Below are 288,358 nucleotides of genomic sequence, written 5' to 3'. Positions count from 1 at the left end.
ATTTACCCCTGGTACTGATGTCAATGAGGGCGTCAACTAATGCCACCACAGGACTCACACCACATGAAGTGGTAACTGGGAGACCGATGAGAGTCACAGGTGCTGTTATTCACGTCACAAATTAGTGATTTGGGAGAAATGGGAGAATCTGTCCCATTGCCAGAAAATGACCAATGCGTTGCAGTGTGTATATTCCCAGGTGAATGCAGCTCATGAGGAGCAGGCACCAGGAGATAACCGAGGGCACGGGCTGAATCCTGGAGACCCAGTGTACATTAAAAATCACCAGGCAGGGGTGTTGGGACGGCGTTGGTCTGGACAACACACAGTACTCCTTACAGCACCTGCAGCAGTAAAGACCACAGCCTCTCCTCGGTGGGTTCACACTTCTCATGTGAAACGAGATCCAGCTGCATAATGGGTGAGCTGGAAGCCGCCATGATAGCGGAAGTAGAGCTAAAGCGAGAGAGGAAGAGTAGATTCCACTGTAGACAAGCCGTTGGGTTGGGTCTGGGAGCTACTTTAACAGCCATAGTGTCGGTTGCTTTAATGTTTACTGAACCATGAAGAAGGATAGTGTAACAGTCCTGACCTGTTTTATGTTGTTTTTATGTGTTTATGGTCAGGGCATGTGTTTTGGGTGGGCAGTCTATGTTTTCTGTTTCTATGTTGGTTTTGGTTTGCCTGGTATGGCTCTTGATTAGAGGCAGGTGGTTTGCGTTTTCCTCTAATCAAGAGTCATATTTAGGTAGGGCATTCTCACTGTTTGTTTGTGGGTGATTGTCTCCTGTGATGTCTTCGTTGTGTTCGATGTTATTCACTATCGGGGCTGTTTGGCTGTTCGTACGTTTCGATGTAACGTTCCTGTTCGTGAGTTTACGTTTGTCTATGTAAGTTTATGTTCAGGTTCCGTTCGTTACGTTTTGTTATTTTGTAAGTTTTGAAAGTGTTTTGTTTTGTTTAGTCTACGTCGTATTTGTAATAAAGATGGCTTTTTTCCCTGACTCCGCATTTTGGTCAGAAGATCCTTCTCTCCTCACCTCATCCGAGGATGAGGAAAGCGACAGCTATAACAGAATCACCCACCAACAAACAGAGACCAAGCGGTATGGGAATGCTCGACGGAGCAACAAGGATTTCTGGACTTGGGAGGAGATCCTGGACGGTAGAGGACCCTGGGCGCAAACTGGAGAATATCGCTGCTCTCGTGAGAAGAGTGAGGCAGCCACAGCCCAGGAGCGGTGGTTTAAGGAGGCAGCTAGGAGACGTGGATGGAAGCCGGAGTATCAAGCTTGTAACCGGAATTATGAGGGGACACGTCTTGCACGGAAGCCCGAAAAGCCCGTGAGTAACTCCCAAAAATTTCTTGGGGGGGGGGGCTAAAGGGTAGTGGGCCAAGGGCAGGTAGGAGACCTGCGCCCACTTCCCAGGCTAACCGTGGAGAGCGGGAGTACGGGCAGACACCGTGTTACGCAGTAGAGCGCACGGTGTCTCCTGTACGTGTGCATAGGCCGGTGCGGGTTATTCCACCTCCCCGCACTGGTAGGGCTAGATTGGGCATTGAGCCAGGTGTCATGAGGCCGGCTCAACGCGTCTGGTCTCCAGTGCGTCTCCTCGGGCCGGCATACATGGCACCTGCCTTACGCATGGTTTCCCCGGTTCGCCTACACAGCCCGGTGCGGGTTATTCCACCTCCCCGCACTGGGCGGGCGACCGGGAGCATTCAACCAGGTAAGGTTGGGCAGGCTCAATGCTCAAGAGAGCCAGTACGCCTGCACGGTCCGGTATTTCCGGCGCCACCTCCCCGCCCCAGCCTAGTACCTACAGTGCCTACACTACGCACTAGGCTACCAGTGCATTTCCAGAGCCCTGTTCCTCCTCCACGCACTCTCCCTATAGTGCGTGTATCCAGTTCGGTGCCTCCAGTTCCGGCCCCACGCACTAAGCCACCTGTGCGTCTCCAGAGCCCTGTACACACTGTATATTCTCCCCCTACTAATCCTGATGTGCTTGTCCTCAGCCCGGCGTCACCAGTGCCGGTACCACGCATCAGGGATAGAGTAGGCTTTGAGAATACAGTGTGCCCTGTCCCTGCTCCCCGCACTAGTAGGAAGGTGCTTATCATTAGCACGGTGCCTCCAGTTCCGGCACCACGCACCAGGTCTACAGTGCGCCGTATCCGGCCAGAGCCATCCGTCTCCCCAGCGCCATCTGAGCCATCCGTCTCCCCAGCGCCATCTGAGCCATCCGTCTCCCCAGCGCCATCTGAGCCATCCGTCTGCCAGGAGCCTGCAAAGCCGCCCGTCTGCCATGAGCCTGCAAAGCCGCCCGTCTGCCATGAGCCTGCAAAGCCGCCCGTCTGCCATGAGCCTGCAAAGCCGCCCGTCTGCCATGAGCCTGCAAAGCCGCCCGTCTGCCATGAGCCTACAGAGCCATCCGCCAGACAGGAGCCGCTAGAGCCGTCCGCCAGACAGGAGCCGCTAGAGCCGCCCGCCAGACAGGATCTGCCAGAGCCGCCAACCAGACAGGATCTGCCAGAGCCGCCAACCAGACAGGATCTGCCAGAGCCGTCAGAGAGCCATGAGCAGCCAGAGCCGTCAGAGAGCCATGAGCAGCCAGAGCCGTCAGAGAGCCATGAGCAGCCAGAGCCGTCAGAGAGCCATGAGCAGCCAGAGCCGTCAGAGAGCCATGAGCAGCCAGAGCCGTCAGAGAGCCATGAGCGTCGAGAGCCGTCAGAGAGCCATGAGCGTCGAGAGCCGTCAGCCTGCCATGAGCGTCGAGAGCCGTCAGCCTGCCATGAGCGTCGAGAGCCGTCAGCCTGCCATGAGCGTAGAGAGCCGTCAGTCTGCCATGAGCGTCGAGAGCCGTCAGCCTGCATGGACCTGCCAGAGCCGTCCAAACAGGACCTGCCAGAGTCCTTCAGCCGGGATCTGCCCCTTGTCCCGGTGTTGCCCCTTGTCCCGGTGTTGCCCCTTGTCCCGGTGCTGCCCCTTGTCCCGGTGCTGCCCCTTGTCCCGGTGCTGCCCCTTGTCCCGGTGCTGCCCCTTGTCCCGGTGCTGCCCCTTGTCCCGGTGCTGCCCCTTGTCCCGGTGCTGCCCCTTGTCCCGGTGCTGCCCCTTGTCCCGGTGCTGCCCCTTGTCCCGGTGCTGCCCCTTGTCCCGGTGCTACCCCTTGTCCCGGTGCTACCCCTTGTCCCGGTGCTGCCCCTTGTCCCGGTGCTAGCTGTTTATTTAGGGGAAGGTAGTGTTAGGGTGGTCATTAGAAGGGGTAGACAGAAGAGGGGAGTGACTATGGTGGTATGGGGACAGCGTCCTGAGCCGGAACCCCCACCGTGGTCAACTGCCCACCCGGACCATCCCCTGGACTTTGTGCTGGTGCGCACCTTGAGGGGGGGGTACTGTAACAGTCCTGACCTGTTTTATGTTGTTTTTATGTGTTTATGGTCAGGGCATGTGTTTTGGGTGGGCAGTCTATGTTTTCTGTTTCTATGTTGGTTTTGGTTTGCCTGGTATGGCTCTTGATTAGAGGCAGGTGGTTTGCGTTTTCCTCTAATCAAGAGTCATATTTAGGTAGGGCATTCTCACTGTTTGTTTGTGGGTGATTGTCTCCTGTGATGTCTTCGTTGTGTTCGATGTTATTCACTATCGGGGCTGTTTGGCTGTTCGTACGTTTCGATGTAACGTTCCTGTTCGTGAGTTTACGTTTGTCTATGTAAGTTTATGTTCAGGTTCCGTTCGTTACGTTTTGTTATTTTGTAAGTTTTGAAAGTGTTTTGTTTTGTTTAGTCTACGTCGTATTTGTAATAAAGATGGCTTTTTTCCCTGACTCCGCATTTTGGTCAGAAGATCCTTCTCTCCTCACCTCATCCGAGGATGAGGAAAGCGACAGCTATAACAGATAGATTGACTATTAGCAGAGAATGGGTTGTCAAATATGAAGACAAGAGAATGCATTCGGGTAGAGTCAGTACTAATGCTACAGATACCAGACAGGTCACTAATCACAATGGTATGGTGATCTGGGTGGAGCTACTTGATAACAAGACTAGTACATTGGACGTAGGTTGTTCTGAACAAGGTGTGGTTTTATTACAGACAGGAGTGCGGAAGGAACGTAATAATACTGAGAGTCCAAAGAAGCAAACTAGATTCTCTCTGTTGCCACAGATAGAAGTAAATGTGCCAGGGTTCTAGATCAGCTGAAGCTCAGTAGATAACTTTCAGATGAATGCTACCAGAACATTTCAGGAGGCTGACAGCGTGGACACAACCATTGCTGACGATAGAGCAGTAGTGTGGGGGAAATGCCATCTCGTAAAAGGAGGTTTTATTCACCAGTAATGCCCTTTACTACAGCAACTAAGGGAGTGAAGTGGTCAGGGAAAGTTTCAGACACCAGTTGACCACGAACCTGGGGAAAGATAGCTTGTTGGGGTAATTATACTCTGGACAACGTCCTAATATGGGAACCAAACTACTCTTACTGTTAAGCGTCAAGGGAAAGAAGATGCAGATGAGCAGATGAAGGCATACTTACAGACTCATTTAGGGCCTGAACTAGTGACAAAGACAGACATCCATCAGTATAGATGGTATGATGGGGACCCAGTGCATTCTATGGAGTCCCAAAAACCAAGGCATTAAGGTTACAGGGAATTGGGAAAGCAGAATTTAATATGACTGGGGAGGAGATTTGTGTGGCTAAGTGGGTGATGTATTGTTCCCCAGAAAATCCCACTCCTCTATGTATAGTGTTACAGGAGATAGCTCGTAGGAGAGGAAGGACAGCTAACTGTGCACAATATAGAGACTACTATGGAGGTTAAATTGAATGTCACACATACCCAGATCATGGTGAATGTAGCAGAGATAGTGTCTGAAACGACAACAGTCAACTTTCAGCGAGGAGTTTGTTAAAGAAGGTGCAATGCTTGAAAGAATAGCCACAGATCCCTGTATACAGGAGGCCACATCCCAGGAAGGGAAGTTCGCTGATGTATCACATCTTCTGCAGAGTTTGAGTAAGAAACATGTGGCTCTCCCCCATTCCTAACAGCCAGCTAACACTTGACACATCTCTCAGAAGATTGGGACCGAGTGACGGTAACCAGAAAGTGTCTGAAGGTGGCTGCTTATCAACCGTCAGACCCAAAGGTTACACTGGAACGAGGCTGTTCACAAAGGAGTGGGGTGTAGATCGGCCTTGGGATGAGAGATGTGTATACATTATGGTGTACTGTGCTGCACTGTTCTTTAATTAATTATTTATTTATTTAACCAGGTAGGCCAGTTGAGAACAAGTTCTCATTTACAACTGCGACCTGGTGTAACGGATGTGAAATAGCTAGCTAGTTAGCGGGTATGCACTAATAGCATTTCAATCAGTTACGTCACTTGCTCTGAAACCTAGAAGTAGTGTTTCCCCTTGCTCTGCAAGGGCCACGGCTTTTGTGGAGCGATGGGTAACGACGCTTCGTGGGTTACTGTTGTTGATGTGTGCAGAGGGTCCCTGGTTCGCGCCCGTGTCGGGGCGAGGGGACGGTCTAAAGTTATACTGTTACACTGGCCAAGATAGAGCAAAGCAGCGTGACAAAAAAAAACAACAGGAGTTACACAGACAAACGTACAGTCAATGACACAATAGAAAATCTATGTACAGTGTTTGAAAATGTAGAAGACTAGGGACGTAAGGCAATAAATAGGCCATGGAGTCGAAATAATTACAATTTAGCATTAACACTGGAGTGATAGATGTGCAGATGATGATTTGTAAGTAGAGATACTGGGGTGCAAAAGAGCAAGAAGATAAATAACAATATGGGGATGAGGTAGTTGGGTGTGTTATTTACAGATGGGCTGTGTGCAGGTACAGTGATTGGTAAGCAGCTCTGACAGCTCATGCTTAAAGTTAGAGGGAGATAAGATTCCAGCTTCAGTGATTTTTGCAGTTCGTTCCAGTCATTGGCAGCAGAGAACTGGAAAAGGAAGTGTTGGCTTTGAGGATGACCAGTGAAATATACCTGTTGGAGCGTGTGCTACGGGTGGGTGTTGCTATGGTGACCAGTGAGCTGAGATAAGGCGGAAGTTTACCGAGCAAATACTTAAGATAACCTGGAGCCAGTGGGTGTTGGCGACGAATATGTAGCGAGGACCAGCCAACGAGAGCATACAGGTCGCAGTGGTGGGTAGTATACGGGGCTTTGGTGACAAAACGGATGGCACTGTGATACTACATCCAATTTGCTGAGTAGAGTGTTGGAGGCTACTTTGTAAATGACATCGCCGAAGTCAAGGATCGGTAGGATAGTAATTTTTACGAGGGAATGTTTGGCAGCGTGAGTGAAGAAGGCGAAATAGGAAGCAGATTCTAGATTTCATTTTGGATTGGAGATGTTTAATGTGAGTCTGGAAGGAGAGTTTACAGTCTAACCAGACACCTAGGTATTTGTAGTTGTCCACATATTCTAAGTCAGAACCGTCCAGAGTAGTGATGCTAGCCGTGCGGGTGGGTGCGGGCAACAATCGGTTGAAGAGCATGCACTTAGTTTTACTAGCATTTAAAAGCAGTTGGAGGCCACGGAAGGAGTGTTGTATGGCATTGAAGCTCGTTTGGAGGTTTGTTAACAGTCTCAAAAGGGTCAGATGTATACAGAATGGTGTTGTCTGCGTAGAGGTGGATCTGAAAATCACCAGCAGCAAGAGCAACAGCATTGATATATACAGAGAAAAGAGTCCGAGGCCGAATTGAACCCTGTGGCACCCCCATAGAGACTTCCAGAGGTCCGGACAACAGGCCCTCCGGTTTGACACACTGAACTCTGAGAAGTAGTTGGTGAACCAGGCGAGGCAGTCATTTGAGAAACCAAGGCTCTTGAGTCTGCCGATAAGAATGTGGTGATTGACAGAGTCGAAAGCCTTGGCCAGGTCGATGAATACGGCTGCACAGTAATGTCTTTTATCGATGGCGGTTATGATATCATTTAGGGCCTTGAGTGTGGCTGAGATGCACCCATGACCAGCTCGGAAACCAGATTGCATAGTGTAGAAGGTACGGTGGGATTCACAATGGTTTGTGATCTGTTTGTTAACTTGGCATTCAAAGATTTTAGAAAGGTAGGGCAGGATGGATATAGGTATGTAACAGTTTGGTTCTAGAGTGTCACCCCCTTTGAAGAGGGGGATGACCGTGGCAGCTTTCCAATCTTTGGGGATCTCAGATGATACGAAAGAGGTTGAACAGGCTAGTAAAAGGGGTTGCAACAATTGTGGCGGATAATTTTAGAAAGAGAGGGTCCAGATTGTCTAGCCCAGCTGATTTGTAGAGATCCAGATTTGCAGCTCTTTCAGAACATCAGCTGTCTGGATTTGGGTGAAGGAGAAGCAGGGGGGCTTAGGCATGTTGCTGCAGGGGGTGCAGAGCTGTTGGCCAGGGTAGGGGTAGCCAGGTGGAAAACATGGCCAGCCGTGGAAATGATCGATTATTGCAGATTTATCGGTGGTGACAGTGTTTCCTAGCCTCAGTGCAGTGGGCAGCTGGGAGGAGGGGCTCTTACTCTCCATGGACTTTACAGTGTCCCAGAACTTTTGGGAATTATTGTTACAGGACATACATTTCTGTTTGAAAAAGCTAGCCTTAGCTTTCCTAACTGACTGAGTACATTGGTTCCTGACTTCCCTGAAAAGATGCATATCGCGGGGGCTATTCGATGCTAATGCAGTACACCACAGGATGTTTTTGTGCTGGTCAAGGGCAGTCAAGTCTGGAGTGAACCAAGGGCTATATATTTTCTTAGTTCTACATTTTTTGAATGGGCCGTGCTTATTTAGGATAGTGAGGAAGGCACTTTAAAAGAGCAACCAGGCTGCCTCTACGGACGGGATGAGGTCAATATCCTTCCAGGATTTCCGGGCCAGGTCGATTAGAAAGGCCTGCTCGCTGAAGTGTTTTAGGGAGCGTTTGACAGTGATGAAGGGTGGTCGTTTGACCATTACGGACGCAGGCAATGAGGCAGTGATCGCTGAGATCCTGGTTGAAGACAGCAGAGGTGTATTTAGAGGGCAAGTTGATCAGGATGATATCTATGAGGGTGCCCATGTTGTACCAGGTAGGTTCCTTGATAATTTGTGTGAGATTGAGGGCATCTAGCTTAGATTGTAGGACGGCCGGGGTGTTAAGCATATCCCAGTTTAGGTATCCTAAACATTACGAACTCTGAAGATAGATGGGGGGGGGGGGGCAATCAATTCACATATGGTGTCCAGGGCACAGCTGGGGGCTGAAAGGGGTCTATAACAAGCGGCAACGGTGAGAGACTTGTTTCTGGAAAGGTGGATTTTTAAAAGTAGAAGCTCGAATTGTTTGGTCACAGACCTGGATAGTATGACAGAACTCTGCAGGCTCTCTGCAGTAGATTGCAACCCCGCCCCCTTTGGCAGTTCTATCTTGTCGGAAAATGTTGTAGTTGTGGATGAAAATGTAAGGATTTTTAGTGGCCTTCCTAAGCCAGGATTCAGACACGGCTAGGACATCCGGGTTGGCGGAGTGTGCTAAAGCAGTGAATAAAACAAAGTTAGGGAGGAGGCTTCTGATGTTAACATGCATGAAACCAAGGCTTTACGGTTACAGAAGTCAACAAATGAGAACGCCTGGGGAATGGGATTGGTGCTGGAGGCTGCAGGGCCTGGGTTAACCTCTACATCACCAGAGGAACAGATGAGGGGTAGGATAAGGGTACGGCTAAAGGCTATAAGAAGTGCGTTCGGAACAGAGCGTAAAAGGAGCAGATTTCTGGGCGTGGAAGATTCAAGGCATAACGTACAGACAATGGAATGGTAGGATGTGAGTTCAGTGGAGGTAAACCTAGACATTGAGTGACGATTTGAGGTTTTGTCTCTAGAGGCACCAGATAAGCCAGGTGAGGTCACCGCATGTGTAGGGGGTGAGACAAAGGGGCTATCTAAGGCATATTGGGCAGGGCTACAGTCAAATAAGACAATAATCACTAACCAAAACAGCAATAGACAAGGCATATTGACATTAGGGAGAGGCATGTGTAGCCGAGTGATCATAGGGTCTAATGAGTAGCAATAGGGTCTACCAACACCATTGTGTACCTAACTTGAGCACAGGGAAGTATTATCCACAGGTACTGACTGTAGCAGAACACAGGAGGTCATTGGGGATGTTGGTGGATAGGGAACCGGATGAGTTGGGATAGGTAGGGAGCATCTATAAGGTTCAGTTGTAGACCTATCAGTAAACCTTGAAGATAATAGGAGACAGATTCCATAGCTATTCTCACAGAAGTCGCTGTAGCACTGTTGGGATATCATCTTCTGAGGGCAGTGTTAGTAGTAGCAGGGGTTACCTTGGTAACACTGTTGGTATATCATCTTCTGAGGGCAGTGTTAGTAGTAGCAGGGGTTACCTTGGTAACACTGTTGGGATATCATCTTCTGAGGGCAGTGTTAGTAGTAGCTGGGGTTACCTTGGTAACACTGTTGGGATATCATCTTATGAGGGCAGTGTTAGTAGTAGCAGGGGTTACCTTGGTAGCACTGTTGGGATATCATCTTCTGAGGGCAGTGTTAGTATTAGCAGGGGTTACCTTGGTAGCACTGTTGGGATATCATCTTCTGAGGGCAGTGTTAGTATTAGCAGGGGTTACCTTGGTAACACTGTTGGGATATCATTTTCTGAGGGCAGTGTTAGTAGTAGCAGGGGTTACCTTGGTAGCACTGTTGGTATATCATCTTCTGAGGGCATTGATGTGAAACATATATACAGTGTTGAGTTACCTCAAGATGAGGTAAAGTTGGTTAAAGCCACCGCATGTGTATATTGAGTGGCTATGGAGGAAGAAGGAGATGGGGAACAAAGTGAAAAGGACATGGCTTGGGAACACTTCTTGGAGCCTTTGTTCGGGGAAGACTGGGTGAAAGCATGAGTTTTTTTTAGGGCCTTCATTTTTGTGGAACCCAGGCGAAAAGTATCCTGAAAGCATAGTCAGGCAAAGAGAGAGTGGGAATTGTCATGTTATCAAACTTTGGTTTTGTCTTTGCATATATAATTATGCACAGCTTAACACATTAATACTGTTATGTCTTGTGTTTCTTTTTGCTTTTCAAGTCTTGTGCTATCACTCTCTTAGGAACCAGAAGCTGAAATGGGGAAAGTCAAAAGTGTGATTATAGAACAGAGGCCATTAAGTCTTGGATTTGTAAACATAATAATCAACTGTGAATGGTAATCATGTTTTATTTTTTGGTCATGTTTCATTATCATTGTTTGTTTATTTATAAGTCATTTCCAAGTTTATATAATGTTGAACAGTATGGAATTAATGTTCAAAGGGGGAACTGATGGGTTATAAACTTGATAAAATATGAAATATCCTTATTCATGTTACAGAGGGAGAGAGGGGAATGTAGAAGGTTTTACGTTCCGTCAGAACATGTTATTGTTAAACATCAGGTATCCTATGGAAAGGAGAAGGGTCACAGTCTGGTACAAGGACAGCCGTGAGTTGGGGAGGAGTGAGGAATTTGGGCAAGAGGTCAGGTCAGATGAAGTGAGGAAGAACAGATATCACTAATCTTCTGTATCGCAAAAGAGGTGTATTGGCTGTTCAGATGTGTAGGTAGAGGGCTCAGCGTAAGAGAAAGGGTCATTTACCAGTACTTGTGTGAATATGTCTTTGTCTGTTCAGCTGTCTGACCCTTTGGGTGAATAAACTTGCTGTGTGCTTTTATAGTTGTCCGTCAGGTTCTAAAGAACAAGGTAAAAACTAACAAGAGTAGCGGTGTCTCCTCCGTCGCGCTCAGTCTTCAATAGCGTTTGTCCTCTGGTGGAGTGGTGACCATCACTTCCTTGTTTCCAAAGTCCCAGAATGCCGTCATGTGGAAGGCCATGTTGGAGAGCACCACCAGGTACTCACATAGCGCGAACAGAGTGTAGACTGGAGAGGGAGGGTGGGAGAAAGAAAGAGAGGGAGGGAGTAAATGAGATGACATCAGTCAGTTATCAGTCACTTGTCTCAGTGAAGGAGAGAGATACACTATATATACAAAAGTATGTGGACACCCCTACATAGTGGATTTGGTTATTTCAGCCACACCCATTGCTGACAGGTGTACAAAAATTGAGCATACAGTCATGCAATCTCCATAGACAAACATTGGCAGTAGAATGGCCTTACTGAAGAGCTCAGTTACTTTCAATGTGGCACCGTCATAGGATGCCACCTTTCCAACAAGTCAGTTCATCAAATTTCTGCCCTGCTAGAGCTGCCCCAGTCAACTGAAAGTGCTGATATTGTGAAGTGGAAACGTCTAGGATCAGCCGCGAAGTGGTAGGACACACAAGCTCACAGAATGGGACCGCCGATTGCTGAAGCACGGAAATATATTCCGTCTTCGGTTGCAACACTCACTACCGAGTTCCAAACTACCTCTGGAAGCAACGTAGCACAAGAACTGTTCTTGGTTTCCATGGCTGAGCAGCCGCACACAAGGCTAAGATCACCATGCGCAACGCCATACGTTGGCTGGAGCCAGGCCTAATCGCCCAACATCACGGCCAGTCCTCATTAATACTCTCGTGGCTGAATGGAAGCAAGTCCCCACAACAATGTTCCAACATCTAGTGGAAAGCCTTCCCAGAAGGGTGGAGGCTGTTATAGCAGCAAAGGGGGGGGGGACAACTCTATATTAATGCCCATGATTTTGGAATGAGATGTTAGACGAGCGGGTGTCCACATCCTTTTAATAATGTAGTGTACATTCATACATGTGATATACATAGCATGTTACAAAAGAGTAGAGGGAATGTGTACACTAGAAGAGACAGGAGCGAGAAACCAGCTGGGGTGGAGGTGAAAGGAGCAGAGGTCTCAAACTGTAGTATTGGTGTTATCATTACTGGTAAAGACGGGGTTGACAAAGATATGAGGGAAATGGAGAAACGAAGCCCTAAACACACAGACAACTTCTACTCAAACTTCCTCTACTACAGGGTGATGTATATTACAAAACATGACATTTTCAGGACCTGATTGACTGAGCAGAGAGGAAAGAAGGGCATAATAAAAAAAGAATGGGTGGGGATCTGTTCAAAAGTAGTACACTATATAGGGAATAGGGTTCCAATAAGGATGCCGAAAAACTCACTTATGGGTTCGCAGTACTTGTTGTGGCGTCTGAAAAAGTAGGCGGCGACCAAACAAAAGCTGACATTGAAGAGAAAGAGACGCACCTTCCAACGAAACGACGTGATCTCCTGGGAGAGACAGAGAAAGAGAGCCACCGACAAACAGAAAGAGAGATTGAGACAGAGAGAGGAAGAAAGAGATGGAGACAAACAGAGCGGTTCAAATGGAAACAGAACAGGTGGTGTTGGAACAGTGAGTTCAGAGTGCCTCAGACTGGTGAGGGTAGTTGGGTTGGTCCCAGTGTGTGTAACCCACTTCCCCTGCTTTGAACAGACCGAGCCACACACTAACAATACATAAGCTGTGGACTCAAACGCATACAGTTGAAGTCGGAAGTTTACATACACTTAGGTTGGAGTCATTAGAACTCGTTGTTCAACCACTCCACAAATGTCTGGTTAACAAACTATAGTTTTGGCAAGTCGGTTAGGACATCTACTTTGTGCATGACACAAGTCATTTTTCCAACAATTGTTTACAGACAGATTATGTCACTTATAATTCATTGTATCACAATTCCAGTGGGTCAGAAGTTTACATGCACTAAGTTCACTGCCTTTAAACAGCTTGGAAAATTCCAGAAAATGACATCATGGCTTTAGAAGCTTCTGGTAACTTATGTTAATTAGCCTGAGTCAATTGGAGGTGTACCTGTAAATGTATTTCAAGGCCTACCTTCAAACTCAGTGCCTCTTTGCTTGACATCATGGGAAAATCTAAATAAATCAGCCAAGACCTCAGAAAGAAAAAGTAGACCTCCACAAGTCTGGTTCGTCCTTGGGAGCAATTTCCAAACGCCTGGAGGTACCACATTCATCTGTACAAACAATAGTACGCAAGTTTAAACACCATGGGACCACGCAGTCATCATACCGCACAGGAAGGAGACACCTTCTGTCTCCTAGAGATGAACGTACTTGGGTGCGAAAAGTGCAAATCAATCCCAAAACAACAGCAAAGAACCTTGTGAAGATGCTGGAGGAAACAGGTACAAAAGTATCTATATCCACAGTAAAACGAGACCTATATCGACACAACTGAAAGGCCACTCAGCAAGGAAGAAGCCACTGCTCCAAAACCTCCATAAAAAACCAGACTACAGTTTGCAACTGCACATGGGGATAAAGATCGTACTTTTTGGAGAAATGTTCTCTGCTCTGATGAAACAAAAACAGAACCTTTTGGCCATAATGACCATCATTATGTTTGGAGGAAAAAGGGGGAGGCTTGCAAGCCGAAGATCACCATCCCAACCTTGAAGCACGGGGGGGGGGGGGCAGCATCATGTTGTGGGGGTGCTTTTCTGCAGGAGGGACTGGTGCACTTCACAAAATAGATGGCATCATGAGGTAAGAAAATGTGGATATATTGAAGCAACATCTCAAGACATCAGTCAGGAAGTTAAAGCTTGGTCGTAACTGGGTCTTCCAAATGGACAATGACCCCAAGCATACTTCCAAAGTTGTGGCAAAAGGGCTTAAGGACAAGAAAGTCAAGGTATTGGAGTGGCCATCACAAAGCCCTGACCTCAATCCTAAAGAAAATTTGTGGGCAGAACTGAAAAAGCATGTGTGAGCAAGGCCTACAAACCTGACTCAGTTACACCAGCTCTGTCCGGAGGAATGGGCCAAAATTCACCCAACTTATTGTGGGAAGCTTGTGGATGGCTGCCCGAAACATTTGACCCAAGTGAAACAATTTAAAGGCAATGCTACCAAATACAAATTGAGTGTATGTAAACTTCAGACCCACTGGGAATGTGATGAAAGAAAAGCTGAAATAAATCTCTACTATTATTCTGACATTTCACATTCTTAAAATAAAGTGGTGATCTGAACTGACCTAAGACAGGGAATTTTTACTATGATTAAATGTCAGGAATTGTGAAAGACTGAGTTTAAATGTATTTGGCTGTGTATGTAAACTTCCAACTTCAACTGTACACCTCGGGTGACACCATCATAGTTCTGTGTGTGGTTATAAATTAATTTCCACACCTGTTTGCTGGTGTTGAAACTGTGGCTCAATGTGTGTTGAAAGGCTATCAGAGATTAGTGTGTGTCCATAATGAGCCAGGGCCATAATGAGCTCTCTGGTATTCAAAAAGCATCTCAAAGCAGCAATGCTAATCTAGGATCAGGTCTCTCTGTCCAATTATATTATGATCAAAAGGCATAACTGATCCTAGACTCTTTATTAATAGGGTCCCTGGTAACAGTAGCTCAACACTGTCATGGGGTGGTGAGAAAGGGTCCTGTTCTCTGGCATGGCTGCTGTAGCAGTAATGACCCAGCCTCTGGCACACATCTACAGTAATGGCATAGGTTTGAGTCCAGCCTACTCCCCTTTCATACAACCTCTCTCATATATATATATCTCTTACCCCACTGTCATCCTCTTTCACTATCTGTTCAATAAAATCTGAAAATCCCATATAACATTTTTATTTACTACATTTACTATTTTGAAACAGACAAACAATGAAATTGTTTTTCCAAATGTTTACAAAGGAATTAAAAATAGACTACCGGTACATTTCTTTTCAGTTTGACCTGGTCTTTTTTGTAGATCAAGGACCGAAAATTACAATGGAATATATATCATACCCCACTGTCATCCTCTTTCACTATCTGTTCAATAAAATCTGAAAATCCCATATAACATTTTTTTAAAAGGGGTCCTGTTCCAAGTACAGGATGAACAGAATGAACAGTAGCTTTTTTTAGTAGGATATTGAGACATTTATGACGAGTCTTAAAAAGTGGGATAACACAACGAGGATTACACTAGTACTCAAGGACTGAAGAGGCATGGCAATACGAAGGCACACAGCACAAATAAGAAACATGCACGCAGGCACACGCACGGTAAGGCGAGGGAATGAGGGCGTGTACTCTACCTCGGGGTTGAGACTGAACTTCTTAATCACCTGCCACAGTCTGCAGGTAATGAGCATGTGCAGAAGAGAGCAGGCGGCAAACGTGATAAAACCGTTCTTGTGAACACCTGCCGAACACAAACCCAGCAGCGAATGTAACTCTAAAACACCAGCACATAACACACATCTGTCACTTACGCTAAAATGAAGTGGACATTAATGCAGGGTGTATGAATGCATGTGTACGATGCATTAGCCCATGTCCTAACTTGGAATGCGAAGCAGTGCGTGTGTGCATATATGTGTGTGTATGCTTGATGCATGCTTGTGCACATCTACCGGTACTCACTGTAGGTCTCAGTAGAGGACACATAGGTGAGTAACAGCAGGCCTACGTTCTCAGCCAGAGCAGCTATGAGAGCCAGGACGCTAAGCGCCATGTCAGGGAAGCTCTTAGCAAACCGTCCGCGGTAGAAGCTGAAGTAGGCCGCAGCCACCAGGAAACGAGGGGCCGAGTGCAGGCCGATACAGAACCTCCATATATAGCGCTCAGGGACCAGACTGATAGACGCACTGATGGAGGGTAGGTAGTTGGACACCTGGTGGAGAGGAGGTGCAGCATGAGGAGAGGTCAGTCAATGGAGTGTTATTTGTATATGTAGTGTAGCACGTTCTACAATGCTGTATTTATTTAGGCGATACACACATTGTCAGTATTACCAGTAGTGTAGCATGTGTAGTGTAGAACATTCTGCATATAGCTGAGCTAATACTGCACTTATCAAAGTGCAACATAGGCCCTTATTTAAAGGAAAATTCCACCCAAAAAGTATATTTTGGTATTTGTTTCATTAGTCCATTGTTGTTATTGTCCCAAAATGTATTACATGTCAGCATCCAAGATATTTAACTTTCAAAATACAGCCGGTATGATGCATGCATCATACCTGCTATATTTATGTATTTTTAAAGTTAAATATCTTGAATGCTGACATTTAATACATTTTGGGACAATAACAACAATGGACTAACAAAAACAAATAGGAAAACCTCCCTAGTCAAAAACCTTGAGATGAAGTGTCAATGGACAGCGAGAGAGACAAGACAGACAGAAAGACACAGACCGGGAGTGAGGTGAACTACTCACCTGACAGTGGGTATAGGTAGACTCATCGAAATGGAACATCAGAGAAATGACGATGCAGGCTATCAGACCGGTTAGAGCCAGCAAGACAGTCCCAACGGCAAAGTCCGTGAAAGGAAGCCGGATCAGCGGCTTGTCCCGATCCAGACTTCCGTACAGTCCCTGCAGCATCCTGTCAACAAAACATCACCCAAACAAATGGAACAGCTAACGTTAGCCGAGCTCCTTCATTGATAACCGTTTGGCTACTTTATTTTTAACATGGATGCTTGGACAGTTGGCTAGTAGAGTAATAAAAGCTACATAACGTTATTTGCTGTATTTCAATAACCAACTAGCTACTATGGCCGACCATCGGCGCATGCGCGGATAATTATGGCCAAACCAGTCAGCTAGCTGACGTTAGGTTAACATGACAGAATATTCGCTAGTTAGCTGCTCTGGCATGCATTTTGAAATGAACCACAATAATAAATCAACCAAATATAACTAGTATGGAAACACACGGTAGCCTACCTGGCTTCCCTCCAAAGCTATCCCGACTGGGAGCTGGATTTCATAGCCTTCCACCCGGTCTCATCCACCAGACGACCATTATGGCTAACGTTAACAAGCGTTAGCTAGCTGGCTAAAGTCAAGAGGTAACAAGCTACCGGTTCTCAAAGAGGTCGTTCAAATTGAGATCTGTAGCTAGTTAGTGTAAAGTAATCGTTATCAGTGGTGTGAGTATACTGTGCTGATAGTTTAGTAATCCGTTAGCTTGTTGAATCTAATGGTAAAACAGCTGTAGGCGAAAAATACTATGAGCTGCACCCGGAAGAAAGTCCGCCATGCACAGCCAAACTGGTATAATTTAAACCAGAGGGGAAAGTAAAGGCACAACTCGGAAAATCTGTCTCCCTCCAGCAGGCGGCGTTATTTCGTTGTTTCGCCCAACAAGCAATGAGTTTATTTATGTAAATCAGTTCCCAAACTTGTATAGTCCCGTACCCCTTCAAACATTCAACCTCCAGCTGCGTACCCCCTCTAGCACCAGGGTCAGCGTACTCTCAAATTTCGTTTTTTGCCATCATTGAAGCCTGCCACACAAACACTATACGATTTACGAATCACTATACATTTATTAAACATAAGAATGAGTGTGAGTTTGTCAAAACCCGGCCCCTGGGAAGTGAAAAAGAGCTCCAGGGCACAAATAATAATCAATAATTTTGCTCTTGATTTAGCCATCTTACATATAAAACCTTATTTGTTCATCAAATTGTGAATAACTCACCACAGGTTAATGAGAAGGGTGTGCTTGAAAGGATGCACAGAACTCTGCAATGTTGGGTTGTATTGGAGAGAGTTTCAATCTTAAATCATTTTCCACACACAGTCTGTGCCTGTATTTAGTTTTCAAGCTAGTGAGGGCCGAGAATCCCCTCTCACGTAGGTACGTGGTTGCAAAGGGCATCAGTGTCTTAACAGCGCGATTTGTAAAAGGCAAGAAACTCTGGAGCTGTGCCAGGCCCGCCACGTCTGTTGATTCATCCAGCAGTAACACAGAATTCCCTGGCTTGTATGCGAAGCAGTAATTGTTTCAAAACATCTCCTGCCATGTCACTGATGCATCGTGAAATAGTGTTGTTTGATGAAGGCATTGTTGGGCCTTTTCCCCCAGCATTGTCCCAGCCATATCCGCGGCAGCAGGAATAATTAAGTCCTCCACAATAGTATGGTGCTTGCCTGTCCTAGCCACTCGGTAGCTCACCATATAGGACGCTTCTAGCCCCTTCTTATTAATGGTATCTGTTGCTTTTATACATCTCTTACTACTCGAAAGTCATCTCCTTTCTCGTTCAAAAAACTCCTGTGGCTAATTTTTCAAATTGTCATGTTTAGTTTCTAAATGTCTGCACAAGAGTTTATTTACTTATTTATTTCACCTTTATTTATTTAACCAGGTAGGCCAGTTGAGAACAAGTTCTCATTTACAACTACGACCTGGCCAAGATAAAGCAAAGCAGTGCGACACAGAGTTACACATGGAATAAACAAGCGTACAGTCAATAACACAATAGAAAACAAAAATATGTCCATATACACTGTGTGCAAATGGGGTGAGGTAGTAGCAAAGTAATTACAATTCAGCAAATGAACACTGGAGTGATAGATGTGCAGATGATGATGTGCAAGTAGAAATACTGGTGTGGAAAAGAGCAGAAAAGTACAAATAAAAACAATATGGGGATGAGGTAGGTACATTGGATGGGCTATTACAGATGGGCTATGTACAACTGCAGCGATCGGTTAGCTGCTCAGATAGCTGATGTTTAAAGTTAGTGAGGGAAATAAGTCTCCAACTTCAGCGATTTTTACAATTCATTCCAGTCATTGGCAGCAGAGAACGGGAAAGAAAGGCAGCCAGAGGAGGTGTTGGCTTTGGGGATGACCAGTGAGATATACCTGCTGGAGCGCGTGTTACGGGTGGGTGTTGTTATCGTGACCAGTGAGCTGAGAAGACGAAGCTTTACATAGCAAAGACTTAGACGACCTGGAGCCAGTGGGTCTGGCGATGAATATGTAGCGAGGGCTAGCCGACGAGAGCATACAGGTCACAGTGGTGGGTGGTATATGGGGCTTTGGTGACAAAACGGATGGCACTGTGATAGACTGCTTCCAGTTTGCTTAGTAGAGTGTTTTTTGGCTATTTTACAAATGACATCACCGAAGTCGAGGATCGGTAGGATAGTCAGTTTTATGAGGGTATGTTTTGCGGCGTGAGTGAAGTAGGCTTTGTTGCGAAATAGGAAGCCGATTCTAAATGGAATTTTGGATTGGAGATGTTTAATGTGAGTCTGGAAGGAGAGTTTACAGTCTAGCCAGACACCTAGGTATTTGTAGTTGTCCACATATTCTAAGTCAGAACCGTCCAGAGTTGTGATGCGAGTCAGGCGGGAGGGTGTGGGCAGCAATCGGTTGAAGAGCATGCACTTAGTTTTACTAGCATTTAAAAGCAGTTAAAGGCCATAGAAGGAGTGTTGTATGGCATTGAAGCTCGTTTGGAGGTTTGTTTAACACAGTCTCCAAAGGGCCAGATGTATACAGAATGGTGTCGTCTGCGTAGAGGTGGATCTGGGAGGAGCGACATCGTTGATATATACAGAGAAGAGTCGGCCCGAGAATTGAACCCTGTGGTACCCCCATAGAGACTGCCAGAGGTCCGGACAACAGGCCCTCCGATTTGACACACTGAACTCTGAGAAGTAGTTGGTTAACCAGGCGAGGCATTTGAGTCATTTGAGAAACCAAGGCTGTTGAGTCTGCCGATAAGAATACTGTGATTGACAGAGTCGAAAGCCTTGGCCAGGTCGATGAAGACTGCTACACAGTACTGTCTTTTATCAATGGCAGTTATGATATCGTTTAGGACCTTGAGCGTGGCTGAGGTGCACCCGTGACCAGCTCGGACACTGGATTGCACAGCGGAGAAGGTACGGTGGGTTTCGAAAATAGTCAGTGATCTGTTTATTAACTTGGCTTTCGAAGACTTTAGAAAGGCAGTGCAGGATGGATATAGGTCTGAAACTGTTTGGGTCTAGTGTCACCCCCTTTGAAAAGGGGGATGACCGCATCAGCTTTCCAATCTTTAGTGATCTCGGACGATACGAAAGAGATGTTGAACAGACTAGTAATAGGGGTTGCAACAATGGCGGCGGATCATTTTAGAAAGAGAGGGTCCAGATTGTCTAGCCCAGCTGAATTGTACGGGTCCAGGTTTGGCATCACTTTCAGAACATCTGCTATCTGGATATGGGTGAAGGAGATGCTGGGGAGGCTTGGGCAAGTAGATGCGGGGGGTGTGGAGCTGTTGGCCAGGGTAGCCAGGAGGAAAGCATGGCCAGCCATAGCAAAATGCTTATTGAAATTCTCGATTATCGTGGATTTATCGGTGGTGCCAGTGTTACCTAGCCTCAGTGCAGTGGGCAGCTGGGAGGAGGTGCTCTTTTTCTCCATGGACGTTACAGTGTCCCAAAACTTTTGGGAGTTGGAGCTACAGTATGCAAATTTCAGTTTGAAAAAGCCAGCCTTGGCTTTCCTGACTGACTGTGTATTGGTTCCTGACTTCTCTGAAAAGTTGCATATCGTGGGGACTATTTGATGCTAGTGCAGTCCGCCACAGGATGATTTTGTGCTGCTCGAGGGCAGTCAGGTCTGGAGTGAACCAAGGGCTATATATGTTCTTAGTTCTACATTTTTTGAATGGGGCATGCTTATTTACTTTTAAAGAATGACCAGGCATCCTCTACTGATGGGATGAGGTCAATATCCTTCCAGGAACCCCAGGCCAGTTCGATTTGAAACGCCTGCCTGCAGAAGTTTTTTAGGGAGCGTTTGACAGTGAAGAGGGGTGGTCGTTTGACCTCGGACCCATAGCCGATGCAGGCAATGAGGCAGTGATCGCTGAGATCTTGATTGAAAACAGCAGAGGTGTATTTGGAGGGCAAGTTGGTCAGGATAATATCTATGAGCGTGCCCATGTTTATGGATTTAGGATGGTACCTGGTGGGTTCCTTGATCATTTGTGTGATATTGAGGGCATCTAGCTTAGATTGTAGGACTGCCGGGGTGTTAAGCATATCCCAGTTTAGGTCACCTAACAGAACGAACTCTGAAGATAGATGGGGGACGATCAATTCATATATGGTGTCCAGGGCACAGCTTGGAGCTGAGCAGGGTCTATAACAGGCGGCAACAGTGAGAGTTATTTCTGGAGAGATTTTTTTATTTATTAGAATCTCGAACTGTTTGGGCATAGACATGGAAAGTATGACAGAACTTTGCAGGCTATCGCTGCAGTAGATTGCAACTCCTTCCCATTTGGCAGTTCTATCTAGATGGAAAATGTTATAGTTGGGGATGGAAATCTCAGATTTTTGGTGGCCTTCCTAAGCCAGGATTCAGACACGGCAAGGACTTCAGGGTTGGTGGAGTGTGCTAAAGCAGTGAGTTAAACAAATTTAGGGAGGAGGCTTCTGATGTTAACATGCATGAAACCAAGGCTTTTATCGTTACACAAGTCAATAAATGAGAGCGCCTGGGGACACACAGGGCCTGTGTTAACCTCCACATCACCCGAGGAACAGAGGAGGAGTGGGATGAGGGTACGGCTGAAGGCTATCAAAACTGATTGTCTAGTGCGTTGGGGACAGAATAAAAGGAGCAGATTTCTGGGCGTGGTAGGATAGATTCAGGGCATAATGTACAGACAAGGGTATGGTAGAGTGAAGGTTTCCCGCGAGAGTGTAACAGTTAATGTGATTGGATGATAATTATTTGACTAGGCTACCTGTATTTGACATTTTGTTGTTATTTCGCTGAAGACTAGATGATTTTATTTTATTTTTTGCAGTGGAACGAGGCTACTCAGGCGAGAAAAAAACCTCTATACCCAAATGTATAGCCCGTTGGAAAATATAAATGTACTTTTTTTTTTTTTTTTTTTTTTTACATGTGAAGAATAAATTAAATGTTATATATACACTGCTCAAAAAAATAAAGGGAACACTTAAACACAATGTAACTCCAAGTGAATCACACTTCTGTGAAATCAAACTGTCCACTTAGGAAGCAACACTGATTGACAATAAATTTCACATGCTGTTGTGCAAATGGAATAGACAAAAGGTGGAAATTATAGGCAATTAGTAAGACACCCCCCAAAACAGGAGTGATTCTGCAGGTGGTAAACACAGACCACTTCTCAGTTCCTATGCTTCCTGGCTGATGTTTTGGTCACTTTTGAATGCTGGCGGTGCTCTCACTCTAGTGGTAGCATGAGACGGAGTCTACAACCCACACAAGTGGCTCAGGTAGTGCAGTTCATCCAGGATGGCACATCAATGCGAACTGTGGCAAAAAGGTTTGCTGTGTCTGTCAGCGTAGTGTCCAGAGCATGCAGGCGCTACCAGGAGACAGGCCAGTACATCAGGAGACGTGGAGGAGGCCGTAGGAGGGCAACAACCCAGCAGCAGGACCGGTACCTCCGCCTGTGTGATTGATTTGGAGTTACATTGTGTTGTTTAAGTGTTCCCTTTATTTTTTTGAGCAGTGTATATATCACAACTGAGAGTCCCATAGGGCTGCGCACAATTGGCCCAGCGTTGTCCGGGTTTGACCGGTATAGGCCGTCAATGTAAATAAGAATGTGTTCTTAAAATTACTTGCCTAGGTAAAAAAAAAAGTAGGACACATGACATCCTGGCAACTTTAAGAAAAACACTATGTGTCACGACTTCCGCCGAAGTTGGTGCCTCTCCTTGTTCGGGGCGGCGTTCGACGGCCGATGTCACCGGCTTTCTAGTCTCCGCCGATCTACATTTATTTTTCCATTTGTTTTGTCTGTATTGTTCACACCTGGTTCCCATTACGTTTGAATTATTTCCCTATTTAACCCTCTGGAGCCATCATGGTTTTGTGCATGTTTATTGTTGTCAGTTGTCTCGTTTGTGATTCTGGATTTGTTCTCCTTGTTGGAAGATTATTTTTGAGTAAAGTTACTATTATTCGCATCTCTATGTCCTGCGCCTGACTCCGCCTTACCCACATCACCTAGACTGACATTATGTCTCGAGATGGCTATGCATATTCATAGCAGAGGCTAGTAGCATGCAGTGGAGGGGGAGGACCATCCTCCCCAATGAATTTCATAAACATTTTAATTGTAAAATGTTATCCTTCTTAGATAAAACTATACTAAATATAATCATGTCACCAAATAATTGATTAAAATACACTATTTTGCGAAGGTCTACAGTGGCGCAGCAGTCTAAGGCAATGCATCTCAGTGTTAGAGGCGTCACTACAGACCCTGTTGTGCGCCGCCCTACGAGACTTCCAATCACAACCGGCCATGATTGGAAGTCTCGTAGGGCGGCGCACAATTGGCCCAGCGTCGTCTGGGTTAGGATATGGCTGGGGTAGGCTGTCATTGTAAATAAGAATATGTTCTTATTTGACTTACCTATTTAAATAAATGTTAAAAAATTAAATAAACAGCACTCTGTAGGGTAGCACCATGGGGTAGCCGGAGGACAGCTAGCTTCCGTCCTCCTTTGTGTACATTGACTTCAATACAAAACTTAAGAACTTAGAGGCTCATGGTTCTCACCCCCTTCCATACACTTACAGTAATTATGACAATGTCTGGACATCCTACAGCCTATTAGAGCGCTTATAGCATGAACTAACATGTCAACCAAATCAAAGGATCAGAGAATTAATCTAGTGCTGAAAGTATAATCTACAGCTAGCTAGCACTGCAGTGAATAAAATGTCGCGAGTAGTTGACTCAAAGAGAAAGACAATAGTTGAACAGTTCTGAACCAATTAAATTCTTCCAAAATGAATGAGAAGCAAGAGTACGCTTCGAATACACCAACTGCGTCACTGCGCAACATAGTACGCAGCATCATCTGGATATGAATGCAACAAAAGTTCAACATTCACCTTCTGCTACCATTTCTGTCAGGCCGTCTACGCATACAGTTTGACGCACATGTTCAATAAATCCAACTTTTGCGCCACACCGAACGCACTGCAACGCATGCTGCAAGGCAAACACATCGTTTCATTGGAAATTAATGTAATTCTGCTGTACTAAAATGCAATGACGCTGTCGGTGTGTTCGAAGCGTTGCTTATTGTAGCTAGCAAATGCAGCTAGCTAGTTTAGCCTACTGAAACACCCTGCTCAAACAGAGGGATGCTATGTTAGCTAGCTGGCTATGACTTTCCAACACAACATTGGAAATCTTCCAAGTCAAGGTAAGCTTTTGGTATCACTCATTTATTGCCACCGGGGCCTGCCGGTGTAACTGCTTACTGACTGTACACTGTAACGTTACTGCTTGATTGTAGCGGGTTAACTAACTTGATAGTTCTATTAGCTATGCTGACTATGACGTTATTGAGCTAATATGATGACAACGATGTAGGCTGTGTGTAGTGGTTTGGCTTGGAAAGGTTTTTTCACCTGGTCACATACAGCTGATGTGCTGTGCATTGAAGTCCACAAGCGAAGGGAAGAGGAGAGAGGAGGAGAACACATACATTCGAGAAGGAATACAACGTGGCTGCTATGAAAGTAAATTGTTTACGAGTGATCAGGGGTGTATTCATTCCACCAATTCTGTTGAAAAACATTTCTTAAATCGGAAACAAAATGAACAAAACGGGGATAAACATACCTAAATATATTCAACAGAAACTCTCGTTTGCAACTGTTGGACTAATGATTACACCCTATATCAGCGCAATGCAGGCAAGAGTTTTGCAAGGCAGTATTGAATGTCACCGTTTGTCCGTGTGTCACGGTCTGTCATATCAAATTTGTCTCGACCTGTGTGCACCAACATTGTAAACTTTCATTCATAGGCTAGGTTGTACAGTGGTTCTTACTAGAAAAGTTGCGTCATAGTGCAGCACACCTTGCGGGCTGCCGCAGAATTCTATGGCATATTATTTAAGTGTCAGCCATTGTTGCCATTAATTTTAGTTAGTGCTAGTTTGACCACCAGAGGGCATATTTGAGAAGCATTTGACAGTTTAATATTGGCTGTACTAGAGAATTTAAAACCTTTTTTTATAAGAACATTGTATATGGGATTGATTAAGAAATGTAGCTTAATTAATTTGATTCATATTATGGTGTTTCTATTCCAAGAATAATAAAAAACGAAACCCTCTGGGTTTCCTTTAGGAAAATATGGCGCTGTACAACGTGACCGGTCGGGAGTAGGCTATAATCCTAACATTTCCACACCCTAATTGTAGGCTAACCAACACCCAAACGGAGATTCAGTGAAAATAAAAATCTCATTGATTTATCAAGACCAGTCTCCATGCTTGTCTCAGAGCAGCGCGAAACGGTGCTGAAATAGTTGACCACACGGGTAGGCTATTGCTTCAAATCCTATTGCTTCTAATTTCAATATGCTTTAAATGCCACATTGTCACAAATAATTGAACACACACAATTCTTAAAACTCTGAGAAGGGTAATAGGAGGTGATCTGCACTGCATATTAAACTGACATTCTTATGGCTCTATTCCACGCGTATAACTTTTGTGTGACTGACGCCTTTAGTGAGAGGTCTAATTGAAAGATTAGTGGAATCTGTGTGGGTAGCTGGACAGGTAGGATGACTGACAGTGAAGGTGAACAGGTGGTCACGTGTCAGATGACAGAGGAATGGATGAGACTGAGGCAGGAATTCCTTTAACCATAAAGTGGTATATTTACTGAGTAGTCTGTGCTGCATAACAAAGGAAACAATAACATGTATCCAATCAAATTCATAATCACAAAGATCAAATCATAAATCATTCATGATTAACATAATTAGGGAATTCAACAATCCAGTTCATTAAGTCATTTAGGCTCGTAACTGTTTATCATAAATAATGAAAGAATACAAACAGTGAATGTCTTCAATCTATAATCCCCATTAGTTTGATATCAAAGTCGATCAGTTAGCAAACAATGACGTTTCTCATTTCACTCTTTCAATTGTCTTCACTTGTACATGTAATTCATTTCATATTAACCATATCGATTACATAATTGGTCTATGAGGATCCGTAGGGCCGTGATCATTGACAATTCACATGACTGATGGCCCACTCCCGATCGCAACAGATAGTTCAGATGAAAGGTAACAGAGTCGGTGGACTTACGTGGATTCATGGACGCACAGAGCTTCTGGAGCAGATGGAGTTAAGGAAGCAGTGAGATAAGGCGATGGCGTTTTCCTCCTTTTATGGGGATGAGATCTGTCGGTCATTGCCATCTGACCTAATTAAAGCGCCCCTGGCCCAGCTGAGTAAGTCGCCATGAATTAAAGGATTATTCCACCAACTCCATGGGCCTTTTCTACACTAATGCTTTAATATTTAATCATTTCTGCCCTCCGAATTCATATTCATTATATAAATAGGCCCATGTGCACCTTGGTATTGGGGGTGCGCCATGCGGCCGTGTCTAACGGGGAAAGGGGGTGTGCCATGTGGCCATGCCTAATGGGGAAAGGGGGTGCGCCATGCGGCCATGTCTAACGGGGAAAAACCAGTTCAGAGTTCAAAAGGTACCGAAGGGCAGGCAGAATCAAGGTCAGGGCAGGCAGGATGATCAGGCAGGTGGGAAAGTAGTCCAGAGTCAGGCAGGGGTCCAAACCGGGAAGACTATCAAAAAAAGAATAGCAAGAGGAGAATGGGAAAACACACTGGTTGACTTGACTAACATACAAGACAAACTGGCACAGAGAGACAGGAAACACAGGGATAAATACACTGGAGAAAATCAGCGGCACCCGGAGGGGGTGGAGACAATCACAAGGACAGGTGAAACAGATCAGGGTGTGACACAAAATGGTAAGAGAACTGGTGAAGAAAGTTACCCCTCTACATACACATTTCTTTACCGGAATCCCTAAATGGAAATACTGTCAGATCCATCAAATGTACAGTAGTAGATCTAATTACGTTCAGAGATTCAATAGATTATACTATTGTATTGCAGGGTTAATAAAAAAAACTGTTTTAAAATGTATATGAAGTAGTCTTGCTTGTCTCAGAGCAGCGCGAACGGTGCTGAAATAATTGATCACAAGCAGGTAGGGTATTGCTTGTTGGGGTGATTTTCACACAGTAGCCGGGCTATTAAACGAATCATTGGATAACAGATTGGCTCTCGGAACTCATTAACACGAGTTTCGATATTCTTTCTCTCTCTCTCTCTCTCTCTCTCTCTCTCTCTCTCTCTCTCTCTCTCTCTCTCTCTCGCTCTCTCTCTCACGCACTTGCTGTCTTGACCTCTGAATGCTCGGCTATGAAAAGCCAACTGACATTTACACTGTACCCTACGCTCTAAAAAGAAAAGGTTCCTGAAGTATCCTTTAGGGGTTCTTCAAATTGAAACTGTGGGGGAACCCCGATAAGTTCTTCAAAGAACCCTTGAAAAAGGTTATTCGAAAAAAAAACTTATAATGGTTCCCCGAATAACCTTTTAGGGTTCATTTAAAAAAAATCCCTGTCCACCCTTCGTCCATTATAAAAAAAATATTTTAATTATAATAGAAAGAATATTGACAATATTGATTGAAATAATTCAGTGTTTATTAAGTGGCACCACAAATGTAAAATATTATATACAAAACAATTTACCAAACAAAACACTTTACAAAATTGCACCATTTCTGCAGACATGTCAGACCATAATAAATACATTATTTACTTTGTATAGTGCTTTTCATTACAATTTCCAGCAAGACTATTCAAGCTATCAACTCACTGATGGTTGAAGACGATGGGCGATCGGCAAAGGCCATCTGGAATCTTCTGGCATCACGGAACAACATCAACATCGCTCTAATCACAGTCAGGAGACAGTTGAAGGAACTTGAGTGAACTTATGGAAAGGCTCTGTAATAAATATAATATATTTATTTTTCATTTTTATTATTTAACTAGGCAAGTCAGTTAAAAACAAATTCTTATTTACAATGACGGCCTACGCAAATCAAATCAAATTTTATTTGTCACATACACATGGTTAGTAGATATTAATGCGAGTGTAGCAAAATGCTACCCCGGCAAAACCCAGATGATGCTGGGCCAATTGTGCTCCGCCCTATGGGACTCCCAATCCCGGCCAGATGTGATACAACCTGGATTCGAAGCAGGGACTGCAGTGTTGCCTCTTGCACTGCCTTAGACCACTGCACCACTCAGGAGCCATGACCAATATGACCAATACACTACCGTTCAAAAGTTTGGGGTCACTTAGAAATGTCCTTGTTTTTGAAAGAAAAGCAAATTTTTTGTCCATTAATATAAAATTGATCAGAAATACAGTGTAGACATTATTCATGTTGTAAATGACTATTGTTGCTAGAAACAGCAGATTTTTAATGGAATATCTACATAGGCGTACAGAGGCCCATTATCAGCAACCATCACTCCTGTGTTCCAATGGCACGTTGTGTTAGCTAATCCAAGTTTATCATTTTAAAAGGCTAAGTGATCATTAGATAACCCTTTTGCAATTCTGTTAGCACAGCTGAAAACTGTTGTCCTGATTAAATAAGCAATAAAACTGGCCTTCTTTAGACTAGTTGAATATCTGGAGCATCAGCATTTGCGGGTTCGATTACAGGCTCAAAATTTCCAGAAACAAAGAACTTTCTTCTGAAACTCGTCAGTCTATTCTTGTTCTGAGAAATGAAGGCTATTCCATGCGAGAAATTGCCAAGAAACTGAAGATCTGGTACAACGCTGTGTACTACTCCCTTCACAGAACAGCGCAAACTGGCTCTAACCAGAATAGAAAGAGGAGTGGGTGGCCCCAGTGCATAACTGAGCAAGAGGACAAGTACATTAGAGTGTCTCGTTTGAGAAACAGATGCCTCACAAGTCCTCAACTAGCAGATTGATTAAATAGTACGCGCAAAACACCAGTCTCAACATCAAAAGTAAAGAGGTGAGTCCGGGATGCTGGCCTTCTAGGCAGAGTTCCTCTGTCCAGTGTCTGTGTTCTTTTCCCCATCTTAATATTTTATTTTTATTGGCCAGTCTGAGATATGGCTTTTTGTTTGCAACTCTGCCTAGAAGGCCAGCATCCCAGAGTTTTCTCTTCACTGTTGACATTGACTGGTGTTTTGAGGGTACTTTTTAATGAAGCTGCCAGTTGAGAACTCGTGAGGCGTCTGTTTCTCAAACTAGGCACTCTAATGTACTTGTCCTTTTGCACAGTTGTGCACCGGGGCCTCCCACTCCTTTTTTAATTCTGGTTAGTGCCAGTTTGTGCTGTTCTGTGAAGGGAGTTGTACTAGTAGTGCTAGCTAGACATCGTGTCCGACAAGCTACTTAGCCCGGCTAGCGGGCTGATAAACAACAGTGATTAAACATTTGAATTCAAAATTCATATGATAGTAATTTGTTGAACATTTCAACATAATTTGGTGAATAAATAAATGTAATACTTACATTTTACAAAGTTATTCCTTATTCCTCTGGAATATTTTCTCCCATGTGGGGACTTCAGTCTGCCATTAATTCAGAAGATTTAGGAATTTTTGCTGTGTCACAAGGTGTTATGGGACTTGATAAATGACAGTTGACTTCCGTACTCGCTATATGATCTAGATAGAACACAAGTATGCATCTTGGAACATAATAAATATTTTGTCGTCACAATACACCCTCAACTCTTATTTTGAAGGCTAGGTTTGTACAGAATATGCATTCGGTCAATGACCGAGGTAAAGACAGTTTCAAATGGACGGATATTTGTGCTTTCGAACCTCAATAGCTTTCAAACCACTTGAGCCACAGACTCCAAATAAGTGTCATGATGTTGAAAAAATTGTCCACAACATTGCACAGGTCTTATTTTCACAATTTGGACATTAATTCGTTTTCCAAAGCATATAAAGCATGTGGAAATGTGAGCAGCATTTTGTATTCCTAGTTGAATTAGTTAGGGAGCATAAACAAAGTACAAACTTTTTTTACATTCGAATTTCAATAGCTCCTTGGTCATGTGACCCACTTCACTCAAACAAGGTTCAGAATGTCCACTGACTACCCTTCTATATTGCACACCCTTTAGTTTGTAAATTTTTATCTCACATGATTTTACATGAATTTTTCAGACTTTTAAATGTCAATAGCTCCTTGGTCATGTGATCTACTGACCTCAAACTACTTTCAGAATGTCCACAGACTGGCGGAGACGGGTGCCACGAGGCGTCCAGTGCGGTAACACGACCATTCCCGGAGAAGCTGGAGGGAGCCCCGGGGAGAGTTCTCTTTTCATTGTGAAGGGCAGGGCACCCTGGAATGGGTTCGCCCCGAGAGAGGGGCCCAAGCCCTGGAAAGCATTGCTGTTTCGACGTCGTCCGATGAGCTCTCCCTGGCCCTTGAAAATCCTGGGGAGAGAGTGTAAATCTCACGCCGGACCGTACCCATATCCGCAGCAGGTCTCCAAGGTGAACAGCTTCTGGCATGTTATAACAATGTAGGTAAGGGAAGTTGGCAAAAAAGATCCGTAACTTCGGGATAAGGATTGGCTCTAAGGGCTGGGTCGGTCGGGCTGGGGTGCGAAGCGGGGCTGGGCTCTAGCTGCGTCTGGGCTCGAGCTGCGTCTGGGGGAGCAGCTCCATTGCCCTCCTCTCGCCACTATTGGAAGTTCTTTGTGCAGCCCATCTCGTGGTCCCTCATCCGTGGTCTCGCAAGGGGCTGGTGACCCCCCATGATGACACCACCCCGACGAGATGAAAATGGACAAACTAAAGGGTTTGCAATGTGTAGGCCCACTGATTGTACATTCTGAACACAGTTTGAGTCCAGTAGGTGACATGACCAAGGAGCTATTGAAACTAGAAAGTTTAAAAAAAATATTATAAAAATGTTTAAGATGAAAAGGGATAAACTAAAGGGTGTGCAATATAGAAGGGTAGTCAGTAGACAATCGGAACCTTGTTTGAGGTCAGTAGGTCACAGGACCAAGGAGCATTGAAACTATAAACATTGAAAAACATTGAAAATTCATGTAGAATTGCGTGAGATGACAATGGACAAACTAAAGGGTGTGCAATGTGAGTGGACATTCTGAACCTTGTTTGAAGTCAGTAGGTCCCATGACCAAGGAGCTATTGAAATTAGAAAGTTAAAAATGTTTATGTAAAATTGTGTGAGATGAAAATTGACAAACTAAAGGGTGTGCAATGTGTAGGCCCACTGAGTGTACATTCTGAACTTTGTTTGAGGTCAGTAGGTCACATGACCAAGGAGCTATTGACATTAAAAAAATTATTATAATAATTTTAAATAGTGCGAGAAGTAAATCAACAAAAAAAAAGTGTGTGCAATGTGTGTCTATGCCATCGGGTAAGCTAGAACCAGTTTTGAAAGTTTTAGGAGTAATGGTTAAAAAGCTGTTGAAATTAGAAAACATTTATTTGTCACTATGTTCACGGTCCCACGGTGTTGGTGGACGTAAGGAAAACTACAGGCGAATATCCATTGAATATCCAACCTGAATCTGTCTTTACCTGGGTTGATCAATGATACAGGACTACAGATTTATCCCATCCATATCATCAGTAATGAGAAATGGAACTGATTCTTTTCTATCATCGTTATCTACTCTGATAATGAGTGATTTTTTGTTTTCGGCAATATGACATCTTCCAACATAAAAATAAAACAACTTGTTTTTGGTATTTCCAATTTGAACACCTGAAAAGGAAAATATATGAATTCGTGCTTGGAAATAGAACAATACAGTTTGTTTCTATATTTTGTCCGCTACCGTTATCAAATGTTTTAATACGTGGAAAGGTGGGAAATCAAAGCATTTTTGCATTTGATCACTTTTGGCTTTGAAATTGGTGAAAGGAAAAATAGGCATTGTTTTATTCTCATTTTGTTTTTCAACCTGATAAACTTTTAAATGATAAAAGGCAAAATCCTAAAAGAAAACCTGGTTCAGTTTGCTGTCCAACAGACACTGGGAGAAAAATTCACCTTTCAACAGGACAATAACCTAAAACACAAATATACACTGGAGTTGCTTACCAAGATGATATTGAATGTTCCTGAGTGGCCTAGTTACAGTTTTGACTTAAATCATCTTGAAAATGGCTCTTTAGCAATGATCAACAACCAACTTTACAGACCTGAAAGAATACAATAATAATGTGCAAATATTGTACAATCCAGGTGTGCAAAGCTCTTAGAGACTTACCCAGAAAGACTCAGCTGTAATCGCTGCCAAAGGTGATTCTAACATGTATTGATGTGTGAATACTTATGTAAATTAGATATTTCTGTATTTCATGATCAATAAATGTATTTTTTTTAAACTTTGTTATTATAGGGTATTGTGTGTAGATGGGTGAGAGAAAAAAAATATTTAATCAATTTCTAATTCAGGCTGTAACACAACAAAATGTGGAATAAGTCAAGGGGTATGAATACTTTCTGAAGTAAATTCATGCAGTTTCAAAATGAATTTTGTAACTTTGCCCCAGAAGCGTTTAACTGCAGTGCACTCCCACATCATATGAAGGAATGTGCCACCTGATTCAGGGGACACAGTGAACAGTTGGGAGTTGGGGGCCAATTTAATCATAAATAATTTCCTTGGTGTTACATACTGTCCGTGAACAAACTTAAAATGTATACATTGATGGTTCGGATTACGGGATGCCAAGGTCATATTTTTCCATATTTTGTAACAGTTAGAGGATTGTTCAGATTCAATTAGATCTGTGGACCATACTTTTTTATGGCTAGCTCCAAATATTAGCTTTCCAAAAGCATAGCTGACCTAAGTTGTAAATATAGGAAAAAGGAGGTGCCTGGTAATGTGTATGTACCTTTTAAATCTCTGAATGTTCTCAAACCATTCCTGTCCATGATATTCAAATCAAATAAAAGAAAATTAGTCACATACACATGGTTAGCAGATGTTAATGTGAGTGTAGCGAAATGCTTGTGCTTCTAGTTCCGACAGTGCAGTAATATCTAACAAGTAATCTAACAATTCCACAACAACTAACTTATACACACAAGTGTAAAGGAATGAATAAGAATATCTACATGTAAATATGTAAATATATGGATGAGCGATGGCCGTGCGGCATAGGCAAGATGCAGTAGATGGTATAGAGTACAGTATATACATATGATATGAGGAATATAGGGTATGTAAACATTATATAAAGTGGCATTGTTTAAAGTGACTAGTGATACATTTATTACATCCAATTTTGTATTATTCAAGTGGCTAGAGATTTGAGTCAGTATGTTGGCAGCAGCCACTCAATGTTAGTGATGGCTGTTTAACAGTCTGATGGCTTTGAGATAGAAGCTGTTTTTCAGTCTCTTGGTCCCAGCTTTGATGCAACTGTACTGACCTCGCCTTCTGGATGATAGCGAGGTGAACAGGCAGTGGCTCGGGTGGTTGTTGTCCTTGATGATCTTTTTGGCCTTCCTGTGACATCGGGTGCTGTAGGTGTCCTGTAGGCAGGTAGTTTGTCCCCGGTGATGCGTTGTGCAGACCTCACTACCCTCTGGAGAGCATTACGGTTGTGGGCAGAGCAGTTGCTGTACCAGGCGGTGATACAGCCCGCCAGTATGCTCTCCATTGTGCATCTGTAAAAGTTTGTGAGTGTTTTCGGTGACAAGCCAAATTTCTTCAGCCTCCTGAGGTTGAAGAGGCGCTGTTGCGCCTTCTTCACCATGCTGTCTGTGTGGGTGGACCATTTCAGTTTGTCTATGATGTGTATACAGAGGAACTTAAAACGTTGCACCTTCTCCACTACTGTCCCGTCGATGTGGATAGGGGGGTGCTCCCTCTGCTGTTTCCTGAAGTTTATAATCATCTCCTTTGTTTTGTTGACGTTGAGTGTGAGGTTATTTTTCTAACACCACACTCTGAGGGCCCTCACCTCTTCCCTCTAGGCCGTCTCGTTGTTGTTGGTAATCAAGCCTACCACTGTAGTGTCGTCCGCAAACTTGATGATTGAGTTGGAGGCGTGCATGGCCACGCAGTCGTGGGTGAATAGGGAGTACAGGAGAGGGCTCAGAACGCACCCTTGTGGGGCCCCGGTGTTCAGGATCAGCGGGGTGGAGATGTTGTTACCTACCCTCACCACCTGGGGGCGGCCCGTCAGGAAGTCCAGGACCCAGTTGCACAGGGCGGGGTCGAGACCCAGGGTCTCGAGCTTGATGACGAGTTTGGAGGGTACTATGGTGTTAAATGCTGAGCTGTAGTCGATGAACAGCATTCTCACATAGGTATTCCTCTTGTCCAGATGGGTTAGGCCAGTGTGCAGTGTGATTGCGATTGTGTCGTCTGTGGACCTATTGGGGCGGTAAGCAAATTGGAGTAGGTCTAGTCTCTCAAAGCACTTCATGATGACGGAAGTAGGTGCTACTTTTCAGTCTCTTGATAGTCATTTAGCTCAGTTACCTTAGCTTTCTTGGGAACAGGAACAATGGTGGCCCTCTTGAAGCATGTGGGAACAGCAGACTGGGATAGGGATTGATTGAATATGTCTGTATGTAACAGGGTTGGGTATGTTTCCACTTGCCTCTAAAGAAAGGTGTATTTAATGTTCAAGCATTCTTATTGGTTGGTTCAACTCTGATGACAATAAGGCGTGATCTTGTTGGCCTCGCTTGCAGATAGGGGGAGATCGCGAACGAACGTCAGGTCTTCCCAGTATGAAAATGTGATGCAAGGGGTAGGTCACGTTCTGAATACTATTTTCTATATTTCTATTTTACAATGTGTACAAGTTTGCTGTACATTGCTGATTTATACATGTGTGGGTACATGGTACCTGTTAGGGATTGAGGGGCTTTCTGGGATGTGTTTTGGCATATGATTGCTCTAAATAAGTGTGTTAGCTAGCATACACCGATGTAATGTTCACATAAGCCCACTGCTAACACAGTTGTCTTCATGCTACAGATTTAGCCATCGACAGCCATCAATATCGTTAAGCCCTGCACCACTAACGTGCTGTTTCCTATTTAACAACAGCAACATAAATAAATGATGCTCAACTGGGACCACTGGCTGATGTGATTTATTTGGACAAAACACAATGCACGGAGAGTACGATTTACATCTGTTACAAGTAAACACATCAGCCAGCTGGTTTGCGCATGCTCGGAGGACGCGGCTAGGGATGCCGTCTGGGCTGGCAGCCTTGGGAGGGTTAACACGTTTAAATGTTTTACTCACCTTGGCTGCGTGAAGGAGAGCCCGCAGGTTTTGGTAAGGGACCGTGTCAGTGGCACTGTAGTTATTGGTAAGGGTACGGATTCCACATGTAGACCATTGAGGGAATGCAAAAGGCCGCCCTCCAGATCGCAAGGCATTATTGTGAAATATTGGAGTATGGGCATGCCAGTTTGATTTCCAGTTTCAATTTTGATTCCAAATAGAAATGGTGTGCGCAATAACTGGACCAAGCATAGTTTGCATTGTTTAAGGGGTATATCAGTAAAGACCACCTCTTCCAAGGCAAGAGGAGACACCATATTTCTCTCTATACTCATCCAGGGAACAGAAGAATAATTTCTAAACCAATTAAGGATGGGGTGAAATGCTAGTGCCTGGAAATACAATTTAAAGTTTGGTACGGATAGTCATCCTACGTCTGTCACGTTCTTTCAAAATCGAACCCAGAAGCAGACCAGGACAAGGAGAGTAGGAAGAAGGTGAGTATTTATTTACAAGTGAATATGAAGGGGTAGAAATATCCAGGTAGCGTAACGGGCAGCGGTGGTGAGTTGATGGGAGTGAATAGGTGGGTCCAAGGGAGTAGTGGAAGCCTGCGACGACCAGGCAGGAATGGGGTAAGTGATCCGGGTGAATAATGTTTAAGGCTAACGATCCGGCAGGGAATGGATGTCAGATCCGGGCTTATGAAGAGGAGAGATGATGATCAGGACCAGGTGCACAGATAGCTGATGGGATACAGGTGCGGGTAATCTGAGATCTCCCAACTAGCTAAAACGTCCGGCAACCAGACAGGGTGCGTTCCAGGACACCGGAAAAACACTCCAGAACAGAACAGATGTTACCCCACTCTTCCACCAAGGCAGGAAGCTCCGGACCGTGAACCGTCGCCGGAAGCTCTGGACGGTGAACCGTCGCCGGAAGCTCTGGACGGTGAACCGTCGCCGGAAGCTCTGGACTGCGAACCGTCGCCGGCGGCTCTGGACTGCGAACCGTTGCCGGCGGCTCTGGACTGCGAACCCTCGCCGGATGCGCTGGACCGCGAACCGTCGCAGGCGGCTCTGGACTGGGAACCGTCGCCGGAGGCTCTGGACTGGGAACCTTCGCCGGCGGCTCTGGACTGCGAACCGTCGCCGGCGGCTCTGGACTGCGAACCCTCGCCGGAGGCGCTGGACTGCGAACCGTCGCAGGCGGCTCTGGACTGCGAACCGTCACTGGAGGCTCTGGACTGCGAACCGTCGCTGGAGGCTCTGGACTGCGAACCGTCGCTGGCGGCTCTGGACTGCGAACCGTCGCGGGCGGCTCTGGACTGCGGACCGTCGCTGGAGGCTCTGGACTGCGAACCCTCGCTGGTGGCTCTGGACTGCGAACCCTCACTGGCAGGACTGCGAACCCTCGCTGGCGGCTCTGGACTGTGAACCGTCGCTGGAGGCTCTGGACTGCGAACCCTCGCTGGTGGCTCTGGACTGCGAACCCTCACTGGCAGGACTGTGAACCGTCGCTGGAGGCTCTGGACTGAGAACTGTCGCTGGAGGCTCTAGACTGTGAAGACTGTTACTTGCATAGTAGCAATATCAGAAATAGAAAGTATCAATATAAATAAAACATACAGTGGTACAAGAACAATATCAATAACAATAGATGAGGTAGATGTAGATGAGGTAGATGAGGTCGTTATATGCATACAATCAGGGGAAAAGTGGCTGACCAGCAGGATAAAAAAAAATTGTAGTAACATGTATGGCGTGTGTGTTAGGAGAGAGTCATGTGAATAGAGACACTGCAGATAATGCTGATGACTGGTCCGTACAAACCACACATGAACAAGGGAATCTATATTCAGAGAGCCTGTTTCTCCCTTGACTTTTGTGCAGGGCATGTGATGTCCATAGCCTGGTCATCGCAAAACTTCCTGATCTTCTCAAAAAGATACGTTTGTCTAGCTGTGTCCAGTCAAGGTGGTGCTTGTACATGCAGACCAACTATGGGAGGAAGGATGTCAGCGTTGTGCAGCAGCTGAAACCTGGTCCCGACTGAGAATGCTCCTTGGTGACAACAACACCAGGCTCCAGAGCATCGAAGCTGTAAAGTAGGAAATAACAAAAAACAATTAAGACATTACAACCTTGCACAACATCAATTCACCTCCCAAGTTTAGATAAGAAGAATAACCTTATACAATGCAATGAAAATTATTTTCACCTGAAGTGCTGGTATTGCTTGATCTGTGACAGCGTCCTGATGTACGGAGTCAGGTGTAGTTGCCAGCCATAGCTTTCCACCAGCACCGTACCATCCTCCAGTTCAACCAGCTGTGGGATGTTGACCCGTCACAGTGCTGTCCTTCAGAACACCAGCAACCTCATACAAAGTGTTCCCTCTGGTCTTTCTGAAGCTCTGCTTGATGATGCCGAAGCACCAGTCGGGGGCAAACCTGGTGTGGCTTGTGATCAGGAAGGGAAGGTCCAGACTGTGGTGGAGCTTCTGCATGGTCCGCCAGGCACAATACCAGATTACAAACTTGTTCTTGTTTTGGCCACTGCATACAGAAACATCATCTTGGAAACTGGAAGTTAAAATGATAACACACAGCCCGACTACACGTACCTCTGGAAAATACAGAAATAGTGTGAGATCAATAAAAGTAGTGCCGATCATATTGGAGGTCTGTTAGTTATAAATTACACTTTGGATGGTGTAGCAATACACCCAGTCAATACAAATATACAGGCATCCTTCCTAACTCAGATGGCGAAGAGGAAAGAAACTGCTCAGGGATTTCACCATGAGGCCAATTGTGACTTTAAAACAGTTACGGAGTTTAATAATGGCTGTGATAGGAGAAAACTGAGGATGGATCAACAACATTGTAGTTACTCCACAATACACAACTAATTGACAGAGTGAAAAGAAGGAAGCATGTACAGAATACAAATATTCCAAATCATGCATTCTGTTTGCAACAAGACACGAGTAAGTAACTGCAAAAAATGTGGCAAATCAATTATCTTTTTTCCCAAATTCAAAGTGTTATGTTAGGGACAAATCCATTACAACACATTACTGAGTACCACTCCTCATATTTTAAAGCATACAGTCGTGGCCAAAAGTTTTGAGAATGACACAAATATTAATTTTCACAAAGTCTGCTGCCTCAGTTTGTATGATGGCAATTTGCATATACTCCAGAATGTTATGAAGAGTGATCCGATGAATTGCAATTAATTGCAAAGTCCCTCTTTGCTATGCAAATGAACTGAATCCCAAAAACACATTTCCACTGCATTTCATCCCTGCCACAAAAGGACCAGCTGACATCATGTCAGTGATTCTCTTGTTAACACAGGTGTGAGTGTTGATGAGTACAAGGCTTGAGATCACTCTGTCATGCTGATTGAGTTCGAATAACAGACTGGAAGCTTCAAAAGGAGGGTGGTGCTTGGAAACATTGTTCTTCCTCTGTAAACTATGGTTACCTGCAAGGAAACACGTGCCGTCATCATTGCTTTGCACAAAAGGGCTTCACAGGCAATGATATTGCTGCCAGTAAGATTGCACCTAAATCAACTATTTATCGGATCATCAAGAACTTCAAGGAGAGCGGTTCAATTGTTGTGAAGAAGGCTTCAGGGCGCCCAAGAAAGTCCAGCAAGCGCCAGGACCGTCTCCTAAAGTTGATTCAGTTGCGGGATCGGGGCACCACCAGTACAGAGCTTGCTCAAGAATGGCAGCAGAGGGCCTCCCGGGTGGCGCAGTGGTCTAGGGCACTGCATCGCAGTGCTAACTGCGCCACCAGAGTCTCTGGGTTCGCGCCCAGGCTCTGTCGCAGCCGGCCGCGACCGGGAGGTCCGTGGGGCGACGCACAATTGGCATAGCGTCGTCCGGGGTAGGGAGGGTTTGGCCGGTAGGGATATCCTTGTCTCATCGCACTCCAGCGACTCCTGTGGCGGGCCAGGCGCAGTGCGCGCCAACCAAGGGGGCCAGGTACACGGTGTTTCCTCCGACACATTGGTGCGGCTGGCTTCCGGGTTGGAGGCGCGCTGTGTTAAGAAGCAGTACGGCTGGTTGGGTTGTGCTTCGGAGGACGCATGGCTTTCGACCTTCGTCTCTCCCGAGCCCGTACGGGAGTTGTAGCGAAGAGACAAGGTAGTAATTACTAGCGATTGGATACCACGAAAAAATTGGGGAGAAAATGGGATAAAAAAAATAAAAAATAAAAATAAAAAAAAGAATGGCAGCAGGCAGGTGTGAGTGCATCTGCACGGGGAGTGAGGCAAAAACATTTGGAGGATGGCCTGGTGTCAAGAAGGGCAGCAAAGAAGCCACTTTTCTCTCCAGGAAAAACATCAGGGACAGACTGATATTCTACAAAAGGTACAGGGATTGGACTGCTGAGGACTGGGGTAAAGTCATTTTCTCTGATGAATCCCCATTACAATTGTTTGGGGCATCCGGAAAAAAAGCTTGTCCGGAGAAGACAAGGTGAGCGCTACCATCAGTCCTGTGTCATGCCAACAGTAAAGCATCCTGAGATCATTCGTGTGTGGGGTTTCTTCTAAGCCAAGGGAGTGGGCTCACTCACAATTTTGCCTAAGAACACAGCCATGAATAAAGAATGGTACCAACACATCCTCAGAGAGCAACTTCTCCCTACCATCCAGGAACAGTTTGGTGACGAACAATGCCTTTTCCAGCACAATGGAGTACCTTGCCATAAGACAAAAGTGATAACTAAGTGGCTCGGGGAACAAAACATCAATATTTTGGGTCCATGGCCAGGAAACTCCCCAGCCCTTAATCCCATTGAGAACTTGTGGTCAATCCTCAAGAGGCGGGTGGACAAACACACATTGATTATGCAAGAATGGGCTGCCATCAGTCAGGATGTGGCCCAGAAGTTAATTGACAGCATGCCAGGGCGGATTGCAGAGGTCTTGAAAAAGAAGGGTCAACACTGCAAATATTGACTCTTTGCATCAACTTCATGTAATTGTCAATAAAAGCTTTTGACACTTATGAAATGCTTGTAATTATACTTCAGTATTCCATAGTAACATCTGACAAAAATATCTAAATACACTGAAGCAGCAAACTTTGTGGAAATTCATATTTGTGTCATTCTCAAAACTTTTGGCCACGACTGTACACATTCCAGGGTTTTTCTATTTTAAAAGAAAAACGAATTTCTACGTTGTAGAAAAATAGTGAAGACATCAAAACTATGAAATAACACATGGAATTATGTAGTAACCAAAAAAAGTGTTAATCAAATCAAAATATATTTGTCTTCAAAGTAGCCACATTTTGCCTTGATGACAGCTTTGCACACTCTTGGCATTCTCTCAACCAGCTTCATGAGGTAATCATCTGGAATCAATTTCAATTAATAGGTGTGCCTAAGTTATTTTGTGGAATTTCTTTCCTTCTTAATGCCTTTGAGACGATCAGTTGTGTTGTGACAAGGTTTGGGTGGTATACAGAATATAGCCCTATTTGATAAAAGACCAAGTCCATATTATGGCAAGAACAGCTCAAATAAGCAAAAATAAATGACAGTCCATTACTTCAAGACAGGTCAGTCAATCCGGAACATTTCAGGTGCAGTCGCAAAAACCATCAAGCTCTATGATGAAACTCTCATGAGGACCGCCACTGGAAAGGAAAACCGAGAGTCACCTCTGCTGAGGATACGTTCATTAGAGTTACCAGCCTCAGACATTGCAGCCCAAATAAATACTTCACAGAATTCAAGTAACAGACACACCTCAACATCAACTGTTCAGAAGTCCATGGTTGAATTGCTGCAAAGAAACCACTACTAAAGGACACCAACAGAAAGAAGAGACTTGCTTGGGCCAAGAAACGCGAGGAATGGACATTAGAATGGTGGAAATCTGTCCTTTGATCTGATGAGTCCAAATTTGAGATTTTTGTTTCCAACCACCGTGTCTATGTGGTTCCCACCGTGAAGCATGGAGGAGATGGTGTGATGGTGCTTTGCTAGTGACACTGTCTGTGATTTATTTAGAATTCAAGGCCCACAACCAGCATGGTTACCACAGCATTCTGCAGCGATACACACTCCCATCTGGTTTGCGCTTAGTGAGACTATCGTTTGTTTTTAACAGGACAATGACCCAAAACACACCTCCAGGATGTGTAAAGACTATTTGACCAAGGAGAGTGATGGAGTGCTGCATCAGATGACCTGGCCTCCACAATCACCCGACCTCAACCAAATTGAGATGGTTTGGGATGAGTTGGACTGCAGAGTGAAGAAAAAGCAGCCAACAAGTGCTCAGCATATGTGGGAACTCCTTCAAGAACGCTGGGAAAGCATTCCAGGTGAAGCTGGTTGAAAGAATGCCAAGAGTGTGTAAAGCTGTCATCAACGCCTCCTTTGAAGAATCTCAAATATAAAATATATTTTGATTTGTTTAACACTTTTTTGTTTACTACATGATTCCATGTGTTATTTCATAGCTTTGATGTCTTCACTACTATTCTACATGACTCATTCAGGACTATCTGTGATCATGGTAGCATCCACATTAATGTACAGTGGTTGCTCAACAAAAAATGTAGAGATTATGCAGCGGGATTTAGAGGCTCCGGATTTGGAACCCCCGCTGGAGGCTCCGGACTGGGAACCCTCGCTGGAGGCTCCAGACTGGGAACCCTCGCTGGAGGCTCCGGACTGGGAACCCTCGCTGGAGGCTCCGGACTGGGAACCCTCGCTGGAGGCTCCGGACTGGGAACCCTCGCTGGAGGCTCCGGACTGGGAACCCTCGCTGGAGGCTCCGGACTGGGAACCCTCGCTGGAGGCTCTGGACCGCCGACCGACACTGGAGGTTCTGGACCGCAGATCGTCACTGGAGGTTCTGGACTGCCTACCGTCGCTGGAGGCTCTGGACTGCCGACCGTCGCTGGAGACTCTGGACTGCCGACCGTCGCTGGAGACTCTGGACTGCCGACCGTCGCTGGAGACTCTGGACTGCCGACCGTCGCTGGAGACTCCGGACCGCGGATCGTCTCTGGAGGCTCCGGGCCATGGATCGTCACTGGAGGCTCTTGGCCATGGATCATCACTGGAGGCTCTAGGCCACTGGAGGCTTCTCCCACGTCCAGGATCCCTTACCGTCCAAGATATCCTCCCATGTCCAGGATGTCTGCTCCTCCTGGCCACGCTGCTTGGTCCGTTTGTGGTGGGATCTTCTGTTACGTTCGTCGTTTGAATGAGGAGACCAAGGTGCAGCGTGGTCAGCGTACATCTTTCTTTTATTGATGACACCTAAAAAACAACAAATACAAAACGAAACGCACAGTTCTGTAGGGCTGGAAAGCAACAGTACAAAAACAAGATCCTAAGGTGATCCCCAATCAGAGACAATGATAGACAGCTGCTTCTAATTGAGAACCATACCCGGCCAACAAAGAAATAGAAAACATAGATTGCCCACCCTAGTCACACCCTGACCTAACCTAATAGAGAATTAAAAGGATCTCTAAGGTCAAGGCGTGACATCAACAAACAATTTGACAGAGCTTGAAGAATGTTTTAAAAATAATAATGTGCAAATATTGTACAATCCAGATGTGCAAAGCTCTTAGAGACTTACCCAGAAAGACTGACAGCTGTAATCGCTGCCAAAAGTGATTCTAACATGTATTGACTCAGGGGTGTGAACACTTACCTGTATGTAAATGAGATATTTCTGTATTTCATGTTCAATACATTTGCAAATATTTCTAAAAACACGTTTTACTTTGGCGTTATGGAGTATTGGGTGTACTGTAGATTGGTGAGGATTTTATTTTATTTAATACATTTTAAATTCAGGTTGTAACACAACTAAATGTGGAATAAGTGAAGGTGTATGAATACTTTCTGAAGGCACTGTGTGAAGCTGTAATTTTTTGGGGGGGGACTCATTCCACACATGCACACACACTCAGGCTTTGACTCCTTGAGGTTCTCGGACTGCAGGACTTGGTGGATAAGTTGCAGCTGAAACTGAAGGCCGGCAAGAATCAGGCTGAGGAAGTGATGAGTCACACTAGACATGCAGTCAAATACTCTGAGGCTGCAACTGAAATGGTGCCATGGCACCCTATTCCCTATATAACGCACTACTTTTGACTAGGGCCTTCTATTCTTAACTTTTTCCCATTATTCAAGGAGAGCTGCTTGAATAGTATAACCCCTTTCATTTCTCTGCATAAAGGAGTGTTCAAACGTTGAACACTGATGTTATCCTTTTCCTCTTTCCGTCTCTCCTCTTCCTCTCATATTCTCTCATTCTCTCCCTCTGTCTTTTCTTTTACAGGAGGAAGCAGCCAAACAGGACGTTTCTAAGTTTAGGAAGGTGCAGCATGAGATGAGCTGGAGGAGGCAGAGGAGCTTCCATCGCTGAGACCTAAGTCAACAAGTTCGGGGCCAAGGGTCGCAACGCCGGAGGAAAAGTACAGTCTATAGGTCTGATGCATGCAAAATGGCATCTTATTCCCTACATAGTGCAATACTTTTGACTTTTGACAGAGTCCGTTGTATTCTTTCAAGCATTCATGTGGTTTTGAGTGAAAAGGATGATGTTGAGCCCTTCTTCGCTTTCTGTCTCCCTTTTCACAGAAAGCTGAAGGTGAATAAACAATGCCCAACCGTTCCTATTTCCATGTTTGTGTAACAACATTTTAAGTGGTGAAATTCTGAACATTCATTAAACTTGTGTAGCTAGACTATACACCTTGGTGCCTCTGTGGCTTTGTTGCATGAGAATACAGCAGGCCTACACACAGCTTGGAACCATACAACGAAATCTGTGTTATCCCGAACACATCCATAACGATCCAAAACAATCACGCATCTTTAACTACTGAAAATGAATAGACATGTACATGGTGAAATCTAACTATGACACGTAACAAAGTTTCGACCTTTATGGTGAGAACATTTAGGCATCTGCATGTCCAAAACATGAGTGGTTAAAAGGCTTGACACAAATGATCTCAGCAATGACAATCCCAAAGGAATTTGAAAAGTATCAAACACAAGCAACTCCCCTCCGTAGAGAAACCCTGACTCCCAGACACGCAACACAACAACCAGAACAACAGGCATGAATGGCGTCAATATTTACTGCCTGGTAGCGTTAACGATGGCACAAAGGATTATCAAAAGTCTAATCATGGTATTAAAAATAATCAAACTGTTAATAAAGGAACAAGGGACTGTCTGTTTTGTGAGGGATGGAGGGATGGAGGGATAGAGAGACGGAGGGATGGGGGCATAGAGGGATGGAGGGATGCTGCTTCAATCCCCTGGTCCCCCTCCTTAATGAAGTCATATTAATATTTAATATGATAAATAAACATCTGTTTTCTCTGTGCCATCATTAACATTCTGAGTAAACATGGACATAATGAGTGTCTGTTGTGGTTGTTGGTGGTCAGGGTTTCACAATGGGGAGAATTAAGGGCCTGAATGATGCAGACTTGTGATATGGAGAGACAGGCATTTTCAATGCTGTGTACAGAAACAACAGAATACAACAAATACAAAGTAATAAGACCCAACAAACACCAATAAACTGGCTTTCTGTGAGAAAAATAAAATAAAAAGTATGACAAAAAAACGAAACAATATAGAAAACGGGACTCAACTAAAATCACTAGCTAATCTGTCACGTTCCTGACCTGTTTTATGTTATTTTTGTATGTGTTTAGTTGGTCAGGGCGTGAGTTGGGGTGGGCATTCTATGTTTTGTGTTTCTATGTTTAGGTCGTTTGTAATTAGCCTTATATGGTTCTCAATCAGGGACAGGTGTTTTACGTTTTCCTCTGATTGAGAACCATATATAGGTTGGCTGTTCACACTGTTTGTTTGTGGGTGATTGTCTTCCGTGTCTGTGTCTGCGCACCACACGGGACTGTTTCGTTTGTTCGTTCGTTTGATGTAGTCTGTTCCTGTTCGTGAGTTCTTCGTGTAGTTATGTAAGTTCCATGTTCAGGTCTGTCTACGTCGTTTTGTTATTTTGTAAATTCTCAAGTTTGTTTAGTTTTCGTCTTGTTTAAATAAAAGTCATGTCGTATCACAACGCTGCGTTTTGGTCAAATCCCTACTCCTCCTCTTCGGACGAAGAGGAGGAGGAAAACCGATACAGAATCACCCACCAACCAAAGACCAAGCGGCGTGGGAGAGCGCAACAAAGAAACCAGGACTCGTGGACATGGGAGGAAATATTGGACGGAAAAGGACCCTGGGCTCAGACAGGGGAATATCGCCGCTCTGTTGAAGAGAGGGAGGCAGCTAAAGCCCAGGAGCGGTGGTTTGAGGCAGCAGCAAGGAGACGTGGCTGGAGACCCGAAAAGCCTGTGAGTAAACCCCAAAAATTTATTGGGGGGGGCTTAAAGGGAGAGTGGCGAAGTCAGGTAGGAGACCTGCGCCCACTCCCTGTACTTACCGTGGAGAGCGAGAGTACGGGCAGACACCGTGTTACGCAGTAGAGCGCATGGTGTCTCCTGTACGTGTGCATAGCCCGGTTCGGTACATTCCAGCTCCACGTATCGGCCGGGCTAGATTGAGCGTTGAGCCGGATGTCATGAAGCCGGCTCTACACATCTGGCCACCAGTGCGTCTCCTCGGGCCGGCTTACATGGCACCAGCCTTACGCATGGTGTCCCCGGTTCGCCTACATAGCCCGGTGCGGGTTATTCCACCTCCCCGCACTGGTCGAGCGACGGGGAGCATACAACCAGGTAAGGTTGGGCAGGCTCAGTGCTCAAGGGAGCCAGTACGCCTGCACGGTCCGGTATTTCCGGCACCACCTCCCCGCTCCAGCCCAGTACCACCAGTGCCTACACCACGCACCAGGTTTCCAGTGCGTCTCCAGAGCCCTGTTCCTCCTCCACGCACTAGCCTTGAGGTGCGTGTCTCTAGTCCGGTACCACCAGTTCCGGCACCACGCACCAAGCCTCATGTGCGTCTCCAGAGCCCTGTACGCACTGTTCCTTCTCCCCGTACTCGCCCTGATGTGCGTGCCCTCAGCCCGGTACCACCAGTGCCGGTACCACGCACCAGGCCTATAGTACGCCTTGAGAGTCCAGTGTGCCCTGTTGTTGTTCCCCGCACTAGCCTGAAGGTGCGTGTCTTTAGCCCGGTACCTCCAGTTCCGGTACCACGCACTAGGCCTACAGTGAGTCTCAGCCGGCCAGAGTCTGCCGTCTGCCCAGCGGCGCCTGAACTGCCCGTCTGCCCAACGGCGCCTGAACTGTCCGTCTGTCCAACGCCGTCTGAACTGTCCGTCTGCCAAGCGCCGCATGAACTGTCCGTCTGTATTGAGCCTTCAAAGCCGCCCGTCGGTACTGAGCCTTCAAAGCCGCCCGTCTGCCATGAGCCTGCAAAGCCTCCCGTCTGCCATGAGCCTACAGAGCCGTCCGTCAGACAGGAGCCGCTAGAGCCTTCCGCCAGACAGGAGCCGCTAGAGCCTTCCGCCCGACTGGAGCCGCTAGAGCCTTCCGCCAGACAGGAGCAGCCAAAGCCTTCCGCCAGACAGGATCAGCCAGAGCCTTCCGCCAGACAGGATCAGCCAGAGCCTTCCGCCAGACAGGATCAGCCAGAGCCGTCAGCGAGCCATGACCAGCCAGAGCCGTCAGCGAGCCATGACCAGCCAGAGCCGTCAGCGAGCCATGACCAGCCAGAGCCGTCAGCGAGCCATGACCAGCCAGAGCCGTCATCCAGCCATGACCAGCCAGAGCCGTCATCCAGCCATGACCAGCCAGAGCCGTCATCCAGCCATGACCAGCCAGAGCCGTCATCCAGCATTAAGCCATCATCCAGCCAGGATCCGCCAGAGCCAGCCAGCCAGGATCCGCCAGAGCCAGCCAGCCAGGATCCGCCAAAGCCAGCCAGCCAGGATCCGCCAGAGCCAGCCAGCCAGGATCCGCCAGAGCCAGCCAGCCAGGATCCGCCCGTCATGCTGGTGTTGCCCCTCATTCTGGTGTTGCCCCTCATTCTGGTGTTGCCCCTCATTCTGGTGTTGCCCCTCATTCCGGTGTTGCCCCTCATTCCGGTGTTGCCCCTCATTCCGGTGCTGCTCCTTATCCTGGTGATGCTCCTTATCCTGGTGATGCTCCTTAATTTAGGTGGGGTTATTTGGAGGGTGGTCATTGTGAGGGGGATAAAGAAGCGGGGATTTATTATGGTGGGATGGGAACCACGCCCAGAGCCTGAGCCGCCACCGTGGACAGATGCCCACCCAGACCCTCCCCTAGACTTTTGGTGGTGCGTCCGGAGTTCGCACCTTGAGGGGGGGGTTCTGTCACGTTCCTGACCTGTTTTATGTTATTTTTGTATGTGTTTAGTTGGTCAGGGCGTGAGTTGGGGTGGGCATTCTATGTTTTGTGTTTCTATGTTTAGGTCGTTTGTAATTAGCCTTATATGGTTCTCAATCAGGGACAGGTGTTTTACGTTTTCCTCTGATTGAGAACCATATATAGGTTGGCTGTTCACACTGTTTGTTTGTGGGTGATTGTCTTCCGTGTCTGTGTCTGCGCACCACACGGGACTGTTTCGTTTGTTCGTTCGTTTGATGTAGTCTGTTCCTGTTCGTGAGTTCTTCGTGTAGTTATGTAAGTTCCATGTTCAGGTCTGTCTACGTCGTTTTGTTATTTTGTAAATTCTCAAGTTTGTTTAGTTTTCGTCTTGTTTAAATAAAAGTCATGTCGTATCACAACGCTGCGTTTTGGTCAAATCCCTACTCCTCCTCTTCGGACGAAGAGGAGGAGGAAAACCGATACATAATCACATCACACTGGCAGAGAGAATAGGATAAATACATCAACCAAGATTATGAAACACATGAAGAGGGCTATGCTTATGGCCTAAATTTAACAATCCATTTTCACTGAGGTCTCATGAACCACTGATATGATCAAGATATTTACCCCATTTCAAATAATATATCTCCACATGGTTGATAAGTAGGAAAGACAGTTTCTCGTATGATGCTACAGTACCCATCTGGGAGTACCATACTGGGATATACAAATTATATTTTAGTGATATAATAATAAATAATGTGTGGTGCAGAAAACTTTTTGTTGTATAACAACCATTGTGCCTAATGAGTTGTACATCAGTTGTACAACTTGAGTGTTGACCTCAGTCACAACACATTCTTTATTCTCCTTAACTATCCATCTCTGTCACGCCCTGACCTTAGAGAGCCTTTTTATGTCTCTATTTGGTTTGGTCAGTGTGGGTTGTTGACTTTTGTTAGTGGCACTATAGCCATGTAAGCTTCACGGTTGTTTCTTCGTTTGTTGTTTTGTTGGCGACATTTAAAATAAAAGGAAAATGTACGCTCACCACGCTGCACTTTGGTCCACTTCTTTTGACGGCCGTGACAGAACTACCCACCACCAAAGGACCAAGCAGCGTGGTAAGGGGGAGCAGCGTTTTCAGGAGGACTGGACATGGGAGGACATCCTGGCCGGAAAGGATCGCCTGCCGTGGGAGCAGGTGGAAGCATCGAGGAAGGCGGAGGCAGCGAGTTAAGGGGCCTAGCGTTACGAGGGAACACGGCTAGCACGGAAGCTAGCACGGAAGCTCCTCGTGCTTGCCGTGGGGAGAAGCGTGGTACTGGTCAGGCACCGTGTTATGCGGTGGAGCGCACGGTGTCTCCAGTGCGCGTTCACAGCCCGGTGCGCTACATCCCAGCTCCCCGCATCTGCCGGGCTAGGGTGAGCATCCAGCCAGGATGGATGGTACCGGCTCAGTGCGCCTGGTCTCCAGTGCGTCTCTTCGGCCCAGGATATCCTGCGCCGGCTCTGCGCACTGTGTCTCTGGTCCGTCTGCACAGCCCAGTGCGTCCTGTGCCAGCGCCCCGCATTTGCAGGGCGAAGATAACCATCCAGCCAGGACGGGTTGTGCAGGCTCTACGCTCGAGACCTCCAGTGCGCCTCCACGGCCCAGTGTATCTGGTGCCTCCGCCAAGAACCAAGCCTCCAGTATGTCTCCCCAGCCTGGTGAGCCCTGTTGCAGTTCCATTCACCAGGCTGCCCATACGTCTCCTCACTCCAGTGATGATCCATGGCACGAAGCCTCCAGTGATGATCCATGGCACGAAGCCTCCAGTGATGATCCATGGCAAGAAGCCTCCAGTGATGATCCATGGCACAAAGCCTCCAGTGATGATCCAGGGCAAGAAGCGTCCAGTGATGATCCATGGCACGAAGCCTCCAGTGATGATCCATGGCAAGAAGCCTCCAGTGATGATCCATGGCACGAAGCCTCCAGTGATGATCCAGTGACGGTCTCCTGCCAGGGGCCTCCAGCTACGGTCTCCAGTCCGGAGCCTCCAATGACGGTGCCCAGTCCGGAGCCTCCAACGAGGGTCCCCAGTATGGGGCCCGCAGCGAGGGTTCGGAGTCCGGGGCCCGCAACGAGGGTCCCCAGTCCGGGGCCCGCAACGAGGGTCCCCAATCCGGGGCCCGCAACGAGGGTCCCTGCACCAGAGGTGCCACCAAAGTGGGGTGAGCCAGAGGTGGAGCGGGGTCTACGTCCCGCACCAGAGCCGCCACCGCGGATAGATGCCCACCCAGACCCTCCCCTATAGGTTCAGGTTTTGCGGCCGGAGTCCGCACCTTTGGGGGAGGGGGTACTGTCACGCCCTGACCTTAGAGAGCCTTTTTATGTCTCTATTTGGTTTGGTCAGGGTGTGATTTGGGGTGGGCATTCTATGCTTTGTTTTCGATGTTTCTTTATTTCTATGTTTTGGCCGGGTATGGTTCTCAATCAGGGACAGCTGTCTATCTTTCTCTCTGATTGGGAATCATACTTAGTTAGCCCTTTTTCCCTCCTTTCAGTGTGGGTAGTTGACTTTTGTTAGTGGCACTATACCGTAAGCTTCACGGTTGTTTCTTCGTTTGTTGTTTTGTTGGCGACATTTTAAATAAAAGGAAAATGTACACTCCGACACGCTGCACTTTGGTCCTACACTTTGGTCCACTTCTTTTGACGGCCGTGACAATCTCAAAGCAAGCAGCCTGCTGTCGGTTTCCTCTTCTTTTTTGGGTAACGCTCCCACTGACTTGCAACTTAAGCTTATCGATCTTGAGTTTGATGCAGTGATTGGAGAACTATTCAAAACAATGTCACTGACGAGGTTCTATGCATCTCTCGATGAACAAAACTTTCCAAAGATTAGGAGTCATGCTCAGAAGATGTTTGTACTGTTTGGGTCAACCTATGTATGTGAACAGACATTTTCAGTGATGAAATATAACAAGTCAAGGCACAGATCATCTCTTACTGACTCTCATTTCCCAGCAATCCTGCCCATAGCAACATCAGAAACTATACCTGTCAATGCTATACCTGTCAATGCTGCTTTAGTCAATGCCCATCAGAGACTTCACTCCTCACACTGATTGACTAGTTTAAATGTAATGTTGAGCTCTCTCTCTTTCTTGTGTTTTTGTGCATACCCAAGAGTTTTGTCTGTGGTGCTGAATGCACAGTGTACTTTTCCCTCCGTGTAGTTCATTGCATGTTTAATAATGAAAATACCTACCAAAAGGAGAACATGGATGTGGTTTATTTCTGTGCATGTTAAAAAAGTCAAATAAGTAGCATATCTGGATGTGACTTACAGTAGATATATCTGTCAACACAGTCATACACATGATGTATAATCCTGTAATATGATTCTGGCCCGCGATGACAAAAATATATTCTAATGTGGCCCTCCATGGAAATAATTGCCCTGCACTACAGTATGCTACCAGTTTGTGTTTTTCTCTGGATCCTGATTGGCTACAGGACTGGCAGCACTACCACTGGACCAGACTACAGCATGCAACCGTTTCTTGATGATTCACCAATAATTTAGCAACTATTTTAGAGTCCACATTTAATAAAGACATTGGTCGATTAGACCGACATCTGCCCTCAAGGGCTAGATCACCTCATGCTACTCTGCTATTGGCTACAGGACCGGCACATGTGACGGTGTGATGTAGAGGGAGCTGTCGATATATGTCTTATAAGAGGTGGACAAGAGGTGAACCCCACACACCTTGGGCAGAGCCCTCCAGAGCCTCAGACTGTAACTGAACTGACAGTGAGTATTTCTGCTTTGAAATTACTTCAGGAGATCTTCTGGGTGATTCCTCTGCCTTCAATGTGAACTGAGTTGTGACTGAAAAGCTACAGAAGGAAACAGTTGTGGGATTTTGTAATATTTTTTTGTCTTTTCTGTGTTCAATTGTTTTTGCTATTCAATTAGCATAATACGCACTGCATTTAGAGCAGTTTGAATTTGAGATTTGATTTGATTGTTATCAGATTGCATGTTTGATTTTATCCTATGGGGGTCTGTACAGGGGCAGGCGATATGCTAGTCTGGTCCCAGAGCTGTTGTTGGAAAATGACAACGACCTTAGGATTTGGCTGTATAGCACCAAGAGATCTGGGACCACCCTGTCAATGTTTCTCATAGAGGTATAAGGAATGTATGTTTGTCCTAATGTATACGACAGAGACGTGTCCAATACAACACCACCATTCCAGACCTGTATACGCAATATACTGTATTACAGATACAAGTGAGGTCCAAAAGTATTTGGACTGTGAAAATGTTGTTTCTTGTTTCGGTTCTGTACTCTAGCACTTTGAAATTATACAACGACTATAACCGCAGACTGTCAGCTTAATATGAGAGTATTTGCATTCGTGTTCATAATGTCGAGTTGTTCAGAAACTTATTCTATTCATATTTACAGTTAAAAGTGACTCCAAAATGACACAATACATTATTTGCCATTCATTTCTATTGGGCAGAGATCATCTGATACACAACCAACTGCAAATGCATCCAATAAGTTTGTAGAGTCACAAGCTTGATTTAGTCATTGCGTGCTAGGAATATGGGACCAAATACTAAATTTTGACGACTTTAATACACATATAAGTGAATTTGTCCCAATGTACAAAAATTACTGTAATTTCTGAAAGGTTCACCTGATATGTATATATATTTTTACCTTTATTTAACTAGGCAAGTCAGTTAAGAACAAATTCTTATTTACAATGACGGCCTAAACTAACCAAACCCGGACGAAGCTGGGCCAATTGTGCGCCGCCCTATGGGACAGCCTGGAATCAAACCAGGGTCTGTGGTGACGCCTCTAGCACTGAGATGCAGTGCCTTAGACCGCTGTGCCACCAAGTGCTAGAGTACAAAGCCAAAACAACAAAAAAATGTGTCACTGTCCAAATACTTTTGGACCTCACTGTACATGTAATGTAAATATTTTTTGAAAGTATTTTTGTCTCTACAGATGCGCCTGAAACATGTCCAATACAACACCCCCATTCCAGCTCCTGTCCAACAACATTTCGTTGACCAATCAGAGGTTGGCAGTGCCCATAAGGACGTTCATGGGCTTCCTGTCTGTGTCTCCATGTCTCCTCTTCCTCTATATCAACACTATCATGCTGTACAGTCTGAAGAGCAAGCCCGTGTTCAGAGAGACCTCACGCTACATCTTGTTTGGTAAACCTGGCTACCGGAAGTTTTATACAAGAGTAACTCATTTAGTTTGCAATTCTTAAAAAAAAAAAAAATGTTTTCAAGGGCTTTCAGATGTATTGAACAGATATTGAGAGAGGATGAGAGTGGGGAAAGATACAGGTTGCGTCAAGGGGCAGTAGACCAGATCTGAACCTATGCCGCCTCTGTAGAAGTGTGCAGATGCTTCATCAGATGCTTCAGCTAGTACCGCTAGCCCAATCAGGCCATACATTCCATTTGAAATCTTCCATGGCATGTGGCTTGTTACATGATAACCCGTTTCCAATACGTTTGGTATTTAGGTCTTTAGAAGCTCTAAATGCACTCCAAACTAGCTTTTCATGTATTTGTGAAAGCAAAGATGGGGTGGACTGCATTACAATTCAAGTTGTGTTCAAATACAATCTGTTATCGTGTAATTGTTGTATTTCCAACAAATGTTTAACGTGTTCATTTCCGGTAGGTAACCTCCTCTTCGCCGACACCATCCTACTGGTGACCAGCCAACTGCTGTACATATTGGCCGTCGCTGGGTTGTTTGTGATCCGATATATATGTGTTGTGATTGTGTTGGTGGCCATTTTCACCAGCGGTGTTTCCCCTCTCAACCTGTCTGTGATGTCGCTAGAGAGGTATGTTTGCTTATACCCTTTTCCCTATTTAGTCCCCCAGAAAAAAATGGGTTTCTAACCTCAAGGGTTAAATAAAGGTTAAATAGTGTACTACTTTTGACCAGGGCCTATATTTGGTACTCAATAAAAATGATCCTTTCCAGGTACGTGGCTATCTGTTATCCTTTGAGGCATGCCTCTATTGTCACCCCCGGGACTACGGGCGTGGTCATTGCTGTGGTGTGGATCCTGTGTTCCCTAAACACTATCATTAAGCTTGTCATGCTGCTGGTTCTAGAGTCCATGCCCCTGGACCAGTTAATGCAGGGATTCTGCTCTACCAGCGAGCTTTTCCAACTGAAGATTCACAACCAGGTAGACAACGTGTTCATCAGCATCGTCTTCATGGCCGTTGGTTTTATCATCATATACTCCTACATCGCTATCATGATGGTAGCCAAGTCCGCCGCCTCCTCAGACAAGGATACGAACACCAAGGCTCGTAACACGGTTTTACTGCACCTGATCCAGCTTGGCCTGAGTCTCTCCTCCACCCTGGTTCCTACTATAGTGTCAGCCTTGAAATCCAGAGCAATGGACAAAGCCACACAGATTGAGTATATTGTGTTCATCATCCTGATTATCCTGCCCAGGTGTCTGAGTCCTCTGATCTACGGCCTGAGAGACAAGACGTTCAGACACATCCTCATGTACCATCTCACCTGTGGCCTCAGATGCACAGTGAAGCCCATTAAAATCTCCAGCTATTGATAACATTGATGTTTTGTCTTGTAACGGAAACGTTTATTCCGTTTTTAATTCAAACTGTTTTTAAGAACTTGTAATAATGCTGATAAAAAAGAAACTAAACTAAAACACATGTATGTGAATTAAAGGGACAATCTGCGGTTGATTACATACTTTTTTAAACTTACAAATAAATGAAGGATGTGCGCCCATTGATTCTTGAAGAATATTACTTATACTTCGGCCTCTGATGGGGTTCGAGGCATTTATACGTTTGTTTGACTTTAATGTTCGTAAACAAAGTAAATGTAAACAAACACTCTATAGCCTCAAAACACGGTTAAAACTATCATTTTGATATCACGGAATGTCAGTCCTTGCATCCATAGCACTTTCTTAGTTGTTACATTTCTCCAGCCTCATCCGTCAGTTTTTTACCGAAACAGTGGCACTTTGTCATTGTTTCAACTGCCCCTTTAACTTGAATCCACAGTATGTATGTTTTCCTGTAATACAATTAATGAAATAAACCCCTTGATTTTTAGGAATATTTAATAAAAGGGATTTGACCTTCTCATGCTTCCCGAGCTTCATTACCTTGTAATGTTCATTCACTCTTTGATCCATCGCAGTGACCCACTCCTGTTTGCCCACCAGATGGAGCCAAAGTGCAGTTACAGCCTTCCAGCACCAGCCCCTTGGTCACATACACTGCTTTAACCAGACTTTAACCAGACTGCCCAATAATAAGTACAGCTTTCAGTCAGCCTTGACCAGGCTACCTAGCCACACATCCTTCAATGTGCCATGTAGATGACACATCTTATCTCATTGCAAAGACATCTCCTAATCAAACAATCTGATCATCTGACTCATACAAAACCAATCACAGACACAACAGAGGCACAGAGAAAGAAAACGAGTATGGATAAATGCACTTTAATATATTCACAAAGTAATTCAGGTACAGTGCTTTACAAACAAGAGAAAGAGAGAAATTGGCACTTAGTACGGTATGGTGTGTGTGACTATCGAGTGATGAGGTTATCCATCCACTGTGATAAAGAGGATTTAGTGACAGAGGGAGGTGTCCCAAATGGCACCCGATTCCACATTTAGTGCACTAGACCTACATTTGACCAGGACGGTCCCATAGGGTGCCATTTGGGACACACACAGAATACTTTTTCAAAAGTAGTGCATTTTCAAGGGAATACATTTACATGTTAGTCATTTAGCAGACGCTCTTATCCAGAGTGACTTACATTTTTATACTGGTCTCCCATGGGAAGTGCCATACTGAGCCACATGGCACCCATTTGGGACCTATTTGGGACAGACCCCCCCCCCCCCCCACCCCCCAGCATCCACAATCTGACATAGATATATTAGCCTGCTTACCCAGTGGGCAACATTTGAAATTGAAAACTGTTTTTCTGGTTATAAAGATAACCTGATTACGACAAGGTAATGAAGACATCTGGGAAAGACGTCATATTTTGGTTGTTGGATGTCTTTTCTGGTCGCTAAAAATATGTCTAAAAAAAAAACATACTTCTCTGACCTCACTTTGCAATTGCATGATATTTACACTGAGTGTACAAAACATTAGGAACACCTCCTCTTTCCATGACATAGACTGACCAGGTGAATCCAGGTGAACGCTATGATCCCTTATTGATGTCACTCGTTAAATCCACTTCAAATCAGTGTAAATGAAAGGGAGGAGACGGGTTAAAAAAAGATTTTTAAGCCTTGAGACTACTGGGACTTGGATTGTGTATGTGTGTCATTCAGAGGGTGAATGGGCAAGACAAAAGATTGAAGTACCTTATAACGGGGTGTGGCAGTAGGTGCGAGGCGCACCGGTTTCAGTGTGTGAAGAACTGCTATGCTGCAGGGTTTTTCACGCTCAACAGTTCCCTGTGTGTGTAACCAGCCAACTTGACGCAACATGTTGGAGTCAACATGGGCCAGCATCCCCGCGGAACGCTTTCGACACCTTGCAGAGTCCATGCCCCGACGGATTGAGGTTGTACTGAGGGCAAACGGGAGTGCAACTCAATATTAGGAAGGTGTTCCTAATGTTTTGTACACAGTGTATATTACATGTTTCACCCCAATTGAAACATGAAGAGACGGGTGAAGATACGTAATATTGTATACATTGTTATATTGTGTACATTGTTGTCAACTTAACTATACCAAAATATGACAGTAGCTGACTGAATGTATGTTTGTTGCACCCCCACCACCTTTATAATACATGGAAAATGATAGGCGGCAGTACAACCACATGGTTTGTGTTTGAAATTGGGTTAACAGCAACCTATTTCAACTCTGCTGTATTCCATTAGGACCACCACCAATTCCACTGGGTCTGTCATAAGATGAGAGACACCCAGCGCCCCCTTCACATCACCCTCTCCTCCGACTCTCACACTGACCCACATGCAGGTCTGCGTCCCAAATAGCCCCCTATTCCCTACATAGTCCACGACTTATTGCCAGATCCCTATGGGTCCTGGTCCAAAGAAGTGCACCACATAGGGAATAGGGTGACATTTGACATCCAGACAGCCCAGTATGTCCACAACCTGACAGAACCAGGAGGAAGCATAGACCAGAGTTGCTCTGGTCCAGGGTGTTACAAGCGGCAAGCCTTGTCGAAGAAGGCCACATGTAACTGGACCAAAGCATAGGGCCAGTGACCCAGAGACAGACTGTATGGTACTTTGGTCAAAGACACGTGAGTATTAATAAAGCATTTGTCAGGCTGAACCCATTTAATGGACATCCAGGAACAAGAGAATGAGTATTTGGACATTTCTAACATTTCAGTGGTTTCTTCATGATAACTGGGGGAAATAAACTGTAACAGAGTGGGAGGCCAGGCTATGACTTATGTTACTGTATCTGAACTAACTGAATGTTGATGAGGCCTGGATTGTCCAAGGTTCATTAGACTAGGAGACCTATCGAAGCTACTCTCACTTGTAACCCTCATGTATGCACAGTAGGTAGAAACAGCTGTTAAACACTGATACAGGGTCAGATGTTTTTCCTCCCGCTCGTGGTAATGGTTAGAAATGCAGCTGTTGACTGATGTATGTAACAGTGGAGAGCAGCAAGCAGTGTTTTTTTTAAATATACATATTTGTAATGAACTCCCTGTAGCATTGGCCTGATCCCAGATCTGTTTGTGATCTTGCCAACTCCATTGCTGTCGTTGTGAAGTCAATGTTAGGCATGACAATGAGTGACAGGAGTTGGCAAGATAGCACAAACAGACCAGCATTCAGGCTAATGTAGCACCACTGTAAACCAATGTTCATCTCACTGTGCTCACAGTTCTTTTGCGAGGCATGATCATGAACAGAGCCAAGGGTTTTTCTAAACAGGTTCAACTTCTGGCCCCTATTTTGTGAGGCTTCAAGGTTCGTCTTTTCTAAACATTGAACAGCATCACAAGCGCAGTCACTTCTAGACTAGTGATGTAGGCTTCGTCCCAGATGGCAGCCTATTCCCTATATAGTGCACTACTTTTGACCAGGGCACATAGGCCTCTGGTCAAAAGAAGTGCACTTCATTGGGAATAGAGTGCCATTTGCGATGTGGACATAGTGTTGAACCCAAGTCATTGACAAAAATGATCAGATATTCATGCAGCCATTAAAAACCATTAGAAAACATCAACCGTAGTGTGCCATATATATATCTACAGTGCATTCGAAAAGTACTCATACCCCTTGACTTTTCCCACATTTTGTTACGTTACAGCCTTATTCTAAAATGGATTAAATCGTTTTAGCAAAAACAGGTTCAATTAAAACATATTAAAAATAAAAAACTGAAATATGACATTTACATAAGTATTCAGACCTTTTACTCAGTAATTTGTTGAAGCACCTTTGGCAGCAATTACAACCTCAATTCTTCTTGGGTATGACGCTACAAGCTGGGCACACCTGTATTTGGGGAGTTTCTCCCATTCTTCTCTGCAGATCCTCTCAAACTCTGTCAGGTTGGATGGGGAGCGTTGCTGCACAGCTATTTTCAGGTCTCTCCAGAAATGTTCGATCAGGTTCAAGTCCGGCCTCTGACTTGGCCACTCAAGGACATTCCGAGACTTGTCCTGAAATCACTCTTGCGTTGTCTTGGCTGTGTGCTTAGGGTCGTTGACCTGTTGGAAGGTGAACCTTCACCCCAGTCTGAGGTCCTGAGCGCTCTGGAGCAGGTTTTCATCAAGGATCTCACTGTACTTTGCTCTGTTCATCTTTCCCTTGATCCTGACTAGTCTCCCAGTCCCTGCCGCTGAAAAACATCCCCACAGCATGATGCTGCCACCACCGTACTTCAGTATAGGGATGGTGCCAGGTTTCCTCCAGACGTGACACTTGGCATTCAGGCCAAAGAGTTTAATCTTGGTTTCATCAGATCAGAGAATCTTGTTTTTCATGGTCTGAGAGTCTTTAGGTGCCTTTTGGCAAACCAAGCAGGCTGTCATGTGCCTTTTAGGGCTTCCATCTGGCCACTCTACCATAAAGGCCTGATTGGGGGAGTGCTGCAGAAATGGTTGTCCTTCTGGAAGGTTCTCCCATCTCCACAGAGGAACTCTAGAGCTCTGTCAGAGTGACCATCAGGTTCTTGGTCACCTCACTGACCAAGGCCCTTCTCCCCCGATTGCTCAGTTTGGCTGGACGGCCAGCTCTACGAAGAGTTTTGGTGGTTCCAAACGTCTTCTATTTAAGAATGATGGCGACCACTGTGTTCTTGGGCACCTTCAATACTGCAGACATTTTTTGGTACCCATCCCCAGATCTGTGCCTCGACATAATCCTGTCTCGGAGCTCTACGGATAATTTCTTCAACCTCATGGTTTGGTTTTTGCTCTGACATGCACTGTCAACCGTGGGACCTTATATAGACAGGTGTGTGCCTTTCCAAATCATGTCCAATCAATTGAATTTACCACAGGTGGACTCCAATAAAGTTGTAGAAACATCTCAAGGATGATCAATGGAAACAGGATGCACCTGAGCTCTATTTCGATTCTCATAGCAAAGGGTCTGAATACTAATGTAAATAAGGTATGTTTTTTGGGGGCGGGGTTATACATTTGCTAAATATTCTAAAAACATGTCATTATGAGGTATTGTGTGTAGATTGCTGAGGGAACAAATCTATTGAATCCATTTTAGAATAAGGCTGTAACGTAACAAAATGTGGAAAAAGTCAAGGGGTCTGAATACTTTCCGAACGCACACATGTACATGCATGAATATATAGATATAGTAAAGAACATGACCGATGGTTTTTTGTGGGGTATTTCATTCTTTAGCGAAGTGAATTTTTGAGGAGAGTTTGGGCACAAATACAGGTGCACACACACGCGCACACGCACACACACACACAACACACACTGTTCATTCCACTAATATAAATCAGCACAAACTGTAGAATAGATGTCCGTATAAAGAGCCTCGAGACCCCGGGGACACTAGGAACCAGTCAGCAGACAGAAACAGACAGCGCTCGCATCATCAGAAGCAGCCAGCATCCAGCTCCTCTACAAAGGGAAGGACCATTGCAGTAGCCCTGTGTCCATCCCTCCTTCCCTTCCCTGCAGTAGCCCTAGTGTTTTGTCATCCCTCCTTCCCTTTCCTCGTTCCCTTCCACCAGGATGGAAAACTGCAGACCAGACTGGGCCCAGGCCAGACGCTAACATTGCTAACCTTGAGGATAAGGCCCCAGACAGGCCAGAGGGCATCTCCCGCTCCCTATCTCTCTCTCTCCCTCTCTCTCTGCCCTTGGTCGTTCCTTTTCTCTCTCCCCTGTGTAAAAAACAGGAACTCCAGGTATTGCAGTACAAGTCAGAGTTATCTTGTGATCCCATTTGGTCAAGCCATTGGCAGTGATTAGTATATAACATAGAGACGGTTACTGCTGGCAACCTGAGCTGATTCTGAAACACGACTTCTGTTGCATGTCCTGGTTGGTGGATGGCTGGTTGAACAAGGTCTGAACACCAGCGAAACGAGCCACAAGTGAAAAAGCAGTCAAAAGGCAAACAACAAAACAAGAATAGACTAAAGAGAAGAAGAGCATTTGTACCATTCAGCTAGCATGTCACGATGGTGATGTACTGTACCCAACCATGGATTGCTCACTAGTCTAGAGATTTCTTACACATCTATTCAAACGAGATTTTAAAAAGTAGCAATTGTAAACAGTTATAGCACAGCAGTACTGAAGCCAGCATTGTAAAGTTCACTCTGCAGCTTTGAGAGGGATAGGCCGAGGGTTGACTGGAATGTTGTCAGAGCTACTGATTGTGCTTCCTGTGTGTGTGTGTGTGTGTGTGTGTGTGTGTGTGCGTGCGTGCGTGCGTGCGTGCGTGTGCGTGCATACCTGTGTGTGTGTGTGTGTGTGTGTGTGTGTGTGTGCGTGCATACCTGTGTGTGTGTGTGTGTGTGTGTGTGTGTGTGCATACCTGTGTGTGTGTGTGTGTGTGCGTGTGTGCGTGCGTGCGTGTGTGCGTGCGTACCTGTGTGTCTTTGCTTGTGTGTGTAAGATCATCAGGTCATTCAATTATTTTCTAATTAGCCAAAACCTCAAATACCTGATTGACATTTTGAGATAGTGTGCGTGTTCTTCCCACCATACACTTGGAGTGCATCCGTTTCCTCTTAATTCAATGCCCTTCCATGACCAGAGGATGTATGTGGAGAAAGACGGCCTTGGCGTTGGATTCAGGCAAAGAGGAGAAACACTGAGGATCCCAACGCATCCTCTGGCTGCATCCTCTTCATGATAAGATAGTCCTATAGTCCCATAGTCCACAAGCACCGGCTACTGTTTCTGTCTGTTAAACCATACTACTTTCAACAAATGAAAGAATATACTTTTTCCCTTTCATTTTGTGTGTTCAGACAGCAGTACACGTAATCAGCAGTGCACATTTGGCAAATCAACTCTCCTTCGTCACGAGTCACGGCACAACTCTGGTGAGGAAGAAGTACCACTGAGGGCTTGGAAGCTTCCTCACTTCCTTCATCCACACAGTAGTCTCTTCCTCTCAGGGGGATGCAGGGTGACTTGGCAAGGTTCCATTCCTCTCACACCCACGTCCCAAATGGCCCTGGTCAAAAGTAGTGAGTACACTATGTAGGGAATAGGGCACCATTTGGGATGGCTGGCACATTTAAAGGTGTGCCTCAGGGTGTCCGGGAACTGGTGTCGTTTCTTCAGTGTTTAGGGGGGGGGCAGGCAGTGTCGACGCAGGGATTGCATTTCGCCAAGAGACTAGCTACAGCTGGTGTTATGAGAGAAAGGTGGAAAAGTATACGTTATAAATATACAGTTATTATGGATATAGCGCTTCACTGCAGAGTCATACGCACTAGTAAACAAGGACCACCACATTCAGAGTACAGTGAGAAACGCTGACGCATAACAACAACGCCAAATCAAAACAGACCGCCAGGCCCCAGGCATTGGCAAGATAGATAACTCAAGAAGGAAACACAGTGTAGCACAGATCATCGTCGTTCCAAACCTTGTACTGTAGTCAGTCAGCGATAGATACAGCAAGTGCTCCAAGATAGTAGATACCACAGTGCATTCTTTCCCACGGATAGCTAGCAGTTTGCCAGCCCCTCAGACCAGAGACAAGAACAATGGAGGGAGGGATGGATCTGACAGTATGGCCCCCGGCCCAGCCTCCCTCCATCCCTCTCTCCCTCCCTCTGCTTACTTCTCCTTGACAATCTCCTCATATTTGGGCGGAGGGTCGCTGTACGGCGCCGACACCTCGTCGCTGCTGCTCTCCAGGTGTCCTGTCACCTCCTCGTAGGAAGGAGGAGGTGTGGCACCGGAGAGACGCGACGCTACTGACACAGACGGATCCTGGACGTACAGGGCGGAGCGAGTGTTCTGAGGGTGGGAATGGGGTTCTTGGGGAACGTTTGCGGCGCAAACCAGCGACCCTCCTCCACTTCCTCCTCCTACTACTCTCTCCACCCCACTCACCACCACTGTGGGCCTGGATAAGGGGGTCTCGGAGTGGGACGGCGTGTCCCGGTGGACCAGGATGCGCGGCAGGCTGCGGGTGTTGCGGTTGTTCATGTAGCGGTTCTGGGTGTAGGCGGGCCGCCGCCGTGTGGCCTTCTGCAGCTGGCACCTCCAGATGAGGAAGAGGGCGATGAGGAGGAGGAGAGCCACGCCCAGCAGGGGAACCACCATGTAGAGGTGGCCCTCTGAACGGCCGTCCCTGGTCTGCTCGTGGCTGCTCACCGTGTACACACTGCGAGTCTTCCAGAACTCCATCTGGTGGAGAGTAGAGGCAGGTTGGCATTTATTAAGACCAAAAAGCAAATTTCTGTTTTCATGAATTTTTACGATATAGCCAATTTTGACTTTGCAGCTGGCCCATCTACACTGTAAAAAATAATAACAATTGTTTCAACTAAATATTATTAAGTAAGTGTTTTTTTTTTGTTTACTCAACTTTTTGGTCAAAGTGTTACCTGAACTTAAAAAAATGTGACAACATTTGCCAAAAAATTCTGTCAAATTAAAACGTGTTTGCTCAAAGTGTCTCATATGTTCATTCAACTTGAAATTATTTCTGGGACATCTTACCGAAAGAAGGTTGTGGAACTAGTTAAACACAGTGATTTTTACATACAACTTCTTCAAACTTACATGTACTGTACATAGTTCACATACAGTACATGATTACATCGTTTATACAGTAAGTCATGTCCAGCATGTCTACACCTGGGATTTGAACTGACAACCTATTGGTTCACAGCATTCCAATCTTCCGGCTACACCTGTGCTACACCTGCTACATCTGTGTCAATAACTGATTTCACCTGTATGGCTACACGTTGCACTTAAAAGTATACCTTAGCTCTGAGATGTACTTTAAAGTGCACAATACAACCTTAAAGTCCTATTGGGATGGGATAAGTTTTACTGGGGGAGCTCAGGTAATGGAATTATGTGCACGAGCACAAATCCCCACATCCATCATTTTAGTCCCGTCCGAATCTGCCATGTCAGTCGTTTTTACTTGGCAGGAAGGTTATTATCCCAGCCCTAAAATCCTACTGTTTTTCGGCAAACTCCCAGGTTCCTCTGATAATACTTAGCCGGTGCAAATCGTCATCCCTGTGTTTTGAGGGATGTTACAGAGTTTAACAGGTGCTGCACCCAGTTTGGGTAAAAACATGGGAACAAATTGGCGCTTAAAACAAAGTGCTATGCACATAGCCTACACATGAATGATAAGCTTTGTCACATATCAACTTTCCTGGTGCCAAACTTCTCTTTTAAAAGATGAAGTGGACGATATTGTGCCAATGAATTGATCACTTGCAAAATACGTCAAGTATTTAAATGTCTGCATAGGTTACAGTTCATGGTTCTTATTGATATGCATGATGTCTTTCTCCAAACTGAAAGCCATTAGGCCAATACTAGGCAATCCATAAACATTTGAAATATCTTCACTCCGTCATATCGGTCAATTTTGAAAAAGGAAAAACATTTTTTACAGGGGCAGTTTGGTCAAACTAATCCCGTATGAATCATCCACTGGAAAAACAGACATGCTGGGGTAATAATTACATAACCAATGATCTATAGTAATACCAGTCCTGTCTGAATCATCCACTGGAAAAACAGCCATAATGGGGTAATAATTACATAACCAATGATCTATAGTAATACTAGTCCTGTCTGAATCATCCACTGGAAAAACAGACATGCTGGGGTAATAATTACATAACCAATGATCTATAGTAATACTAGTCCTGTCTGAATCATCCACTGGAAAAACAGTAATGCTGGGGTAATAATTACATAACCAATGATCTATAGTAATACTAGTCCTGTCTGAATCATCCACTAGAAAAACAGACATGATGGGATAATAATTACATAACCAATGATCTATAGTAATACCAGTCCTGTCTGAATCATCCACTGGAAAAACAGACATGCTGGGGTAATAATTACATAACCAATGATCTATAGTAATACCAGTCCTGTCTGAATCATCCACTGGAAAAACAGACATGCTGGGGTAATAATTACATAACCAATGATCTATAGTAATACCAGTCCTGTCTGAATCATCCACTGGAAAAACAGTAATGCTGGGGTAATAATTACATAACCGATGTTCTATAGTAATACCAGTCCTGTCTGAATCATCCACTGGAAAAACAGCCATAATGGGGTAATAATTACATAACCAATGTTCTATAGTTATACTAGTCCTGTCTGAATCATCCACTGGAAAAACAGACATGCTGGGGTAATAATTACATAACCAATGATCTATAGTAATACCAGTCCTGTCTGAATCATCCACTGGAAAAACAGACATGCTGGGGTAATAATTACATAACAGATGTTCTATAGTAATACTAGTCCTGTGCGAAGAGGTATATAGAGGTGAAATCAGTTATTAACACAGACATGGTGGCGTAGATGGAAAAATGGAATGCTGTGAACCAATAGGTTGTTAGTTAAATAGTTAACCAATAACTACCCGGAATTCTACATTGACCCTTTTTGCACTAGTCTCTTTTGACTCATCACATACGCTGCTGGTACTGTATTGGAGTTAAGTTTGGGAGAACAATAATTATTTGATCCGTTAACAGTTGGACCAAAAAGTTGAATAAACTAAATAAAGGCCGTGGAAACAGTTAAGTAATAATAATTATTTGATCCGTTAACAGTTGGACCAAAAAGTTGAGCAAACTAAAGAAAGGCTGTGGAAACAGTTAAGTAATGATACAGTTGAAGTCGGAAGTTACATACACTTAGGTTGGAGTCATTAATAAAACTCGTTTTTTAACCACTCCAAAAATTTCTTGTAAACAAACTATAGCTTTGGGAATTCAGTTAGGACATCTACTTTGTGCACGACACAAGTAATTTTTCCAACAATTGTTTACAGACAGAGTATTTCACTTATAATTCACTGTATCACAATTCCAGTGGGTCAGAAGTTTACATACACTAAGTTGCCTGTACCTTTAAACAGCTTGGAAAATTCCAGAAAATGATGTCATGGCTTTAGAAGCTTCTGATGGGCTAATTGACATAATTTGAGTCAATTGGAGGTGTACCTGTGGATGCATTTCAAGGCCTACCTATAAACCCCATGTGACCACGCAGCCATCATACCGCTCTGGAAGGAGACGCGTTCTGTCTCCTAGAGATGAACGCACTTTGGTGTGAAAAGTGCAAATCAATCCCAGAACAACAGCAAAGGACCTTGTGAAGATGCTGGAAGAAACAGGTACAAAAGTATCTATATCCACAGTAAAACGAGTCCCATATCAACATAACCTGAAAGGCCGCTCAGCAAGGAAGAAGCCACTGCTCCAAAACTGCCATAAAAAAGTCAGACTACGGTTTGCAACTGCACATGGGGACAAAGATCGTACTTTTTGGAGAAATGTCCTCTGGTCTGATGAAACAAAAATAGAACCGTTTGGCCATAATGACCATCATTATGTTTGGAGGAAAAAGGGGGAGGCTTGAAAGCAGAAGAACACCATCCCAACCGTGAAGCATGGGGATGGCAGCATCATGTTGTGGGGGTGCTTTGCTGCAGGAGGTACTGGTGCACTTCACAAAATAGATGGCATCATGAGGTAGGAAAATTATGTGGATATATTGAAGCAACATCTCAAGACATCAGTCAGGAAGTTAAAGCCTGGTCGCAAATGGGTCTTCTAAATGGACAATGACCCCAAGCATACTTCCAAAGTTGGAGAGGCCATCACAAAGCCCTGACCTCAATCCCATAGAAAATTTGTGGGCAGAACTGAAAAAGCATGTGCGAGCAAGGAGGCCTACAAACCTGACTCAGTTACACCAGCTCTGGCAGGAGGAATGGGCCAAAATTCACCCAACTTATTTTTACTAGGATAAATTTCAGGAATTGTGAAAAACTAAGTTTAAATGTATTTGGCTAAGGTGTATGTAAACTCCCGACTTCAACTGTAATTATTTGCTCAGATTCATGACAATAACCGTCAACCTGCGAGGAGAGGGGAGGAGAAGAAGAGAGGGGGGAAGAGAGGAGAGGATAGGATAGGGGAGGCAAGGAGAAGAGGAGAGGGTGTAGAAGAGGAGTAGAGACGACAGAAGAGAGGACAGAAGAGGAGAGAAGTGAGAAGAGAGGGGGAAGAGGAGGAGAGAAGAGACGTTTGTTATAACACATACTGTATACTGTATGGGCACATACATGTATAACCAAAACTCAATAACAAGAACTCAATTATTCAGCCCAGTCATCAATAAATCTGTGTATCTAAAGAGGAGTGTGATATCCTTTACTGTTCTCTCTTTGTTCTCGAACACTTCATTGGCCTCCTCGAAGCTGCAGCTCTCCTCCACACACTCCCGTTCGATGTTACCCTGTCTGAACTCCTCCAGGAAACTGTTGGCTCGGGGGAAGCGCTTGAGGAGAGAGTGAGCATCCTTCCCATCTAGGAACGCTACAGAGAGAAAGATTAGAGCGTGAGCGTGCGTGTGTTTGTGAGCATCCTTCCCATCTAGGAATGCAACTGACTCACAGCGAGGAGAACATGAAATAGCATGACACAAACACACACACAAACACACACACTCACTCTGCGTGGAGGAGAGCTGCAGCTTCGAGAAGGTGGCCTGTGGCTGGTTGACCTTGGTTATCTATTCTAATGTATTCACACATTCTGTTGAATACACCCACACACACACACACACACACACACACACACACACACACACACACACACACACACACACACACACACACACACACACACACACACACACACACACACACACACACACACACACACACACACACACACACACACACACACACACACACAGTGTTCCCTTTCCAATGGGCTGTGTCCCAAAGGCTGTGTCCCAAATGGCAACCCATTCCCTATGGGGCTTTGGTCAAAAGTAGAGCGCTATACAGGGACTAGGGTGCCATTTGGGAGGCACACAGAGAGAACAACTGATACAATGCATTCGGAAAGTATTCAGACCCCTTCAATTTTCCACATTTTGTTAAATTACATACTTAATCTAAAATGGATTAAATTAAAAAATGCTCATCAATCTACACACAATACCCTATAATGACAAAGTGAAAAATGTTTTTTTTTTTTTACTTTCCTTATTTACATAAGTATGCAGATCCTTTGCTATGAGACTCTAAATTTAGCTCAGGTGCATCCTGTTTCCATTGATCATCCTTGAGATGTTTCTACAACTTGATTGGAGTCCACCTGTGGTAAATTCAATTGATTGGACATGATTTGGAAGGGAACACACCTGTCTATATAAAGTCCCACAGTTCACAGTGGATATCAGAGCAAAAACCAAGCCATGAGGTCGAAGGAATTGTCCGTAGAGCTCCGAGACAGGACTGTGTCGAGGCACAGATCTGGGGGAAGGGTACCAAAGAATGTCTGCAGTATTGAAGGTGCCCAAGAACACAGTGGCCTCTATCATTCTTTAATGGAAGAAGTTTGGAACCACCAAAACTCTTCCTAGAGCTGGCCGCCCAGCCAAACTGAGTAATTGGGGGAGAAGGGCCTTGGTCAGTGAGGTGACCAAGAACCTGATGGAAACTCTGACAGAGCTCCAGAGTTCCCCTGTGGAGATGGGAGAACCTTCCAGAAGGACAACCATCTCTGCAGCACTCCATCAATCAGGCCTTTATGGTAGAGTGGCCAGATGGAAGCCCTAAAAGGCACATGACAGCCTGCTTGGTTTGCCAAAAGGCACCTAAAGACTCTCAGACCATGAAAAACAAGATTCTCTGATCTGATGAAACCAAGATTAAACTCTTTGGCCTGAATGCCATGTGTCACGTCTGGAGGAAACATGGCACCATCCCTATACTGAAGTACGGTGGTGGCAGCATCATGCTGTGGGGATGTTTTTCAGCGGCAGGGACTGGGAGACTAGTCAGGATCAAGGGAAAGATGAACAGAGCAAAGTACAGAGAGATCCTTGATGAAAACCTGCTCCAGAGCGCTCAGGACCTCAGACTGGGGCGAAGGTTCACCTTCCAACAGGTCAACGATCCTAAGCACACCGCCAAGACAACACAGGAGTGATTTCAGGACAAGTCTCTGGATGTCCTTGACTTGAACCCGGTCGAACATCTCTGGAAAGACCTGAAAATAGCTGTGCAGCAACACTCCCCATCCAACCTGACAGAGCTTGAGAGGATCTGCAGAGAAGAATGGGAGACACTCCCCAAATGCAGGTGTGCCAAGCTTGTAGCTCATACGCAAGAAGACTTGAGACTGTAATCGCTGCTAAAGGTGCTTCAATAAAGTACTGAGTAAAGGGACTGAATACTTACACTACCGTTCAAAAGTTTGGGGTCACGTAGAAATGTCCTTGTTTTTGAAAGAAAAGCAAATTTTTTGTCCATTAAAATAACATAACATTGATCAGAAATACAGTGTAGACATTGTTAATGTTGTAAATGACTATTGTTGCTGGAAACGGTTGATATTTTCATGGAATATCTACATAGGTGTACAGAGGCCCATTTATCAGCAACCCTCACTCCTTTGTTCCAATGGCACGTTGTGTTAGCTAAACCAAGTTTATCATTTTAAAAGGCTAATTGTTCATTAGAAAACTCTTTTGCAATTATTTTAGCACAGCTGAAAACTGTTGTTCTGATTAAAGAAGCAATAAAACTGGCTTCTTTAGACTAGTTGAGTATCTGGAGCATCAGCACCTATGGGTTTGATTACAGGCTCAAAACGCCCAGAAACAAAGCACTTTCTTCTGAAACTCGTCAGTCTATTATTTTTCTGAGAAATGAAGGCTGTTCCATGCGAGAAATTGCCAAGAAACTGAAGATCTGGTACAACGCTGTGTACTACTTCCTTCACAGAACAGCGCAAACTGGCTCTAACCAGAATAGAAAGGGGACTGGGAGGCCCCGGTGCACAACTGAGCAAGAGGACAAGTACATTAGAGTGTCTTTGTTTGTGAAACAGACGCCTCACTGGCAGCTTCATTAAATAGTATCCGCAAAACACCAGTCTCAACGTCAACAGTGAAGAGGCGACTCCGGGCTGCTGGCCTTCAAGGCAGAGTTCCTCTGTCCAGTGTCTGGGTTCTTTTCCCCATCGTAATCTTTTCTTTTTATTGTCCAGTCTGAGATATGACTTTTTCTTTGCAACTCTGCCTAGAAGGCCAGCACCCTGGAGTCGTCTCTTCACTGTTGACGTGTTTTTGCTTCATCATTATGGGGTATTGTGTGTAGATTGATGAGGAAAAAACCCCAAACGTAATCCATTTTAGAACAAGGCTGTAACGTAACAAAATGTGGAAAAAAAGTCAAGGGGTCTGAATACTTTCTGACTGCACTGTACATATACAAACCACGTATACAATAATGCAATACTGTTTTCGTATAGTTATAGTACAGTTCCAACACTTATGATACAGGTTATAATACAGTTGTTACAATGAACAGATTAGCCATAGGAGATCCAGAGGAGCAGGCCATGCTATGTTCTTACCTTCCGCCATCCTACCACCCTGCTACTCAGACCAAGACTTTCTAACCTGTGGGAGGTGAGAAGAGGAAAGAGGAGCACAAAGTCAGACCACAGTGTACCCTGATAAAATACAATAAGAAATTCAGCCTTTTCCCCCAATGTTTATGATAAAATAACAACAGGCGACTACTATGATCTTGACATTAAATGCCTTACAAAATCATAAAGTATTGTGTTGAGAAATAATAACGTTGCAAATTGCCTCGTGATAAAAAAAAAATTGCGATTGTAAACAGTTGCTTTTTAGGACTGTCATCCCCCTCCACCTCCACCTCTTCAATCAATGATGGGTCCAGCAGTATTTCTACGCTGGGCGTGATGTCATACAGTAGACCACCCATAAAATGGTTCTTACATGTATTTCTGGCAAAGACAATAATGCATGGTGGAGGAACATCCTCTCTATAATAGGGATGTATATGCTTGTATAAATGGATCACCATGTTGTAGCCTAGGAGTCGCGTGAGAGGCAACGTAACCCCCAACCCCCATTCTGGATGCTGCCAAAATTAAATAATTTCGAGAAGGTGCGTGTGGAGATGGAATATTAAAATGTAATCTGTTGTAGAAAACGGAGATATATGAGCGCAAGCAGCACACACGGTAGATCGCGCGAACCATCTGCCGTACAGATAAACGAGCCCTATACATAAACTCTCTCCAGTCTCCTGTAGACCAACCGCACAGATGCGTGCAAGACAAGCCCTTACAAGCACACCCCGGCCTCAGTTTGCACATCCACAATCTCAAATAGTAGGCTACCATGTAAAATGAGGGGAGGATATACTTTGATATTTTGACATTTGTAATCTTCAACAAGAATGTGTAAATAATCGAAAGAATGACATTTGAAGAAAAAACATGACTTGAAAAATGTGTGATTGTCGTGACCTCAGCCAAAGATCCCTCTGCTCTTGCTGCCATAATATAAATTGAAATATTTATCAAGACCCTTGTTGATTTACAGTCATTTTTCTGGAAAGGCAGACCATTGCTGACTGTCCCTTTACTCTCATTCTCTCTCTCTCTCTCTACCATTATATGACACATCTCTGATCATAAAATGTGTTGTTCTCTAGCCTACTCAAATTAAACACTGTCCCTCATAAGTGTTCGTCTATAACATAACTAGTTTAGAAATTAACCGAAGAAGAAACCCTACCTTCCACTCTCCAGCTACAGCAAAGGGCTTTCAATATGCATCCGTGTCATTGCTATACGGCATCCGTGGGATGTACAACTCTGACGTCACCCCATTGAATTTGAACTCTGACGAGGTTGACCCTAACTGGTAAGGATTACGGTTACATTTTAGGGTTAGGGTAAGTGTTGGGGTTAAAATTATGGTTAGCGTATAGGGTGTGGACGTCCCAATGATTCGGAATAGCACTTACCTTTCTAATAAGTGAGTACCCCACCACACGAGACAGTACCACACTGTGACCGAAATATCGCTCATGCAATGGTAGAAGAGGAATCCCCGGCCTTGTCCAATGAAATGACTCCTAGGAATTGGGAAACCCCCCTCTATGAATACGGAGACATTCGGGTGATGGAGTTGTTGAATAAACGCGCCCCCAGCTTCATCTAATTCGTCTTGTGGGAGGCTGGTAGAATATGATGTGTGTGTTTAACCAATCAATGTTTTGCTGTTTATCCGTCCTTCCAATCTTGTTCAGGGTATTTATGAAAGCCTTCTGGAAAGCACCGCCGCCTGCTCTAAACCACACCTTACACCAAAATACTTCACCTCCCAGAATTCCCCCTTTCATTTTCCACGCAGTTGGCTTTTTATAGGTGCGTTCAGTTCGATTTCACGTTTACTATGTTGCGGAACAGTTTGTGCTGAACGACATGTTTCCTCAAAACGTTGTTGCACGTTCTTGAACAAACTTTGAGGTACGTTTGCTCCCGTTTGGTGGGTGTGGCTTGAAGCAACGAGTGACTTGTTTAAAGGACAGTGGCCATGCTGACAGCGTTCCCCAACCCACAACCCCTCCCCGTTTTTCAACTGGTCGTTCAGTACAGCACCGTTTCCGTTCAATTGAACGGTCCAGAACGTAAAAACGCAGCACTAGTTATAGGCCTTTATAGCTCATCTGTAGGCTTCAAAAGAGATGGTGACAATATGATAATTGTTTAATGAATAATAGATTATTATGGTAAACAAAAGAATTTGTCTTGCATAATGCTGACAAAGATAATAAATGTTGTTCAAAAAATAAATCAGTCTACCTTCATTATATATAGTGCATTCGGAAAGTACTCAGACCCCTTCACTTTTTACACATTTTGTTACATTACAGCGTTATTCTAAAATGTATGAAATGCATTTTATGAAAAATAAATGTTGTATTAGCCGAAACAGATAGAATGGCCCACTGGCTTCCAGCGGCTTGATTTTTAATTTTTAAATTCTGTATGTTACATTTTAAGAACCCTCCCGCACATGCCCCTAAAAGGGACACCTTGCCATTCTCACACACTGTTGCTCCTACGGCATTAATCTACATTCTTAAAAGTAAGGGTACAAATTGGAACCACATAAGGTTCTTGAGAGCAATGCCATAGGGCAACCATTTAGGGTCTCTGAAGAACCATAAATGGGATGGTTCTTTGAAGAACCATAGAAAAATCCAAAACCAGAAATGTTTCAGCCCTCCAGGACCAGATTTGAATAGCCCTGCTATAAAGTTTTAAGCCTTATTAGCATACGTCCCAGGGTGCCTTTTGAGTGAATATTGGAGTTACCAGTACCACCCATGACTATGTTTGCTAGTGACAGAGAGATGTTTGTTTCATTCACCTACTTTTAATACTGTGGTTCTCGCCATGTTGACATTCAAATTTTATTATTTAAAAAAATACATATTTTATAAGGCTTTTTTTTTAGGGCTTAGTTTTATACAGTGGCCTCAAAAAAATCATAGTTTACAGGCCACACCAGTCCTGAAAGGCGCATTATGCTTTTTGCTAAGTGATGTGTAATTCCTATTGGAATCCAGCCTGAGTGGGGAAATCCAACATTTTGAATTTTTATTCACCTGCAACCTGCATTCAGAATGACTGCCAGGGCTGGGAAGACTAAGATATGAGAATATCTAAACTGGAACAACTATTTCAATAACGGGTGCAATAAATCCAGGTAACAGATTGGAATAGTTTCGAAAAATGTATGTTATTTATATTTGAGTAGTATAAGATGAATCAATGCACATGCAAAAACATATATATTGAAACAAACTATTCTAAAAATCAACCTGCAACAGAGCATGCTGAGAAATACTGATAATGATGGGCATGGTTTTGGTTCAACTCTGGTTATTAACACCAACACTTTGATTATTTTACACCACAGAATGTTAATTGAACTCTTTACAGTCTTAGTTTAACTCCTGAATCAACACTTGAAATGTTACATGGTAAAATCAACACGAGTTAACACTGGCCAATTTGCTGTATGCTGTGAAAGGGACACATCTGCAGGATTACATACATTTCAAGAACCTTTAAGAATTCTGAAGAACCATAGATGCCATGTCAAGAACCTCACACTTAAGAGCTGAGGAAGAACCATTTAAGAAGCTTATTTTCAGTGTCGCCCCAAGCAAGGCATTTGATTGGTTTGACATGTTGCGAGGCGTCACTGGTTTCCACCCCTTTGTAGCTTCTTTCAGCCATATACTTCACCAGGCTTTCCGATTAGGGAAACCTTGTTTTCGATGAGGCTAGATGTTGTCATGTGACAGGTCAGGCCTTAAATGGTCAAACTGACAACAGCAGAGGCGTCCGGTGAACTGTGACCCCAGAGAGCCTAATCTCTGACCACAACCCTGGATGCCCTCTCTCTGCTTTCCACCAGTTCAACCTCATCCTGAGACAGTGAAGAGAATGTGTCCCAAATGACACCCTATTCCCTATATAGTTTATTTATTTATTTATTGTTATTTCACCTTTATTTAACCAGGTAGGCAAGTTGAGAACAAGTTCTCATTTACAACTGCGACCTGGCCAAGATAAAGCAAAGCAGTTCGACACATATAACAACACAGAGTTACACATGGAGTAAAACAAACCTACAGTGAATAATACAGTACAAAAACAAGTCTATATACAATGTGAGCAAATGAGGTGAGATAAGGGAGGTAAAGGCAAAAATAGGCCATGGTGGCGAAGTAAATACAATATAGCAATTAAAACACTGGAATGGTAGATTTGACAGTAGATGAGTGTGCAAAGTAGAAATACTGGGGTGCAAAGGAGCAAAATAAATAAATACAGTAGGGGAAGAGGTAGTTGTTTGGGCTATTTATAGAGTAGATGGGTACAGGTGCAGTGATATGTGAGCTGCTCTGACAGCTGGTGCTTAAAGCTAGTGAGGGAAATAAGTGTTTCCAGTTTCAGAGATTTTTGTAGTTCGTTCCAGTCATTGGCAGCAGAGAACTGGAAGGAGAGGCAGCCAAAGGAGGAATTGGCTTTGGGGGTGACAAGTGAGATATACCTGCTGGAACACGTGCTACGGGTGGGTGCAGCTATGGTGACCAGCAAGCAGAGATAAGGCGGGACTTTACCTAGCAGGGTCTTGTAGATGACCTGGAGCAAATGGGTTTGGCGACGAGTATGAAGCGAGGGCCAGCCAATGAGAGCGTACAGGTCACAGTGATGGGTAGTATATGGGGCTTTAGGGACAAAACGGATGGCACTGTGATAGACTACATCCAATTTGCTGAGTAGAGTGTTGGAGGCTATTTTGTAAATGGCATCGCCAAAGTCGAGGATCGGTAAGATGGTCAGTTTTACGATGGTATGTTAGGCAGCATGAGTGAAGGATGCTTTGTTGCGAAATAGGAAGCCAATTCTAGATTTAACTTTGGATTGGAGATGTTTTGTGTGAGTCTGGAAGGAGAGTTTACAGTCTAACCAGACACCTAGGTATTTGTAGTTGTCCACATATTCTAAGTCAGAAACGTCCAGAGTAGTGATGCTGGACGGGCGGGCAGGTGCAGGCAGCGATCGGTTGAAGAGCATGCATTTAGTTTTACTTGTATTTAAGAGCAGTTGGAGGCCACGGAAGGAGAGTTGTATGGCATTGAAGCTCGTCTAGAGGGTTGTTAACACAGTGTCCAAAGAAGGGCCAGAAGTATACAGAATGGTGTCGTCTGCGTAGAGGTGGATCAGAGACTCACCAGCAGCAAGAGCGACATAAATGATATATACAGAGAAGAGAGTCGGCCCAAGAATTGAACCGGACAACAGGCCCTCAGATTTGACACACTGAACTCTGTCGGAGAAGTAGTCGGTAAACCAGGCGAGGCAATCATTTGAGAAACCAAGGCTGTTGAGTCTGCCGATGAGGATGTGGTGATTGACAGAGTCGAAAGCCTTGGTTTCTCAAATGATTGCCTCGCCTGGTAGTGTACTACACTCTTAGAAAAAAAGGTTTCCAAAAAGGTTCTTCAGCTGTCTACATAAGAGAACCCTTTTTGGTTCCAGGTAGAACTATGTTGGGTTCCATGTGGAATCCTCTTTGGAAAGGGTTTTATAAAGGGTTTGTCCTGGAACCAAAAAGGGTTATCCTATGGGGACAGCTGAAGAACCCTTTTGTACTCTTTTGTTCTGAGACTGTAGTGAACTTCCACTCTTCCCAGTCCCAGAGAACTAGCCAATCAAAGGAGAGGAGAGATAACAGGGTGGAAACAGAGAGTAGAATCTGATCCCCCTCACAACAACAACAGCAGACCTGCCGTGATAATGTGTGTGCTCCAAATGGCACCCTATTCTATAGTGGACTACTTTTGAACAGAGCTCTATTAGCCCTGGTCAAAAGTAGTGCACTATAAAGGGATTAGGGTGCCATTTTGAGCATAAACAATATTTTTCTCTCTGATCATGTAATCAATAGGAAAATAACAGGATGAAATCATCTGGTTTTCCCGAAATAGGTTTTTATTTTAACAGCTGTTGTTTAGACAGTGTTTTTCGACGGACAATATACAAAAAAGTTGAAACATAGGAAATATATAAACATTTACTGTATGTATCTATATACAATTGTACATCATAAATTAGATATGTAAATAAAACGCAAATAAATACTTTTTTTATACACAAACAAGGTACAGACCCTGAGATAAACTATCCCAATGTGGGATTTAATGTATGTAGTTATACAATCCATAACATACATCCCACTGCCCCAGAGGAAGACTAATATATGCATAAGACTGCATACATTACTTTTTGCAACTTTCCATTACTACGTATTGCCACAGAAATACTTGTAACTCTTTGCTTGACAGAGCCTATGCCTACATAGTGGCAATACAAGATACCAGTTGAAACAGGCTCCACAATTCACATTTAACTTAGGCTACTTTGCTTTCATGGAGGTGAGCTAGACAATCTAGAATACCTAAGACATTACAATCCCTTCTCTGTGCTCGGCATGCTGTGTCCTACTGAATATGTGACATAAATGGTTTGTTGGATCGTTCTGTGCTCCTCTAGGACAAGTCTATGACTCTGACTGACAGTGTTGATTCCATTCATAGAATAAGAAGGGATTCTGACTGTGAAGACAGCTCCAGTTATATAGGTTCTTCCAGGTGTGTCACCAGAGGTGTCTCGCCAGACATCCTTTTCTGTTGTACCACAAAGAGATATTATGGAATATCGCCATCTAATGTTCCATCTGTTCCAATTGGAAACCCTCTCGACTTCAGTTGTAGCTGGTGTCGTGGGACTGACGCTCGAGGTACTCCTTTTCCTCGCTGTACATTTCTTCTTCCCACTCCTCGTCCTCCTCGTCATCCTCGCTGTCGGACTCCTCATAGAAACTGATGGTGGCCTGGACAGGGAAGTTCCTCAGGAGAGCCTCTCCGTCGCTGTACAGGTAGTCAAACGACTTGGACTTGGGCCAGAAAAGTCTGTGGTGGCGGGAAGAAGAATAGAGAAACGTTAACAAAACTGACACCTTGCCCATTAGTCGGAGAATTAAAGCACACAAGGAGACAGAAGTGGCAGAAGGAATAAAGCAATGTTAACACACAGACCCCTTGGAATATCTTCAGACTGAAAACAGACACGTAATAAAAGGCCAAATCCTAACTTGAGATCCGCAAATGCAATTCTTGACTTTCAAGTAAAATCACGCTGTGGTGAGAATGAGATATTAATAACGTATAGATCTCAAATTATAATTTGGCCCTAAACGATACAGATATATTATTATCTGTATCGACACATTAAAACTAAAATGGAGCAGGAGTGTAGCCTATTGGGACTTGGTACTGACCTGACAGGGTGCTGGAAGGACTGGGACTTCCCATTGAATGGAAAGAGACCTGGAGCTGCAGGGGTGTAGTCTGTAGGTCTGGAGTAAGGCTGTAAATACACACAGAGAGAGAGAGAGAGAATTAGGCGTTAATCTACCGCCTTGTCCTTTCAAAACACAAATCCACAAACACCAAATGCACTGCTATCATAACCACCACCTAGACTTCCTCCTATCGTTCACCATACTGCCAGACAGAAACACAAAATCCACAAACACCTATCTTGAACTGACATCCTGTCCTAGCAAAACCAACACCAGCGCCAACCACACCGCACAAGTTACTGCCAGCTGGAGTTGGGTGCCAAACTAGGGACGTCACAAGAGGTGTTTGCTGTGTGTGAAGTACCTGAACTTCTCGCTCTCCCTCTCGCTCTATCAATGCAACCCTCCCTGAGGTGTCCAGTGTCGTGTTTTTCCAGCAAACAGCAGGAAAGTGCTAAGCTAGTAGGATATCTGGAGGGCACCGCTCTCTGGCTGTCGCCTTCGGTGTCGGTGTGAGGTGTGGGGCCAGCTCAGCTCAGGATAGAGCCAGGTATGCATCCCAAGTGGCAACCTATTTCCGATATAGTGCACTACTTTCTGACCAGAGCCCCGGTCAAAAGCAATGCACTAAATAGGGAATAGGGTGCCATTTGGGACGCAAGCAGTCAGTAGGGCCATATGGTGCTGCGGGTCAGTCTGTCAGGGTGCAACAGACATGCCCTCTCACCCTCTGAGCCTCAGTTGATTGGCTCAGTGACAGGAAAACAGCTAAGCACTCACACCTTCTGCTCTGCAACAACGCTGCTAATGGTAATACTGCCCTCCCTCTCTCCCTCCATTCCTCTACAGGACTGTCTGACTGTCTCCTGCCTGGCCTTGGACACTGCCTTAAATGCTATCCTGCAGCTCCTCTCGCTTCAAATCAACATGATACACAAACACCTATCTTGACCTAACATCCTGTCCGTACATTCGGTGTGAAATTAAAATGCCAGACTTTCTCTGCTTTTCTCGACTTTCATATTTTCCTGCATGTAAAAACTGGTGCCCTACATTTGAGGTGGGCTAAGTAGCCCATATTGAACAAACCCTTATAAAGAACTGCAAGACAACAGAAAAGACAAGAGCTTATTATTAGGGCTAATATAAACTTACACATGACTGTCTGCTTCTCTGGCATTCCCGTTGCATATTCTTCTTGGTCGTGAGCCAAGGTCTCCATAGTGATTCATAACTGCAGAGAGAAAGGCCATGTAGTGTCAATCAAACAGAGATCATTAGCATACTAAGAGATGTGGAAGGAAAACGGTGTTCTGAATAATGACATGTGCATGCTGATATGAATTCACCCTACTGTACAAGCTTAAGTTAAATAATATTATTGTCTCCACATAAAAATAATAGTATTCAATGTAAAATAATAGACTCCTTTTGGAAAATGACTGAAAAGGCTATTGGTTGGTGCCATAATAAAGCACATTTTACGAGTCAATATAGGTCTAGACTTAGTATATAAAGACATTATTACATTATATCACCATCTAAAGTGCTATATATAATTCCTGGAATATTCTGTGATCTTATTTGGAGCGCTTACCTGTCATTTGTCTGCGGACGAGTGTCCATCCCTACCGGGCGTGGAGCAACAACGAAGGGCGTCTGTTTGACGATCAGACATGCGGTACTCATTTCTGTAGCTGGTATCCCTTCAATACTATACTGAATAACGATATTCCCTTTGCGGTAAACGCGGCGATATCTGCTATGGCTTGAATAGGCGGCGAGCTACTATTGGTGCGCTTCTGTCCCGTGGAACGGCTACACTGAGAAGTATAGATGGATGTCCAACTGGCCACAACGCCCGCGGTTTATAAAGACGTCTAGATCTGGAGGGGGTGTGGGAGGAGTTGACCTGCCAAATGACCATTGGTAGGGGGGGTGAGATAAACCTCAGTGGGGGCGAGCCTGTCTGGCAAATGATTGGGGGTCAGGGCAATTTGTTGTGAAGAGTTCTCCAGTTGTCCAAACAGTGGCCCGCACCGAGAGGGTGAGAAATCTGTTACGGCAGGGTTATTGGAAAAACACAGAGGAGGAAAAAGCGACACCATCTGTGAGAAAGACAGCGGGGGACAAATAAGGGGGAGTCATCCTCTCGTTTACCAATTACCGAAGAACAGAGTTTGAGCCACCATCGAATTGAGTAAAGAAGAATAGGCCAGCCAAGCAGAGGCAATACACCAATGGACAGAGCAGGCGAAATGTCTGAATTCCCAATGCACTCATATACCGCATTCTTATGTAGTCTTAGTTTTGGTATTATTACGTTTAATCTGAAACTATATTTAGTCTATATTAGCTAAATCCCTGTAGCCTAAATCATATAGGCAGAGGTCGTCGACAATGTTTAGCTTACAACTAATCTGTTATCGGGATAATCTACCGTTTATAATTATCAAACACTTGTCTTGAAGGACATCAACAACACCACACAGTTTCAAATGCGACATGGAGTCTGATATGACAGAGCCTGTCATTTATTTACATACAGTACCAGTCAAACGTTAGGACACACCTATTCATTCCAGGGTTTTTCTTTATTTTTACTATTTTCCACATTGTAGAATAATAGTGAAGACATCAAAACTATGAAATAACACATATGGAATCATGTAGTAACCGAAAAAGTGTTAAACAAATCAAAATATATTTTATATTTAAGATTCTTCAAAGTAGCCACACTTTGCCTTGATGACAGCTTTGCACACTCTTGACATTCTCTCAACCAGCTTCATGGGGTAGTCACCTGGAATGCATTAACAGGTGTGCCTTGTTAAAAGTACATGTGTGGAATTGCTTTCCTTCTTAATGCAGTTGAGCCAATCAGTTGTGTTATGACAAGGTAGGGGTGGTATACAGAATATAGCTCTATTTGGTAAAAGACCAAGTCCATATTATGGCAAGAACAGCTCACATAAGCAAAGAGAAACAACAGTCCATCATTACTTTAAGACATGAAGGTCAGTCAATATGGGAAATTTCAAGAACTTTGAAAGTTTCTTCAAGTGCAGTCGCAAAAACCATCAAGCGCTATGATGAAACTAGCTCTCATGAGGACTGACACAGGAAACGAATACACAGAGTTACCTCTGCTGCAGAGGATAAGTTCATTAGAGTTAACTGCACCTCAGATTGCAGCCCAAATAAATGCTTCACAGAATTCAAAGAACAGACACATCTCAACATCAACTGTTCAGAGGAGACTGTGTGAATCAGGCCTTCATGGTCCAATTGCTGCAAAGAAACCACTACTAAAGGACATCAATAAGAAGAAGAGACTTGCTTGGGCCAAGAAACATGAGCAATGGACATTAGACCGGTGGAAATCTGTCCTTTGGTCTGATGAGTCCAAATTTGAGATTTTTGGTTCCAACCGCTGTGTCTTTGTGAGATGCAGAGTAGGTGAACGGATGATCTCTGCATGTGTGGTTACCACCGTGAAGCATGGAGGAGGAAATGTGAGGGTGTGGGGGTGCTTTGCTGGTGACACTGTCAGTGATTTATTTAGAATCCAAGGCACACTTAACCAGCATGGCTACCAAAGCATTCTGCAGCGATACGCCATCCCTTCTGGTTTGCGCTTAGTGAGACTATCATTTGTTTTTCAACAGGACAATGACCCAAAACACACCTCCAGGATGTGTAAGGGCTGTTTGGCCAAGGAGGAGAGTGATGGAGTGCTGCATCAGATGACTTGGCCTCCACAATCACCCAACCTCATCCCAATTGAGAGGGTTTGCGATGAGTTGGACCGCAGAGTGAAGGAAAAGCAGCCAACAAGTGCTCAGCATATGTGGGAACTCCTTCAAGACTGTTGGAAAATAATTCCAGGTGAAGCTGGTTGAGAGAATGTCAAGAGTGTGCAATGCATCAAGGCAAAGGGTGGCAACTTTGAAGAATCAAAATCAAAAATATATTTAAATATGTTTAACAATTTTTTGAGAATGTGCCGGAGATGGCTGCCGTTTTACGGGCTCCTTACCAATTGTGCTATTGTGTGTGTTTTTTCGTGTTATTTTGTACATAATGTTTCTGCCACCGTCTCTTATGACCGAAAAGAGCTTCTGGATATCAGGACAGCGATTACTCACCTTGTACTGGACAATGATTTTTTTCTTTAACGAGACGGACGCAAAGGATTTACTTCAGACACCTGACAAGGTCCAAATCCCAGTCATTCACATGAAGAAGAGACGGAGATATTGGAACGTAGGTCGGGGTGCCTTGTAAGGATACGACGCAGAGTGAGTAATCCCCCTCTACCATCAGTCCTATTAGCCAACGTGCAATCATTGGATAACAAAATGGATGAGCTCCGATCAAGACTATCCTACCAACGGAACATAAAAAACTGTAATATCTTATGTTTCACCGAGTCGTGGCTGAACAACGACATGGATAACATACAGTTGGCTGTGTTTTCGGTCCATCGGCAAGATAGAACAGCTGCCTCCGGTAAGACAAGGGGTGGCGGTCTGTGTCTATTTGTCAACAGCTAGTGCACAAAATCGAATAATAAGGAAGTTTCGAGGTTTTGCTCACCTGAGGTAGAGTATCTCATGATAAGCTGTAGACCACACTATTTACCAAGAGAGTTTTCATCTATATTTTTCGTAGCTATCTATTTACCACCACAAACCGATGCTGGCACTAAGATGGCACTCAACGAGCTGTATAAGGCCATAAGCAATTAAGAAAGAGGCGGCACTGCTAGTGGCTGAGGACTTTAATGCAGGGAAACTTATATATGTTTTAACTAATTTCTACCAGCATGTTAAATGTGCAACCAGAGGGGAAAACAACTCTAGATCACCTTTACTCCTCACACAGAGACACGTACAAAGCTCTCCCTCGCCCTCCATTTGGCAAATCTGACCAATACTCTATACTCCTGATTCCTGCTAACAAGCAAAACCTTAAACAGAAGGGACCAGTGACTCGCTCAATAAGAAAGTGGTCAGTTGATGCAGATGCTAAGCTACAGGGCTGTTTTGCTAACACAGACTGGAATTTGTTCTGGGATTCTTCCGATGGCATTGAGGAGTACACCACATCAGTCACTGGCTTCAGCAATAAGTGAATCGATGACGTCGTCCCCACAGTGACAGCATCAGCTGTTCAGGACGATGTGATCACATTCTCTGTAGCCGATGTGAGTAAGACCTTTAAACAGGTCAACGTTCACAAGGCCGCAGGGCCAGACAGATTACCAAGACATGTACTCCGAATATTCGCTGACCACCTGGCAAGTGTCTTCACTGACATTTTCAACCTGTCCCTGACCGAATCTTTAATACCAACATGTTTCAAGCAGATCACCATAGTGAATGTGCCCAAGGACACCAAGGTAAACTGCCTAAATGACTACCGACCCGTAGCACTCACGTCTGTAGCCATGAAGTGCTTTGAAAGGCTGGTCATGGCTCATATCAACACCATTATCCCAGAAACACTAGACCCACTCCAATTTACATGCCGCCCAAATAGATCAACAGATGATGCAATCTGTATTGCGCTCCACACTGCCCTTTCCCACCTGGACAAAAGGAACACCTACGTGAGAATGCTATCCATTGACTACAGCTCAGCGTTCAACACCATAGTGCTCTCAAAGCTCATCACTAAGCTAAGGACCCTGGGACTTAACACCCCCCTCTGCAACTGGATCCTGGACTTCCTGATAGGCCGCCCCCAGGTGGTAAGGGTAGGTAACAACACAACTTCCATGCTGATCCTCAACACGGGGGCCCCTAAGGGGTGCGTGCTCAGTCCCCTCCTGTACAAGCACGACTCCAACACCATCAATAAGTTTTCTGACGACACAACAGTGGTTGGCCTGATCACGGACAACGATGAGACAGCCTATAGGGAGGAGGTCAGAGACCTAGCAGTGTGGTACCAGGGTAACAACCTCTCTCAATGTGATCAAGACAAAGGAGATGATTGTGGACTACAGGAAAAGGAGGATGAGCACCCCCCCATTCTCAACTGGTCTTTCATGGATTAGGTCGCGAGCTTCAAGTTCCTTGGTGTCCACATCACCAACAAACTATCACGGTCTAAACACACCAAGACAGTCATGAAGAGGGCACGACAATGCCTATTTCCCCTCAGGAGACTGAAAAGATTTGTCATGGGTCCTCAATTTTTTTTTAAGTTCTACAGCTGCACCATCAAGAGCATCCTGACTGTTTGCGTCACCGCCTGGTATGGCAACTGCTCGACCTCCAACCGCAAGGCACTACAGAGGGTAGTGCGTACGGCCCAGTACATCACTGGGGCCTAGCTTCCTGCCATCCAGGACCTCTATACCAGGCGGTGTCAGAGGAAGGCCCAAAAAATTGCCAAAGACTCCCTAGTCATAGACTGTTCTCTCTGCTACCGCACGGCAAGTGGTACCGGAGCTTCAAGTCCAGGTCCAAAAGGCTTCTTAACAGCTTCTAACCCCAAGCCATAAGACTCCTGAAGAGCTAATCAAATTGCATTGGCCCCCCCTTCACCCCCATTTTTACGCTGCTGCTACTCTCTGTTTGTTATCCATGCACAGTCACTTTACCTCTACCTACATAAATATATCACCTTAGTAACCTCGACTAACCGGTTCCCGGTTTTATTTATTTCTTTAGTTTATTTTAGTAAATACTTTTACACCTTTTTTCTTAAAACTGCATTGTTGGTTAAAAAGGGCTTCTAAGTAAGCGTTTCACTGTAAGGTCTACACCTTTTGTATTCGGCGCATGTGACAAATAACATTTGTGTAACGGCTGTCCTCCTCCTCTTCAGAAGAAGAGGAGGAGTAGGGATTGGACCAAAGCGCAGCGTGATAATTTACATTTACATTTAAGTCATTTAGCAGACGCTCTTATCCAGAGCGACTTACAAATTGGTGCATTCACCTTATGATATCCAGTGGAACAACCACTTTACAATAGTGCATCTAACTCTTTTAAGGGGGGGGGGGGTTAGAAGGATTACTTTATCCTATCCTAGGTATTCCTTAAAGAGGTGGGGTTTCAGGTGTCTCCGGAAGGTGGTGATTGACTCCGCTGACCTGGCGTCGTGAGGGAGTTTGTTCCACCATTGGGGTGCCAGAGCAGCGAACAGTTTTGACTGGGCTGAGCGGGAACTGTACTTCCTCAGAGGTAGGGAGGCGAGCAGGCCAGAGGTGGATGAACGCAGTGCCCTTGTTTGGGTGTAGGGCCTGATCAGAGCCTGAAGGTACGGAGGTGCCGTTCCCCTCACAGCTCCGTAGGCAAGCACCATGGTCTTGTAGCGGATGCGAGCTTCAACTGGAAGCCAGTGGAGAGAGCGGAGGAGCGGGGTGACGTGAGAGAACTTGGGAACACCAGACGGGCTGCGGCGTTCTGGATGAGTTGTAGGGGTTTAATGGCACAGGCAGGGAGCCCAGCCAACAGCGAGTTGCAGTAATCCAGACGGGAGATGACAAGTGCCTGGATTAGGACCTGCACCGCTTCCTGCGTGAGGCAGGGTCGTACTCTGCGAATGTTGTAGAGCATGAACCTACAGGAACGGGTCACCGCCTTGATGTTAGTTGAGAACGACAGGGTGTTGTCCAGGATCACGCCAAGGTTCTTAGCACTCTGGGAGGAGGACACAATTTGACATAATGAGGTTTATTATAGTAAAGACGAAAAACCGAAAACACTTCAACAAACTACAAAATAACAAACAAACGTAGACTGACCTAAAACATGTGAACTTACATATAACGAAGAACGCACAAACAGGTACAGACTACAAACAAACGATACAGTTCTGTGTGGTAACATATACGGACACAGGAGACAACCACCCACAAACAAACAGTGTGAACAGCCTACCTTTATATGGTTCTCAATCAGAGGAAAAGTCAAACACCTGTCTCTGGTTGAGAACCATATAAGGCTAATTACAAATGACCTAAACATAGAAACACAAAACATAGAATGCCCACCCCAACTCACGCCCTGACCAACTAAACACATACAAAAATAACAGAAAACAGGTCAGGAACGTGACAATTTGATTAGATTTTTGTTTACATGATTCCATATGTGTTATTTCAAAGTTTTGATGTATTCACTATTATTCTACAATGTAGAAAATAGTAAAAAAAATAAACAAAAACCCTTGAATGAGTAGGTGTACACACTTTTGAATGGTATTGTATATATATATATTGTTATATATATAATATATATTGAATCTGAAATGTATATATATATATATATATATATATATGGTTGAAATCGGGAAGTTTACATACACTTAGGTTGGAGTCATTAAAACTTGTTTTTCAACCACTCCACACATTTCTTGTTAACAAACTATAGTTTTGGCAAGTCTTTTAGGATATCTACTTTGTGCATGACACAAGTAATTTTTCCAACAATTGTTTACAGACAGATTATTTCACTTATAATTCACTCTATCACAATTCCAGTGGGTCAGAAGTTTACATACACTAAGTTGACTGTTCCTTTAAACAGCTTGGAAAAGTCCAAAAAACGATGTCATGGATTTAGAAGCTTCTGATAGGCTAATTGACGTCATTTGAGTCAATTGGAGGTGTACCTGTGGATGTATTTCAAAGGCCTACCTTCAAACTTCAATTTATTTTAGTAAATACTTACTAAATGTCATGGGAAAATCAAAAGAAATCAGCCAAGACCTCAGAAACAAAATTGTAAACCTCCACAAATCTGGTTCATCTTTGGGAGCAATTTCCAAATGGCTGAAGGTACCACGTTCATCTGTACAAACAATAGTATGCCAGTATAAACACCATGGGACCACGCAGTCATCATACCACTCAGGAAGGAGACACGTTCTGTCTCCTAGTGATAAACACACTTTTGTGCGAAAAGTGCAAATCAATCCCAGAACAACAGCAAAGGACCTTGTGAAGATGCTGGAAGAAACAGGTACAAAAGTATCTATATCCACAGTAAAACGAGTCCTATATCGACATAACCTGAAAGGCCACTCAGCAAGGAAGAAGCCATTGCTCCAAAACTGCCATAAAAAAAGCCAGACTACGGTTTTCAACTGCACATGGGGACAAAGATCATACTTTTTGGAGAAATGTCCTCTTGTCTGATGAAACAAAAATAGAACTGTTTGGACATAATGACCATCGTTATGTTTGGAGGAAAAACGGGGATGCTTGCAAGCCAAAGAATACCATCCCAACCGTGAAGCATGGGGGTGGCAGCATCATGTTGTGGGGGTGCTTTGTGCAGGAGGGACTGGTGCACTTCACAAAATAGATGGCATCATGAGGTAGGAAAATGATGTGGATATATTGAAGCAACATCTCAAGACATCAGTCAGGAAGTTAAAGCTTGGTCGCAAATGGGTCTTCCAAATGGACAATGACCCCAAGCATACTTCCAAAGATGTGGCAAAATGGCTTAAGAACAACAAAGTCAAGGTATTGGAGTGGCCATCACAAAGCCCTGTTCTCGATCTTATAGAAAATTTGTGGGCAGAACTGAAAAAGCGTGTGCGAGCAAGGAGTCCTACAAACCTGACTCAGTTACACAAGCTCTGTCAGGAGGAATGAGCCAAAATTCACCCAACTTATTGTGGGAAACTTGTGGAAGGCTACCCAAAATGTTTGACCTAAGTGAAACATTTTATAGGCAATGCTACAAAATACTAATTGAGAGCATGTAAACTTCTGACCCACTGGGAATGTGATGAAAGAAATAAAAGCTGAAATAAATAATTATCTCTACTATTATTCTGACATTTCACATTCTAAAAATAAAGTGGTGATCCTAACTGACCTAAAACAGGGAATATTTACTAGGATTAAATGTCAGGATTTGTGAAAAACGGAGTTTAAATGTATTTGGCTAAGGTGTATGTAAACTTCCGACTTCAACTGTGTGTATATATATATATATATATATATATATATATATATATATATATATATATATATATATATATATATATATATATATAGGGCTTTCTGTCGTTATCAAACATTTTCCCTGTAAATGTCAAAGTAGTCACTAGCCCTATTCAAAGACAATATTGTTATCCAGAGCGCACGTGTCATAGCCTATCCAGGTGTAAGAATCCTCACCACCGTGTTCTAATGGTCCTAATGGTTCTAATGGCCGCGTTACGGCTTCCTTTGGAAAAGCAATCGTCGAGCCCAGCAGCTCCCGTCGAGACGGCAAACTGGCGCAAACGGAACAAATGGATAGGGACATGCGGACGTTTACCATTACACTGAACACTCAAACACTCAATCAGCGTAACCAGTCGATAATTATCAGGAGGACACTATCTATTCAACTTGCAGCATGCATAAACATAGTTGGACTGATTGCGTTAATTACATTACAATGATTACATACGAATTCGCGTTAAAAACGCAGAAAACAGTGACATGATTGGCCTACATGCAATGCTTTAGAAATGAAAGTCTAATTCTGTCCAAAATCTAGGATTTAAACATGAATGAAACACCTGTTTTTTTCACATTGGGACCTCCCTACCCTAAACCCTAACCGTACCCTAATCCTAACCATAACTATTTCCTAACCTAAACCCTTACCTTAACCATTTTACATTTCAACTTCAATGGGACGTCCCAAGGACCCCGGATAGCAAGGACCTAACATCTAGGGGAGAAACTCAATTAAACTTCAATAGACATTTCAGAAAATAAATAATTGCATGCTTATCATGGTAACACATTTGCCCATGGTTTACAAATACATTGTGACAAGATATGCTTTGGACTTGATTTAGTAATAATATCCATTACAAGGAAAGGGATTGTCTTTTCTCACTAACAACAGTCAGCAGATGAATACAAGAGCATAGAAAAAGACTCCTCTTTTCTCATCCCAGGCTCCAAAGGCCACACAAAAGTATTCTGGATAATTTATTGGATCTTTCTATTCTATTCTATGACGATTCTCAGAGGATGACTAAGGTCTTGCCCAGAAGAGACAGACTATGGCCGGCGGATGTGGAATAGAGCGCTGTTAATCAAAACCAACAGTCATCCGGAAGTATTCCAGATTATTGTCTCGTTCTATTCTAAGAAGATTATGATGTGTTCTAGAAGGCTGGAAGGTCATCCCCAGAACAGGCTATGGTCAAGTCACCTGACTTCAACAAATAGTACTAGCATTTAGACAAACTCGGTCCAGATACCCGAATATCTGAACTATAAAATAGAGCCTTACGACAACAAGGAATGGCACAGCTTGTTTACTTTGCTCATCTGTGTGTGTGTCCTACTGTTTTCACATTTGCTGATAGATAGTAGAGGCACAGAGAACCCCCTCCCTTCTCCTCCCCAAAAGCCTCTCTCTCCCCCATGGTGTGGAATGCCAGTAATTGGCGACCAACTGCTCTTTTGCCTTATGTGCATGTGCTCCTTTCACAAGGTCAATATGACCCTTATCTAGGAGAAACTTAAAATAAGTGTGGTGGTGGTGATAACGTTTTGAGCTAAACAAAGCTTAGGATACTTACATAATCCTCTCGGTCCCTTTTGGGGACTTTGGGGCGGGCAGGCTAAATAAAAATAGGTCAGATTGCTGCGAAGTTGGCCTTGTAGGCCTGTAGCCTTGGCTAGAATGAGTTCAGGGATGTCTTGGAATCTGGGTTGGCTTGGCATGGAGAGAAAGGGGGTAGTTTGAGCTCTATGGCTTCAGATATAGTGAGAGTAATGTGGAAAGTGTGCTCACCAACACTGATCTGCTTTTATGGAGCGGTCTAATATGGTAGTTAGTTACATAGGCAGGTTGCAAGTAATTACTTTACATGTACATGTAACTACAGTGTAATTAGACAAGTTTTAGGCAACATAATATAATGTGAAACCAAAATGATTGTAGACAGAAAATATCCAAGTCTCTCATGCTCGGCTTGTTTGAGCACATCAGCGACTTTTGACGCGCCATGCCTCCAGCCCAGGTCAATTCTATTTGAATTCATTCAATTCAGGGCATGAATTGAAATTCGATTGAAATTCAATAAATTATTTAAAAAGACCACATTAAATAAAATTATATTCATGTTCTGAAAAGTCCACACTGAAAATAACTGTCAATTTTCAATCTCCTGATTTGTCTGAATTGACCTGAAACCTGGTGTATGTGTGTAACCACAGTGTGTCCCTGCCTCTAGCCCCCCTGACCACACCTCACCCCCCTGGCCTCGTTACAGCCCTCGCCTCCCTCCACTTACAGCTCCACAGGCGCACTCCAGGGCCCAATTCCCCCCTCTCCAGGGCCCAGTGCCCCCCTCCCCTCCTCTCTCTCCTAGCATCCTGTTAGAGAGTGCTAGCTGTGCTAGCAGTGCTAGCTGTGCCACTAGAGATTCTGGGTTCGAGTCCAGGCTCTGTCGCAGCCAGCCACGATCGGGAGGCCCATGGGGCGGCGCACAATTGGCCCAGCGTCGTCCGGGTTAGGGGAGAGTTTGGCCGGCAGGGATGTCCTTGTCCCATCTCCTGTGGCAGGCCAGGCGCAGTGCACGCTGACACCGTAGCCAGGTGTACGGTGTTTCCTCCGACACATTGGTGCGGCTGGCTTCCAGGTTAAGTGGGCATTGTGTCAAGAAGCAGTGCGGCTTGGTTGGGTTGTGTTTCGGAAGACGCACGGCTCTCGACCTTCGCCTCTCCCGAGTCCGTACGGGAGTTGCAGCAATTAGACAAAACTGTAACTACCAATTGGATACCACAATATTGGGGGGAAAAGGGGTAAAAAAAAGAATAAATAAAAAAGAGACAGTCCTGTTTTGTACAGTGTTTACGTAGGGGTAAAGTAACTAGGCAATAGGATAGGTAATAAACTGAGCAGTAGCAGCAGCGTATGTGGTGAGTGTGAGTGTGTGTGTGTGTGTGTTTGAGTGTGTGTGTGTGTGTGTGTTTGAGTGTGTGTTTGGCGTCCGTATGCATGTGTGCGCATATTATGTACAGTACCAGACAAAAGGATACACCTACTCATTCAAGTGTTTTTCTTTATTTGTACTATTTTCTACATTGTAGAATAGTGAAGACATCAAAACTATGAAATAACACATATGGAATCATGTAGTAACCAAAAAAGTGTTAAGTTCTTCAAAGTAACCACCCTTTGCCTTGATGACAGCTTTGCACACTCTTGGCATTCTCTCAACCAGCTTCACCTGTAATGCTTTTCCAACAGTATTGAAGGAGTTCCCACATAGGCTGAGCACTTGTTGGCTGCTTTTCCTTCACTCTCCAATCCAACTCATCCCTAACCCTCTCAATTGGGTTGAGGTCGGGTGATAGTGGAGGCCAGCTCATCTGATGCAGCACTCCATCACTCTCTTTCTTGGTCAAATAGCCGTTACACAGCCTGGAGGTGTGTTTTGGGTCATTGTCCTGTTGAAAATCAAATGATAGTCCCACTAAGCGCAAACCAGAAGGGATGACGTATCGCTGCAGAATGCTTGGGTAGCCATGCTGGTTGTGTGCCTTAAATTCTAAATAAATCACTAACAGTTTCACCAGCAAAGCACCCCCACACAATCACACCTCCTCCTCCATGCTTCATGGTGGTAACTACACATGCGGAGATCATTCGTTCACCTACTCTGCATCTCACAAAGACACGGCGGTTGGAACCAAAAATCAAAAATTTAATCTAATCAGACCAAAGGACAGATTTCCACCGGTCTAATGTCCATTGCTCGTGTTTCTTCGCCCAAGCAAGTCTCTTCTTCTTATTGGTGCCCTTTAGTAGTGGTTTATTTGCAGAAATTCGACCATGAAGGCCTGATTCACACAGTCTCCTCTGAACAGTTGATGTTGAGATGTGTCTGTTACTTGAACATTTTATTTGGGCAGCAATCTGAGGTGCAGTTAACTCTAATGAACGTATCCTCTGCAGCAGAGGTAACTCTGGGTCTTCCTTTCCTGTGACGGTCCTCATGAGAGCCAGTTTCACCATAGGGCTTAAGGGTTTTTGTGACTGCACTTAAAGAAACTTTCAAAGTTCTTGACATTTCCCATATTGACTGATCTTCTTGTCTTAAAGTAATGATGGACTGTTGTTTCTCTTTGCTTATTTGAGCTGTTCTTGCCATAATATGGACTCGGTCTTTTACCAAATAGGGCTATATTCTGTATACCACCTCTACCTTGTCACAACACAATTAATTGGCTCAAAAACATTAAGAAAGAAATACCTTCCACAAATGAACTTTTACCAAGGCACACTTGTTCATTTAAATGTATTCCAGGTGACTACCTCATGAAGCTGGTTGAGAGAATGCCAAGAGTGTGAAAAGCTATCAACAAGGCAGAGGGTGGCTACTTTGAATAAATATATTTTTTAACACATTTTTGGTTACTACATGATTCCATATGTTTTATTTCATGAGTTTTGATGTCTTTTCTATTATTCTACAATGTAGAAAATAGAAAAAATAAAGAAAAATCATGGATTGAGTGTGTGTGTCCAAATTTTTGACTGGTACTATAGGTATTCCTTTTGTCCAGGTGGGTGAGGGCAGTGTGAAGTGCAACAGAGATTGCGTCATCTGTGGATCTGTTGTGGCGGTATGCGAATTGGAGTGGTTGCAGGGTGTCTGGGATGATGGGGTTGATATAAGCCATGACCGGCCTCCCGGGTGGCGCAGTGGTCTAGGGCACTGCATCGCAGCGCTAACTGCGCCACCAGAGTCTCTGGGTTCGTGCCCAGGCTCTGTCACAGCCGGCCGCGACCGGGAGGTCTGTGGGGCGATGCACAATTGGCATAGCGTCGTCCGGGGTAGGGAGGGTTTGGCCGGTAGGGATATCCTTGTCTCATCGCGCTCCAGCGACTCCTGTGGCGGGCCGGGCGCAGTGCGCGCCAACCAAGGGGGGCCAGGTACACGGTGTTTCCTCCGACACATTGGTGCGGCTGGCTTCCGGGTTGGAGGCGCGCTGTGTTAAGAAGCAGTACGGCTGGTTGGGTTGTGCTTCGGAGGACGCATGGCTTTCGACCTTCGTCTCTCCCGTGCCCGTACGGGAGTTGTAGCGATGAGACAAGGTAGTAATTACTAGCGATTGGATACCACGAAAATTGGGGAGAAAATGTGATAAAAAAAAAAAAAAAAAAAAAAAGATATAAGCCATGACCAACCTTTCAAAGCATTTCCTGTCTATAGCGTTGAGTGCTACACACTGTGACCCAGTGGCATGTATGCCAAGGGAAGACAGGCTTCCCCCCAAAAAATGTATGTCTCTTTCATCTCTGTGTTTCATAACTTTTCTTCAATTCGCAAGAGGCTGAATGTATCTAACCGGAGAAAGCATCTGAGCGAGCGAAACAGCGCCCCTCAGTCTCTGTATGTGTCGCCCATCTATCTGATGCTGTCTGGTCAAAAAGAGTATGACATTGTTGCCGCCTGTGTCATTGAATGCAAGGGAAGCCAGCAAGCATTTTTACCTGTTTTTTTCTACTTGCACGAACGAACGCACGCACACACAACCACCTTAGGCCTATACAGTATATTACGATGGCAAGGCATATGAACTAACATGTTATGGAGCAAGCAAAGCAAATATCACAACACATAGGTTCTAATATGCCTTTTTTTCTGGCTTGGCTTCCCAGTGATTTTACCCACACACCGCTATTGCTGTGACCTACGCAGGAAAAGAGAGAGACACACTGGCTTGCCTGGACATACTCGGTCAAATAAACACACACTGAACCACTGACCTCATTTTGAAGAAGAAAATAAAGATTACATAGAGACTAAGTTGAGACCATACAGACACTGAATTGAGGCTGACTGAGTTAAGGTTATATGCTGTAAAACTTCAGATGCAGAGCCTCGGTCTGACGCCATTAAAAGGTCATTTACCACCTTCACAAGTGCAGTCTCAGTGCTATGATGGGGTCTGAAACCAGACTGAAGCATTTCGTATACATTGTTTATCTTCAGGAAGGCAGTGAGTTGCTGCGCAACAGCTTCTTCAAAAATTTTAGAGAGGAATGGAAGATTCGATATAGGCCGATAGTTTTTTATTTTTTCTGGGTCAAGGCTTGGCATTTTCAAGAGAGGCTTTATTACTGCCACTTTTAGTGAGTTTGTTACACATCCGGTGGATAGAGAGCAATTTATTATGTTCAACATAGGAGGGCCAAGCACAGGAAGCAGCTCTTTCAGTAGTTTAGTTGGAATAGGGTCCAGTATGCAGCTTGAAGGTTTAGAGACCGTGATTATTTTCATCATTGTGTCAAGAGATATAGTGCTAAAACACTTGAGTGTCTCTCTTGATCCTAGGTCCTGGCAGAGTTGTGCAGACTCAGGATAACTGAGCTTTGGAGGAATAGGCAGATTTAAAGAGGAGTCCATAATTTGCTTTCTAATGATCATGATCTTTTCCTCAAAGAAGTTCATGAATTTATTACTGCTGAAGTGAAAGCCATCCTCTCTTGGGGAATGCTGCTTTTCAGTTAGCTTTGCGACAGTATCAAAAATACATTTCGGATTGTTCTTATTTTCCTCAATTAAAACTTCTCTAGGGTAGGGGGCAGCATTCAGAATTTTGGATGAAATGCATTCCCAAATTAAACGGCCTGCTTCTCGGGCCCAGAATATATGATATGCATATAACTGGTATATTTGGATAGAAAACACTCTAAAGTTTCCAAAACTGTTAAAGTAGTGTCTGTGAGTATAACAGAACTGATTTGGCAGGCGAAAATCTGAGAAGAATCCATTCAGGAAGTAGTTCTTTTGGTGTTTTTGTAGTTTTCTATTCAATGCCATTACAGTATCCATTGACTTAGGACTCAAATTGCAGTTTCTATGCCTTCCACTAAATGTCAACAGTCTGTATTCTGAAAAATGAGGAAGTAAGAGCAGTCTGAATGAGTGGACCCTAAAGTGTCACAGAGCTTTTTCATGCGCGAGACCGAGAGAGTGCCTTTCTTGTTTACCTTTTAAATTGACGACGTTATTGTCCGGTTGAAATATTATCGATTATTTAGGCTAAAAACAACCTGAGGATTGAATATAAACATCGTTTGACATGTTTCTATGAACTTTACGGATACAATTTGGATTTTTTTTGTCTTCCTGTTTTGACTGCGTTTGAGCCTGTGGATTACTGAAGAAAACGCGCGAACAAAACTGAGGTTTTTGGATATAAAGAGACTTTATAGAACAAAAGGAACATTTATTGAGTAAATGAATGTCTGCTGAGTGCAACCCTATGAAGATCATCAAAGGTAAGGGATTAATTTTATCAATATTTCTGACTTGTGTAACTGTTCTACTTGGCTGGTTACTGTTTGTAATGATTTGTCTAGTGGGCTATGTTCTCAAATAATCGTAAGGTATGCTTTCGCCGTAAAGCATTTTTTAAATCTGACACCGTGGTTGGATTCACAAGAAGTTAATCTTTAAATCTATGTAAAATATGTTTTGTTTTCTGAATTTTTATAATTAGTATTTCTGTATTTGAATTTGGCACCCAGCAGTTTCACTGGCTGTTGAAGAGGCGGGACGCTAACGTCTCACGTACCCAAGAGAGGTTTAAGTTGGAAAAATAGGATAATCAAGCAGCAGTGAGGGCTCTTCGATACTGCACGGTACTGTCTTTCCAAGCTAGTCGGAAGACTTCCAGTTTGGTGTGGCGCCATTTCCGTTCCAATTTTCTGGAAGCTTGCTTCAGAGCTCGGGTATTTTCTGTATACCAGGGAGCTAGTTTCTTATGACAAATGTTTTTAGTTTTTAGGGGTGCAACTGCATCTAGGGTATTGCGCAAGGTTAAATTGAGTTCCTCAGTTAGGCGGTTAACTGATTTTTTGTCCTCTGACGTCCTTGGGTAGGCAGAGGGAGTCTGGAAGGGCATCATGAAATCTTTGGGTTGTCTGAGAATTTATAACACGATTTTTGATGCTCTTTGGTTGGGGTCTGAGCAGATTATTTGTTGCGATTACAAACGTAATAAAATGGTGGTCCGATAGTCCAGGATTATGAGGAAAAACATTAAGATCCACAACATTCAAAACTAGGTCCAGAGTATGACTGTGACAGTGAGTAGGTCCAGAGACATGTTGGACAAAACCCACTGAGTCGATGATGGCTCCGAAAGCCTTTTGGAGTTGGTCTGTGGACTTTTCCATGTGAATATTAAAATGACCAAAAATGTAAATATTATCTGCTATGACTACAAGGTCCGATAGGAATTCAGGGAACTCAGTGAGGAACACTGTATATGGCACAGGAGGCCTGTAAACAGTAGCTATAAAAAGTGATTGAGTAGGCTGCATAGATTTCATGACTAGAAGCTCAAAAGACGAAAAAGTCTTTTTTTTTTGTAAATTGAAATTTGCTATCGTAAATGTTGGGATGCACGGGGGATATGGTCACTAGTGTAACCAGGGGGTGAGGCCTCATTTAACACAGCAAATTCATCAGGCTTAAGCCATGTTTCAGTCAGGCCAATCACATCAAGATTATGATCAGTGATTAGTTCATTGACTATACCTGCCTTTGAAGTGAGGGATCTAACATTAAGTAACCCTATTTTGAGATGTGAGGTATCACGATCTCTTTCAATAATGGCAGGAATGGAGGACGTCTTTATTCTAGTGAGATTGCTAAGGCGAACACCGGCATGTTTAGTTTTGCCCAACCTAGGTCGAGGCACAGACACGGTCTCAATGGGGATAGCTGAGCTGACTACACTGACTGTGCTAGTGGCAGACTCCACTAAGCTGGCAGGCTGGCTAACAGCCTGCTGCCTGGCCTGCACCCTAGTTCATTGTGGAGCTAGAGAAGTTAGAGCCCTGTCTATGTTGGTAGATAAGATGAGAGCACCCCTCCAGCTAGGATGGAGTCCGTCACTCGTCAGCAGGCCAGGCTTGGTCCTCTTTGTGGGTGAGTCCCAGAAAGAGGGCCAATTATCTACAAATTCTATCTTTTGGGAGGGGCAGAAAACAGTTTTCAACCAGCGATTGAGTTGTGAGACTCTGCTGTAGAGCTCATCACTCCCACTAACTGGGAGGGGGCCAGAGACAATTAATCGATGCCGACACATCGTTCTAGCTGATTTACACGCTAAAGCTGTGTTGCGCTTGGTGACCTCTGACTGTTTCATCCTAACATCGTTGGTGCCGACGTGGATATCAATATCTCTATACTCTCTTCACTCGCCAGTTTTAGCTTTAGTCAACACCATCTTCAGATTACCCTTAACGTCGGTAGCCCTGCCCCCTGGTAAACAGTGTATGCTCGCTGGATGATTCGTTTTAAGTCTAATACTGCGGGTAATGGAGTCGCCAATGACTAGGGTTTTCAATTTGTCAGAGGTAAGGGTGGGACGCTTCGGCGTCTCAGACCCCGTGACGGGAGGAGTAGAGACCAGAGAAGGCTCGGCCTCTGACTCGCTGCTTAATGGGGAAAACCGGTTGAAAGTTTGTGTCGGCTGAATGAGCGACCGGTTGAGCATTCCTACAGCATTTCCCTCCAGAAGCCATGAGAAAGTTGTCCGGCTGCAGGGACCGTGCGAGGGGATTTGTACTAACGTTACTATCTGTACTTACTGGTGGCACAGACGCTGTTTCATCCTTTCCTACACTGAAATTACCCTTGCCTAACGATTGCGTCTGAAGCTGGGCTTGCAGCACAGCTATCCTCACGGTAACGCGATCGTTCACCTGTATATTATGAATACAGAGACTGCAATTAGAAGGCATCATGTTAATGTTACTACTTAGCTTCGGCTGTTGGAAGTCCTGACGAACCATGTCCAGATAAAAGCGTCCCGGAGAGAAAAAGTTGAATGAAAAAAAGTTGAGGGAAAAACAAAAAAAACATAAACGGTAATTAAAAAGTAAAAACAGTAAAGTTGTCAGGTAGCAAAGTAAGGTTGACAACAAAACGCACAGCAACACGTAAACAGGTCTGCACGTTGTGACCGGAAATGACCACACCACTCTACACCACTCCACTTGAGCTGTACAGCTTGTCACAGTTGCAATGAACGCAACAAAATACACTTTCTTTACATACAGCATGTCCGGTTCTCTTGGTTGACAAATTGGCCCATTTACCTTGGGCATTGGTGATTCCACTACAATTTCGTCAACTTCAGTTCCTCTCTCAAATATTTTTGATTGCCTCCGCATAGGAGATCCGATGGACCGCCGTAACTTTTGCCACCTTTAACGTCCTTCACCCTTACAGGGCGCTCCATGAACTCTGGGTCATGATCCCCACCACAACTGCAACACGGCCATTCTTCACTCCGATCTTCTGTATACTCCACCCGTCTGAACACACTTGAAACGTGGCCAAATCCTTTAAAGTTTGGGGACAAAAGCTCTTACTGCGTACCTCATATACCCCAGCTTTACATAACTTTCTCGCTTTCTTTCTTCCATCCAACATGCAGGTCAAGCGATGGGCACTAAACACGTCTGGGATTCCTGTCACAAGTTATTCCTCCCTGTAGATAACTCCCTTAAAATCCCTTAAGAGTCCGTCAATGTAAGTAACATAATAAAATAAAATCCCCAGTTTAAGCTAGAGATATCATTTTGCTTGGGCTGCGTCTCAATTAGCCGCATCTGCCTATGTGGGCCTTCGGTGGAAGTTGGGCGAGCTACAGCGCTGTTTGTCAGACCATGAGACATCCCAAAAATCGGTCTTCTCACAAAGACGTCTATAGCGTCCGAATGGTTTGGACTAATATGACTCTGTTGAAAGACGAGACTCATGAACACGATGGTGTTCTCCGTTTTGCTCTACGACCACCACAAGCCCCACGGGACTGGTCTGAATTTGGTAACGCTGATGTACAAACTTCTGTAGCGTCCAAACCGTTTGGGCTACAAACCAACATGACCCCACTGTTTAAAGGGGAGACTCTCACAAACAGATGGTGTTCTCCGTTTTGCTCTACGACCCCCACAAGTGTCATGGGACTCATCTGAAGCTAACCCATATAAATGTATGGAGGTAGATGATTCTAACAAAAATAAGGGGTTAAATATGTATCCAAAAAACCTAAAATATTTATTGAGCTTTTTTATCAATCCTAGATATAGGACAGACACTTCAAAACCTTATTTGTGATTTATTTTTTGCCTGTCATTTTTGCCATTTATGCATGTGTTATTCAATGCGTTTCTAACATTACTATACCTAACAAAAATTATACCTAAAGGGATGCAACAATTCTAAATCAAATAGCTAAAATGGTCCATGTTATGACCTTCTTAAAATAATTCCATATGTTAGCTTAGTACCCCCCCAGAAATTGGACGATCGCCCTATAGTGGTGAAAGGAAGAACTGCCGAAAATGCACAGTCTCTGTGAAAGAGTGAGTTAATGATAACACTATGGTGCAGGAAATGAAGAAATGTATTAAAATGCTGGAAGTGAATGCTGAAACTAAACATTTAACTATGCAAATGAGCAAAAACTGTGTGCATTAAGGAAATAAATACCTGGCTCAAATAGAAGCCTGTCTCAAGCCTGTGTTCAGTGATTTAAGCAAATAAACGCCCGGGCTATTAATTGAAGTTTAACGGTAGATACAGATTTGAGTGACACATTAGGTCCACAATCTGTTATATTCAGAGACAGTCGATGCAGTCTTACAGTATGAGTATAAATGTATCACTGTCACGATCGTCGTCTTGAAAATGACCGGACCAAGGTGCAGCGTTGTGAGCGTACATTTCTTTTTATTTATAAATGTCGACAACAAAACAAAGAACATGGAAACGACTTCGAAGCTTACTTCGGCTATAGTGCCACTAACAAAGACAACTACCCATAAACACAAAAGGGAGAAAAGGCTGCCTAAGTATGATTCCCAATCAGAGACAACGATAGACAGCTGTCCCTGATTGAGAACCATACCCGGCCAAAACATAGAAACAGAGAACATAGAGTGTCCCACCCGAGTCACACCCTGACCAACCAAACATAGAGAATAAAACGATCTCTGCGGTCAGGGCGTGACAGTACCCCCCCCCCCAAAGGTGCGGACTCCGGCCGCAAACCTGACACTATAGGGGAGGGTCCGGGTGGGCATCTACTTCGGTGGCGGCTCCGGTGCGGGACGCAGACCCCGCTCCACCTCTGGCTCCCCCAACTTTGGTGGCGCCTCTGGTGCGGGGGCCCTTGTCGCCGACCCCGGACTGGGGACCCTCGCTGCAGGCCCCGGACTGGGGACCCTCACTGGAGGCTCCGGACTGGGAACCCTCGCTAAAGGCCCTGGACTGGGGACCCTCACTGGAGGCTACGGACTGCAGCTCATCGCTGGAGGCTCCGGACTGGGGACCGTCGCTGGAGGCTCCATACTGGGGACCGTCGCTGGAGGCTCCGGACTGGGGACCTTCGCTGGAGGCCTCCTACGTGGAGCCGGGACAGGTCTCACCGGACTGAGGAGACGTACTGGAAGCCTGGTGCGTGGGGCTGTCACAGGGCTTACCATGCTGGGGAGACATACTGGAGGTCTGGTACGTGGAATCGGAACAGGTCTCCCCGGACTGGGGAGATGCACTGGAAGCCTGGTGCGTGCAGCAGGCACCGGACACACCGGGCCGTGGAGGCGCACTGGAGGTCTCACACATAGAGCTGACACAACCCGTCCTGGCTGGATGGTTACTTTCGCCCGGCAAAGGCGCTAGCACAGGACACACTGGGCTGTGCAGACGCACCGGAGACACAGTGCGCAGAGCCGGCGCAGGATATCCTGGGCCGAAGAGACGCACTGGAGGCCAGGAGCGCTGAGCCGGAACCATCCGTCCTGGCTGGATGCCCACTCTAGCCCGTCCAATGCATGGAGCTGGAATGTAGCGCACCGGGCTGTGAATGCGTACTGGAGACACCGTGCACTTCACCGCATAACACGGTGCCTGACCAGTACCACGCTCCCTATCTTGAGCACGTGGAGTTAGCTCCGCCAACCCCCCCGTGTGCCTCCCCCCCAAAAAATTTGGTGAGTGGCCTCCCGGTCTTCCTTGCCTGCCGTGACCCTGTGTAACGCTGGGCACCTTTACTAGCTGCCTTCGCCTTCCGCGCTGCTTCCACCTGCTCCCATGGCAGGCGATCCCTTCCAGCCAGGATCTCCTCCCACGTCCAGGATCCCTTTCCTTCCAGAATGTCTTCCCATGTCCATTCTGTCTGCTCCTCCCGGCCACGCCGCTTGGTCTGTTGTGGTGAGTAGTTCTGTCATGATCGTCACCTTGAAAATGACTGGACCAAGGTGCAGCGTGGTGAGTGTACTTTTCTTTTTTATTTATAAATGTCGCCAAAGAACATGGAAACGACCGTGAAGCTTACTTCGGCTATAGTGCCACTAACAAAGATAACTACCCACAAACACAAAAGGGAAAAGGCTGCCTAAGTATGATTCCCAATCAGAGACAACGATAGACAGCTGTCCCTGATTGAGAACCATACCCGGCCAAAACATAGAAACAGACAACATAGAGATTCCCACCCACTGACCAACCAAACATAGAGAATAAAATGATCTATACGGTCAGGGCGTGCGCACCGGGTTAGGGGAAGGTTTGGCCGGGGTAGGCCGTCATTGTAAAATAAGAATTTGTACTTAACTGACTTGCCTAGTAAAATAAAGGTTACATAAAAAATGTATTAAAATAAAATAAATGTATTCAAATAAATAAAAACAAAGAGACCAAAAGGATAATTTACCCAAAAGTTAAGAAATGTTTACAATGTAGCCTCCACAGTCAATTAAAGTAGTTCAACAGCACACTGCATTACATTTCACTATAATATTACAGAGATATCACTATGATGAAATGTAATGATACCCCATTGAGGGTCACTGTGTGTCCACAATGTATGTGTGTAACCACAGAGTGACTTTGCCTCTGGCCCTCCTGACCACACCTCACACCTCTGGCCTCATTTGGGGAGGTGTTGGGGTGTCAGGTCAGCCTTCACCCCCTCCCCTCACACCACCACAAGCACACTCCAGGGTCCAGAGGCCCCCCCCCTTCCTCACTCTCTCCTCTTTCTCCTAGCACCTTGTTAGAGCCAGTCTCATGCAGGAGAAACACACTACAATGTCCCAGAGTTCCCACATCAGCACCTAGTCTACACACTCTCACCGTGACCTGCAGACCCTCACACACTCACTGACATGCCTGAACAAGCTCAGATACACACTTTTAGCCACTGCACTGACCCTGTATTGACCAGTTTTCATTTCGTAGAGAAACAATGAAAGTCAACTCATACAATACGACATAGCCCACATTCTTATACCCCTAACATTCAGCTACTTGGATGTGGCTGTAAAAACAATTTCATTAAATTCCCAGGGATATCCAAATGTATTTTATATAGGATTCATTTTGGAATTACATCTCATCCTTGAGAACTTTGCCTACCTGGTCAAATAAAGGTGAAATAAAAAATAAAATCCTTCTGGTGTTGGTCTCTGATGATTTTCAAACATGTTTCTGAGGACTTGTATTATATTTCTATAGGTTGTCAAGATGTCATCTTCAAAATGGAATGATGGTCTCCCCGAAATGCTTCTGGACAGTCAGCTAAGTTGTTTTAATACCTGTATTATCAATGTTACCTCTGTCATTTCATTCTTGCGTATTATAGGTCAGAGCAGGGTCAGTAGTTCAGAGTGTATTTCTGGGACTGTGTGTGTCATCATGCCTGTGTGTACAGGTGGTAAGGAATGTAGTAGTTAGTGGTTGTGTGGGAACAGGTCTCAGTTTTGGGAGAGGCAGTGTGTTTCCTCTCAGGGTGAGACTGGCTCTAACAAGGTGCTAGGTGCTAGAGAGGAGAGGGGAGAGGGAGGGGGGCACTGGGCCCTAGAGTGTGCCGTTGGAGGTGTGAGGAGAGGAGGTGAGGGCTGACCTGACACCCCAGCACCTCTCGTAATGAGGCCAGAGTGGTGAGGTGTGGTCAGGAGGGCCAGCGGCAGGGACACACGGTGGTTACACACATACACTGGACACCAAGTGACACTAACATCAGAAAACAATTGGAGCAATCTTTACGCAAAGTTCACTCTAAAGATAGAAGTACTGTATACTGCGTTGTGAATATTCAGTCCTCCTGTCTCATACTGTGAGATAAACTAAAGCACCCTCTGGCGACCTCATTCATGAATTGCATTTCAAACCATTACAGTAAATGGTTTGAGCCATCCAAGTCAGACTGTTCTCTTTGCTACCGTATGGCAAGCAGGACCAATGCACCAAGTCTGGAACCAACAGGACCCTGAACAGCTTCTACCCCCAAGCCATAACTTTGCTAAAGTAAGTAAGTTAAGTAAGTTAAATACTTAACCAATATGTACCCGGACAATCTGCATTGACCCTTTTTGCCCAAACTCTTTTGACGCATAACATACACTGCAGTTACTGTTTATCATCTATCCTGTTGCCTAGTCACTTTATCCCTGCCTATATACAGTGCACTTGGAAAGTATTCAGACCCCTTGACTTTTTCCACATTTTGCTACGTTATAGCCTTATTTTAAAATGGATCAAATGTTTTTTGCTCATCAATCTACATTTACATTTAACATTTACATTTAAGTCATTTAGCAGACGCTCTTATCCAGACCGACTTACAAATCTACACACATTACCCCATAATGACAACGTAAAAACAGAAATGTTTAAAGTCACTATTGGCCTTATGGTGAATTACCTGATGCTTGTCCTTCCTCTCCGGCAACTGAGTTAGGAAGGACGCCCGTATCTTCGTAGTGACTGGGTGTATTGATACACCATCCAAAGTGTAATGAATAACTTCAACATTCTCAAAGGGATATTCAGTCTCCTTTTTCTATTTTTACCCATCTACGAATTGGTGCCCTTCTTTGTGAGGCATTAGAAAACCTCCCTGTCCTTTGTGGTTGAATCTGTGCTTGAAATTCACTGTTCGACTAAGTGACCTTACAGATAATTGTATGTGTGGGGTACAGAGATGAGGCAGTCATTCCAACATTATGTCAAACGCTATTATTGCACACAGAGTGAGTCCATGCAACTTATTATGTGACTTGTTTAGCAAATGTTTACTCCTGACCTTATTTTGGCTTGTCATCACAAAGGGGTTGAATACTTATTGACGCAAGGATTTTTCTTTTTTATTCATTTGTAAAAATGTTTAAAAAACTCAAATCTAAATTGTATACATTTTTAATTCAGGCTGTAGCACAACAAAATGTGGAAAACGTCAAGGGGTGTGAATACTTTCTGAAGCCACTGTATATGTAATAAATATCTGTAAAAAAAACTAAATGTAAGTCACTTTTGGAAGGGCCAATAAAATAAATATGAATAATTTGGAGAGGCACCAAAGTTGGTGCCTCTCCTTGTTCGGGCGGCGTTCGCCGGTCGTCGTCACCGGCTTTCTAGCTGTCACCGATCTACGTTTCTTTTTCCATTTGTTTTGTCTTGATTGTACACACCTGGTTCCCATTATGTTATAATGTATTCCCTATTTAACCCTCTGGTTCCCACATGGTTTTGTGCGTGTTTGTTTATTGTTTAGTGCTCAAGACTGTGAGCTGGTGTGTTTTCCCTGCGTGGAAATATTTGTTGTTTCTTTTCGAGTAAAGTACGTATTTTACTCAGTTCTGTGTCCTGCGCCTGACTCCGTCCTAACCGCTGCACATTGACACTTGACATATGTAAGTGGGGTTAGGGTGGTGAGTTTCGCCTACACTGTAAAGGGCTTTGGGTGTCTAGAAATGACATAGTTTAAGTATATTATTATTATTAAATTGCTGCCATCTTCCATACGTTGAAGACCGTGCCTTTGTACAGAGATGGAAACTGTTACAAACTGTTACATCTACCGATCCTTGACTTCGGCGATGTCATTTACAAAATAGCCCCCAACACTCTAATCAGCAAACTGGATGTAGTCTATCACAGTGCCATCCGTTTTGTCACCAAAGCCCCATATACTACCCACCACTGGGACCTCTATGCTATCGTTGGCTGGCCCTCACTACATATCCGTCGCCAAACCCACTGGCTCCAGGTCATCTATAAGTCTTTGCTAGGTAAAGCTCCGCCTTATCTCAGCTCACTGGTCACCACAGCTACACTCACATGTAGCACTCGCTCCAGCAGGTATATTGTACTGGTCATCCCCAAAGCCAACACTTACTTTGGCCGCCTTTCCTTCCAGTTCTCTGCTGCCAATGACTGGAACGAATAGCAAAACAATTCTGAAGCTGGAGTCTCTTATCTCCGTCTCTTTAAGCATCAGCTGTCGGAGCAGCTTACCGATCGATCACTGCACCTGTACACAGCCCATCTGTAAATAGCACATCCAACTACCTCATCCCCATATTTTACACTTACCCTCTTGCTCTTTTGCACCCCAGTGCAAGTGCAATATTGGGATAACTCAAAATTGTATACATTTCAATTTTATATCTGACATTTAAGCCCATTACCACGTGTGTGTGGTGTGTACTTTGGTTTCAAAGTAGATTTGTACCAAGAAACACTCAAAACAGTAAAATGTTTTAAGATAGCTAGGTGGGACAACCACATAAAACAGTAAGTACATTTTCCCTCAATAAAGTAGCAATCAGCTAAATCGGAAGTACATTTTCCCTCAATAAAGTAGCAGTCATCAAAGTCAGAGCCAGTAAGAAAAAAAATTGCATGTCTCTCCCCTGCAAGCCGGTCGGCATACGCATCATCATACTCCATCATCTGACTAAACCGGCGTACATGTTATCACATCTGATTGGTCGAGTAGGCGAACCTGACATTGTGGCTGTGGTAACTAGTGATGACCCTCCTAAAGGTATTCCAATAGGTTCAACAACTCCCCATTTCTCACATTAGTATGTCTTCCACTTAGCATCAGTATTCAGGTCACTGAAAGGATTATGTACATTGTCAAAAACACCTTCTACAGCTCCACTTGGGTTGTCAGGGAGGACTACTCTCAAAGTTAACCCTTAAGACTCCACATATTCATCCATGCTTTCAACTACTGAAATAATCCCATTGATTGCAACACCAGTGCCTTGTAACTTTGCAACAATAGATGCACACATCTCTTGAGCCTGGTCGTTGACATTTGAGAGCTCTCTGGTTGTTCACTTGAATCTGATTAGACTACACGAGGGGCACATATCTATTGAGCCTGGTCTTTGACATGTGAGAGCTCTCTGGTTCTTCACTTGAATCTGATGGGGCTGCATCAGGGGCACACATTTGCAAAGGAACTTGATCAACTATCACTATTGGTCGAGTTGGTGGTGTATCAATATCAGCTAATTGGGCTTACTCACCACTATGGAAATTCCTTAGATGCTTTCTGAAACCTACTCAACTTTTAAATTGCAATGAACATCATCCTGTGCACATGTCAAAATGAAATTTTTACCTTGATGTAAACCATGCAAAAGCTTGAGGTGGCGAATCAACGTGCAAGGTGTGTCATTCAATGACTGGTAAATGTAGCATCTATATATTGTCAGTTTAACTCTCAGTTCCTTTACCTTGGAGCTCTCTGGTGCTGCCAACACCAATTTCAAACACTGTTGTCTGGAGGAAGATGTACATGGCACGGAGGGACTCGTCGTATTGTGCGCTGAACACAAAGTGGGCCTTAAAGAGTTCATCAAACGTTGCCAGAGAGGTGTGCCTGGCATTGGATGAGTTTCTTGTCCATACAGATGAAGAAGATTGATCGTCTGCTTTGTTGTTCCGGTGGTGAGTAGGTAAGGTTGACGTGGTCCCTCGATCTCGTTGAGAAGCTCGGTCAGGCTCCGACAAGATTTGTGAAAGGAAAGAAGGACTAAGTGGATGGCATTTCACTGGACATGAAAGTGTACACATACTGAACATGTAGACAGACCCTGTGGAATCACAGAAATCACACAGGCCTGCACAATACCTTTTAAAACACCACCAGACAGTCCGTTGTCAGTTGAACCCTGATATTTTGTGGCCCCTTCCGCCCTGCAGGTTGAGGAGAAAGGAGATGCAGAGGGAGGAGTGAAGACATATGGCTGTCCCATTCTATGGGAAACATGACCAAACAAAGAAAAACATTCACCTTGCAATCAAATGAAACATGGCATATTATCACAAAACATGCCAATTCCCTCCCTGTTTACCTAGACCAGGCCTGGGAAATTATTTTCCATAGACGGCCACATGAGAATATATTTTTGCCATCGCGGGTCAGAATCATATTACAGGATTATACATCATGTGTATGACTGTGTTGACAGATATATCTACTGTAAGTCACATCCAGATATGCTACTTATTTGACTTTTTTAACATGCACAGAAATAAACCACATCCATGTTCTCCTTTTGGTAGGTATTTTCATTACTAAACATGCAATGAACAACACGGAGGGAAAAGTACACTGTGCATTCAGCACCACGGACAGAACTCTTGTTAATAACGGGTATGCACAAAAACACAAGAAAGAGAGAGAGCTTAACATTACATTTCAACTACTCAATCAGTGTGAGGAGTGAAGTCTCTGATGGGCATTGACCAGAGCAGTGAAGTCAGGTTTGTTCATCGAGAGATGCATAGAACCTCGTCATTGACATTGTTTTGAATAGTTCTCCAATCACTGCATCAGACTGAAGATCAATCAGCTCAAGTAGCAAGTCAGTGGGAGCGTTATCCACATTGAAGGTGAAAGGTGAGGAAACCAACAGAAAGCCATTATCCACACTTTGAAATCTTCAAAATTACGAGAAAACTCACCGTTCAAAGCACGCAGCAGCGATGTATACTTCTCCCGCTGGTCATCTGATGGGGAGCAGACTAGTAGTGTGGGTGAGATTGTTGGCTTCTACTTGTTCTCGACCTTTGCTTCTCTCAAGTCAGTACGGGATTTGTAGCGATGAGACAAGACTGTAAATACCAATTCGATACCACAAAATTGGGGGGGAAAAATGGGTCAAATTAAATAAAAAAAAAAATAATAATTTAAATCCCTCTTTTAGGTCAGTAAGAATCACCACTTTATTTTAAGAATGTGAAATGTCAGGATAATAGTAGAGAGAATTATTTATTTAAGCTTTTATCGCTTTCATCACATATCCAGTGGGTCAGATGTTAACATACACTCAATTAGTATTTGGTAGCATTGCCTTTACATTTTTTAATTGGGTCAAACGTTTTTGGTAGCCTTCCACAAGCTTCCCACAATATATTGGGTGAATTTTGGCCCATTCCTCCTGACAGAGCTGGTGTAACTGAGTCAGGTTTGTGGGCCTCCTTGCTCGCACATGATTTTTCAGTTCTGCCCACACATTTTCTATAGGATTGAGGTCAGGGCTTTGTTATGGCCACTCCAATACCTTGACTTTGTTGTCCTTAAGCCATTTTGCCACAACTTTGGAAGAATCTCTAGTGGCACAACTAGCACTGCGATGCAGTGCCTTAGATCACTGCGCCACTCGGGAGGCCCTAGCTCCTATTTGTAACTGTGTCGTGTGTGTCAGCCACGGTCTGTCCTCGTGCAGTTGTTATTTATACGTGCCTTCAAAATAAATGTCCCACAAGCGGTGGGAGTTAAAATATTACACAAAGGCGAGTATTCATTGGGCTTTAATTTGAATAACAAACACGTTTTTCAAAACTTTCCTATTGCAAATTCTTTATGTGATTTGAGTGGCCCCCGTGCCGGTCTTTGCCCAGGCCTGACCTAGACAGTCATCATGCTGGTTTCTTGTAGATTTCAGCAACCGCTGCGGCAAGGGTGTGCTTGTCAGGTTCTCTCGTATCACTTTGTCTTCAAATGTACACCATTTGTCAAGCAGTCATCTGGGTTGGGGGAGGGTTTGGCCGGGGTAGGCCGCCATTGTAAATAAGAATTTGTTCTTTAACTGACTTGCCTAGTTAAATAAAGGTTAAATAAAAAGTGTTATGTAAAATATTAGAAAGTTAATCTATAAACAAACGATCCAAAAATACAAGAAACCCTCCAAAAATATTTACTTTGAAAAGTCACCCATTGTCATGAAGTCACCCATTGTCACAATACTGCACTGGAATCATTGTAGTTCTCATTTCAACATCAGTCTATAAGGGGAAAATAGTTTTTGTACTTATGGCAATAGCCCAAACATTATTATGATAGAACCATATCAGTCGATTAGATCAATCTTGATGTCACCATTCCTAAATATTTGTCTTAGTACAGCAACGTGTCAGACAAACAGTCTTTTTTAACCTGTATTTTTTAATCTGAACCACGATTTGATTTAGTTTCTACTTACATATGGGCTACTTTCAGGGCAAGTAACCATTCTACATGAATAATCCTGAATGTATCCTACAAATTATGGAAATCCTCAGCTCATCAACCCCAATGTGTGAATTTCAACTCACCTCTGTTCCATGTCCTTCCATTTTGAATCTTTAAGCTATTGCATGTCGGTTTATACCTGCAATTATTGTTTAATGTCAATAACATATCAGATAAGCTAATAGAATAGACATTTCATGAGGGCAATGTGTCATCTTTTGACACCAGTCAGAGCATTGTTACAGTTACGGATTGTGCCTTTATTAATAGGCCAGAAGGAGGAACCATCTAACTAAAACAGGGGAAATCCCAAACGTATTCTATAAGACATTTCTGTTAAATAATGTTATCAATGAAGTTGAAAGACTTACCAACTGGTTCTCTCAGGGTTGATAGTTGCGTCAGGGCCCCTCAAACTGCAGCCTTGAAAAGTAGGCCTTCTGCAAAACAATGAAAGGTTGATGAAGTAGTAGAGCAGACCAAAGTCAGCTAATCTAACTGCCCGTGTACGATATTTAATTTCAGTTAGCTAAGTATTAAAAATAACGTCACATCCAATAATTTACACACAAACACAAGTGCAGGAAATGGATAGAGCTGCACACTAAATGCAGATAGACCAAAACCTTTAGTGCAAATAAGCAACTGTCCTACAAGGCGCCATGTTACTTCTACAATATCGGAAATATTCACTTGTTCAGTTAAAGCATTTAGGCTACATATGCATTTCACTGAAACTAGAATAAACCAAAAGTGCAATAACACTAAAGCACTACCGCACTCAAAACTTGGATTGAAATGCATAAGTAATGAGCAAACAAAGTCAGGATTAATAAACAGCCCCGTGAGGTGGACTCCGGAGCGAGCTGGTTCTAAAACCACGTTTATTTTCCTTCTTTAAAGTTTTATGGCAGACAACAACTATTGGTGTATTGCCACCACCCACTATTCAATTGCTGGGGGATAATACAAAAATACATCTGAACAACCATCCCACTCCTTCAGTCACTTCAATCACATCCCTACAGACTCATGTGCCTGTGAGGAAGAAGCATTCATCGAGAGGATTCCTTGCAATTCCTCTGAAGAAAAGGTATTGATCAGCCGCACTCACAATGCCTATTGTCTAATGACTTACTCTACGTTTGTGCTGTGCAATTGATAACCAAAGTAACAAAAAGTCCACCTTCTAACATGCAACATGGCAGGATCCCTGTGTTGACAAGGAACATCATCTCTACTCCTACTACCATTACTTCTTCAACTTCACGCCTTTCTTCTTCCACTCTTCTCAACGCCGCCGGATAGGAGACATTCTGGACAGCCCTTATTCTCGCCACCTCTGTCTCCTTCATCCCGACAGGACATTTCAAGAATTCGGGTGCATGTTCACCACCACAATTGGAGCATTTAGGCTCACCTTGCATATAATAGTCCTCCCTTCTACATACATGTACATTATTTGGTGTCAAGTGTATCACAATACATGGGTTTGGGCATGAAGGCTCTCACAGGGAATCTCATGTAACCCAAATACACTTGAGAAGGGAGAGACTATTCATAAAAAAACAATATAATGTCTACCATGCGGTTCAGTCGTTCGGTCCTAACCACTTGAAGATCCAATTCTTCACTTATATCCTTTGCATTTCCTTCTAGCGCCACCCCAGAGATAACACCCTTGATTGGCAACATGCTTCAAAGATCCACCCACGACACAGACAAATCAAATCAAACTTTATTTGTCCCATGCACCGAATACAACAAGTGTAGACCTTACCATGAAATGCTTACTTAAAAGCCCTTTAAAAAAACAATTATTTCACCTTTATGTAACCAGGTAGGCCAGTTGAGAACAAGTTCTCATTTACAAGTGCGACCTGGCCAAAATAAAGCAAAGCAGTGTGACAAAAACAACAACACATAGTTACACATGGGATAAACAGACGTACAGTCAATAACAATATAAAAATCTGTATACAGTGTGTGCAAATGAAATAAGGAGGTAAGGCAATAAATAGGCCAATGGTGGCGAAGTAATTACAATTTAGCAACCAACAGTGTAGTTCAAGAAGAGTTAAGAAAATATTGATCAAATAAACTGTAGTAAAAAAATGTTTTTATATAAAAAGTAACACAATAACATAACAATAACGAAGCTATATACAGGGGGTACCGGTACCGAGTCAGTGTGCGGGGGTACAGGCTAGTTGAGGTAAGACAGCCGACCATAATACGTCCAAAAAATATAAACAAAATGCTCACATATTTTTTTTTTTTAATTGCCTTTAAACATGAACTTTCCATGTCCCAAATACATTTTCTATGGGGCAAAATCATATTCAAACTACAAAAAATGGACAACATTTAAGTAATTCATAGCTTGTAGTTGGGGGGGGGGGGCAGACAGCCGACCGGTAATACGTCCCAAAAATATAAACAAAATGCGTCGTCAGGTCTGTGCCCCTTTTTGGGGTAAAACAAAGCATTTTCCGTGCAGCGAATTATCACGTGGCTAACTTTGATCACGTTTCTTTACCGTTTCGGCAAAAATGATGCCGAAAAGATGCTGTGTCACATATTGCACCAGTAATAGTTCTACAAACCCAGGTCTCCGGTTCGCAGGCCTTCCTTATCACAAGAGATCCAAAAAGAAGAGCCTTATGGCTTCAGGCCATTCGGCGAGAGGATGAGATAGGGAAACTGGGACCAAGCATCTCCACACACATACGTATGTGGAAAAAAACTTCTTAAAATGGTAATGTGCATCTGTTGTAGAAAGAGGCGACGACTCGCAGAACATATGTGCTCTACAAATGTTTTATTTTCTTTTGGATGCAGGATGCAGAGAGTGAATTCTGATTCATTAAAACAACCTGATCTCCAAAGTCCACGTCTATAGTCTCAATTAACCACACACAACCCAGAGTTACAGCGGTGCAGTACAGCACCGGTTACATTGGGGCCTTCTAGACCCGGATTCATCGTTGATCGACGTCAGCTCAATCACCATGGCGCTGCTGCTCTTGAGACTCTGTTTACATCATTGAGGTACTCTTGCCGCCTTGTGGCAAAAAGCGGAACTGCAGTCTATTTTCTTTCCTGACTTTCTGAAAACGATGTATTGAGAGCGCTGTTTATGGTTAACTAACATAGAAGTGTGTTCATCAACAGACATTTTAACATAATTTTAGTGGTTTAGTGGCATGGCATCTTATAATGGTGATGATGAACCCAAATTCCCTGCTGGGAGGGGGAGGTTTTTCTCATACTCTGATCAAACCCCTGTAAAGCGTGTAGGTGCAGGAGGTTCCCCCATGTTTTGCTCCACAAAAAATGTGGATGAAAGCCCTTCAATCCAAACGCCCCTGTAGATGGTCTAGCTGAGCTGGACACTCAGCTAGCCCGGGAAATAGGGAGCTCCATTAGGGAAGAACTACAGAGTGGCAGGTCCAGTACTTACGAGCCACCAGTAAGTACAGAGAAGATAAGTGATCATCACTCAGAGTCAGTAGGATATGTAGACCTCAGTCAAATTTAAGTTCATCATGCAATCAGACATGAAGGAACCTCCTACATATAGAGGAGATGGTACAGACAAATGCTCCATTCATGAATGGGAGAAGTTGATGAGAATGTACTTGAGGAGGAAGGGATGTCCTGTTGGGGAACAATCGGATGAGATGATTAGTCGATTATCTGGCAAAGCAAGAGACATGGTAAAGATACATTTATGATATGAGACAACTGTTGATCCTACAGAGAAGCCAGAGATTGTATTTGACATTCTGAAACAGAATTTCAGCGAATTGGCTTATTCATGCATGCCTTTGGCTGATTTTTACAATACTAAACCTGTACCCGGAGAGGCTGTTATGGAGTATTGGGTTCGACTGAACAAGGCCGTAGAGGTCGCTGACGAGGGCCTTAAGAGACAAGGTAAGAAGATTGACAACTCCAACTCAGATGTCGTCAGGATGTTTGTAACCTACTGCCCTGACCCCAAACTGGCAGCAGTATTCCAATACAAGTCTGTTGAGAAATGGACTACTAGTGAAGTACAGGAGAGAATCAATGAACATGAACGCCGCAGGAAGGCCACCATGTGTCAATCTACCGCTGTATCCTCAAAGCAAGTAACAGTACATCCCCAGACAACTCCGTTTGAAGGCGGGGTCAATGCTGGTGCGTGCAGTGACACTTCTCTCACATTAAGCGCCAAACAAGATGGGCAGAGTGCAAGTGATGGTTTCACAGACACAGGCCAAGGCACCATCTTTCCCCGCCCAACCCTTCAGGCGTAGGGAATGCAGGGTTTGTGGCTCAACAGATCACTCCACTGTGATGCACTGTAGACATGAGAACCTGTGCCTCTGGTGCTTTTCCCCAGATCATTGGAAGTCAAATTGTCCAAAACAGGGGGAACGCTATGCCAATCCCGGTGGTGAGAGATGCCCACCACAACAGCAGAGAAACTCACCACAGCAGCAACCGTTAAACTGACACGCCCACAGGTGAAGGGGGGAAATGTGGGTGTTCAACTGTCTGCCCTCCAGAAAGAATCTGATGATCTCGAGAAAACATATGAGATTTTGTGCTCTGATGCGAAAGAAGGAGAGAAAATTGTTATGTTAGGTTCACAAGAGGTTGAGGCTTTTTCAGATTTGTTTTACACCTCTGTGTCTGTACATGGGAAAGTGCAGCTTAAGGGCATGCTTGACACTGGGTCTATGGCCTGTACATTGAGTGAACATGTGGAGCAGATGCTTTTGGAAGCAGGTGCCCTTCCTCAGCATTATCAGCCTCCTACAGAGTTAGTGTTAGTGGGGTGGGGGGGAAGAAGACCTCATCAAAGTGTTTCTATGACTTGGAGATGCAAATCTATGGGATTGATGTTAAAGTTCCCACCCTAGTTGTTCCTGGACAGTGTGATGATCTCATTACTGGGATCGAATGTCATTAAGCATCTATTGCATAAGATGAAGGGCACTGACGAATACTGGAAGCTCGTCAACAACATGGATGGCCCTGCTCACCAGAGGGTGAGCAGTTTCTGCAGATGATGACAAGTGTCACAAGATGGAAGGGACAGCAAGTTGATGGCAAGATTGGGACAGTGAGGCTCACTCAAGCTGTGACTCTTTCGCCCAAGACTGAACACTTAGTTTGGGGTAAACTTCCTAAAAATGTGGCATTGTCTCCAGGCAGCACTGTAATAGTTGAGCCTACCAGGTCAAAGGTCATGCCCAGAAACATACTTGTGGGTAGAGTTATTACGCAATGTAGGGAGATGGCTGGGTCCCTTTAAAAGGTAGTAAACTGTTCTGACAAACATCTCACCCTAAGACGTAACATGAAGCTGGCTGATGTGTCTAAATGCTTAGCTGTTGAGGATGCAACAATCTTTCAGGCCCTTCATGAAGTGAGGAAAACCCCAATGGAACAGAAGCAGGATGACAATGGCTGCCACAACCTGAAACAAAGACGGTCTGATCTAGAATTAGGAGACATTGACATTGATGGATGCCAGGTGACTGACCAGTGGAAGGAGAAGCTTGTGAATACCATCACAAAAGACATCTTCTCAAGACATAATCTGGACTGCGGAGAAGCCAGGGGTTATTTATGTTCACCGTATCCACCTAGTTGAATACAGACCCTTCCGGCTACCATACAGAAGAGTTCCACCTGCTCATTACCAGAAGCTGAGGAAGGTATTCACAGATATGGAGGAAGTAGGTCTTATATGCAAGTTGGTTAGTGAGTATGCCTCCCCTTTAGTCATGGTATGGAAGAAAGATGGGAGTCTGAGGTTATGCACTGACTTCAGGTGGATGAATGCACAAACGGTGAAGGACGCTCATTCCCTTCCTCATCAAGCAGATTGCCTCGCAGCCCTTGGTTGCAGTGCATTTTTCAGCACCATGGACTTGACCTCAGGATTTTATAACATTCCAGTTCATGAAGAGGACAAGAAATACACAGCCTTTACCACACCGATGGGACTTTATGAGTACAATCGCATGCCACAAGGTCTGTGTAACAGCCCGGCCTCTTTCATGAAAATTATAAGTATATTTGTGGACCTATATTTCTAAAATCTCCTTTGTTACCTAGATGAATTGTTGGTCTTTGTACCCACCGAGGAACAGGCTCTACAGCGACTTGAAGTTGTGTTTAGCCGTCTAAGAGCCAACAATCTTAAAATAGCACCCAAGAGATGCCACTTCCTACGAAGACCAGTGAAATTCCTCAGACATATCATTAAAGAGGACGGTGTGTCAGTGGATCCTGAGAAGGTGGAGGCCATTGCCAAGATGAGCCAAGCTCAGCTGATGGAGGCAGACAGATGCACTTCCTCTGATTGGAGGCTGAAATCCTTCTTGGGTATGGTATTATGTTACCAAAACTTCATTCCTGACTGTTTCGCCATAGCCAGACCTTTGTTTGCACTCACTGGGGGTCAAAAGAGAAGAGGAAGAGATGGGAAGAAGATCAACAGTGGGATTTTCCGGAAGCTGACACTATCGGATTAGACTGAGTGTGTCGTTGCATTCCAGATGCTGAAGGAGGCTCTTTTGAATTGTGTTGTGCTAGCTCACCCTGATTTTGAGAGGCTGTTCATTCTCTTCACTGACGCTTCTTTGGATGGTCTCGGGGCTGTGCTTTGTCAAGTGCCTGAAGGTGAAGATAAAGCAAGGCCCATAGCATTCGTGAGCAAGACCCTGAGTAAGTTGCAGAGAAGGTATCCGGCACACAGACTTGAATTTGTAGCACTGAAATGAGCGTGTGTGAGAAATTCAGTCACTGGCTTAAGGGGCACGAGTTCACTGTCTGGACAGATAGTAACCCGTTAACGTACATCATGACAAAACCCAAGCTGGACGCTTACGAACAAAGATGGGTTGCCAAGCTGGCACTGTACAACTTTGATTTGAAGCGTATACCAGGCAGCAAGAATACAGTAGCAGATACACTGAGCTGCAACCCCTTCGCAGTGACTGTCACGCAGAAACTGATTAGGGAGTCCTACTGGCACTTCTGTCTGAGGCTGTTGGGACGTTGAATGATGATGTCCAAAATGTCTTGCCAGAGGTGTTGAGACTCAAAGCGATGACCTTGCAGGACATCAAGGCCAAGCTAGAACTCTAGCCTTGGCCAGACAGAGGTTATTCTGGCCTGCAATGGAGAGAGACATCAAGGAGTATGTGCGCTGCTGCCAGAGATGTGTTCTAGTAAAGACTCCAGAGCCAGCGGCTAGAGCCCCGTTAGAGAGCATCAAAACTTGCTCTCCCATGGAGAGTGTTTGGATTTTTGAACAGTGGAAGACAGTAAGAAGAACTCAGTTGATGTTCTGGTGGTGGCTGACCACTTCACTAAACTTGCCCACGCATAGCCATGCAGAAACCAGACAGCCAAGCAAGTAGCTCGTAAACTGTGGGATAATGTCTTCTGTGTCTATTTGTCTATTCTATTTGGATTTGCTTCAAGGATCCATACTGATCAGGGCGCGAATTTCGAGAGTGAGCTAATAGCAGAACTGCTTAGGCTCTCCGGTGTCCAAAAGTTCAAGAACCACGGCATATCACCCAATGGGGAATGGAGAAACTGAACGCTTCAACAGAACTTTAGGTAGCATGCTCAGGAGTCTGCCCTTGATAACCAAAGCACATTGGCCTGAACAAATCCAGTCATTGACATTTGCCTACAATGCCTCTGTTCTCGAGACTACGGGCTATGCTCCATTCTTTCTCATGTTTGGTAGGGTCCCTCGGCTACCAATGGATGTGATGTTACGCAATGTTTTAGACGACTCCAGTGCTGTGGATTGCAACAAGTATGTCGAGACTCTGATCACTGGGCTGAAGGAAGCTATGAGTGTTGCCCAAAGGCACACTGACAAGCAACAGACGACAAGGTTGGGAGTATGACAAGCGGGTTAAAGGCATCAGTTTGTACATGTGTAATCTTGTCCTCATTGCCAACAAGGGTGAAACGGGCCACCGCAAGTTGGCTGACAAGTGGAACCCCGAGATTTTCACAGTGACTCCAGGTAATCCACAAGCTCACACGTACATAATCCAAGACCGTTACGGCAGAGAGAAAGTGGTTCACAGGAATCTACTGCTGCAGGTGAATTTCCTGCCATTTGAAATTGATGATTCAGTCCACTTCAATGACAGTGATGCTGCAGGACCTTCAATCAATGTAGATGCAAGAGAGGCCACCCACTCCGGCGATGGACTGGACAGGGAAGACATGGAGGACTCTGGGGAGGAAAGTGCATCTTGGGTGGCGGAGGATTCAAGCGATTACTCCGAGCTCTGGACATCGGATGGAAAGTCAGAACCAGAAGAACCTCGCCTGCCTGAGGAAAATGACCTGGGAAGCACCTCTGAGATCCTGGAGCTGATTCCTTCAAACACTCCTCTGACCAATGATCCAAGGCCAGAGCCACTGTTAGTCACCATGGCCCATAGCCCGGTGGCAGGTCGCACAAGGGCGGGGAGGGTAGTTAAACCAGTCAAGAGACTAATTGAGTTAATCCACCAGAAGGTGCAAGTTTAACATAGTACAGAGATATAATTTTGTACAGAATGACAGTTTTTTTTAATGCTAAGGTAGGTATAGTGTAAGAGGCACTATGCATCTAGGAGCAGTTGAAGGCCTGACCAACGTTCACTTGCCCTGAACCCTATGGTTAGCTTTGAGCTGAATTCAGAATTATGCCTTGAGCTTGGTAGGTTATTTTGTTTAGTTTTACATGGTTGGTGAAATTCAGGAGGGGTGAATGCAACAGTTGTTAAAGTACTTTGTGAATTTCACCAGGTTCATATATTAATATGTCATGTTGATTTGTTATTATGCATGCCTGGCATCCTGGGAGTAGGAGTGTGTACTTACGTTTTGCCCTGCGTGCTCGTGCTCAAATCATTTTGATGCACTTTGAGAGGTAGGTACGCTTTTTCTGTCGTCTTCAGAAAAGTTTGATACTTTTAAGCACAAACTCATGCACACAGTGTTTTGTTCATGAATAATGTTGTATGTTTAGAGGTTACTCATAAGTGGATGGTATTGTTAAGATGCACTTGTAATTGTACTTTTTAGGATGATATCAACATTCTGAATTCAACATGTGGTTAATAGCTAGCTAAGGTATTAGCAGGCTATTGTATGTGTGAACGATGGCTAGCTCCTCGAATGATCCCAGTCCCTTGTATTGTGCACCTGTTGTAGAACGAGGCGACGATTCGCAGAACACATGTGCTCTACAAATGTTTTATTTTCTTTTGGATGCAGATGCAGAGAGTGAATTCTGATTCATTAAAACTACCTGATCTCCAAAGTCCACGTCTATAGTCTCAATTAACCACACACAACCCAGAGTTACAGCGGTGCAGTACAGCACCGGTTACACTTGCTCTGAAAGAAAGCTCAGCCGTTTTGGCAATGGAAGAAAACGAGACGTGAGCCAATCCTGTGAAAGGGAATGACAAGGCACGCAAAGCCATGACTGGGCTAAGCTGGTCAGTGTTTTTCCGCCTTCATGAATATATTGTGCAATTGATCAAGTCACCACACAAGGACTTCAAATTGTCAACTCGTGACCAACTTTTCCTCTGCCTGTTGAAGCTACGCCAGAATCCACCCTTAACCCTGCTGTGCCAAATCTTGAACTTGGGACACACTAACGTTACTATACGGGACATGTTTTTGAGATGGCTTAGCTTGATGTATGCTAAAATAAACTTCCTGATTCACTGGCCTGACAGGGAATACATTTCATGTACTGTACCACCAGAGATGAAAGCAACATTTCCTCATCTTACATCCTTTGTTGACTATTTTGAAATTCACATTGAACAAAAAAAAAAGCTAAAAGCCAGTAAAATGTACAATTAAAAAAGTAAAACCATCAAATGTTTAAAAGTTGATAATTTTCACATTTATATAAAAAAAGGCCTTTAAACATGAACTTTCCATGTCCCAAATACATTTTCTATAGGGCAAAATCATATTCAAACTACAGGAAATGGACAACAGTTAGGTAATTCATAGCTTGTAGTCCTGCTGGCATTCCTGACAAAAGGTCCCCAAATAGAAATAAAGAGAGTTCAAGTAACAGACACATCTCAACATCAACTGTTCAGAGGAGACTGCGTGAATCAGGCCTTCATGGTCCAATTGCTGCAAATAAACCACTACTAAAGGAAACCAATAAGAAGAGACTTGCTTGGGCCAAGAAACATGAGCAATGGACATTAGACCGGTGGACATCTGTCCTGTGTCCAAATTTGAGATTTTTGCTTCCAACCGCTGTGTCTTTGTAAGACGCAGAGTAGCTGAACGGCTGATCTCCGCATGTGTGGTTACCACCGTGAAGCATGGAGGAGGAGGTGTTATGGTGTGGGGGTGCTTTGCTGGTGACACTGTCAGTGATTTATTTAGATTTCAAGGCACACTTAACCAGCATGGCTACCACAGCATTCTGCAGCGATACTCCATTCCATCTGGTTTGCGCTTAGTGGGACTATCATTTGTTTTTGAACAGGCCAATTACCCAACACACCTCCAGGCTGTGTAAGGGCTATTTTACCAAGAAGGAGAGTGATGGAGTGCTGCATCAGATGACCTGGCCTCCGCAATCACCCGAACTCAACCCAATTGAGATGGTTTGGGATGAGTTGGACCACAGAGCGAAGGAAAAGCAGCCAACAAGTGCTCAGCATATGCGCAGCAAATCTCAAATATAAAATATATTTTGATTTGTTTAACACTTTTTTGGTTACTACATGATTCCATATGTGTTATTTCATAGTTTTGATCTCTTCACTATTATTCTACAATGTAGATAATAGTAAAAAATTTAAGAAAAACCTGAGAATAAGTAGGTGTCCAAACTTTTGACTAGTACTGTATATATTTAAATATAGCACCAGGAATGGCCATTTACTACCTGGAGATTCTATCAAGAAGGAGTAGATGTCCAGATGATAAATCTCTGGCCACTGTGTAGGGTCATTGCTCCAGTTTGAAGGAGGGAGACTGAAGGGGCATGAGGGAAGACGGATCAATCTTAACTTTTCTGTGTAACGCAAACGCTCGAGGGTGGGCAGCGTTGCAAAGTAGTTCCTCGACATGTCTGTTGCACATCCAATATTAGATTTATATGTTTGACCTAATAAAATCCTGCAATCTTGCATTTCTTTTCCTTCCAAAAGGAGCGGGATCGTTAGGTATAACAAAGTATCCGTATGTACCGGTCATGAGAATGCATTCATTTGATCTATTAATCCATCAATGATTTGGTCATTTATTAGATATAGTAAAACCAACCGTTATAAATGCAGTGTTAATCTTCTGTCTTATTCAAACTCATTTTGCAAGCTTAAGATATTTGCCCTTACTCATATTACTTGTCTTAACCCAAAATAGATTTACTCCAATATCTACATTGTATTTAATAAAAGGACATGTAGACTAACAAATTGACACATCTTGACTTTCGTACGCGATTTTACAGAAATGTTAGCGGAAATGACCATTTCTGAAATCAGCAGATTTTTCACTTATTTAAGTTAACTTCAACCCTGTTACTTTATTTGGCAGCTAGGCACTTACTATAGTCATTTATTTATTTCACTTAAAATAGTCAATTTTTGGGGTATTTTTTTTATACCACTTTCCATCTCTGTACAAAAGGCATGGTCTTCAAACTATGGAAGATGGCAAAACACCAGGATAGTGAAAAGCCCTTGGGATGGGGGTAACCCTGTGGTAAAGTCTACGGACAGGTGAGACCAGGGGCGGCTGGGGATAGGCAGAGGTTAGAGCAACCCAGCCGGTCGCTGTTGTTTTTGGGCACGGGTGGAGCAGGCCATAACGAAGGATCTCATATCCACCAGAATATCCGCATCAGGAAGTCCAGTGTCTGATTAACTCCTGAATGCCCAGTTCATTTAGAGGAGTGTCCCCATTGTAGTACTCTGGAACGGGCGGATCGCGGAACATAGTCTGTTCGTGGGACACCCGCCGGGGTCATGTTCTCGGGTCTGGGCTTGTCGGACCGTGGTCTCAATACTCCATATCACGGGGGCCACAATGCGGGAGCTGGGGATGATGAGCTTGGAGTCCCTCTCCTCATTAGAGACATTGTGTTTTGCGGGACAGGGCGTCTGCTTTCTGATTCTTGGATCCCGGGCCTTGTGTGAAGTTAAACCTGTTAAAAAAACAGAGCCCACCTAGCCTGGCGAGCGTTCAACCTCTTGGCTTCTTGAATGGAGACCAAGTTCTTATGGTCCGTCCAGATTAAAAAAGGATGAGGTGCCCCCTCCAACCAGTGTCTCCACCCCTCAAGGGCCCACTTAAATGCCAAAAGCTCCCGGGTTGCCTACATTGTAGTTGCGTTCCGGTGGCGAGAACTGCTTGGATAGAAAGGCACATGGGTGCAGTTTCTTGTCCCCCTCGTGCCGCTGCGAAAGGACTACCCCTGCTCCGGTGTCTGAGGCGTCCACCTCTACCACGAAGGGACGGGTAGGATCAGGATGGACGAGGATGGGTCCGGAGGTGAAACGTCCCTTGAGTTCCCCAATGCCCTGTCAGCCTCGGGGGTCCAGCAAAAACGGTTCTGGGACTTGCGGGTTAGGGCTGTGAGGCGCTGCCACCGCACCAAAGTTGCGTATTAAACGCCTGTAAAAATGGGAAAACCCAAGGAACCGTTGGACTTGTTTGAGTGAGGCGGGACGGGGCCAATTGGTGACCACCCTCACCTTTACTGAATCTTGGGATACATGGAACTCACACTTCTCTATCTGATGTATAGTTGACTCAGGACGTGCAGGATGTGCTCCGGAAGGGTCTTGGAGAAGGTAAACAAAGAGAAACCGATTCAACATATCCCTAAGCGTGTCATTGACCTATGCTTGTAAGACTGCCGGTGAGTTCAATAATCCGAAGGGCATGATTAAATACCCGAGTGGCCACTCTGGGTGTTGAAGGCAGTCTTTGGTGGGGGTCTTAGGCATTTAGTAAGCAGTTCTTCTCCCAGTCTAGTAAGTGTCCCGTGGACCAGGAGAATTGTGGGTAATGTAGCACTAGCCAGGGGTACCGTAGGATAAGGGTGTTCTCGGGAGCAGTGATCAAAAGAAAACTTAAGAGGGAGTGGTTCACCCCAACCTGCAGTAGAATGGGCTTGGTCTGATATTCCACCTGGCCGGAGCTGATGGGGCATCCATTGAGGGCTTGAATCTGCAGAGGGACGGGACATTTCATGCAGGGGATTTGTAATTCCCTGGCGAAGTACTGGTCAATGAAATTATCCGTGGCCCTGGAGTCCACGAAGGCTTGAATGTGGTGCTGACGGTTGTCCCAATGGAGGGTTGCGGGTAGTGTCAGATGTTGACCGGGTTGCTGGGGTGTAACTGCACAGCTCGTCAGGGTCTCCCCTTGTCCTGGTGAGACCCGGCGTTTACCGTCAACTCTGGGCATGAGAAGGGAGATGGCCGAAACCTCTGCAGTAGAGGCAGCAGCCATCGCGCATGCGCCTGTCATTTTTCTGTGGGCTCAGACGTGTGCGTCATAGCTGCCTGGGCTCCTCAATGCTGGGCTCGGGAGGCTTGGGTTGCTCTGGAAACCGGGATACGGGGGTGGTGTCAAAAAGGCGTTGTCTCACATGTTCTTGGATGCAGTTGTTAATCCTGGCGGCCAGCGTTATCAGGGACTCGAGGTCCTCTCCCAGTTCCTGAGTGGCCAGTTCATCCTTGATTGAGTTAGACAGACCCTGGTGGAAAGCGGTGACAAGTGCCTCAGTATTCCACTCACTGCGGCGAGGGTGCGGAACTCAATGGCGAAGTCAGCCAGACCCTTGGCGGAGATTGAACAGTCGGCTTGCCGCTTCTCGTCCGCCGACTGGGTGGTTGAAGACTCGTCGCAGATCGGCAGTGAAGTCTAATATGGAGTTGCAGGATGGTGGCTGCTGTTCCTACACCCTCGTTGCCCACGCCAGGGCCTTGCCCGAGAGTAGAGGAGATGATGTAGGCGATCATGGCCCGATCGGTGTGGAACGAGGAGGACTGTAGCTCGAACACCAGAGAGCACTGAGTGAGGAACCTCTTGCATTCTCCTGGGTGGCCGTCATACCGCTTGGGGGCTGGGATCTTGGGTTCCCGGTGCAGGCTCCCTGGAGGAACTATGGCGACATCTTTTGCACTGGGCGATGAGACTTGGGCATTGGCTCCTACTGGGTTAGGGTTGGGCCGTGGTTGGAGGGAATGGGTAAGTGCCCAGAGGGTCTCTGATATTTGGGAGAGTTGTTCTTGCTGCCGCCCACTGTTCCTAGGCCGTCATTGAAAATAAGAATTTGTTCTTAACTGACTTGCCTAGTTAAATAATGGTAATAAATAAATGAATCCAGACCAATGTGGCAAGACATGGTAGTGATGACACCATAGGCCTTGTTGATCTCTGCACCAGACAGGATGCTCTTGCCAGCATACTTGGGGTTCAAAATGTACGCTGCGGCGTGTATGGGATTCAGGCAGAAGTCTTCATGCTTTTTGATGTATTCAGAGCTGCATTTTTCTCTGCTTGGAGCAACAGTGAAGTGGGTAGGGAAGTACGGATCTGCAAGCAGAGTCTGAACATCAGACAGGATGGCATTGTCTCCCTCAATCCGCGCAATGGCTACTGCTATAGGTTTCAGGAGTTTCAGGCTGCTTAGCACTCTCTCCCAAAATACATCATCCAGGAGGATCCTCTTGATGGGACTGTTCATATCGGCAGACTATGATATGGCCATTTCTTAGAGAGACTCCTTCCCCTCCAGGAGACTGTCAAACATGATGACAACACCACCCCAATGGGTGTTGCTGGGCAGCTTCAATGTAGATTGCTGCTATAACTTGATGACCCTTCACATACCTAACCATTTCCTTGGCTCTCTTATAGAGTGTATCCATTGTTTTCAGTGCCATGATGTCCTTGAGGAGCAGATTCAATGCATGCGCAGCACAGCCAATGGGTGTGATGTGAGGGTAGGACTCCTCCACTTTAGACCAAGCAGCCTTCATGTTCACTGCATTGTCTGTCACCAGTGCAAATACCTTCTGTGGTTCAAGGTCATTGATGACTGCCTTCAGCTCATCTGCAATGTAGAGACCAGTGTGTCTGTTGTCCCTTGTGTCTGTGCTCTTGTAGAATACTGGTTGAGGGGTGGAGATGATGTAGTTAATTATTCCATGCCCACAAACATTCGACCACCCATCAGAGATGATTGCAATACAGTCTGCTTTCTCTATGATTTGCTTGACCTTCACTTGAACTCTGTTGAACTCTGCATCCAGCAAATGAGTAGATAAAGCATGTCTGGTTGGAGGGGTGTATGCTGGGCAAAGAACATTCAGAAATCTCTTCCAATACACATTGCCTGTGAGCATCAGAGGTGAACCAGTTGCATACACAGCTCGAGCAAGACATTCATCAGCATTTCTCTGACTACGTTCCTCCCTTGAGTCAAAAAAACTTCTGATTCCAGGAGAACCATGAGCTGTTGCTACCAATAAGGTGTCTGATTCATAATTTTCACCTCGAATAGAAGTAGAGGGACTTTTGTCAGAGGTTGCTTATTGTGAGCGCTGAGGGAACTTTATGCACTTGGCCAGATGATTCTGCATCTTTGTTGCATTCTTCACATATGATTTGGCACAGTATTTGCAAATGTACAAAGCTTTTCCATCTACATTAGCTGCAGTGAAATGCCTCCACACATCAGATAGTGCCCGTGGCATTTTCCTGTAAAGATTTTTTTTTGTTGTAAAGAAATAACAAATACAATTCCATGTACAGATATAAAATATATTCACCCACCCAGTATTGTAATCAAAACTTACCAGAAAGCATGTAGTCCTTGGCTCAGACAGTCTGGCAGTGTGGGCTCAATAGCATCTCATTAGTGTGCAAGATCTTGAGAATCAGCTGTACATGTGATGGAATAGTGTACTGCACATCTAGTGGGGCAAGGTCAAGCTATACCAGTTGATGCACCTGTCAATTCCTCTCAGATCTCCACAAGTGCATAGGACATAGGGTTTAGGGGATGATTTTTGATTGGGCCACTTATCTTGGATGTAAAAAACATTTAGACAAAACCTTTCACAGTTAAACAATTATTTAATAGTATAGCTGCTTGGAATTGTTGAATGGATAGCATGTGCTATAATAATTTCTAGCCTTATTGTAATGTTGTATAGTAAATGCTTTGCTTTGAAATTTGTCTGCAGACTTTTGAATGGTAGACCTAGTGTAAAAATCACACTCTGTGTTACATACACTATATATACAAAAGTATGTGGACACCCCTTCAAATTAGTTGATTCGGCTATTTCAGCCACACCCGATGCTGACAGATGTATAAAATCAAAGCACACATCCATGCAATCTCCATAGACAAACATTGTCAGTAGAATGGCCAGAAGGCCCATTCATTCTAATTCTATGGTTGGTACAGTATGCCCATATAGACTGCACTTAATAATCATGTAGTGTTTCTGGTGCATTTGGACCTTGGACCTCTCCCTCCCTCCACTGAAAGAGTGGCTGGATTACATGCTAATCCCATTATGCTGTTGGTGACATGTGAGCACAGATGAATACAGATTAGGAGCAGAGCGTCAGGTTTCATACACACCGAGGCCTAGTATGAACACACACTTGTCTGTCTCCATTAAGGAATAGCATTACCATCTCTCAGCCAGACGCAGGGGTTTTGTGACGGTACGTGTGTGTGTGTGTGATGTTGTTTCAATTAATAATGTACATTAATAACATTACAGCTATGGGATTTGGTTGAGGGTTTAAGTTTTCAATATTGCTCAATTTGATCTCCCTTTCTTAAAATGTGTTTCCCTCGTTTACCCTCAGTTCCATAGAAGTGTTTGGCGAAGATACAGGAGAGATGCCGCTCTCTTTAGCCTGGCCTGTCCATCAGCTGGCCTTGTTGTAGCCTGAACCGTGTGCCAAAGGTCTGTTTTGGGAAAGAGATGACTGATTGCTGAATGAATGTTTAACCCACCGTGCCAATGGGGATGCCAGTGTCTGTGTACATGGAGAGGTGAAGGACCTGATAGGTTAGTGTGATGGTGGGTTCACAAACACAACGAGAGAGGCGCAATATGCTGAGCAGTAGAGAGTGGAGGAAAGAGAGAGGGGGGGAAAAAGTCAGGATTGAGACTGTAGAGTAGAACAAGAATTGAGAGAGAACGTTATTGAGAGAGAAAACATAATTCGTCAGGTGTTGTGTTGTTCTTTCCTGACAAAGTGGCCAGAATTCTGATCACAGTCGTAGCAAGCTAGTGTAACACTCCATCTGGAGAGTTTGAAGAGTGGCTACCGAGTGTTATGGTGAGGAGCATGGATTCAATCAAGTTACCAGTCAGTCGGTAGGTCAGTCTTTGCTAACCAGTGTGTCAGAGAGAGCGAGACTGGGTGTGAGTAAGGAGTTCCCACAGGATTGGAACTGGTTCTATGGCAAGTTACCGTCAAAGAGAGAGCAGCGAGTTTAGAGGATTGTAACAGGCAACAGTACCGTAAGAGCAATCGTGTTTGTAGCAGAAGAGAGTGTAGTGTTTGTGTTAGTGTGGGGAAGGAGGACCAGTGAGAGTGCATGAGTTAAAAGGATGGAGAGCTGGAGTTAACTGAAACAGCAGCAAGAGGGTCTATCATTATCATCATCAGTCCACCATGGCGTCAGCTGCTCTAGAACTGATGGGCTTCTTCATGGGTCTGCTAGGCATGCTGGGTACCCTGGTGTCCACAGTGCTTCCCTACTGGCGGATATCTGCCCACATCGGGCCCAACATCGTCACTGCCGTGACCAATATGAAGGGCCTCTGGATGGAGTGTGTCTACCAGAGCACCGGAACATTCCAGTGTGAGACCTACAACTCCATGCTGGCCTTACCCTCAGACCTCCAGGCCTCCCGGGCCCTGATGGTGGTGTCCGTGGTCTTTTCCGTCCTGGCCATCGCCATCTCCACCGTGGGCATGCAGTGTACCATCTGCATGGAGGGCTCCGCGGCTAAAGGCCGAGTGGCCGGTACTGGGGGAGGCCTCTTCCTCACCGCGGGGTTCCTGGCTCTGATCCCAGTGTCGTGGACCACCCACGAGGTTGTCCAGACCTTCTACCAAGCCAACCTGCACAGCAGCCTGAAGTACGAGCTGGGGGAATGTCTGTACGTGGGGCTAGCCGCCGCCCTGCTCTCCATGCTGGGCGGGGGGCTGCTGTGTTTCTCCTGCTGTGAGAAGGTGGATGGGGGGCGCCGTGGAGGGAGAAGGCACGGCGGAGGGTACCCCTACCCAGCCCCGGGCATGGGGGTACCCACTGGGCGGGCCAGGACCAGCTCACAGACCTATAGGAACCCAACGCTACAGATGGGGGTGAACGCTGCCACCAAGGCAGCGACCCTGGCAAGGAGTCACACCAGCACTACTACCCAGTCCAGCACCCCCGCCCAGGGGGCCAAGAAAGACCAACGTCGCAACCCTGCGGTGGGCTACGATGTCACCGGGTACGTCTGATCGTGTCCAGGCCAATGTTAACATTCGCACACACATCACGCTGTCTCTTCTATACAGTATGTGGTGCAGAGAATGACGACCCCGACAACGTGCTAAGGTAACTGAATGTGTTATCTTTCACAATTAACTGATCAGGGGACTTTTAGTGCCACACTACTGTATAGGAAGACTTTTGTTCCTCACAATGGAAATCAGAGACTTGTAGTGCCTGACCATGCATACAGCACTGTAGTGACTGAACGAACTGAGAATATTTTATAGATCTTTTGGTAGATTTACTATTAAAAATGGATTTATTGCAGTAACATCTGTCTTGAGGTGATTACTCGGAAGTGTTCGCCACATCTGGAGATAAGGGGTCTTGGAAGTCAACACACACTCAGTAATCACACACAGCTAATGTATATGTGGAACCAGGTTGTAGTAACATTTCTCATTTTGGAAATGAATGGGTTTTAACATGAATTCGGTATTGTTTCCAAGAAGCCACTGTCTCTGTTTTAGTTCAATATATTATTTTCAATTGCAATGTTGTGCCAGCCTCTTCAGTAAAGGTCCACTGGGTCACCAACAACGATACTGTATCACTCAACCAAGTAGTTTTTTTAGGACACACTTTATTTTATGCCTTTTCACCCTAGAGTCGATGTCCGCGGCCACGCGGGAAATCGAAAATGGGCATAATAAAAAAAAAAATCCCCGTCAAAATCCGTCTGTTTCAGCTAGAGGTATCTGCGTGGACTGCGTGTCAAGCCAGCGCGTCCCGCCGATGTCGACCGTCTACATCTGCAGCGGAAGGTGGCCTGGACTACAGCGGTGGTTGTCCAGACCATGAGACATCTAGAAAACCAGTGTTCTAACGAAAACATATGTAGTGACTCTCACAAACACGATGGTGTTCTCCGGTTTAGCTCTTGCAACCCCCACAAGCGTCTTGGGACTCGTCTGAAGTCGGTACCACCAATCTGCCGACGTCTGTTTGTAACGTCCCAACAGTTTGTGCTGCACACTAATATGACCCCTCTATTTTTTTTTGCTCTACAAGACCCCCACAAGCCTCGTCTGAAGGTAGCCCGGTACCAGTTGAAAAACATGTATGGAAGTATATAATGGTAGCTTAATGCCCCAGAAAATGTGTTAAATATTGCAAAACAATATACGTATGTACAATCATTTCCTGATCTATCTTATATCTCAGATACAGGATAGACACTATAAAACAAATGTCCTTTTGATATTTTTTTTCTGTTTTTCCATGTATGAATCTGTTATTCAATGCATTTCTATTGGCTAATAGCAGCAAAGCCAAATTTAATGTTTCATAAAAAAATATATAAAATAAATATGTTATTATACCTAGAATTCAAAATCAAATAGCTAAATGATCCATGGTATGACCATCTTAAAGCAATTCCATTTGTTAGCTTAGTAGAACCCCCCCCCCCTAGACTCTTGTGAATTAAAATAATTGACAAATGTTCATTATCAATTACTATGTTAGCTAATCTCCTCTACATGTTCCTTTTGATTGATAATCATTCATGTGAAAGTTGAAATGCTTTCTTCTGTTTTGCAGAATGTTTCATGTGCTTTAACACTACTGATTGTTTTGTTCTTTTAAAAGTTTTTTCATATTAAGACCTGTTTACAAATAATTGCAACACTTTCTCAACAGAACTTCTATTTTCCAAAGATATTTTGCAGTCAAAATAGTAAAGAAAAAAGCAAGTGATTTAACTAAATAAAATATATTTTGATCTTCATTAGAACCGTCAGTCATTTTCAGTTTATTACAGATGAAGCCCCCGGACGGCTTATCAACCTTAATGTTATCTACTGCATCTCTGTTGTAGAGGGAACCTTATGTCCCATCCCATTCCAAAACAGATGAGCCATGAACGATGACGAAAGACAAACAAGAAGGAAAGATGGGCGCAAATAAACCCAAAAACAAGCAACAAAGACAAACTCCCCTCTCATCGATAGGTAGTTAGTTTCGGTGTTGGTGACAGGAGTGAGGTACTTGGGGAGGTTGTGATTTGACAGATGATTTGAAAACAGGTCACTTTGGCTGTTGTCCACAGGTAGACAGACAAGACCGCTGTTTCCTTGTATTGGTGGGAAAACAACGTAACTGTATGTGGGGTTTAATGACCCCTAAAACGACCTCTAAAAAGACTGCTGTAAACTCCCAACCCTGGACTTTAACCTTGATCGAGCAGTATTGTGCACGGTTTAACACACACTTCTGCTGGTGGGAAAAACAAACACAACCTAACACACATTCTCTCCATACAGTATGTATTTCAGTTTATTCCCGCTCCATTCAAACTGTGTCCCTGGGACTGGTAGTTGATCATCCCACGTAAACATTTTGTGTACAAACTTCACTTAAATCCCGGGGTGGAACACCAAGCTTATCTTTTCACTGAGTTTTAAAAATGGCCTACCAGTCAGGACTACTAGTCATATTTGTACCTTATCTGACCATTATCATTTCAACATGAGAATAAAACGGTTCCTTGCTCTGTGGAGAGAAGAATACCATGGAAAGATCGCCTCTACAACTCTCTCAAGTGGCTACTCTGCCCTCTGCAGTTCCAAAACAGGTTCCAAAGGCAGATTATGGCAAAGAGGAAAGTGAGTGCAAGCCAAAACCACTCATAATGAGCAAAGAGGTACAGGGACATCTAGTGACCCACCAGAGGAATGACACTCACTCAGAATGAGCAGTGGGGTATAGGAACATCTGGTGACCCACCAGAGGAATGACACCCACTCAGAATGAAACCCGACCAATAGTGAAAGAGAACTCACGTTGGGTTTATATAACTCCCATTTCAAACACAGCCAAAGCGATCACACATAAAAACCACAAACATCCAGGACAAAAACACAAATAAATCCACATTTGTTTTTTATTGATCTTCATACAACAAATTGCACAATGGCCAGAAATGACAAACCTCAGTCATTGAGCTGCGGAGTACCTAACACTCTCCTCCTTTGACAACATCAGTTGACTGTCTCTTATTAACGACTCAGCCCTTGTTGAGGCTGTAGTCTATAGTACTGGGGTCAGAGATCACTACATCCTCTTTTTCTCCTCCTCCCTTTTCGGTTGATGCTCAGTCGCCGCTCTTGGCCAAACTCAATCACCAGAGATGTCCATAGCAACCAGTACCCATTCACTATCCCCAGGACTCTCTGGGATGTTTCAATATTTTATACCCCATAGAGAACCTATTAAATGACTATTTCGTTCATTATTATTACTATTAAATAAGCATTCTAATTCCTAATTCTATGGTTATACCACTATGAGATATGACATAACATGGCTAATGTTAGCTGGGTTAGGGTTAAGTTTATGAGTTAGGTTAAAGGGTTAAGGTTAGGGGAAGGGTTAGCTAACATGCTAAGCAGTTGCAAAGTAGCTAAATAATTTGTAAGTAGTTGAAAAATGGCTAATTAGCTAATATGCTAAAGCTGTCCGTGATGAGATTCAAACTCGCAACCTTTGGGTTGCCAGACGTTCATGGTATACGCCCACCCTGATCTGCCACCCTCCTTTCGTTTTTGCTTTAAGTAACCATCTGTCTTATGTAACCGTACCAAACGTAACATATCACACTCATTTGAGTGTCCTGGGTTTACATTTACTATGTTACGTCTAGTCTATGAGACCAGGCTGATATATCAGACACGTAAAATTCATTTGGGTACAGCATTATAAGGCTTTGTTGAGACAATGACTTATCAATGACCCAAGCCCAGCTCATTTAATCCCTACCCTTGTGACGCTGAATTATCATAATGCTTTAGCAAATGTACATTATACCAGGGGCGTTGGTAGACACAATGCAAGTAACCTAATTTATGTCCCTCTAACTGCCCCTGCAGATCCTACAGCTATTGTAGAATCCAGGCTGCATCACATCCGGCCGTGATTGGGAGTCCCATAGGGCGGCGCACAATTGGCCGAGCGCCATCCGTGTTTGACTGGGGTAGGCCGTCATTGTAAATAAGAATTTGTTCTTAACTGACTTGCCTAGTTAAATAAAGGTTAAATATAAAAATATTGTATGCAGTAATCATGTGCCTATGAACCAGATTTACTATACTGTTAGCATTGAGGCGGTGTGCCCTAGCAGGAAGTCCACTGTGTGCAGCTCACCCTGCACTAACAAAAATAACATGAGAATATCTACCTCTGCTACGCTTCCCAGTAAAGCAATGAAAACAATCAAGCATCCCAGAATAAAAGTAGCCCACGTTAACATATGTAGCTTAAGAAACAAGGTTCATGAAATGAATAATTTGCTAGTAGCAGATTATATTCATAATCTGTCTATCTCTGAAACTCACCTAGACAATACCTTTGATGATACAGTGGTAGTAATACAATGTTATAACATTTACAGATAAGACAGACATGTCAATGGTGGAGGTGTTGCTGTTTATATTCAGAACCACATTCCTGTAAAGCTTAGAGAAGAGCTCATGTTAAATACTGTTGAAGTAATATTCAGGTTCATCTGCCTCACCTAAAGCCCATTCTGGTGGGAAGCTGCTATAGACCATCAAGTGATAAGTCAGTATCTGGATAATGTTAAATCCTGTTGAAGTAATATGGCTACAGGTTCATCTGCCTCACCTAAAGCCCATTCTGGTGGGAAGCTGCTATAGACCATCAAGTGATAAGTCAGTATCTGGATAATGTTAAATCCTGTTGAAGTAATATGGCTACAGGTTCATCTGCCTCAACTAAAGCCCATTCTGGTGGGAAGCTGCTATAGACCACCAAGTGCTAACAGTCAGTATCTGGATAATATGTGTGAAATGCTTGATAATGTATGTGATAGCAACAGAGAGGTATATTTTCTGGGTGATTTAAATATTGACTGGCTCTCATCAAGCTGCCCACTCAAGAAAAAGTTTCAAACTGTAACCAGTGCCTGCAACCTGGTTCAGGTTATCAGTCAACCTACCAAGGTAGTTACAAACAGCACAGGAATGAAATCATCAACATGTATTGATCACATCTTTACTAAATGCTGCAGAAATGCGCTTTAAAGCAGTATCCAAATCCATCGGATGTAGTGATCACAATATAGTAGCCATATCTAGGAAAACCAAAGTTCCAAAGGCTGGGCCTAATATAGTGTATTAGAGGTCATTCAAGACGTTTTGTAGTGATTCCTATGTTCTTGATGTAAATAATATTTGTAGGTCCGTGGTGCGTAATGAGGAGCAACCAGACGCTTCACTTGACACATTTATGAAATTACTTATCTCAGTTACTAATAAGCATGCACCTATTAATGAAATGACTATAAAAACTGTTACATCCCTGTGGATTTTTATGGAAAGTGGGAGACCTAGTCAGTTGTACAACTGAATGTCTTCAACTGAAATGTGTCTTCCACATTCAACCCAACCCCTCTGAATCAGAGAGGTGCGGGGGAAGGCTTCCTTAAATCGACATCCACGTCTTCGGCGCTCGGGGAACAGTGGATTAACTGCCTTGCTCAGGGACAGAAAGACAGATTTTTACCTTGTCAGCTTGGAGATTCGATCCAGCAACCTTTCGGTTACTGGCCAAATGCTCTGACCACTAAGCTGGTTGAGACGGATGAGGCAGAAGGATGAAACAAAGATAAATGACAAAGAATGATAGTAAAAAAGCTTTGGAGCACCTTCAATGACATTTTGGGGAAATTCATTGAATCAGATGGCTCATTCATCACAAAACCCACAGATATTGCCAACTACTTTAATTATATTTTCATTGGCAAGATTAGCAAATTTAGGTATGACATGCCAGCAACAAACACTGACAAGTATATCTGACCAAATTATGAAAGAATTCTGTAAAGTGAGTGTGGAAGAGGTGAAAAAATGATTGTTGTCTATCAACAATGACAAGCCACCGGGCTCAGACAACTTGTATGGAAAATGACTGAGGATAATAGCGGACAATATTGCCACTCCTATTTGCCATATTTCCAATTTAAGCCTACTACTTGAAAGTGTGTGCCCCCAAGCCCGGAGGGAAACAAAAGTAATTCCGCTATCTAAGAATAGTAAAGCCCCCTACACTGGCTCAGCCTGTTACCAACCCTTAGTAAACTTTTGCAAAAAATTGTGTTTGACCAGAAACAACGCTATTTTACTGAGTAAAGCCAGTGTGTCTATGTATGTGGACGACTCAACACTAGGAGTCATCCACAATACTAGGAGATGATTATGGACTACAGGAAAATGAGGACCGAGCACGCCCCCATTCTCATCAACGGGGCTGCAGTGGAGCAGGTTGAGAGCTTCAAGTTCCTTGGTGTCCACATTACCAACAAACTAACATGGTCCAAGCACACCAAGACAGTCATAAAGAGAGCACAACAAAACCTATTCCCCCTCAGGAGACTGAAAAGATTTGGCATGGGTCCTCAGATCCTCAAAAGGTTCTACAGCTGCACCATCGAGAGCATCCTGACTGGTTGCATCACTGTCTGGTACGGCAACTGCTTGGCCTCTGACCGCAAGGCACTACAGAGGGTAGTGCATACGGCCCAGTACATCACTGGGGCTAAGCTGCCTGCCATCCAGGACCTCTACACCAGGCGGTGTCAGAGGAAGGCCCAAAAAATGGTCAAAGAAGCCAGCCACCCTAGTCATAGATTGTTCTCTCTGCTACCGCACGACAAGCGGTACCGGAGCGCCAAGTCTAGGCCCAAGAGGCATCTAAACAGCTTCTACCCCCAAGCCATAAGACTCCTGAACATCTAATCAAATGGCTACACAGACTATTTGCATTTCCCCCCTCTTTTACGCCGCTGCTACTCTCTGTTGTTATCATCTATGCATAGTCACTTTAATAACTCTACCTACATGTACATATTACCTCAAATAACCGGTGCTCCCGCAAATAGACTCTGTACCGGTACACCCCTGTATATAGTCTCGCTATTGTTATTTTACTGCTGCTCTTTAATTACTTGTAACTTTTATTTCTTATTCTTATCCGTATTTTCTTAATCTGCGCTGTTGGTTAGGGGCTCGTAAGTAAGCATTTCACTAAGGTCTACATCTGTTTTATTCGGCGCAAATTTGATATGATTTATACACGTCAGCTACTACAGCGACTGATATGACTGCTTCACTTAACAAAGAGTTGAAGTTAGTTTCAGAGTGGGTGGCAAGTTGGGTCTAAATATTTCTAAAACTAAAAGCATTGTATATGGGACAAATCATTCACTAAACCCTAAACCTAAACTAAATCTTGTAATAAATAATGTGGAAATTGAGCAAGTTGAGGTGACTAAACTGCTTGGAGTAACCCTGGATTGTAAACTGTCCATGGTCAAAACATATTGATACAACAGTAGCTAAGGTGGGGAGAAGTCTGTCCATAATAAAGTGCTGCTCTACCTTCTTAACAGCACTATCAACAAGACAGGTCCTACAGGCCCTAGTTTTGTCGCACCTGGACTACTGTTTAGTGGTGTGGTCAGGTGCCACAAAAAGGGACCCAGGAAAATTGCAATTGGCTAAGAACAGGACAGCACGCTGGCCTTGGATGTACACAGACAGCTCACATCAGTAATATGCATGTCAATCTCTCCTGGCTCAAAGTGGAGGAGAGATTGACTTCATCACTACTTGTATTTGTGAGAGGTATTGACATTATGAATGCACGAATGTGTTGTTGTCACGTTCGTTATAGCGATGAGACCAAAGCGCAGCGTGATTTGAATGCATCTTCTTTTAATAAAGAAAGAAAACTGAAAGAACTATACAAAACGAACGTAAAGTTATATAATCATAGCGCTGACACAAGCAACTAAACATAGACATGGATAATCACCAACGAAATACTCAAGGAATATGGCTACCTAAATATGGTTCCCAATCAGAGACAACGTTAAACAGCTGCCTCTAATTGAGGACCAATCTAGGCAACCATAGACATACAAAACCCCTAGACTGGTAACAAACCCCATAAACATACAAAAACCCTAGACAGGCCAAAAACATATAAATCACCCATGTCACACCCTGACCTAACCAAAATAATAAAGAAAACAAAGAATACTAAGGTCAGGGCGTGACAGTTGTAATGTTTTTAAAATTGTATAAACTGTCTTAAATGTTCCTGTCCCAGGAAGAGTAGTGGGGATCTATAATAAATAAAAATAAAAATCCTCTACCTATCTCCGGACCCTGCCTTCGCCGCACCACACAGGCTACTGATTTACTGACTCACGTTGATGCTCTTTGGAGCTGCCAATCGCTTGAGTCCCGCTCTGTCCTGAGCCTGTGATTGTGGCTGATTGGTCAGAGTCCTTGATCTGGCCTCTCAATCCTGCTATGCCCTCCAACGAATCATCAAACATTTGTATATATATAGTGTGGCAAAAAAGTATTTAGTCAGCCACCAATTGTGCAAGTTCTCCCACTTAAAAAGATGAGAGAGGCCTGTAATTTTCATCATAGGTACACTTCAACTATGACAGACAAAATGAGAAAAAGAAATCCAGAAAATCACATTGTAGGATTTTTAATGAATTTATTTGCAAATTATGGTGGAAAATAAGTATTTGGTCAATAACAAAAGTTTATCTCAATACTTCGTTATATACCCTTTGTTGGCAATGACAGAGGTCAAATGTTTTCTGTAAGTCTTCACAAGGTTTTCACACACTGTTGCTGGTATTTTGGCCCATTCCTCCATGCAGATCTCCTCTAGAGCAGTGATGTTTTGGGGCTGTTGCTGGGCAACACGGACTTTCAACTCCCTCCAAAGATCTTCTATGGGGTTGAGATCTGGAGACTGGCTAGCCCACTCCAGGACCTTGAAATGCTTCTTACGAAGCCACTCCTTCGTTGCCCGGGCGGTGTGTTTGGGATCATTGTCATGCTGAAAGACCCAGCCACATTTCATCTTCAATGCCCTTGCTGATGGAAGGTTTTTACTCAAAATCTCACGATACATGGCCCCATTCATTCTTTCCTTTACAGGGATCAGTCGTCCTGGTCCCTTTGCAGAAAAACAGCCCCAAAGCATGATGTTTCCACCCCCATGCTTCACAGTAGGTATGGTGTTCTTTGGATGCAACTCAGCATTCTTTGTCCTCCAAACACGGCAAGTTGAGTTTTTACCAAAAAGTTATATTTTGGTTTCATCTGACCATATGACATTCTCCCAATCTTCTTCTGGATCATCCAAATGCTCTCTAGCAAACTTCAGACGGGCCTGGACATGTACTGGCTTAAGCAGGGGGACACGTCTCGCACTGCAGGATTTGAGTCCCTGGCGGCGTAGTGTGTTACTGATGGTAGGCTTTGTTACTTTGGTCCCAGCTCTCTGCAGGTCATTCACTATGTCCCCCCGTGTGGTTCTGGGATTTTTGCTCACCGTTCTTGTGATGATTTTGACCCCACGGGGCGAGATCTTGCGCGGAGCCCCAGATCACGGGAGATTATCAGTGGTCTTGTATGTCTTCCATTTCCTAATAATTGCTCCCACAGTTGATTTCTTCAAACCAAGCTGCTTACCTATTGCAGATTCAGTCTTCCCAGCCTGGTGCAGGTCTACAATTTTGTTTCTGGTGTCATTTGACAGCTCTTTGGTCTTGGCCATAGTGGAGTTTGGAGTGTGACTGTTTGAGGTTGTGGACAGGTGTCTTTTATACTGATAACAAGTTCAAACAGGTGCCATTAATACAGGTAACGAGTGGAGGACAGAGGAGCCTCCTAAAGAAGAAGTTACAGGTCTGTGAGAGCCAGAAATCTTGCTTGTTTGTAGGTGGCCAAATACTTATTTTCCACCATAATTTGCAAATGAATGAATTAAAAATCCTACAATGTGATTTTCTGGATTTCTTTTTCTCATTTTGTCTGTCATAGTTGAAGTGTACCTATGATGAAAATTACAGGCCTCTCTCATCATTTTAAGTGGGAGAACTTGCACAATTGGTGGCTGACTAAATACTTTTTTTGCCCCACTGTATACAGTTGAAGTCAGACGTTTACATACACTTAGGTTGGAGTCATTAAACTTGTTTTTCAACAACTCCACAAATTTAATAACAAACTATAGTTTTGGCAAGTCGGTTAGGACATCTACTTTGTGCATGACACAAGTAATTTTTCCAACAATTGTTTACAGACAGATTATTTTACTTATAATTCACTGTATCACAATTCCAGTGGGTCAGACGTTTACATACAAAGTTGACTGTGCCTTTAAACAGCTTGGAAAATTCCAGAAAATGATGTCATGGCTTTAGAAGCTTCGGATAGGCTAATTGACATAATTTGAGTCAATTGGAGGTGTACCTGTGGATGTATTTTAAGGCCTACCTTCAAACGCAGTGCCTCTTTGCTTGACATCATGGGGAAATCAAAAGAAATCAGCCAAGACCTCTGAAAAAAATGGTAAACCTCCACAAGTCTGGTTCATCCTTGGGAGCAATTTACAAACGCCTGAAGGTACCACGTTCATCTGTACAAACAATAGTACGCAAGTATAAACACCATGGGACCACACAGTCATCATACCGCACAGGAAGGAGACGCGTTGTCTCCTAGAGATGCACGTACTTAGGTGCGAAAAGTGCAAATCAATCCCAGAACAACAGCAGAGGACCTTGTGAAGATGCTGGAGGAAACAGGTAAAAAAGTATCTATATCCACAGTAAAACGAGTGCTATATCGACATAACCTCACAAAGGCCACTCAGCGAGGAAAAAGCCACTGCTCCAAAACCGCCATAAAAAACCCAGACTATGGTTTGCAACTGCACATGGTGACAAAGATTGTACTTTTTGGAGACATGTCCTCTGGTCTGATGAAACAAAAATAGAATGTTTGGCCATAATGACCATCGGTATGTTTGGAGGAAACAGGGGGAGGCTTGCAAGCCGAAGAACACCATCCTAACCGTGAAGCACGGGGGTGGCAGCATCATGTTGTGGGGGTGCTTTGCTGCAGGAGGGACTGGTGCACTTCACAAAATAGATGGCATCATGAGGGAGAATTATGTGGATATATTGAAACAACATCTCAAGACATCAGTCAGGAATTTGAAGCTTGGTTGCAAATGGGTCTTCTAAATAGGCAATGACCCAAAGCATACTTCCAAAGTTGTGGCAAAATGGCTTAAGGACAACAAAGTCATGGTATTGGAGTGGCCATAACAAAGCCCTGACCTCAATCCTATAGAAGATTTGTGGGCAGAACTGAAAAAGCGTGTGCGAGCAAGGAGGCCTACAAACCTGTCTCAGTTACACCAGCTCTGTCAGGAGGAATGGGCCAAAATTCACCCAACTTATTGTGGGAAGCTTGTGGAAGGCTACCCGAAGGGTTTGACCAAAATTAAACAATTTAAAGGCAATGCTACCAAATACTAATTGAGTGTATGTAAACTTCTCACCCACTGGGAATGTGATGAAAGAAATAAAATCTGAAATAAATCATTCTCTCTACTATTATTCTGACATTTTACATTCTTAAAATAAAGTGGTGATCCTAACTGACCTAAGACAGGGAATTTTTACTAGGATTAAATGTCAGGAATTGTGAAAAACTGAGTTTAAATGTTTTTGGCTCAGGTGTATGTAAATTTCCGACTTCAACTGTAGCTACCTCAATTACCTCGTACCCCTGCACATCAACTCAGTACCGGTACTCCCTGTATATAGCCACTGTTTATTTATTCCACGTATCACTATTTTTTAAATTTTAAATCTTATATTTAACTCTGCATTGTTGGAAATTGACCCATAAATAAGCATTTCACTTTTAGTCTACACAAATAAAAATGTGATTTGATCAATGACAGATTTACAGTCAGGCTGGACTTTTGATTGGTCAGTGCTTTTCCATGAGCTATGTGATTGGTCAAACTCAGTTTAAGGTCTGGGCTGAGGTAGAGATGAGTCACCTGTGGTTTTCAGTTCAGAATTCTCTGATACAGTCCGTTTTCTCCCATCACTAGGGCCATCTCTGTATAGCATTGGTATCCAGGACGTCGGTCACGGTCGACCGCAAACTTCTTTCTAGTAGACCACATAAAAGTTTTCAAAATGTATGCACTAAAAATATATATTTTGGCAATTCACAGCGTTACCATCGAGTCTGCTTAAAAATTTATGAAGTCCACAGTTCTGAAGCACAGTATGCTTTGCTTACAGGTTAGCTTCTTTCTCAAATATTACTGCAATATTTAAAAACTGCTTGATTGACATAAAATTGGACCAACCCCGTCACTATAGTGGCTACATTTGTTTTCCAAACTGTCGCTACCATAGCAACCGTCTGCAGTTAGTACATTTACATTTCCATGCTTGCCAGACCTGAAACACAATATTTTTTGTTGTTCCAATGGTAGTTGTTTTTTTTTACTACTTTTCTCCTATGAAGTTGCAGTTACATTTTTAATATGAGTGCTGGACCAAGCAGCGAGAGACCAACAACTACTTTCACAGTGAGAAATTTTTTTCACCACAACATATTCAAAATGTGTGTGACTGATTTCCCATTCAAACGTAGCTCTTGATAAGAAGGGAAATGTCGAGAGGCATTTCAAAACTGTTCACAAGAAATATGAAAGTGACTTTCCAGCTAAAAGTGAACTACGTAAGAGAAAAGTAAGAGTTGAAGTCTCAACTAGCTGCCCAACAATCGATCTTTACAAGGCCCAGCTCAAAATCAAAGGCAGCCACGATTTCATAATCCCGGGTGAGTTGCATACTAGCAAAGCACACGAAACCGTTCCAGGATGGAGAAATAGTAAAAGAGGCCTTTTTAGAGGCAACAGACTCATTGTTTGATGTGTTCAAAAATAAATCAGAAATCATTTCCACTATTAAGGATGTTCACCTATCCAGAAATACTGTGAAATGATGGGTGAGGATTTGAGGGAGCATCTTAAAAAAGACATAAATGAGTATAAATGTTCTTTTCACTTCAATTTGACGAGTCGACAGACGTGATCAACACATCTCAGTTGTGCATTTTCATCAGAATGGTGTTTGAAGATATGACTGCCAAAAAGGAACTGCTCACAATCATATCGCTGAAAGGAAAAACTCGAGGGGAGGACATTTTTGTGGCATTCAAGGACTTTTTTAATAGCAATCAGTTACCCATTTACAAACTACAGATGGAGCATCAGCCATGACTGGCTGCATCAATGGGTTTATTGCCCTTTGCAAAAGTGATGACTTTCCAGACTTCCTCAATTATCACTTCATAATCCATCAACAAGCCTTGTGTTGTAAAATGCTGAATATGAACGATGTCATGGATATCGCGCTCAAAATCGTGAATTTGATTCAGGCCAGAAGTCTGCAGATCTCTTCAGGTCTCAACTGGAAGAAAGTGAAGCTGAACACAGACCTCTTGCAACACACGGATGTAAGGTGGCTTAGTAGAGGTACATTCCTGCAGAGATTTAGGGATCTGTTATTTGAAATCAAGGAGTTTCTGGCCTCATAAGATGCCGAATATGAGCAGTTGGAAGATAAAGTGTGGCTGTTAGATTTATCTTTTTTGACCGATGTAACTTTTCGGCTGAATGAACTAAATTTAAAGCTGCAAGGAAAATACAAAAATATTGTTGATATGATTAGCTATGTGACAGCTTTTAAGCAAACATTCAAATTGCTGTCCTCACACTTGCAGCGACATGAACTGCGGAATTTCAAAAATATGTCAATATGTCAACTCGAGTCAGGGAAAGGCATCTGCACTTTGTGACTGGTCGAGACTTTGACCGACGCTTTCAAGACTTTGCGATCCTGGAACCTGTGGCAACATTTATGTGCTTTCTGTTTGGTGTGGAAGTTGATGTTGATTAAATTGCATCATTGTTTCACATGGAGACATCAGCCGTCAAGAGTGAAATTTTGACTCTGCAAAGCGACCTCTATATCAAATCGAGGGCATTGGGGGAACACTTTTGGAACCTTATCGTGGAGGAAAAATATCCAAACATGTACAAAAAGTTGCCATGTACTTGACAGCATTTTTTGGATCTATCTACCTTTGCGAGTCAGCATTTTAAGACATGAAGATCATCAAGTCAAAGTAGCGGTCCACTCTAACAGATGATCACCTGGACACCTGCTTGAGGCTAGCAATCAGTAGCTACAACCCAGACCATGCTAAGCTAGCTGATAGCATTCAGTGCAAACCATCCAATCAATAAGGTAGACCGCGTTAGGAAGCAGGGTGGAAAAAGTAGATCCTATGTAACTAAAGTCTGGGCACCCCTGCTGTACAGAGTCCAGGTCTGAGGAGGATGCCCCCTGCTGGTCAGCCAGGGTATCTTCCTCTAAGGGAAAATCATAAAAACGTGAGCAGGTAAGTGTTAGTACTCCATGACAGTTTGTAGCCTACTTACTAGGTAGTTACAGGGTAATTTAAAAACTAAAAATATTGCAACAATAATAACAATATTACACATCAATACAGGGTAATTGCTTACTGTCAGATTTCAATATGGCAAATGACTAACAGGATGATGGACAGCTGAATTCCTTTATTTCTTTGAAACATTTGACTTTATATTTTCAATAGATGACAGCCACCAACAACACAAAACATTCAACATATACACAAAATACACACACAAAAAACACAGTGATGCCAAGGTCATTAAAAATAAAACATTTAGATAAGAAAATATTGTCATTATATTTTCCGGCTCAAGCCCAGCACCCAACTCCTATCGTGTCTTTTCAAGGAATTTCAAAGACACTTCCAACACACATAGGACTTGTTCAAACGCCTCCATAACTCCTTTTCGTTCTAACTCCTTTCTAACCTCTTGGTCTATGGGAGTTGCAGTGTGAACGACCAGACACTTAGCATATATAACATCATCCCACCTTGGTGATAGAGTGCAGTGAGGAAGCCCTGGTGGTCATTACCATGGAACAGGGCCTTCTCGACCTCCATCTCTCTGCGGGACAGGGGTCGGCTGGCTGAGAAGCAATGTGGATTGACATGAGCTCTGCCCGAGCCGCCATCTTGTCCTGGATCACCTGCAGACGCTGCTGCCGCACCCCGGGGGCACACACACCCACCCCATGACCCTGTAGGGCAGAACACACAACGTGGCTGCCTGAAGCACACACACAACACAGCTGCCTACTTGACCATGTTGTTCAATGAGTCCAACCGGTAATACAGCTGGAATAATAATAGCATCCTTTTATCAGTGAGTATTGAAGTAAATAGAGTTGAGGAAAGTTACACCCTGATCTCTTCCAGTTTGGATGGATGCCTGAGTCAAATAATCAATATCAGGCCACATCACCAGGATATTTTTCATGTCTGACAACACACCCATAGTTGATCAGTCAATATCACTAACATTTTGACAATGTTGGGTTTAAATACAGGCTCTGTATTCCTTCTCAGGAGGTGTAATTGATAACCACAACCACACACATTGTCTCTATACATTAAACATCTCGTCGTTACATCCAGCAGCTGGCAAAAACAGTGGTGCAAAACTGGTTAAAAGGACATTATTACAACCTGGTTGTAGAGACATCATTTCAACCACTTTGCCCACTGTCTGGGAAGCAACAATCACCTTCTCTTCACTATTTTTACCTATTCTTCCTTCTATGCGGCTGTCCAAATGTACTGTCCCCTGGTAGTAAATGGCATAAATGATATAAATAAATAACATTCACCTTCTCAGTGTTTTAAGGCTGGTCTCTGGGGAACCACAGTTCTATCTCCAGGTCTGAGAGCCCCAACTCCCTAAGACTGGCCAGCTCCCTCCCCCCGTTCTGGTGAGCCTGGAACTGGGATATACTCCTCACCCAGGTAGCCTGCTCCCCAAAGGCTTGTACAGCGCCACAGGTGCAAAACACTTCCTCTTGGCAACACATCTGGGACAACACACGAGAGGTCTAAAAGTCTAGTCTCTCTGAATGTGGTCTGAAAGTACATAATGACATTTAGCAGTAATACTTAATAATTTAGTTATTATGCCTAGATCATTTCAGGTAAAACTCAAGAGTCAATCAGGTAAAACACGAGAGTTGAGGAATTCTTGTCTTATTCTCTGACTTTTAGACATTGCTTAATTAACGGCTTGGGTTAAGGTAAATTGACGAGTTCATGTGTCTAGACGTTGACAAATCATTGGCTGGCTGGCTGTCCTTAGGTGAACCTGTACTGGAATGCACAGCAGAATGTAGACCCTCCCCTGAGGTCAGTTCAGACATATAAGAATATGTAAATAGTGGGGCTGTTGCAACTTGCTATTGTAATGCTGTAGAAGAAAATAAACAGTTGGATGAGGTGAGTTTCTCCCTTACTATGTAAAGCACTTTGAGCTTTAAGTTGGTAAAAAAAAAAAAAAAGCGCTATAGAAATCCAAATCAAATTATTATTATTTAGTAGGAGTGTAGGCTATTGTATGTAAACTGTGTGGTTGATGCTATTGTGTGTGTGTGTGTGTGTGTGTGTGTGTGTGTGTGTGTGTGTGTGTGTGTGTGTGTGTGTGTGTGTGTGTGTGTGTGTGTGTGTGTGTGTGTGTGTGTGTGTGGAGGCTCACCTGTCTATGTTGAAGTCCGTGTCCAGCTGCTGTGTAGGAGGAGACTGTGGCGCGGTCTCTGTCCCGTTCCTCACACAAATGACAGGTCTTACTGTAAAACACACGCGCACACACACACACACACACACACACACACACACACACACACACACACACACACACACACACACACACACACACACACACACACACACAGTATATGCGTTGGTGTCATACACATTACTCTATACATTTTCATTAAATATACAACTGATTTTAGCAACCGATTTTAACGGTGCAGCTATCACTGGAGTAGCTGACGTTGGCTAGCTAACGTTAGTGCATCGCATTCCATCTACACAATGTTAGTAATGCAGGTGACAGACAGCTTTTGGCAACACGATTATATAAACACTTCATATATGCATGCATATTATACAGCAAAATGAGGGCAATAAAACCGTAGTAAATCAATGTAATGTGAGCTTGTTAGCAGAGAATGTTGTTTACCGTCGCATGTTTCCGTTTTGTTCTCCTGTAGGAGGAGTTTGGGACGCAGCGCGGGATTTTGGGAAATGTAGTGAAATTGTGCTAGCTCAATTTCACAGACTCCCAGAGGGAATGATTGTTTAATCTATAATAATAGCCTTTTAAAGGAGTTAATGGAAGAGCATTTGAGGACAGAAGCCATTCCCACATAGCTGTGCCTTAGGTTTAGTGTAGAAAGTCTACAAAGGTAGGTTGAGCCAGATCCTGAAATGTTTCAATTTGTTGCACTAAAAGGAAAAACCTTGGATCAGTTATGTATTGTCAGCATTAATAGTAATAAAATTGTAATAGCATTTAGCTGTTTAGCTGAAACCATAGACTATGTGGTTGAAACATCTCTGTTGGATCAACACTCAGATCAAATCAAATTGTACTGGTCACATACGCAAATTTAGCAGATTTATTGGGGATGTAGTGAAATGCTCGTTGATAGTTGTGAAGTGATAATTCACCTTAATGTCAAATTTTCCTTATTCATCTTATGGATACCTATAAAGTAGAAGATGAATAGGCTATATAATATTGGAGGACACCTTTTTAATACATTTTCTAGAGTTGTGAAAGAGCTCCCAGAATTTATATATTTTTTAGGAAAATATGTATTTTTTTTTAACATGTTTTCATACTCGTCAATATCTTCTACTATAGATAATATTGTCACTGTACTGATCATAAATGTACAGTAGTAATTTGGGCACCTACGCTATCCCTTCCAAAAAATATTTTTTAGGAACCACACCCTCTAGACGTCATGACAGACACCACACCCTTGCTACGTCATGACAGAGGGTGTGGTCGAAAGCCATCCTACCCTCCCCTTACACCAGCATAAACAGAATATTCCGAATGTAATAACACATTAATGTCTTTTGGGACCGGTCTTTCTTGAATTGCATTGAATACATGTTCCAAGTTAGTTGCAATATTCAGCTGTGACATATCAATTTGCCTCATAGACATCCACTACAACTTACTTTACATCATTAGGTTGACATGGATGTGTGTGTGCCTTTACAGAAGCTATGACGGCGAAATGCATGCACATTTAGTGTGTGGTTTTGGGGGATAGTTTGGCGTTGCTGCAAGCTCGGGTAGGTCTGGTCTGTGGCTGGCTGCTCAGTTTCTGATTGACAGGGTTGAGGGGTGGAGACGCAGGGTGGGGTCACAAGCAGGGAGAGGCGGAGGAGAAACGAAGAGAGAGCGCCCAACCCTGTACACGGCAACAACACACCGAGAGAGAGAGAGACTTTACTGGTGAAGAAAGAGGAATAGTCGACGCCGTGGATATGATCTAAAAGAATATCCGAAGAGGCAAACAATACAACTTTCTCCCAAATAGCAAATTGATTCAAAAGGTGGAAAACTGCCAAAAAGATTACTATTATTCAAATTCACCCCACCCGATCAACCCCCCCCCCCCACTGCACCCTAGCTACCGAGATGCACACGGAGACTCGAAGCAAGAAAGTAAGTCAGTCTTGACCATTATTGACTTTGCCCTGTCCAGCAAACTGCTATCGGCCGATATTTAAATGAGTTTACATTGTCAGTTTAACATGTGCCAATTTAAAGACAATTGGAGAGTGTCTGACAAAGGGGAAGGCATATGTAAGAAGCTTGACTGTTACATTCAGTTGGCTAGCTAGTTGACCAACTACTAGGCAACGGTACTGATAATAATAGCATGTTAGCTAGCTAGGTGACTGACGCAGGCTACTGAGCGCTAGAGGTGGAGAGTCGAATCGATTCATCGACTCCCAGTTGTGTGTCAAGCTTCGATTTAGCTAGGAATCGACTCATACGATTCAGTATTTTCGCAACGGAGGAGACTGTTGCCGTAGGCTACTTCCGAGAACACAAACTCTCGCATCTTCCACAGCAAAGAAAGAGGTTCGATAGCTCCGACAATCGACCGCAGACAGTGCTGTTGCCTCTCCCTCACTGTCTCTTAAACACTGTTCTCTCCTCTGTAAACGTTAACAATTTAACGTGCATGCAAATGGAAGGAACTGAAACGTGTTAACTATATATTCCTTCTCGGGTAACTGTCTCTCTCATCCCCTCTCTCTGTGCGAGGTTTGGGGTACAGGTTTTTTAAAAGTGCGCTGTGAGCTAGTGAGGCAGGAAGGAAACACAGGAACTGCAGCTAGTACATAGAGATGGATAGAGATCTCTAGATGGATATAACCTCTTTTAGCATGGGCATTGCCATTGAGGGTTTCCATCATGAACTGGGTGGGGATTCCTATGGGTTGGGAGAGATCAGCAAATGATCAGAGCATTGTCTTCTTCAAATTGGGTTGATTATGGCTTTAAGCTATATCACTGTCATCTAGTGGTCACAATAGATGAATGATACAAGATTTGGTTGAGGACTCCAGCACTGCAGGTGGTGGTAAATCACCAATATTAGCTTTATGCTTTTTTTAAAGACAAAATAAGAAAATTGACTTCTTTTAAAATGGAGATGGCCTCAATGGTGTTGCCCATGCCACCACAGCCGCCATAATGGCACAGATACAAAGATTAGATCTCTATTTATCTCTATGAGCTAGTAGGACACAGTCTGAGTTCCTTAAAGGGACAGTAGCACTCGCTCATCTCCCAACCCTGGGAACGAGCCAGGTGTAGGCCTACTGCCTCGAGCGACACTGTACACGCATCCGGCCTGCCGCATCTCGTGCACAGAACTTTACATGATTTGGAAGCCTGCTGTACATATTTTGGTACAGCCGTCAGGTACAGTAGCAAAGGGTCAGAGTGCAAGACAAGTATTCAGGCTCAACCAGGGACAGGAAAGAACCCATCCTTCAAGCTTGTCTGGGGTGTCAAGACTTTTCATCATTCACAAGATCGTTATCCTTCAACAGCAATATCAATGAAAGTTTCATTATGCATCATACATTAAACAGATAGCCTACTGATCTATCATCATGTTGACACAAATGATGCATTATGTCTGAGATACCTCCACATTACTTTTGGCCTCAGTTATTGTTTTTCTCTGAGCGTGACACATCCATTTCTTATCATGTCTGTAGTCTGTGTAGTTGCCTCATTATGATGATTGACAGTTTCATGCTGTAATGAAACATGAATCGGATGTCGTCACTCGTCACTGCTACACAAGAGACACAGAGCACACTCCTTTTCCTGTATGTGTGTGTGCAAGTGTGCATCTTTGTGTGTGCGTCTTTGTGCGTGTGTGTGTGTGTGTGCTCGTCTGCGGGTATTCTCTCTGTGTGCGAGTTTGGCTTGTATACGCCTCTGTCTCTGTGTGCATGGCATGGATTAGGCCAGCTCTGAAGGTGTAATCTATATGCAGGGCCTATAACACATTCCTATGCAGGACAGCAGCAGCCTCAGCAGGCCTAATGGTGGTGACCACTGAGTTTTGTGGAGGGAGAGGCCCAGTCATTTGGAGGCCAGTAGTGTCTGTAGCCGACCAATCAGCCTGTTACCAACCCTTAGTAAACTTCTGGAAGAAATTGTGTTTGACCAGATACAATGCTATTTCACAGTAAACAAATTGACAACAGAATTTCAGCATGCTTATAGGGAAGGACACTCAACAAGCACAGCACTTGATTGGCTGAGAGAAATTGATGATAAAATGGTTGTGGGGGCTGTTTTGTTAGACTTCAGTGAGGCTTTTGGCCTTATCGATCATAGTCTGCTGCTGGAAGAACGTATATTTGAAGTCGGAAGTTTACATACACTTAGGTTGGAGTCATTAAAACTTGTTTTTCAACCAATCCACACATTTCTTGTTAACAAACTATAGTTTTGGCAAGTCGGTTAGGACATCTACTTTGTGCATAACGCAAGTAATTTTTCCAACAATTGTTTACAGACAGATTATTTCACTTATAATTCACTGTATCACAATTCCAGTGGGTCAGACGTTTACATACACTAAGTTGACTGTGCCTTTAAACAGCTTGAAAATTCCAGAAAATGGTGTAATGACTTTAGAAGCTTCTGATAAGCTAATTGACATCATTTGAGTCAATTGGAAGTATACCTGTGGATGTATTTCAAGGCCTACCTTCAAACTCAGTGCCTCTTTGCTTGACATCATGGGAAAATCAAAAGAAAGTTGTAGACCTCCACAATGTCTGGTTCATCCTTCGGAGCAATTTCCAAATGCCAGAAGGTACCACGTTCATCTGTACAAACAATAGTATGCAAGTATAAACACCACGGACCATGCAGCCGTCATACCGCTCAGGAAGGAGACGCGTTCTGTCTCCTAGAGATGAATGTACTTTGGTGCGAAAAGTGCAAATCAATCCCAGTACAACAGCAAAGGACCTTGTGAAGATGCTGGAGGAAACCGGTACAAAAGTATCTATATCCACAGTAAAACGAGTCCTATATTGACATAACCTGAAAGGCCACTCAGCGAGGAAAAAGCCACTGCTCCAAAACCGCCATAAAAAACCCAGACTATGGTTTGCAACTGCACATGGGGACAAAGATTGTACTTTTTGGAGACATGTCCTCTGGTCTGATGAAACAAAAATAGAACTGTTTGGCCATCGTTATGTTTGGAGGAAAAAGGGGGAGGCTTGCAAGCCGAAGAACACCATCCCAACCGTGAAGCAACAGGGTGGCAGCATCATGTTGTGGGGGTGCTTTGCTGCAGGAGGGACTGGTGCACTTCACAAAATTGATGGCATCATGAGGGAGGAAAATGATGTGGATATATTGAAGCAACATCTCAAGACATCAGTCAGGAAGTTAAAGCAAATGTGTCTTCCAAATGGACAATGACCCCAAGCATACTTTCAAAGTTGTGGCAAAATGGCTTAAGGACAACAAAGTCAAGATCTTGGAGTGGCCATCACAAAGCCCTGACATCAATCCAATAGAAAATGTGTGGGCAGAACTGAAAAAGCGTGTGCAAGCAAGGAGACCTACAAACCTGACTCAGTTACTGCAGCTCTGTCAGGAGGAATGGGCCAAAATTCACCCAACTTATTGTGGAAAGCTACCTGAAACATTTGTTAAACGATTGTTAAACCAAGTTAAACAATTTAAAGGCAATGCTACCAAATACTAATTGAGTGTATGTAAACTTCTGAACCACTGGGAATGTGATGAAATAGTTCATTCTAAAAGCTGAAATAATTCATTCTCTACTGTTTTTCTGACATTTCACATTCTTAAAATAAAGTGATGATCCTAACTGACCTAAAACAGGGAATTTTTACTAGGATTAATTGTCGGGAATTGTGAAAACGGAGTTTAAATGTATTTGGCTCAGGTGTATGTAAACTTCCGACTTCAACTGTATGTGTTATGGTTTTACACCCCCTACAATAATGTGGATAAAGAGTTACTTGTCTAACAGAACACAGAGGGTGTTCTTTAATGGAATCCTCTAAAATATAATCCAGTTAGCATCAGGAATTCCCCATGGTAGCTGTTTAGGCCCCTTGCTTTTTTACATTACAAGGAATAAGTTAACGCTAAATATTTCTAAAACTAAAAGCATTATATTTGGAACAAAACACTCACTAAACCCTAAGCCTCAACTAAATCGTGTAATAAATAATGTGGAAGTTGAGATAACTAAACTGCTTGGAGTAACCCTGGATTGTAAACTGTCATGGTCGAAACATATTGATACAACAGTAGCTAAGGTGGTGAGAAGTCTATCCATAATAAAGCGATGCTCTGCCTTAACAACATTATCAACAAGGCAGGTCCTACAGGCCCTAGTTTTGTTGCACCATGACTACTGTTTAGTCATGTGGTCAGGTGCCACAAAAAAGGACTTAGGAAAGTTGCAATTGGCTCAGAACAGGGCAGCACGGCTGGCCCTTGGATGTACACAGAGAGCTAATATTAATAATATGCATGTCAATCTTTCCTGGCTGAAAGTGGAGGAGAGATTGACTTCATCACTATTTTTATTTATGAGAGGTATTGACATGTTGAATGCACCGAGCTGTCTGTCTAAACTACTGGCACACAGCTCGGACACCCATGCATACCCCACAAGACATGCCTCGAGGTCTCTTCACAGTTCCCAAGTCCAGAACAGACTATGGGAGGCACACAGTACTACATAGAGCCATGGCTACATGGAACTCTATTCCACATCAAGTAACTGAAGCAAGCAGTAAAATTTGATTAAAAAAACACCTTATGAAATAGTGGGGACTGTGATGCAACACAAACATTGGCACAGACACATGCATACACACATACGATAACATACATAATAACATACGCACTATACATACACACGGTGTAGTACTGTAGATATGCAGTAGGGGCCTGAGGGGACACAATGTGTTGTGAAATCTGTGAATGTGTTGTAATGTTTTTATAATTGTATAAACTGCCTTAATTTTGCTGGACCCCAGGAAGAATAGCTGCTGCTTTGGAAGCAGCTAATGGTGCTCCATAATAAATACAAATACAAACATAGGCCTGAACCTGACCGTTTTGCATTCAAGCATGCCAAATTGTCACATTTCTAAATAAAACGTTGACAAGTTGACTAAGGCAGAAACAGACTGGCACCCAGGCTAGGAGCATTGGCCCCTTTCTGGGTTCAGCTTGTTTGAGACAGGAGTGGCCCTGTACTATTACAGGGTTGTAGCATGTGGTGCATGATATTTGAGGGAGAGGGGATTCATTGGTGAGAGTGTCACAACAGGGGGTAAAGAGAGGTGAGGTGACCCTGATTTGGCAGACTGGGGGCATTAGCTGACTTTGTGGGGCAGCCAGTCACGGGGGTATGAGCTGGGTGGGGAGACAGGGTGGATGGTGTCACAGTCACAGGGGTATTAGTTTGGAAGGAAGGGAAGGACAGTTGAGTGGGGTTGGGGTGTATAGGTTAACCTCTTATGGCTGATATCGGCTAAGATCACGTTAACGGGATCGATATGACAACAGCCAGTGAAAGTGCAGGGCGCCGAATTCAAAACAACAAATCTCATAATTAAAATTCCTCAACCATACAAGTATTTTACACCATTTTAAAGATAAACTTGTTGTTTCTCACCACAGTGTCCGATTTCAAAAAAGGCTTTACGACGAAAGCACACCAAACGATTATGTTAGGTCTGCACCTACTCACAGAAAAACACAGCCATTTTTCCAGCCAAAGAGAGGAGTCACAAAAAGCAGAAATAGAGATAAAATTAATCCCTAACCTTTGATCTTCATCAGATGACAATCATAGGACTTCATGTTACACAATACATGTATGTTCGATAAAGTGCATATTTATATCCAAACATCTCAGTTTACATTGGCGCATTACGTTCAGTAATGTTTTGCTTCCAAAACATCCGGTGATTTTGCAGAGAGCCACATCAATTTACAGAAATAGTCATCATAAATGTTGATGAAAATGGAATTAAAGATTTACTTCTCCTTAATGCAACCGCTGTGTCAGATTTCAAAAAAACTTTACGGAAAAAGCAAACCATGCAATAATCTGAGTACAGCGCTCAGACACAAAACCAAGCCATACAGATATCCGCCATGTTGTGGAGTCAACAGAAGCCAGAAATAGCATTATAAATATTCACTTACCTTTGATGATCTTCATCAGAATGCACTCCCAGGAATCCCAGTTCCACAATAAATGTTTGATTTGTTCGATAAAGTACGTCATTTAGCCCAGTAATCCAAATTCATGAGGCGCGAGCAGACAAAGTCCAAAAGTTCCGTTACAGTCCGTAGAAACATGTCAAACGATGTATAGAATCAATCTTTAGGATGTTTTTATCATAAATCTTCAATGATGTTTCAACCGAAGAATTCCTTTGTCTTCAGAAATGCAATGGAACGCAAGCTAACTCTTACGTGAACGAGCGTGGTTAGCTCATGGCACTCTGCCAGACCCCTGACTCAAAGAGCCCTCATTCCCCCCTCCTTCACAGTAGAAGCATCAAACAAGGTTCTAAAGACTGTTGACATCTAGTGGAAGCCTTAGTAAGTGCAATATGACCAATATCCCACTGTATATTCGATAGGCGATGAGTTGAAAAACTACAAACCTCAGATTTCCCACTTCCTGGTTGGATTTTTTCTCCGTTTTTTGCCTGCCATATGAGTTCTGTTATACTCACAGACATCATTCAAAAAGTTTTAGAAACTTCAGAGTGTTTTCTATCCAAATATACTAGTAATATGCATACCGTAGCTTCTGGGACTGAGTAGCAGGCAGTTTACTCTGGGCACCTTATTCATCCAAGCTACTCAATACTGCCCCCTATCCATAAGGGTATTAGTTTGGAAGGACAGGAGTGGAAGGGTTGAGGTGGTGTCATAAGGGTATTCGTTTGGAAGGACAGCAGTGGTAGGGTTGGGGTGGTGTCATAAGGGTATTAGTTTTGGAGGACAGGAGAGGTGGGGTGATGGTAAGGGGGGTGTCAAGCGTGTCACTAGGGCAGGCACAATTACAGTATAGGCCTAACTGTGTAATGGACAGTTATGGCTGAAGACCTTTATGAACATAAAATAATCGTCATAACCGTAATTTTTTAAATTAAAATCTGAAAGTATTCAGACCGCTTGACTTTTCCCACATTTTGTTTTACGTTACAGCCTTAATCTGAAATTGATGAGGGGGGAAAATTATTTAATCAATCTAAACACAATACCTGATAATGACAAAGTGAAAACAGGTTTTTCGAAAGTTTAGCAAATTGAGTAAAAAAAACAAAAACAGAAATACCTAATTTACATAAGTATTCAGACCCTTTGCTATGAGCTCAGATGCATCCTGTTTCCATTGATCATCCATGATGATTCTACAACTTGATTGGAGTCTTTAGGTGCCTTTTGGCAAACTCCAAGCGGGCTGTCATTTGCCTTTTACTGAGGAGTGGCTTCAGTCTGCCACAATAACTATATTTAAACTTTTAGTGGCCTTTTAAGCATTCTAGTACAGTTAAATAGTTAAAACACACACATGCACGCAGCGGTCTAAGACACTGCATCTCAGTGCAAGAGGTGTCACTACAATCCCTGGTTCAAATCCAGGCTGTTATTACATCCGGCCGTGATGGGAGTCCCATAGGGCGGCGCGCAATTGGCCCAGCATCGTCTGGGTTTGGCCGGGTTAGGCCATCATTGTAAATAAGAATTTGTTCATAACTGACTTGCCTAGGTTTATAAAGGTTACACACACACACCACACTGACCAAATTTTGTTGGCATTTACGTATGTCCCCATTACCAGTAAAACAATCAAAACCTATTTCTTTCACTTACTTTCTGTGCTGTTTCGTTGTTCATTTGTTCAATTGTTTCATTCTCAACCAGGATTTCATCATACATGTCAAGCAGTGAAGTTTCAGCTCTGTCTGTCAGTGGCCTCTTCCTCGGTGCGCACTGTCACTGTGTCCGTTTCCATCTTGTCCAGCTGTGTATGTAACATTTCACGTAAACCCTGTTTCTTGTCTGCATCGAAGTTGCGGTCCTTGTACATAGCATCGAGCATGGCGGCGACACAGTAAAGAGAGAATGCCACCGAATCGCTTGTTCACAGCCTGTGTCGCCAGTTTTGTTGATCAGGTGTTTCAATGCCATGACAGAGGGTTTCACGTCTGCTGCAGGCGCAGTTGATGAGCTTATTTCTCGAGTCAGTCTTTAGAATTGAGCTTGCTAGTGTGTTCATGTTTCAAACATGTTCTCAAATGCCATTGAGATGGCAGCAGCGGTATGACAACCAGCATATTCATCAGCATGCAATACGACTTTCCTCAGTACGAAATTCTCGACGACCCACTGTGCTGTCAGACTCAGCATGCTCATGGGGCTGATATTGCTGGTCCAAATGTCAGTCGTGAAGCTAATAGCAGTGACGCTATTACTGTGTAACTCCGGTAGGGCAACATCTGAAAAATAGCGCACTTGGTAGCGTGTACCGGTGCTCGACCAGTTGCCGAAAGCCAACGTCTCCCATGACAGAGAACGGTTGATTGTCAAGGGAAATGAATTCCATTATCTTGGCGTTAATGGATTTCACCTTTGAGTTGTCTCGCTGAAATGTTCTTACTCTTTTCAAATGACTGCTCGACTTGTTGACTGCTCGATCCACACAACAGACATTGTGGGCTAGGTTAGGAATGCTGTGTTGCACGTGTAGCGCAACATTTTACGTGGCGTCATTACGTCATGTACCTACATTGTATAGGTATGCACGTCAGCTTTGACATCGGTTTTGCACATCGGCATTAAACTACACTTCGGGTCGATGTTGGCATTTTTAGCTAATATCGGCCGATTCTGATATGTTCACCGATATATCGTGCATCCCTAGCTGTAACGTAACAAAATGTGGAAAAAGTCAAGGGGTCTGAATACTTCCGAATGCGCGCGGTATATTGGGCATGGTTTATTCAAGTTTGAATTAATTCTGAACTATTTGATTATTTTAACAATATTGAATGCATATGTATTGTTTTGTTATTTTGGCTACAGGCTTTTATTAGGTAAGAAGGCTAATTAGAAGGCTCTTTTTCTCAAAGCAATTTGAGTGACTCAACGCATTGTGAAAATAAAAATATTTTTCTTAATTCATAGCATAGTTTCCTTTTATCCAAATATCGAATAGACATACAGACAAATTAATGCAGGGAAGGGGAATAGTAATAATAGCCTAATAATAATGCTAATATAATTATTATTTATTTTTATATGGCGGGTTACGGATTGGCTCTCGGAACAATTCTATGTGGTATATCAGCTTAGCACCCATCCCCCACCCCAACGTCTTACATGCTGACCAGACCGGACACGTCGCGTGCGCGAGCAGGTGCGCGAGCGGGAGTAGGTGTGTCTAAACGAGAGGTCGACCGATTAATCGGCATAGCCAATTTAATTAGGGCCAATTTCAAGTTTTTATAACAATTGGTAATCGACCTTTTTGGGTGCCGATTATGGCCAATTACATTGCATTCCATGAGGAAACTGCGTGGCAGGCTGACCACCTGTTACATGAGTGCAGCGTCAAAAGGACCTTGCGGCTGCAAGGAGCCAAGGTAAGTTGCTAGCTAGCATTAAACGTATCTTATAAAAACAAATCAATCTTCACATAATCACTAGTTAACTACACATGGTTGATGATATTACTAGGTTAACTAGCTTGTCCTGCGTTGCATATAATCAATGCGGTGCCTGATGCGGGTGATGATTTAACAAAAGCGCATTCGCAAAAAAAGCACATTTGTTGCACAAATATACTTAACCATAAACATCAATGCCTTTCTTAAAATCAATACACAGAAGTAATATTTTTTTTAAACCTGAATATTTAGTTAAAATAAATGCATGTTAGCAGGCAATATTAACTAGGGAAATTGTGTCACGTCTCTTGCGTTCAGTGCAAGCAGAGTCAAGGTATATACAACAGTTTGGGCTGCCTAGCTCATTGCGAACAAGATCGTAATTCATTTGCCAGAATGTTACATAATTATGAAATAACATTTAAGGTTGTGCAATATAAAAGCTATATTTAGACTTAGGGTTTCTACCCGTTCGATAAAATACGGAACGGTTCCGTATTTCACTGAAAGAATAAACATTTTTTTTTCGAAATGATCGTTTCCGGATTTGACCATATTAATGACCACAGGCTCGTATTTCTGTGTGTTTATTATAATTAAGTCTATGATTTGATAGAGCAGTCTAAGCGGTGGTAGGCAGCAGCAGGCTCGTAAGCATTCATTCAAACAGCACTTTCCTGCGTTTGCGAGCAGCTCTTAGCAATGCTTGAAGCACAGCGCTGTTTATGACTTCAAGCCAATCAACTCCCGAGATTAGGCTGGCAATACTAAAGTACCTATAAGAACATCCAATAGTCAAAGGTATATGAAATACAAATGGTATAGAGAGAAATAGTCGACACGTCATAATAACTACAACCTAAAACTTCTTAACTGGGAATATTGAACCACCATTTTTCATATGTTCTCATGTTCTGAGCAAGGAACTTAAATGTTAGCTGTTTTACAAGGCACATATTGCACTTTTACTTTCTTCTCCAACACTGTGTTTTTTCATTATTTAAACCAAATTGAACATGTTTCATTATTTATTTGAGACTAAATTGATTTTATTTATGTATAATATTAAGTTAAAATAAAAGGGTTCATTGTTCATTCAGTATTGTTGTAATTGTCATTATTACAAATATATATAAAAATCGGCCGATTTTAATCGGTATCAGCTTTTTTTGGGTCCTCCAATAATCGGTATCGTCATTGCAAAATCATAGTCGGTCAACCTCTAGTCCAAACTTTTTGACGTGTACTGTATATATATTTTATATACCTAAATGGGTCCTAAAAATCTAAATCAAATAGCTAAATGATCCATGGTATGACCATCTTAAAACAATTCCATTTGTTCGCTTCAGGGCTCGATTTAATGTAGGGTGGTACTGGGGCTGGAGACCCTGGAAAGCAAAAAAAAAAGCCTTTATTTTATTACAGAAAAAATAATAATAAAGGAAATATAGAATATATATCCAAAGAATGTTATACATGTAGTTTAACTTCTTTTTTTTGTTGCAACCGCCAACCAAAGGAGGAGCTCTCAATGAGTGTAGACAGTCTGCTGCTCTGCTAATCATCAGATGGGGAGGAGGTGAACTAATACACTGATAATAATACACTGAACAATACAATAATACACTGAACAAAAATATAAATGCCATCGAAGGTGAGCCTTTGCCCACTGAAGTCGGTTACGATGCCGAACTGCAGTCAGATCAAGACCCTGGTGAGGATGACAATCACGTAGATGACGTTCCGTGAGACGGAAATTCTTCGGTTTTGCAAACCCACAGTTTCATCAAACTGTCCGAGTGGCTGGTGTCAGACGATACCGCAGGTGAAGAAGCTGGATGTGGAGGTCCTGGCTGGCGTGGTTACATGTGGTCTGCGGTTGTGAGGCCGGTTGGCCGTATTGACAAATTCTCTAAAACAACGTTGAAGGTGGCTTATGGTAGAGAAATATTAATATAAAATTATCTGGCAATAGCTCGGGTGGACATTTCTCCAGTCCACATGCCAATTGCATTGTATTGTGTGACAACTGACAAAACTGCACATTTATAGTGGCATGTTATTGTCCCCAACACAAGGTGCACCTGTGTAATGATCAAGCGTTTTAATCCGCTTCTTTATATGCCACACCTGTCAGGTGGATGGATTATCTTGGCATAGGAGAAATGCACCCTAACAGGGATGTAAACACATTTGTGCACAACATTTAAGAGAAATATGCTTTTTCTTCATATTGAAAATGTATTATTAATCTTTTATTACAGCTCATGAAACACTTTACATGATGCTTTTTATATTTTTGTTTAGTGTAAGTAAATGTGACTGGTCAATTGTGTGAGTCAGGGACTGGGCCCAAGCCCATAGAGGCAAAACAATTACACATTCATTTGTATTTCCTTATTATTATGATTTGTTATCCAACCACAGGGCTTTGCTCTCAGTTTTCAGAATACACCAGAGAGCATAATTTAGCCACAGAGGATCAATAGTTTATAAAGAAATAACTGTAGATTTAAGTTTTATCACAAGCGCATACAGGTATCTGCCAAAATTTTGTATTTTTTATTTTTATTTCACCTTTATTTAACCAGGTAGGCAAATTGAGAACACGTTCTCATTTACAATTGCGACCTGGCCAAGATAAAGCAAAGCAGTTCGACACATACAACAAACACATAGTTACACATGGAGTAAAACAAACATACAGTCAATAATACAGTGAAAATAAGTCTATATACAATATGAGCAAGTGAGGTGAGATAAGGGAGGTGAAGGCAAACAAAATATATATATAAATAAAATAAAAAAATAAAATAAAGGAAACCCCAACGTCAATTATCTTAAAAGGGTGTTGGGCCACCACCAGCTTCCAGAACAGCTTGAATGCGCCTTGGCATAGATTTTACATGTGGACCTAAACCATGCCAGGAAAATGCACCCTGCACCATAACATTTACTTTGTATACAGTGGCAAGAAAAAGTATGTGAATCCTTTGGAAATACCTGGATTTCTGCATAAATCGGTCATCAAATTTGATCTTCATCTAGGTCACAACAATAGACACAGTCTGCTTAAACTAATAATACACAAACAATGATATGTTTTCATCTCTTTCTTGAATTCACATTGCAGGGTGGGAAAAGCATGTGAACCCTTGGATTTAATAACTGGTTGACCCTCCTTTGGCAACAATAACCTCAACCAAACGTTTACTGTAGTTGCGGATCAGACCTGCACAACGGTCAGGAGGAGTTTTGGACACAACTGTTTCAGTTCAGCAATATTCTTGGGATGTCTGGTGTGAACTGCTCTCTTGAGGTCACGCCACAGCATCTCAATTGGGTTGAGGTCAGGACTCTGACTGGGCCACTCCAGAAGGCGTATTTTCTTCTGTTGAAGCCATTCTGTTGTTGATTTACTTCTGTGTTTTGGGTCGTTATCCTGTTGCATCACCCAACTTCTGTTGCGTTTCAGTTGGCGGACAGATAGCCTATAATCTCCTGCAAAATATCTTGATAAACTTGGGAATTCATTTTTCTGTCGAAGATAGCAAGCTGTCCAGGCCCTGAGGCTGCAAAGCAGCCCCAAACCATGATGCTCCCTCCACCATACTTTACAGTTGGGATGAGTTTATTTTGGACCGCAGTGGCTTCTTCCGTGGTGTCCTCCAATGAACACCATTCTTGTTTAGTGTTTTACGTATCGCAGACTCGTCAACAGAGATGTTAGCATGTTCCAGAGATTTCTGTAAGTCTTTAGCTGACACTCTAGGATTCTTCTTAACCTCATTGAGCATTCTATGCTGTGCTCTTGCTGTCATCTTTGCAGGACGGCCACTCCTAGGGAGAGTAGCAACAGTGTTGAACTTTCTCCATTTATAGACAAATTTCTTACAGTGGGCTGGTGAACATCAAGGCTTTTAGAGATACTTTTTTTAACCCTTTCCAGCTTTATGCAAGTCAACAATTCTTAATCTTGAGTCTTCTGAGATCTCTTTTCGAGGTTCACTTCAGGCAATCCTTCTTGCGAATAGCAAACTCAAATTTTGTGAGTATAAAAAAAACTGTCTCGTCTCATTGATTGGACTCAAGTTAGCTTTTGGAGAATTCAGGTCATTAGGTCATTAGCCTAAGGGTTCACATACTTTTTCCAACCTACACCTTCAATGTTTAAATGATGTATTCAATATAGACAAGAAAAATACAATAATGTGTGTGTTGTTAGTTGAAGCACACTCTGTTTGTCTATTGTTGTGACTTTGATGAAGATCAGATTAAATGTGGTGATCAATTTATGCACACTGTGCATAAACACTGTATGTGTTTGTTTATTTTGGCAGTTACCGGTATGCCTACAGTCAGGAAGGCTGCAGTTTGGGCAGCATGTGCATCAAATATGCAGCTTGTTGCATTGTGGCCATTAATATATAGTCCGTAGAAGGGTATTGGAACCTCTTACCCTGCCAATTTGATTGTTGAACTCATGGGTACACTAGCAATGGATGCCAGTCCTGTCTTGAATGTGAAGTGCCATCTATAGATTATATTTCTATGGTTGGTTGCAAGTGTCATTTTGCAAGTTTCAAAATACAATTGTGGGAAAAACGTACAGTTTGGAAACCAATTTGAAACAATGTTTTCAAAATGTTTCGCAAACAGCAGCACTGTTTTTCAAAGTAGCGCATCTGCCGTCACCATGAGTAGCTTACATCCTCATCAAAAGGTGAGTCAGAATAAAAAATAAAAAAACAAAGCCCCGGGCCTATGATTTCTTAAATCGGGAGCCCCCCCCCCCTACATTTTGGACTAGAATGAGGCTCTCTCTCTATTGTTCTTGCAGTGAGGATTCAACATCTTCATCAAATGTTTTCCTCATTTATCTGCAGATAATCACCAAAAAGCAGGAGCAGCCTGCCAGTATGCAAATTAGGTAGCCAAATGAACAGCTCTTTCACCAATGCGATTCGGTTCCTGATCCGTTCAAAAAGGAGCCGTTCGTTCCCGAACAACTCATTACTGATTGAGTCACTTTAGCGGTCACTGGCAAGTCTCGGCATAAGAAAATGCAAACGAGATCTTGGTTTACTTGTCCCCATGCGAAACCATGGACGTACTGTAGAACTACGTTGTATGATTTCTGAATGGCAAAGGGATGTAGGAGATTGACTTTATCCAGTCAGTTCAACAGCTTTTATAAACCTATTCAACACTAGCTGTTCGGTCGCCCAGTCAAGGCACAGTGAATAGCCTATGCCGCCCGACTCTGGCAGGCAATATGAAAGTTGAAACGCACAAAATAAAATGCATGAGTGTGCCACAAAACAATTAAGCCAAATAAACTCAGCGTCACCACTTACATGGTCAAATCAAAAGTTTATTTGAGGTAGTATGTACATGAATGTATAGTTAAAGTGACTATGCATATATGATAAACAGAGAGTAGCAGCAGCGTAAAAAGAGGGGTTGGGGGGGGCACACAATGCAAAAAGTCCGGGTAGCCATTTGATTACCTGTTCAGGAGCCTTATGGCTTAGAGGTAAAAACTGTTGAGAAGCCTTTTTGTTCTAGACTTGGCACTCCGGTACCGCTTGCCATGCGGTAGTAGAGAGAACAGTCTATGACTGGGGTGGCTGGGGTCTTTGACAATTTTTAGGGCCTGCCTCTGACACCGCCTGGTATAGAGGTCCTGGATGGCAGGCAGAGACCGAGCAATTGCCGTACCAGGCAGTGATGCAACCAGTCTGGATGCTCTCGATGTTGCAGCTGTAGAACCTTTTGAGGATCTGAGTACCCGTGGCAATTTTTTTTTGTTTCCTGAGGCGGAATAGGCTTTGTCGTTCCCTCTTCACGACTGTCTTGGTGTGTTTGGACCATTCTAGTTTGTTGCTGATGTGGACACCGAGGAACTTGAAGCTCTCAACCTGCTCCACTACAGCCCCGTCGATGAGAATGGGGGCGTGCTCGGTCCTCGTTTTCCTGTAGTCCACAATCATCTCCTTATTCTTGGCTATATTGAGGGATAGGTTGTTATTCAGGCACCACACGGCCAGGTCCATGAACCTCCTCCCTATAGGCTGTCTCGTCGGTACGTCTACATTCACTCACAGGAGACAATGAAGAAGCATCATGCTCTCTCCCTCTTTCGTGAAAATAAATTTGACTGCAACCAACCACACTGCACAAAATAACACCGGTACCGAGAGGCGGGACAGACTGTAGACTGACAAACCAGCAGTGTTTCCATGTCGTAGCTGGCTTTGTGACTGACAGGCGCCTGTCCTATCAATAGATCACTAGAAGATGCATATCGTTCATTCGAGCGGTAGAGGGCTATACAGACTTTTCTGACTAGCGAATTGAAACTTTTAAATGAGGGGGGGAAAAGCCTGAATTGGGGTAAGTAGCCGGCCGACAATGACTCTTATCGGCTGTTTAGGCACCTAGGAAAAACACTGATGGGGGCAGGGTTGTAGGAACGAGGCTGACTGTGAGGAGAAGCAGTCAAGCAGAGGTGCTGTCAGAGACAACAGGCACACTACCACTCTCGCTATTATTTCAGCCCCTCCCTCAACCAGCCTCCCCCTGCCCAACATGGAGAGGAGTGGACATAGAGAGAGCTCTGGCTGGAGAATAACTCCCCAACACTCTCGCCTGCTATAACAAGGATCAGCTAGCTGCTATACCCTAACCTTGCAGCCACCATGCTAGGAATGCATACTCCAGTACTCTGTCTCTGTCTCATTGGATAAATCCCAAATGGCACCCTATTCCCTATATGGTGCACAACTTTTGACCTGGGCCCTGGTCAAAAGTAGTGCGCTACGAATCAAATTGTATTTGTCACATGGGGAATAGGTTTCCATTTGGAATGCATCCTCTGTCTCTCTGTGAAGGCGTGAAGACGAGACACAGGTATTCTCTCACTTCTACCTTTTCTTCCAGTAGTGCCAGGGCTCAGTTCATATGCGTGTCAACCTGCTGACTGACGCTGGTTTCAGCGAAAGTAGCTCCTCTCAGAGAAGATTCTTTCTGGACTCCATGCAGTGTGAGGTGGCGGCAGCCGCAGAATAAAGGACGGAAAAGAGAGGGGGACAGGGAATGTAATGGGGTCATTTCTGTCAGGGGTACACACGCTAGCATGCACACACACAGACTGATGTGTGTGTGAAGAGTGGGGTTGGTGGATTCTCATGTCTGATAAGGATAGAGAGAGTGAGCTACACCTGTCTTTTTTTATGGTGGACTAACACTCTGGGATAAAACATTAAAGGGTTCTACTACCAGGGTATGCGTCCCAAATTTCCCCCTATTACCTTTTAATGCACTACTTTTGACCTGCTCACTATACTATGACCGGAACTACAAAAGTGGCTCACCAATCCTTCAGAACTAACCTGCTCCAGGGCAGGCTGACTCCACTATTCTGCATTCAGAACTAACCTGCTCCAGGGCAGGCTAACTCCACTATCCTGCATTCAGAACTAACCTGCTCCAGGGTAGGCTAACTCTACTATCCTGCATTCAGAATTAACCTGCTCCAGGGTAGGCTAACTCTACTATCCTGCATTCAGAATTAACCTGCTCCAGGGCAGGCTAACTCAGGGCTAAGTCCACTATCCTGCATTCAGAACTAACCTGCTCCAGGGCAGGCTAACTCTACTATCCTGCATTCAGAACTAACCTGCTCCAGGGCAGGCTAACTCAGGGCTAAGTCCACTATCCTGCATTCAGAACTAACCTGCTCCAGGGCAGGCTAACTCCACTATTCTGCATTCAGAACTAACCTGCTCCAGGGCAGGCTAACTCAGGGCTAACTCCACAATCCTGCATTCAGAACTAACCTGCTCCAGGGCAGGCTAACTCTACTGTCCTGTATTCAGAACTAACCTGCTCCAGGGCAGGCTAACTCCACTATTCTGCATTCAGAACGAACCTGCTCCAGGGCAGGCTAACCCAGGACTAACTCCACAATCCTGCATTCAGAACTAACCTGCTCCAGGGCAGGCTAACTCAGGGCTAAGTCCACTATCCTGCATTCAGAACTAACCTGCTCCAGGGCAGGCTGACTCCACTATTCTGCATTCAGAACTAACCTGCTCTAGGGCAGGCTAACTCAAGGCTAACTCCATTATCCTGCATTCAGAACTAACCTGCTCCAGGGCAGGCTAACTCAGGGCTAACTCCATTATCCTGCATTCAGAACTAACCTGCTCCAGGGCAGGCTAACCCAGGACTAACTCCACAATCCTGCATTCAGACCTAACCTGCTCCAGGGCAGGCTAAATCCACTCAGGAGTATTCCCTTCATTTGAGGAAGATGACTAATTCGATTATTTAATTGATCAAATGTTTGTGTCCCAAAAAAAAGAGTTAAAATACCTATCACATTCCACATTTAGTAATGACAGAATGCATTTGTTAGGAGTGGAGGAAAAGATGCTTGTACACACCAAAGCACACCCTAGTTGGCATGACGATAAGTAATACAATAAAGACGGCACTTCTAAAAGTACCATGCCTGCGAGAGTCAGCGGCTAGCTTTAGATCTACTCTGTGTTTTCTAACTTCCTTCATAGTATACCACTCAGGGCCCATATGGGCTCTGGTCAAAAAATAGCACAATACCTATATAGGGAATAGGGTGCCATTTGGAACGCATCCATCCTCCCTCACCTCAACCGACTCATCATATACATTGCATTCGGAAACTGTTCAGACCCCTTGACTTTGTCCACATTTTGTTATGTTACAGCCTTATTCTAAAATGTATTATAGTTTTTTTCCCCCCTCATCAATCTACACACAATACCCCATAATGACAAAGCAAAGACAGGTTCATATCATATTTACATAAGAATTCAGACCCTTTACTCAGTACTTTGTTGAAGCACCTTTGGAAGCGATTACAGCCTTGAGTCTGCTTGGGTATGACTCTACAAGCTTGGCACACCTGTATTTGGGGAGTTTCTCCCATTTCTTTTCTGCAGATCCTCTCATGCTCTGTCAGGTTGGATGGCGAGCGTCGCTGCACAGCTATTTCCAGGTCTCTTCAGAGATGTTAGATCGGGTTCAAGTTCGGGTTCTGGCTGGGCAAATCAAAGACATTCAAAGACTGTGTTGTCTTGGCTGTGTGCTTAGGGGCGTTGTCCTGTTAGACTGGGGCGAAAGTTCACCTTCCAAGGTCCTGAGCGCTCTGGAGCAAGTTTTCATCAAGGATCTCTCTGTACTTTGCTCAGTTCATCTTTCCTTCGATCCTGACTAGTCTCCCAGTCCCTGCTGCTGAAAAACATCCCCACAGCATGATGCTGCCACCACCATGCTTCACCATAGAGATGGTGCCACGTTTCCTCCAGAAGTGACACTTGGTATTCAGGCCAAAGAGTTCAGTCCTGGTTTCATCAGACCTGAAAATCTTTCATGGTGTGAGAGTCCTTTAGCTGCCTTTTGGCAAACTCTAAGCGGGCTGTCATGTGCCTTTTAGTGGCTTCCAACTGGCCACTATACCATAAATGACAGATTGGAGCAGTGCTGCAGAAATGGTTGTCCTTCTCCACAAAGGAGCTCTGTCAGAGTGACCATCGAGTTCTTGGTCACCTCCCTGACCAAGGCAATTCTCCCCCAATTTCTCAGTTTGGCTGGGCGGCCAGCTCAAGGAAGAGTCTTGGTGGTTCCACACTTCTTCCATTTAAGAATGATGGAGGCCACTGTGTTCTTGGGGACCTTCAATGCTTCCCCAAATCAGTGCCTACGGACAATTCCTTCGACCTCATGGCTTGATTTTTGCTCTGACAGGCACTGTCAACTGTGGGACCTTATATAGACAGGTGTGCGCTTTCCAAATCATGTCCAATCAATTGAATTTACCACAGCAGGACTCGAATCAAGTTGTAGAACCATCTCAAGGATGATCAATGGAAACAGGATGCACCTGAGCTAAATTTAGATTCTTATAGCAAAGAGTCTGAGTTTACATACACTTAGGTTGTAGTCATTAAAACTCATTTTTCAACCACTCCACTAATTTTTTGTTAACAAACTATAGTTTTGGCAAGCCAGTTAGGACATCTACTTTGTGCATGACACAAGTCATTTTCCAACAATGGTTTACGGACAGATTATTTCACTTATAATTCACTGTATCACAATTCCAGTCGGTCAGAAGTTTACATACACTAAGTTGACTGTGCCTTTTAAACAGCTTGGAAAATTCCAGAAAATGATGTCATGGCTTTAGAAGCTTCTGATAGGCTAATTGACATCATTTGAGTCAATTGGAGGTGTACCTGTGGATGTATTTCAAGGCCTACCTTCAAACGCAGTACCTCTGCTTGACATCATGGGAAAATCAAAAGAAATCAGCCAAGACCTCATAAAAAAAATTGTAAACCTCCAGAAGTCTGGTTTGTCCTTGGGAGCAATTTCCAAACCCCTGAAGGTACCACGTTCACCTGTACAAACAATAGTACGCAAGTTTAAACACCATGGGACCATGCAGCCATCATACCGCTCAGGAAGGAGAAACGTTCTGTCTCCTAGAGATGAACATACTTTGGTAAGAAAAGTGCAAATCAATCCCAGAACAACAGCAAAGGACCTTGTGAAGATGCTGGAGGAAATGGGTACAAAGTATCTATATCCACAGTAAAACAAGTCCTATATCAACATAACCTGAAAGGCCGCTCATCAAGAAAGAACCCACTGCTCCAAAACCACCATAAAAAAGCCAGACTACGGTTTGCAACTGCACATGGGGACAAAGATCGTACTTTTTGGAGAAATGTCCTCTGGTCTGATGAAACAAAAATAGAACTGTTTGGCCATCGTTATGTTTGGAGGAAAAAGGGGGAGGCTTGCAAGCAGAAGACCACCATCCCAACAATGAAGCACGGAGGTGGCAGCCTCATGTTGTGGGGGTGCTTTGCTGCAGGAGGGACTGGTGTACTTCACAAAATAGATGGCATCATGAGGGTGGAAAATTATGTGGATATTTTGGAGCAACATCTCAAGATATCAGTTAGGAAGTTAAAGCTTGGTCGCAAATTGGTCTTCCAAATGGACAATGACCCCAAGCATACCCTCAAAGTTGTGGGAAAATGGCTTAAGGACAACAAAGTCAAGGTTTTGGAGTGGCCATCACAAAGCCCAGACCTCAATACTATAGAAAATTTGTGGGCAGAACTGAAAAAGTTTGTGCTACAAACCTGACTCAGTTACACCAGCTCTGTCAGGAGGAATGGGCAAAAATTACCCCAACTTATTGTGGGAAGCTTGTGGAAGGCTACCTGAAAAGTTTGACCCAAGTTAAACAATTTAAAGGCAATGCTAACAAATACTTATTGAGTGTATGTAAACTTCTGACCCACTGGGAATGTGATGAAATAAATGAAAGCTGAAATAAATAATTCTCTCTGCTATTATTCTGACATTTTCACATTCTTAAAATAAAGTGGTGATCTTAACTGACCTAAGACAGGGAATTTTTGCTTGGATTAAATGTCAGGAATTGTGAAAAACTGAGTTTAAATGTATTTTGCTCAGGTGTATGTAAACTTCTGATTTCAACTGTATGTAAAGAAAATATTTCCAGTTTTTTTTTTTTAACATTTGCAAAAAATTCTTGACCTGTTTTGTTGTTACGGGGTATTGTGTGTAGATTGAAGAAAAATAATTATATCATCAATTTTAGAATAATGCTTTAACACAACATGTGGAAAAGATGAAGGGGTGTGAATACTTTCCAAATGCACTGTCGATGTTACCTCAGAACCAAAACCAGAAGCATTCGCATAATAATTTGGTTATGGATTGCTTAGATTAGGACAATGGATGTGTATCTAGAATACACGGTGTATGTTATTTTACAGGAAGCTTGTTTGAAGGTGGTAAGGTAAGGTGAGGTTATAGCAAGAACACATCTCATTGTGGCTTAATGATGGTCTCCCTCTTGTTCACTCATTTTCTCTCTCTAATTCACTCATTCTCTAAATTTAAATTCAAGGGGCTTTATTGGCATGGGAAACACATGTTACGTTGCCAACGCAAGTGAAGTGGATAATAAACACAATTGGAAAAAAAAAAAAAAAATGAACCGTAAACATTAAACTCACAAAATTTCATAGAAACATTTGGAATAGAAAGGAATAGAAACTTTTGAAGTGTCATATGGCTCTCGCTCTCTCTCCTCCTTTACCCTGAGTGCTCTCCTGAAACTCCTATTCCTCTAGCGCTTCTTGTGAATCCAGTAAGATTAGAGCCCAGTTTGGCTCCATCTGGGCCTGTCTGGCATATAGAGCCACTGTTCCACGATTCAGGTGTATTGAAACAAATGTTTCCTACGTCTTAGAACTAGGGCTGCTTCAAAGAGAAGGGTGGCAGCTGAGACACGCTCACACTGCAGATGTTATCAGCCGGGGGAAGGTTTACTTAGTGGGAGCCGCTAGTTGGAGGATTCTGAGGAACGTGTGTGTGTGTTATGGGTCTTTGTGTGTGTGTGTGTGTGTGTGTGTGTGTGTGTGTGTGTGTGTGTGTGTGTGTGTGTGTGTGTGTGTGTGTGTGTGTGTGTCTTGGGGAAAGGAGGAGCAAGCGGCTGGGTGAGAGGATGAAGGCAGACTGCAGGCGGAGGGGAGCTGGGAACTGCGAGGGAGGGAGTCAGTCTGGGTTGGGTTTAGTAGGATAGGAGGGGCTGCCTGGCTAGCTGGCTGTGTGGTTTAGCTTGGAGAAAAGGAACTGCGTTTTTTTTTCTGTTGGAGACGGTGGGGATGAAGGCTGTTTGGGAGAGACGAGAAGGGGTGAACAGCTCTTGTATCTGAGTGCCTCTGGTAGGTGTGTGTGTGTGTGGGGGGGGATATTGTCCATGTCTTTCCAGATTAGGGCTGATGTGACGGAGTGACCCCCTACCATCGCACCACAATCATTAACCAGCAAAATAATTCTGTCCCCATAGCAACCCCTGCAGCTCTGCCAAGCTGAAACGCGAGAGGAGGAGGTGGGGTGGGAAGGGTGTGTCAATGTGTATGAGAGAGGGAATTTACAAAAAAAAATCTGCGCAAACTAGAATGCGTTTTTGCCCTAAACAAAGAGTACACAGTGGCAGAATACCTGACCATCATGACTGACTCAAAATGTAAGGAAATCTTTGACTATGTACAGACTCAGTGAGCTTAGCCTTGCTATTGAGAAAGGCCGCCGTTGGCAGACCTGACTCTCAAGAGAAGACCGGCTATGTGCACACTGCCCACAAAATGGAGTGGAAACTGAGCTGCACGTCCTAACCTCCTGCCAAATGTATGACCATATTAGAGAGACATATTTCCCTCACATTACACAGGCCCACAATAAACTCCCATGTCTATTGGGTGGAATAACACAGTGTGCAATCACAGCAGCAAGATTTGTGACCTGTTGCCACAAGAAAAGGGCGACCAGTGAAGCACAAACACCATTGTAAATACAACCTATATTTATGTTTGTTTATTTTCCCTTTTGTACTCTTAACTATTTACACATCATTACAACGCCTGACATTTGAAACATCTTTATTCTTTTGGAACTTTTATGAGTCATTTTTACTGTGAAATTGTAATGTTTATTTAACTTTTGTTTATCTATTTAACTTGCTTTGGCAATGGAGGGAGAGAGAGAGTGAGAGAGCACCAACATGTTAAGTTCATAGGAGAATGTCAAATTGGGTGTCAAATGAAAGATGAGCATCTATATTTTTGAGAAATAAAGGCATGTGTCATTTTTTTCAATTATTTTCCGTCCCGAAAATTTTTGAATAAGTAAAGGCTTTGATACCTTGTCAAACAAATGGAAAAGGGGTCTTATGAAACATCTACCAGAAAAAGTCTTAACAGGAATTAGACATGCTTTAAAACACAATACTGCTGAAGTTAAGACCCTGCCAACTAATACCAACACTTTTACTTAGTTTTGGAGAAATGACTCTGCCTTCTGTAAGTTTAAGAAACATTGCTTTATGCCTTGATATTATGTTACCAAAAACCCACATATCTTGAAGATATTCCTCATGAGGGAGGATAATGAAAGTGCACAGAATTAACTGTTAACTGTGAATTTAAGTAAAGATACACCGATCAATTAGTTAGTGTTTTATCGATATCCATTTTGTTTATGAATTATTAAGTGATTCAAATTCTGTTACCAAATTGTACAGTACATAACAGTAGAGTCCAGTACAATAGAGAATCTAGAAACAAGTTTGGACAGCACAGTTTTTTGTGTAGTACAGATCAGGGACACATGATGAAATTCCGTTACCGCAATTCCGTTACCTGGTGTAAATCCACTTCATTTACTGTAGTTCAATAACCAAAAGAGATTTTTTTTCAAAGTTAATGTGTCATGCCATAGCTGACACCCCATTCTGTCTGCATATATCGTTGAATCTTAATTCGGATCAGATATTGAAGAGATTTTAGAAAACGTGCACAGTTTTTCCAGTAAATGTGTTTTTGTAAAAATGTTCAGTGTAAATTGTTAAAAGTTGTCATTGTGCGAAGAGTTGTGTGGTTTGTTAAACTTTGAAATAAATTGTTTTTGTTTGGCATACATTTTAAGTGAAAAAATTCCTCAGAGCTGAGGTGTTAGGAACATTTGACACGTGTGTCTGTGACTGTATAGTGAACATGTTGTTCTCCTTCTAAGAGGGTCTTCACACTTACTAGACTTTTCGCAAATAAAACCTTGGCTACGTATACTGCAATACAAACTTGTGAACTTGTCACGTCTCGACAGCTACCTCCGGAGATAGCGTATAACACTTGCCCGACAGTTGCCGCCCTCTAAGCAGGGCAGTGTAAAGAGAATTGTCTCGTTGAGCCAACACTTTTACAGTAACAATTGCAACAGCAATGCTTTTGAAACAGCTGAAATGTACAGACATTTTCCTAATGGTTTGGACTTGTTTTATTGATTTTTGTACCAGAAATTATAGTAACAACTGCCATTACATTCTGAAATTGTCGCCATAACTTTTAGTCTCAAGTGTTGATTTTTTGTTGTTGTTGCTTGACTGCACTAAGGGAGGTCCAGGCAAGAAGCATCTCCCCTGGGAATGATCAACGTTTTCAGTTGTAATTTGCTTTTACCTCATATATAACGACTTCCATGATATTGATAAAATGAAGCCTGGTTAGTTCCAAGCTAATTTTAATATGGTAGCTAGTGTAAGCCTAAGCGCTCCTATCTAGCTATGGTACAGCTAAACGTCAGCATTCAGCTACAGCCAGCACGTTTATGTGAGTACTCAAACTGGTTTTGTTTAGCCATCTAGCTAACGTTACCTAGCTGTGTAGCTTATATTATAATATGATTAACGTTCATTTTTTACATGCTAACGTTACTTGATCACGAAGCATGTTGTTGTTAGTTAGCTAGCAGGAGTTAGCTGTGTATTGTCAGCTTATTCATTATAATATGTTTTAGAAAAAAAATGAAACCTGCCACAGAGCGCTCAGGACCTCAGATTGGAGCGAAGGTCCACCTTCCAACAGGACAACGACCCTAAGCACACAGCCAAGACAACACAGGAGTGGCTTCGGGACAAGTCTCAATGTCCCTGAGTGGCCCAGCCAGAGCCCGGACTTTAACCCGATTGAACATCTCTGGAGAGACCTGAAAATACCTGTGCAGTGACGTTCCCCATTCAACCTGACAGAGCTTGAGAGGAGAAGAATGGGAGAAACTCCCCATATACAGGTGTGCCAAGATTGTAGCGTCATACCCAGGAAGACTCAAGGCTGTAATTGCTGCCAAAGGAGTAAAGGGTCTGAATACTTATGTACGGTGGCTTGCGAAATTATTCGCCCCCCTTGGCATTTTTCCTATTTTGTTGCCTTAGAACCTGGAATTAAAATTGATTTTGGGGGGTGGGGGGTTGTATCATTGGATTTACACAACATGCCTACCACTTTGAAGATGCAAAATATTTTTTGTGTGAAACAAAAAAGAAATAAGACAAAAAGAACAGAACTTGAGCATGCATAACTATTCACCCCCCCAAAATTAAATACTTTGTAGAGCCACCTTTTGCAGCAATTACAGCCGCAAGTCTCTTGGCGTGTGCCAAGTTTATAGAGACATATCTAGCCACTGGGATTTTGCCCATTCTTCAAGGCAAAACTGCTCGAGCTCCTTCAAGTTGGATGGGTTCCGCTGGTGTACAGCAATCTTTAAGTCATACCACAGATTCTCAATTGGATTGAGGTCTGGGCTTTGACTAGGCCGTTCCAAGCCATTTAAATATTTCCCCTTAAACCACTCAATTTTTTTTTTAGCAGTATGCTTAGGGCCATTGTCCTGCTGGAGGTGAATCTCCGTCCCAGTCTCAAATCTCTGGAAGACACAAACAGGTTTCCCTCAAGAATTTCCCTGTATTTAGCGCCATCCATCATTTCTTCAATTCTGACCAGTTTCCCAGTCCCTGCCGATGGAAAAACATCCCCACAGCATGATGCTGCCACCACCATGCTTCACTGTGGGGAGGGTGTTCTCGGGGTGATGAGAGGTGTTGGGTTTGTGCCAGATATAACGTTTTCCTTAATGGCCGAAAAGCTACATTTTAGTCTCATCTGAGCAGAGTACCTTCTTTCATATGTTTGGGGAGTCTCCCACATGCCTTTTGGCGAACACAAAACGTGTTTGCTTATTATTTTCTTTAAGCAATGGCTTTTTTCTGACCACTCTTCCTTAAAGCCCAGCTCTGTGGAGTGTACGGCTTAAAGTGGTCCCATGGACAGATACGCCAATCTCCGCTGTGGAGCTTTGCAGCTCCTTCAGTTTTATCTTTGGTCTCTTTGTTGCCTCTTATTAATGCCCTCCTTGCCTTTGTCTGTGAGTTTTGGTGTGCGGCCCTCTCTTGGCAGGTTTGTTGTGGTGCCATATTCTTTCCATTTTTTTAATAATGGATTTAATGGTGCTCCGTGGGATGTTAAAAGTTTCGGATATTTTTTTATAACCCAACCCTGATCTGTACTTCTCCACAACTTTATCCCTGACCTGTTTTGGAGAGCTCCTTGGTCTTCATGGTGCCATTTGCTTGGTGGTGCCCCTTGCTTAGTGGTGTTGCAGACTCTGGGGCCTGTCAGAACAGGTGTGTGTATATATACTGAGATCATGTGACACTTAGATTGCACACATGTGGACTTTATTTAACTTATTATGTGACTCCTGAAGGTAATTGATTGCACCATCTTATTTAGGGGCTTCATAGCAAAGGGGGTGAATACATATGCCCCTTTTCTTTTTTCACTTCACCAATTTTGACTTTTGTGTATGTCCATTACATGAAACCCAAATAAATATCTATTTAAATTACAGGTTATAATGCAACAAAATAGGAAAAATGACAATGGGGATGAATACTTTTGCAAGGAAATGTAAATGTTGTATTTCCCCCAAAAATGTATGTACATTTGTAAAAATGTCTACAAACCTGTTTTTGCATTTTCATTATGATGTATTGTGTGTAGATTGATGAGAATTAAAAAAAAAAAGATTAAGGATCAAGGCTGTAACGTAACAAAATGTGTAAAAAGTGAAGGGGTCTGAATACTTTCTGAATGCGCTGTATATCACTGTAGATCAAAAAGAAGGGTCTAATGAATATGTTTTCAAGTATTGACAAATCCTATAATAATAGAATAGATACATGTTGAATAGTAACCCTGGCCTGCCTTCTTCAGTGTGCAGTGCAGATGAGCTGTCTTTTGGAGAAGTAGCAGTCATTAGGCCAAACTCCTTCCTTCCTGTGTCTAATATGGTGTCAATCAGCCATCATGTGCATCCCAAAGGGTACCCTATTCCCTATATAGTTCACCACTTTCAACCAGGACTCTATGGGCACTACATAGGGAATTAGGATGCCATTTCAGATACAGCTGTGTGACTGTCTTCTGGTTGTTGAGAGAGAACCCCCCCCCCTAGATAAACATTGCTACCAGGGAACAAGCTGGTAGCAAATTTATAGTTCTGAGAACTGTTTGCCATTTCTTTCTCTCACTCTGCCTCTCTCGGTCTCTCCTCTCTTTCTTTTTCACTCTCTCTCTCTCTCTCTCTCTTTTTAAGTGTGCGGGTGAGTCAGTTAGGAACAGTTTGGGAGGCAGGCGGGTAGATTGGAATTCAAACTCCAATTCTTGAATTGAATGTCCTCTTCAAATGGATCCCAATCCCAGTTAGTGTTTATGTGGGGTGGGCAATGTGTGTGTTTTCTGTCTGTGTGGACAAGAGAGAATTGTGCACAGTGTGCAGTGCCTCTTTAGGGCGTGTCGGAAGCGGTGGCCAGCCTTGCGTCAGCAGGGTGTGGTAAGATAAGACCCAGTCTCTCCTCCCTTCTCCTCTCCTGCTGTGAGCTGCATTGCCAACCAGGGAGGGAGACACTCTCAGGTGTGTGTGTGTGTGTACACACACATAGACTCCTTCATTTTTTGACCAAGCCTGCTAAAGCCTTAAAACAATTAAATAGTAGTGTTTGTGCCTTTCTTTTGGTATCTGTGTGACACAGTCAATAAATGCCTTTTTGAGGGTACAGAGGAAGAACACACTTTTTGGTGTTTATGGCGCCCTCTGATAAAGTACTATACACTTCTATTAAGTTCCCCTTTTTAAACCACAACTTTTCTCTCCCCACTTTCCTTTCTCTCTCCATCCCTATTCTCTCCTTCTTCCTGATAGACAAAATCACAATAACAAGTCAGTGTGACAACATGTTGCATAACCCACAGCAGTTCACCTTTGATCCCAGCCTGTCAGTGAACACCACTCCTTTGTTGTTCTGCTCCTCCTCATCCTGGGAGAAAGGTGGACAGTAACCCAGTCTTAACCCCTTACTCAAGCCAGAGCCTATCTCAGTACCCAGCTTCATTCTCAGTTTCAGACCCTATCCTATACCCCAGCTCCAGCACCAAGTTTCAGGGGGATGGAAGGGGAGCTATGTAAGGGGCACCCAGGCTTGGGTAGAGCTTTCAGGGACTCCCTGTACCCTTTTTAAAGGGAAACCACACCCGCTGATTTGTCCTAGTTTTTTTGTCTTGCTCCTCAAGAAAAGTTGCCGGCCATGACAGAAGCCAAATGTTAGATGGCTTGGTGGGTGTGGCATGATGTGGGGGTGTGTCCTTGTCACCACCAAGACACAGCCATCTGTCAGAACCTTGCTGCAGCTGTTTCCCCCCCACTCAATCGCATAAACAAACCACATGCAGGTTGAGTTCAATATCTACAGTGCCTTCAGAAAGTATTCACCCTTGACTTTTTCCACATTTTGTTGTGTTACAGCCTGATTTTAAAATGTATTAAATATATATGTTTTGTCACTGACCTACACACAATACCCCGTAATGCCAAAGTGGTCTTGTGTTTTTTTGACATTTGTACAAATTAATAAAAAATGAAAAGCTGAAATGTCTTGAGTCGATAAGTATTCAACCCCTTTGTTATGGCAAGCCTAAATAAGTTCAGGGGTAAAACTTTGGTTAAAAAGTCACATAATACGTTTCATAGACTCATTGTATGTGCAATTATAGTGTTTAACATTGATTTTTGAATGACTACCTGATCTCTGTACCCCACACATAAAAGGATCTGTAAGGTCCCTCAGTCAAGCAGTGAATTTCAAACACCGATTCAACCACAAAGACCAGGGACGTTTTCTAATGCCTCGCAAAGAAGGGTACCTTTTTGGTAGATAAAAAAACAAAACAGACATTGAATATCCCTTTTGAGCATGGTGAAGTCATTAATTACATTTTGGAAGGTGTATCAATACACCCAGTCACCACAAATATATAGCATTGTAGTTACTCCACGATAGTAACCTAATTGACAGAGTGAAAAGAAGGAAGCCTCTACAGATTAAAAATATTCAAAAACTTGCATGCTGTTTGCAACAAGGCACTAAAGTAATATTGCAAAAAAATGTGGCAATGCAATTAACTTTTTGCCCTGACTACAAAGTGTTATGTCTGGGGCAAATCCAATATAACACATTTACTGACTACCATTCTCCATATTTTCAAGCATAGTGGTGGCTGCATCATGTTATGGGTATGCTTGTAATCGTTCAGGACTGAAGAAAAGGAATGGAGCTAAGCATAGGCAAAAATCCTAGAGGTTAACCTGGTTCAGTCTGCTTTCCACAAGACACTGGGAGATGAATTCACTTTCAGCAGGACAATAACCTAAAACACAAGGCCAAATCTACACTGAAGTTGCTTACTAAGAAGATAGTAAATGTTCCTGAGTGGCTGAGTTAAAGTTTTGATTTAAATCTACTTGAAAATCTATGGCAAGACATGGAAATGGTTGTATAGCAATGATAAACAACCAATTTGACTGCTTGAAGAATTTTGAAAAGAATAATGGGCAAATGTTGTACAGTCCAGTTGTGGAAAGCTCTTCGAGATCTACCCAGAAAGATTGTACTTGCAGCCAAAGGTGATTCTAAGTATTGACTCAAGGGTGTGAATAGTTATTTAAATTAGATATTTCTAAAAACATTTTTTTCACTTTGTCATTATCGGGTATTGTGTTCAGATAAGTGAGAAGAAACATCTATTTAATCAAATCAAATTAATTTATATAGCCCTTCGTACATCAGCTGATATCTCGAAGTGCTGTACAGAAACCCAGCCTAAAACCCCAAACAGCAAGCAATGCAGGTGTAGAAGCACGGTGGCTAGGAAAAACTCCCTAGAAAGGCCAAAACCTAGGAAGAAACCTAGAGAGGAACCAGGCTATGAGGGGTGGCCAGTCCTCTTCTGGCTGTGCCGGGTGGAGATTATAACAGAACGTGGCCAAGATGTTCAAATGTTCAGAAATGACCAGCATGGTCAAATAATAATAATCACAGTAGTTGTCAAGGGTGCAGCACCTCAGGAGTAAATGTCAGTTGGCTTTTCATAGCCGATCATTAAGAGTGTCTCTACCGCTCCTGCTGTCTCTAGAGAGTTGAAAACAGCAGGTCTGGGACAGGTAGCACATCCGGTGCTAATCCATTTTTTAAAATCCATTTTGAATTCAGGCTGTAATGCAACAATGTAGAATACGTACTTTTCTGAAGGCAATGTATGGTGAGATGCCAGAGGAAGCTTTTATTTATTCATGGGAAACCCATTGAGACCAGGGTTTCGTTTAAAAGGGTGCCATGATCACAGCAACACAATATGAAACAAAACAGCAATCAAATAACAGCAAATGACCTTTGAGGCTTTATATAAGGGGCACCGGTTAGTCGAGGTAATTGAGGTAATATATATATATATATATACACATGTAGATACATGTATATACATGTAGATAGAGTTATTAAAGTGACTTATGCATAGATAATAACAGAGTAGCAGCAGCGCAAAAAGAGGGAGGGAGGGAGGGGGGGGGGGGGCAATGCAAATAGTCTGGGTAGCCATTTGATTAGATGTTCAGGAGTCTTATGGCTTCGGGGTAGAAGCTGTTTTGAAGCCTCTTGGACCTAGACTTGGCGCTCCGGTACCGCTTGCCGTGCGGTAGCAGAGAGAACAGTCTAGGACTAGGGTGGCTGGAGTCTTTGACAATTTTTAGGGCCTTCCTCTGGATGGCAGGAAGCTTAGCCCCAGTGAAGTACTGGGTCGTACGCACTACCCTCTGTAGTGCCTTGCGGTCGGAGGCCGAGCAGTTGCCATACCAGGCAGTGATGCAACCAGTCAGGATGCTCTCAATGGTGCAGCTGTAGAACCTTTTGAGGATCTGAGGACCCATGCCAAATCTTTTCAGTCTCCTGAAAGGGAATAGGTTTTGTCGTGCCCTCTTCACAACTGTCTTGGGGTGCTTGGACCATGTTAGTTTGTTGGTGATGTGGACACCAAGGAACTTGAAGCTCTCAACCTGCTCCACTGTAGCCCCGTCGATGGGAATGGGGGCCTGCTCTGTCCTCCTTTTCCTGTAGTCCACAATGATCTCCTTTGTCTTGATCACGTTGAGGGAGAAGTTGTTGTACTGGCACCACAGGGTCAGGTCTCTGACCTTCCTATATGCTGTCTCGTTGTTGTTGGTGATCAGGCCTACCACTGTTGTGTCATCGGCAAACAACATTTTTGACATTTTTATTTACTTTTTATTTCACCTTTATTTAACCAGGTAGGCAAGTTGAGAACAAGTTCTCCTTTACAATTGCGACCTGGCCAAGATAAAGCAAAGCAGTTCGACACATACAACAACACAGAGTTACACATGGAGTAAAACAAACATACAGTCAATAATACAGTAGAAAAATAAGTCTATATACAATGTGAGCAAATGAGGTGAGATAAGGGAGGTGAAGGCAAAACAAGGCCATGGTGGCGAAGTAAATACAATATAGCAAGTAAAACACTGGAATGGCAGATTTGCAGTGGAAGAATGTGCAAAGTAGAAATAGAAATAATTGAGAAATAAAGGAGCAAAATAAATAAATACAGTACGGGAAGAGGTAGTTGTTTGAGCAAAATTATAGATGGGCTATGTACAGGTGCAGTAATCTGTGAGCTGCTCTGACAGCTGGTGCTTAAAGCTAGTGAGGGAGATAAGTGTTTCCAGTTTCAGAGATTTTTTTAGTTCGTTCCAGTCATTGGCAGCAGAGAACTGGAAGGAGAGGCGGCCAAAGGAGGAATTGGCTTTGGGGGTGACGAGAGATATACCTGTTGGAACTTGTGCTACATGTGGGTGCCGCTATGGTGACCAGCGAGCTGAGATAAGGGGGACTTTACCTAGCAGGGTCTTGTAGATGACCTGGAGCCAGTGGGTTTGGCGACGAGTATGAAGCGAGGGCCAGCCAACGAGAGCGTACAGGTCGCAGTGGTGGGTAGTATATGGGGCTTTGCTGACAAAATGGATGGCACTGTGATCGACTGCAACCAATTTATTGAGTAGGGTATTGGAGCCTATTTTTTAAATGACATCGCTGAAGTCGAGGATCGGTAGGATGGTCAGTTTTACAAGGGTATGTTTGACAGCATGAGTGAAGGATGCTTTGTTGCGAAATAGGAAGCCAATTCTAGATTTAACTTTGGATTGGAGATGTTTTATGTGAGTCTGGAGAGTTTGCAGTCTAACCAGAAACCTAGGTATTTGTAGTTGTCCACAAATTCTAAGTCAGAACCGTCCAGAGTAGTGATGCTGGACGGGCGGGCAGGTGCAGGCAGCGATTGGTTGAAGGGCATGCATTTAGTTTGACTTGTATTTAAGAGCAGTTGGAGGCCACAGAAGGAGAGTTGTATGGCATTGAAGCTCGTCTAGGGGGGTTGTTAACACAGTGTCCATAGAAGGGCCAGAAGTATACAGAATGGTGTCGTCTGCGTAGAGGTGAATCAGAGACTCACCAGCAGCAAGAGCGACATCATTGATGTATACAGAGAAGAGAGTCGGCCCAAGAATTGAACCCTGTGGCACCACTATAGACTGCCAGAGGCCCGGACAACAGGCCCTCCAATTTGACACACTGAATTCTGTCAGAGAATACTTGTTATACTTGGCCGTGCAGTCATGAGTGAAGAGGGTGTACAGGAGGGGACTGAGCACGCACGTCTGAGGGCCCCCCCCCGTGTTGAGGATCAGTGTCAGTCGCCAGGTCAGTCGCCAGGTCGAAATTGTAAATGAGAACGTGTTCTCAATTTGCCTACCTGGTTAAATAAAGGTTAAATAAATAAAATAAATAAAGTGTAGCGAATATGTTGTTACCTACCCTTATCACCTGGCGGCGGCCCGTCAGGAAGTCCAGGATCCAGTTGCAGAGGGAGGTGTTTAGTCCCAGGGACCTTAGCTTATTGATGAGCTTTGAGGGCACTGTGGTGTTGAACGCTGAGCTGTAGTCAATGAATAGCATTCTCACAGGTGTTCCTTTTGCCAGGGGTGAAAGGGCAGTGTAATAGAGTGCAATAGAGATTGCATCATCTGTGGATCTGTTGGGGTGGTATGCAAATTGGAGTGGGTCTAGGGTTTCTGGGATAATGGTGTTGATGTGAGCCATGACCAGCGTTTCAAAGCACTTCATGGCTACAGACGTGAGTGCTACGGGTCGGTAGTCATTTGGGCAGGTTACCTTCGTGTTCGTGGGCACAGGGTAGTCTGCTTGAAACATGCTGGTATTACAGACTCGGACAGGGAGAGGTTGAAAATGTCAGTGAAGGCACTTTCCAGTTGGTCAGCGCATGCTCGGAGTACATGTCCTGGTAATTCATCTGGCCCTGCGGCCTTGTGAACGTTGACCTGTTTAAAGGTCTTACTCACATCGGCTGCGGAGAGTGTGATCACACAGTTGTCCTGAACAGCTGATGCCCTCATGCATGTTCCAGTGTTACTTGCCTCGAAGCGAGCATTGAAGGCATTTAGCTCATCTGGTAGGCTTGTGTCACTGGGCAGCTCTCGGCTGTGCTTCCCTTTGGAATAATAGTTTGCAAACCCTGCCACATCCGACGACTGTCGGAACCGGTGTAATACGTTTTGATCTTAGTCCAGTATTGACGCTTTGCCTGTTTGATGGTTCATCAGAGGACATAGCGGGATTTCTTATGTATGGTAGGTATTGTTATGTTATGGTGTTCTCCTCAATGCCATCGGAAGAATCCCGGAACATATTCCAGCCTGTGCTAGCAAAATTGTCCTGTAGCTTAGCATCTGCTTCATCTGACCACTTTTTTTATTGACCGAGTCACTGGTGCTTCCTGCTAAATGTTTTGCTTGTAAGCAGGATTCAGGAGGATAGAATTATGGTCAGATTTTCCAAATGGAGGGCGAGGGAGAGCTTTGTATGCGTCTCTGTGTGTGGAGTAAAGGTGGTCTAGAGATTTTTCCCCCCCTCTGGTTGCACATTTAACATGCTGGTAGAAATGAGGTAAAACGGTTTTGAGTTTCCCGGCATTAAAGTCCCCGGGCTACTGGGAGCGCTGCCTCTGGATGAGAGTTTTCCTGTTTGCTTATGGCTGTATACAGCTCATTGAGTGCGGTCCTAGTGCCAGCATCGGTCTGTGGTGGTATGTAGACAGCTACGAAAAATACAGATAGTGTGGTGTACAGCTTATCATGAGATACTCTACCTCAGGTGAGCAAAACTTCCTTAGATATCTGTGCACCAGCTGTTGTTTACAAATATACCTAGACTGCCACCTCTTGTCTTACCAGAGACTCCTGTTCTATCCTGCCGACACAGTGTATAACCCACCAGCTGTATGTTATTCATGTCGTCGTTCAACCACGACTCGGTGAAACATAAGATATTACTTAGAGTTTTTAATGTCCCGTTGGTAGGATATACAGTTGAAGTCAGAAGTTTACATACACCTTAGCCAAATACATGTAAACTCAGTTTTTCACAATTCCTGAAATTTAATTCTAGTAAAATTCCCTGTCTTAGGTCAGTTAGGATCACCACTTTATTTTAAGAATGTGAAATGTCAGAATAAAAGTAGAGAGAATTATTTATTTCAGCTTTTATTTCTTTCATCACATTCCCAGTGGGTCAGAAGTTTACATACGCTCAATAAGTATTTGTTAGCATTGCCTTTAAATTGTTTAACTTGGGTCAAACTTTTCGGGTAGCCTTCCACAAGCTTCCCACAATAAGTTGGGGGAATTTTGGCCCATTCCTCCTGACAGAGCTGGTGTAACTGAGTCAGGTTTGTAGGCCTACTTGCTCGCACACGCTTTTTCAGTTCTGCCCACAAATTTTCTATAGTATTGAGGTTTGGGCTTTGTGATGGCCACTCCAATACCATGACTTTGTTGTCCTTAAGCCTTTTTGCCACAACTTTGAAAGTATGCTTGGGGTCATTGTCCATTTGGAAGACCCATTTGCGACCAAGCTTTAACTTCCTGACTGATGTCTTGAGATGTTGCTTAAATATACCCACATAATTTTCCACCCTCATGATGCCATCTCTTTTGTGAAGTGCATCAGTCCCTCCTGCAGCAAAGCACCCCCACAACATGATGCTGCCACCTCCGTGCTTCATTGTTGGGATGGTGGTCTTCTGCTTGCAAGCCTCCCCCTTTTTCATCCAAACATAACGATGGTCATTATGGCCAAACAGTTCTATTTTTGTATCAGACCAGAGAACATTTCTCCAAAAAGTACGATCTTTGTCCCCATGTGTAGTTGCAAATCGTAGTCTGGCTTTTTTATGGTGGTTTTGGAGCAGTGGCTTCTTCCTTGCTGAGCGGCTTTTCAGGTTGTCGATATAGGACTCGTTTTACTGTGGATTTAGATACTTTTGTACCTGTTTCCTACAGCATCTTCACAAGGTCCTTTAATGTTGTTCTGGGATTGATTTGCACTTTTCGTACCAAAGTACGTTCATCTCTAGGAGACAGAACGTGTCTCCTTCCTGAGCGGTATGACGGCTGCGTGGTCCCATGGTGTTTATACTTGCGTTCTATTGTTTGGTATCTGTCCATTCAGAGACATCAGTATCAAGTCTGTCTGTCAGAGTGCAAGGTCTCTCTCCATTCAGAGACATCAGCATCTAGCCTGTCTGTCAGAGTGGCAGGTCTCTCTCCATTCAGGGACATCAGCATCTAGCCTGTCTGTCAGAGTGCAAGGTCTCTCTCCATTCAGAGACATCAGTATCAAGTCTGTCTGTCAGTCTGGACTTCATCATCATCTTGCAAGTCTCCATGTGCTGGCTGCATATATGTTTCTGTGAACACACAGTCACTGTTTTATTACCAATTGCAGTTAGGACAGGTGACATCTGACACACAGTCACATTTCTATTCCCAATGGAAGTTAGGACAGGAGATATCTGACACACAGTCACTGTTCTATTCCCAATGGAAGTTAGGATAATACCTGTTTGTGTGTCAGATATCACCTATGTCAAAGTTTAAAAAATAAAGTCAGACTAAACCTTCCTAATTCCGATCTCCCCATCGACGACCGTTGGTGAGCAGGCAAGAGGTGAGCCTGGAGGTGAGTTCTTTGCCAGAGCCCTGTTGATGGGCATAGCAGCGTAGATCAACTCCTGGCACCTCAACAAAGATACTGGTCTGCAGCCTCCCGGGTGGCGCAGTGGTCTAGGGCACTGCATCGCAGTGCTAACTGCGCCACCAGAGTCTCTGGGTTCGCCCCCAGGCTCTGTCGCAGCCGGCCGCGACCGGGAGGTCCGTGGGGCGATGCACAATTGGGCTAGCGTCGTCCGGGTTAGGGAGGGTTTGGCCGGTAGGGATTTCCTTGTCTCATCGCGCTCCAGCGACTCCTGTGGCGGGCTGGGCGCAGTGCGCGCTAACCAAGGGGGCCAGGTGCACGGTGTTTCCTCCGACACATTGGTGCGGCTGGCTTCCGGGTTGGAGGCGCGCTGTGTTAAAGAAGCAGTGCGGCTTGGTTGGGTTGTGCCTCGGAGGACGCATGGCTTTCGACCTTCGTCTCTCCCGAGCCCGTACGGGAGTTGTAGCGATGAGACAAGATAGTAATTACTAGCTATTGGATACCACGAAAATTGGGGAGAAAAGGGGATAAAAAATTTAACTAAAAAAAAAAAAAAAAAAAGATACTGGTCTGTCACTCACACAAACGCCACTGATTACATTAACAATGGTGGTTATGATTAGCCTTCAGATATTATAAAATATGAAGTGAAATAGAATGGTGAACCCAGGGATCAGGCTGGTTCCACCAGGCTAGGTTATACCCTGGACATTATATGGTGATCAGGCTGGTTCCACCAGGCTAGGTTATGCCCTGGACATTACATGGTGAACACAGTGATCAGGCTGGTTCCACCAGGCTAGGTTATGCCCTGGACATTATATGGTGATCAGGCTGGTTCCACCAGGCTAGGTTATGCCCTGGTCATTATATGGTGAACCCTGTGATCAGGCTGGTTCCACCAGGCTAGGTTATGCCCTGGACATTATATGGTGATCAGGCTGGTTCCACCAGGCTAGGTTATGCCCTGGTCATTATATGGTGAACCCTGTGATCAGGCTGGTTCCACCAGGCTAGGTTATGCCCTGGACATTATATGGTGATCAGGCTGGTTCCACCAGGCTAGGTTATGCCCTGGACATTATATGGTGAACCCAGGGATCAGGCTGGTTCCACCAGGCTAGGTTATTTACATTTACATTTTAGTCATTTAGCAGACGCTCTTATCCAGAGCGACTTACAGTAGAGTGCATACATTTTATTACATTTTACATACTGAGACAAGGATATCCCTACCGGCCAAACCCTCCCTAACCCGGACGATGCTATGCCAATTGTGCGTCGCCCCACGGACCTCCCGGTTGCGGCCGGCTGCGACAGAGCCTGGGCGCGAACCCAGCCCAGCCTGGGCGCGAACCCAGAGACTCTGGTGGCGCAGCTAGCACTGCGATGCAGTGCCCTAGACCAGGTTATGCCCTGGACATTATATGGTGATCAGGCTGGTTCCCACCAGGCTAGGTTATGCCCTGGACATTATATGGTGAACCCAGGGATCAGGCTGGTTCCACCAGGCTAGGTTATGCCCTGGACATTATATGGTGATCAGGCTGGTTCCACCAGGCTAGGTTATGCCCTGGACATTATATGGTGATCAGGCTGGTTCCACCAGGCTAGGTTATGCCCTGGACATTATATGGTGAACCCAGGGATCAGGCTGGTTCCACCACGCTAGGTTATGCCCTGGACATTATATGGTGAACACAGTGATCAGGCTGGTTCCACCAGGCTAGGTTATGCCCTGGACATTATATGGTGAACACAGTGATCAGGCTGGTTCCACCAGGCTAGGTTATACCCTGGACATTATATGGTGATCAGGCTGGTTCCCACCAGGCTAGGTTATGCCCTGGACATTATATGGTGAACACAGTGATCAGGCTGGTTCCACCAGGCTAGGTTATGCCCTGGACATTATATGGTGATCAGGCTGGTTCCACCAGGCTAGGTTATGCCCTGGACATTATATGGTGAACACAGTGATCAGGCTGGTTCCACCAGGCTAGGTTATGCCCTGGACATTATATGGTGATCAGGCTGGTTCCAACAGGCTAGGTTATGCCCTGGACATTATATGGTGAACCCAGGGATCAGGCTGGTTCCACCAGGCTAGGTTATGCCCTGGACATTATATGGTGATCAGGCTGGTTCCACCACGCTAGGTTATGCCCTGGACATTATATGGTGAACACAGTGATCAGGCTGGTTCCACCAGGCTAGGTTATACCCTGGACATTATATGGTGATCAGGCTGGTTCCACCAGGCTAGGTTATGCCCTGGACATTATATGGTGATCAAGCTGGTTCCACCAGGCTAGGTTATGCCCTGGACATTATATGGTGATCATGCTGGTTCCACCAGGCTAGGTTATGCCCTGGACATTATATGGTGATCAGGCTGGTTCCACCAGGCTAGGTTATGCCCTGGACATTATATGGTGAACCCAGGGATCAGGCTGGTTCCACCAGGCTAGGTTATGCCCTGGACATTATATGGTGATCAAGCTGGTTCCACCAGGCTAGGTTATGCCCTGGACATTATATGGTGAACCCAGGGATCAGGCTGGTTCCACCAGGCTAGGTTATGCCCTGGACATTATATGGTGATCAGGCTGGTTCCCACCAGGCTAGGTTATGCCCTGGACATTATATGGTGATCAGGCTGGTTCCACCAGGCTAGGTTATGCCCTGGACATTATATGGTGAACCCAGGGATCAGGCTGGTTCCACCAGGCTAGGTTATGCCCTGGACATTATATGGTGAACCCAGGGATCAGGCTGGTTCCACCAGGCTAGGTTATGCCCTACACATTATATGGTGATCAGGCTGGTTCCACCACGCTAGGTTATGCCCTGGACATTACATGGTGAACACAGTGATCAGGCTGGTTCCACCAGGCTAGGTTATGCCCTGGACATTATATGGTGATCAGGCTGGTTCCCACCAGGCTAGGTTATGCCCAGGTCATTATATGGTGATCAGGCTGGTTCCACCAGGCTAGGTTATGCCTTGGACATTATATGGTGATCAGGCTGGTTCCACCAGGCTAGGTTATGCCCTGGACATTATATGGTGAACCCAGGGATCAGGCTGGTTCCACCAGGCTAGGTTATGCCCTGGACATTATATGGTGAAGGGAAGTGAAAACTCATCAATATCTCGCTGTAATTTCAATGAGAGCTTGGTTGAAAATCTGCCACCTCAGAAAAAATTCAAACAGGAAGTGGAACTTCTCAGGTTTTTGCCTGCCATATGATTCAGTGTTTTCTATCCATATGCATATATTAGCAACTGGGACTGAGGAGCAGGCAGTTTACTATGGGCACCTCTGGGCACCTTTCATCCAAGCAACTCAATACTGCCCCTGCAGCCATAAGAAGTTAAAAGTAATATCCTCCTCATCTTAAATATGCCCCTTTCAAAAAATGGAGAACCAGGAACAGATATAGCCCCTAGTTCAATCCAGACCTGACTGCCCCCTACCTTGGCTCCTTGCTGCACTCGCATAACAGGTGGTCAGCCTGCCACGCAGTCTCCTCGTGGAGTGCAATGTAATCGGCCATAATCGGCATACAAAAAGGCCAATTACCGATTTTTGTTATGAAAACTTGAAATCGGCCCTAATTAATCGGCCATTTTTATTAATCGGTCAACCTCTAATCACAAGGGTACTTGTGTCGCATGACTCACTTGTATTCTGAGGTCTTGCCTGACAAGCTGTGAAAACTGCAAGTGAACAGTGAATGAAATTATTTTTGGAAGTCCCTATTCCATTGCAATCACATTGCTGGACAGGTTATGATAGCCACCTTTGCTCCTTCTGGGAGGTCCTGGCATCCATTCATGACCAGGGGATCCATCTGACACCCAACTGTGCACTTTGTCTAACAGAAAAACAGGGTCAACGATTGTCATCATCCCTCAATTATAAACATAGCTTGAGGAAATATGGTAATCTCGTTTGGAAGCTAATTCTATGCTTTACAGATGTAGACTGACTGACTCCAGAATGGATTAGATTCAGGCCAGTGACACCATTACAGTATGCAACCAACTGTGACATGTTTTGCTATGGCCCTGGGTTGGTTTTGAGTTTGTTGTTGCTAGTTAGTACGTTGTTGTAGTCAGACATGAGTTAGCTAGTACCACCATAGCTGCATCTAATATTTACTTGTGCCCTAGACATGGGTTGAACCTCAGACTATTGTGACTGTTTAGTCTAAATTACACCAATTTAGAGTGGCATGGATATACGATGACATTGGTAAAGTAGGCAAATAATTAGAAGGAAACAAATTTGCCATATTATGACGTTGTAAAGTTACCTTAAGAGAGGTGGCAATGTTGCAATTACTGTTACTAGCAAAGTTAGTCAAATAGCTAGCAATGCTAATGTTAGCAAGGTAAAATACAGTGGTCCCCTCAGTCTTAGTTAGCTGGCTAAAGTTATACTGCATCTAAAGTCAGTCTGGCGACATCACAATCATGCCGAAATGTTTTATTACTAAGGTTTTATTACTAATTATTTGCTTTCTTTTGACTTGTTATCGTGTTTCCAAGCCAAATCCGAGTTGTATTGAGGTAGACTAACGTTAACCAGCGAGCTAGTTAGGTAGCTAGCTAGCTAACGCCAGTTATGCTAGGAATGATAGTGATAATGATTATCAAAATATACATAACCAGCAGTCTATGGTTTGGCTGCTGGTATACTCACCACCACTGGGGACCAACGAAATCCAACCACCGATTCCACAAGATTGGTACCTTCGGCAGGGCATGCAAACCATAATTGGTCAATCCGTATAGCTAGGACTATTCAGTCTCCAACAACCGTGACCTTTTGAACTCGCTGGGGGGGGCAATAAAACAACGGAACCCCATTTAATGAAGGGAAGTGGAGTGGGTGGAGGGGCGATTTGCACGTGGAGCTTGGCAAAAGGGGGCATGATTTGTTGACATAATTGTATAATCTAAACCCAACCTTAATTTACTCATTGTGACGCACTGAGGTTCCATACTCCGTTTTGGACGAGACTGACTTTATGACCAAAATGATCCAAAATCACACGCTGTAGGCAATGTTTACACCAGAATAAATGTTTCTGTATCATATCGATGCCACATAGGCCGTTTTTAAAAGGGATTTGTTGGTTTTAGGGGCAGTCGCTCTTTAAGAACCACTGCCAAAGCCAGGCAGAGAGCAATAGACAGGGGGAAAGAGTGAGAGAGGGAGGGACAGGGTGGAACCGGGAGAGGGTGGGACAGGGTGGGTCCGGGAGAGGGAGTGACTGAGGGAGGCAGAGAGGAGGATACACATGTAAGGGCACATCTGTGTGGGGTTGGCTTGGGGGGTGGGGGATGGGGGAGCAGCAGAGAGGAAAAAAAGAGAGAGAGAGACAAATGTATGACCATATTAGAGAGAGAGCGAGGTTAGTGACACACAGCGGAGGAGGCAGTCAGTGTCGCAGTGGTGCTCTCTTTCTAGCCTGTCCCATTGCGCTCGCTCTCTCTCTCTCTCTCTCTCTCTCTCTCTCTCTCTCTCTCTCTCTCTCTCTCTCTCTCTCTCTCTCTCTCTCTCTCTCTCTCTCTCTCTCTCTCTCTCTCTCTCTCTCTCTCTCTCTCTCTCTCTCTCTCTCTCTCTTTCTCTCTCTCTTTCTCTCTCTCTTTCTCTCTCTCTTTCTCTCTCTCTTTCTCTCTCTCTCTCTCTCTCTCTTTTTTTTTTTTTTTTTTTTAGTGCAGTTGGCCATATGCAGGACAGAGGGGCAGGGAGGGAACAAGGGAGGGATGGCGTTGGCTGGTACAGAACACTGTGTGCCCCAGGGCTGCCCTTACAACACACACACTGCCCTGACATACAAAATTAAAATGTAGATAGTGCCTTCAGAAAGTATTCATACCCCTTGACTTAATTCCACATTTTGTTGTTTATTTATTTGACCTTTATTTAACTAGGCAAGTCAGTTAATAACAAATTCTTATTTTCAATGACAGCCTAGGAACATTCTGCCCCTTATTTAGGGGCAGAATGACAGATTTTTACCTTGTCAGCTCGGGGATTCGATCTAGCAACCTTTCGGTTACTGGCCCAACGCTCTAACCACTAGGCTACCTGCCGCCTTGTATATACAGTGCCTCCAGAAAGTATTCATACACCTTGACTTATTCTACATTGTGTTGTGTTACAGGCTGAATTCAAAATGGATTTACACACTATAACCCATAATGAAAACATTTGTGTCAATACATGTTAGAATCCATTTTGGCAGCGATTACAGCTCTGGGTCTCTCTGAGTAAGTCTCTAAGAGCTTTGCACACCTGGAATGTACAATATTTGCACATTATTATTTAAAAAATTCTTCAAGCTCTGTCAGGTTGGTCATTGCTCATTGCTGGAAAGCCATTTTCAAGTCTTGCCATTGATTTTCGAGACAATTTAAGTCAAAACTCAAACTAGGCCACTCAGGAACATTCAGTGCCGTCTTTGTAAGCAACTCCAGTGTATATTTGGCCTTGTGTTTTAGGTTAGTTTCCGTCTGGAAGGTGAATTTGTCTCCCAGTGTCTGGATGTTGCCTGTACTTTGCTCCATTCATTTTCTTTTTATCAACATGAAAACCCTAGACCTTGCCAATGACAAGCACACCCATAACATGATGCAGACACCAACATGCTTGAAGAGTGGTACTCGGTGGTGTGTTGAATTTGCTCCGAACATAACGCTTTGTATTCAGGACATCAATTTAATTTCTTTGCCACATTTTTGGTAGTTTTACTTTAGTGCCTTGTTGCACACATGATGCATGTTTTGGAATATTTTTATTCTGTACATGCTTCCTTCTTTTCACTCTGTCATTTAGGTTAGTGTTGTGGAGTAACTACAATGTTGTTGATCCAGCCTCGGTTTGATCCTATCACAGCCATTAAACTCTATAACTATTTTAAAGTCACCATAGGCCTGATGTTGAAATCCCTTAGCAGTTTCCTTCCTCTCCGGCAACTGGGTTAGGAAGGATGCCTCTATCTTTATAGTGACTGGGTGTCTTGATACACCATCCAACGTGTAATTAATAACTTCACCATGCTCGAAGGGATATTCAATGCCTGATATTCAAGAAGGTTCCCTTCTTTGCGAGGCATTAGAAAACTTTGTGGTGGTCTTTGTGGTGGAATCTGTTTTGAAATTCACTGCTTGACTGAGGGACATTACAGATAATTGTATGTGTGGGGGTACAGAGATGAGGCAGTCATTCCAACATTATGTCAAACGCTATTATTGCACACAGAGTGAGTCCATGCAACTTATTATGTGACTTGTTAAGCACATTTTTACTCCTGAACTTATTTAGGCTTGCCATAACAACGGGGTTGAATACTTATTAAAAACATAATTCTACTTTGACATTATGGGGTGTTGTGTGTAGGCCAGTCACTTTGACATTATGGGGTGTTGTGTGTAGGCCAGTCACTTTGACATTATGGGGTGTTGTGTGTTGGCTAGTCACTTTGACATTATGGGGTGTTGTGTGTAGGCTAGTCACTTTGACATTATGGGGTGTTGTGTGTAGGCTAGTCACTTTGACATTATGGGGTGTTGTGTGTTGGCTAGTCACTTTGACATTATGGGGTGTTGTGTGTAGGCTAGTCACTTTGACATTATGGGGTGTTGTGTGTAGGCCAGTCACTTTGACATTATGGGGTGTTGTGTGTAGGCCAGTCACACTGATATTATGGGGTGTTGTGTGTAGGCCAGTCACTTTGATATTATGGGGTGTTGTGTGTAGGCCAGTCACTTTGATATTATGGGGTGTTGTGTGTAGGCCAGTCACTTTGACATTATGGGGTGTTGTGTGTTGGCTAGTCACTTTGACATTATGGGGTGTTGTGTGTAGGCTAGTCACTTTGACATTATGGGGTGTTGTGTGTAGGCCAGTCACTTTGACATTATGGGGTGTTGTGTGTAGGCCAGTCACACTGATATTATGGGGTGTTGTGTGTAGGCCAGTCACTTTGATATTATGGGGTGTTGTGTGTAGGCCAGTCACTTTGATATTATGGGGTGTTGTGTGTAGGCCAGTCACTTTGATATTATGGGGTGTTGTGCGTAGGTCAGTCACTTTGATATTATGGGGTGTTGTGTGTAGGTCAGTCACTTTGATATTATGGGGTGTTGTGTGTAGGTCAGTCACTTTGATATTATGGGGTGTTGTGTGTAGGCCAGTCACTTTGATATTATGGGGTGTTGTGTGTAGGTCAGTCACTTTGATATTATGGGGTGTTGTGTGTAGGCCAGTCACTTTGATATTATGGGGTGTTGTGTGTAGGTCAGTCACTTTGACATTATGGGGTGTTGTGTGTAGGCCAGTCACTTTGATAATATGGGGTGTTGTGTGAAGGCTAGTCACTTTGATAATATGGGGTGTTGTGTGTAAGCCTGTGGCGCTAAATCTAAATGTAATACAGTTTTAAATTCAGGATGTAACACAACAACATTAGGAAAATGTCAAGGGTTGTGAATACTTTTTGAAGGCACTGTATTTAAAACGGCACACACACACACACAGGCACAGGCACACGTTCATACACACACATATAGGCACATGGGCATGCAGACCCACACAGACACACTCATGTTAAACACCTCATGTGCACACAGATACAGAGACGCACGATGCGCCTCCTCCGTCAACAGATGATGGTTAAACACACACACACTTCTATACTGAACAAAAATAGAAACGCAACGTAGAAAAGAGAGTTGAAAAAAATTAAGTAGACCTTATTCTATGGATTTCACATGACTGGGAATACAGATATGCATCTGTTGGTAACATATACCTTTGGATCAGAAACGTGGCTCAGAAAACGTGGATCAGAAAACCAGTCAGTATCTGGTGTTGACCGCCTCATGCAGCGCGACACATCTCCTTTGCATAGAGTTGATTGTGGCCTGTGGAATGTTGTCCCCCTCCTCTTCAAAGGCTGTGTGAAGTTGCTGAATATTGGCGGGAACTGGAACATGCTGTCATACATGTTGATCCAGAGCATCCCAAACATGCTCAATGGGTGACATGTCTGGTGAGTATTCAGGCCATGGAAGAACTGGGACATTTTCAGCTTCCAGGAATTGTGTATTGATCCTTGCGACTTGGGGCTGTGCATTATCATGCTGAAACATGAGGTGATGGCAGCGGATGAATGGCACGACAATGGGCCTCAGGATCTCGTCATGGTATTTCTGTGCATTCACATTGCCATCGATAAAATGCAATTGTGTTCGTTGTCCGTAGCTTATGTCTGCCCATACCATAACCCCACCACCACCATGGGGCACTCTGTTCACAACGTTGACATCAGCATACCGCTCGCCCACACGACACCATACACTTGGTCTGGGTTCTGAGGCCGTTTTGAACGTACTGACACATTTTCTAAAGCGACTGCGTATGGTAGAGAAATGAACATTCAATTCTCTGGCAACAGCTCTGGTGGACATTCCTGCAGTCAGCATGCCAATTCCGTGCTCCCTCAACTTGAGACATCCGTGTCATTGTGCTGTGTGACAAAACTGCACATTTTAGAGTGCCCCGCACAAGGTGCACCTGTGTAGTGATCATGCTGTTTAATCCGCTTCTGGATAAGCCACACCTGTCAGCTGGATGGATTGTCTTGGCAAAGGAGAACTGCTCACTAACAGGCATGTAAACACATTTGTGCGTATGGAAAATATCTGGGCTCTTTCTATTTCAGCTCATGAAAGATGGGACCAACACTTGATATGTTGCATTTCTATTTGTGTTCGGTGTCTATGTTGAGGGACTGTATGTAGTGAGAAGTAGCCACCTGGTACTTACTGCTGGGTCTCAGCTAGTTTTCCTGGATACAATGTGTATCATGTACTGTGTGTTCTACTACTATGCTAAACTGAGCCATGGCTGGGACATGTTGGGGCTATGGCAGGGGCTGGCAGGGCTGGGCAATTGGTAATTGGCTGGGGCTGGTGGAGTTGACACATATATTGTACAGACTGGTGGATAGAGGGGGATCTGAGGAGGTTGGAGGTCCATGATATCCGTAGGAAGAGAGGGAGGGCTCAGACATGAAGAATTGTGTGAAAAACTATCAGCATTCAGACGTTACAGCGTGTGGTCTGAAGGGGTCACGCCTGCGCGTGTACTGTCCTCTCTCCAGTCACATCCCTCCCCCCTGAACACAGTTATAGAGAGGGAGCTTTATTGCCCCGCCCCACCACTCCCCTCCCCCCCCCCCCATGTCAAGCCTCCTGTTACTGAGGCTGCACACCTCGCCCCCCTACCTTCTGACCCCATTCCTACTCCACCTTGAGAGAGAGAGAGAGCCTGACTTTTTCTGCCAAAAAAATGTAATAATTTTTTTTTTTTGCAAAGACTTACAGAGGATACTACCCTCTACAACAACCTTCACTCCAAATCAAAATTACAAACCTAAAACCTTCCACCATAATTTGCAAATAAATTCATTAAAAAATTCTACAATGTGATTTTCTGGATTTTTTTTTCTCATTTTGTCTGTCATAGTTGAAGTGTACCTATGATGAAAATTACAGGCCTCTCATCTTTTTAAGTGGGAGAATTTGCACAATTGGTGGCTGACTAAATACTTTTTTGCCCCACTGTATTCCTGTCTCTGGCATTGCTCAATTCTGATATTTCTTAATTTTATATATATATATATATATATATATATGCACGAACACACACACACACACACACACACACACACACACACACACACACACACACACACACACACACACACACACACACACACACACACACACACACACACACACACACACACACACACACACACACACACACACACACACACACACACACACACACACACAGTACCAGCAGGTAGCCTAGTGGTTAGAGCGTTGGGGCACTAACCGAATGGTTGCTGGATCGAATACCTGAGCTGACAAAGTAAAAACATATACATGATCAATTACAAATCTTATCAGTTTTGAAAGACTATCAGAACCCACTGGATTGTCCAATTGCATTAAAGGAACTACAGGACAAAATACAAACCCTCCAAACCAAAAAGGCCTGTGTTGTTGATGGTATCCTAAATGAAATTATGAAATATACAGACCACAAATTCTAATTGGCTATACATTGAATCTTTAACATCATCCTCAGCCCCAGCCCCATGCCCTAGCCATGTAGGGGGAGGCAAGAGGGGTTGGTGGTGAGTGGACTCCAGCCTTACAGCTCCAGTTACAGTGATTGTGTAACGGATCGCTGTGAACCTCACAGCCTCCTCTCCCTCCTACTACCCCTCTAGCTCTCTGTTCCCTCTCCTCTCTCTCCTACTACCCCTCTAGCTCTATGTTCCCTCTCCTCTCTCTCCTACTACCCCTCTAGCTCTCTGTTCCCTCTCCTCTCTCCTACTACCCCTCTAGCTCTCTGTTCCCTCCTCTCTCTCCTACTACCCCTCTAGCTCTCTGTTCCCTCTCCTCTCTCTCCTACTACCCCTCTAGCTCTCTCTTCCCTCTCCTCTCTCTCCTACTACCCCTCTAGCTCTCTGTTCCCTCTCCTCTCTCTCCTACTACCCCTCTAGCTCTCTGTTCCCTCTCCTCTCTCTCCTACTACCCCTCTAGCTCTCTGTTCCCTCTCCTCTCTCTCCTACTACCCCTCTAGCTCTCTGTTCCCTCTCCTCTCTCTCCTACTACCCCTCTAGCTCTCTGTTCCCTCCTCTCCTCTCTCTCCTACTACCCCTCTAGCTCTCTGTTCCCTCCTCTCTCTCCTACTACCCCTCTAGCTCTCTGTTCCCTCTCCTCTCTCTCCTACTACCCCTCTAGCTCTCTGTTCCCTCTCCTCTCTCTCCTACTCCCCCTCTAGCTCTCTGTTCCCTCCTCTCTCTCCTACTACCCCTCTAGCTCTCTGTTCCCTCTCCTCTCTCTCCTACTATCCCTCTAGCTCTCTGTTCCCTCCTCTCTCTCCTACTCCCCCTCTAGCTCTCTGTTCCCTCTCCTCTCTCTCCTACTATCCCTCTAGCTCTCTGTTCCCTCTCCTCTCTCTCCTACTATCCCTCTAGCTCTCTGTTCCCTCTCCTCTCTCTCCTACTATCCCTCTAGCTCTCTGTTCCCTCCTCTCTCTCCTACTCCCCCTCTAGCTCTCTGTTCCCTCCTCTCTCTCCTACTATCCCTCTAGCTCTATGTTCCCTCTCCTCTCTCTCCTACTACCCCTCTAGCTCTCTGTTCCCGCTCCTCTCTCTCCTACTACCCCTCTAGCTCTCTGTTCCCTCTCCTCTCTCTCCTACTATCCCTCTAGCTCTCTGTTCCCTCTCCTCTCTCTCCTACTCCCCCTCTAGCTCTCTGTTCCCTCCTCTCTCTCCTACTCCCCCTCTAGCTCTCTGTTCCCTCCTCTCTCTCCTACTATCCCTCTAGCTCTATGTTCCCTCTCCTCTCTCTCCTACTACCCCTCTAGCTCTCTGTTCCCGCTCCTCTCTCTCCTACTACCCCTCTAGCTCTCTGTTCCCTCTCCTCTCTCTCCTACTATCCCTCTAGCTCTCTGTTCCCTCTCCTCTCTCTCCTACTACCCCTCTAGCGCTCTGTTCCCTCTCCTCTCTCTCCTACTACCCCTCTAGTTCTCTGTTCCCTCCTCTCTCCTACTACCCCTCTAGCTCTATGTTCCCTCTCCTCTCTCTCCTACTACCCCTCTAGCTCTCTGTTCCCGCTCCTCTCTCTCCTACTACTCCTCTAGTTCTCTGTTCCCTCCTCTCTCCTACTACCCCTCTAGCTCTATGTTCCCTCTCCTCTCTCTCCTACTACCCCTCTAGCTCTCTGTTCTCCTCTCCTCTCTCTCCTACTACCCCTCTAGCTCTCTGTTCTCCTCTCCTCTCTCTCCTACTACCCCTCTAGCTCTCTGTTCCCGCTCCTCTCTCTCCTACTACCCCTCTAGCTCTCTGTTCTCCCCTCCTCTCTCTCCTACTACCCCTCTAGCTCTCTGTTCTCCTCTCCTCTCTCATACCTGTACAGAATCTTATTTTTCTCATCTCATCCTTTCTCCCCTCCTTTTTCTCCTCTCCACCCCCTCTTCTCCCCTCACCCAGTGGTGAGGTGTCATATGGAGGATAAGCAAACAGTGGTAGAGCTTTTGAGCCTAGTGGAACATAAGACTAGAGCCTAGAAACCTCCCTCCCTCATCCGCCTGCAGAACCAAAGACTAGAGCCTAGAAACCTCCCTCCCTCCTCCGCCTGCAGAACCGAAGACTAGAGCCTAGAAACCTCCCTCCCTCATCCGCCTGCAGAACCTAAGACTAGAGCCTAGAAACCTCTCTCCCTCCTCTGCCTGCAGAACCGAAGACTAGAGCTTAGAAACCTCCCTCCCTCCTCCGCCTGCAGAACCGAAGACTAGAGCCTAGAAACCTCCCTCCCTCATCCGCCTGCAGAACCTAAGACCAGAGCCTAGAAACCTCCCTCCCTCATCCACCTGCATGGTAAACAGGACGTTTTCTCTCTTACGTGGAAGTGTGTTGATCTGCTACTCTCCACCAGAGGAAGACTGTGTGTGTGTGTGTGTCCAGAGTGCCCACTAGAATTATGCTCCTTATTCATTATGACTGTTAAGCAGAAGACACAGAGGTCAGAGTGGCAGACTTCATAGCAGCCACTGAGAGGCAGCACTTCAACTGGAGGAGAGGGGGCAAGGCCGGGTCACTGTGTGTGCACGTGTTTGCTGTATATGCGGTGTAATTTGTGTGTGTGCGTGCGTGCGTGCGAGACAGAGCGTTTTATTATGTGTCTGTCTGTGTTCTCTTCCCCTCAGTCGCCTCTTGGCTGTGGTCTTCTATTTGTGTCAGCCGTGTCATCTGTGAGTCGCGATGGTAAACCATAAACTCTTACTTCATACTGAACCAACATGAAGTCGCGGTACAGTTACAGTAGACAGAACGTACTGTCACTTCCTTCAGTCTGGATCTATCCCATTTTCCTCACCTCATAGTCAATGGCAATTTTTTTATATATATATTTTTTTATTTAACCTTTATTTAACCAGGTAGGCCAGTTGAAAACAAGTTCTCATTTACAAGTGCGACCTGGCCAAGATAAAGCAAAGCAGTGGGGACAAAAACAACAACACAGAGTTACACATGGGATAAACAAAAGTACAGTCAATAACACAATAGAAAAATATATATATACAGTGTGTGCAAATGCAGTAAGATTAGGGAGGTAAGGCAATAAAAAGGCCATAGTGGCGAAATAATTACAATTTAGCAAATAAACACTGGAGTGATAGATGTGCAGATGATGATGTGCAAGTAGAGATAATGGGGTGCAAATGAGCAAGAAGATAAATAGCAATATGGGGAGGAGGTAGTTGAGTGGGCTTTTTACAGATGGACTGTGCAGGTACAGTGATCTGTGAGCTGCTCTGACAGCTGATGCTTAAAGTTAGTGAGGGAAATAAGTGTTTCCAGCTTCAGTGATTTTTGCAATTTGTTCCAGTCATTGGCAGCAGAGAACTGGAAGGAAAGGCGGCCAAAGGAAGTGTTGGCTTTGGGGATGACCAGTGAGATATACCTGCTGGAGCGCATGCTACGGGTGGGTGTTGCTATGGTGACCAGTGAGCTGAGATAAGGTGGAGCTTTACCTAGCAAAGACTTATAGATGACCTGGAGTCAGTGGGTTTGGTGACAAATATGTAGCGAGAGCATACAAGTCGCAGTGACAGCATACAGGTCGCAGTGGTGGGTAGTATACGGGGCTTTGGTGACAAAACAGACGGCACTGTGATGGGCCTTGTGTCACTGTGTGCCTGTGAAAGCCACAATGGTCCCAGAGACTCCTGTGTCTAATTTTGTGTCTGTGGGATACAGGCGTGTGTGTTCCAGACGACAGGCCACACTGTGCCCACGTGCGGTACCCACAGGGAGGGACACAGCCAGGCAGCCACAAGGTGTGGCGACAGGGGAGGAGAGGAGGGAAGAGCACTGACCCAAATAGTCACTCAGTTCCCCCCTCTCGCTCTCTGTCACACACGGTCTTCCCCTCTCTCACACTCGTCACGCTCTCTCTTTTTCTTCATCTTTTTGTCTGCCCCTCATTCCCTGCCTCTATCCCTCTCACTCCCGATCCTGTTTCTGTTCCCCTTCCCTCTATCCCTCCCTCTTTCTCTCCCCATGCTCTCTTCACCCTTCTGCCTTCTACTTTCTCTTCCCCCTCCCTCCTCCCTCTCTCTCCCCTCCCTCCCCCTCTCTCTCTGTAACTTCCTGTAGTGGGAAAAACAGGGCTGGGGTCCCACCCACCCCACCCTGGGGTCCCACCCACCCCACCCTCTCCTCCCTCCCCCTCTCTCTCTGTAACTTCCTGTAGTGGGAAAAACAGGGCTGGGGTCCCACCCACCACACCCTCTCCTCCCTCCCCTCTCTCTCTGTAACTTCCTGTGCTGGGAAAAACAGGGCTGGGGTCACACCCACCCCACCCTCTCCTCCCTCCCCCTCTCTCTCTGTAACTTCCTGTAGTGGGAAAAACAGGGCTGGGGTCCCACCCACCACACCCTCTCCTCCCTCCCCTCTCTCTCTGTAACTTCCTGTGCTGGGAAAAACAGGGCTGGGGTCACACCCACCCCACCCTCTCCTCCCTCCCCCTCTCTCTCTGTAACTTCCTGTAGTGGGAAAAACACCCACCCCACCCTTTCCTCCCTCCCCCTCTCTCTCTGTAACTTCCTGTAGTGGGAAAAACAGGGCTGGGGTCCCACCCACCCCACCCTTTCCTCCCTCCCCCTCTCTCTCTGTAACTTCCTGTAGTGGGAAAAACACCCACCCCACCCTTTCCTCCCTCCCCCTCTCTCTCTGTAACTTCCTGTAGTGGGAAATACAGGGCTGGGGTCCCACCCACCCCACCCTTTCCTCCCTCCCCCTCTCTCTCTGTAACTTCCTGTAGTGGGAAAAACACCCACCCCACCCTTTCCTCCCTCCCCCTCTCTCTCTGTAACTTCCTGTAGTGGGAAATACAGGGCTGGGGTCCCACCCACCCCACCCTTTCCTCCCTCCCCCTCTGTCTCTGTAACTTCCTGTGCTGGGAAAAACAGGGCTGGGGTCACACCCACCCCACCCTCTCCTCCCTCCCCTCTCTCTCTGTAACTTCCTGTAGTGGGAAAAACAGGGCTGGGGTCCCACCCACCACACCCTCTCCTCCCTCCCCTCTCTCTCTGTAACTTCCTGTGCTGGGAAAAACAGGGCTGGGGTCACACCCACCCCACCCTCTCCTCCCTCCCCCTCTCTCTCTGTAACTTCCTGTAGTGGGAAAAACAGGGCTGGGGTCCCACCCACCACACCCTCTCCTCCCTCCCCTCTCTCTCTGTAACTTCCTGTGCTGGGAAAAACAGGGCTGGGGTCACACCCACCCCACCCTCTCCTCCCTCCCCCTCTCTCTCTGTAACTTCCTGTAGTGGGAAAAACACCCACCCCACCCTTTCCTCCCTCCCCCTCTCTCTCTGTAACTTCCTGTAGTGGGAAAAACAGGGCTGGGGTCCCACCCACCCCACCCTTTCCTCCCTCCCCCTCTCTCTCTGTAACTTCCTGTAGTGGGAAAAACACCCACCCCACCCTTTCCTCCCTCCCCCTCTCTCTCTGTAACTTCCTGTAGTGGGAAATACAGGGCTGGGGTCCCACCCACCCCACCCTTTCCTCCCTCCCCCTCTCTCTCTGTAACTTCCTGTAGTGGGAAAAACACCCACCCCACCCTTTCCTCCCTCCCCCTCTCTCTCTGTAACTTCCTGTAGTGGGAAATACAGGGCTGGGGTCCCACCCACCCCACCCTTTCCTCCCTCCCCCTCTGTCTCTGTAACTTCCTGTGCTGGGAAAAACAGGGCTGGGGTCACACCCACCCCACCCTCTCCTCCCTCCCCTCTCTCTCTGTAACTTCCTGTAGTGGGAAAAACAGGGCTGGGGTCACACCCACCCCACCCTTTCCTCCCTCCCCCTCTCTCTTTGTAACTTCCTGTAGTGGGAAAAACACCCACCCCACCCTTTCCTCCCTCCCCCTCTCTCTCTGTAACTTCCTGTAGTGGGAAAAACAGGGCTGGGGTCCCACCCACCCCACCCTTTCCTCCCTCCCCCTCTCTCTCTATAACTTCCTGTAGTGGGAAAAACAGGGCTGGGGTCACACCCACCCCACCCTCTCCTCCCTCCCTCCCACTCTCTCTCTGTAACTTCCTGTAGTGGGACAAGCATGGCTGGGGACCCACCCACCCCACCCTCTTTATTCCTGGAACTCCCCACAGTGTGAGGTCCCAGGTGAGGGGAGACACAAGCATACCCCACATACCCTTAGCCCCCATGTCTCTCTCTTTCTCTCTGACACATGCATACAAACAGTCCCCCAAGCCCCTTGCCCCCTCAGCTGGCATCTCAGCTCTCTCTTCTCAAAGCGCTGGGTGAACACAGGAAGTAGCCTAGTACAGATAGAGAGAAAGGGGGAGAATCTCAATTGCATACTCATTGCGTCCTCTTCCTCGCCTCTTTCTCAAACCCCATTGGAGGAGAAGGTCAGAAGGGAGGGACCGCTGGCTTTCTCATCCAATGAGTTTTGAGAAGGAGGCAAGGAGAGAGGAGTATGCCATTGAGATTCTCCCAGTGGGAGAGAAGGGAGGGAGAGAGGAAGCTAGCCCAGTTAGCCATCCTGAGCCTGTAGCCTTCCTGACTGCCTCTTTGTGGATCTACTGCTCTCTGTCTGTCGTGGTTAGCTAGCTAGTCAGAGGTGTCGCATCACATTGAGCTCACTGCTTACTTTTGTGGCTATAGAGGGGTCTCTGTTCTTCTACAATGGGCATTGGGAGAGGACAGCATGTGTGAAGGGGGAGGGGTGTGTGTGGTGGGGGGATGGGGTGTGTGTGTGCGTGTGAGTGGAGCCACACCTAGGCTGATTGGGGGACCACACCTCTGTGAGGAATCTGCTGCAGCTGGGTCACATGTCTGCCCCTCCTCCCTCCTTCCCCACCCCCACACCTAAACAGTTCCATATTGCAGCCAATTCTTTCTTTCTCTTTCAATTCAATGGGCTTTATGGGCTTGACATTAGGTTGTATTTACAATGGTGTTTGTTCTTCACTGGTTGCCCTTTTCTTGTGGCAACAGGTCACACATCTTGCTGCTGTGATGGCGCACTGTGGTATTTCACCGAATAGATATGGGAGTTTATCAAGATTGGATTTGTTTTCAAATTCAGGTCTGTGTAATCTGAGGGAAATATGCTACAGAGCCGTCAAAGTATTCACACCCCTGGACTTTATCCCCATTTGTTGTGACTAAATGGGATTAAACGGTGTCATTTCTTGCTAGTGATCGGCACAAAATACTCTTGATGTCAAAGTGGGGGGGGAAAACACTCATATACAGTATCATGATGAGATAAGTGTTCAACCCCCTGAGTCAGTACATGTTAGAATCACATTTGGCAGCGATTACAGCTGTGAGTCTTTCTGGGTAGGTCTCTAAGTGTTCCACACCTGGATTGGGTGACATTTGCCCATTTTTTTTTATTTTTTATTATTATTTTCAAAAATTTTCAAGCACTGTCAAATTGTTTGTTGATCATTGCTGGCTTCTTCTAAGCTAACGTATGGGATTGTATTAAGATGGTCACTTATTTAACCCCTTATTTTTGTTAGAATCATCTACCTCCATACATTTGTATGGGTTAGCTTCAGATGAGTCCCATGACCCTTGTGGGGGTCGTAGAGCAAAACGGAGAACACCATCTGTTTCTGAGAGTCTCCCCTTTACACAGTGGGGTCATGATGGTTTGTAGCCCAAACGGTTTGGACGCTACAGAAGTTTGTACATCAGCGTTACCAAATTCAGACCAGTCCCGTGGGGCTTGTGGTGGTTGTAGAGCAAAACGGAGACCACCATCGTGTTTGTGAGAGTCTCCCCTTTACACGGCGGGGTCATATATTTTTCCGGACGTCTCGTGGTCTGACGAACACCGCTACGGCTCGGCCACCTTCCACCGCAGATGCGGAAGGCCGACATAGGCGGATGCAGCCGATACAAAAAAAAAAATGTATCTCTAATTTAAACTGACATTTTGATGGGGATTGTTTTATTATGTTACTCAGATAAACGCACGGGTGTGTCAATAGACTCTTAAGACTCTTGACTGTAGGTTATGCGATTTTAAAGCCACAGCCTTTTTTTCGTTTAAGAAGTGTGGACTGCGTGGCCAAATCATGCTTTCTGATGTAGTACCCTATTTTGAATCATTTTATTTACATATGTAAATGAGCTATTTAGGCTATATAATTTTAGCAGTTTAATTCAATGTACTTTAGGGAAAGCTTCCCCTAGCCGGGCGGAAGTGCCACCTATGTATTGTAACATCTCATGGGAATTCGGTAAAAATGATGCACGCCATTGCATGTTCTGTTAATTCATCTTAGCAGAAACTAAAAGTGATTTCTGGCATTCTGAGTACCGTGTGTGGACGCCCTAATCAGGTTACACAGCCAATACATATGAATCCAGTACATTTCTTAAATGTCCGGTTAAACGAAAATGGTGCCGGACACACATTTCCGCCCCCACAGTTTCCTAAGGAAACCCTGATGTGTGTGCATGTTATGTGTGTGTGTTAGGAGTGTCGGTGAGTGTGTAGAGTCCTGTAGGTGTGCATAGAGACAAGGCAAAACATTTTTTTTTAAATACATGCGTCTACTCAGTCCACGTAGCCATTCTGTTAGCTATTTAAATAGTCTCATGACTTGGGGATAGAGGCTGTTCAGGAGCCTATTGGTGTCAGACTTCATGCACTGGTACCGCTTGCCGTGCGGAAGCAAAGAGAACAGTCTCCTTTCACACCGCCTGGTATAGAGGTCCTGGATGGCAGGGAGCTCGGCCCCAGTGACGTATTGGGGTGTCCGCACCACCCTCTGTAGCGCCATGCGATCGAGGGCGGTGCTGTTGACATACCAAGCATAGAGTGAGTCCAGGTAATTATTTTGTGACCTTTTTTTTTTTTGAACTTATTTAGGCTTGCCATAAAAGGTGTTGACGTTTCAGCCTTTCATTTTTGCTTCATTTGTACACATTTCTAAAAACATAATTCCACTTTGACATTATGGGGTATTGTGTGTAGGCCAGTGACAAAAATCTCAATTTAATCCATTTTAGGTTGTAACTCAACAAAATGTGGAAAATGTCAAGGGGTGTGAATACTTTCTGAAGGCCCTGTATGTGTCTCTAATATGGTCATACATTTGGCAGGAGGTTAGGAAGTTCACCTCAGTCTTCTATCGAGAACCAGGTCTGCCTACGGCAGCCTCTCTCAATAGCAAGGCTATGCTCACTGAGTCTGTACATAGTCAAAGCGTTCCTTCATTTTGGTGAAGGACAGAGGGGGGCGTGACTTAAAAAATGGCAGCGTAATAACAAAAATAGAAAATCATGAGCAGTCAAATGAATGCTTTAGTGAATCTAGTGTTAACAGAGAGTACACAGTGGCAGAATACCACTGTGACTGACCATTTCCTAAATGAGTCTATATTGCATACTGCTGTTAGAATTGTAATATCATAAACAGAACTGGAGTTACAACCAGTTTTAAGAGGGCATGTCATTTTTTTAAAAGGTTTTCCCCCATTGCCCCTCCTCCCGACAGTGGAAGGTGCCCTTGCCCAGTTGATAATCACCCTGATAATTGCCTCAACTGAACATAAACTATACCCAAACTAATTTCACACACATAACAGATGAAATAAATGGAGTCGAGTATGATTGGGGAGAATGGGTGAGTTGATGAGCGAGGGGAAGCGAACGATGCATAATTATGTAATCACCAGTTGTGAATGAAGAACAGGGCTGCCCATAACATTTTATTGATACTGTATGTTCTAATTGTAATCTCAAAACGGTATGTACCCTATATCAATCCACGCGCCACTGTAGACTCAGTCGACTCCTACGCAGTGAGAGTGTCAAAAAATGTACAACGGCAAAAAGGCCGAGACGAACGGATGCCACAACATCCGACTGAAAACCACTCAGGTGGTGGGGAAGAAATGAATCGTGACATCTCTGATGATTATCCTTCTGATTCTGGGCCTCCGTCTGAGCCTATACATGGCGAGGCCTAAGCGTTAAACAGCCAGAGCGGTGATCGTTGAGCAGTTGCCCGCGCCACCACCAAAGGAAACGTTGAGCATTAGAAAGGGATGGCACCGTTTGGATAGAATAAGCCGGTGACAATGCTACGGGCCGATTTATCAGCACTAAATGTCATCACTGAGCAAGCAGGCGCTATACAATATCGGCACACACTTGTTGTTTACGTGGCATGGACGCACAGCCCACTTTACTGTGGCTGAGGTGCAGAGGGAGCAAGGAGACACTGTCTGTTGATGACCTGGAAGCTGCCTGTTGATGACCTGGAAGCGTTCATTTCATTCCTGTGTGTGCGTGGAGCATTCGGCGGAACGCGCGTGTGTACGGAGAGCTTCTGCTCAGACGTGTGTGTGTGTGTGTGTGTGTGTGTGTGTGTGTGTGTGTGTGTGTGTGTGTGTGTGTGTGTGTGTGTGTGTGTGTGTGTGTGTGTGTGTGTGTGTGTGTGTGTGTGTGTGTGTGTGTGTGTGTGTGTGTGTGTGTGTGTGTGTGTGTGTGTGTGTGTGTGTGTGTGTGTGTGTGTGTGTGTGTGTGTGGGATACCATTCTTTGGAAGAACCATGTCACAGAATCGTTCCAGAGAGATCATGCGTTACCTCCATTTTGATGACAGAGAAACGAGAACGTGACGCCTGGAAACATACACATTTGCCATGGAATCCGACGTTTGGAACAAGTGCAGACAATATTTGACGGCTGTCATATATCGACACTTTTATCTTCATTACAATGCCATTATTGGTTTTGTGCAGATTTTCACTATTTCTCAAGCACACTACTGACGTTTTCTTATTGCTCACCGTGCGTCTGTGGAATGGGGTATTTTATTTAGTCGTTATCAGTAGAAGCTTTTTCCGTGTTTTAACACACATGCTTTCTGTTTCATAGTTGTAACAAAGGCATCCCACAAAAAGAATGTATTGAACACTTGAATTTTGGTGTTTTTTGTGTTTGACATATATCCGACAGTAACATAAACTAATGAACATGCTATTGTATATTTTGTATATTTGAAATCAATTGTATATATTGTATATTTGAAATCAAATTAAAATCGTATTCTAATGTTAATCGTATTCTAACCTTCATAAACAACCAAATTATATATTTTTTGCGATAGCATATATGATATATATATATATTAATAACACTGTTAAAATGTTGCTGTCTATATGACTGCTTGTTAGATTGAAGGGGGGTTTCTTGGGGCCCAGCAGTTCTTGTGTTAAGGGACAAATAGCATTCCAGTTTGCTTCGTTTTTTTGGTTAGTTTTTTCAAATAGGTCAAGTAATTATCTTTTTGTTTTCTCATGATTTGGTTAGGTGGTTAGGTGTAATTGTGTTACTGTCCTGGGGCTCTGTGGGGTGTGTTTGTGTTTAACAGAGCCCCAGGACCAGCTGGCTGAGGGGACTCTTCTCTAGGTTCATCTCTCTGTAGGTGATGGCTTTGTTATGGAAGGTTTGGGAATCGCTTGCTTTTAGGTGGTTGTAGAATTTAATGTCTCTTTCCTGGATTTTCATCATTAGCGGGTATGGTCCTTAATTCTGCTATGCATGCATTATTTGGTGTTTTACGTTGTACACAGACGATGCTTTTGCAGAGTTCTGCATGCAGAGTCTCAATTCGGTGTTTGTCCCCAATACTTAAATCAGTTATAGAACCCACTGCTCTAGATGTCAGGTCTCGGGTCCACTCACTAAATGGGACAAACACCCAAATGAGACTATGCATTTAAAAATATATATATTTCACCTTTATTTAACCAGGTAGGCCAGTTGAGAACAAGTTCTCATTTACAACTGCGACCTGGCCAAGATAAAGCAAAGCAGTGCGACAAAAACAACAACACAGAGTTACACATAAACAAACGTACAGTCAATAACACAAGAGAAAAAATCTGTGTACAGTGTGTGCAAATGTAGTAAGATTAGGGAGGTAAGGCAATAAATAGGCCGTAGTGGCGAAATAATTACAATTTAGCATTAACACTGGAGTGATAGATGTGCAGATGATGATGTGCAAGTAGAGATACTGGGGTGCAAACGAGCAAGAAGATAAATAACAATATGGGGATGAGGTAGTTGGGTGGGCTATTTACAGATTGGCTGTATACAGGTACAGTGATCGGTAAGCTGCTCTGACAAGTGATGCTTAAAGTTATTGAAGGAGATAAAAGTCTCCAGCTTCAGTGATTTTTGCAGTTCGTTCCAGTCATTGGCAGCAGAGAACTGGAAGGAAAGGCGGCCAAAGGAGGTGTTGGCTTTGGGGACGACCAGTGAAATATACCTGCTGGAGCGCGTGCTACGGTTGGGTGTTGCTATGGTGACCAGTGAGCTGAGATAAGGCGGAGCTTTACCTAGCAAAGACTTACAGATGACCTGGAGCCAGTGGGTTTGGCGAGCGAGGGCCAGCCGACGAGAGCATACAGGTCTCAGTGGTGGGTGGTATATGAGGCTTTGGTGACAAAACGGATGGCACTGTGATCGACTGCATCCAATTTGCTGAGTAGAGTGTTGGAGGCTAATTTCTAAATGACATCGCATGCAGAATTCTTCTAAAACAACCTTCATGTACAAAGCATAACCCCAAGCAGTACATGCGGAACAGAATTAGAACTATGCTCGCTAATGATCAAAATCCAGAAAAGAGCTGTTTTTAAGTGCTACAACCACCTGAAAGGAAGCGATGCCCACACATTTCACCACAAAGCCCTCACCTACAGAAAGATGAACCTAAAGAAGAGCCCCCTCAGCAAGCTGTTTCTGGTGCTCTGTTCACAAACAGACCCCGCAGAGCCCCGGGACAGCAACACAACCAAATCACGAGAAAGCAAAGAGAGAACTATTTGACACACTGGAAAGAATCAACCAAAAAAAACGAAGCGAATTGGAATGTTATCTGTCCCTAAACAGAGAGTACACCGTTTCAGAATAGCTGACCACTGTGACGGACCCGAAATGAAGGAAATCCTTGACTCTGTACAGAATCCGTGAACATGGTCTTGCTGTTTTGAGAGAGATCGCCAGAGAGAGAAGACGGGCTATGTGCCCTCTGCCCGCAAAATGAGGTGGAATCTGAGCTGCAATTCCCGACCTCCTGCCAAATGTATGACCATATTAGAGAGACATATTTCCCACAGATCATACCCACAAAGAATTAGAAAACAAATCAGACATTGATAAACTCCCATAATCTGTCAGGCGAAATACAGCAATGTGCCGTCACAGCAGCAGGATTTGTGACCCGCTGCTATGGAAACGGGGCAACCGGTGGAGCACGAACATTGTAAATACAACCCATATTTATCTGTTTACTGATCTTCCTCTACTATTTCCTATTACAACTATTTGCACATTGTTAAAAACACTGCACAGTTGATAATAGTTTTCTGGTTTCTCCTCACTTTTCTTTATTGTTTATTTCACTTGCTTTGGCAGTGTAATCCAACGTTTCCCGTGCCAGTAAAGCCCCTTTGAATTGAAAGAGTGTGTGCGTCTAGATTGTGTGCGTGTCTTTCTCTCTCTCTCCACTCCCCTCTGCTTCCAGAGAAGGGTGTGACTGCCTACCAGCGAGAGAGGAGGGGACACAATACTTCAGTTGAGCAGCTTCTCTGTTTCTCTTTCGCTCTCATTCCCTCACTGGCAGGGCTAGGATTAGGCATTCTCTCTCTCTCTCGCTCTCTCTACGTCTATGTCTCTTCTCTTTTCCTCTCGCATAGGCCTACCCTTTATTGTATCTCTATGATTTTGTCTTTCTGCGTAGCACAGTTTCAGAGTAGTGGGCCTACCGTTTGAGAAGAGGGTAATGCTGGTTGCATTTCTGTGTCATTTCCTATTTTCTTACCTGTCTCTACTCCTCCTACCCCTCCCCCCGTTCTCACCTCTCCTCTCTTATGGCTCTGTTATCTTTCTCTTTGCCTCTCTCGACCTCTATCTCACCTCTCCACTCCACTTCTCCCTCTCTCTCACCCAACTCCTCCTCCTCCTCTCATCTCTCTGCGTTGTATGTCAACAGTTGGCTAGCGTGTCCTTTCTCCTTGTGTAGCTGCAGTCTTACCTGTCCCCCTGTACAGATTACTGTGCCCCTCTCTTTCTCTCTCTCGCCGTTCTCTATATGTGTCTAACATGTCATCTCTTCCAGTGTAACTGTTTCTCTTCTCCGTATGTGCTGCTGCTGGCTAACACTCCCCTCTCTCCCTCTCCTCTGCAGTGCCAGTCGAGTCCTAAGAAGGCCAGCAGTGGTGCCAGCTCCCAGTCCCAACCACATCCCAAGGAGCCCCGAACCAAGAAGGAGCCCCAACCCAAGGTTCCCAAGAAGGAACCCAAGACAGAGCCCCAGACCCAGGTGGAAGAAGAAGAAGACATGCCCTCGGTACACATCAAACCAGAACCAGAAGAGGTGGAGTGCACGGTGAGAGAAGGATAGGAATGGGTGAATGAGTTTGGGTGGAGGGACAGTGAGAGGGGGTTAGAGGGGTTGGGTGGTGGAGACTAGAGAGACACAGAGAAACAGGTCTGAATGGTTGTAGGTGGGTAGGTGTAGAGAGAGGCTGAAAAGAAATGGAGACCGGGTCTGTCTCTGGACTGTTAGAGAGGGTGGAGGAAAAGGTGGGGTGGTGATGACTGGCTGGAGAGGAAAGGGTGAGAGAGAGAGCGAGAGAGAAGGGTGGAGAGGGTGTGGACCGTTAGATAAGAAGAGTGAGGGCGGGGGAGGTTGGTGAAGTGAGGGAGCGAGATGGAGGAGGGGACCTGCAGAGTGGGTGGGGTTCGTTGGGTTAGGACTGTGCAAACTAAGTTACAGAAAATTCAGGAATAAAATGTTTGGTGTAGGACAGATTATTTGGAATAGGGAATCGTGGCAGCTTTAAATCAAATCAAATCAAAGTTTATTTGTCGCGTGCACTGAATACAACAGGTGTAGACCTTACATTGAAATGCTTACTTATAGGCCCTAACCAACAGTGCAATTTTAAAGTAAAAAATAGGTTTAGGTGAACAACAGGTAGGTAAAGAAATAAAAACAACAGTAAAAAGACAGTGACAGTAGCGAAGCTACATACAGACACTGGTTAGTCGGGCTGATTTGAGGTGGTATGTACATGAATGTATAGTTAAAGTGACTATGCATATGTGGTAAACAGAGAGTAGCAACAGTGTACTTTATAGGCCTAAGTTACGTTTCTATGTGCAACGCCGTGAATGAAGAGAGAGAGGGGGAGCTGGGTAAGCAATACAAAGTTACAGAGCATCTCGAGAGAGAGAAATGGGTTGCGTAGAATAGATTCTCCTGTCGTGTGAAATAGGTAATCATGTTGGCTCTATAGGCCTGTGTTACATTTCTACGTGGTACGTTGGGAATGGAGAAAGGCAGGGAGAGTTAGAGGGGGTAAAGGGAGGGAGGGGGATGGATGGATGGGCTGATGGGGCGGGGGCTGGGTGGGCCACCATTACATAAGTGCTCTTTAGAGAGGGGTGTGGTTGGGTTGTCGTGTGTTTGTGCCCGCACCCTTGTTTGTGTTTGCCCACGCATACATGTTTGCCCGTGCCTGTGAGTGTGTGCACGTCTGTGTGTGTATGTGTTGACCACCAATCGTGAGCCGCCCAGTAAAGATTACTACAAGCTTCACGCCGTTGATCTATGGGTGGGTGGAGGGGCATTTCTGGAGCAGCGGACACTTTTTGGTAACATGATACCCTCGCCGGTCCCACTCCCATTCACAAGGGGGCGATAGCAAAGTTTTTTATGTTTTGTGTTGTATTGGTTTTCCCCTAAACATGACACTTTGTATTCAGGACAGAAAGTGAATTGCTTTGCCACAGTTTTTGCAGTATTACTTTATTTATTTACTTTATTGCCAAACAGGATGCATGTTTTGGAATATTTTTATTCTGTACAAGCTTCCTTCTTTTCACTCCTTTTCTGTACAGGTTTCCTTCCTCTCCGGCAACTGAGTTAGAAAGTAGTGACTGGGTGTATTGATACACCATCCAAGTGTAATTAATAACTTCACCATGCTCAAAGGGATATTCAATGTGTTTCTTTTGTTTTTTTTACCCATTTACCAATAGCCATTGGAAAACCTCCCTGGTCTTTGTGGTTGAATCTGTGTTTGAAATTCACTGCCTGACTGAGGGACCTTACAGTATGTGTGGGGTACAGAGATGAGGTAGTCATTCAAAAATCATGTCAAACACTATTATTGCATACAGAGTGAGTCCATGCAACTTATTATATGACTTGGGCTTGTCATGACAAAGGGGTTGAATACTTGTTGACTCACAACATTTCAGCTTTTCATTTAAAATTCATTTGTCAAAGGACATTTTTGGACGATTTTTGTTAGACACGTTCTGATTCAATTCAAAATGTTTTTTTTCTTCCCATTTCGTGCCTACTGAACACAACCCTGGACCCTGCCAGACTGTCTCACTAGTAACAGCCAGAGCCAGAGGTAATACTAGACTGAACAAGTAAGTAAGTGGGAGATGGATAGAGACTAAGAGGAAAGAGAGGGGAAAAGGAAGTAAGGGATGGACAGAGTGAGAGGGAGAGAGAGAACTAGAGGATTTGTGTCCCCCCCAGCATTAGATTCACTCTCAAGGGAGCCTGGTGTAAGTCTCTGATTTGTCTCGCTCTTTCATCTCACACACACTCACTCGCTTAATGTTGGGTCAGTCGCGGTGGTCAGGTATTCTGCCACTGTGTACTCTCTGGTTAGGGACAAATAGCATTCCAGTTTGTTCTGTTGTTTGGTTAATTATTTTCAATGTGTCAAGTAATTTGATGATTTGGGTGTGTCTAATTGTGTTGCTGTCCTGGGGCTCAACGGGGTCTCTTTGTGTTTGTGAACAGAGCCCCAGGACCAGCTTGCAGAGGGGACTCTTCTCTAGGTTAATCTCTCCGTAGGTGATGGCTTTGATATGGGAAGTTTGGGAATCATTTCCTTTTAGGTGGTTGTAGAATTTAACGGCTCTTTCCTGGATTTTGATCATTAGCGGGTATGGTCCTTATTCTGCTCTGCATGCATTATTTGGTGTTTTACGCTGATACACGGCGGCTGTTTTTGCAGAATTCTGCATGCATAGTCTCAATTTGGTGTTTGTCCTATTTTGTGAATTCTTTGTTGGTGAGCGGACCCCAGACCTCACAACCATGAAGGGCAAGTTGTTGAATTTTACAGAATGTTCCCTTTTGTAGCATCGAAGGCCCTTCTTGCTTTGTCTCTCAGATCGTTCACAGCTTTGTGGAAATTGCCTGTGGTTCTGTTTAGGCTGAGGTAGGTATAATTTGCTGTGTGCTCTAGGGCTATGGTGTCTAGATGGAATTTGTGTTTCTGGCAACTGGACCTTTTTTGGAACCATAATTTTTTTGTATTACTGAGATTCACTGTCAGGGCCCAGGTCTGACAGATCTGTGCAGAAGATCTAGGTTCTGCTGTAGGTCCTCCTTGGTTGAGGCCAGAAGCACCAGATCATCAGTAGACATTTGACTTCAGATTCTAGTAAGCTGAGTATGGGTGCTACAGACTCTTCTAGTGGCCTCGCCAATTTTTTTGTTATACGCTGAGTATACCAGACATTAGGAACATCTTCCTCATATCACTTAAGTTTTTATCTATCCAATAAAAATGTACAGTTCAATATGTTTGCATCGCATTTTCAACTCTACTGTCACAAACTGTAAATGTGTCTACTCTGGTATTGGCACGTGCACCTTTGCCAACAGCTCACAGATGCAGTGCAGGTAGGGCTGTGTGGGTAGCCTATTCTACACGATGGGATTAGTATGGATAAGGCTGAAAATATGTGTATTGGTCAAAAGGTAGCGATCATCATGTCAGCAGAATAAGACCCTTGATGTTTATTGAAAGGAGCATCCAGCTCATCACCGTGCACTTTCACCACCCTGTGAAGTCCATCATAGTTAATTTCATCTGTAGCCTCATAAACGGCGTGCTTTCCCGAGTCGCCACACACCATATCTTCGCCGAATCCATGTTGACTTCAATATGATGGTTATTATATCAAGATCTGTGCATAAAGGCATTTCCACCGCCGTTTTGCACATAATACATTTTACCGGCACAAAAAATCCCACCATGTCGAACGAACGAATTATCTGTCGGTATTTATAAAATTGTAACGTAACTTCCTGTTTCCGTCACAGCTGTCGGTTTTTTTTGTACGGTTTGACTTTACTCGCCGAAAAAGTGTGGATGAAAATGTGGTTAGTGTCATGGAAAGAGCAGGTGTCCTTAATGTTTTGTACAGTCAGTGTATATGTTGAAGAGGGTGGGGCTCAAGCTGCATCTCTCTCTCTCTCTCGCCTAGGCCCCTAATATCGAGGGAGGCTTCCGTTCTCTGGTAGCCATGGCAACGGGGCTCTGGCGGGAGTTGGAAAGACTGTGTGATGTAGTCTGCTTGCCCACACCCCTCCCTACCCCCTCCTACACCTCTTCACTGCTACCCCACCCCCTCCCTTGCAACCCTCCGCACAACACACCACTACTGCCAAAGGCGCACGCAAACACAAATACACACAGTTAAACTGACACACACACAAAAATAAATACCTGCTAGCAATACATTTGGATACTCTCTCTCTCTCTCTCGCAATCTCTGGCTCTCTCTCTCTCACACACACACACACACACACACACACACACACACACACACACACACACACACACACACACACACACACACACACACACACACACACACACACACGGTTTTCCGTTAAAATAATAAGAACATTTAACATAAAATTCCATGTCAAATCCTATTGCATGGTATGACCGTTAAGGTGCAATGAAGTTCTACCACAGTCATACAATAGGTGGCAGCATCTGGAATCCGCTTCGGGCAGGTGAAATGTTGTACCGAAGACTACCGTTAACTCACAACAAAAAAGATACCTAGCCAAGTGATTTCAGTTCTTCTCCCGACATTCTCTCAGTTTCGCTCCAAGCGCTCCCTCTATACACAGGCATGCTGTTGACCCAAGCTCCCATTAGGCCTACGGAAATGACTGAAAATCTAACTGATGGGATACACACAAAAAACTGTTGACAAGCTACATTCCTCTGCCAAATCACGCCGACTTCATCACAAATTCAAAATAGACAGGTCGATTAAAGTAGGGAAGTATGTGTTTCAACCATGAGTTGTAGATTTGGAATAATAAATGTGTCTCGTCTCTTTTAGGGTTTTTTGCTAACTGCAATTTTTAAAATATTTTTTTTATTTAACTTTTATAAGCAAGTCAGTTAAGAACAAATTCTTATTTACAATGACGGCCTACTCCAGCCAAACCCTAACCCGGACGATGCTGGGCCAATTGTGCTCCCAATCACGGCCTGTTGTGATACAGCCTGGAATCCAACCAGGGTCTGTAGTGCCCCCTCTAGCACGGAGATGCAGTGCCTTAGACCGCTGCGCCACTTGGGAGTGGCATTTAGAATAGGTTAAGAATAGGTTAAAACCCCCATAAACCTAGGTATGTTCCAGACTGAAATATGCAACAAAGACATCGTTTTTATGAAGGCAAATTGCGTATTCGTAAGAATTAATCTCAGTGCCTACTTTGTTTCATTATTAACAAAAGCCTGCCCACCAATTTCCTTTTATGAAAAATATAATCCCTTTATGATAATGATTGGGACTTAGTGGTAGTTTTGTGATAACTGCATTGTGATTTTCCTTTTAGTTTTAACATTAAAGATTTAATTTTGTTTAAACGTTTGTCTAACACACACACAGATTACTGTAGTATCGCTAGGATGCAGCTAGCTCTATTTTCTGTCCCTGTTCACCCACAGTCAGTCATGGTGTTGTTGTCCAGGGCGAGTTAGTTCTCCTGACTCAGAGACAACAGTAACTCCACTTTGGGGTGTGTGTGCTTGTGTCAAGTTGTGTTGTGTTATTGTTTGTAATAACCAGTCGTCATCAAGACTTTATATTGATGTGTTTGATGTTTGGGTTTGACTGACGGCTCTTTATTGTGTGTGTTCGTGTCATGCACTTAGATTCTGTGTTTTCAACTGTTGTAACCACAATCAACTGTGGGCTCCACCCTGCTTTAAAGCACAGGTTACTGTGTGTGTGTGTGTGTGTGTGTGTGTTAAAGCCCTGCACGGGAATTAATTTTAAGCCCTACCCATGTCCGAGACATTCAGGCCCTACCCGATTTGCTTCTGGCAAATTTAAGGCGAACCCAAAATCTGAAATAACTTCCTACTGTAGTATCCATTAGCTGCTTGTCTGGCTTTCGCTCCCTGCGCTGCATGCGCTCTGTGCATGGCTCTGCTTGTGTGAATATCCATAGCAACGCCTCTGCTTTCTTCACTCTAAAGTCTGACAAAACTCAAGGAACATTATTATTTTGGGGGAAAAAATCTCTGCTGTGGACTCTGATAATATTCTGGTCATGTTTTTGACGAGGTTGAAGCACTTCTGATACCATGATATATACTACGCAGCAGATCACAAGCAAATGTCATTGCTTCAAAATGTTTATGATCAATTTAGTGATAGCCGAGTCCTTCCCATACCCTAGTTATTGATGAAAAAATAGACCTAGGCCGTTTGGGCTCGGGCCAGGTAGCAGAGCTTGTGTGTGTGAACTGGTTGCACAAGTGTAGTGTTTGTAACGCAAGATGGAGGAGAGACTGTCTCTTGTCAGAGATTGCATTCATTTTAGGAGATTGCAAAATATTACCTTTTTATTCAAGAAAGGAGAAACATATTGTTTCAGGTGATTAAAAAAACATATTTTGTTTAGTTACTTTCCTCTTTCCTAGCAAGTCAAGCTAGCTTTCACATAGCAGCCAAGGTTAGCTAGCTTACACATAGCAGCCAACGTTAGCTAGCTTACACAGAGCAGCCAAGGTTAGCTAGCTTACACATAGCAGCCAACGTTAGCTAGCTTACACATAGCAGCCAACGTTAGCTAGCTTACACATAGCAGCCAGCGTTAGCTAGCTTACACATAGCAGCCAACGTTAGCTAGCTTACACATAGCAGCCAACGTTAGCTAGCTTACACATAGCAGCCAACGTTAGCTAGCTTACACATAGCAGCCAACGTTAGCTAGCTTACACATAGCAGCCAACGTTAGCTAGCTTACACATAGCAGCCAACGTTAGCTAGCTTACACATAGCAGCCAAAGTTAGCTAGCTAGTTAACTAAAAGCTAGGTAGAAGATACTATAGCAACACAAACGTCATTATCATTAACTATTCGTAGGCTATTCATATAATATAACTGGCTTGACATCCAATGTTTTATTATTTAACATTATTGTGAAAATAGTACTCATTTATACAGGGCATGTACAGTCATGAAAATTGTGGGGAAATCATGGATATTTAAGCGTTTTGGAAAATGATCAAATCCGAAAAGTAATGGAAATTAAATAATATATTTATGTTAATGTAATTTATTTAGGCACAATTTAAAAATATTTGATAAATTTAACAAAAATCAACATATCGGCCAGGATGGTAATGACACTTGGACAGTTGGACATTACAGCAGCAGGTAGGCATAGCCTATAAAATATGATAGAGAACAAATGAACTAGGTAGCCAATTAAAAACATATCTTGTACCCTCTAGTTAACTGTTAAGCTATTATTAGCTTGTATTAATGTTTTCGTCATGTCCCGAAATATCTTCCACCGACACTCGCAAATTACTTTTTTCAACGATTCATATGACTAATTTAAACTATTATTTTTGACAAAACAAAAGATTCACTTCTCCATTGTATTAGTTGGGATTCGGTTCAATCGCGGTGAATCAAAATAATAATTTGTAAATCATGAACATTAATTTTAGATGTAGCCTTTCTTTTGGATAGTGTGGCTTCAAAACGGGTTTTGTAGATAGTACTTCCAGTTGATTTGGCCATTCAATGTATAAGACATTGCAACTCTACATACTAGTCATCCTGCAAAGTCAATACATCTAAGGTAGCTAAGATAAACATGACTAAACTAGAAAAGGTACATTTCCTGAAAATGTGTGGGCTTGCTTCAGCTGAATAAAATGACTTGTAGCCTACCATAGCCATTTGATCTTTGAGATATTGAATGAGCTAATTATTTCAAAAGTCATAAAACGTATTTGGTTGTGATGTCGCAATGTTTTACATCAAGCGTGGAGGCCTTTATTCCAGTCCCCCTCTAAAAAATACATTTTAGAAATGAGCTGCTCAAGTGGACCTTAAAAAGCCTGCACACCCAGTATTTCTCCAGACTGAGTGTTGACCATGTGTTTTATATAGTTGCCTAACAGGTGTTCAATACTGATCAAAAATATAAATGCAACATGTGAAGTGTTGGTCCCATGTTTCATGAGCTGACATAAAAGATCCCAGAAAAAACGTATTTCTCTAAAATGTTTTGCACAAACTTGTTTGCATCTCTGTTAGTGTGAATTTGTTATTTGCCAAGATAATAGATCCACCTGACAGGTGTGGCATATCAATAAGATGATTAAACAGCATGATCATTACACAGGTGTACCTTGTGCTGAGAACAATTAAAGGCCACTATAAAATGTGCAGTTTTGTCACAGATGTCTCAAGTTTTGAGGGAGCTTGCAATTGGCATGCTGACTGCAGGAATATCCACCAGAGCTGTTGCCAGAGATTTGAATGTTAATTTCCCTTCCATAAGCTGCCTCCAACATCGTTTTAGACAATTTGGCAGTACGTCCACACAACCGCAGACCATGTGTATGGTGTCGTGTGGGCGAGCGATTTGCTGATGTCAACATTGTGAACAGAGTGCCCCATGGCGGCGGTGCGGTTATGGTATGGGCAGGCATAAACTATGGACAGTGAATACAATTGCATTTTATCAATGGCAATTTGAATGCACAGAGATACTGTAACGAGATCCTGAGGCCCATTGTAGTGCCACAATGTTTCAGCATGATAATGCACGGCACCTTTGTCGCAAGGATCTGTACACAATTCTCAAAGCTGAAAATGTCCAGCCATTGACGAGGAGTGGGACAACATTCCACAATCAACAGCCTGATCAACTCTATGCGAAGGAGATGTTGTGTTGCTTGAGGCAAATGGTGGTCACACCAGATACCGACTGGTTTTCTGATCCACACCTCTACCTTTTTTTAAGGTAAAGTATCTGTGACCAACACATGCATATTTGTGTTCCCAGTCATGCATATCATTGTGGCTGGCTGGGCGCAGTGCGCGCTAACCAAGGTTGCCAGGTGCACTGTGTTTCCTCCGACACATTGGTGCGGCTGGCTTCCGGGTTGGATGCGCGCTGTGTTAAGAAGCAGTGCGGCTTGGTTGGGTTGTGTTGGCCTTCATAAATTCTGTCATTACGCTCCCGATATTGGCAGTAATGGCTACACCAGGGGTCGGCAATCTTTTCCATTTGGAGTGCAAATTTATCTTACCATTTCTACAGATCTGCGTGCCAGTTATGCTTTTCATATGCACATTTTCGTGGAGCAGTTTCTTTTCTTTTATAATAGTCTTTGCATCTCAAAATCGTTGTCGTGATTAATAAAAAGTATATCTAAATGAAAATGAAAATGATACAAATATCTATTGTCATAGCCAACTATGTAAAAATAGCCTACATAAAGGCAACAAATAAAAACATTGCAGCCCGCAGGTAGAAAATGACCTGATCAAAATAAATCACATTTGCTATGCATGGACTGTCTGCTATCTGTCTGCCAACTATCAGCTTGGTCCAGCCTGAAGTTGGTGCTGACAAACTTTGTATCAAATATTTTGGACCCTCGGAGTTTCCTGCGCCAGTGAACTCCGGACAGACAGCTGTAGGCTATTTGCACAAGGGAAAATAAGTAATCAGGTAGTCCTATTTTCCGAGCATGACCATTTTCCCCTTTCTCGCAGTGTGGTTATGGAAAGGAAGAGAGCTGGTCATATTTTTCAAATAGGCTACATTGAGGAACGATTGTCATTCTCAATGTATGTAAAAACAGACTTTGTTTACTTGCATTTTGAGGTGAAGAAAACATTTCTTTGAGAAGCTCGACATTTGTGGTGGTGACAGTCAGAAGTACTATCAGATTCCCAAATGGGCACATTTATATGCTTACATTTGCACGCAGGCTAGGTAGCCCATAGGCCTACAGTTGAAGTCGGAAGTTTACATACATCTTAGCCAAATACATTAAAACTCAGTTTTTCACAATTCCTGACATTTAATCCTAGTAAAAATTCCCTGTCTTAGGTCAGTTAGGATCACCACTTTATTTTAAGAATGTGAAATGTCAGAATAAAAGTAGAGAGAGTAATTTATTTCAGATTTTATTTCATCACATTCCCAGTGGGTCAGAAGTTTACATACACTCAATTAGTATTTGGTAGCATTGCCTTTAAATTGTTTAACTTGGGTCAAATGTTTCGGGTAGCCTTCCACAAGCTTTCCACAATAAGTTGGGTGAATTTTGGCCCATGTAACTGAGTCAGGTTTGTAGGCCTCCTTGCTCGCACACGCTTTTTCAGTTCTGCCCACACACTTTCTATAGGATTGAGGTCAGGCCTTTGTGATGGTCACTCCAATACCTTTACTTTGTTGTCCTTAAGCCATTTTGCCACAACTTTGGAAGTATGCTTGAGGTCATTGTCCATTTGGAAGATCCATTTGTAACCAAGCTTTAACTTCCTGACTGATGTCTTGAGATGTTGCTTCAATATATCCACATAATTTTCCTCCCTCATGATGCCATCTATTTTGTGAAGTGCACCAGTCCCTCTTGCAGCAAAAGCACCCCCACAACATGATGCTGCCACCCCCGTGCTTCACGTTTGGGATGGAGTTCTTCGGCTTGCAATCCTCCCCCTTTTACCTCCAAACATAACGATGGCCAAACAGATCTATTTTTGTTTCATCAGACCAGAGGACATTTCTCCAAAGAGTACGATCTTTGTCCCCATGTGCAGTTGCAAACCGTATTCTGGCTTTTTTTATGGCGGTTTTGGAGCAGTGGCTTCTTCCTTGCTGAGCGGCCTTTCAGGTTATGTCGATATAGGACTCGTTTTACTGTGGATAAAGATACTTTTGTACCTGTTTCCTCCAGCATCTTCACAGGGTCCTTTGCTGTTCTGGGATTGATTTGCTCATTTCGCACCAACGTATGTTAATCTCTAGGAGACAGAACGTGTCTCCTTCCTAAGCGGTATGACGGCTGTGTGTTCCCCGTGTTTATACTTCCGTACTATTGTTTGTAGAGATGAACGTGGTACCTTCAGGCATTTGGAAATTGCTCCCAAGGATGAACCAGACTTGGAGGTCTCCAATTTTTGTGGAGGTCTTGGCTGATTTTTCCAATGGTGTCAAGCAAGGAGGCACTGAATTTGAAGGTAGGCCTTGAAATACATCCACAGGTACACCTCCAATTGACTCAAATTATGTCAATTAGCCCATCAGAGGCTTCTAAAGCCATGACATCATTTTCTGGAATTTTCCAAGCTGTTTAAAAGCACAGTCAACTTAGTGTATGTAAACTTCTGACCCACTGGAATTGTGATACAGTGAAGTATAAGTGAAATAATCTGTCTGTAAACAATTGTTGGAAAAATTACTCGCGTCATGCACAAAGTAGATGTCCTAACCGACTTGCCAAAGCTATAGTTTGTTAACAAGAAATTTGTGGAGTGGTTGAAAAACTAGTTTTAATGACTCCATCCGTGTGTATGTAAACTTCCGACTTCGACTGTGTATACTTCTATGCATAGTCAGGTGCTCGTCCTTGTCAGAGTTGTCCACTCTGACAATGAGAACTGTAAAATACTGTAATAATAATAATATATTGAATGCATTAACAGAAATTACGGTAACAATACAAAACAATGAAGGTTAGAAAATCTGTGAATTAACGGTGAATGTAATACTGGTGATACTGGTGTATGTCCGCAATGGATTAGTCCACTGAGAAATGCATCAATCAAAATGTGCCATAACCATTTAGTTTTTTGCAACTGCTCGACTAAAAAATGATCAGTCGACCCAACAGCCTATCGACCAAACAATTGACCAGTTGACTTAATGTGATCAGCCCTAACATACAGTACCAGTTAAAAGTTTGGACACACCTACTCATTCCAGGGTTTTTCTTTATTTTCTACATTGTAGAATAATAGTGAAGACATCAAAACTATGAAATAGCACATATGGACTCATGTAGTAACCAAAAATCAGTTAAACAAATCAAAATATATTTTATATTTGAGATTCTTCAAAGTAGCCACCCTTTGCCTTGATGACAGCTTTGCACACTCTTGGCAGTCTGTCATCCAGCTTCATGAGGTAGTCATCTGGAATGCATTTCAATTAACAGGTGAGCCTTGCTAAAAGTTAATTTGTGGAATTTCTTTTCTTTATGCATTTGAGCCAATCAGTTGTGTTGTGACAAGGTAGGGGTGTTATACAGAAGATAGCTCTATCTGGTAAAAGACCAAGTCCATATTATGGCAAGAACAGCTCAAATAAGCAAAGCGAAACGACAGTCCATCATTACTTTAAGACATGAAGGTCAGCCAATCCGGAAGGAGTATTTGAAAGTTTCTTCAAGTACAGTCGCAAAAACCATCAAGCGCTATGATGAAATTGGCTCTCATGAGGACCGCCACAGGAAAGGAAGACCCAGAGTTACCTCTGCTGCAGAGGATACGTTCATTAGAGTTACCAGCCTCAGAAATTGAAGCCCAAATAAATGTTTCAGAGTTCAGGTAATAGACACATCTCAACATCAACTGTTCAGAGGAGACTGCGTGAATCAGGCCTTCATGGCCGAATTGCTGCAAAGAAACCGCTACTAAAGGACACCAATAGTAAGAGGAAACTTGCTTGGGCCAAGAAACACGAGCAATGGACATTAGACCAGTGGAAATCTGTCTTGGTCTGATAAGTCCAAATTTGAGATTTTTGGTTCCAACTGCCGTGTCTTTGTAAGACGCAGAGTAAGTGACTGGATGATCTCCGCATGTGCGGTTCCCACCGCGAAGCATGGAGGAGGTGGTGTGATGTTGTGGTGGTGCTTTGCTGGTGACACTGTCTGTGGTTTATTTAGAATTCACGGCACACTTAACCAGCATGGCTTACCACAGCATTCTGCAGCGATACGCCATCCCATCCCATTTTCAACAGGACAATGACCCAACACATCTCCAGGCTGTGTAAGGGCTATTTGACCAAGAAGGAGAGTGATGGAGTGCTGCATCAGATGACCTGGCTTCCATAATCACCCGACCTCAACCCAATTGAGATGGTTTGGGATGAGTTGGACCGCAGAGTGAAGAAAAAACAGCCAACAAGTGCTCAGCATATGTGGGAACTCCTTCAAGACTGTTGGAAAAGCATTCCAGGTGAAGCTGGTTGAGAGAATGCCAAGAGTGTGCAAAGCTGTCATACTTGAGTAAAAGTAAAGATGCCTTAATAGAAAATACCTCAAGTAAATTCACCCAGTTAGAAACTACTTTAGTGAATGTCTAAAATTATCTGGTTTAAAATGTACTTAATTACAGTGTTGGAAAAAGTTAAACATTTTCTTACGTAAGTAAAAATCAAATGCTATACATCCAATTCCTTATATTAAGCAAACCGTCTGGCTCAGATTTCTTGTACTTTTTAATTTACGGACAGACAAGGCCATTCTCCAACACTCAGACAATTTTACAAACGCAGTATTTGTGTTTAGTGAGTACGCCAGATCGGAGACAGTAAAGCTGATAACGCATTATATTGATAGGTGCGTGAATTGGCTCATCTTGCTGTCCTGCCTGAGCTTTCCAAATGTAACTAATTTTGGGTTTCAGAGAAAAAGTAAAAAGTACATATTTTCTTTAGGAATGTAGTAGAGTAAAAGTTGTCCAAAATAGTAAAGTGAAGTACAGATTCTCCAAAAACGACTTAAGTAGTTTTACTCTCTCTCTCACACCACAGCTATCTAGTTGTCTAGGTAGTACTATAGCTGGAACACAACATTGTTGACTCCATCATCATATGGACCTTAACCAAGGGCGTATGACCGTACTCTAGTGTCTATTTCTCTCTCTCCTCTCTTCTCTCTATCTGGCTGTGAGTAGAAATCCATTACCCCTTTGAACTCTTGGCTCTATTAAGATTCACCTCAGGCTTTAGGCATGACCTTCAGGGCCACGGCAGAGAGCTATTGACTGGAGACAGATAAGCTTGGAGAGAGTGAGGGGTAGGAAGGGAGAGAGAGAGAGAGAGAGAGAAAGAGAGGGTCACAGAAATTGGGAGAGGTACCGTTTGCACTTGCACTCACACTCACCCCCTGCCTCCTTTTCTCTACTCTCTCTCTCTCTCCTCCTGCCTACTTTTCTCTACTTTCTCTCTCTCCCCCTGCCTCATTTTCTCTACTCTCTCTCTCTCTCTCTCTCCTCCTGCCTCCTTTTCTATACTCTCTCTCTCTCCTCCTGCCTCCTTTTCTCTACTCTCTCTTTCCTCATGCTTCCTTTTCTCTACTCTCTCTCTCTACGCTCTCTTTCTCCTCTGTCTTCTCTCTCTCTCCTCCTGCCTCATTTTCTCTACTCTCTCTCTCTCCCCCTGCCTCCTTTTCTCTACTCTCTCTCTCCTCCTGCCTCCTTTTCTCTACTTTCTCTCTTTCCGCATGCTTCCTTTTCTCTACTCTCTCTACGCTCTCTCTTTCTCCTTCTGTCTTCTCTCTCTCTCTCTCCTGCCTCCTTTTCTATACTCTCTCTCCCCCTGCCTCCTTTTCTCTACTCTCTCTCCCCTGCCTCCTTTTCTCTACTCTCTCTCTCCTCCTGCCTCCTTTTCTCTACTTTCTCTCTTTCCGCATGCTTCCTTTTCTCTACTCTCTCTACGCTCTCTCTTTCTCCTTCTGTCTTCTCTCTCTCTCTCTCTCTCTCTCTCTCTCTCTCCTGCCTCCTTTTCTCTACTTTCTCTCTCTCCCCCTGCCTCCTTTTCTCTACTCTCTCTACACTCTCTCTTTCTCCTTTTCTCTACTTTCTCTCTTTCCTCATGCTTCCTTTTCTCTACTCTCTCTACGCTCTCTCTTTCTCCTTCTGTCTTCTCTTCTCTCTCTTTCTCCTGCCTCCTTTTCTCTACTCTCTCTACGCTCACACACACACACACACACACACACACACACACACACACACACACACACACACACACACACACACACACACACACACACACACACACACACACACACACACACACACACACACACACACACACACACACACACACACACACACAGAGACAAAGCATTGTTTCTCTCACCTCGTGACCTATTGATTTCCTCCTTTAGAATAACTTAGTGACTTAGTCAGAGCCTATTGGAGTTCAATTGAGTTGACTGCCAGAGCTATAGGTTCCCTCTCAGCTCTCCATTGCCATAACCAACAATGCAATATCAACACCAGCATTGCAGTGCAGTAGCATGAATGAATACTTTATTGTACCATAGGGAAATGTGTCTGGCAACAATACAGGCTATTCCTGGCATACATAACACATCACAAGACATACACCCGTGCATAGCAAGCCATTCACGTTTAAAAAAAAAAAAAATGTAAAAATGTAAATGGCATCAGCTACTCTGCATCTGGTGACCCATTTATATGGCAGAGTTGTTGAATTAAAAGTGAGAGTCAACACCCCTCTCGTCTCTTGCCAACCTTCCAGGGTGTCTGACACAGTTCTGCCACCAGTATTGTTCTCTCGGTTACTTCCTTCATTTAACGTGTCGCCGTCGCCTTTACCCAATCACTTTGTTAATGGGCCCATACATTCTCTCTCTCTCTCTCTCTCTTCATCCCGTAAGTCTCCTCTCCATCTCTCTCAATCTCTTTCTCCCCTCCCGTTCTCTCTCTGTGGTGATGGTGGGTGGCTGCGGTGCAGGTCTGGAGGCTTAGCTTTTATAGACGTGCAACGAGATAGACCGAGGTCTATATATAAAGCAGCGCTGGGAGGGTAGCCTACAAGGATAGAGAGGGAGGCGGATCACTCCGAGACCGTGCAGGGAGAGAGATGGAGGCTGCAGGGAAAGGATAGATGCTTAGCTCAAAGTACAAGGATATAGAGGCAGAGGCTGATGATGGGGGGGGGGGGGGGGGTCAAGCTGTTAGTCATTGCCTAGAGAATACAGGGTTAGAGACTGATAGAAAGTCACTCAGTATAGAGTACAGAGAGATACTCAGGATCTCTGAGTGTTCAGTGGTGTAGTAGTAAAAGTAGGCGCAGAGAACACTTCAACGCTGCCCTCCATGCCTTTGTTCTTACAGGAGACCTCTCATCTCTGCCACGCTGACGCAGTCCTTCTCCCATTCGCTAGGCCTTTTGCTAATACGCTACAGCCTCAGGATCTCAATGGCGTCGTCTTCTCTTTGAGACCAAGCCTTCGCTCTGGCACAGACGTCAATTCGACGTCTGTTCAACGTGGTTTCAATGAAATAAGGTGGAAGCAACGTTGATTCAACCAGTGTGATCCCAGCGGTTTGCTTGAATTAGATGGTATAACCTATCGTTGCCTAACTACTGACGCCACTGTCTGTGTGTGAGGTGGCCAACGTTATCTCTCAGTGTTTGTGAGCTCTCCACTGCTCATACAGTCACTGTGTTTGTCCAAAATGGCACCCTATTTCCTATATGCTGCACTACTTTACACCAGAGCCCTGTGCACTATATAGGGCCTGAGAACTCAACTCTGGACCTCGGAGCAAGTTTCACTGCTTTTATAAATGGTTTCTTCTAATCAGGCACTTATTTAGACACCAGGTGGGTGTAATTCATTATCAGGTAGAACAGAAAACCAGCAGGCTTCGGGACCTCGCAGGGTAAAAGTTGAATACCCCTGAAATAGGGAATAGGGTGCCATTTGTTAGTGTGTAGTAGGAACGGGGTGAGTGTAATTTTTATCTGATTTTCAGGAGCATTGTTTTAAATGTTTTAGCTGAGAATAATGGGTGTGTATTTGTATTTATTATGGATACCCATTAGCTGCTGCCAAGACTCTTCCTGGGGTCCGGCAAAATGAAGTCAGTTATATAATTTAAAAAACATTACAATACATTCATAACACATTTCACAACACATGAAGTGTGTGCCCTCAAACCACTATTCTACTACCACATATCTACAACACAAAATCCATGTGTACGTGTGTGTATAGTGCCTATGTTATCGTGTGTGTGTATGCATGTGTCTGTGCCTGCTAGTGTTGCTTCACAGTCCTCGCTGTTCCATAAGTTGTATTGTTATCTGTTTTTTAAATCTGATTCTACTGCTTGCATCAGTTACTTGATTTGGAATAGAGTACCATGTAGTCATGGCTCTATGTAGTACTGTGTGCCTCACATAGGTCTGTTCTGGACTTGGGGACTGTGAAGAGACCTCTGGTGGCATGTCTTGTGAGGTATGCATGGGTGTCTGAGCTGTGTGCGAGTAGTTTAAACAGACAGCTCGGTATATTTCAGCATGTCAACACTTCTTCAAAAACAAGTAGTGATGAAGTCAATCTCTCCACTTTGAGCCAGGAGAGATTGACATGTATGTGTCTCAATACACTTCCAAATGTAAACCATTGGGAAGAGGATATGGGAGAGAGATGGCTAGAAAGCGAGAGAAGGTGATCTGGAGGGAAGGTGTGGGGAACAAACAGACTAGCATGACAGGATGAGGTGAAAGCAGAGACGGAGAGGGAAAGAGGAGGAGAGGGAGGAAGGGAGTGGAAGAAGAGACCGGGAGGGAAAGAGGAGGAGAGGGAGGAAGGGAGTGGAAGCAGAGACATGGAGGGAAAGAGGAGGAGAGGGAGGAAGGGAGTGGAAGCAGAGACATGGAGGGAAAGAGGAGGAGAGGGAGGAAGGGAGTGGAAGCAGAGACTGGGAGGGAAAGAGGAGGAGAGGGAGGAAGGGAGTGGAAGCAGAGACAGGGAGGGAAAGAGGAGGAGAGGGAGGAAGGGAGTGGAAGCAGAGACTGGGAGGGAAAGAGGAGGAGAGGGAGGAAGGGAGTGGAAGCAGAGACATGGAGGGAAAGAGGAGGAGAGGGAGGAAGGGAGTGGAAGCAGAGACATGGAGGGAAAGAGGAGGAGAGGGAGGAAGGGAGTGGAAGCAGAGACAGGGAGGGAAAGAGGAGGAGAGGGAGGAAGGGAGTGGAAGCAGAGACAGGGAGGGAAAGAGGAGGAGAGGGAGGAAGGGAGTAGAAGCAGAGACAGGGAGGGAAAGAGGAGGAGAGGGAGGAAGGGAGTGGAAGCAGAGACAGGGAGGGAAAGAGGAGGAGAGGGAGGAAGGGAGTGGAAGCAGAGACAGGGAGGGAAAGAGGAGGAGAGGGAGGAAGGGAGTGGAAGCAGAGACAGGGTGGGAAAGAGGAGGAGAGGGAGTGGAAGCAGAGACAGGGAGGGAAAGAGGAGGAGAGGGAGGAAGGGAGTGGAAGCAGAGACAGGGAGGGAAAGAGGAGGAGAGGGAGGAAGGGAGTAGAAGTGTAGAGGGAAAGAGGAGGAGAGGGAGGAAGGGAGTGGAAGTGTAGAGGGAAAGAGGAGGAGAGGGAGGAAGGGAGTGGAAGCAGAGACAGGGAGGGAAAGAGGAGGAGAGGGAGGAAGGGAGTGGAAGCAGAGACATGGAGGGAAAGAGGAGGAGAGGGAGTGGAAGCAGAGACGGGGAGGGAAAGAGGAGGAGAGGGAGGAAGGGAGTGGAAGCAGAGACGGGGAGGGAAAGAGGAGGAGAGGGAGTGGAAGCAGAGACGGGGAGGGAAAGAGGAGGAGAGGGAGGAAGGGAGTGGAAGCAGAGACAGGGAGGGAAAGAGGAGGAGAGGGAGGAAGGGAGTAGAAGTGTAGAGGGAAAGAGGAGGAGAGGGAGGAAGGGAGTGGAAGCAGAGACAGGGAGGGAAAGAGGAGGAGAGGGAGGAAGGGAGTAGAAGTGTAGAGGGAAAGAGGAGGAGAGGGAGGAAGGGAGTGGAAGTGTAGAGGGAAAGAGGAGGAGAGGGAGGAAGGGAGTGGAAGCAGAGACAGGGAGGGAAAGAGGAGGAGAGGGAGGAAGGGAGTGGAAGCAGAGACGGAGAGGGAAAGAGGAGGAGGAGAGGGAGGAAGGGAGTGGAAGCAGAGACAGGGAGGGAAAGAGGAGGAGAGGGAGTGGAAGCAGAGACGGGGAGGGAAAGAGGAGGAGAGGGAGGAAGGGAGTGGAAGCAGAGACGGGGAGGGAAAGAGGAGGAGAGGGAGTGGAAGCAGAGACGGGGAGGGAAAGAGGAGGAGAGGGAGGAAGGGAGTGGAAGCAGAGACATGGAGGGAAAGAGGAGGAGAGGGAGGAAGGGAGTGGAAGCAGAGACAGGGAGGGAAAGAGGAGGAGAGGGAGGAAGGGAGTGGAAGCAGAGACATGGAGGGAAAGAGGAGGAGAGGGAGGAAGGGAGTGGAAGCAGAGACAGGGAGGGAAAGAGGAGGAGAGGGAGGAAGGGAGTGGAAGCAGAGACAGGGAGGGAAAGAGGAGGAGAGGGAGGAAGGGAGTGGAAGCAGAGACAGGGAGGGAAAGAGGAGGAGAGGGAGTGGAAGCAGAGATGGGGAGGGAAAGAGGAGGAGAGGGAGGAAGGGAGTGGAAGCAGAGACAGGGAGGGAAAGAGGAGGAGAGGGAGGAAGGGAGTAGAAGTGTAGAGGGAAAGAGGAGGAGAGGGAGGAAGGGAGTGGAAGTGTAGAGGGAAAGAGGAGGAGAGGGAGGAAGGGAGTGGAAGCAGAGACAGGGAGGGAAAGAGGAGGAGAGGGAGGAAGGGAGTGGAAGCAGAGACATGGAGGGAAAGAGGAGGAGAGGGAGTGGAAGCAGAGACAGGGAGGGAAAGAGGAGGAGAGGGAGGAAGGGAGTGGAAGCAGAGACGGGGAGGGAAAGAGGAGGAGAGGGAGTGGAAGCAGAGACGGGGAGGGAAAGAGGAGGAGAGGGAGGAAGGGAGTAGAAGTGTAGAGGGAAAGAGGAGGAGAGGGAGGAAGGGAGTGGAAGCAGAGACAGGGAGGGAAAGAGGAGGAGAGGGAGGAAGGGAGTGGAAGCAGAGACGGAGAGGGAAAGAGGAGGAGGAGAGGGAGGAAGGGAGTGGAAGCAGAGACAGGGAGGGAAAGAGGAGGAGAGGGAGTGGAAGCAGAGACGGGGAGGGAAAGAGGAGGAGAGGGAGGAAGGGAGTGGAAGCAGAGACGGGGAGGGAAAGAGGAGGAGAGGGAGTGGAAGCAGAGACGGGGAGGGAAAGAGGAGGAGAGGGAGGAAGGGAGTGGAAGCAGAGACATGGAGGGAAAGAGGAGGAGAGGGAGGAAGGGAGTGGAAGCAGAGACAGGGAGGGAAAGAGGAGGAGAGGGAGGAAGGGAGTGGAAGCAGAGACAGGGAGGGAAAGAGGAGGAGAGGGAGGAAGGGAGTGGAAGCAGAGACATGGAGGGAAAGAGGAGGAGAGGGAGGAAGGGAGTGGAACCAGAGACAGGGAGGGAAAGAGGAGGAGAGGGAGGAAGGGAGTGGAACCAGAGACAGGGAGGGAAAGAGGAGGAGAGGGAGGAAGGGAGTGGAACCAGAGACAGGGAGGGAAAGAGGAGGAGAGGGAGGAAGGGAGTGGAACCAGAGGCGGGGAGGGAGGAAGGGAGTGGGTGGGCGTGAAGATAGAATGAAGGGAAAAAATTGTCAGCTGATACCTCCCAGTTTCCATGGCAACCGGAGGCCTTTCCCACCCACTCTCCTTTTTCTCGCTCTCTCTCACTCTGCCACCCTCGCTCTCTCTTTCTGCCACCCTCGCTCTCTCTCACTCTGCCACCCTCATTCTCTCTCTCTCTCTCTCTCTCTCTCCCTCCCCTTTTCCCAACAACATGTATCCTAACCTCTATGTTATGTACACCGACTGACCTCCTTCCCTCTCTGGGTCCACCTGTGTCCACTCTGTAAGCGTGGTTATGTAGGCTAGGAGAGTTTGGGTAGTGGGTTTAGCCCATCGTCCCGCTAGCCATCTCTCACTGAATACTGAACCACACAACCCAAAAGCAGGAATTGTGTGTTTGTCTTGAAATGACTTCAGTGATGATGAACTCAATAATACCCATCATTCACCTCACATGCACTGGGGCTCAGTGTCTGTGTACAGTCACTACCAAAGCCCTGCCTTTTCTTGTGCGTGTGTGCATGCTGGCGGTTGTGTGTCAGCGTGGGCGAGTGTAGGTATGTGCATGCCTGCCCCCCTGGGCTGGGCGTATGCCTGAGCACTGGCTAGTGCTCTGCTCCAACCTGGATAGGGATGTTGTGTACTGTTCTGTGCTTAGTGCTCTCTGCTCTGTGTGCTGTCGCTGGGTGCACTCTGTGCCTCAGTGCAGGGCTTGGCCGGGGCTCGGCAGGGCAGGGCAGCTCTCTCCTGGCAGTGTGCCATCTTTTAGGCCTGCTGCTCTGCTCTCCACCTCCCAGCTCCACCTCTCCCTCTCAGCTCCCAGGGCCCCACACAGCAGCCATTGTTCCCCTACCCTGCTTTGCTCTGCGCTGTTTGTGCAGCCAGAGAGTACAGCTGAGCTGAGCCAAGGGGAGAACAGGGTCTGGGTGCCAGGTCTGTGTGTGTGTGTAGTGTGTGGCATGTGGAGGGAAATCATGTGCTGATCATCTCTCTCTCTTCTTTCCTTTCCTTATTTTCCCTTCCTTTTTCCGCCCTATTCATCTCACTTCTTTCTCCTTGACTCTGTCAACCCTTCTTCTCAATATCTCTCTACCCTGTTTCTCTCCTCTGTTTCTCTCCAACCCTCCCTCACTCCCATCCCCTCCCTCTCCTTCCTCTCTCTCGCCTCCTCTTCCCTCTCGCTGTCGAGCAGGCTGAAGTGGGTGAGGAGTGTCCCCAGCCGACAGACCTGAAGATCAAGACCGAGAAGACCCAGCCTGAGTCTCCCCCTCCCCTCTGCACAGCCACAGACATGACCATAGACACAACCACAGCGGACACGCGAGATGACTCCTCCCGCCCCCCAGAGGACCAGACGGAACCTGTCGACCTGTCACTTGGCAAGCCACGCCCCTCCCTGCCCATTTCTACACCGTCCAACACAGCCAACCCCGCCCCCAGCTCCGTGGCGCCGCCCACGCTGTCGGCAAACCACATCCCTACGGTAACCATTCTAGACACCATGGTAACCACGCCAGTTATTAAGCCAGTCGGCTCGTTAGCTAGCTCCTCTTTTGGAATGATGGGTAGTAGTGTCTGTTGGCTGAAAAGTGAAATCACTCACACGTATTAGGGCCTGCCAAAAATGTAGAAGTCAGATTCCTATGCCTTATGTAGTAACTGTTAGTTGACAATGTTTTAATTCTGAGCGGCTTTGTCTTTTCAGTTTAACAGTTGTTTTTATGTATCTATTTAACCTTTATTTAACCAGGCAAGTCAGTTAAGAACAAATTCTTATTTACAATGACGGCCTGCCTAATACTCACATGCTCTTTATTTTCTTGTCAGCTTAGCTGTTGACTCAATGTCTGTGTCCAAAATGGCACCCTATTTGCCTTTCTGGCCAAAAGTAGTGCACTTTATCGGGTTTTCCCAAACTTTTTCACTCAGGCCCCCTTTCAGCATTGAAAGGGGGGCCCCCACCCCGCGCGTGCCATGTCTGTTTCTATGGGGACAAGCACTATTCATGACACACTGTTCACACCCCTCTTGTTGGTGGAGAGAACATTTTGCGGGTTTAAAGCTTAATCCCTACAATTCTACACATTATTCTACACAATTATTACCTTTCAATGTGGCATGAACACAACCAGTCATGATATTTGAATCTGATTGTCGTCCAGTCCAAGATAATTCCAACATCCAAAACTGCATGTGTACCCGCGCCATTTGATGAATGGAAATCGACGTCTGTTACAAAACACCACAGTGTGCCTAGTGACATTCAGCGATTGCTATTGATTAGGTCTGCATTAGTAGCCTGAAGTTGGAATACCTAAAATGGGTCTGAAATAGGATTCCTGGTAGACAGTGATGTAGTGTTAAAAAATAAAAAAAATAGGTGGGTAAACTCTGGTTGCCGGTCACGGTGATATAAATAACGCTCCCTATGCTTTCGATGAATTCAACAACAACAATGTGTGTAAACGCCGTTAACTTGCATTCACCGTCCACCGGCTGACTGACAAAAGCAAACAATGATAAATCAACAGATTAATGGAGTACATTGGAATAAAGATTTTTATTATTTTTTAATTAAGGACACGTGGCGGAAATGAGGAAGTACAAAGGAGAATCGATGAGTAAAGGAGCTAAGCTGAGTCCGAAATTCAGGCCTACCGGATGGGCAGCACAGCCACCTAGAAATAAATGGTTTAAACCATGACAGAGGGGTGGGGGGGGATGTTAGATTCATTTGGAAGATTTTATTTTCATATTTACCACTGTAAAACATATTTACCACTACATTTTAAACAAATAGGAGAATGGTTAAATTAGCATTATTTAGAGACCCCACCAAAGTTTGACTTTTGTTGGATATAGGGGAGCTGCGCCCCCCTGGCTCCCCTGTAATTTGCAACATGGAGTGACTCAAACACTACAACAAAAAGTTGTGGGCAAAAATTTTGAGATAAAAAATTGCCAACATGGGCTAGTTGATCTGGACATTTCTGACAAGTTATAAATGGTTCTCTGAGGTATGTAATGACTGACATGACAAGAGGGAAACTGATGATGTACTACCCAGTTTGGGAAACACAGCACTATATAGGGAATCTGGTGCCATTTCAGACAGTACTGCTCCCCTCCCTGTATACCCACCTTAACCCCTGTCCTCCTCCATCCCTCCCTCCTCCAGATGCTCTCTCCCGGGTCCATCCTAGCATCCACCCAGGGGGCAGGCGGTCAGCAGATCCTGCATGTCATCCACACCATCCCGTCGGTCAACATGCCCAGTAAGATGGGCCAGCTGCAGACCATCCCCGTGGTGGTCCAGTCTCTGCCCTTGGTCTACACCACCATGCCCACGGACGGGGTGGCCACCGCTGCCATCACAGTGCCCCTCATCGGGAGCGACGGGCGCTCGGAGGGATCCGGTGAGTCCGAGGGAAAGGGAGGGAAGGATATGTTGCGTTTTGTTGAGATGAAGCTATTCCCTGTATAGTGCAGGATACTCTTATCTAGAGCATAGAAATGATGAGGCTGAAACAATTACAGTATGAACGTGGTAAGTACAACCTTCTAAAATAAGTGTTGAAATGAAAAGGTTCAGTTAGAGAAATTCTAATTGAGTTCTCTCTGGTCACGTCCTCTTCTTCTCTTATACACACTCTCTTCTCTCCGATTTCTCTCACTTGCTCTGAAGTTGATCTATTATATTGACAAAATACCGAGTTGACGAACAATGGGAATGCATGTCGTCAATGATTGAAGGCAGGCGAGATCAGGTGGGACCATTCTAGCCAATGAGAGGGCAGATACACGTGTGAACAATAGGCCCAACTAAGAAATTTTTCTTAAAGTTGCCAAAATGCCACATGCATCCACTTACAGCGCATTCAGAAAGTATTCAGACCCCTTGACTTTTTCCCCATTTTGTTACGTTACAGCCTTATTCTAAAATGGATTCAATATTTTTAAAAAGGTCTCATCAATCTACACACAATACCCCATAATGACAAAGCGAAAACTGTTTTTTTTTTTACATTTTTGCAAATATAAAACAAATAAAAAACAGATACCTTGTTTGCATAAGTATTCAGACCCTTCGCTATGAGACTTGAAATAGAGCTCAGGTGCATCCTGTTTCCATTGATCATCCTTGAGATGTTTCTACAACTTGATTGGAGTCCACCTGTGGTAAATTAAATTGATTGGACATGATTTGGAAAGGCACACACCTGTCTATATAAGGTCCCACAGTTGACAGTGCATGTCAGAGCAAAAACCAAGCCATGAGGTCGAAGGAATTGTCCATAGCGCTCCGAGACAGGATTGTGTCGAGGCACAGATCTGGGGAAGGGTACCAAAACATTTCTGCAGCATTGAGGGTCCCCAGGAACACAGTGGCCTCCACCAAGACTCTTCCTAGAGCTGGTCGCCTGGCCAAACTGAGCAAGATGGGCCTTGGTCAGGGATGTGACCAAGAGTTTCTCTGTGGAGCTGGGAGAACCTTCCAGAAGGACAACCAACACTGAAGCACTCCACCAATCAGGCTTTTATATTAGAGTGGCCAAACGGAAGCCACTCCTCAGTAAAAGGCACATGACAGCCCACTTGGAGTTTGCCAAAAGACACCTAAAGGACTCTCGGACCATGAGAAACAAGATTCTCTGGTCTGATGAAACCAAGATTTTACTCTTTGGCCTGAATGCCAAGCGTCACGTCTGGAGGAAACTTTGCACTATCCCTACAGTAAAGCATGGTGGTGGCAGCATCAAGCTGTGGGGATGTTTTTCAGCGGCAGGGACTGGGAGACTAGTCAGGACCGAGGGAAAGATGAACAGAGCGAAGTACAGAGAGATCCTTGATGGAAACCTGCTACAGAGTGCTCAGGACCTCATACTAGGGCGAAGGTTCACTTTCCTACAGCACAACGACCCTAAGCACAAAACCAAGACAACGCAGGAGTGACTTCGGGACAAGTCTCTGAATGTTCTTGAGTGGCCCAGCCAGAAACCCGATCGAACATCTCTGGAGAGACCTGAAAATAGCTGTGCAGCGACGCTCCCCATCCAACCTGACAGAGCTTGAGAGGATCTACAGAGTGGAATGGGAGAAAGTCCCCAAATACAGGTGTGCCATATACCCAAAGGTGCTTCAACAAAGTACTGAGTAAAGGCTCTGAATACTTATGGAAATGTCACATTTCAGTTTTTTTTTTTTAATACAATTTGCAAAATGTTCTAAACCTAATTTTGCTTTGTCATTATGGGGTACTGTGTATAGATTGATGGGGGGGGGGACAGTTGAATCCATTTTAGAATAAGGCTGTAAAGTAATTTATTTTGGAGAAAGTCAAAGGGTCTGAATACGTTCTGAATGCACTGTATGTCAGTACATTTGTAACAGCCTAAACCTTCCGAAACTTCTATTCGATCAAATAAGCCTCACGTAATTCGACACTCTCTCATAGACCTCCATACAAAAAAATGGCTTATCGCACGCCAGCAGATTTTGGGCCGAGTAAATCCTCTCACTGTAACACACGGTTTCTCTCCCTTGCTCTTTATCTTCGTCACTTTATCTCCTCATCTCGGTCTCTTGACCTCTTGAACAGTATCCTCCTCGCAAGCAATACGTCTCTCGAGTCTCGCCCATGCGCACTCTCTTTAAACCATACTCACTTATCTACACACACACACACACACACACACACACACACACACACACACACACACACACACACACACACACACACACACACACACACACACACACACACAAGCTCTTTCTCTCACTCTATCACAGACACACACACACACACACACACACACACACACACACGCTCTGTCTCTCACTCTATCACACACACACACACACACACACACACACACACACACACACACACACACACACACACACACACACACACACACACACAAGCTCTTTCTCTCACTCTATCACAGACACACACACACTAGTTGTACGTCACTGTCATGGACTTTCTCATTCTCTCGTTCCCTCTTTCAGCTACTGTTTCTCTTTCACCCCCGTCACGCTATCTCACACTGGCACTGCCCCGTATTGTCTTTCTAAGGATCCCTCTTCACACAAAAGTATCCTACTTTTCCCAAACTTTCAGCACACATGTCTTAATACATACAAGAGTGTGCAAAGCTGTCATCAAGGCAAAGGGTGGCTACTTTGTTAAATATTTCATATTTTAGATTCTTCACTTTTGTATGGTTACTACATGATTCCATATGTGTTATTTCATAGTTTTGATGTCGTCACTATTATTTACAATGTAGAGAATAGTACAAATGAAGAAAAACCCTTGAATGAGTCGGTGTCCAAACTTTTGACTGGTACTGTATGTCAGGACATATATACTTCTCACACACTTTGTTTGTATTGCATATTTGAACTCTTTACCTGAATTTCTTACCGCCTCACGAAATGTGTCCCTACCGAAACAAAAGTTGCAATGAAGGGAGAATCATGCCTAGTATATCTATTACACATTCATTTTTGAACATGTATTTTCATACCAAATTAATAAAATAGTAAAAACATGATTTTAAAAAAATTGATTTTCATAACCTTTACATTTCATTTAGAGAAATAAAACCTCTATTGTTCTCTGTGAAATGTTCAATGTTGATTGAATGAATCTGAAACTGAAACTAAAACTTTTTGCGCGGCTGGTCAAGGGGTCGGAACTAATAATTCTACTAATTTGTGCCCTGCAAATTGACAACAACTAAGCCCAAAAATAAATTGTATTTGAAAATGATATCTTGATTACATTGACACACGATCACATATGTCTTTTTGTGGAAATACTTGGAAACAGATTTCCTAAAATAAACACATTTTTTGCTGAATTCCTGGGGATTTGAGTATTTTTTGACCAAACACTAAAATCCCCCCCCAAATTAAAAAAAAACCTTACTAAAAACTTTAGGCTGCCAAAATAAATCACTTGCGGGCCGGTTTAACTGACTTGCCTAGTTAAATAAATGTTGCATTTTGTTGCCGACCCCTGCAGTAAAATATAGAAAAAACCAATGGAGCACACCAAACTCGGTTCTGGCGGCCCCCCTGGTTGCACATTTAGTTTTCATTACTCAGCTGATTCAAATAACCAACTCATCATCAAGCTTTGATTATTTCAATCAGCTGTGTAGTGCTAGGGCAAACACCAAAAATATGTACCCGGGTGGGGCCCCAGGACCGAGTTTGGGAAATCCTGCAGTACAGTAAAGCGCAGTAATAATGGCACAGATACAAAGACGAGACCTCTGCCATCTTTGGCTAAGTCCAAAATAAGACATATAATCTTTCATTTCATTTGGACAGATGTACATCAGTGGAGACTGCTGAGGGTAGAATGCTTTGTAATATTGGCCGGAACGGAGCAATTGGAATGACACCAAACACCTGGAAACCATTTGTTTAATGTATTTGACACCATTCCACTGATTCCGCTCCAGTCAATACCACGAACCCATTCTCCACAATTAAGGTGCCACCAACCTCCTATGATGTACATCCCAGGAAACATATATAGGTAACTCCCTAAATAAAGGAAACATTTTGTTTAAATGGGGGACACAAAGTATATTCAAAGCAGGTGCTTCCACACAGGTGTGGTTTTCTGAGTTAATTAAGCAATTAACATCCATTTATGCTTAGGGTCATGTATAAAAATGCACAGTTGCCCATTATTTTGGTGACGATGGCTATTCTTTGAAAGAGGGGTCTCAAAGAGGCATAGGGGGTTTAAAGTGCGTGTGTGTGTGTGTGTGTGTGTGTCTCGCCAGATCTTATTCCAATTGAACACTTATGAGAGATTTTGGAGGGGTGCCTTAGACAGCGTTTTCCATCACCAAAACACCAAATTATGGAATTTCTTGTGGAAGAATGGTGTCGCATCTAGGGCTGTTGCGGTGACCGTATTACTGCCACATCGGCGGTCATGAGTCATGAAGGCAGTCAAATTCCACGTGACTGTTTAGTCACAGTAATTAGGCTTCTCCAAGCTCTGATGCTGCTGATGGTCATTAGTAGCCTACCAAACTTGCTAACTGCCTGGTACTCAGCACTCTCTTGTCCCTCTAATCACTCTGGCATCAATGCAAATGTTATCGAAAATCTAATCAAACACTTCATGAGAGCCCATGAGCTCATGTTGCGCAACAGTTCTATAGGCTATGCAATTGCGTGAGAAAACAGAGTGATGGCCTCTACTAAAAATAGGAGGATCAGCTTTCTATAGGCTAGGCCTACTATATTTATTTCTCAACTTTCCTAATATTAAGCATCTCCCGGGTGGCGCAGTGGTCTAGGGCACTGCATCGCAGTGCTAGCTGCGCCATCAGAGTCTCTGGGTTCACGCCCAGGCTCTGTTGCAGCCGTAAAAAAAAATTTTTTTTATAAAATGCATGCACTCTACTGTAAGTCGCTCTGGATAAGAGCGTCTGCTAAATGACTAAAATGTAATGTAATGTAAGCACATTGCTTCACTTTACGACAGGAGTATGAAAATGAAAATAAACCACATGAAAAGCATCCTTGATTTGCTATTTAAGTGCATAGATGACATGTATTTTTACCGCTGCCCCTGTTTCAATACAGGTACATGATAATGGTCCATTCTAAATGATAACAAATGTCACACATATATTATTTTGTACATGTAAAGACAAGATTCAATCAAGAACAGTCTGATGGGTGACGATATTAGCCTATCACTTGTGAATTATATATTATCACTTGTGAATGATGCCCAGAATAAGAAACAATGCATTTTTTTTGCAACTTAGTGGCACACCTCATGTAGCCTAGCCCAAAGGCCTATATGTTGTAATAAGGTTTGTATCACAGCTAAAGTGGCCAAATAACTTCTTTAAAATTAAGCACATTAATCTGCTTTACAGAAGGAGTGTAGAGCCAAACTGGCATATATAAGCAGCGTGTGAGTTTCAAGTTTGGGGAAGATAATTTTCACCATAAAAATGCACCTTTATAGTAAAAGCATTACATGCATAATTGCATTTGTGGTCACTTTTGATTAGAGGTCGACTGATTTATGATTTTTCAACACCGATACCGATTATTAGAGAACCACAAAAAGCCTATACTGATTAATTAGCCGTTTTGTATATATATATATTTGTAATAATGACAATTACAACAATGTTGTGTATTTATTTTAAGAAAGGCATTGATGTTTATGCTTAGGTACATTTGTGAAATGATTGTGCTTTTACGCGAATGCGCTTCTGTTAAATCATCACCAGTTTTGATGATCAATTCGATGATAAATTAACAGGCACCGCATTGATTATATGCAACGCAGGACAAGCTAGTTAACCTAGTACTATCATCAACCATGTGTAGTTAACCAGTGATTGTTAACATTGATTGTTTTTTATGAGATAAGTTTAATGCTAGCTAGCAACTTACCATGGCTCCTTGCAGCCACAAGGTCCTTTTGACGCTGCACTCGCGTAACAGGTGGTCAGCCTGCCACGCAGTTTCCTCGTGGATTGCAATGTAATCGGCCATAATCGGCATCCAAAATGGACGATTACGATTGTTATGAAAACTTGAAATCGGCCCTAATTAATTGGCCATGCCGATTTAATCGGTTGACCTCTACTTTTGATAATGGTGTTTTCCGCTAATGGAACATTTGTGCTTCTAGCCTACTACCATGTTCGCAATGCTGCGCTTATAATGTGAAGAAATAGCCTAATAGTTTATAAAAAAATGTAAGCTAAACGTTACGATCTGTTGCGTCCGCCACAGTGCGTAAAAAAGCATTTTTTATTGTTGCTAGTGGTTGTATTAATTTGGGATCTCTCGCATCCCACAACTGTCCCAGACTATGTTTGGAATATTTATTTCTCTCACAGAATAGAATAGGTTGACCTTTGTACTATGGGGTAGTAGATCGTCATGGGCTAGTGCTTTTGCTGTTCGTTCGGCTTTTTTCGAATCATTAGTCTGAATATGCTATTCTGTTCTTCTGAAATAGACTACATTTTCTTGGTATCATGCTCCTTTAGACCTGTTTGAAATAAACAATGGATTTATTGTGAAAGCGTTGGCTATATTACATGGATTTATTAGACTTTTAAAAATTTTGCTGTTCCAAAGGTCTGCATCGGTGGCTTGTGGGATATGTGTGTAAGCCCGGAGATGCTTAATGTGTTTATGTTAATTAACGGTCAATTACCGTAAGACCGACAGTTTATTTGCTTGACAATCGCCGGCTGACGAAGTCTCGTGACCGCTACAGCCCTAGTCTTATCCCTCCAACGGAATGCCAGACACTTGTAAACTCTATGCCAAAGCGCATTCAAGCTGTTCTGGTGGCTCGTGATGGCCAAACGCCCTATTAAGACACTTTATGTTGGTGTGTCCTTTCTTTTGGCAGTTACCTGTATTTTAGTCCCAAAACCGTACTTTACATATTTCTTGATAAATTAGATGTCCGGTAGTGACATTTAAAATTAAAATAAAAAATAAAAAAATCCATGAAGATTTACCAACTTGCTCACCATTTTCGCCAAAATGTTTGACCGATTACTCACCATGAGGCCATGCTGGAGAGGGGTGCAATCCCTTGCCATGTCTGTTTCTATGGGGACAAGCACTGTTCATGACACAAACTGTTCACACCCCGTCTTGTTTGGCGGAGAGATAGTTTTGCAGGTTTTAAAGCACATTTTCTTGCAATTCTATACATTTTGCTATGTCTAACGTGTATTCATGTGAGTATTTCCAAATTGCACCTTGTGCGTTATACTATTACAACTTTCAAGAGTAAATTGAAAGCCGGACTGAGTTCCTTATATGAAATACATGTTTTTTATTTTTATTTGGTGGGGGGGGGGGGCTCTTTGAATGTTATAATAGAAGAACTCAACATGTTCTATTGAAATAATAATGTTGTAAGGTCCAGTTTCCAGATTAAGCCTACTGTAGTCTTGGAATAAGAAGCTCTTTCCTTAGAGAATATCCATTGAACATGCTTTTTAGTCTAGGACTAGGCTTAAACTCTATCCAGAAAACTGTCCCTAGGACTTGTCAACATGAACATTCTGTAAGTAGAAAATGCATGTAGTTGAGTGTATTGATACAGAGTGTACATGAGTAGGTGCAGATTTGACTTAGAGTTGCTACACTACACTTCTAACTATGTTGTTGTGTAACAGGAGTGACACACAGAGCTCTGAGTAGAGAGAGTGGGAGAGAGGGTGGAGCATGGGAGAGAGGGTGGAGCATGGGAGAGAGGGGTGGAGTACGGAGGGAGCGTGGAGTGCGGAGGGAGGTACTTTTAGAAGGGGGAAGAGTTCTAGAAGAGAGGAGATGGGTCGTTTTGCCTTTGAATAAGGTGGGTTTCACTGGTATTAGGGTTAACAGGTGGTGGGTTGTCCCAACATACAAAGGACAGTTATTTACCCCCATCCCAACCCCATCATCACAAACAACCCTCACCCCCACTCATCCTCAGGCAAGATAACCTTTAAACAGTGCCGTCACCACATTCTGACCCACTAAAGGAGAAAGGGAGAGGAGGGGGTGGGGTGAGGGAGGGGGGTTCACAAATACAATCAGCAGCCTCCGCAGCACAGCCAACCATACCGAAGTATAATGAGGAATTCTCTCACACCCAAATAGAAATTCAAATGAGCTCAGCTGGGATGCCTCGACTTACCTTTTGTGTTGCCAAGTACTGTGTGTTAATGTTGGATTTCAGTTGCTAACCCCTGTTGTCTGTCTCTATTTATACCCATCTCTCTTCATCTTCTCCATCTCTCTCCCTCCCCCCTTTCTCCATCTACCCTTCTCTCCCTACAGTGCGTATCAAGCCTGGCTCGGCGTCCCCAGTGGAGTACCAGAGTGACAGTGATGTGGAGAGTGGGACAGAGTCCGGTTCAGCATCTTTCAGTACACCGGGACTGGACACGGGGTGAGTGTCAGATAATGGAAGGTGGTGGTATAGGCCTGGACACAGGGTTGTGGTGTAGGGGTGGTGTAGGACTCGGCTTCCTTCTTTGGACACAGGGTGAGTGTTAAGGCTTCCACATGCTTCCCAGCCAAAAGAGTTCGGAACAGTTTGTGCATATATTATGACAACATTTTGTGACGTTTTGGTTCATTTTGGACTTGGTTGGTTCATTTTGGACTTGGTTGGTTCATTTTGGACTCCCGGCAAAGGTTTTTTCAGCAGTTCGGACAGACCAGGTTTTTTTCTTGGTAGCCGAAGTCTACGGCCCCTTGTCGGCGATTGGTCAACAATATGGATTCTCCAATGAAGTGCCTGTTGTCATGCAACAAGACTTGTCCTCATGCACATTTTTTCACTTGAGAAATACTGCACCAAACATCTTAGTCAGATGCAAAATTGCGCAACTAAGATCTCCTCGGCAAAAATGTATGACAGATTTCTTGAGTTATCATAGATAAATCGGACTACTGGCTACGGCGTCTCAAAATGGACAAACATTTTTTTCAAGCGAAGGTCTTTTAAGGGAACGAGCTCGGCAAGCGCCAGCCGAACTGAAGCAGGCTGACGCCTTCAGAGGATGGAGGCTGGGTGATACATTGCTTTTTCTCATCAGTATACGATAACAATACTTATTTCAGAAGATATCTTGCATGATTTGTGGGTAGTTGTAGTCCTGTTATACAGTGCCTTCAGAAAGTATTCATACCCCTTGACTTATTCCACATTTTGTTGTGTTACAGCCTGAATTCAAAATGGATTATTATTTTTCTCACCCATCTACACGCAATACCCCACAGTGACAAAGCGAAAACATCTTTGTAGAAATGTTTTGAAAATGAAATACAGGGCCTCCCGAGTGGCGCAGCATCACTGTGCTCGAGGCGTCACTACAGACACGGGTTCGATCCCAGGCATGTGCCTTTTTCTCAGGGGTGGCTTCCGTCTGGCCACTTTCCCATAAAACCCAATTTGGTGAAGTGCTATAGAGACTGTTGTCCTGATGGCAGGTTCTCCCATCTCAGCCAAGGAACTCTGTAGTTCTGTCAGAGTGGTCGTTGGGTTCTTGGTCACCACCTCTTGCCCGGTTGTTCAGTTTGGTCGGACGGCCAGCTCTAGGCAGTCTGGGTAGTTACATATTTTTTCCATTTCCCAATGGTGGAAACTTTCAACACTCCCTCGATTTTTTATTTAATTTTACCTTTATTTAACTAGGCAAGTCAATAGACTAGGGGGCGATATTTTCGTTTTTGGCTAAAAACACGTACCCATTTGAAACTGCCTATTTCTCAGCCCCCGAAACTAGAGTATGCATATAATTGTCAGATTAGGATAGAAAACACTCTGACGTTTCCAAAACTGTAAACATTTTGTCTGTGAGTTAAACAGAACTGGTAGTGCAGGCTAAAATCTGAGGAAAATCCAATCAGGAAGTGCCCCTGTTCTTGAAACCTCTCTGTTCCTATGCATCCCTATTGCCCATATAAAGGGATATCAACCAGACTTCTTTTTCTATGGCTTCCCTAAGGTGTCAACAGCCTTTAGACATAGTTTCAGGCTTTTATTTTGAAGAATGAGCGTGAACGACCACATTGCGTAAGTGGATAGGTGGGGGCTCTCAGAGTGACTTGTGCGCAAAAGGGAAAGGCAGCCATTGTTACTCCCGGTCCTAGTGAAAAGCCAACTGTCCCGGTTGATATATTATTGAATAGATATTTGAAAAACACCCTAAGGATGGATTATAAAAAAATGTTTGACATGTTTCTGTGGACATTATGGATATAATTTGGAATTTTTGTCGGCGTTGTCGCGACCGCTCTTTCCGGTGGATTCCTGGGCAAAACGCATCAAACTAACGGAGGTATTTGGATATAAAAAATATCTTTATGGAACAAAAGGAACATTTTTTGTCTAACTGGGAGTCTCGTGAGTGAAAACATCCGAAGATCATCAAAGGTAAACGATTAATTTGATTGCTTTTCTGATTTTCGTGACCAAGTTACCTGATGCTAGGTGTACTTATTGTTTTGTCGAGCGATCGATAACGCTTGTATTGCTTTCGCTGTAAAGCATAATTTCAAAATCTGAGACGACAGATGGATTAACATAAGGCTAAACTGTGTTTTGCAATATTGCACTTGTGATTTCATGAAATTATATTATATACCTGTGGCGCGTTTCTGATGACAATTACCCCGGATCCGGGATGGGTGGTTCAGAAAGGTTAAGAACAAATTCTTATTTTCAATGACGGCCTAGGAACTTCCTTGTTCAGGGGCAGAACGACAGATTTTTACCTTGTCAGCTCGGGGATTCGATCTTGCAACCTTTCGGTTCCTAGTCCAACGCTCTTACCAATCGGCTACCTGCCGCCTCATCACAATTGTATCTCAAGAGATCTATGGACAGTTCCTTGGACATCATGTTATAGTTTCTACTCTGACATGCACTGTCAACTGTGGGACCTTTTTATAGACCGCTGTGTTTCTTTCTAAATCATGTTCTAACAATTGAATTGGCCACAGGACTCCAATCTCAAGGATGATCAAAGGAAATTGGATGCACCTGAGCTCAATTTGGAGTGTGTGAATACTTATGTAAATGAGACATTTTTGTGTTTCATTTTCAGTGAATTAAAAAAAAAAAATGTAAAAGCATGTCTTCACTACGGGGTATTGGCAGGTTCTCCGATAAGGGAAAAAATCCATTTAATCCATTTGAATTCAGGATGTAACACAACAAAATGTGTAATAAGTCAAGGGGTACGAACACTTTCTGAAGGCACTGTAGGAGTAGAGTGATATAGGAAGAGTGTTCTGCAGGACTGGGGTTGAGTGTATTAGAGGAAAGTGATATAGGGTGAATTTGCCCCTTCACTGGGGGTTTGACTGTGGTGAGCTGGGCCCGTCCCTCCTCTCCTCTCTCTGGCATTAATTACATTACTGCAGCACTGCTCTTCTCCGGACCCTTACATAACCCCTGAACACTGGAGGAGAGGCAGTGTGTATGTGGCACACAATGTGTAGTGAGGCAGCAACCGGGAGAGACAGAATGTATTAATGTGTATCTCTATTTGGTAGGAGGATGCAGCAAGCTCAACACCCCAGGGCGTAGCTTTGTGTGTGTGTGTCAGAGCTCGCTGCACTCTATCGAACTGAAATGCAGGGTGTGTGCTTAGAGTTCACTTAGCTGACGTGTGTTTGTGTGTTTGTGTGTTTGTGTGTGTCAGAGCTTGCTGCACTCTAACTGAAATGCAGGGTGTGTGCTTGGAGAGTTCACTTAGCTGACATGTGTTTGTGTGTTTGTGTGTGTGTCAGAGCTCGCTGCACTCTATCGAACTGAAATGCAGGGTGTGTGCTTGGAGAGTTCACTTAGCTGACGTGTGTTTGTGTGTTTGTGTGTGTGTCAGAGCTCGCTGCACTCTATCGAACTGAAATGCAGGGTGTGTGCTTGGAGAGTTCACTTAGCTGACGTGTGTTTGTGTGTTTGTGTGTGTTGCTGGGCAGGGTTGTCACAGAACTGGGTGTAAACAAGGTTACGTAATGCAGTTTGCCGTCACACCTCCTTATAAACGGTTTGGAGAGAGTGAAAGAGAAGGAGCGGGGTGAGTGAGTGTGTTAGAGGCGGGATGGGGTGAAGAAGGAATACTTTTCTATTCTTTATGTTTTTGAGCCAACGGCTGGGCAGAGAGAGAGAGAGAGAGAGGAAAAGGAGTGAACTAGTTGGCAGGCAGGGTGGAGAAAGGGAAGGCCGGCCGCGAGGAACTCGGAGGATGGGAGGGAGAGGAAGGAAAGGAGGGAAGAGAGAGGAGAGATCAGCATTGAACTGGAAGCTGTCCAGCTGTATGGGTTTTCAACAGTTACTCTCTAGCCCTCTCTGCTGCCTGTGGCCTGTAACTTCACCCAGGGATCATAGATTACTATTAACTGTGATGAACCTAAACAAAATAACTTAATCATCAGTGATTACTAGGCGTGAGGCTCTGTTAGAATCATTTAAATTAACACGGTGTATTTGACTATTCTGTATGTAAACTGAACAAAAATATAAATGCAACAATTTCAAAGATTATACTGAGTTACAGTTCATTTAAATAAATCCATTAGGCCATATCTATGGATTTCACATGACTGGGAATACAGATATGCATCTGTTGATCACAGATACTTAAAAACAAAAAAGGTAGGAGCGTGTATCAGAAAACCAGTCAGTATCTGGTGTGACCACCATTTGAGTCATGTGGCACGACATCTCCTTCGCTTAGAGTTGATCAGGCTGTTGATTGTGACCTGTGGAATGTGGTTCCACTCCTCTTCAATGTCTGTGCCAAGTTGCTGGATATTGGCGGGAACTGGAACACGTTGTCGTACACGTCGATCCAGAGCATCACAAACATGCTCAACGGGTGACATGTCTGGTGAGTATGCAGGCCATGGAAGAACTGGGACATTTTCAGCTTTGGGAATTGTGTACAGATCCTTGCAACATGGGACTGTGCATTATCATGCTGAAACATGAGGTGATGGCAGCGGATGAATGGCACGACAATGGGCCTCAGGATCTCGTCACGGTATCTCTGTGCATTCAAATTGCCATCGATAAAATGCATTTGAGTTTGTTGTCCATAGTTTATGCCTGCACATACCGTAACCCCACCACTACCATGGGGCACTCTGTTCACAATGTTGACATCAGAAAACCGCTTACCCACACAATGCCATACTGCATCTGCCCGGTCCAGTTGAAACCGGGATTCATCCATGAAGAGCACACTTCTCCAGTGTGCCAGTGGCCATCGAGGGTGGGGATTTGCCCACTGAAGTCGGTTACGATGCTGAACTGCAGTCAGATTAAGACCCTGGTGAGAATGACGAGCATGCAGATGGGCTTTCCTGAGAGGGTTTCTGGCAATATGTGCAGAAATTCTTCAGTTGTGCAAACCCACAGTTTCATCAGCTGTCAGACCATCCCGCAGGTGAAGAAGCCGAATATGTAGGTCCTGGGCTGCGTAGTTACACGTGGTCTGTGGTTGTGAGGCCGGTTGGACGTACTGCCAAATTCTCTAAAATTATGTTAGAGGCTGCTTATGGTGGAGAAATTAACATTAAATTCTCTGGCAACAGTTGCCTCAATTCTCTGGTGGACATTCCTGCAGTCAACATGCCAATTCCATGCTCCCTCAAAACTTGAGGCAACTGTGGCGTTGTGTCGTGTGACCAAACTGCACATTTTATCGTGGCCTTTTATTGTCCCCCAGCACAAGGTGCACCTGTGTAATCGTCATGCTGTTTAATCAACTTCCTGATATTCCACACCTGTCAGATGGATGGATTATCTTGGCAAAGGCAACGCTTACTAACAGGGATTTAAACACATTTGTGCACAACATTTTTGAGAAGTAAGCTTTTTGTTGGAATGGAACATTTCTGGGATCTTTTATTTCAGCTCATGAAAGATGGGACCAACACTTTACATGTTGCGTTTATGTTTCTGTTCAGTGTAGTTCCCTCATGTAGCCATGTCCAAATACGTAGGGGCAAATCACAACTTCCCATTGACATCAATGCTTGACTAAGTAAATAAAATTGGAAGTTAGGATTCGCCCCCATAGTGTCACCTAATGATGATGCAGCAATGACAAAATAATTTGTAAGACTTCTATTCATCAATCATACAGATCCGTACAATAGAGTGCATTAATAATAAACCCATGGATAGATGTTAATTGTCCAGTCAGCCACACTTGGGCAGTTCCCTGTAGGTGTTACATCACAGTCCTTTCCTTCTAGGTTTAGTTCGGGCTTAGACAGTATGGGTGGGGTTGGAGAGGTAAACCTGCATGTCTGCTCATGTAACAGCTACAGTTACAGACCTTTTATCAAGGCCCACATGAAGTATTTCAATATGTTGTACTCCAAGTATTGGATGTCATGTACTTGTCTTTTCTATTGTTTTAGTGACTATTTGTATGTGCATTGTGATTGTGTAAAGGCCCTTACCTGCCCAGAGACTACTGGTGCAAATGAGCTATTTTCTACCCCCAGCACATTTTCATGGAAGTTGCATTACTGTAATATTGGTGTTGGTTAATGTGCACTGTCCCGGTGACATTCAAACAATGATCCTAATAATATTTCAACTATTATTTGAACCCAGGTCTGAAGAGTTAATATACAGGTAGCGAGCTGCTTTCTCGTAATCCTGCTAATACAGGTGATCTGCTGTGACATTTTGTAATTTCACGAAATACATGACTACATCTCACTCCAGCCTCACCCATATAATGTCTGCTTTCTCTCTCTCTTTGTCACTCTCAGGTCGGGCGTAGACATGGACATGCAGGTGGATCCTGATTCGCCGGATATGAAGAGGAGGCGTGTCCATATGTGTGACTATGATGGCTGTAACAAGGTGTACACCAAGAGCTCACACCTTAAAGCCCACCGCAGGATACACACAGGTAACACCAGTGTTGGGAAAGTAATATATTACTAACCCAAACTTTTTTGGCAAAAGTAACATTACTTTGTGTGGAAAGTAACGAGTTATATTACTTTCCTTTGCTTTCATGGGAAAAAATCCCAATCTCACCGTTTGTTTGACTGTCAGAGGGAGCAAGGCGAGCCGTGCGTACTCTACCAAAGATAGGCTACTTACTAACTCAGGTTGGATCACTGGTTTCTCCTTCCATCCGATAGGCTACTTACTAACTCAGGTTGGATCACTGGTTTCTCCTTCCATCTGATAGGCTACTTACTAACTCAGGTTGGATCACTGGTTTTTCCTTCCGTCTGATAGGCTACCTAATAACTCAGGTTGGATCACTGGTTTCTCCTTCCATCTGATAGGCTACTTACTAACTCAGGTTGGATCACTTGTTTCTCTTTCCATCTGATAGGCTACTTACTAACTCAGGATGGGTCACTGGTTTCTCCTTCCATCTGTGGCGCTGCTTAATTAGCCGTATACTGTAAGCCAAACATCTGTACAGATTTCCTCTCCTTTAATTGAAAATCTTTCCCTGGAGCCGCCAGTTCTTTCTGTTAGACCTCACATACACAGTCCATAGAGATGTTTAGACATCAGAGGTGCGCCCTCTATACATTTCTATGAACAGCAGCCCGTCATGTCATTTCTCAAAACACCCTTTCTCCGCTCGCTCAAGAACTAAATGAGGAAACAAGTCGAGATCGGATCATGGAAACACACCCGGTGGAGATAAGATTCTGAAAGTAACACACGCGTTGTTTGACAAAGTAGCTGTAATAAAAAATAACCCAATTTGATAAAGTAACACATTACTTTACTCTGTTGCTCATAAAATGTATCAGATTACGTTACTTGTTAGTTCTGTAACGCGATACCCCCAACACTGGGTAACACACACCCTGACCCGCCCACATACTCATCTATAGCCAATCCAGGGCCCGCATTCTGGAGCCTAGTGTTTCCCAACTCCAGTCCTCAAGTACCCCCAACAGTATACATTTTTATTGCAGTCCCAGACAAGCACACCTGATTCAACTAATCATCAAGCCCTAAATTAGTTCAATGAGGTATGTTTGACCCAGGCTACACATTTTTTATGCTGTTGGGAGTACTCGACGACTGGAGTTGGGGAACACTGCTGTAGCCAAGGAATAGCCACTGCTGTAGCCAACTGCTCTTAAATGCTAGTAAGACTAAGTGCATGCTCTTCAACCGATTGCTGCCCGCACCCGCCTGCCCGACTAGCATCACTACTCTGGATGGTTCTGACTTAGAATATGTGGACAACTACAAATACCTAGGTGTCTGGTTAGACTGTAAACTCTCCTTCCAGACTCACATTAAACATCTCCAATCCAAAATGAAATCTAGAATCGGCTTCCTATTTCGCAACAAAGCCTCCTTCACTCACGCTGCCAAACATACTCTCGTAAAACTGACTATCCTACCGATCCTTGACTTCGGCGATGTCATTTACAAAATAGCCTCCAACACTCTACTCAGCAAATTGGGATGTAGTCTACACAGTGCCATCCGTTTTGTCACCAAAGCCCCGTATACCACCCACCACTGCGACCTGTATGCCCTCACTACATATCCGTCGCCAAACCCACTGGCTCCAGGTCATCTATAAGTCTTTGCTAGGTAAAGCTCCACCTTATCTCAGCTCACTGGTCACCATAGCAACACCCACCCGTAGCAAGCGCTCCAGCAGGTATATTTCACTGGTTATCCACAAAGCCAACACTTCCTTTGGCCGCCTTTCCTTCCAGTTCTCTGCTGCCAATGACGAACGAATTGCAAAAATTACTGAAGCTGGAGTCTTATATCTCCCTCTCTAACTTTAAGCATCAGCTGTCAGAGCAGCTTACCGATCTCTGCACCTGTACACAGCCCATCTGTAAATAGCACATCCAACTACCTCATCCCCATATTGTTATTTATCTTCGTGCTCTTTTGCACCCCAGTATCTCTACTTCATATCATCATCTGCACATCTATCACTCCAATGTTAATGCTAAATTGTAATTATTTCGCCACTATGGCCTATTTTTTGCCTTACCCTCCCTAATCTTGCTACATTTGCACACACTGTACATATATTTTTTTTCTTGTGTTATTGACTGTACTTTTGTTTATCCCATGTGTAACTCTGTGTTGTTGTTTGTGTCGCACTGCTTTGCTTTATCTTGGCCAGGTCGCAGTTGTAAATGAGAACTTGTTCTCAACCGGCCTACCTGGTTAAATAAAATGTAAAAAAAATAGGCACGTTGCGTAGATCTATACTATAACTTCTTATCTGAAGATGCCTCGTTTTTGCTCAATCACATGCACCGAACGTACTTCCTATTAAACCAATCAACCAACTAACTCTACGTCTTCTTCCCTGTAGGAGAGAAGCCGTACCACTGTACCTGGGAGGGCTGTACCTGGAGGTTCGCCCGCTCAGACGAGCTGACGCGACACTTCCGTAAACACACGGGCATCAAGCCCTTCCGCTGCACCGACTGTGACCGCTCCTTCTCCCGGTCCGACCACCTAGCCCTGCACCGGAGACGCCACGTCATGATGTGAACCATGACCTCTGGCCCCTGATCTTTAAACCCTTCCCCCTACTACCATCACCCCCCCCCCCCCCCTCCCCCCCTTGGTACTCCAATGAAACTCAGATGGGAAGGGGCTAAACCCTGAATTGTCACTTCCGGTTCCTGTCTCTTTTCTCTCCTCGTCCTCTAATTTGAACTGTGGGTCATCATGGAGATCAGGAAATGAAAGAGGTGGAGAGCGCAGATTGCAAAGTAAATGATGAGAGCAGTTCATTGTTGTTATTTGGTTGCCCAGCACCTGAAGGGGGAGTCCACCACTCTTCACAGCCACCCTCACCCCAATGCTTACCTTCTCATCTCTCCCTCACACCCCACTCAGTGTGACCATGGCATGACGCCATCCTCCTCTATGGCTTCCTATCCATCCAGAAGACAAACCAGTGACGCCTGACTGGGATACTGCAGAGAGAAAGAGACAGACAGGACTGAGAGAGAGACGGAGAACGGACTTTGAAATGATGCAGGGATACCTACACCACACACTCAGCTCAGAGGGAGAAGATGAGGGAGGAAGAGAACGGAGAGGAGGTGAAGGGGGCGGGGAAGGAAATGTGGCTTGTGTCTTGTTTGTTGATTTCAGAGGGGAAGATACTGTGGATATGTTTACTGTATTTTCCTTCTCAACTTCTGTGATCCTGCATTGCGTGTGTGTGTGTGTGCGTGTGTGAGCGTTAGTGAAGTGTGTGCTATTTAAAGACAGTTGAAGATGCATAAAGTCCTCTCCATATTCTTCCCGAGCAGAGTCCACAGCCCCCTCGGGGTGTGTGGGGCAGAACTGTTCTATTCTGTCTAATTCAACCCCTCCACTCCCCCATCCCCTAAAACAGGGAGCTACAAGACTGTGAATTTTTATTAAGATTCTGCTTTCCTCAGTTTCAATCAGAAATGAAATCATGTTCACTTGCCCCACATTTTTTAACTTGTTGGTTCAGTAACAGTATTTGTTGTTTAAAAAAAAAAGAAAAAAAAAGGCCTTTTTTTCCTTCTTCTCCTTCTCTTTGCCAGTGATTGGCTGTTAACAGAATAACATCCCTTTTTGTCTATTTCAAATCCTTAGATTGTGTTTGAGGCTGTGAAAGTATAAGAAAATAAGTTTGAGATTACAAAATGGAACTCTCGCAGGGATCTAGGGGAGCTTGTGTGTGTGTGTGTGTGTGTGTATGGACGTGTGTGTGTGTGTAACAAATAATCAGAACTGATGATTTTAGAAGTGTGTGTTTGGGGCAGCAGAGTGTTACCTCTTGCCCGTCGGAGCCTTAATGAATCAAAGTCAATCTGAGAAACTCTGGTTTTAGAAACGCGCGTTTGTTTTGGTCTTCAGGGTTACCCAGGAAACGGGGTCTTATCGCCCTGACGACAGGTCACGAGGCACCTCTCTTTTTTGTTACAAGCATTTCTACCCAGACTCAGATCAGGGCTTTTATTTACAGAGTCACAGAGTAAGATTTCTGATCTAGGATCAGGTCTGCCCTTTCCATATGATCTTATTCATTATGATCTAAAAGGCAACACTGATCCTAGATCAGCAATTGACTGATCTTCACGTCTTAAGCTGGCTGTTTTTAGCTCCTGCTCTCTGGGTTCACTTGATTATGCAACTTCCACAGACCTCGCTCCTTACGCTGTACTGGGGTCAGTGGATAAGTATGTGTTGCTAGTGGAACATACAAAGAGCTCACTCCAAAGTGCTGTTATGGAGTAGGTAGCAACATACATCTTGCTACTGGGACATACACAGATCTTGCTCCTAAGGGCTGTACTGAAGCCAGTGGCTAAGTACGTGTTGCCACTGGAACGCACAGCTCCTGTGATACTAGTGCTGAGTGATTAACTGAAAGGTCAGTTATTTAACGTTTTTCAAACAACTAATTGACCAACATCAGTCCAATTATTCAAATTCCATTATGTTCTGTTTTTTTTGTCAGTGAGCTCATTGCACAGTTTCTGTACAAATAAATCAGATATAGACTGAAATGCTTGATGTAGGAGGGAGTTGTAGTTTCAACAGGGCCAATATTCTAAATGGTTTAGCTCATAAAACGCGATGAATAACTACAATGACCATCATCCATTGCGCATCTACTTGTCTGGTCTATGTTTTCTTTTACGCCAGCTACGGAAGAGACAGAACGATGCGTGATCGTGAGAGGATATAGAGAGCAGCTGTTGGTTCACAAGGTATCTGTACCTGCAAATACATGATCTAAGTGATTGCTAGTTTGTGTTCAGCAGTCATAAAAGTGTGTTATTTACTTTGAAGAACTACTAAAATAGTGATTTTGTCAGACAGCGTAGGCAGCAGCTCTATAGAGATGAAATGATGACTTGGAATGCAATACAAAATACAAAAGTACAACTCCCTCCTACATCAAACAGTTCAGGCTGTATCAAATAAAACAAATGTAGTATACACAACAGCTGAAATATTTGATTAAAGTAAGGTCATGTGAATAAACGATGGTTAATAAGTGATACGCCGTAATGGGCGGTCACTACCACCATGGGACTTGTATGAATTGTTTTGTTCTGTGTTATTACAGCATTCAACCCCAAAATGCATAGTGCATTTAATGTTTTTTTTAAATCATCAAAATCGTGATTATAATTGAACCGAAACCGAACCGACCTCAAAAAGTACTAATCGCTCAGCACTACGTGGGACATGCATACAGAGAGGGCATACTTGAGGACACGTAAACAAATTGTTTGGCTCTCTCGCTAGCAGTCGCAGCAGCCGTCATCATTTCAAACGCTAGCTAAATAAAACACGAGCGAATTTAAGATCCCTTTTCTGTTGACAATTTAAAAACAAAATGGCAGATACTGCTTGTCTGACTCTGAGCCCAGCCTTGGTGTGAGTTGAGTTGAGCGCATGCCAGAAGCAGCGAGAGATCTTATTGGTCCACACAGAGCGATGCAATGTTCCTATGAGTTTCTCTCATTCTCTGCTTTCGACTCCTAACAATGATACTAAGCACATCTTTCTAGAAGAGTATATGCATTGGATTGCAACTTGTTTTGTTTTGTAAACTGTTCATATTAGATGTTAAGGACTATGAGAATAATGAAAAAAAGAATAAGAAGTGTACATTCTGTATATAACCAAAAAGCATAATAAATGTAACAGGTGGAGTTCTATTTTTAACACTGACTAGACAATGTGAAAATATCATTTGTATTTTCTTTTCTCCTCTGTTGGATGGATTTACAAATGAAATGTGTATGAAAAGTTAAATTCCTTCTTTACAACAAAAAACAAAAAAATCCCCCAAAATCGGTCCCTTTTGTGTTGTGCTCACTGTTGCATGGAGAGTAGCATTTGTTTTTGTGAAGTTGGTGAGCATGTCGGTGTGAACACGGTGCCCTAACCTAACAGTTATGATGACCTGCAACCATATCCTAATCCCAAACGTCACCCTATTCCCTATATATAGTGCATTACCTTAGGGTTCTGGTCAAAAGTAGTGCACTATATAGAGAAAAGGATGCAATTTTTGGACGCACCCCATGCTGAAAAACTGATAATATGTCATATCTGTTGTCATTGGTCAAACCCACCTCACTGCATAGACATGGCAATGCCAGTGATATACAATACAAGACACCAACTCATCCATATGAAATATCATAAAATCCTCGTTAAATGTACTCCAAATACCACAAAGAAAACCGTACAATAATACATCAATACAATACACCACGATAGTGATGCTCTTTCCAAGAACATGCATCTATGGTTTAGACGTGGCAGCATACGACTGAAGACTTCATGACCCTCTGCTCGTTACTGTACTGTGTCTCAACAAGCATGTTTATCAGCTAGTCACCCATCACTTCTACAATACGGCACCACATAATGTAAGGGTAAATTGATTGATTGCGTGCGTGCGTGTGTGTATTACTGAGCGTGTGTGAGTGTATTACTGAGCGTGTGTGAGTGTGCTTTTTCTTATCATTAATCAAAACTCTTTAAGAAATCATAATTTTAGGTATTTTTTATTGAATGCAGTAATTTATGGGCCAGTACTATATTACTCAGTGCAATGCAGTTATCGTTATAATAATACAAGTCATTAATATTATTTCTTTTGTATTTGTACAGAACAAATGTGTAAAGATCAGTGAGGAAAACGTGAGCTTTTTGATACTGTGAGATGTTGTTTCATTAAGTCAGTTTCCCCCTGTACAGTTGTGATTTACCCCACTCCTTTTATAGAATAAAATGTTTTTGGTTCAGATTGATGATGCAATGTCTTTATTGTTGATTTACATGCTACCTACACCAGCCACAGGCGTATGTCCGCATGCACCATCTCACACGTAGATTTTGTCCATCTACAAACACACATGAAACATTAACGGACTTGCTATTGCTAGCTAATTTGTCCTGGAAGATAAACATTTGGTTGTTATTTTACCTGAAATGCATAAGGTCCTTTTTTTGCTGGGTCTTTGTATAATTTTGTAGTAGGGTGTGATTGCGGCCCGCAATTCGGGGCGTTCCTGCGGTTGCACAATTAAACAGGATGTAAACAGCACATTTAAAGTATTCACTCAGTTTAAGTTTATTCATTTCAAATCAAATTTTATTGGTACACATATTTAAACAGCACATTTAATATTTAAACTGCACATTTCAAGCTTTCACTCAGTTTTTTTTTAAATTCATATCAAATCTAATTTCGGTCGAATACACAGATTTGCAGATGTTATGGAAAGGTGCCACTAAATGCTGTTGTTACTAGCTCCAACAGTGCACTAGAATGTCTCGCAAATGCAATACATACATTTTTTGTATCTTAACAACAAATCAAGAAATAACAGTCCAAGTAGATATATTAGTGAGAATATCAATACGCTGTGTGAATAGACAGAATATAATTTGGAAAAGATAATGGTACATAGTTTATTTTTTATTTAACCTTTATTTAACTGGCTTTGCCTCAAAGACATTCAGAGACTCTATTGACAGTTAGGGTTGTTACAGTGACTATATTACTGCCACACCGGCGGTCGCGAGTCATGAAGTCAAATTCCACATGAGCATTTAGTTAAGGTAATTAGGCTTCTCCATGCTCTGACGCTGCTGCTGGTCATTAGTAGCCTACCAAACTTGTTAACTGCCTGGTACTCAGCTCTCTATTGTTCCTCTAATCACTCTGACATCAATGGAAATTTAATGGGAAATCTAATCAAACACTTCATGAGCTCATGTTGCGCAACGTTTCTATAGGCTATGCATTGCGAGAGAAAACACAGTGATGGCGTCTATTTAAAAGAGAAAGATCCCATCAGCTTTCTATAGGCTGGTACTACTATATTTATTTATCAACTTTCCTAATATTAAGCACATTGCTTCTCTTTACGACAGGAGTATAGCCTACCTGGCTGGCATGAAAATGAACAACGGGAAAAGCGTCCTCCATTCACTATTTAAGTGCATACACTGCATTCGAAAAGTATTCAGAACCCTTAAGTTTTTACGTTACAGCCTTATTCCAAAATGTATTAAATCTACACACAATACTACACCATAATGCAAAAACAGGTTTTTATACATTTTTGATCACATTTACATCAGTACTTTGTTGAAGCACCTTTGGCAGCGGTTACAGACTCCAGTCTTCTTGGGAATGACCTACAGGCTTGGCACACCTGTATTTGGGGAGGTTCTCCCATTCTTCTCTGCAGATCCTCTCAAGCTCTGTCAGGTTGGACAGCGAGTGTCGCTGCACAGCTATTTTCAGGTCTCTCCAGAAATGTCCGATCAGATTTTATATCCGGGCTCTGGTTTTGCCTCTCAAGGACTTTCAGAGACTTGTCCCTAAGCCAGTCCTGCGTTGTCTTGGCTGTGTGCTTTGGGTCGTTTTCCTGTTGGAAGGTGAACACACCTACTCATTCCAGGGTTTTTCTTTATTTTTACTATTTTCTACATTGTAGAATAATTGGTGTCAAAAATGATTGACAAACTTTATAAAGATGAACAATAATGAGTGTATAAAACTAGAAAAGTACATTTCCTTGAATAAAGTGTGGTGTGAATGCTATCTTGTGAAGCATTGATTGATAGGATAGCCTTAATTAACATGTAAAAGTTGGTGTGGTGTCTCTAGCTTGAACTGTTCAATACTTACTATTGGTGGCTATTGTATGCAAATTTATGTAGTTATAGTTCATGCAAGTTTCACAGAAGGTTAAGTTAGGATAGCCTGAACATGTGACAGTTGGTTTGGTGCCTATAGCCTGAATGGTTGGAGGCTTACTGTTGGTGGGATATTTAATGCAAATGTATAGTTATAGTTGATCAATGTTTGTAATAATTTGAATTTGGGATAAGAGGAACATGTGAATGTTGGTTTAATGTTTCTAACTTGAACGGATCAAGAGTTACTGTTGGTGAGTTATTTTATGCTAATTTATGCAAATGTTTATAATTATAGTTCATTTATATAATTATAGTTGATAACGTTTTTCATAATTTGACGTTAGGATAGCCTGAACATGAGAACGTTGGTTTGGTGTCTCTAGCTCGAACGGTTCAAGAGTTACTGTTGGTGAGTTATTTTATGTTAATTTATGCAAATGTCTATAGTTATAATTTATAACATTTAAACAAGAATTCAAGTTAGGATAGTCTAAACATGTGAACGTTGGTTTGGTGTCTCTAGCTCGAACGGATCAGGAGTTACTGTTGGTGAGTTGTGTTGTGCTATTTTATTCTAATTTCAATTTTTCATAGTTTATAAAGGATTTTTTGAGAATTTCAAGTTAGGATAGCCTTAGCGTTTCAAAGTTGAACCTGGACCAATTTGAAAGCTACCACTGTATTCCTATTGTTCTCATTCAAACCCATGTTCATTTTTGAAACATGTAAATGGTTATGGTTCCAAAAGTATACATAGTATCAGATCACCTTTGACAAGCCATAGAAGTCCGACCAGTCCGAACATCTCAATGTTGGTTTGGTGTAGAGGTCGACCGATTAATCGGAATGGCCGATTAATCGGGCCGATTTCAAGTTTTCATAACAACCAGAAATCGGTATTTTTGAGCACTGATTTGCCGATTTGTTTATTTAAAAAAAAAAAAAAAAAAATTACACCTTTATTTAATCTTTATTTAACTAGGCAAGTCAGTTAAGAACACATTCTTAATTTTCAATGACGGCCTAGGAACGTTATGCCTCGACAGATTTTTAACCTTGTCAGCTCGGAGGATCCAATCTTGCAACCTTACAGTTAACTAGTCCAATGCTCTAACACTGATTACATTGCACTCCACGAGGAGCCTGCCTGTGCCGCGAATGCAGTAAGCTAAGGTAAATTTCTAGCTAGCATTAAACTTATCTTATAAAAAACAATCAATCAATGACTGTCATTGCTCCAATATGTACTTAACCATAAACATCAATGCCTTTCTTAAAATCAATACACAAGTATATACACTGCTCAAAAAAATAAAGGGAACACTTAAACAACACAATGTAACTCCAAGTCAATCACACTTCTGTGAAATCAAAACATTTGTGGCCTGCTGGAGGTCATTTTGCAGGGCTCTGGCAGTGCACCTCCTTGCACAAAGGCGGAGGTAGCGGTCCTGCTGCTGGGTTGTTGCCCTCCTACGGCCTCCTCCACGTCTCCTGATGTACTGGCCTGTCTCCTGGTAGCCCCTCCATGCTCTGGACACTACGCTGACAGACACAGCATACCTTCTTGCCACAGCTCGCATTGATGTGCCATCGTGGATGAACTGCACTACCTGAGCCACTTTTGTGGGTTGTAGACTCCATCTCATGCTACCACTAGAGTGAGAGCACCGCCAGCATTCAAAAGTGACCAAAACATCAGCCAGGAAGCATAGGAACTGAGAAGTGGTCTGTGGTCACCACCTGCAGAATCACTCCTTTTTTGGGGGTGTCTTGCTAATTGCCTATAATTTCCACCTTTTGTCTATTCCAATTGCACAACAGCATGTGAAATGTATTGTCAATCAGTGTTGCTTCCTAAGTGGACAGTTTGATTTCACAGAAGTGTAATTGACTTGGAGTTACATTGTGTTGTTTAAGTGTTCCCTTTATTTTTTTGAGCAGTGTATTTTTAAAACTGCATATTTAGCTAAAAGAAATCCAGGTTAGCAGGCAATATTAACCAGGTGAAATTGTGTCCTTTCTCTTGCGTTCATTGCACGCAGAGTCAGGGTATATGCAACAGTTTGGGCCGCCTGGCTCTTTGCGAACTAATTTGTAAGAATTTTACGTAATTATGACAACATTGAAGGTTGTGCAATGTAACAGGAATATTTAGACTCATGGATGCCACCCGTTAGATAAAATACGGAACGGAATAAACGTTTTGTTTTCGAGGTGATAATTTCCGGATTAGTCAAAGGAATATGGTTTAGAGAGAAATAGTCGCCGCATTATAATTCCTGTAATAACTTGCGGCTGAACTTGACAGGGGTTCCTTCGTTATTTTACCGTTCATGTCTTCCATAGAGAAAGTCTTGATCTACTTCAAATAAGGTCTGTGTTTCGTGCAGTCTTAAACCGCCTCAACGTTTTGATACCCGTGTAAGTCTCACTAGGATAAGGTAACGTTTGTCAACATATTTTCATAAATCCACTCTACAAAAAAAATGGTCTTCGCTTATATTTAGCCAATATTGATCAGAGTTACCTTGTGTATATCTACACAGTTATAAAATTGTCAAGGTGGTGTAAGCCTACACGAAACACAGACCTTATTTTAAGTGAATCTAAAAATATCCTATGGAATAAATGAAGGAACCGCTTTTCAGATTTTGCTAGAAGGTGTCATGGGAATTATGACTCGCACTTTGGTTGTCAATTCTTACCATGCCCATTATTAAAATAGGATTTCCTGCATATAGAAATTACAGTTTTTGTTTTCAACATTCATCACAGGTAACTTAAACTCTATTTTTATTCAAACAGTTGAGAGTATTTGTCTCCTAAGCAGACTCTTCAGTATCATTGTCACTTCAGAGCTGTGTGTGTATTTATGTATTATATTAAGTTAAAATAAAAGTGTTCATTGTTCATTCAGTATCGTTGCAGTTGTCATTATTACAAAAATGTGTGTGTGTAAGAATTATCCCAATTTTTTATTTTTTTATATAAATCGGCCGATTATTTTTTTGTCCCCCAATAATCGGTATCGGTATCGGCGTTGAAAAATCATAATCGGTCGACCTCTAGTTTGGTGTTGATAGCTTAAACAGTGTTAAAAGAGAGAGGTCTAGAATTTGTCATGTTTTTTTACCATTAAAGTCTATGGGCCTTTTTTGCCATTGAAATGCATTGAGAGCTCATTTAAATATTGTCATAGTTCAAAAAGTATAAATGCTATCAAAAACCTTTTCTCAAGCAATCCAAGTTACGGCAGTCTTGACATTTGGAAGTTTGTTTCATGTTAATAGCTTAAATCATTGAAGCTGTAGAGCGGGCGTAAAAAAATAAAAATAATAATAACTATATAGTAATTGTACATGAAGTGCAATCGATGGAACTTGCTTTAACTCTTTAAAAGTATTTTTCTGGTAGTGGTAGAGGTTTAAAAAGTTTTACTTTTCTATTTAAAGCAAAGAAGTTTTAAAGTATGAATGGTTTTTAAAAACGTCATAGTACTGGTAGTGTCTGCAGTTGTAATAGTGTTTACTGGTTATAGTTGAAAAAGTAGGTACATGAAAACTTAGAACAGCCTGAAAAAATTTACATTGGTTTGGTGGATATAGCTTCAACAATTCAAGAGTTACTGTTGGTGAGTTATATAATGCTAATTTATATGGTTCTAGTTGATACAAAGTGTCTCTAGCTTGAATGGTTCAAAAGTTACTGTTGGTGGGTTATTTTATGGAAATGTATGAAAATGTATATAGTTATAGTTGATCAAGGTAGATTGTTTTTTATGATAGCCTGAACACTGTTGGTTTGTTGGTTTGGTGTATCTAGTTTGAGAGGTTCAAGAGTTACTGTTGGTGAGTTGTTGTGTGGTTGTGGTCAGGAGTTGTGTTCAGTAGTTACAGTCTCTAGTTGTGTTGTTGTTTTAAGTAGTTATGGTTGAGTAGTTGTGGTAAGTATTGGTTGGTTGTAGTCAGTAGTTGTGTTGTGGTCAGTTGCTTTGTGGTTGTGGTCAGTAGTTGTGTAGTTGTGGTCAGTATTTTTTTGGTCAGTAGTTGTGGTTCAGCAGTTGGTTGGTTCTGGTCAGTCGCTGTTTGGTTGTGGCCTGTAATTGTGGTCTGTAGTTGTGTGGTTGTTGTCATTAGTTGTGTGGTCCAGTAGTTGTATGGTCAGTAGTTGTGGTCAGATGTGGTTGTGGTCAGGAGGTGTTCGGTATTGTGGTCCTTAGTTAGGGTCTGTAGTTGTGTTGTTGTGGTCAGTCATTGTATGGTGAGTTGTTGTGTGGTTGTGGTCAGTAATTTCAGTCAGTAGTTGTGATCAGTAGTTGTATGGTTCAGTAGTTGTGTTGTAAATAGTTGTGTGGTTGTGGTCAGTAGCTGTGTGGTTGTGGTCAGTAGTTGTGTGGTCAGGTGTTGTGTTCAGTAGTTTTGTGGTCAATAGTTGGTTGGTTGTGGTCAGTAGTTGTGTGGTTGTGGTTAGTAATTTCAGTCAGTAGTTGTGTGGTTGTGGTCAGTAGCTGTGTGGTTGTTGTCAGTAAGTGTGTAGTTGTGGTCAGTAATTTCAGTCAGTAGTTGTGGTCAGTAGTTGTATGGTTCAGTAGTTGTGTTGTAAATAGTTGTGTGGTTCTGGTTGGTGGTTGTGTGGTTGTGGTCAGTGGTTGTGGTCATTAGTCGTGTGGTTCAGTAGTTTTGTGGTCAGTAGTTGTTTGGTTGTGGTCAGTAATTGTGGTCTGTAGTTGTGTGGTTGTTGTCATTAGTTGTGTGGTTCAGTAGTTGTGGTCAGATGTTGTGGTCAGTAGTTGTGGTCAGTTGTTGTGTGGTTGTGGTCAGGAGTTATGTTCCGTAGTTATGGTCTGTAGTTGTGGTAAGTCATTGTATCGTGAGTAATTGTGTGTTTGTGGTCAGTGGTTGTGGTCTGTCATTTCCGTCAGTAGTTGTGGTCAGTAGTTGTGTGGTTAAGTAGATGTGTTGTAAATAGTTGTGTGGTTGTGGTCAGTAGTTGTGGTGGTGGTGGTCAGTAATTTTGGTCAATAGTTGTGTGGTTGTGGTCATAAATTGTGTGGTTCAGTAGTTTTGTGGTCAGTAGTGCTGTGTTTTTGTAGTTGTGTGGATGGTAGTTGTGGTCAGTAGGTTTGTGGTCAGTAGTTGTGGTTCAGTAGTTGGTTTGTTGTGGTCAGTAGTTGTTTGGTTGTGGTCAGTAATTGTGTGGTTGTGGTCATTAGTTTTGTGGTTCAGTAGTTGTGGTCAGAAGTTGTGTAGTTGTGGTCAGTAGTTGTGGTTAAGTAGTTGGTTCATTGTGGTCAATAGTTGTGTGGTTGTGGTCTGTAAATGTGTGGTTGTGGTCATTCGTTTTGTGGTTCAGTAGTTGTGTAGTTGTGGTCAGATATTGTGGTCAGTAGTGGTCATTCGTTTTATGGTTCAGTAGTTGTGTGGCTTAGAAGTTGTGACCAGTAGTTTTGTTAAGTATGTGTTAGGTAAACTAGTAGTGGTCAGGAGTTGTGTTCAGTAGTCGGGGTCAGTATTTGGTTCGTTGTAGTCAGTAGTGGTGTGACTGTGGTCAGTTGTTTTGTGGTTGTGGTCATTAGTTATTTGGTTCAGTAGTTTTATAGTCAGTAGTTGTGGTTCAGTAGTTGGTTGGTTGTGGTCAGTAGTAGTTTGGTTGTGGTCAGTAATTGTTGTCAGTAGTTGTGTGGTTGTGGTCATTAGTTTTGTGGTTATTTCAGTAGTTATGGTTCAGTAGTTGTGGTCAGTATTTGGTTGGTTGAAGTCAGTAGTGGTGTGATTGTGATCAGTATTTGTGTGTTGGTGGTCAGTAGTTGTGTGTTGGTGGTCAGAAGTTGTGTGTTGGTGGTCAGTAGTTGTGTGGTCAGTAATATTTTGGTTTTGGTAAATAGTTGTATGGTTGTGGTCAGTAGTTGTGTTCAGTAGTTGAATGGTCAGTAGTTGTGTGGGAGTAAGTTGTGTGGTTGTGTGATTGTGTTCAATAGTTGTGTGGTTGTGGTCAGCAGTTGTGTGGTTGTGGTCAGTAGTTATGGTCAGTAGTTGTGTTGTGGTCAGTAGTTGTGTGGTTCAGTATGTGTGATAAATAGTTATGTGGTTGTGGTCAGTATCTGTGGTTCAGCAGTTGTGGTCAGTAGCTGTGTGGTCAGTAGTTGAATGGTTGTGGTTAGTAATTGTGGTCAGTTGTTTTGTGGTTGTGGTCATTAGTTATTTGGTTCAGTAGTTTTATAGTCAGTAGTTGTGGTTCAGTAGTTGGTTGGTTGTGGTTCAGTAGTTGGTTGGTTGTGGTCGGTAATTGTATGGTTGTGGTCACTAGTGGTGGTCAGCAGTTGTGTGGTTGTGGTGAGTAGTTGTGTGGTTGTGGTCTGAAGGTGTGTGGTTGTGGTCAGTAGCAGCGGTTCAGCAGTTGTGGTCAGTAGTTGTATGGTATGTGGTCAGTAACTGTAGTCAGTAGTTGTGGTCAGTAATTGTGATCAGGTGGTTGTGGTCAGTAATTGTGGTAATTGTAGTGGTCAGTAGTTGTGATAAGCAGTTATGTTCAGTAGTTGTGTGGTCAGAATTTGTGTTTTTGTGGTCAGCAGTTTTGTGGTTGTGATCAATAGTTGTGGTCAGTTGTTGTGTAGTCAGAAGTTGTGTGGTTGTATTCAGAAGTTGTGTGTCCGTGGTCAGTAGTTGTGGTCAGTAATTGTGAGGTTGTGGTCAGTAGTGGTGGTCAGCAGGTGTGTGGTTGTGGTCAGTATTTGTGGTGAGTAGGTGTGTGGTTGTGGTCCTAAGGTGTGTGGTTGTGGTCAGTGGTTGTGGTCAGTAGCAGCGGTTCAGCAGTCGTAGTCAGTATTTGTATGGTATGTGGGCAGTAACTGTAGTCAGTAGTTGAGGTCAGTAATTGTGGTCAGTGGTTGTGATCAGGTGGTTGTGGTCAGTAATTGTGGCTGTCAGTAGTTGTGATAAGTGTGTATGTTCAGTAGTTGTGTGGCTAGTAGTTATGTGGTCAATAGCTGTGTGGTTGTGTTTAGTAGTTGTGTGGTTGTGGTTAGTAGCTGTGTTTTTGTGGTCAGCCATTTTGTGGTTGTGGTCAGTAGCTGTGTGGTTGTGATCAATAGTTGTGGTCAGTTGTTGTGTAGTCAGAAGTTGTGGGGTTGTGGTCAGTAGTTGTGTGGTTGTGGTCAGAAGTTGTGGTTTTCTAGCCAGTAGTTTTGTGGTCAGAAGTTGTGTGGTTGTGGTCAATAGTTATGTGGTCAGTAGTTGTGTGGTTGTGGTCAGTAGTTGTGAAGTTGTGGTCATCAGTTTTGTGGTTGTGGTCAGTAGCTGTGTGGTTGTGATCAATAGTTGTGGTCTGTAGTTGTGTGGTCATGTTGTGAGGTTGCGGTAAGTAGTTGTGGGTTTGTGGTCAGCAGTTGTGTGTTCAGTTTTTGTTGTGGTTGTGGTCAGTAGTTGCGTGGTGGTGGTCAGTGATTGTTTTCAGTAGTTGTGGTCAATGGTTGTGGTCAGTAGTTGTGTGGTTGTGGTCAGTAGTTGTGTGTTTTCTGTTGTTGTTGTTGTTTTTTTCACCTTTATTTAACCAGGTAGGCTAGTTGAGAACATGTTCTCATTTCCAACTGCGACCTGGCCAAGATAAAGCAAAGCAGTTTGACACATACAACAACACAGAGTTACACATGGAATAAACAAACATACAGTCAATAATACAGTAGTAAAAGTATATATTCAGTGTGTGCAAATGAGGTAAGATAAGGCAGGTAAGGCAATAAATAGGCCACGGTGGCGAAGTTATTACAATATACCAATTAAACACTGGAGTGATAGATGTGCAGAAGATGAATGTGAGTATAGAGAAACGGGTGCAATGGAGCAAGATAAATAAATAAATACAGTATGGGGATGAGGTAGTTGGATGGGCTATTTACAGATGGACTATGTACAGGTGCAGTGATCTGTGATGATCCCACACCACTAGAGGGATAACTTCAACCACCAACTTACCATCCTGAGACAAGGCCGAGTATAGCCCACAAAGATCTCCGCCACGGCACAACCCAAGGGGGGGGGGGGGGGGCGCCAAACCGGACAGGAAAATCACGTCAGTGACTCAACCCACTCAAGTGACGCACCCCTCCTAGGGACGGCATGGAAGAGCACCAGTAAGCCAGTGACTCAGCCCCTGTAATAGGGTTAGAGGCAGAGAATCCCAGTGGAGAGGGGCGAACCGGCCAGGCAGAGACAGGAAGGGCGGTTCGTTGCTCCAGTGCCTTTTCGTTCACCTTTACACTCCTGGGCCAGACTACACTCAATCATAGGACCTTCTGAAGAGATGAGTCTTCAGTAAAGACTTAAAGGTTGAGACCGAGTCTGCGTCTCTCACATGGGTAGGCAGACCATTCCATAAAAATGGAGCTCTATAGGAAAAAGCCCTGCCTCCAGCTGTTTGCTTAGAAATTCTAGGAACAGTAAGGAGGCCTGCGTCTTGTGACCGTAGCGTATGTGTAGGTATGTACGGCAGGACCAAATCAGAAAGATAGGTAGGAGCAAGCCTATGTAATGCTTTTTAGTTTAGCACTAAAACCTTGAAGTCAGCCCTTGCCTTAACAGGAAGCCAGTGTAGAGAAGCTAGCACTAGAGGAATATGATCCAATGTTTTGGTTCTAGTCAAGATTCTAGCAGCCGTGTTTAGCACTAACTGAAGTTTATTTAGTGCTTTATCCGGGTAGCCGGAAAGTAGAGCATTGCAGTAGTCTAGCCTAGAAGTGACAAAAGCATGGATTAATTTTTCTGCATCATTTTTGGACAGAAAATTTCTGATTTTTGTAATGTTACATAGATGGGGAAAAAAAGCTGTCCTTGAAACAGTCTTGATTTGTTCGCAAAAGAGAGATCAGGGTCCAGAGTAACGCCGAGGTCCTACACCATTTTATTTGAGACGACTGTACACCCATCAAGATTAATTGTCAGATTCAACAGAAGATCTCTTTGTTTCTTGGGACCTAGAACAAGCATCTCTGTTTTGTCCGAGTTTAAAAGTAGAACATTTGCAGCCATCCACTTCCTTATGTCTGAATCACAGGCTTCCAGGGAGGGCAATTTCGGGCCTTCACCATGTTTCATCAAAATGTACAGCTGTGTGTCATCCGCATAGCAGTGAAATGTAACATTATGTTTTCGAATGACATCTCCAAGAGGTAAAATATATAATGAAAACAATAGTGGTTCTAAAACGGACCCTTGAGGAACACCGAAATGTACAGTTGATTTGTCAGAGGACAAACCATCCACAGAGAAAAACTCATCTTTCCGACAGATAAGACCAAATTGGGTTTCCAATCTCTTCAAAAGACTGTGGTGATCGATGCTATCAAAAGCAGCACTAAGGTCTAGGAGCACGAGGACAGATGCAGAGCCTCGGTCTGACGCCATTAAAAGGTAATTTACCACCTTCACAAGTGCAGTCTCAGTGCTATTATGGGGTATAAAACTAGACTGAAGCGTTTCGTATACATTGTTTGTCTTCAGGAAGGCAGTGAGTTGCTGCGCAACAGCTTTTTCAAAAATGTTGAGAGGAATGGGAGATTCGATATAGGCCGATCGTTTTTTATATTTTCTGGGTCAAGGTTTGGCTTTTTCAAGAGAGACTTTATTACTGCCACTTTTAGTGAGTTTGGTAAACATCCGGTGGATAGAGAGCCATTTATTATCATCAAGCACAGGAAGCAGCTCTTTCAGTAGTTTAGTTGGAATAGGGTCCAGTATGCAGCTTGAAGGTTTAGAGGCCATGATTACTTTCATCAATGTGTCAAGAGATATAGTGCTAAAACACTTGAGTGTCTCCCTTGATCCTAGGTCCTGGCAGAGTTGTGCAGACTCAGGACAACTGAGCTTTGGAAAAATATGCAGATTTAAAGAGGAGACCGTAATTTGCTTTCTAATGATCATGATCTTTTCCTCAAAGATGTTCATGAATTTATCACTGCTGAAGTGAAAGCCATCCTCTCTTGGGTAATGCTGCTTTTTAGTTAGCTTTGCGACAGTATCAAAAATAAGTTTTGGATTGTTCTTATTTTCCTCTACTAAGTTGGAAAAATAGGATGATCGAGCAGCAGTGAGGGCTCTTCGGTACTGTCGTTCCAATCTAGTCGGAAGACTTCCAGTTTGGTATGGCCCCATTTCCGTTCCAATTTTCTGGAAGCTTGCTTCAGAGCTCGGGTATTTTCTGTGTACCAGGGAGCTAGTTTCTTATGACAAATGTTTTTTGTTTTTAGGGGTGCCAATGCATCTAGGGTATTGCACAAGGTTAAATTGAGTTCTTCAGTTAGGTGGTTAACTGATGTTTGTACTCTGACGTCCTTTAGGTAGGCAGAGGGAGTCTGGAAGGGCATCTAGGAATCTTTGCGTTGTCCGAGAATTTATAGCACAGCTTTTGATGATCCTTGGCTGGGGTCTGAGCAGATTATTTGTTGAGATTGTAAACGTAATAAAATGGTGGTCCGATAGTCCAGGATTATGAGGAAAAACATTAAGATCCACAACATTTATTCCACGGGACAAAACTAGGTGCAGAGTATGACTGTGGCAGTGAGTAGGTCCGGACACATGTTGGACAAAACCCACTGAGTCGATGATGGCTCCGAAAGCCTTTTGGAGGGGGTCTGTGGACTTTTCCATGTGAATATTAAAGTCACCAAAAATGGGAATATTATCTCCCATGACTACAAGGTCCGATAGGAATTCAGGGAACTCAGTGAGGAAAGCTGTATATGGCCCAGGAGGCCTGTAAACAGTAGCTATAAAAGGGATTGAGTAGGCTGCAGAGATTTCATGACTAGAAGCTCAAAAGACGAAAATGTCTGTTTTTTTTGTTGTAAATTTAAATTTGCTATCATAAATGTTAGCAGCACCTCCGCCTTTGCAGGATGCGCAGGGGATATGGTCACTAGTGTAACCAGGAGGTGAGGCCTCATTTAACACAGTAAATTCATCAGGCTTAAGCCATGTTTCAGGCAGGCCAATCACATCAAGATTATGATCAGTGATTAGTTTATTGACTATACCTGCCTTTGAAGTGAGGGATCTAACATCTAACATTAAGCAGCCCTATTTGGAGATGTGAGGTATCACAATCTCTTTCAATAATGGCAGGAATGGAGGAGGTCACCGCTATGTTTAGTTTTGCCCAACCTAGGTTGAGGCACAGACACAGTCTCAATGGGGATAGCTGAGCTGACATCACTGACTGTGCTGGTGGCAGACTCCACTAAGCTGGCAGGCTGGCTAACGGCCTGCTGCCTGGCCTGCACACTATCTCATTGTGGAGCTAGGGGAGTTAGAGCCCTGTCTATGTTCGTAGATAAGATGAGAGCACCCTTCCAGCTAGGATGGAGTCCATCACTCCTCAACTTGAAAACAGTTTTCAACTAGCAATTGAGTTGTGAGACTCTGCTGTAGAGCTCATCACTCCAACCTAACTGGGAGGGGGCCAGAGACAATTACCTGATGCCGACACATCTTTCTAGCTGATTTACACGCTGAAGCTATGTTGCGCTTGGTGACCTCTGACTGTTTCATCCTAACATCATTGGTGCTGACGTTGATAACAATATCCCTATACTCTCTACACTTGCCAGTTTTAGCTTTAGCCAGCACCATCTTCAGATTAGCCATAACGTCGGTAGCCCTGCCCCCTGGTAAACAGTGTATGATCGCTGGATGAATCGTTTTAAGTCTAATACTGCGGGTAATGGAGTTGCCAATGTCTAGGGTTTTCAGTTTGTCCTAATGGTGGGAGGCTTCGGCATCTCAGACCCTGTAACGGTAGGAGTAGAGACCAGAGAAGGCTCGTCCTCTGACTCCAACTCGCTGCTTAACCTCTCTAGGGTACGTGAGACGGTGGCGTCCCACCTCTTCAACAGCCAGTGAAACTGCAGGGTGCCAAATTCAAAACAACAGAAATCCCATAGTTAAAATTCCTCAAACATACATGTGTTTCACACCATTTTAAAGATACACTCCAGCCACAGTGTCCGATTTCAAAAAGGCTTTACGACGAAAGCAAACCAAACGATTATGTTAGGTGAGAAACAACATTTGATTTTGCAGAGAACCACGTAAATTTACAGGAATTCTCATAATAAACATTGCTAAAAGATACAACTGTTATGCATGAATTTTAGATGCACTCCTTAAAACCTGTTATGGCTGCACGCTGAATATTGAAAAAACTGGAAAATGTGTGCACATTTTCAAACGGCCTCCTAAGAAACTTTTTATTTTCCAATATGCATATATTTACTACTGTTGGATAGATAACAGTCTGTAGTTTCTAAAAAGGTTTGAATTGTTTCTCTAAGTCGAACAGAAATATTTTTACAGCCATTTTCCCAGCCGAATTGAGTTTTCCAAAATGCGATGTGTCTCTTTAAGACCTTCTCTATAAAAGGCCATTTGACTTGGGACGATAGAGACACGTCACAGGCGTTCGTCAGACTGTAATGCGGAAGTGAGAATTGAAAGGAGTCGAATATCTCGTCCCTGGACTGAATAACACAACTTCTTGTGAGACCTGCGCAGTTAAAAAAAAAATCCGGGCGCGAAGGATAATTTGGTCTCGGCTTTTGGAACAAGGTAGATAACGTTGAATATGATGCCTGACTACGATATTATTTGATACATGTCACAAAATCATCCTAAAGTATGTTTTTTCAATATACTTTAATTATATTATTGCAATTTATTCTGGACTTTAGATGTGAAACGACGGAAGAATTTTTTGAAGAAAAGCTTTCTAGCGCAGCAATGCTATCGTGCTAGCTAACCAAAGAGGGAAATAATTCGTTCTGGAACCCAACTAAAGACTCTACTGGACATTGGACCCCGTTACAACATTCTGATGGAGTACCAAGAAAGATAAGACCCAATTTGGGATGCTTTTTCATATATATGTCGAACTGTTGAATGCTAACTCTGCTAACTGTGCTAGGCTAGCGCTTGACTAGAATCAATGCTGCCTTATGCTAGCTTATGATGTTAGCTAATATAACGATATATTGTGTTTTCGCTGTAAAACACTTCAAAAATCGGAAATGTTGGCTTTATTCACACGATATCTGTCTTTCATTAGTTATCCACCATATGTTTTTCTGAAATGTTTTATGAGGTGTAATTAGTAGCCGACGTTGGTGTATGTATTTTCTCTGGCTACTCCCGGCTGGATTCAGACTCAAGCTATGTATTAGCATTTTTGGGTAGCATCAATGTAAAACTGATTTATAGCTAAAATATGCACTTTTTATGAACAAAACATAGATTTATTGTGTAACATGTTATATGACTGTCATCTGAGGTCGTTTTTTCTGGGCTCTTTAGGTTGGTTTTAGTTTATTTCGGTTGGTTGTGCATGCTACTTCAATCATAATTCATACTTCATAATCATAATTCATACGTGTCTGTCCACTTTTGTATTTGGTGGTGAGCTAACATAAATATATGTGGTGTTTTCTCTGTAAAACATTTAAAAAATCGGACATGTTGGCTGGATTGACAAGATGTTTATCTTTCAAATGCTGTATTGGACTTGTTAATGTGTAAAAGTTAAATATTTTTAAAAAATAGATTTTGAATTTCGCGCCCTGCAGGGGTGTCATTTTCGGTCCGAGGTCGGGCTTGCACCCCAAACAGGTTAATGCAACCGCTGTGTCAGATTTCAAAAAAAGCTTTACGGAAAAAGCAAACCATGCAATAATCTGAGTCGGCGCTCAGAGCCCAATCAAGACACAAATATATCCGCCATATTGTGCAGTCAACAGAAGTCAGAAATAACATTATAAACATTCACTTACCTTTGATGATCTTCATCAGAATGCACTCCCAGGAATCCCAGTTCCACAATAAATGTTTGTTTGGTTCGATAATGTCCATCATTTATGTCCAAATTCCTCCTTGTTGTTCTAGCGTTCAGTACACTTTCCAAACGACGCGCGGGCAAGTCCAGCGGAAAGTACGGACGAAAAGTTAAAAAAGTTATATTACAGTCCGTAAAAACATGACAAACGAAGTATTGAATCAATCTTTAGGATGTTTTTAACTTCTTGAGAATACAGGGGGTGCTGTTTTCGCATTAGCATAATTGCCTCTACAGATTAAACTGCCTCTTATTCAATTATTGCTGTTACTATATGCATATAACCATATACCATTGGATAGAAAACAAGCTATGGTTTCTAAATCCGTTTCAATTTTGTCTCTGAGTGAAACACAGGTCATTTGACAGCACTTTCCCTGAGCCAGAAGAAGATTGCAAGATGTGTATGCTCGCTTCAACGCTCTGCCTATATATGGTCACGCCACCTATGACCCGAAACACACTTCATTCGTCTTCCTCTGGGTGTCAGGAAGACGTCAGAGGAGAAATTTTTTGTTTATCTTGTACTGACGTGAAATAAGACCTATTTCTTTAGCGTGACCGACAACTTCCGGTTTTCTGAAACGCGCGTTTTAGAGGTGCAATTGTCTTTTGTTATGCTGACGTTACGGATGAAAACTATCTCCGTCTCGAAGTTTGTTTGATACATGTGACCATATCATCGTAATGTATGTTTTTTCAATATAGTTTAATCAGATTATTTGATTTTTTTCGGGAGTTTTGCCGTGTTCCGTTCTGTGAGTTTTTTAACTTTGGACAGGGACCGTGCCAGTCGACCAGTACCCAGGCTAAATGAAGAGGGAAAGTTGCCATTGTGAATGGATTGAACGACTCATCAGGACTAAGGACACCTTGATCAACATTCTGATGAAAGATCAGCAATAGTAAGACCCAATTTACGATGTTATTTCATATATCTGTCGTGCATGTGAACTGGTCGGGCGCGCCCAGCTGGTTCTGGCTGGCGTGGTTATGCTAATTTAGCGCTACATTTTGTTTTCGCTATAAAACATTTAATAAATCTGAAATATTGTTTGGATTCACCAGATGTTGGGCTTTCAATATCTGTACGCTGTGTATTTTTTCTGAAATGTTTTAAGACAAGTAATTAGTTATATAACGTTGGTCTCTGTAATTGTTCTAGCTGCATCAGCACTATATCAGATTGCAGCTGCAATGTAGAACTGTGATTTATACCTGAAAAATGCACATTTAAAAAAAAAAAACTATGCTATACCATAAATATGTTATCAGACTGTCATCTTATGAATTTGTTTGTTGGTTAGTGGCTATCAATATCTTAGTTTAGCCGAATTGGTGATAGCACCTGATGGAGTAAGAAACTGTTGGAGTAAGAAAATGGTGTCTTTTGCTAACGTGTTTAGCTAATAGATTTACATATTGTGTCTTCCCTGTAAAACATTTAAAAAATCTGAAATGGTGGTTTTATTCACAAGATCTGTGTCTTTCATTGGGTGTCTTGGACTTGTGATTTAATGATATTTAGATGCTACTATTTAATTGTGACGCTATGCTAGCGATGCTAATCAGTGTGGGGGGGGTGGGGGGTGCTCCCGGATCCGGGTTAGGTACTCTGTAGAGGTTGTTTTTAACATAATTCTTTAATAATGTTCCAACCGGAGAATGCCTTTGTCTTCAGAAGTGCGATGGAACAGAGCTCGCTCTCACATGAACGCGCATGGTCAGCGCATGTTCAGGTCATGGTAGACCTTACTCAATCCCCTCTCATTCGGCCCCACTTCACAGTAGAAGCATCAGACAAGGTTCTGAAGACTGTTGACATCTAGTAGAAGCCTTAGGAAGTGCAACATTACCAATATCCCACTGTATCTTCAATAGGAGCTGAGATGAAAATCGACCAACCTCAGATTTCCCACTTCCTGGTTGGATTTTTTTCTCAGGTGTTTGCCTGCCATATGAGTTCTGTTATACTCACAGACATCATTCAAACAGTTTAGAAACTTCAGAGTGTTTTCTATCCAAATCTACTAATAATATGCATATTCTAGCTTTTATGGCTTTGTAGCAGGCCGTTTACTCTGGGCATGCTTTTCATCCGGACGTGAAAATACTGCCCCCTACCCCAAAGAAGTTAATGGGGAGAACCGGTTGAAAGTTTCTGTTGGCTGTGCGAGGGGATTTATACTACTATCTGTACTTACTGGTGGCACAGACGCTGTTTCATCCTTTCCTACACTTAAATTACCCTTGCCTAACAATATGCGTCAGTAGCTGGGCTTGCAGCACAGCTGTCCTCGCCGTAAGGCGATCATTCTCCTGTATATTATGAGTACAGCGACTGCAATAGAAGGCATCATGTTAATGTTACTACTTAGCTTCGGCTGGTGGAGGTCCTGACGAACCACGTCCAGATAAAGCTGTTGTGTTGTTGTGGTCAGTAGTTGTATGACTGTGGTCATTAAATGTGTGGTCAGTAATTGTGTGGTTGTGGTCAGTAGATTTTTAGTCAGTAGTTATGGACAGTAGTTGTGTTGCTGTGGTCAGAAGTTGTGTTCAGTAGTCATGGTTTGTAGCTGTGGTCAGTAGTTATGGTCTGTAGTTGTGTTGTTGTGGTCAGTTGTTTTATTGTCAGTAGCTGTGTGGTTGTGGTCAGTTGCCGTTTGGTTTTGGTCAGTCGTTTCGGTCAGTAGTTGTGATCAGTGGTGGTCAGTAGTTTTGTGATCAGTAATTGTGGTCAGTAGTTGTGCTCAGTAGTTCTGTTGTTGTGGTCAGTAGTTGTGTAGTTCAATAATTGTGTGGTTCTGTGGCTGTGGTCAGTAGTTTTGGCCAGTAGTTGTGGTCAGTAGGGGTCAGTAGTTTTGTTAAGTACGTGTGTAGTTCAGTAGTTGTGGTCAGTAGTGTGTGGTGAGCACTTGTGGTTCAGTAGTTGTTGTCAGTAGTTTTGTGGTTGTGGTCTGGAGTGGTGTTCAGTAGTTGTGGTCAGTAGTTATGTTGTTGTGATCAGTAGTTGGTTGATTGTGGTTGTGGTCAGTAATTGTGGTCAGAAGTTGTGGTCAGTAGTTGAATGGTTGTGGTCATTAGTTGTGTTGTTCAGTAATTGTGTGGTCAGTAATGTTCAGCAGTTTTGTTAAGTAGGTGTGTGGTGAAGTAGTTGTCAGTAGGTGTGTGGTTGTTCTCAGTAATTATGGTTTGTAATTGTGTTGTGGTCAGTAGGTGTGTGGTTATGGTCAGTAGTTGTGTGGTTGTGGTCAGTAGTTATGTGGTTCAGTAGTTGTACTGTTATGGGTATTAGTTTTGGTCAGTATTTGTGGTCTGTAGTGGTTAGTAGTTTTGTTAAGTAAGTGTATGGTTCAGTAATTGTGTTCAGTAGTTATGTTCTCTAGTTGTGTTGTTGTGGTCAGTATTTGTGGTCATTAGTTGTGTGGTTCTATAGTTGTGTGGTTCAGTAGTTGTGGTCAGTAGTTGCGTGGTCAGTAGTTGTGGTTAGTAGTTGTGTGGTTCAGTAGTTGTGGTCAGTAGTTGTGCGGTCGTGGTCAGTAGTTGTGGTCAGTAGTTGAGTGGTTGTGGTTAGTAGTTGTGGTCAGTAGTTGTATGGTTCAACAGTTGTGTGGTTAGTAGATGTGTGGTTGTGGTCAGTCATTTTGGCCAGTAGTTGTGGTCAGTAGTGGTCAGTCGTTTTGTTAAGTAGGTGTGTAGTTCAGTAGTTGTGGCCAGTAGATTGTTTTCAGTAGTCTGACATAAGGTCATACCATGGATCATATAGATATTTGATAGGAGGACCTCTTTAGGTATCCCCAGAAAATATTTTATATTCTTGAGAATTTATCCTTTACTACTATATCCCGGAGAAACACATTGAATAACACATTCATGAATGGCAAAAAATACATTAAAAAAAAATCATAAGGACTAAGGTTTTGAAGTGTCTGTCCTATATCTAGGAGATGTAAGAAAACTCTGGAAATATATATTGTAGCAGGCTCAAGGGTGTGGAGTTTCCACGTCACCAAGTTCAATAACAAAACAGGCACCAGTAGCACAAATAGAATGCAAAAGGGAAGTTTATTAGGGATTTTGGTACATGGGGAAAGAAGGGGGAATTCACCAATCACTTCACAGTCCACAAGCCGTTCTCTTTGTCCGTTCCGTCCTCCAGGGGTAATCCTCACACTCGGGTCCTCAGCCAATCGGGTCCGGTACACAAGGGGGGGTAGTCCGACAGTCCAGGTCACAACGGGTACTCTCACAGATAGTATTCTCTCTTCTCCCACTCTTCATAACACACTTGGTTCTCTCCTACTCTGCCCCTTTGTGCAGGCTGCTTCCTCCTTTATCCCCAAGCACTCCCTGGCTTAACGAACACAGCCTTTCCTCGTTGGGGCAGGAAGTCCATATCAGGATCGGGGGTGGAGCCATCGGGCTGACAGATTTCTCCCCTCAATAACCACTCCCCTCACCTCTCCCTGCCGTCTGCCACAATATATACATTTTTTACGTATATTTAACCCCTTATTTTTGCTGGCACAAATCCACCTCCATACTTACATTAATTTGTATGGGTTACCTTTGGGTGAGTCCCGTGACACTTGTGGGAGACGTGTTTGTGTGAGTCTCCCTTTTCTATAGAGTGGTCATAGTTTGTACAACAAACCGTTCAGATGCTACAAATGTTTTTGTGAGAAGACCAATTTTTGGGATGTCTCCTGGTCTGACAAACAGAGCTGTAGCTCTGCCACTTTCCACTGCAAATTTGGAAGGGCGACATAAGGGGGATGAGGTGGATTGAGACGCAGCCAATGCAAAAAAAACATTGCTTAAACTGACGGATTTCGATGGGGATTTATTATGATACTTAGATTGAGGCACCGGTGCGTCAATAGACTCTGATTTTATATAGAACTATAATTGGTTCCATATAGAACCCTATATGGAAACCAAGGGTCTTATATGGAACCAATTTTAGTCAGTGAAGAAGAACCACTGGGGTTGTGATCAAAGAACCCTACAAAAGGGTTCTATATAGAAGCTTAAGCCATATATGAAGCAAGCAATAGAACCCTTTTTGGTTCTATCCAGAACCGTTTTTTTCTAAGTGCGTGGTTGTGGTCAGACTCTAAACTGAACGAAATGTGGGTGAAGTATGAAGAGACTGAAGGGAGACAGCTTTACAGCTCTTTACAGTCCGACAAACTAGCCAGTGGAGTTATTTAGAGCACAGAGCACGATCCTGAGAAGTAGGACAAAGCTAGAGCCCTGCACCGGAATGAATTTTAAGCCCGAGCCATACGCATGCCTGCAATGTTCAGGCCCTACACTACCCAGGCCCGATTGCTTCTACCAAATTTAAGCCCAGCCCTGTCTGAAACCCGAAATCATAAATAACTTCCTCCATTAATAAATCCATTAGCTGCTCCTCTCTGTCTGTCACTCGATCGCTCCCTGCGTACAGGCAGCTCGCTCTGCATGCATTTTGCGCATGGCAGCTGTGAGTGTGTTTCCATAGCAACTGCTCCTCTTGGGCTGCTCTGCTCAATGAAGAGATATGAGAGAGCAGTTGGCTGTTAGCAGTGGTGTAAAGTACTTAAGTAAAAATACTTTAAAGTACTACTTAAGTAGTTTTTTTAGTATCTATATTTTACTATTTATAATTTTGACAACTTTTACTTTTACTTCACTACATTCCGAAAGAAAATAATGTACTTTTTACTCCATACATTTTCCTGAAACCCAAAAGTACTCGTTACATTTTTAATGTTTTGCAGGATAGGGAAATGGTCCAATTCACACACTTATCAAGAGAACATCTCTGGTCAACCCTACTGCCTCTGATCTGGCGGACTCAATAAATACAAATGCTTTATTTGTAAATGATGTCTGTGTGTTGGTCTAAAAACTTGCTGGATGCATTTGCAATTCGTTTTTGTTGTGTTTCAGATGATTTTGGGCCCAATGTGGATGCTACCATGACTATGGATAATCCTGAATGAATCGTGAATAATGTTCCTCAAAGAACGTTACTAACCTCTCACCATTTCCAATAACGGGAGGTTAGCATGGCTTGTGTGTATGATCTTTGACCCTCTCTAACATTGTCACTCATCATTATTCACGATTCATTCATGAATATCCCTAATCATGGTAGCATCCACATTAATGAAGTGTTTAGAAACATATTCTATTCTTATTTATAATACAAGTGACTCCAAGATGACACAATACATTATTTACTATGAATTTGTATTGGGCACAAAATAATCTGAAACACAACCAAAACAAACTGAAAATGCATCCAACATGTTTGTAGAGTCACAAGCTTGAAATAGTCATTGCGTGCTAGGAATATGGTATCAAATATAAAAGTTTGACTACTTTATTTACAAGAATCTTTAAGGTGTCAATCATTTTGACCCCTATCTTTTAGAGAAAAAAAGTCTCACTTTTGAGCACTTTTGTATTAGTATAAAAAATATATAATTTCCCAATTGTTTTAAGCATACAATATAGCTCAGGATCTTTATTATTTATTTTATACAGTCATTATTGCTCATCTTAATCAAGGGTGTCAATAATTTCGGACGTGACTGTACATTTGGCATTAGTTTCAAGTGGCTGATTCCAATTTAGGAAATTCTGCCTTTCTAACACACGTCTTTCCTACACACTTCTCAGTAGTTGGTATTCAGACTTACCTTATGAAGGAGCGACATGGTTCCCTTGCATGCACTTTTATAAATTAATCCAACTACCAAAAACCCTCCCACTTGCTGGCCAACAGATTTTCTAGTGGAGTTTTCATTCAATAGGGTACATTTATCTTAAGCCATCCCTTTAAATACAGTGTACATTTTAGTTAACATTTTATCGACAGACTCAGTAGAGTACAGTATATCAAATCATTTTAATCAAATTGTATTAGTCACATGCGCAGAATACAACAGGTGAAAATGCTTACAGTGAAATGCTTACTTACGAACCCCTAACCAACAATGCAGTTTAAAAAAATAAGGATAAGAATAACAGATAAAAGTAACAAGTAATTAAAGAGCAGCAGTACAATTTCAATAGCGAGACTATATACAGGGGGTACCGGTACAGAGTCAATTTGCGGGGGCAATAGTTGAGGTAATACAATGCCTTGCAAAAGTATTCATCCCCCTTGGCATTTTCCCTATTTTGTTGCATTACAACCCGTAATTTAAATCAATTTTTATTTGGACTTCATGTAATGGACATACATAAAATAGTCCAAATTGGTGAAGTGAAATGTAAAAAATTACATGTTTCAAAAAGTTCTAAAAAAAATAAATGGAAAAGTTGTGTGTGCATATGTATTCACCCCTTTTGCTATGCAGCCCCTAAATAAGATCTGGCGCAACCAATTACAATCAGAAGTCACATAATTAGTTAAATATAGTCCACCTGTGTGGAATATAATTGTCACATGATCTGTCACATGATCTCTGTATATATACACCTGTTCTGAAAGGCCCCAAAGTCTGTAACATCACTAAGCAAGGGGCACCACCAAGCAAGCGACACCATGAAGACCAAGGAGCTCTCCAAACAGGTCATTGAAAAAGTTGTGGAGAAGTACTGATCAGAGTTGGGTTATAAAAAAAATAAACAACTTTGAACATCCCATGGAGCACCATTAAATCCATTATAAAAAAAATGGAAAGAATATGGCACCACAACAAACCTGCCAAGAGAGGGCAGCCCACCAAAACTCACGTTCCAGGCAAGGAGGGAATTTAATCAGAGAGGCAACAAAGAGGCCAAAGATAACCCTGAAGGAACTGCAAAGTTCCACAGCGAAGATTGGAGTATCTGTAACGGATGTGAAATGGCTAGCTAGTTAGCGGGTACGCGCTAATAGCGTTTCAATCAGTTACGTCACTTGGTCTGAAACCTAGAAGTAGTGTTGCCCCTTGTGTGGTTGGGGGGCAAAAGCCGCGGCTTTTGTGGAGCGATGGGTAACGACGCTTCGTGGGTGACTGTTGTTGATGTGTGCAGAGGGTCCCTGGTTCGAGGTCGGGGCGAGGGGACGGTTTAAAGTTATATTGTTACATATCTGTCCATATGACCACTTTAAAACCTCTTAAGGATCAGCCCCTTTTTTTCCAATTTTCGCCTAAAACGACATACCCAAATCTAACTGCCTGTAGCTCAGGCCCTGAAGCAAGGATATGCATTTTCTTCATACCATTTGAAAGGAAACACTTTGAAGTTTGTAGAAATGTGAAAGGAATGTAAGAGAATATAACACATTAGATCTGGTAAAAGATAATACAAAGAAAAAAACAACCGTTTAAAACAATTTCTTTGGACCATCATCTTTAAATGCAAGAGGAAGGCCATAATGTATTTTTCCAGCCCAGTTGCAATTTAGATATTGACCACTAGATGGCAGCAGTGTATGTGCAAAGTTTTAGTCTGATCCAATGAACCATTACATTTTTGTTCAAAATGTTTTATCAAGAGTGCCCAAATATGCCTAATTTGTTTATTAATAACTTTTCATGTTCAGAACTGTGCACTCTCCTCAAACAAAATCATGGTGTTCTTTCACTGTAATAGCTACTGTAAATTGGACAGTGCAGTTAGATTAACAAAAATGTAAGCTTTCTGCCAATATCAGATATTTCTATGGGAAATTTTCTTGTTACTTCATGCTAATCGCATTAGCCTACGTTAGCTCAACCGTCCCGTAGACGGGACACCAATCTCAAATAAGTTTTAAACAGCATGATCATTACAAAGGTGCACCTTGTGTTGGGCACAATAAAAGGCCACTCTTAAATGTGCACTTTTGCAATGCCACAGATGTCTCAAGTTTTGCTTAAAGAAAATAAATAAATAAGCAAACACGTTTGGTGTTCGCCAAAAGGCATGTGGGAGACTCCCCAAACATATGGAAGAAGGTACTCTGGTCAGATGAGACTAAAATTGAGCTTTTTGGCCATCAAGGAAAACGCTATGTCTGGTGCAAACACAACACATCTCATCACCCCGAGAACAACATCGTTTTTCATCGGCAGGGACTGAGAAACTGGTCAGAATTGAAGTAACGATGGATGGAAATTCTTGAGGGAAACCTGTTTCAGTCTTCCAGAGATTTGAGACTGGGACAGAGGTTTGCCTTCCAGCAGGACAATGACCCTAAGCATACTGCTAAAGCAACACTCAAGTGGTTTAAAGGAAAACATTTAAATGTCTTGGAATGACGTGGTCAAAGCCCAGACCTCAATCCAATTGAGAATTGAGAAAAATCCCAGTGGCGAGATGTTCCAAGCTTATAGAGACATACCCCAAGAGACTTGCAGCTGTAGTTGCTGCAAAAGGTGGCTCTAACTAGTATAGAATTTGTGGGGGTGAATAGTTATGCACGCTCAAGTTTTCTGTTCTTTTTGTCTTATTTCTTGTTTGTTTCAAAATAAAAAATATTTTGCATCTTCAAAGTGATAGGCATGTTGTGTAAATCAAATGATTACAAACCCCTCAATAATCAATTTTAAATCCAGTGTCATAACATTGCCTGTTTAGGTACATAAAGCCCATTCCCCTCTCCCTGCCACTCCCTGCCTTCCCCTTTCCTCCTTCAACCCATGCTGTGGTCACAGAGAGACGTCGTAAATTCCTGAGAATCTCCTCATGGCCAAACAGTATTAGAGAGAGGGTAAACTTTCAGGACAAAGGAATGGGACACCAACACCACCCGCTGGTGGGGGGGTCCCGAGACACAAAGGGGGGGAATAGTAGCCCAAACCCATGATGAGCCTTATCGAGGCCGGTGGGGGGGGTCAAGACTACGGACAACACCGTACGAGGCCGCCAAAGCATAAATCAAAGATAGTTGTAAACTCCCCTATGAGAACATTGAGGAGCAGACAGGCCCCTAGACAGAGATCATCTTAGAACACATCTAAGATAGTACTGAGGTGTACCACACTGGTCGTAAAGGAAGTCCAGTGGACTTGTCCACCTCCAAAACAAATGGCAACAATAATCATTCCTTGCCATGTGTAGGTTCAACTACAATACAACTAGTAAAATGCTCCAATCATGTGTTCCGGTAGTATAATATTTCAAAATAAATTGGTAGGATGACTGGTCCCTTTGAGCACCAGTACCAATACCAGCAACAGTCAGTCTAGCTACAATCAGTAAGGAAGTTAGAGACCTAACCAATCAAATTACCCTTGACAATAGCGACATAGGAGTCACTCAGAATGCAACACGGGGAAGGGAATCTCCAGTGCACTCTTCCAATGGTTAACACACATGCCACTAATAAATAGAATCCTTCATTCAGGAGGAAAATTATTAGAATCATTAACCATGATCACACCACGTACGACTGGTCCAATACTTAGAGTACTTCCGTCGGGTGGTTAGCTCCTCCGTGGATAACTACAATAGTGGAAGACACAGTGACTTAGTAAAAACTACTACAGACTCCCTCGACACCAATTCTGACTGACCTCCAGGCATTGACCTGAAAATTACCTGACTACGTCAGACTCATTCTGAATAAGTTGTAATCTGCCAGGATACTTGGTTTTCTTCCCTTGACATGCGCGCTTGTGTAAGCATAAACGCACATGGACAACGGAACATCCAATTAGGATTTATGCTAGGATCACTTAAGGGTCCAAGCAAAATACCAGCCTTAGTAAAGTTGAACATTTACTTCTAGGCCTTTGACTCTACAGCACTCACCAGTTTTCTTCCCAGAAGTCCATAGGTCATCCCTGTAGACTGCCCAGAACTAGTGCCTTACAGCTGTAAAGTTATCATATAGTTATCAACTTAGGATAGTGCCTAAGCAACACACCAAGTAGGAAAACCCTAGATATGGCATTAGAGACAATGCCATGATAGTCATTTTGCCAGAACATTGGACGTATATCGAATACAGTCCAATTAGATGATTTTTGTGTAAGAACTATATTTTGTATATCTTTTGTTTATGCTTTCATTCCTTTTCGGTTCAGTTCCTTTGACATTTAGGAAGTGATAGAGCCATAAACAAAGTCCCCATACAACCATCACTTAGTGCCACAACGCCGCTCATTGGGGAATGAATGTAATAAAATATATATTTCATGAGTGTGTGTGCGTTGTTAACATCTGCCTAAGTTACTGCCCATCCTTGTGGTGGCATGCCCTCTGTCAGAGAGCCTACCAAGGTACATCACTAGAAGGGACCGCAACGGCGATCACCAACCAGGACATCCCCTGGCCCTCCCTGGGGTACTTTGCAGCTTCCAGGGAACCTACCAAGGTACATCACTAGAAGGGACTGCAACGGCGATCACCATCCGGACATCAACTGCCATCCTTGTGGTGGACTGCTCCGCTTTCAGAGAAGCCTAACAAGTTCAACCACCAGAGGGGACTGCAATGATGATCTACAAACAGGACATCACGTGTTCATGATTTTATGTTGATTTGTAACTTGCAGGACAAACAAGAGCCAAACCACCAGGGGGGGTATGTCATGACGTTGCCTGTTTAGGTACATAAAGCCCATTCCTCTCTCCCTGCCACTCACTGCCTCCCCCTTTCCTCCTTCAACCCATGCTGTGTGTGATAAGGTGCGTCTCGGTGAGAGGTGTAGGAGTCAGGCGCAGGAGAGCAGGGATACTGAGAAGCGTGTTTAATATATATATAGTCCACCAATACAAAAATGGCACAGATCCCTCTATATAAGGTCAGTACCCCCCTCCTGACGCGCGGCTCCCGCAGTGCGACGACGCCGGCCTCGAGGACGACCCGGAGGACGAGGCGCAGGGCGATCCGGATGGAGGCGGTGAAACTCCCTTAGCATAGGTGGATCCAGTACGTCCTCCACCGGCACCCAGCATCTCTCCTCCGGACCGTACCCCTCCCAGTCCACGAGGTACTGAAGACCCCCCACCCGACGCCTCGAGTCCAGTATGGATCGAACTGCATACGCCGGCGCCCCCCCCGATGTCCAGGGGGGGGCGGAGGAATCTCCCGCACCTCATCTTCTTGAAGCGGACCAGCCACCACCGGCCTGAGGAGAGACACATGAAACGAGGGGTTAATACGGTAATAAGGGGGGAGCTGTAACCTATAACACACCTCGTTTATTCTCCTCAGGACTTTGAATGGCCCCACAAACCGTGGACCCAGCTTCCGGCAGGGCAGGTGGAGGGGCAGGTTTCGGGTCGAGAGCCAGACCCGGTCCCCCGGTGTGTACACAGGGGCCTCGCTGCGGTGGCGGTCGGCACTGGCCTTCTGCCGCCCTTCGGCCTGTTTAAGGTACCCGTGGGCGGCCTCCCAGGTTTCCCTTGAGCGTCTCACCCAATCGTCCACCACAGGAGCCTCGGTCTGGCTCTGATGCCATGGTACCAGGACCGGCTGATAACCCAACACACATTGGAAGGGCGACAGGTTCGTAGAGGAGTGGCGGAGTGAATTCTGGGCCATCTCTGCCCACGGGATGTACTTCGCCCACTCCCCTGGCCGGTCCTGGCAATACGACCGCAGAAACCTACCCACATCCTGGTTCACTCTTTCCACCTGCCCATTACTCTCGGGGTGAAACCCAGAGGTAAGGCTGACCGAGACCCCCAAACGTTCCATGAACGCTTTCCACACCCTGGACGTGAACTGGGAACCCCGATCAGAAACAATATCCTCAGGCACCCCGTAGTGCCGGAAGACGTGAGTAAACAGGGCCTCCGCCGTCTGTAGGGCTGTAGGGAGACCGGGCAAAGGGAGGTGACGACAGGACTTAGAAAACCGATCCACAACGACCAGGATCGTGGTGTTGCCCTGTGATGGTGGCAGATCGGTCAAGAAGTCAACCGACAGGTGTGACCAAGGCCGCTGTGGAACGGGAAGGGGTTGTAACTTCCCTCTGGGCAGGTGCCTAGGAGCCTTGAACTGAGCGCACACTGAGCAGGAGGACACATAAACCCTCACGTCCTTGGCTAAAGTGGACCACCAGTACTTCCCACTAAGACATCGCACCGTCCTACCAATCCCCGGGTGACCAGAGGAGGGGGACGTGTGAGCCCACCAAATTAGTCTGTCTCTAACCTCCAGCGGAACGTACACCCGTCCCGCTGGACACTGTGGTGGAGTAGGCTCAACACGCGATGCTCGCTCAATGTCTGCGTCCACCTCCCAACTCACAGGTGCCACTAGACAAGAAGCCGGGAGGATGGGCGCAGGATCGATGGCCCGCTCCTCCGTATCATATAGTCGGGACAGTGCGTCTGCCTTAGTGTTCTGGGAGCCTGGTCTATAGGAGATGGTAAACCTAAATCGGGTGAAAAACATGGCCCACCTTGCCTGACGAGGCTTCAGTCTCCTCGCTGCCCGAATGTACTCTAGATTACGGTGATCAGTCCAGATGAGAAAAGGGTGTTGGGCCCCCTCAAGCCAATGTCTCCACACCTTCAGAGCTCTGACAACAGCCAGCAACTCCTGATCCCCCACGTCATAGTTTCGCTCCGCCGGGCTGAGCTTCCGAGAAAAGAAAGCACAGGGGCGGAGCTTCGGTGGCGTACCCGAGCGCTGGGAGAGCACGGCTCCAACCCCAGCCTCGGATGCGTCCACCTCCACTATGAATGCCAAAGAGGGGTCCGGATGCGCCAGCACGGGAGCCGAGGTAAAAAGAGCCTTCAGGCGACCAAAAGCCCTGTCGCGCCGGCCCCCCCTTCAGCAGTGACGTAATGGGAGCAGCCACCTGCCCAAAACCCCGGATAAACCTCCGGTAGTAGTTGGCAAACCCTAAGAACCGCTGCACCTCCTTTACCGTGGTTGGAGTCGGCAAATTACGCACGGCTGCAATGCGGTCGCACTCCATCACCAACCCTGATGTGGAAATGCGATACCCAAGGAAGGAGACGGCCTGTTGGAAGAACAAGCATTTCTCAGCCTTGACGTACAGGTCATGCTCCAACAGTCGCCCAAGTACCTTGCGCACCAGGGACACATGCGCGGCGCGTGTAGCGGAATAGACCAGAATGTCATCGATGTAAACCACCACACCCTGACCGTGCAGGTCCCTGAGAATCTCGTCTACAAAAGATTGGAAGACTGCTGGAGCATTCTTCAACCCGTACGGCATGACGAGGTACTCATAATGGCCGGAGGTGGTACTAAACGCTGTCTTCCACTCATCTCCCTTCCGGATACGCACCAAGTTATATGCACTCCTGAGATCCAGTTTTGTGAAAAACCGTGCTCCGTGAAATGACTCAATCGCCGTGGCAATGATAGGTAGCGGGTAACTATACCCCACCGTGATGGAATTTAGACCTCTATAGTCAATGCACGGACGCAGACCTCCCTCCTTCTTCTTCACAAAACAGAAACTCGAGGAAGCAGGTGAGATGGAGGGCCGAATGTACCCCTGCCCCAGAGATTCAGATATGTATGTCTCCATAGCCACCGTTTCCTCCTGGGACAGGGGATACACGTGACTCCTGGGAAGTGCAGCGCCTACCAGGAGATTTATCGCACAATCCCCTCGTCGATGAGGTCGTAATTGGGTCGCCTTCCTTTTACAGAAGGCGATAGCCAAATCGGCATATTCTGAGGGAATGCGCACGGTGGAGACTTGGTCTGGACTCTCCACCGTTGTAGCACCGATGGAAACTCCTACACACCTGCCTGAGCACTCCTCCGACCACCCGTGTAGAGCCCTCTGTTGCCACGAAATCCTGGGGTTGTGACGGGCCAACCAGGGGATCCCCAGCACCACCGGAAACGCAGGAGAATCAATGAGGAAGAGACTAATTCTCTCCTCATGACCCTCCTGCGTGACCATGCCCAGTGGAGCCGTGGCCTCCCTGACTAGCCCTGACCCTAATGGTCGGCTATCTAAGGCGTGCACTGGGAAGGGTTTGTCAAGCTGAACAAGGGGAATCCCTAATCTGTGCGCTAAACCGCGGTCAATAAAATTCCCCGCCGCGCCTGAATCTACTAGCGCCTTATGCCGGGAAAGAGGGGAAAATTCAGGAAAAACAATCCATACATACATGTGACCAACAGGGGGAAAAACAATCCATACATACATGTGACCAACAGGGGCCTGGTGCCGACTCACCTAAGGTGTCCGAGCAGTGCTCGGCCTGGCGTCTCGACTCCCTGGAGGACCCCCCCAGCACCGGTCAGCAGTGTGCCCTCTGCGACCACAGTTGGCACAGGAAAGGCCCCCTCCTCCGGTCGCCCTCGCTGCAGCACCACCTAGCTCCATGGGTGTTGGAGTGGTGGAGCTGGGGAATGGAACTGACAGAACCCGATCTGGACGTCCGCGGGTCGCCAGCAAATTGTCCAACCGAATGGACATGTCGATCAACTGGTCCAAGGAGAGGGTGGTGTCTCTACAGGCCAGCTCCCTACGGACGTCCTCACGCAAACTACACCTATAGTGATCGATCAAGGCCCTGTCGTTCCATCCCGCGCCAGCGGCCAAGGTCCGGAACTCAAGAGCAAAGTCCTGAGCACTCCTCCTCTCCTGCCTCAGATGGACCAGCCGTTCACCCGCCGCTCGACCCTCAGGTGGGTGATCGAACACGGCCCGAAAGCGGCGGGTGAACTCTGGGTAGTGGTCCCTCGCCGAGTCAGGATCGCTCCATACCTCGTTGGCCCACTCCAGGGCTTTACCTGAGAGGCAGGAGACGAGGGCGTTCACGCTCTCACCTCCCGAAGGAGCCGGACGAACGGTCGCCAGGTATAGGTCCATCTGGAGTAAGAACCCCTGGCACCCTGCCGCCGTCCCATCGTACTCCCTCGGGAGGACGAGTCGAATCCCACTGTGCTCAGGCAATGAAGGAGAGGGTAGTGGTACTGATTGGGGTGTGGCTGATACAGGTGTGGGAAGGCCACCTCTCTCCCATCTCTCCATCGTTGCCATCACCTGATCCATGGCGGTCCCCAGCTGGTGTAACACTGCCGTGTGGTGATGAACTCGCTCCTCCACGGACCCTGGGAGTGCGTCTGCTCCTGCTGACTCCATATTTTCGGGTGCGGGATTCTGTGATAAGGTGCGTCTCGGTGAGAGGTGTAGGAGTCAGGCGCAGGAGAGCAGGGATACTGAGAAGCGTGTTTAATATATATATAGTCCACCAATACAAAAATGGCGCAGATCCCTCTATATAAGGTCTCACAGTTCATAGAGCAGATCAGTGAAAACAAAACCGAAACTCGTGCCAAACGCACGGAGGAACAAACTCAGTTCCAAAAAATAAACTACACGTGCGTAAATACGAGGACAAGAAATATCAACGATCAATGAGCGCAAAACCCCCACAAGCTTAATCCCGCACGAAATAAGGCAGGAAACAAGTACCCTATATACACACAGAAATAAACGCAATTGAAACCATGTGTGAAAATGAACACAGACAAAAAAAACAGAAAAGGAAAAAGGGATCGGTGGCGGCTAGTAAACCGGCGACGCCGAGCGCCGAGCGCCGCCCGAATCGGGAGAGGGGCTATCTTCGGTAGAAGTCGTGACACTGTGGTCACAGAGAGTCGTCGTAAATTCCTGAGAATTTCCTCACGGCCAAACAGTATTAGAGAGAGGGTAAACTTTCAGGACAAAGGAAATTTCTTCCACCTCACAGAGCTTGAGGTACGAACAGATTTCATGTTCCGGAAAAAGTATAAAAGATTGGTGAAGATTCCAGCTATTAACATGTCCGTTTGTCACCACGTGGGACACTCATGGGAGACTGTGTGGCTACATTACCATACCGCTGTTTATATAATAACCTCAGATATGAGGTTTACATCTGATTGTTGTATAAAATGAATGAGTGAGTATGATACTGTTTGTATAATTGTGTAATATGATGTTGGACAGTTTAATGAAGAAAAATACAAATCCCTTTTGATTTGAACTAAATCCGAGGATCCGCTCCTGAGCCAGTTGGGTCAGCCCCTCTCTGCAATCCGAATAAAAACCTCTGAGAAATGATCAGCAGACCATGTTTTTCTCTATAGGAGGAGAACGAAGGTTGAGTACCATTGCTGAATCTTTTAACCACACCACGTGGTTAAACTCAAAGACTATACCGACAGAATAAGAACAAGTCTTTGATATTGACTACTAGTCTGCAGCTAGGAATTCGGTATCATTGAACGCGAAGAACGACAACCGCCGAAACATCCATTCTATAACGAATGTCACTCTGAACTATCCACAATAACCAAGACAGAGACGGACGAATCTCTCCAACAGAAACTAACTTTTCTCCAGCGATCAAGACGACACACTGAGCGTAAATATATATATATATATATTGATTGCAGTTGTTCCCGAATGAGTGAGCGTTCATGTGTAAAGGATTAGCATGTCAATTGTTATAATTATGAAGTCTGTAGTGACTTCTGAGTCGACCCCCAATTTTCCCTTTGTCTAACAAGCCGCCATGCCGGTTCAGCCCACTAGGGCATATTTCTCCCATCATTTCATGTAACCATTTTAAGTTTGTTTGTTTGTTTATGCATTTCTGTGAATTACTTAGTTAGTAATAAATAAATGATTTAAGACAATTAATGTATGGATGACTCATAGTGAAGACTGGGTTCGTGCAGATAACCAACAATTTACGACGTTTGGAATGAGACTAACTTGAGGTAAAATAAATAAATCATTAATCAGAAGACTATTGATCAGATATGAAAATATCTGAAAGGTTATATTGGGAAATTATAACTTTGTAATCTGAATACATTCCCTGGTGCCCCAAAATTCATAGTTAATTAGTTACGTTATTATTTAGTTGCTCGCGTAATAACTAATTACAGAAATCTTTGATATAAACTATAAGTCTTCAATTTAATGATAGCAAAGACACGACACCAGGTTGTCAGAAAACAAAATAGGAAAATTGCCAAGGGGGTGAATACTTTTGCAAGGCACTGTGTGTACATGTAGGTAGAGTTATTAAAGTGACTATGCATAAATAATAACAACAGAGAGTAGCAGCGGTGTAAAAGGGGGGGGGGGGGTGAAAATAGTCTGGGTAGCCATTTGATTAGATGTTCAGGAGTCTCATGGCTTGGGGGTAGAAGCTGTTAAGAAGCCTCTTGGCCTCTTGGTGCTCTGGTACAGCTTCCTGTGCGGTAGCAGAGAGAACAGTGTATGACTAGGGTGGCTGGAGTCTTTGACAATTTTTAGGGCCTTTCTCTGACACCGCCTGGTATAGAGGTCCTGGATGGCAGGAAGCTTGGCCCCAGTGATGTACTGGGCCGTACGCACTACCCTCTGTAGTGCCTTGCGGTCAAAGGCCGAGCAGTTGCCATACCAGGCAGTGATGCAACCAGTAAAGATGCTGAGGAGGACCCATGCCAAATCTTTTCAGTCCCCTGAAGGGCAATAGGTTTTGTCATGCCCTCTTCACGACTGTCTTGGTGTGCTTGGACCATGTTGGTTTGTTGGTGATGTGGACACCAAGGAACATGAAGCTCCACTACAGCCCCGTTGATGAGAATGGGGGCGTTCTCGGTCCTCTTTTTCCTGTAGTCCACAATCATCTCCTTTGTCTTAATCACATTGAGGGAGAGGTTGTTGTTCTGGCACCACACGGCCAGGTCTCTGACCTCCTCCGTTTAGGCTGTCTCGTCATTGTCGGTGATCAGGCCTACCACTGTTGTGTCATTGACAAACTTAATGATGGAGTCGTGTCTGGCCGTGCAGTCATGAGTGAACAGGGAGTACAGAAGGGGACTGAGCACGCACCCCTGAGGGGCCCCAGTATTGAGGATCAGCGTGGCGGATGTGTTGTTACCTACCCTTACCACCTGGGGGCGGCCCATCAGGATGTCCAGGATCCAGTTGCAGTGGGAGGTGTTTAGTACCAGGGTCCTTAGCTTATTGATGAGCTTTGATGGCACTATGGTGTTGAACACTGAGCTGTAGTCAACGAATAGCATTCTCACATAGGTGTTCCTTTTGTCCAGGTGGGAAAGGGCCTTATGAAGTGCAATAGAGATTGCATCATCTGTGGATCTGTTGGGGAAGTATGCAAATTGGGGTGGGTCTAGGGTTTCTGGGATAATGGTGTTGATGTGAGCCATGACCAGCCTTTCAAAGCACTTCATGGCTACAGACGTGAGTGCTACGGGTCGGTAGTCAATTAGGCAGGTTAGCTTCGTGTTTTTGGGCACAGGGACTGTGGTGGTCTGCTTAAAACATATTGGTATTACAGACTCGGACAGGGAGAGGTTGAAAATGTCAGTAAAGACACTTGCCAGTTGGTCAGCACATGCTCGCAGTACACATGCCGGTAAGCTGTCTGGCCCTGCGGCCTTGTGAATTTTGGCCTGTTTAAAGGTCTTACTCACATTGGCTGCTGAGAGCGTGACCTCATGCATGTTTCAGTGTTATTTGACTCGAAGCGAGCATAGAAGTAGTTTAGCTCGTCTGGTAGGCTCGTATCACTGGGCAGCTCTCGGCTGTGCTTCCCTTTGGTTTGCAAGCATCAGAGCCGGTGTAGTACGATTCGATCTTAGTCCTGTATTGACGTTATTGCCTGTTTGATGGTTCGTTATGGCGGTATACA

At 44.1% G+C, this 288,358-nt stretch overlaps 7 protein-coding genes across 10 annotated transcripts; 3 read left to right on the top strand and 4 right to left on the bottom strand.

The window, feature by feature from the left end:
• Positions 1-10,241: 10,241 nt before the first annotated feature.
• On the bottom strand, positions 10,242-17,098 carry pgap2 (post-GPI attachment to proteins 2). The gene is made up of 6 exons (XM_055943003.1): positions 16,747-17,098; positions 16,234-16,402; positions 15,436-15,685; positions 15,108-15,214; positions 12,168-12,276; positions 10,242-10,957 (listed from the first exon to the last, which is right to left on the bottom strand). The coding sequence occupies exons 2-6, from the start codon at positions 16,399-16,401 to the stop codon at positions 10,827-10,829; spliced, it is 765 nt and encodes a 254-aa protein (XP_055798978.1). The 5' UTR covers position 16,402; positions 16,747-17,098; the 3' UTR covers positions 10,242-10,826.
• A 35,286-nt stretch (positions 17,099-52,384) lies between these two features.
• On the top strand, positions 52,385-54,487 carry LOC129867853 (odorant receptor 131-2-like). The gene is made up of 3 exons (XM_055941337.1): positions 52,385-52,586; positions 53,068-53,236; positions 53,380-54,487. The coding sequence occupies exons 1-3, from the start codon at positions 52,385-52,387 to the stop codon at positions 53,984-53,986; spliced, it is 978 nt and encodes a 325-aa protein (XP_055797312.1). The 3' UTR covers positions 53,987-54,487.
• Positions 54,488-54,885: 398 nt separating this feature from the next.
• Positions 54,886-71,280, bottom strand: LOC129868778 (transmembrane gamma-carboxyglutamic acid protein 3). Of its 2 annotated transcripts, none has more exons than XM_055943001.1 (4): positions 70,983-71,280; positions 69,550-69,595; positions 66,332-66,492; positions 54,886-62,290 (listed from the first exon to the last, which is right to left on the bottom strand). In XM_055943001.1, exons 2-4 carry the CDS (start codon positions 69,557-69,559, stop codon positions 61,715-61,717), a joined length of 747 nt encoding a protein of 248 aa, XP_055798976.1. In that variant the 5' UTR covers positions 69,560-69,595; positions 70,983-71,280; the 3' UTR covers positions 54,886-61,714. The 2 variants fall into 2 exon arrangements, with proteins under 2 accessions (XP_055798976.1, XP_055798975.1); XM_055943000.1 differs by lacking the exon at positions 70,983-71,280 and adding an exon at positions 70,751-70,972.
• Positions 71,281-75,513: 4,233 nt separating this feature from the next.
• Positions 75,514-79,409, bottom strand: ripply1 (ripply transcriptional repressor 1). The gene is made up of 4 exons (XM_055941301.1): positions 78,504-79,409; positions 78,062-78,140; positions 76,883-76,971; positions 75,514-76,514 (listed from the first exon to the last, which is right to left on the bottom strand). The coding sequence occupies exons 1-4, from the start codon at positions 78,593-78,595 to the stop codon at positions 76,307-76,309; spliced, it is 468 nt and encodes a 155-aa protein (XP_055797276.1). The 5' UTR covers positions 78,596-79,409; the 3' UTR covers positions 75,514-76,306.
• A 46,572-nt stretch (positions 79,410-125,981) lies between these two features.
• Positions 125,982-127,123, top strand: cldn2 (claudin 2). Its single transcript, XM_055942999.1, has one exon. It carries the CDS (start codon positions 125,982-125,984, stop codon positions 126,816-126,818), a length of 837 nt encoding a protein of 278 aa, XP_055798974.1. The 3' UTR covers positions 126,819-127,123.
• A 7,442-nt stretch (positions 127,124-134,565) lies between these two features.
• rbm41 (RNA binding motif protein 41) lies at positions 134,566-144,737 on the bottom strand. The gene is given in 8 exon segments (XM_055941335.1): positions 134,566-141,159; positions 141,716-141,829; positions 141,832-141,922; positions 142,532-142,683; positions 142,686-142,732; positions 143,404-143,494; positions 143,893-144,016; positions 144,699-144,737. Coding segments are annotated over 8 exon segments (828 nt in total). The 3' UTR covers positions 134,566-140,989.
• A 229-nt stretch (positions 144,738-144,966) lies between these two features.
• On the top strand, positions 144,967-253,017 carry klf8 (Kruppel like factor 8). Of its 3 annotated transcripts, none has more exons than XM_055942996.1 (7): positions 144,967-145,398; positions 207,277-207,477; positions 228,873-229,184; positions 230,859-231,096; positions 239,537-239,648; positions 246,002-246,144; positions 248,566-253,017. In XM_055942996.1, exons 1-7 carry the CDS (start codon positions 145,372-145,374, stop codon positions 248,745-248,747), a joined length of 1,215 nt encoding a protein of 404 aa, XP_055798971.1. In that variant the 5' UTR covers positions 144,967-145,371; the 3' UTR covers positions 248,748-253,017. The 3 variants fall into 3 exon arrangements, with proteins under 3 accessions (XP_055798971.1, XP_055798972.1, XP_055798973.1); XM_055942997.1 differs by having other exon boundaries at positions 144,969-145,398; positions 228,873-229,163; XM_055942998.1 differs by lacking the exon at positions 144,967-145,398 and adding an exon at positions 206,661-206,868.
• The last annotated feature ends 35,341 nt before the right edge of the window (positions 253,018-288,358 follow it).

Source organism: Salvelinus fontinalis, chromosome 13, assembly GCF_029448725.1.
Source record: "Salvelinus fontinalis isolate EN_2023a chromosome 13, ASM2944872v1, whole genome shotgun sequence".
Lineage (NCBI taxonomy): Eukaryota > Metazoa > Chordata > Actinopteri > Salmoniformes > Salmonidae > Salvelinus > Salvelinus fontinalis.
The sequence above is the reverse complement of the archived record's forward strand: the minus strand, read 5'-3'. Positions and strand labels throughout refer to the sequence as shown.

Bases quoted from the DNA above. Each gene is read 5' to 3' on its own strand.
- pgap2 (XM_055943003.1), bottom strand. From the start codon at position 16,401: ATGCTGCAGGGACTGTACGGAAGTCTGGATCGGGACAAGCCGCTGATC. The intron at 15,686-16,233 runs GTGAGTAGTTCA...CCTCTCCACCAG, and splicing joins CTACCTATACCCACTGTCAG to GTGTCCAACTACCTACCCTC. The intron at 12,277-15,107 runs GTAGAGTACACG...TGTCTCTCCCAG, and splicing joins AGTTCAGTCTCAACCCCGAG to GAGATCACGTCGTTTCGTTG.
- LOC129867853 (XM_055941337.1), top strand. From the start codon at position 52,385: ATGTCCAATACAACACCCCCATTCCAGCTCCTGTCCAACAACATTTCG. The intron at 52,587-53,067 runs GTAAACCTGGCT...CATTTCCGGTAG, and splicing joins CTCACGCTACATCTTGTTTG to GTAACCTCCTCTTCGCCGAC. The intron at 53,237-53,379 runs GTATGTTTGCTT...GATCCTTTCCAG, and splicing joins TCTGTGATGTCGCTAGAGAG to GTACGTGGCTATCTGTTATC.
- LOC129868778 (XM_055943001.1), bottom strand. The intron at 62,291-66,331 runs GTAAAGGATATC...ACTCTCCACCAG, and splicing joins TCGAGAACAAAGAGAGAACA to ATGGAGTTCTGGAAGACTCG.
- ripply1 (XM_055941301.1), bottom strand. From the start codon at position 78,595: ATGAGTACCGCATGTCTGATCGTCAAACAGACGCCCTTCGTTGTTGCT. The intron at 76,972-78,061 runs GTAAGTTTATAT...GTGTATTTACAG, and splicing joins AGAGAAGCAGACAGTCATGT to CCTTACTCCAGACCTACAGA. The intron at 76,515-76,882 runs GTCAGTACCAAG...CCGCCACCACAG, and splicing joins TCCTTCCAGCACCCTGTCAG to ACTTTTCTGGCCCAAGTCCA.
- cldn2 (XM_055942999.1), top strand. From the start codon at position 125,982: ATGGCGTCAGCTGCTCTAGAACTGATGGGCTTCTTCATGGGTCTGCTA.
- klf8 (XM_055942996.1), top strand. From the start codon at position 145,372: ATGCACACGGAGACTCGAAGCAAGAAA. The intron at 145,399-207,276 runs GTAAGTCAGTCT...TCTCCTCTGCAG, and splicing joins CGGAGACTCGAAGCAAGAAA to TGCCAGTCGAGTCCTAAGAA. The intron at 246,145-248,565 runs GTAACACCAGTG...TCTTCCCTGTAG, and splicing joins CCACCGCAGGATACACACAG to GAGAGAAGCCGTACCACTGT.